The sequence below is a fragment of the Rousettus aegyptiacus genome, unplaced genomic scaffold (genome assembly GCF_014176215.1).
Source record: "Rousettus aegyptiacus isolate mRouAeg1 unplaced genomic scaffold, mRouAeg1.p scaffold_m13_p_12, whole genome shotgun sequence".
NCBI classification, from domain to species: Eukaryota; Metazoa; Chordata; class Mammalia; order Chiroptera; family Pteropodidae; genus Rousettus; species Rousettus aegyptiacus.
The window spans coordinates 50,402,031-50,690,388 of NW_023416287.1; the positions used below are offsets into that span (position 1 = coordinate 50,402,031).

The 288,358-nt window shown below is 36.1% G+C and overlaps 1 protein-coding gene and 2 pseudogenes across 10 annotated transcripts; 1 reads left to right on the forward strand and 2 right to left on the reverse strand.

Moving 5' to 3' along the window:
- Window positions 1–8,533: 8,533 nt before the first annotated feature.
- On the reverse strand, window positions 8,534–8,652 carry LOC118610421 (annotated as a pseudogene).
- A 15,527-nt stretch (window positions 8,653–24,179) lies between these two features.
- On the reverse strand, window positions 24,180–226,675 carry ARHGAP28 (Rho GTPase activating protein 28). 10 transcript variants are annotated; one of them, XM_016120963.2, is made up of 19 exons: window positions 196,473–196,946; window positions 148,880–148,942; window positions 107,212–107,414; window positions 101,978–102,195; window positions 90,273–90,365; window positions 83,747–83,836; window positions 76,695–76,779; window positions 75,847–75,989; window positions 73,414–73,579; window positions 73,229–73,320; window positions 71,083–71,160; window positions 59,621–59,783; window positions 54,190–54,272; window positions 51,447–51,644; window positions 50,983–51,096; window positions 40,435–40,491; window positions 38,563–38,687; window positions 30,278–30,342; window positions 24,180–27,801 (listed from the first exon to the last, which is right to left on the reverse strand). In XM_016120963.2, exons 1-19 carry the CDS (start codon window positions 196,646–196,648, stop codon window positions 27,707–27,709), a joined length of 2,307 nt encoding a protein of 768 aa, XP_015976449.1. In that variant the 5' UTR covers window positions 196,649–196,946; the 3' UTR covers window positions 24,180–27,706. The 10 variants fall into 10 exon arrangements, with proteins under 10 accessions (XP_015976449.1, XP_015976444.1, XP_015976441.1 ...); XM_016120958.2 differs by lacking the exon at window positions 196,473–196,946 and adding an exon at window positions 149,469–149,991 and having other exon boundaries at window positions 148,880–148,936; XM_016120955.2 differs by lacking the exon at window positions 196,473–196,946 and adding an exon at window positions 149,469–149,991.
- LOC118610244 lies at window positions 136,750–136,868 on the forward strand (annotated as a pseudogene).
- Window positions 226,676–288,358: the final 61,683 nt, after the last annotated feature.

Genomic DNA, 288,358 nt, shown 5'->3' on the forward strand with positions numbered 1-288,358 from the left:
GTAGCAGCCAGTTGTGGAAGTGCTGATTGTTCTGCAGTACCTGGCAATTTAAGAGATATAGACTCCTGCAGTCTAAAGGCAGCCACTTCAGAAGCTGGGTTAAGAAAAGGGCGTTTGCATCTCAGCAGGGAATATACACAAGGGCTCCAGCGCCACCTCCCGCCCCCCTACCTCCCCCCGCCCCCCCGCACTTTACTGTGGGGGATCTTTCTGTTCATGTCTCTATGGAAACCATCTATAGTGAGAGAGAACAGCTCAGACATTCTAGACCTTGGTCCACCATGTTGGGTCAGAAAGGTATCCAAACTAGGACAAAGAACAGACAAATTGCCACAAACTTTGTGCACCTCTCACCCTCCTCCCTACTGCCCTGCCCACTTTGAGCTCAAACAGTTTGGGCCTTTCATGGTTTTACCTATTCACAAGGTCTCTCTTAAAAGATCCCCCCAAGGGAACATGTGCTTCTCTCCCGCTTTGGCCTTTCACAGAGCACGAAGAGCAGCAACCTTAGATGTCTTCCCATGAAGGTAAAGAGCCTGGACTCAGGTCAGATACCCGGCTCTCACCTTCACGCTGGGTCTCATGCTGGTCCTTAACCTCTCTCAGAAAGGCTAACTCAGGCCTTTAGAGTAAGGCAGCCAGACCGGACACCCAATTACATTTGAATTTCAGATAACAGCAAACATTTTTACTATAAGTATGTCCTAACTACTGTGCAACATCCTATATTTTATATTTGCTAACTATGACAACCCCACTGGAGAGGCCCCCCCAAGGACATAAAAAGATTATGACATCCCTTTCCTCACTGCCAAATGACTCAAAAACGATTTACAATTCAGAAGACATGCAACAAAGTCCACTGAAAATCACACATGGTAACTTCTTTCTTATTATTGTAGTAAGAACACTTACCATGAAATCTACCCTTGTAGCAAAATTTTAAGTGCACCGTACAGTATTGTTAACTAGAGGCAGGATATTAAGGCGCGGCAGCTGAAACTTCATGCCCCGCGAGAAGCAGCTCCCTGCCTCTCCCTCAACTCCTGGCAACCACCATGCCATTCTCTGCTGCTATGGGTTTGACCGTCTTAGACACCTCACACACGAAGAATCATGCAGTACTTGTCCTGTGACTGGCTTATTTCACTTAGCATAATGTCCCTGTAGGTTTATCCGCGTTGTCACACATGGCAGGATTTTCTTATTTTTTAAGGTTGAGTAATATTCTATTATATACATTTTCTTTATCCGCTGATGGGCATTTAGATTGTTTCCATATCTTGGCTATTGTGAATAATGCTGCGATGAACATAGAAGTGCAGATATATCTTCAAAATTTTGATTCCAGTTATTTTTTAATTTTCTGAGGGACCTCCATATTGTTTTCCATAGTGGCTCACCATTTTATGTTCCCACCAACAGTATACCAGGAATCCCAATTTCTCCACATCCTCATCAATTATCTTATTGTTTTGTTAATAGCCAACATAACAAGTGTGAGGTGATATCTCATTGTGGTTTTGATCTGCACATCCCTGTTGATAGTAATAGTGGGTATCTTTTTCTATACTTGTCAGTCATTTGTATGTTTTCTTTGGAAAAATTTAAGTCCTTTTGCCATTTTTAAATCAGATTGTTTGTTTTGTGTTTATTTTGCTATTCAGTATAAGAGTTCCTTATATAATTTGGATATTAACCCTTTATGAGATATATGGTTTGCAAATATTTTCTCCCATTCCATAGGTTGCCTTTGCACTCTGTCGTTTCTTTTGCTGTGTAGCACGTGGTAAGTTTTTAAATGTCTTTTTATCCATCTTTCCAGTTTTTTTTCATTTTCTCTGAAGTTGTAACTTGTTAATATTCTCATTTTATCTGGACATACAAGTGGGCTAGCTATTCTCAAATAAGTTATTGGAGCTAAAATTTGTACTGGCCAAAGAAAGGATGCTGGTGTTTTGGTAGTCACACAAATTCAAAGTAAAAAGAAACAGAATAATCAAAGAAATCCAGATCCTGATACAATTTCCTTCCCACTAAGATTTGTCAACTCCTTGAATGAAGTATTTACACCCATAAAAAATATCTCAGAGTGTCCAGTACAATTCCATTATGTGGCAGAGGCCCTGAAAACAAAGACTGCTCTTTTTTGACCTGGAGATTTAAAGTCCAGTATATATAATCCATCACTGATTTCCTAATATTGTCTGTCTATACAGCCATCTAAAGTGAGGCACTGCAATTAAGATATCATCACTGAATATGAAAACAACCATATATCAACACAGGCTTATGAATTAAGTGCTAGTTTAGTGTCCAAATCAGATCTTGAGATAAAAATAGAATTTCCAATTAAAATAGCTGGGGTCAAGAGAAATATGTATTTTCACCTGAGAACACTATAAATCAATGGCTAAATTGTGGTGCCATTGGTCAGAGAAGCCTTAACTAGGTAACTGTCACCAGGCTTTGCAGAATGCACAAAGGCAACATTTGTGGGATGCAGTTCAATCTACAAAGTGTTTTCACATGCACAGTGGTGTTTGAGTCTGGAGAAGGAGGTGTGAGAGCATGACACATGGGTCTAAGCTACCTGACTGAAAGAAAGAACTGTTAGGAGTAATGTAGGGGTGGGAGGGTAGAGGGGTAGGTGAAGAGGGAACAGAATGGATGGGGCCTGATCATGGGGAGCCCAAAAGTCAAGCAAATAGGAAAGAGACTGGACATAATGACACGTAAAGCATCAGAATGTCCATGAGGGGACAAAACAGGCCGGAGAGTGCAGTCTGAGTCAGACAGTAGAGCAAGACTTATTAAGAGGTGACCGGCAACCAGGGCAGTGATAAGGACAAAGACTTTTATAGGCTCTGGCAATATGTTAGCTTTTAGGCAATAAAGGATTATGAGTCTCAGCAGGGAGTTTAGAGCAATGAGAATTCCATGAATTGGAGATAAATTGAGAAAAACTTTGAGCTTAAGTTCTGAATGTATTGAATTTGAGGGGCTGGTGAAAACATCTGAAGGGAGATCTCTTAGCTGGTTGGATGCAGAAGAATGAGGGCCAGGTGAGCAGAAGAGCTGGCTAATGGGCAGAGGGCTTAGGCGCTGCTGCCTCTAAGGCATGTCAAGATCACCACTGAGTCCTGGTTGAGAAAACATCAAATGGACCTTAGAACTACAATGAAGACAAACTGGCTAACCAACTCTCACAGGGCGTTAATGTGTATGTACATTTTTTGAGCACTGCTAGGTTTTGATGAGGATTCTTCCAGAAAATAAACGTTCAGTCTCAATAGATTCTCAGTCTTTTGGATTTGCAAAATGTTTTCTTTGGCTATATGTTTTACTTTCTACAGGTCATAATTTTTTTAAAAAGAGGGAATTAGTGGTGCAGAGATAAGAAAGTCTCACTAGATTTATTGTGACCGTGCACTTGGTAACAATGACACTCCTTTCTTTGCTAGTAGCAGAAACTCTTTAATGGCCGATTATGTTTTTAAAATCTCATGATAGCCTGTCTGTTTCCTCCTTAACCATAATAAAGTCCCTCCCCACACTGTTAGCTACTTTTGTCTCTTGCTTGGAACTGTAACTGAAGATGGTTTTGCCTTGTGTCCCACTCAGGACTCTTCTCACAACTAGACTTTGTTATTTTTATGTCAGTCTCAGAGTCACTTGTTCTAATGGCACAGTATCTCTGGCACAGTTCCAAATGTCTGGGGGAAGAAAGGCAACAGCCTGAGTACAAAGCATCAGGTCATTTTCTTAGCTTGGACTGCACTTAAAAACAAAGTGAACGTGGACACATCTCGAGCATCCTGTGATGACGGTTTTCTCTAAGGTATATTTTGAAGTCTTAACATTTGTCAGACTAATACTTCATATAGTTTTCAAAGTTTCAAAAATATCAGAAGTATCAAAGTGTGTATGTTCATGTCTCTATTTTACTATGTGCAGTTACAATTTTAGTTTCCAATCTTTTTGATAAAACTTCCTGGACAGACCCATGCAGCATTGACAGCTCCGGTTAGGGACCTGTCATTGTTCTTAATGGCTCTTAGTTACTCTCAGTTTTCTCCTCAGATCATAAATGCTCTTCAATGATCCTCTAGCTGTTTCATAGCTCCTTGCAGGTCTATATTGTGTTGGATATGTCGAGCATTTCTCCCAGAGCCAACATAATTAGGACCTCTGGGAGACTGTTAGTAATTGTCGAATTGAATATTAATCATTTTCATTTTTTTTCCTAAAAATACCTCAGCAGTATAGTCCTTCCTATAAATGTCAACAGTTCTTTGCAAATGTAATTCTTCTGAGCCATCTAATAAGCATCAAACAAATGGCAGACCAAGTCTCTTTTGCAAGGTATTCCCAAAAGAAGTTCTATAGGCTTAACAGTTTCATAATACTGAGTGGAAATTTCAGCTTAATATATTCTGAAATGTCAGAACTATCAGAATTTTTTCACAGATGACAAAGACATAGCTCATGTTCCTCTCAAACTCAGTGGGACCTATAGCAGCTGTCTGAAGCAAGGATTTGGATCAGAACATAATGGAAATCATTTTTTTTCTCTGAGTAACACAATTTAGAAATGATATTTTCTTCTCAAAGTATATGTAGCATGTAATATTTATAAAGTATTAAAACAAACTCTAGTGTGAATATTGAAGAATTGTGGTCTCTACATAATTAGAGGAATTTCATAGTTACAAAAGAGTAAAGTTTATGGCAGTTTGTTTTTAGCAAGAACCATCATAAGCCTTTCATAAATAATTTAAATTTAGTTCAAAATCCAAAAATGACTCTGTTATGAATAACATACTGTAAAAGCTGTGACAAAAACTGAAGCATGCTGAGTTATGTCCCTACTGGGTGGTCAGAAGGGCACAATTAGGAAAAGAATATCGGTAGATGGAATAGGTGGAGCTCGTAAGGAATAAAAACACAAGAGGCTAGATCTGAGCTCTGCAGCAGACTAGAAAGGTAAGCAGGATTTAGGTGTAAATAGGTCAGCGAGCCTGATTAATACTGTGTGGTTAAATGTAATTCTGTACACTTGAAGTGCAATTAAAGTAAACATGAGGTTTAAGAAGAAATATGAGTAAGAGGGACAAAGGTAAAAGTTGAAAATGACCTGGCACACTAAACTCATTAAGTTTGGCTGGAAAAATAATGTTCAAACTTGGAAGCCTGTGGAAAGCTTCCGATCTAGGTGAGATCAGAAGTGAACTGCATAAAACCCTACTTAGCAGGCTAAACTAAAAAGGAGCATTCTTCCTTTTTCATTAATTTTTATATTGGAATTGAGTAAAAGGGAGAAGGGGGAACAGAGGAGGGAAATCCTAAACTAATAAAGTGACTAGGTAAATCAATGAATTATGGCTGACTCTTATAGCAATTCCCAAAGTCAAGTAGAAAGGTGTGTGTATGTTTAATTGATATAGCAACAAAAAATAGAATAAAACTTACAAGCTGAATATAACTTAACTGATGTCTTACTAAAACAGAAAACATGAACACATCTTCAGAGGCTTACAACAGGACCCAGAGTCTACAATATATAACATTCACAGATTCAAAATCTCTCAATATACATGCTATCAGGAAAATAGGACCAATTCTTGGGGGCAGTGGGGAGACAAAAAAACATTCAACAAATGCCAGTTTCAAGATGGAATTATCAGCAAAGTCATAAGGTCAGGGAAAACACATTTAAATCACAAAAGAAAAGAACCAATTGAAAATTATTCAACTAAAAAACACAATCCGTAAGATAAAACCTGCCCTCTTGGAGTTCCATGCCCCTGCAGCCTGAGGACCAGCTCAAACTCCTGAGCCCTCCGTCCCAGCTCTTTCCTGTCCATGAATATGTCTTGGCTCATTCCTACTTCATTACTCTTGCTTGTTCTACTTTTCCAGCTATAATTTATTCCTCTCATCTCTCTGCATGGGAGATTCTAAATTTCCCCTCCTGTGTGAATTCTTCCCAGCCCACTTCTACTAACAGACATCTCTTTCACTTCTGAATTGTTTCATCATATACACCTGGCAATTAATCATGCTTTATTTACCTTAGGGTATCTCTTGTATTGCAAAGAGCTCCCTATCAATTGCATTGTTGTTTTTATTTTATTTTAACTGTCTTTTTTCCCAATTGTAATCAGTGCCTCTTAATTAACAATAGGGTCTATATATATGATTGCAAAAATTTGACCTCTTGAAGAATCATTAGTTCTGGCACAGTGCCTATTATGTTGTGTTTCCGCCGTTCCTGTAATCAAGCACATGGTTGAAAAAATAGGACACTTCCTAACTCATTCCATGAGACTAGTGTTAACATCAAAGACAGACAAAATCTAATATCAAATATCTAATATCAAAGACAAAGATACTAGAAAAAACAAAACTGTAGACCAATAACCTGTGAAAATAAAGGAAACCTCATTTAAAATGGACTCAGGAAAGCCTGAAGGAGGCACATTTCATACACATATCGCTCCTTACAGCCTGCATAACCAGCAGGAAGAATACACCAATTATTCTGATAAGGGAGGACATTGATCACATGGGAACTTCATCTCTTGCTTCTTAGAAATGGCTCACCTATCCTCACTGTGTGAGGCTGTCCAGGTCCAGAAGGAAGTTACAAATGAATATGTACTCAAACCACCAATGCTATAAAACAAGGGGGCTGGAAATAACTCTCATTTTAGAAGTTTACCCCCTCCTTCAACCGAACCCTAAAGAAACTCATGAACTGTGTTGAATGGTGGGACTCAGTATTTCTGCTTGTGCTGTTGTCATTAGTTACATCTGTTTCATGTTTAGATGCTGTGGGAGTGGCTACTGAAGAAAATTTGTTGTGTTACAACTTTCATTCCTTATGTAACAAAAGCTCAGAAGCTGTTAAAGGAATATTAAAATACAAATTGTATAGAGTACAAACTTTGATTTGTAAAAATCTAAATCAGTAGACTCATTAAAACAAATTTGCCTCCCTTATCGAATCAAAAAGTTTTAAAAATGTTTAACTTTTTAGAGGTTGGTATCCTTTGGGATTATTGTTATACTAAGTTCTACTTTATTAGACATAAGACTGAAGAAAATGGTGAGGAAAAGCCTATGAGCCACTAAGTTAGATAAGGGGATGCCCATGCTCCTGGTCTTAGGAAACAGCCAAAGGTGTTTATATTTTGTCAGAAAGAAGAGTGAGGGTGAGAAGAACTTCAACTGAAGGGGAGAATATCAATTGAGGGTATTTTAAGAAAAATGTAAAATAGTCAATTCCTCCTACTCTTAAAAGACACAAAGGCTACTGAAAATATATCAAGCCTTTAGACAGAAGAAAATAAAACTTGTAGATATCCAGAACTGGGGAGATGACAGACACCAAGGGCAGGAAAGGCCATCTCCTCCAGCCTACTCCAATGATCTTTCCTATACTGTAGCTACCATATTTTCTTCAACTACTCAAATTTTATTTAGTAACATTATCCACAAAAGTTCCTTTGTACTTATCTACAAGTTCTGGTGTTTTTATTAAGAAAATATTGTCACCTATTTTACCCAGGCCTCAGTCTAATTCCTATTGGTTTCAGTTTCTCCCACCTGCTAATTGATGAGCCAAAGTAACCCTTCATTGAGCTTATCTTTCACCCTTATTCACCATCCTCCACAGTAGTGCAAACTCCCAGCCCTAATTTGTTAAGACAATATAAGTCCCACCCCCAACACCCTTTGTTCTGGGACATCAGCGTGTTCCACCTGGCACCTGCCTTCACCCTTCCAGCCTTGCATTGAGACCTTTACAGAACTTGCACTTAGTTATACAGCCGATAGGTGACACAGTGAAACCTGAACAGAGGGTTTTAAATCTGTATATTTCTCTCCACTTCCTTGCTCTTAATTATTCACTTCATTTGCAAAGTGAGATTATAAAACAATGGGGTTTTCTGTGTGGCTTGTGAAACATCTATAGGTACCGGATATATGATATAAATGGGAATATATATGCAATACTTATTCCTGATTAGAAAGATTTCTCATGGGTTTTATCAGGTGAGCATTGGTCAGCATTCTGCAGAAGAACTTCCGAGTTGTATGCGCTTTTAGATTTTATGTTTCAACTAGTGAAGAATAGCACATTTTAAGATTCCAATCCACCCATGAATTGTTTTCTTGCCATTGAGCAGTAACTGGACAAAAGTAATGTGCATTACATTTAATGCAGAATGCAAACAAAACATTAGACACCTTAGCTGTTGCACAGACAATAAAAGGATTAATTGCATTTGTAAGGACCTTTAAGAAGAAACCTTTAAAAGAAGAAAACAAGTATCTTCAAGAGAAACTAGATTCAAAAAGAGGGAGAGCAAGGAAGGGTCTTTTCATCACTCATATGGGTGATGTGAGCAGTAAATAAACCATAAAGTAGAGGAGTTGAGCCTGGATCAATTACTGAAAAGAAAAAAATAATAATTACGTTTCTAGTTTTAGAATTCTAAAATTTTCTTTTTATTTTTATTACTTATGCCTACAGCACCTGGTCTTCCTAGGTGGTCTCCCAACCAAGTACTAACCAGGCCAGATCCTGCTTAGCTTCTGAGATCAGATGAGATAGGGCACATTCAGGGTGGTATGGTTGTGGACCATGTACTGTGGCTCCATTGGGGCACAAACCCAGGACCTTCTGAGTGTAAAGCAGACATGCTAACCGCCGCACTATGGAACCACATCCTAGAGTTCTAAAATTTTCAAAGTGCTCCTACAGATACCTCATTTTACCATCATGATATGTGCAGCAGGCAGAATAAATGTTAAGCTCCCTCATCTTACAGAGGAGGAAGCTGAATACTAGAGTGTCAAAATCCTTCATACAATGATTTACATCTAATAATAGGGAGCACAAGTAACCTCAATTTGGGTTTAAAACCTTTGGAAACAGCTACCTAGTTCCTGAATGGCTGCACTGATCTGACAAATGAAAATTTTCCTGGGTGATTTACACCAAAGGTAATCCATAACAGAAGGTTTTTAGGCCAAATTATTAATCATGATAATCCTGATAACTTTTTACTTACTACATAAATGGCTCTCAGGGATCATATGTAGATTATGAAAAAGAAAAAGCAGCTATATATAATCTTACCAGACTTCCAAGCTGCTGACAACTTTCATTCATTCATATTGAGTAATTACCATGTGCCAGCTACTGTGTTAAATGTTAGGGATCTCATGGTAAGCAAAACAGTTTACTATCCTATGTGTAGGAAGTGGATGAGTCAGATATATGTCATTTTAAAAGAAATCTCAAAAGTATGATTACAAACACTGAAGAGCACTAAGAATAGAGTGCTACTATGGTCTGAATGTGTCCTCTCAAAATTCATGTTTAAAGCTAAGTACCAATGTGATGGTCATAGGAGGTGAGGCCTTTGGGAGGTGATTGGGTCATGGGGGTGAAGCCCTCATGAACTGAATTAGTGACCTTAGGAAAGAGGCCCCGGAGAGCTCCCCTGCCTCTTTTACCATGTAAGTATACAAAAAGTGTGCCACTCAGAAGAGGGAGTTCACTTAACCATGCGGCTCTGTGATCTCAGATTTCCAGCATCCAGGACTGTAAGAAATAAGTTTCTGTTGTTCATGAGCCTGAAGGGAGTAAGGTGGGTGCTATACAAGGCTATGAAAAGAGGACCTGACTAACCTGATACTCTGAGGAACAGTAAGCTTCTTTGAAAAAGTGATGTAAGTGCTGAGATCTCAAGGATGAACACAAAGTACTAGAACGGAGTAAGGGGAGAACTAAAAGGCTGTTAGGCAGAAGGAACAGACTGTGCAAAGGCTCTGAAAAGGCACACGGAGGGGGAGAAGCAGGGCACATCCTAAGACATGTGGAAGTTGTTTCTGGCAGCTGTCTCCATTGCACACTTTCTACAACTTACTTCAGTTGAGCTTCCATTTCCACAGGTCCGCTGAAACCATCATTATTAAGGTTACCAGCAGAGGCCATGGTGCCACTCTAATGGCCACTTCTCTATCACTGTGCCACTCAGCAGCAGTTGACTCTCCACTCGAGAACAGATGCTTTCGATGCCTCACCCACTTGCCCTGGGCACGCGCCGATACAGAGCGCGCCTTCCAGATCCTACTTGCAAGCACCTATGGCTCTTCCTGAGGACTTTCTTTCCACCCACGCAGGACATAACAGCCCTGGGAGCGGCTCTCACTTAGCCAATGGAGTAGCCCCTGCCTCCTCCCGGGTTCGATTCCCTGCCCCCGGACCTTGCCTGAAAGCCTCAGTTGCTCAGTGCCTGGTCTCCCTCTCAGATGCTCAACCCTGCTGATACCTGGGGCCTCCACCCCTGGCCCAGAATGGATCTCTTGACAGGATTCCTGGTCACCTTTATGGGAGGAATGTGGGTTGGTTTTCTTTAAAGAAATGATACAAATAACGGGAAGGGGAGACCACGGTGGACATCTGGCCCAGCTGGCGACAAGAGCCAATGAAGGTGCCGGGAGTGGCCGTGGGCCTGCGGCCAAGCTCTGGCCCATGGGCGTCAGCCCTTCACCGACTGGTCCGTCTGCTCACGGGGCAGGTGGCCTCAGGAGTCACGGGAGTTGGCGGGTCTGTGCAACTGCAGGAATGACCAGACCACGCAGAGGCCTGCCCTTCGCCCGTCCCCAGCACGGGCTTTCTCGGACTCTTGAAGATTCGGCTCATCCGCATTCAACAGTCTCATAAGGTTCTATCATCCTGTTCCCTCTTCCCAAGCAGACAGGATAGGAAACACACGGCAAAGCTCTTCAAGGCCATGGCCTATGGGTCAGTGTGATGTGGTGTGGACGATGCGCTGAGGCGCGGGGCGTGCAGTGTTTCAGTCCCGTCAAGCCGGTTTAGCTGGGAAATGCCGGACGGGAAAACGGCGGGAAAGGCTCTTCCGCCCTGAGCGGACGGTGGGTCCGCTGAGGCAGGGGGCGTGGCCAGGAGCGGAGGCGGGTCCGCCGCCGCAGGGGGCGTGGTCAGCTTGGCGGAGACCCTGGCGGTTGGGTGGAGTGGGCGGGGTCAGGAAGCAGAGGAGCCGCCCGGTGGGGCGGGGCCAGCTGCGGCTTCAGGTGGAGCAGTTGGTGGCAGTTGGCTTGGCCGTTGGGAACGGCTGGGTGGTGTGGTCTCAGAACTGGACTGAGTCCACACCAGCTCTGCAGAAAGCAGACATATGCAGCCGCTCTAGGCTGAAATGAGCATCTGCTTCAATGTGGTCACCCCGAAAAGAGAGTAGCCTGGCAGGAGAGGTAGGGGAAAGAAGCTGGGTACAATGGGTTGTCACCCAGAGATGAAGAAAGTGATTGCTGAGGAGCCAGCAAGTATTTCTAGGGAAATCAGGGGTCATCTTTCCATGATTTCTTTTAGTAAATTGGACAGTAGGGTAGAATTAATTCTTTTGAATTATCCAGAGTGGGTTTAGGGTGATAAGCCAGTCAAGTGACTAAGGAGATGTGGCCTTTTAGTGAAGGCAACACTGCAGTGGGCTAAGCTCACCTGGTACAATCGATAAAGGCGTTTTGGATGAATTCCTTCTAACTGGATTTTCTCTGAGACCCAGGAATGGGATGGGGTGGGGCGGGCACAGGTTGTGGGCAGCAAAAGGAAGCCCAGGTTTGTGATCTTCAGATGAGGGCAGCTGAGAATGGTGGGGGCCTGGGCTATGGCCCCTCCTGGGGAGGCTCCAGCCCTTTAATGTGGAGTTGGAGTTAGCAGGCTCTCTTCTGGAAACCAGGACGTCACATACCTTTTTTATTCTTTTGCTTCAGAGGGTGTGGCTGAACCCAAGAGATGGAAGCTACAGAGAGGCCAATTTACACTTGATTAAAGGTAAGGATTCAGCTGCCAGGGCAGTGGTGAACACCCAATTCCGAGAACCAGCCTTTCTTACGGTTTTGAGTTGGTCATTTAATTCCCCAAGACTGGATCTTCTCATTTTTAAAATGTTGATAAGAACATTCTCCTTGTTACATCATAAACTGCAGAGATGGAATTTGATAGCCACATGTGAAAGTGCTTTACACTGTAATAATGATAAGAACAATTATTAACTCGCGTCCCAGTACTATTAAGAGGCTTTCCATAAGCAATCTCATTTAATCTTCAACTTTTTGTGGTAGATATTGTTATTATCCTCACTTCACAAGTGAAGAGAATGGTTGCTGTGGCTCAGAGAGTTTAATTTGCTCAAGGCCGTACAGTAGGTAGGAGCAGAATGAAGGCTTGAGTTTATGCAGACTTGCTCCAGAGCTTTTCTCAGCACTGAACTACAGACCCTAATTCCAATGTCTCTTTGGTTCTCAGTCTATTAAAGAAGCATCTCTGAATTTGGGGGAAAATACTGAACTATGTTTCTTCTCAGTCAAACAGTGAGATTTGCCAATTTTAATAATTCTACCTAGAAGTCTTTATTATTAAAGCTTTTCTTTGAGCCTTCAGTAGCCTTTCGCCTAAAAGAGAACCCTGTCAATATGAAATATCCCTTGAGGTGGTCAGAAGACTAAGGTGAGGTGCCTAGTAACAAACACAAATGAAAACTTGACCTAAATATAAAGATGGAGGAGAGTCATGTGAGAGGTAATATTAAACAATTTGCCTCTCAACTAGTACTTCTCAAATTGTCTATGGTTAAGGACCAGTTTTGTTTTGTTTTGTTTTAATTTCCTATCCATTGCAGACTGATACTGTAAAAATGATTTACTAGAAAAATGAAATGAAAACCAGACATAATACAAATCCAGATTTTAAAATTACAGATAGCACAATGAAAGTGTATTTTATTTATCATTAGTATAGATATAACATAGGGAACAGAAGAATTTTAAAATCAATACATACTCATTGAAAGTATGGATATAAGTGATTAATATAGAGGATCCCTATTATAGTTGTAATATTTTGTCATTACACAATTGTGCTCACTTCTTGTTAATTTATCTAATAGAGTTTAGGTCACTCCTAGGGAGTAAGATTTATCTAAATGACTTTTATGTTTTAAAAAACTCTTTTGAGAAACTAGTCTCATATAGTGTTGATTGCGATGTAAGAGAAGATTTTTAAGTAATTTTAGCAAATTCAAGATAATTCATTTTTAACTTTGATCCCAAATAAAACAAGTGATGCTATATTTTCAAAATCCATTTTCAATTCATCAACAGCAAGTTGTGCAATTTATCTTGTAGAGTTATAGTTACATTTCAATGACCTTTCATCAAATAAATTTACCTTTCAATAAGAGTCATGATTTTCCTATATATGGATCTTCTATTAATGAAAAAATTTAAAGCATTCTATAAAATTCATAAGATGTTTACGACTTTTCAGATTGGCAATCTTAAGAAAATCACCTACTTAATTGATGGTCATTGTTAAATTGTGGAACATAACAAAATCTGTAAATTGGTTCTTCTGAACTTCTAAATTTTGTTTTTGCCCTTCAGTTATAAATTTCTTGGCAGAACATGTTTCCATGCTTCCTCATGTGGAAGCAAAAACGTTAAAGATACTAAAGATAATACACATACAAATAAACAAGACTGAATATCCAGTTTAGACTTCAAAAAATTAAAACCAAACTAGTTTCTTATTTTGTAGAAACGTGAAGAATTTCTCTTGTAGTTTAGACATTCCTGACATAACTTTTCTGCCACATAAAGATTCTAACTCAATATGCAGTACCAGTTATAATACAGCTTCCATTTTACTACATTATAAAAGGAATAATCTTAAATTTATCACATTAGATTTTGCTGTATCGCTAAACACACAGTTCCACTGACCTATTCCATAGCAAGACTTTTCTCCATGAAAGAAGTTGTAAAGTGATAATACTCAATTTCCAGCCCTCAGTCTGGGTAACCCCAAATCTTTTTCTCTTACTGCAGGTGTCTTCAGAACACACTCCTACTCAAAACTTGAATTCCAAAGCACATTTGTCACAAGGTCATCAATCCTTCATAGTTTTATTCAGTTAAGAGCTAGGTGAGTTTGTCAGCAATAAAGCTGAAAAAATTCTCTTCACTATCATGTTCAAATTAGTAATACTAAAAAAAAACTGGTAACAATATCTGTGCAGTTGTCAAGTTGCAGTGGAAAACTGGATAGCTTTATATATTCTGTGAGTTGGTCTCATACCTAAACACATCAGATTGGAAAGTGGTACTCGAGTCATGTGTTTCACCCAATGTTTGTAAGTAAACATCTCCAATGCAATCTTTTGCTAATCACTCAGTAATTGTAAATGTTATTTTAGTCTTGCAACCTGAAGAACAGTTCTACGTGAAGCCTCCAAAAGCCTTAAGGTTTGTGTGTATAACACTGAACATTTGCTTCTGTCAACTTTTTAATTCAAAACTCAAAGAATTCTTTTTTTTGTTTTGAATTTGTTTGGCAAGCAAATGTCACTTAAGTGGCAGTTTCATTTATGACTTCATTAATAATAGTCTTCTACAAATTACACTATGGTTTTAGCACTTGGCCATACAAATTTACTTGTCTAATGTAGCTACCAAATGTGTGTATTTATATTAAAAGTCTTAATAAAAGTCAAAATGATTGCTAAGACAATAAATTATAAGTGAATCATAAACACCAACAGATTATACAATGTTGTATTATAGCTGACAGACCCCCAAGTAACACACATTTTAAGGTCCTCCTGTGCATAGGTAGGCAGCTTGTGCCACATGTCCCCATAGAGAATATTTGTCTGGAAATATTTTTGTCACTGCTGAGGAGGGAAGGGGAATTGCTGCTGGCACCTAGTGGGTTGAGACCAGAGTTGCTACTAAACATGGTGCATGCCCAGAACAGTCCTCATGGCAGAGAATACCAGACCACAAATGTCAATAGTGTCAGGCTGAGAAACCATGATTTAGTCAAACCTTTATATGTTCTTCTAAGATAACATTTTTGTGGATTTATTTCTAGAAATTGTTAATATCCTTGATATTTTACTCTTTGGAGTAATTACTGAAATCAATAAAACTTTTTCCAGTTTCCTGAATAAAGTATATTTGTAAACTGTGCAACTAAAATAAAGAAGATACATAGAATTACCAATGTGAGTATGCTAATACTCATACTTTTAGTAGTTTTTAAAGTAGATTATAATTTAGCCTTATAATTTTCAGGTGAACCTTCTGCTAATGGAAGACTGTCAAGGGAAACAAACACTTTTCAGTTAAGAAGGCGTCAGTATACCTGAAATACGTGCAGCATAAATGAACACCAAGTTCTCAGTGATCATCAAGTCTTTTGATGTGGTGACCTACCTTTAATGTTGGCCTTAGCTTCAGTCTCACATATTTCATTATTATATCAATCCCTCAGTCACAGCAGAACCTTCATCAATTTCGCATCTACCAAAAGAGCTTTTTGAGCAGCCCAAAGTGAGGAGCTGCCTCTTTTCACAAAAATTATCACTTCATCTACAGACCAGTGGGGAGGTCCTGGCGGAGCCTTATTTCAGTACACTGAGATCAGGTCCAAGTGATTACCTGGGACTTTTGAGTCTCGTCTGTGTGTGGATTTCACCGACTTGAAAAAATTGTCCTTGGTAGACATCGGTGACAATTTTTTCAGAAATACCCATGAGCTGGATGTAGCTGACACCGGCTGAAAAGAATTCCTGAAGGAAAGAGTCTGTGGAGTTTGTCCACGCAGGGCTTGGAAGAGTAAGTTGCCTTAGTGGGTTTTCAGAAAGCCTTTGCTCTTTGGGCACACAGGTATGTCATTTCCCCTCTAAGACAATACTTCTGCATCTGGTGCACATAGATCTATGGTGGGGTACTGAGGGGAGAAAGGAATAGCATAAGGTGGAGGCTTCTGAGAATGTTTCTTGGCACTTCCGTTTCTTGCTCTGTCTCCTTTCACTGATTTATTTTTGTCATTGTATCTTGAGAAAGTGTTATGCACTGAAGGAAAATGGACAGAGTGCTTTCTCCCACCAGAGGAGGCGGCAGCCACTTCTCCTCTAGGGAGGAGTCCGTGAGCGGTCCAGCCTGGAGGGCACAATCCACATGGGAGTGTGTGGCCTGCCAGTCAGTGCTGGCGGTCCTGGGGCTCTTCTCAGCCCGGTGAGCGCCGGAGTTTCCCCGTTTGTTTCCAGAGACATAGACTGCAGATATCAGTGCAGGGGTTGTCTCAGCAATGTCATCCTTTACCAAATGAAGCCAGTGGCTCTGTCCAGCAACTTTACACAAGTTGAGATGCAGGACAACACAAACCAGGAAGACTCTTCCCTTTGTCCTAACTTTAGGCCTTTCTAAAGCATGAATGCTGTTTAATTTACTTTGCCAGGGAAACATTCTTAAGAAACTTATCCTTCTTAGAAACTGAAGTCTGTCTAGGTGCTTTGAGCTATCCTTTCTTGAGTCCTGTACTGGTGGCTGGGAGCAGTTTTCTATGGAGACCGCATTGGACACTGAGTCACTTTGGAAGGAGATTGTGCTTTTGTTACACTTTTTGTAATGGCAGCATTATTTCCTGATAGTTGTAAGACATCTGTAAAGTGACATACTCAACTAGGAACTATCTCAACAATCGTACTTGTAGCATTATAATAATCGAAATAATCAAAAGCTCCTTCCTCTCTAGCCATCAAATGTGATTTAAACTTTATCTCCTTTAGCACCTCCAATAGTTGCAGTGCAGATAAGGGTTCTTTTTGTTTATTGCTTCCAGTTTCATTCCCACCTTAAATTATTTAAGGCTGGATTTGGTGATAATGTAGGGAGGAGGCAAGAGAATTAAACTTTAAATCAAGCTATATTCAGAGGCTGAATATGCTGATTTGCCCTACAGCTAGACCAGAGGAAACCTGCAGAACAAAGGAAGATTTCTGCTGGGATTGCGTTTCCCCACACCGTGAAGGGGAAACAAAAATAAGAGTCTTTAAATGGAGCTCTATACAAAATATTATTTGCTCCCCATGACTAAAATCATAGGGAACCTATGGATCAAAGGCTGAGAACTGCCAGCAGGCCTTTCATGCTACTATTCTCGCCTTTTCTCGCTACATACTCTAATCCTTTCTCACTGTATGCTCATATCAAAGAAAAATGGGTAAACAAAGTTTTTAAACTGTAACTCACAAAAAACTAATGATATATAAACTGGATTCCCTGATATTCTGGGCTTTTTTGTTGTTGTTGTTGTTCTTGCCTTTTCGTCTTTGCTTTTTTTCCTTCTCTAATACATTTTCCTTTTGACTCTAACTTTGGCCGGGATTTGAATTCTTTCTTGCACTCAGCAAAGAACTCAGTCATGGTGCAGGACTTGAGTTCCTCCCACTTGGGGAAATTTGCCCTGTTCTGTATCCGTAATTCCTTCATGAACATTGCCGAAGCTGTGATTTCAGATTCATTTAGAGTTCATAAGGGAATCGCTGGCCACGATGACACATTCATCTGGAACCCCAGGGAAGCCGAGGTAAAGCCCTTTTTTATCCCCCCTCGGACAATGTGTCTGAGAAATCTACGTCTCCTAAAATCATTTGTGTTGTCGCTATGCTACCGTTGTGTTAACCGTAACCTGGTACCTGTAACTGCAACAATTGTGGCAATACGTGCTAAAGCAACACTGTAAAGGCAACGTGCTCCCCTTTCAAACCAACTCCGAAGTCATTAGCTAGAGGAATCTTGGACTGTGAAACGCTGCAAGGAGCACATTAAGACTCGGCACAGAAGACGGTCTTGATTGTCCTTGATAATCTAGTGATCTTAATGCTTCCCCCATAATAATCCTTTCTGGGGTTCTTTTCTCAGGTAATGGCAGTGGGCAAAGCATGGTTCTCTCCCAGGGTCCAGTTGGCATAGGAAGTCAGGGCACCACCACCACATTTTGGAGCCCAAGCACTGAGCCCAGATCTAAGTTTTATTATAATTGACATATAACAAACTTCATAGATTTAAAGTGTACAGTTTGATGAGTTTTAACTTATGGATACATCCTGCAACTATCACCACAAGCAAAAAGATGAACATAATCTATCGCCCCCTGAAGTTTCCTCCTGCCCCTTGGTGATCTGTCCCTACAACCCCCAAACATTTAGCACATTGTTTTGAAGTTAAAGATAAGTAAGAAAGCTATCTCACCCACTCAACAAGTCTCATATGCAGCATTGCCTCCAAAACAAGGAAATTATAAGATGATTATAGGCCATTTTTACTTTTAGACCCAGATGTGAAAATGCTCATTAAAATGCTGGTTAATTGAATTTATCAATTATGGAAAAAACATGACTGACTACAATTGTACCTCATGAACCTCCTTTTTTATTCTCCAGTGTATCGTATTTTTTCATCAAATTTTTGTTCACTTTTCTAATCTTTCTTCCAATTTCCCTGCAGTTTTAACTTTAGTTGGTATTCTCATTTTATCCTGACATTACAAGCAGGTTAGCAGTTTTCACACAAGCCCCCAGAGGGGAAATGTGTCCTAGATGAAGAAAGGGTCTAGTAGGTCGCACCCACCCACAGTTCAAAATGAAAGGAGCAGGGCATTGAAAGAAATTGTATTCAATTATAATTTTCTTAGGTCCTTCTATTGTCAATCCCTTGAATGGGTCCTAAGAAATATGACTGGAGGGCCAGGCATAACTTCATTTTTTTTTTTTTTTTGTCAAGACTGAAAATAGACTGCTGCTTTGACCTAGAGGATAGGGCCCAACAAACTCCTGTGATGAGGCATTGATTTTTCATTTGATCTGTCTACATATATCTTTGACATAATTAATGGTACTTAAGAATGATGGCTAAATGTTGAAAATCTATCAAATAGTTATCAAGTGCTAACTTAGTAGGCAAACTGGATATTGAGGTAAAAATGGAGAAAATTATTAAAATCCTTAGGATCAGGAGGTATATATAGGTTCACCTTAAAACACTGTAAAATCCAGGGCAAAATTGTGGTACAGTGAAGGCAGGAAGGTATGGAGGCCTTTAAGAAGGTAGTTGTAATTAGGCTTTGTAGAATCTGTAATGGCAGCATTTGTAAAATAACATCCAGGTTTATAAAGTGCTTTCACTGTGGTACCAGGACTGTTGGGATAGGATGGGTAGTGTGAAAGCAACAACCCTATGTTGCCTAGGTGAGAAAGAGTCACTCTGGTGTGGAGTAATGGGAAAGCGTACAAAGCAGTCTGGGCCTGATTATGGGGAGCCAACAAAATTATACATTATGCCCATTTCTAGTCAATCCCTTACACACAAGGCAAAACTACTTTTCTGATGTTTATCACCATAGATTAGTTTTTTCTGCTGTTGGATTTCATATAAATGGAATCATGTAGTATGTACTCTTTCATGTTTGACTTTTCATGTTTTTGAAATCCTTATTTTTGTATTTTAAATTCCTTTTTATCATTGAGTAGTATCTCATTAAATGAATTAACCATGTTCATCTCTTCAGAGTTTGTCCGTTATGAGTAAAACTAGTATGAAGGGATCCACGTATGTGTGTGTGTGTTTTTTTTTTTCCCAGTAAATAATATACTGTCGGCCTTCCATGTCCTTGGGTTTTGCATCTGTGGATTCAACCAACCATGGACCAAAAACAGTACAATTGACCCTTGAAATATGCAGGGGTTAGGGACATGGATGCTCATGTAGTCAAAAATTCACATAAAACTTTTTTGAAAAGCCTTATTGATAATTTACACATTACACAATTCACCCATTAATATTTTAATTTCTTTAAATTTAATGTAGTGGTATATAATATTATGCTGCTTATATTAGTTTCAGGTGTACAACATAGTGATTTGACATTTCTATATGATGTTATCACTCCACTAATTCTAGTAATCATCTGTCACTGACTGCTAAGTTGACATGGATGATGTTTTTATTTTCAATATATTTTGTGCTTATCTGCATCACAATATCATACTTCTTAAACTATTGCATTGCTGAATCGAGTTGTAGGGTTAGAGATTATATAATTGATAATATAATTGAGAATGGAATAACTGTGGATTACATGTTAGAACTAGATCACCTAGTAACTATTTCCAACAAGTGTTTAAATCTAGCTGGTAAGTCATTCCTCTAAAATAAGTTGTCGCAGCATTGAAAGATTTATGAAACTAGAAAATAGCTTTCCTGACCCTGTTTAACAATAGGTTATTAGATTGGTGACTTCATTGATTATTAGTGATAGGTATGTTCTTATTGATTTGTCTAGATTGTTGGTATGTCATTACCTTGGAGCCCTGGGGTGGTGTGGAGTAAATGAGGGTCACTAATGGTAGAGATGCCTCTGTCACCTAAAAGTACAAGTTATGCGCCAGCTCTGGCCCATAGCTGCACTGAGGAAAAATTATAACAAGATCACATAGCAAACACTCAGAATAAATTATTGTTAGCTAGAAGTTCATGAACAAATTGTAAGAGTACACATATGCTTGCTAGTAGTAACAGCCCCAGTAAAAGTTTTCAAAAGCATACTCTACCCCCGTTGCTCCTCACCCCCACCAAATTTTTGTCTGAAGATAGAGAAAATGTAATTTGCCACAGGGAAGATAAAAGAAGCATCTAAAGGAAGCCCCAGCACAGCCCAAACTCCTGATTCTCTTTAATCTGCTTTTATGTTTAGTTGTCAAATAAATCATGTTTTGAAAAGACCTTTGGAATGGAGAAAATGCCCTATAATATTGTCTAAGAAATCTTTCCTTACCCAAAGCCATGAAGAGATAGCATTGCTTTTATCATTTTATTTCCCAGTTGTCTTTGGCTAATATGTAGAACACAATTGATTTTTTGATTGCCCTTGATCCTGTGACCTTGCTAAATGTTCTTAGTCTAGAAACTTTAAAATTAGGCTCCTTATTTAGGATATTCTCAACAAAATTGTGTAGTCATATCATCTGAAAATTAAATTGTATTACTTCCTCCTTTCAAAAATGTTTTGTCTTTTATTTTTCTTAACTGTACTAGCTAGGATCCGCTATACCTTATTGGATAGAAATAGCAAAATCAGACATCCTTTCCTTAACTGTGATCTTAGGGCACAGTCTCTTTTTTCTTGACTGTGATCAAGGTTTCTCAACCTTGGCTCCCCTGAAGTTTGGAACAAGATAATTCTTTGTTGTGGAAGTTGCCCTGTACATCGTAGCATGTTTAGCAGCATCCCTGGCTTCTCGCCCACTTGAGGCTAATAGCATCCTCTGATGACAAACATGTCTCCAGACATTGCTGATACTTAAATATGTCTTCAGACATTGCCAAATATCACTTGGGAGACAAAATCACCCCAGGTGAGAAACGCAGTTAGGAAGAAAATTTTCAATATATCACCATTAAGCATGATATTAACCAAAAGAGTTCTTTTTTTCAAAATTCTAATATGGAAAATTTCAAGCATAGAGAGTATTACATTACATACCCACCACCATTCCACCATAAATATTTTACTATGTTTCACCTGGTGCATATTTAACCACTTATCAATCCTTTGATCCATTCATCAATCTTATTTTTAAACAAATTTAAAATAAAATAGACACCAGTACACCAGTACACTTCCCTTAAATACTTCAGTATATATATCATTATTTACATTTAAGTATTTATATACTACTTGTAGATTTTTTCTTTTGTGGCAATATTCACATATAACGAAATGCAGAAATCTTGAACATTCACTGAGTTTTGACAAATGCATGCATCTGTGTAACCCAAACTCTTATCAAAATATAAAAATATAGAAATATAATGCAAGCCGCATATATAATTCAAAATTTTCTAGTAGCCACATTAAAAATTTTAAAAAACTGCAATTTATTTTACTAATATATTAACTCAATTATCTAAAATATTATACTTTAACATGTAATAGTAAAATATCACTAATGAGATATTTTGTTTTTTCATTGCATTAAGTCTTCAAAATCTGTTGTGTATTTTACACTTAGAACACACCTCACTTCATAGTAGTCACATTTAAGTGTTCAATCACCCAGTGGTCCTGCGTTGGACAGCACAGACGTGGAACATTTCCATTCCCAGAAAGGCTCCTCATGCCACTTCCAGTCAATCTCCAGACACATCCCTTAGAGACAACCGTTGTTCTGGGAACCCCGCCACCTCCATCACCATTTAGCTTTGCCTGTCCTAGCATTTTATGTAAATGAAATTGTACAGTACTTAGTCTTTTGTGTCTGGCTTCTTTCACTCAGCCTCTTGTTTCTGAGATTTGTTCATGTTGTTACCTATAAGTTTATTCCTTTTGATTGCTGAGTAATGTTGCATTGTGTGACTGTACCACAGTTGACCTATTTTTCCATTGGCAGGTGCCTGCGATGTTCTCAGCTCTCGGATATTATAAAGAAAGCTGCGATGAACATCCTTTTACAAGTGTTTCTTCAGGACATGTGTTTCCTTTAGGGTAGAGTTGCAGTGTTATAGTGTAGTTGTATTGTTAGTTTGATAAAAAAAAAAAAAATGTTAGACCCTTTTCCAAAGTGGCCTTTCCCATTTTATGCTCCTATTGACAAGAGTTTTGATTCATTCACACTCAAAATCACTTTTTCTAATTTTAATCATTCTAGCTGGTGTCTCATAGCATTATCTCATAGTGGTTTTAATTTGAATTTCCTTTATGGCACATGATATCAATAAACATGTTTGCATGGGCTTATTGGCCATTTGTATATCTTCTTTCATGAAATGTTTGTTCAAGTCTTACGCTGATTTTAAAAATTGGATTGTCTTCTTATAAATTCTTTATATATCCCAAATATCAGTCTTTTGTCAAGCATATGATTTACAGATATACTTTTTTTCCTGATTTATGGTTTGCTTATTTGATTTAATGGTCTCTTTGGATATGCAGTTTTAAATTTTGTTTAAGTCTAATTTACCATTTTTTTTCTTTTATAAGTGTTGCTTTCTAAGAAATCTTTGTCTATTCCCAAGTCAGAAAGCTATTATTCTTTGTTTTCTGAAGGCCTCATTGTTTTAGGTTTCATAATTAACTTTCTAACCTATTTTGGATGAATTTTTTGTGTATCCTGTGAGGGGGTCAAGTTTTTGTTTTTCCATATAGATATCCAATTGCTCTAGGTCCATCTATTGAGTTTCTTTTCTTCATAGGGTCACTTTGGCACCCGTGTTGAAAATCAAAGGACTATGTAAATGGGCTGGCTCTATTTTGTTATTTGCTCTATTTTGTTTCATTGATGTAAGTGTTGATCTTCATTCTGTTATCATGTTGTCTTAATAGTTGTAGCCTTATAGTAAGTCTTGAAATCATTCATTCTAAATACAACTTTTTTTATTTTATGATTACTTTGGATATTCTAGATCTATTACATTTCCATATAAAGTTTATAATTAGTTTGTCAATTTCTACCTATTATGACTGGGGTCGCATTAAATTTGTAGATTTGTGGAGAACTGTCATCTTGCCAATTCTCTTCCATCCATCTCTTCCTATCCAGAAATGTGTGTGTGTGTGTGTGTGTCAACACACACACACACAATTTATTTAGCTATTCTTTAATTTCTACTAAAAACATTTCATAGTTTCTAACATACATATCTTACATAAACTTTGTTAAAGGTATTCATAAGTATTTTGTTTCTTGATGCTATAGTAGATGGAAGTTAAAATTTATTTTCTAATTGTTTGATAATAAAAATATAATTTTTATATAATAATCTTATATGCCATGACCTTTCTTGCTAAATTATCTTACTAGTTTTAATAACCATATCTTAGGCTTTTCTATATCAATAAACATATCATTTAAAATAGACTGTTTTATTCTTTTCTAATCTTTATGTCTTGTCTTTATATTGCCTTTTGCATGAATATGTATTACATTTTGTCAAATGTCTATTCTATATCTATTGAAGAAAAGGTTTTTTTTTTTAAAGCATGTATTAAAAATCTGTTCAAACAAAGCAGCAACTCAAACAAATTTAGAAAATAGTTTTTGCTGATTCAATCTATCCCCTACCCACCCCCATCCATCATGATTGTAGTGCCATGTGACTTCTGTACAAGACCACCATTTGGCTAGTAAGAGACAGAGGCTGAGCACAGAAACAAACCTACTAACTTTAAAGCTCCTGTTCTTTCATCAGCAGCACCCATGGTGCCCTTAGAGTAAATATGAGACATCTCATGACAATGCTTTTAATTTTTTTTTACTTTTATTTTAATGGATAAAATACAACATACATATATTTAACAATGAAAACTGATGAGACAAAAGAACCATAACTTTTGAAATGGGAGACAACATAAAACATTGGCATTCCTTGTGACATTATATGATTTTACAACAGAATCACAGTTTTAGAAAGTAATTGAAAAATGCCTGAAAGAAAAGATATTATTTTTAAACTAAGGTGTGTGTGCGTGTGTGTGTGTGTGTGTGTGTGTGTGTGTGTGTGTGTGTGTAAAGCTGTTGAATATGCCTGTCAGAAACTAGGAACTATTTAATCCCATAATATATTTTTTTTTCAGGCATGTAATAATATAATTGTAGAAAACAGCTGAAATATGCTTGATACAAAACAGAGATATATTTATCTCATCTTACTTTTCAGTCAAGTGCAATAGGGGAAAAGCAGTTGAAAAACGCCTGAAAGAAGAGATGAATATTAATTCCTACCCTTGAAAACCTGTATCTCAACATGGTTAAATACACAAAACGATGAGTAAAAGACACAAATTTTATCAGCATATACCACAGATCACACAGAGTATCTTTGGCTTTAAAGCTTTTGCTAAAAATATTTTACATCATTAAATGTATATTATTAAATGTACATTGAAAGCTAACTGAAGTGACAATAAGACTCAGGGACGGTTTGTAACAAAAACTGTTAAAGTCCATTAATTTTTTTCCAAGAAAGGCAAGTGAGGTAGTTTATACTGTGTATACATTGTAAAGAAATTAATACTCCAGTTTGTTTGACAATCATTCACTAGAAGACTATATTCCCAAGTGAGCTGCTTAACAAAAGTATCCTCTTTTGCAGAATGATGGAAAAAATACGTCAGTTGTAGGGTGTTTTTTGTTTTTATAATGAATACATGTTTCTCAAATGTTAATTTTCTCTAATACTTCCTGGACATGTTTTCCCTAACTGTACATCAAGAACTCTTGGGATGAAACGGTTGGGAACCTATTAAGAATAGAATTTAGAAGACCAGTATCTGACTCTGCTTTTGTATGCAAATATACTATTCATTTTTACAGATTATTGAAACTAATTTAAAATAATTTGATAAGGCAAAGGTGACAGCCATTTTTGAAATTTAATTGTTAGGAGTTTGTTTATTCTTTCAGGATAAAATTTGTAAAAAGAACCTCTTTACCCCTCTTTACCCATCAGTTAGTTTACCCTATGACTAAGAATAAAAGTCACTGAATAATGATATTGGTACTGAGAAGGCCTTCCCTATTATAGAGTTATTTGAAAGTTGTCACATATCCTTGAATACATTAAAGTGATTAAAGTTACTGACTCAGCTAAGTTTTGACATCTGAAAACACACAAAAGTAGATAAGAAATTTAGAAACATTGTTTTTACCTGTCATCTTTTAGTCATTCATTTAAAACTGATGACGAGTGAAATAAATCTCGAAACCTTTAGAAATTATGTATAGGTTCTAATGGGTTTTCAGTCAATAGTGAAAATTCCCAAAAGAAAAATTAAATGAATAGGTCTGTGAATTTTCTGTATAAACACACAGAATTTATTTTAAATGACAGGAAATACAATGAGATAAATCAATCGTAGTTTTCAAATATACATAGAAGTGTAAGATAGCTAATTTGAAGAATGTCTTCCATGTGTGTAAGCATACATTATTGCCATCTTATGTCTTGTAACTTAGCAACTACATAAAATGAAATGTTTGCTCCTGTTGTTTGAATTGTAAAAACAATAACAGCATTATTTTAGACTCTTGAAATTATATAAATTCACATGCCATCAATTAGCCAAATATTGAAAATTAATGAAATATAAGAAGAAGTATAAACCTACAGAAAATGTTTATTTTCTGAGGGGTTTTCAGAAAAAGAAAATAAAAATTCTCAAATAAATAAAATGCATGGATATTTTGAGTTTTCTCTAAAAACATAAAAAAATCCTAATGGCCAGAAATAGAATTATCTACATGTTGAATATAAGTACTGTTTTTATAGACAAAAAGTCAATGCAGCATATAAAAATTTTCTTCTACATATGGGCTTAAATGATCTCATTATGTTTTGAGACTTGGTAGGAGATAAAATGTTTTCTAAATTTGTAAGCAACTTTGTCTATTGTTTGAACTGCGACAGTCATTTGAGTGTTAAATCTCATTAAAACTAATATAAATCCATCAAAATCTAAATCTGTGGATTCTAACTCAAAGCACATATGTGGGATAAATGAGACCTCTGTCTCATTTCTAGCGAACCCTAGAAGGTCTGTATCTGCACTCAAGATGAAAGGCAGAGCTGTCTGACCCCTGACCACATTTTAGATTTGTCTCAATTAGAATCGTGGGGGACTGTGTTCTCACCAATTGCAGTTCTGGAAAATGGTTCCATGGGATCTTGACAGCAAGCTAGTTTTCTGTTTACCAAATAAGCATCGGATTTTAAAGCCCAATGCTAATCCAAGTGCTTGACTATGTCTATGATTGATTAGCAGAATGAAATCTGCTTTTACAGCATATAAAATCTGAATGTAACTATTTTTCAGTACTCTTGGATAAAGAGCAGTTGGATAAAGGCAGTTCTGTACTTTTTAAATTGGACTGCAGAAGTGACTATCTACAGATGTAAAATATGAAAAGTGATATGTTTGATCAGGAAAGGAAATCAGTGCCTGGCACATGGAAAGCTATTCATTGAGTACCATATTCATGAGAAAAATAGAGGTTCTGTGACTTTTGACTACAAGTTATGAAAGTCTAAGAACAACTTTTGTCAAAAAAAGCTTCACTAGGGAGACCTGTTATCATAGGGAAGAAGCTTTGAAAATATCAATTTTCAATAGTCCAGAAAAAGGAAACATTTATTTGCACCAGAATGCCGATAGTTGCAATGCAGTATAACATACAAGCTGATATAGTGTTCTTTAAACAGAAGTTCCTCCTCCTCCAATTCGGGAGCAAGTCAGAGCATAAATACTGTATGTGTAGCTTTAGAAACTGATTCAGTTTGGAAAGTAGTTCTGAATCATTTTGCGGAGCAGAAATTACTGATATTTCTGGCATTCTTGCTGGAAAAGGTCAATATATGTATACAACATAAGTATAAAAGTCTTTTTCCACATCTTGTTTGGTAGTATTTGCTACATAAAGTAGTATTTCTTATCCCCAGGTATAGAACCAAGTTCATTTCTGTTGTGAGTCTCAATACTAGAAATGATTAGTTTCTATTCTAGATTGGCCTTTCTTCAGGAAAGATCATAATCTCTTTCTTTCTTCACTCTTGTCAGGGAACCACCATGAGAAAGCTTCAGCTCAAATGGTTAATCAGCTCTTCTTTTAGAGTTCATGTTGACAATGCTGAGAGATACCACTTGGGCCAAGAAATGCCAAGAGGGTTATAAGAACAAACATGTCAAAACAGTCATTTTTTCCCTCCCTACTTAATGTAGAATTTTCTTGGCATATAATATGAAATCGCTGCCATCTTGGGGGATATTTCAAAAGCTTGACTGGGGTTTAATCACCCATTCTGCTTGAGGATTTACATGATATACATCCAATATATAAGCATCTGGATCCAAGCAATGCTGTCCTAAAAGAAAGAGAAAATCAGAGAATGTTTCTAAGAGTGAACACTTTTGTGTGTGAGTGTGCATGTATGTGTGTGTAAGGTTCATATAAGGCATATATAGCTCTCTTAGCCAAAAGTAAATACAGTAAGTGCTCTCCTTATTGTTTCTAGAGTTGAGTACTTTAGTTATTGAATACTTCCATATCTTTACTGATCATGTGACAAGCAATTGACAAATATATATATAGAGAGACAGAAATTTAGATGGTAAAGATCATAGTGCACTTACACAAATCCAGATGGTACAGACTACTAGCATGATTGAATACTATACTTTTATGTGACGGGCAGCACAGTTGGTTTGTTTACGCCAGCATCACCACAAACACATGAGTAGTGTGTTGCACTATGACATCACGATGGCTATGCTATCACTAGGGTGACAGGAATTTTTCTGCTCCATTATAATTTCATAGAACCACCGTCATACATGCAGTCCATTGTTGACCGAAGCATGAATGCAGATACATCTTAACGTTTCTTAACAAAGCCTGCCTGCCTCCCTCCCTCCTTCTTTCTTTTGTTTCTTTCTGACTGTTAAGTACTTCAAATAAGTCCCATGTGAAATTGTGGAAAAAATAGGCATACCAACAACAGGCAAATTGTTCTCTAAACTCACTATATCCACTAGGAAAATAAGGCAAGAACTTGTATACACGGATCATTTATATTATAATACATGTCCTCTAATGGTTTTACCAGTATTAACTTGACCAGAACAAGAGAAGATTAAAGGCAAGTTCATTTTAGTTTCTTTATATTGGATGCAATGCTATAGGCAGAAGATGTGGAAATAACACAAAGATATCATTGCGTGTGGCAAATACACTTGAAAATCTGTATATACAGTGTGTTTGAAATGTATATTAAAGTCTCAAACAAAACTACCAAGATCCGACTCCTTGCTTGATTCATTCATTTAACAAATATTTATTGAGAGAGATACAGTTATACCTTACAGGAACTACTCTAGAGGCTGAGGCTATAGCAATGCATCTGACAGTCAAAAATACTTGCCTTCAAGGTGTTTACATACTAAAAGTGATAAAGGTAACTAGCAAATAAATGAGTGTGATGTAAAGCAATTCTGATGGTGACAAAAATTTCAGAGAACAAAGCAGGGAAGGAGCACAGAGAGGCTATGATCCAGGAAAGTCTCATTTGAGAAGGCGATTTAGTGGCAAAGACCTGAATGGGGCAAGGGAATGAGAAATGAACAATCTGAAGGAGAACGTTCTGGGCAAAAGTCAAACAAATGTGAAGGCCCCAAGGTGGAATGTGCCTGGTGACTGAATATACAAGGTTGGTGTCTGGGGGAGAGTCTGGATATAAATGTGAGAGGCATCAGCATACAGGTATATTCAAAGCAATGAGATGACCTGAGTTCACCAAGGAAGTTAAGTGTAGATAGCGAAGAGTTTGAAGAACTGAGCCCTACAGCTCTCCAATCTTAAGAGGCTGAGAAGATGAGAAGTAACAGGCAAAGGAGACTCAAGGTGTAGCCCGTGAAGTGGGAGGAAAGCCAGAAGCTTAGGTTATCCTTGAGACCAGGTGAAGAAAGTGTTTTTCAAAGAAGGGAAAGATCAACTCAGGCAATTATAAAGAGAGACTGAACTATTGGATTTCATAACATAAGAGTTCTCTGGTGACCTAGACAAGAGAGTAGTTTTGATGAAGTGTTGAAGGGTAAAGCTTGACTGGAGTGGCTTCAAGAGAGAACAAGAAAAAGAAACTAGAGGGTAGACAACTGATTCAAGGAGTTTTTGCTGTAAAGCAGAACAGAAATGGGAGTTGACTTCAAGGGGGTTAAGAGAGAATTTTGTAAAGAGGAGAGAAATTACCACAATTATGTAGATAGAAATGAAGCAGTTGGAAGGGGAAGCTGATGATATAAGAGAAAATGGGGGAATGACTGCATCGATGTCTTAACTGGTCAGGAGGGAACAGGAAGTGAGGCATGAGTGGAGGTGCTGCTCTTAAACAGGAAAACATATTTCATTTGGACTGTGAGCAGAGCAAGCAGAAGGATAAGCATACTTGGAAGCAAGTTGCGGGAATTTTCTTTTGATTCCTCCTCGCTGCCTAGCTTCAGGGAAATAGAAAGAATAAACTTGAATTGAGAGTGAAAACAGGAAAGTTAAACCAAAAGGGTGTCATGATTCTGAAAATTCCATGATGTTCTTTCTTTGTTCTGCATGAACCTCAAAAAATTTTGGGTCACATTTAAAAGACCCAAAAGTCTATTCCATATCAACTAAAATTTTGAAAATATTTTAGGAAAGTCATACTGTTCTTATATGATATTTAAACAACCCAGAAACTTACTGATTTTGAATTTATATCTAAGAAACTTATAAAATATACTTTTACAATAACAGCATATTTCTTTGAGAGTAATCAGAGAATTTAGGAGTAAAAACTTTTAAAGAATCCTTACCTATATTTCCTCCAATTTCATATAATCTGTGGTTCTGAATTTTAATGCATTCCGATGAACCATGACTGAAAAAAGGAGAAAGTAATGTGATTTTAACCCTCTTTCATAATCTGAGGTAAATCTGTAGATTAAATAACCACGGGAACAAGCAATTCATTCTGCCTTGATTGAAATACACTCCACAAATCATTATTATGATTAAAGTTGTGATAAAAAACATTTTTTGTTTATTTGACACAGACAAGCATCTGAGGATAGGAATATTTCACACCAAGATGCTCTGGTGCTCCATAGTGGCCCAGAGCCCATTCTATCCACAGCTGTCAATCCCATTTTAGAGAGGTTAACTCTTACTGATATATCAAGGCTGGCCAAGGTGCAGGTGGTTGTTTAATACTGCCTTATCATTGGTCACACTACTCTCAGTTCAAAAGAAGTCATCAGGTTTCATTTCTGTTTTTGCCAAAAACTGAATGGGATTCTCTCCTCAGCCCACGTCACATTTCTAAGCTTTCCTAATGCTTAGAAACATTGATTTTGTTGCATGTCTCTGTCCTACAATAAAAGCAAGTCAGAGAAAATAATTGCCCAATTTAATTTTTCTACCCCAGACTAGAATGCTGGGGCAGAAGAGTCTGGAAAGGCTATTGCTGATCTCTATCCCACTTCAAGAATGACTTTCAGTTGATTACTTCAAAAAGATTGTCCTCACTACTCTCTAATGTGAGGAAGGGAATGTGCCTCCTTGTTCAATTAAGTTTTTGAGATAACTGTAAATTTGCACATAGTTGTAAGAATATACAGATAGATCCTGTGTACTCTTTTTCCGGTTTCCTCGAATAGTAAAATCTTGAAAGACTCTCGTGCAGTATCACGACCAGAATGCTGGTAATGATTCAGTCAAGATACAGGACATTTCCATCACCACAAGATCCCCAGGTTCCCTTTTATAGCCACAGCAACCCCCCTCTCCCTTTCCCTACCACCATCCTTTATCCTCTATTCTTTATTTCTATAAATTTGATATTTCAAAATGTTATGTAAATGAAACTATTTTATACTGGATTTTTTTCTTAATCAGCATAAAGATTCACCCAAGTTATTGCATTTTTACTGCTGAATAGTATACCATGGTATGGATGTACCATAGTTTCTTTAGTCATTACCTGTTGAAGAACATCTGGGGTTTCCCCCCCACCCCCCAGTTTTTGATTATTATAAATAAAGCTACTATAAACATGTACGTACAGCTTTTTGTGTGAACATAGTCTTAATTTCTTTGGGATAAATGCGCCCAGGAATAGGAACGCTGGGTTCACATGGGATTTCACATTTAGTTTTACAAGAAACTGTCAAACTTGAGTTCTGATCAGATGGTGGAGTAGATAAATGCTGTGCTAACCTCCTCTTACAGCCACATCAAAAATACAACTTAACTACAGAATAGCCATCCATTGGGAGTTGCTCTATGTCTAGATGAACAGAAGTCCTACAATTGGGGACACACAGAAGAGCCCACCTTATGACTGGTAGGAGGGGTGAAAATGTGAGACAGGCTGGTCCCATACCTGCCTATGGTGGTTGAAAATCAGTAGAAATATCTCAGCTGTGGAGGTTTCCTAGAAGAGCAGGGGTCCTGGACTCACATCAGGCTTCTCAGCCCAGTGTTCCAGTGCTGGGAAGAGAAGTCCCCACATATTCTAGCTGTGAAATCAGTGAAGGGTATGGCTGAGTGAGAGGGAGGGCTTCCTCTTCAAGGGCCCGTGCGTGGACTTAGTTGGTGATAGACTTACTCATACTGAGCTCCAGCTCTTGAGCAGCAGTTCAAAAGACGCCAAGGAAGAATGCGGAGGAACTGAGTTGTCTGGCTTCAGGATGAGGGCTAGAGGGGGAGCATTCTTCTGGACAGAAGTGCTGGCAGAGAGCATTGTTCCTTTATTGAGCTCTCCCCTACCCGGCTGGCAGACTCAGACAGGCACCATATCTGAGTCTCCGTCAACCTGGCTAACACTGGTTGCCTTGCCCTGTCCCTGAGATCCTGCCCCTCCCCACTTGTGGGACCACCCAAGCCACTTCCAGTGTATTTTCCACACAAACCTTCTGTCCGGGCTTATGCTGTGGACTTACCTAAAATCTCTCAAAGGTTCACAAAACCTAAACAAGCAGCACCTGGCCTGGGTATGCCCCATACCTCTTGCTGACCACTCCCAAGACTGGCACTAGTGGAAGCCAGTCTTGGTTTGCGGCCTGGCCTCTTGAGGAACTTCCAAGCCCAGCGTGGGTGGCAGCCACCTGTGGAATGCTTGGTGGCTCATGCCAGGTGGCCCCAAGAAGGGCATGTCCTGCAGCTGAGCTTGGCCTGCAGCACCTACAGCAGCAGGGCCACTCCCTGGAGGCCCTGGCCTGCACGCCTGGTAGCCAGCTTTGGTCTGAGCTGCAATACCACCCAGGGTCACATCTGAGGACAACACACCCAAAGGGCAAACAAGGCAGGCACAAGAACCCTCCTAAAGCGAATCCTGCTCTATAGGGTCAGCCCCTCCACAAGAGTTCCTCCACTAGTTATGGCCAGTCCTCAAAATATATTAGCCTCAGGGTCAATCCCTCCCACTGATAAGCAAACAGCAAGGCTCAGCTACAATAGAAGGGTGCACACAATCCATATAAGGATATACCTAGAACACCGGCTTAAGTGACCACAGAAGACTGTGCCACTGGGACCCCGTAGCATAACTACTGCATAAGTCCACTCTACTAGGACCAGGAGACATACTAGCCCTGCCTAATACATAGAAACAAACACATGAAGGCAGACAAAATGGGAAGACAAACATATTCTAAATGACAGAATAGAACAAAGCTCCAGAAAAAGAAATAAACAAAATGGAGACAGGCAATCTACCAGATGCAGAATTCAAAATACTTGTTATAAGGATGCTCAATGAACTCAGGGGAAGAGTACATGAACTCAGTGAGAACTTTAACAAAGAGATAGAGAACAGAAAAGTAGAAACAGAAAACATAAAAAAAAAAGTAAGAAATGAAGTATACAAATGAAATGAAAAATCCCTTAGAAGGAATTAACAATAGATTAAATAAAGTGGAGGACTGAATCAGTGATTTAGAAGAAAAGGTAGCAGAAAACACCAAATAAGAATAGCAACAAGAAAAAGAATCCAAAAAAAATGAGGCTAGTATAAGGGGCCTTTAGGATACTATCAAGAGTACCAACATTTGCCTAATAGGGTTAGCAGAAGGAGAAGAGAGAGAGCAAGGAACTGAAAACCTATTTGAAGAAATAATGACTAAAAACTTCCCTAATCTGGCGAAGGAGATAGATATACAAGCCCAGAAAGCACAGAGAGTTCCAAACAAGATGAATCTAAAGAGGTCCACATCAAGACACATAATTAAAATGCCAAGATGAAAGATTTTCTCTTAAAAGCAGCAAGAGAAAAGAAGTAAACTACATACAAGGAAGTTCCCATTAGACTGTCAGCTGATTTCTGAACAGAAACTTTGCAGGCCAGAAAAGATTGGCAGGAAATATTCAAAGTGATGAAAAGTAAGGACCTACAGCTAAGATTACTCTATCCAGCAAAGCTATTGTTTAGAATCAAAGGACAGATAAGGATTTCTCAGAAAATAAAAAGCTAAAGGAGTTCATCATCAAGCCAATATTACAAGAAATTGTCAGAAGGACTTCTTTAAGAAGAAACGAGAAAAAAGATTTAAAATACGAAAAATAAAATGGCAATAACTACATATCCAGCAACAATTACTTTAAATGTAATATGGAGTAAATGCTGCAATCAAAAGATAGGGTAGCTGAATAGATAGAAAAAATAAGATCCTTACATATGCTGCCTGAAGAGACTCACTTCAGATTAAAATATACAGATAAACTGAAAGTTAAAGGGATGAAAAAAGATGTTTCACGAAAATGGAAACAGACAAAACAAAACAAAAAAGATAGGGTAGCAATACTTATACCAGACACAACAGACTTTAAAACAAAGGCTATAACAAGAGACAAAGTAGGACCCCATTATCCCACTTCTGGATTTTTATCTGAAGAAACCCAAAACACTGCTTTGAAGGGATACGTGAATCCATATGTTTATTGCAGCATTATTTACAGTAGCCAAGATATGGAGGCATCCTAGATGTCCATCAATGAATGAATGGATAAAGAAGAGGTGGTATGTGTGTGTGTGTGTGTGTGTGTGTGTATAAAAAATGAAATATCACTCAGTCATAAAAAAGAATGAAATCTTGCCATCTGCAACAACATGGACCTAGAGGGTATTGTGCTGAGTGGAGTAAATCAGACAGAAAAAGATAAATGTCATGTGTAGAATCTAGAGAACAGGATAAACAATAGAAACAAACTTATAGATACGGAGAGTATTTTGATGGTTATCAGCTTAGAGGTGGGGGAATGAGTGAAGTGGGGCGGGGATTAAGAAGTACAAATTGGCAGCTACAAAGTAGTCTTGGGGATGTAGAGTACAGCATGGAGAACATTGCCAGTGGTATTATAATAACGATGTATGGTGTAAGATGGTACTGGATTTATCAGGGTGATCACTTCATAAGTTATATACATGTTTAATCACTGTGTTATACACCTTAAACTAATATAATATTGTATATCAACTATAACTGAAAAAAATGTAAAAATTAAAAAAAAGAAACTATAGAACTGTTTTACAGTGCTTTATGCTATTTTACATTCCCATCAGCTTCCCCACATCTTTGCCAGTATTTGGTGTCGCCATTTTTTTTTAGCCATTCTCATACGTATTTGATGATTAAAGGTACTGAACACTTTTTTATGTGCATATTAACCATCTGTATATCAATCTTTGGTGAAATGTCTGTTCGTGTCATTTGCCCATTTTCAAATTAGATTTTTTTTTTAATGTTGAGTTTCGAGTATTCTTTACATATTCTAGATACTAGTCCTTTGTTGGATATGTGGTCTGTAAATATTTTCTTCAAGTCTTTAGCTTGTCATTTAATCCTTTTCACAGAGCCTTCTGCTGTATAAATTTTCAATTTGGATGAAGTCTAATTCATACATTTTTATCTCTGATGGATCATGTTTTTGATGTTAAGTCTAAGAACTCTTCATTAATTCTATATCACAAAGGTTTTGTCCTATGTAATTTTCTAAAAGTTTTGTGGTTTTATGTTTTATATTTAATTTTGTGATCCATTTGGGTTAATGGTTGTATAAGATGTGCGGTTTAGACTGAGTTATTTATTTAATTTTTTTTGGGCCCCTGGATGTCCAAAATTTTCTTTCTACAAAGGTCTACATGAGAGTACAGAGACAACTTTGTAACACATGTAACACAGTAGAAATCTATTAGATGCCCAAATCCCTCAAATGGAATTTGAAGTCCCTCTATTACTGGGTAGTGGTAACTATTTATAGTGTTTTAGGAGTCAGGGCCAGCTGCAGAGAGTAACAAGTATTTGGGGCTCCTGTTGGCCTCTGTCTACTCTTATTTTCTTTTCTAAGAAAGCTTTATATATATAAGCTTACATGATATGTATAAAACATACATAAAGTACACACGCCATGTAACCAGCCTCCATATTTAAACATGGAACTTCTTAGAAGCCACTGTCATGCCTTCCTAGTCACTAACTTTTCACCCTAAGAGATAACCACCGCCCTGACTTCTAACACCATAGATTACTTTTATTGGCTACTCTTGTTTATCTTTTAATTTAAATTTTACTGAGATAATTGTAGATTCACATGTAGTTGTAAGAAATAATACAGAGAGATTAATCTTTGCTCAGTTTTCCTCAATGGTAAGATTATACAAAAATATAGTATAATGTCACAATCGGTATACTGACATTGATAAAATTCACCCATCTTGTTTGGATTCCCATTTTAATTGTACTCATTTGGGTATGTATCAAGTTTAATACAATTTTATATAGCTTTTATTGACCACCACAGTCAAGATACCAGTTCCAAAACCACAAAGTTCCTTTGTGTTGCTCTTTTATAATCATAGCCATCTATCCACCTCTCCCCTCCCCTCACAATCACCTCTCTCCAATCCCTAGTAACTACTAAATTATCCTCTATTTCTAAAGTTTTGTAATTTCTAAAATATTATATAAATCGAGTCTTGCAGTATGAAATCTTTTGCAACTGGCTTTTTTTCTTTTTTTGCTCAACATGGATACTGTTTTCTAACGTGATCTGTAAGCTTCTTTTTAAGGACAGCTATCAGTTTAACTACAGACCATCAAACTGTACTTGCTTTCTAATGGACAGATTTTAATCAGTGCTTCTTATATTTTAAAAATCTCAGGGCACATGTTTATTCTTAAATAAGCATGCCTAGACAAAAATTATAATTTATGCTGTTTTAAGGCGATTTATGGTATATAAAAAAAAGTTTTGTAAATATCAGTCTGATTCCAATGTTTATTGATAGTGTGTTTAGGGAAAGCAACAGCTATCATGTTCACTTAACTTCATAAACTTTACTTGTTATAGGCATGGTAAAGCCCACTGGAACCTAGAATAATATCAAGAGATCCATAGAACTAACATGTTATAATTTTTATTCTGATAAAAAGTAAAACTTATTGAGTAAATGAACACACCAAGACAGAATATGTATCCTATTAGGAATCAAATTTGTAGTCTTACATCACACACAAAAATTAACTCAAAATGGAGTGTCTTGAATGTAAGACTTAAAAACACAAAATTCATAGAAGAAAACGTAGGAAGTAAAAAGCTCTTTGATACAGGTATTGGCAATGATTTTTAAAACCTGAAACAAAAAGCGAAGGCAACAAAGGCAAAAATAAGTGGGACGGCACAGAACTGAAAAGATTCTGCACAGCGAAGGAAACCAACAAAAAAATGAAAAGGCATTGAAAAAGCAACCCACAGTATGGGAGATAATAAGAGATTAATATCTAAAATATATAAAGAACTCATACCACTTACTAGCTAAAAAACAACTGATTAAAAAATGGGCAGAAGGTCTGAATAGACGTTTTTCTAGAGAAGATATATGGATGGCCAAAAAGTACATGAAAAGAGCCTCAGAATCTCTAATGATCAAGAAAATGAAATCAAAACCACAATAAGAGATCACCTCACACTTGTTAGAATGGCTATTATATATATATATATATATATATATATATATATATATATATATATATATATATAAAAGAAATAATAAGTGTTAGCAACACTGTGGAGAAAAGGGAACCCTTGTGTATTGTTGATGGGAATATAAATTGGTACAGTCACTATGTAAAACAGTTATAGAGATGCCTCAAAAAATTTAAAATAGAACTCCCATATGATTCAGCAATTCTACTTCTGGGTATTTATCCAAAGGAAACACAAACACTTACTCAAAAAGATACAGACACTCCCATGTTCATTTCAGCATTATTTATAATATTCAAGATATGGAAACAACCATATCTTGTTCATTGATGGATGACTGCATAATAAAAATGCCATTAGAAATATATATGTATATTAGTCATCAAAAAATGACATCTTGCCATTTGCAACAACATGAATGAATGCTGAGGGCATTATGCTAAGTGAAATAAGTCATATAGAGAAAGCCAAATACCATATGATCTCACTTATATATGGAATCTAAGAAACCAAAAAACCATAAAACAACAACAAAAAAACAAAAAAACAATCTCAGAGATACATAAAAAAGACTGGTGGTTGCCAGAGTAGAAGGAGTAGGGTTGAGCGAAATGGATGAAGGTCAAAAAGTACAAACTTCCATTTATAGTATAAATAAGTCATGTAGGCGTAATGTACAGCATGGTGACTATAGTTAATAATACTGTGTTGCATATTTGAAAGTTGCTAAGAGAGTAAATCTTAAAATTTTGTAACTATGTATGGTGATGAATGTTGACTAAACTTATTGTGGTGATCATTTTGCAAAATATATGAATATCAAATCATTATGTTGTATATCAGGAAAGAATACAATGTTATATGTCAATTATACCTCCATAAAAAATAATAATTTCACTTTTAGAAATTCCTTAAAAAAAAAAAAACTTCCGCTACTGACAATTCTTTGGTTTATTAACTTCCTTTTCCATTTTTGACTCTTCATCTATTGATAAATTTCCCAAAGTAGCAGGTTCTAATTTCTCAAAAATACCAAATTTGTAATTCCTGGACAGTAACTCATAACTGATAAAAGTTCATCGTGTTTGTACGAAGTCCTTTATTCACTTTTACTCACCTGTTCTCATATTGAAATTTTGACAGTATGTCTTTGGCTTTGGTTTGACTATTGAGTTGAATGGCCATGGACACCTTCGAGAGAAGTGGAGCATGAACCCTTATGACTCCCTCCGGCACATCAGACTGCCAATGAGGAAAAATTCAGTACATTTGGTCAATATAGGATGAACATCAAATCAGTCAAATATGGTACTTAAAAGATACAAAAACCAGTAGCACTCTGGATTAGGAAAACATGTAAACACAACCAGCATTTTGTCAGTATAAAACACTGCTTCATTTTTAACAGGAGATTTTATGAAACTTAACTTGGGATTATACTGTCACTCCATACTAGTTCTTACTATAATGCCTTAAAATCATGAGAAAGGTAAAACTGGGTTATGGCAAAAATCTAATGTTTCTATTACTGCATTTCTTTGAACAATGTCCTAAATAAATCTACTTTAAGCAGAATTCTTATTTCAATATATTTTAAGATCAACCTTCTGAAAAATTTAAGGATCAATCAGAAAATATGACTTTTTCAAATATCCCTTTTCTTTAGTCAGCCCAAACTGGATTCTAGATGGGCACTTGAAACTAGATCTCTCAAGGTGTGCTGATAACACTGAAAAGCAGAGCACAGACTGCTACTGGTAAAGAGAGTTTCTGCTTTCACATGACCTGATTGGCCTGGGGACTTTGGAAAGCTCATCTAAATAAAATATTCAAAGAATTTTGCTGTCTAATAAATAGAAATTTCTGTTTTATAGATTTGACTGGAAATTTCCTTTGTTTCAAAATTTTGAGTGTTTTAAAGATTAATTATCTAGAGATGAACACCAATAAATTTGTATTTGTTTTAGGGTCTGGCTACTCCTCAGGTAATCACTTTAAATTTGTATATTCTCAAAGGATGGTATTGTTAATGTAGGTTTATGTAAACTGTTTCAGTATATACCTTAGAAGGAATATGTTAAGTGTTGAATTTTATCACCCACAAAGATAAGCTGAAAACCTAATCCCCCAATACCTAAGAATATGACCTTATTTGGAAATAGGATCATTGATGATATGCAGCTACCAAAGGTAAGGTCATACTGGAGAAGGGTAGGCCCATAATCCAATAAGACTAGTGTCCTTATAAGAGGAGAAGAGACGAGGCACACACACCAGTGAATGCCATTTAAAGATGAAGGCAGAGATTGGAATAATGTACCTATAAAGTAAAGAACATCAAGGATTGCTAGGAATGATGTCAAGAATGAATTCTTCTCTCGCATCCCTCAGAAGTAACCAATCAATGCTTGATTTTAGACTGTTAGCCTCCAGAACTATGACAGAATAAATTTCTATTGTTTTAAGCCATCAAGTTTGTAGTCTTTGTTATGGCAGCACTAGGAAACTAATACAAAATATTTTAAAATAAGGTTAGTTCTTATAGTGGTATTCTACTATTACCAGCAAGAACCAGGAGAGCATGGCAGAGAATGTATAAAAGGGATTTAGACTTGGGAGTGAACAGAGTGTCCCTGGTTCACTGCAGCCAAGATTATACTCCTAAAATACTTTCTTGGTCATCTCATGTCCCTCTCTTTTCTCCTGCCCAGAGTCTCTGTAAGATAAATTTCACACTCCTGACATTATCGAACCTATGGTAATAATAATTACATTTTCTTTATAATTTCCAACAGTGTTCACACTTGTGTACAGATGTTTAACTACACATTTTGACTCATTAGTTGAGCTCCTATGCCATTTCTTTATGTGCCACACTGAATATGTTGAGTTTGAAGGATATAGCATGACCAAAATTATATATGGATATAGTGGATGTAGCCAAAGAAAGTTAATAATTAGGGATAAAAGAAATTATTTATTTTCTTACCATTCTTCTTGCAGAGGGTGATTTTTGTAGTACCTTTGCTGTCTTGGGGCTTGTAACCTAAATAAAACACATTTAGTTTTTAGGATTTTATGTTAGGGAAAAAGTACATGCTGCTGACGAAAGTATGAACTGGTATAATGCTTACAGAAAACATTTTGAAATATTTACCAAATTATAAAATGTATATGGTACTTTGACCCAACAATTCCATATCTATAAATTTAACCTACAAATATAATTCATTTGTGAAAAATGACATATAACAAATTTACTCACTGATGCCTAAATCTTAATAGCAAAAGACTGGACACAATCTAACTGTTCAACAATTGGGATAACTTAAATAAATTATGATGTATCTATGGACTATCATGCAAAAGAAGCAGATAAGAATGGTTTGTGGACCCATGCAGAATAATCACAATGATTTCATAAATCAGTAAAGCAAGATGCAGGACAATATTTTATGTGTGTTACCATCCATGTAAAAAAGAGGAAGAATATATACGCATATTGCTTGTATGTGCATAACACCTCTCTGGAAGTATATACACCCGCATGTTCCTGTGCACACATACCATGTCAATTATTTGTGTCTGGGAGGGAAAATCAGAGGTGGCCAATTTTTATTCTTTAGTCTTCCATACCTTATTACCTGTAACAGTTAATGAACTGTCTACTTCAATCAAAGTTAGGAATTAAAAACATGGTATAGTACAATAAAACTGAATAAAGACTATTTCGTCATCTTTAAGTGTTTGTTTACAAGACAACTTTAAATTCTACCTTGGTTCTATTTACAATTAAAACATTAAAATAACTAGTATTCATATAGCATTGTACAGTTTACAAAGTGCTTTAAACACACATGACATGAATTGATGCCAATGATAATTCTGTGAATTAGATAACCTTACTTTTTCCCTCAATTTATAATAAAGCTGAGGTTCTGAGAAAGACTTTAATTTGCTCATATGGTTAGTAGTTGGCAAAGCATGACCTGACCTCAGTTTCAGCGTCACATATATTATGTTTTTGCCATTAAAATTTTCCAGAGCAAAATTGGCAGAGTAAGGACTCCAAAAGGCTGACCACCTTTAAAAGCAATGAATAAACTAGCAAAAACTGTCAGTATCAACTTTTTTCAGGATTTGGGATACTAAATCAAAGGTTGCAACCAGGGGAGTGCTTAGGTAAGAAAAACAGCTGAATCTTGTTAAGAAAAGAAAGCTTTGTGGATTTTAACTTACACTTTTCCCATCTCTACTCCTAGCTTAGTGATAGCTTTGAAAATAACAGCCTACATTTCTGGTACAGATACTAGAGGGAGCAAAGGAGACATCACTCACAAAGAATTCAAATTATTTGTTCTGACCTGTCTGGTGGCTCCCTGGAAGACTGCCTCAAAAGGCTTGCCTTTAGCTTGCCTAATTTGGAACTTAATGCTAAAATGGTGTATTGCTGAAAACATACATTGGCAAATATTTTAGTCGCTGCTGCCTGATTAGTGGAAAAGAGAGGGGGAAAACAATAGACTAACTAAAAAGCTTTGGAAGCAAGCCTAGAGATTGAGATGCTTTGAGGAAAACAGGCTTTGAAAAACTCCCACATACTTCTAAGAATCTGGAAGGCCACATGCATGTTCAGGGTTGTGCACATATTTAGGAAAGATCTGAAAAGAATATAAGCTCTCACCTCTGGCTGACCTTCAGACCCTATCTGAGCAGGAAGTGAAGGTGCTGCCTAGCTGAATGTTGAAGATGTGCCCCAACAAATACACAAAATTTATCTGCAAAGACTTGGAGTTTTTTTTGGTCCCATGGGATTAAGCAAATCTCTGTCCAAGCAATTGCTAACCACTAAGCTAATGGAACAATGCCTTCAGTAGCCACACAAAACAAAGAATGCAGACTTTACAAAGTTAGTTCAGCAGAAAAGTCACTAAACTAGTAAACAACAGCTACAATAGCAATAACAACGAACCCTGAGAAGAAGGAAAAATTGTATTTCCAAATCTGCCATATTCAAAATGTTCATTCTTTAGTAAAAAAAATATTATGAATCAGCAAAAAATGGCAAATAAATATGGCCTATACACAGAAAAAAAATTAGTTTCAATAGTTTCTGAAGAAACTCCTTAAAAAAACCTGGACATTGAACTGATTAGAAAAAGCCTTCAAATCAGCCATTTTAAATATGTTAAAGAATTAATGGAACCCTTCTATAAGAACTAGAAAAACAATGAAAATGATATCTCATCAGATAGAGAATATCAATAAAGATATACAAACTATAAAAAGAAATCAAATAGAAATTCTGGAGTCGAAAAGTTCAATTGAAATGAAAAACCCACTAGAGGGGCTCAACGGCAGATTTAAGGAAGCAGGAGGACAAATCAGCAAATATGAAGATAGGTCCATTGAGCTTATCCAGTCTGACAGGAAGAAAAAAAATGAAGAAAAAGAAACAGAGCCTAAGACAAAGTATGGGACATCAAGTGAACCTACACACACACACACACACACACACACACACACACACACACACATGCACGCACACACATGTATATATTTATAATAAGAGTCCCAGAAGGAGAGAAAAGGACAGAATGAATATTTAAAGTAATGTTGGCTGAAAGCTCCTCGAATTTGCTAAAAGACATTTATTTACCTATCCAAAACAAACTCCAAACAGCATAGACTCAAACAAATCCACACCAAAATACATCATACTCAAACTATTGCAAGACAAAGAAAATCTTGAAAGCAGCACGAGAAAAGCAATTCATCACACACAAGAGAGCCTCAATATGATTAACAGCTAATTTCAACTGAGCCCATGGAAGCCAGAAGACAATGGGATGACATATTCAAAGTGTTAAAAGGAAAAACTGTCAACCAAAATTCTACCTGGCAAAGATGATCCTTAAAAATGGAGAAATTAAGGCATCCTCAGATAAAAGCTGAGAGAATTTACTGCTAGCAGATTTTCCCTACAAGAAATGCTAAAGAGGGTACTTCAGGCAGAAATGAAAGAACACTATACAATAACTGCACATGAAGAAATAAAGAACTCTAGTAAAGGTAACTACATAGGTAAATATAAAAGACAGTATTAAAATATTTTTATTTATAACTTCATTTTTTCCCAATCTAATTTAAAAGATAAGTGCATAAAACAATAATTATAAGTCTATATTGATGGGCACACAATTTATAAAGATATAATTTGTGTCAACAGTATAAAGTAGGGAAAAAGGTAAACAGAAAGTTTTTATATACTATTAAATTTAAGGTGGTATTAATATAGATTTTTTATATATATATAAATTAAGATGTTACCTGTAATACCCAGGGGAACCACTAAGAAAATAATTCAAACATATGTTGCAAAAGAAAGAAAAAAAGAATTAAACTTAAAAATACTGATTTTACAGAAATGAAGGCATTAAGGAGAAATTGGGGAACACAACCATATGAGACATATAGCAAAAAAAAAAAAAAAAGAAAGAATTGAAGGAAGATCTAGACAGTTCTACAACAGTTGGAGACTCCAACACCTTACTTTTAATAATAGATAAATGAACTAGACAGAACATCAGGAAGAATACAGAAGACTTCAACAACACTATTAACTAAGAAGACCTAACAGATCTCTACAGAACATTCCACTCAACAATAGCAACCATTCCAAAGTACACATAAAAAATTGTCCAGGAAAGACAATATGTTAGACCACAAAACAAATCTCAATGAAGTTTATAATATAAAAATAATACAAAATATCTTCTCTAATCACAATGGGATGAAGTTAGAAATCTGTAATAGAAATTTTGGAAAATTCATAAATATGTAGAGGTTAAACAACATATGCCTAAGTAACCAGCGGATATAAAGGGAAATTAGAAAATACTTTGAGGGGAACAAATATGAAACACAACATACCCAAACTTACAGAATGGGGCAAAAGTAATATTTAGGGGAAAATTTATAGATGTAAATGCCTACAATTAAAAAAGTAAGATATCAAATCGATAATCTAACCTTTTACCTTAAGCAACTAAAAAATGGCAGACTAAATTCAAAACAGGCATAAAGAAGGAAATAATAAAGGTCAGAGTTTTAGCCGATTGACATGAAGGATGCTCAAGGTCATTAATTATCAGAGAAATGAAAATTAAAACCACAATGAGATATCACCTCACACCTGTCAGAATGGCTATTATTAATAAATCGAAGACCAACAAGTGTTGGTGAGGATGTGGAGAAAAGGGAACTCTCATACACTGTTGTCAGGATTGCAGATAGGTATAGCCACTATGGAAACAGTCTAGATGTTCTCAAAAAATTACAAATGAATATACCTTTTGACTGAGCATTTATACTTCTGGGTATTTATTCAATGAAAACCAAAACAATAATTCATAAAGATCTATGCACCTCTATGTTCATGGAAGCACAATAGTCAAGATATGGAAGCAATCTAAATGCCTATCAACAGATGACTGGATAAAGAAATTATGACTCATATATACAATGGAATATTACTCAGCCATTAAAAAAAATGAAATCCTATCATTCACAACGACATGGATGCACCTAGAGGTAACCTATAAAGGAAAATCCATTAGACTATCTTCGAACTTTTCAGTACAAACCTTACAAGCAAGAAAGGAGGAGAACCAAATACACAAAGTATTAAATGAAAGAAATTACCAGCCAAGAATAATGTATCCAGCAAAGCTCTCCTTTAGATATGAAGAAGAAATAAAGACCTTTACAGACATATAAAAGTTGAGGGAATTCTCTACTATGAGGCCTGCATTACACGAAATATTGAAAGGGGTCAGCCCACCTGAAACAAAATGACAAAAGAATACATAACTATAAATAAGGTGACTAGCAGGCAAACAGAAGCAAAGCAGTGCAACCCTTATTAAGTACAAGGTATTATAAGCTTAAACAATAAGAAGAGAATTGCTATTGCAAAATAGTAATTAACATTCAGCATAGAAACAATTTGAGACAACAACAGAAAAGGGGAGGAATCAAAAATCCAAATTCACAAAGGGGGATGGAGATAAGACACGTGCAGAAGAAAATGGACATGCACACACACACATACACGCGCGCGCACACACACACACACACACACACACAACTATTCTTTACTTATTCATAATAGTGACCACACATAAAAGATCCGGAACTGAAATACATGACATAAAACAAGAAGGACCAGAGGGAAAATCCAGAAAACCCACCAAAGTTAAATAATAGATAGAAACGCAATGACAAGGAAGCAATGGAAACACGGAACTACAAGAACGCAAAAGATAAAATGGCTATAGGAAAACCTTCCTATTTTAATAAACACCCTAAATGTAAATGGACTGAACTCACCAATAAAAGGCACGGGAGTTGCAGAATGGGTCAAAAAACAAAACCTAACCAAATACTGCCTCCAGGAGACACATCTCAGTTCCAATACAAATATAGACTCAAAGTGAAAGGGTGGAAAATAATATTTCAAGAAAATGGCATTCAGAGAAAAGTGGGAGTAGTGGTACTAATATCGGATGAAATAGACTTCAAAATAAAAATGGTAAAGAAAGATACTGAGAAACACTTTGTAATGATAAAGGGAATCATGCATCAAGACGATATAACACTTATTAATATCTATGCTCCCAATCAAGAAGCCCTGAAATATATAAAGCAATTACTAACAGAACTAAAGGGAAAAACAGAACTAAACACTTTCATACCCCACTGTCAGGTATGGACAGATTATACAAACAAAAAATGAATAAGGAAATAACATCTTTAAATAACACATTAGATCAACTGGACATAATCAATGGACATTTATAGAGCCCTTCAGCCCAGAACAGCTGTTTATACATTCTTCTCTAGGGCACATGGAACATTCTCAAGGACGAACCACATACTGGGACACAGAGATAGCCTCGACGAATATAAGAGGGTTGAAATCATACCAACCACATTCTCTGATCATAATGCTTTGAAGCTGGAGATTGACTGTAAAAAGAAGTGGGAACAACCACAAAAATATGGAGATTAAACAACATGCTACTGAAAAATAACTGGGTCATAGAAGAAACAACAACAACAACAACAACAAAAGAAATCAAGGGATAAATAGATCCCAAATCGCAAAAGCCATCCTGAGAAAAAAGAACAAGGCTGGAAGCATCACTCTTCCTGACTTCAAATTATACTACAAAGCGACAGTAATCAAAACAGCAATGGTATGGGCAGAAAAGAGACACACAGACCAGTGGAACAGAACAGAGAATCCAGAAGTAAACCCCCCATTTTTATGGGCAAATAATTTTCGACAAAGGAGCCAAAAACATACAGCGAAGATGGGCATGCTTCTTTAATAAATGGTGCTGGGAAAGCTGCCTACAAAAGAATGAAAGTAGACTGTTGTCTATCATCATGCCAAAATTAACTAAAAATGGATTAAGGACCTGAATGTGAGACCTGAAACAACAGAAGAAAAAATAGGAACTAAACTCATGAACCTTGGACTTAAAGAGGATTTTATTAATTTGACCTCAAAGGCAAGAGAATTAAAAGCAAAAATAAATGAATGCAACTTTATCAAGCTAAAAAGCTTCTGCACAGCAAAAGAAACTTAACAAGGCAAAGAGACAACCATCCGAATGGGAAAATATGTTTGCAATCAGTGCCTCCAATAAGGGCCTAATATCCAAAATATGCAAAGAACTCATACAATTCAATAGCAGTTAAGAAAATGGGCAGAGGACCTGAACAGGCACTTCTCCCAAGAAGACACACAAACGGCCAATAAACATATGAAAGGATGCTTATCAACACTAGCTATTAGGAAAATGCAAATGAAAACTACAATGAGATGCTATCCACATTTGTTAGAATGGCTATTATCGACAGGAAAAGCAACAAATGTTGGAAAGAATGTGGAAAAAAAGGAACCCTTGTACACTGCTAGTGGGACTGCAAATTGGTATAGCCACTATGAAAAATAGTATGGAACTTTCTCAGAAAACTAAGGATTTATCTACTATATGATCCAACAATCTCCCTACTGGGTATTTACCCAAAAGACTTGAAAACATTTATCTGAAAAGACATGTGCACACCTATGTTCATAGCAGCATTATTCACGGTGGCCAGGAAATGGAAGCAACTTAAGTGTCCTATGATAGATGATTGGATAAAGAAGCTGTGGTACATATAGACAATGGAATGTTACTCAGCTATAAGAAGAGAAGAAATGCTGTCACTTGCGACAACATGGATAGACTTCACGATAATCATGCTAAGTGAAATAAGCCAGACAGAAAAAGTTGAAAACCACATATCACTTATATGTGGGATAGAAATCTGAAAGCTACAAACGAACATGACAAGAAACAGAGACTTGTGGATATGGACAATAGACTAGTGGTTACCAGAGGGTAGGGGGGAAGGGAGAGGTAGATGGGGTAAAAAGGGTCAAATAGGTGGTGACAGAACTCTAACTATGAGCAGTGAATACACAATGCAATATATATGACTTAGGTTAAATTGTACACTTAAACTTATTGGATTTTGTTAATCAATGTCACCATAATAATAATAATAATAAATTAAAATAAAAAAATAAAAGAAACTGGAACTAAAAAAAAAAAATTCCAAGCACCTTTTTTAGCAGAAATGGAAATATTGATCTTAAAATTCATATGAAAATGCATGGAATCTAAAATAATCAAAGTTATTTGAAAAATTAAAAGTTGGAGTATTCACATTTTTCAATTTCAAAACTTACAACAAAGCTGTAGTAGTCAAAACAGTGTGGTACTGGCATAAGAATAGACATATTAATCATTAGAACAGAATTAAAAGTATAGAAATAAACTTCTACATCTATAGTCAATTAATTTTTGATGAGTGCCAAGACCATTCACTAGGGAAAGAATAGACTTTTCAACAAATGGTACTGGGGTAGCAGGATAGCCACATGCAAAAGAATGAATTTGTACCCCTACTTCATATCGCACACCAAAAATAACTCAAAATTGAACAAATACACAAATATAAAAACTAAAACTATAAAATTCTTAAAAGAAAACAGAGTTAAATCTTTATGATCTTGGATTTGACAAAGGATTCTTAGATACGACAATAAAAGCATGATCAGTGGAAGAAATAGACTTCATCATAATTAAAAACCTTTGTGCATCACAGGACACAAATTGAACAGACAAACCATAGAATGGAGAAAAATATTTCAAATTATATATCTCATAAGATAATTGTATCTAGAATATATGAAGTTTTACAATATAAAATAAAAAGGCAAATAACCCAAACAAAAATGGGAAAGGATCTGGATAGACATTTCTCCAAGGAAGATATACAAATGGACAACAAGCACATGAAAAGATGCTAAATATCATTAGTCTTCAGGGAAATACAAATCAAAACCACAGTGAGATACCACTTCATATCAGCCAGGAGGCTAGACTAAAAAATTCTGGTAATAACAAGTGTTGGTGAGGAAATGAAGAAATCTCTGAGTCCTCAGACACTGCTGGTGGAAATGTAAAATTGTGTAGCTGCTTTTGAAAATTGGCAAATCTTCAGATGAGTCAAAATAGAGTTGCCATATGACACAGCATACACTTGAAAGACGTGGAAACATATGTTCACACAAAAACTTGTATGTAAATCTTTATAACAGCATTATTCATAGTAGTTAAAATTTATAGCCAAACCAAATGTCCATCAATGGATGAATGGATAAACAATATGTGGTTTATCCATATAATGGATCATTATTCAGTCATAAAAAATAAAGAAGTACTGATACATATTATAAGGTGGATAAACCACAAAAACATAACATTAAATGAAATAAGCCAGTCACAAAAAACCCGCATGTTATATACTTTTCATTAACTGAAAGTCCAGAAAAGGGAACTCTATGGAGACATAAAGCAGAGTAACTATTACTTAGGACTGGTGAGTGAAAATAGGGTAGGTAGGGTTACGGTGAGGACAGTAAAAGTGTACAGGTTTTTCTTCTGAGGTGATGAAAATATTCTAGAATTCATTATGTTACTGGCTGCATATACTTGTGAATATAATAAAAATCACTGCATTGTACATTTAAAATGGATGGATTGTATGATATGTGGATTATATCTCAATATAGTTATTTTTTTAAAAGAAAGATACATAATAAAATGAAAAGGGAAGAAATTAAGTAATAATACATGCTACAACAGAGAAGAACCTTGAAAACATTATGCTAAGTGAAAGATGTGAGATGCGAAAGGCTGCCTATTATATGATTCAATTTATGTGAAATGTCCAGAATAGGTAAATTCATAGAGGTAAAAAGTAAATTAATGTATCTAAAGTGCTGTGGGGAGCGGGTAACGAGGAGTGAGTGCTTAATTGGTACCGGGTTTCATTTTGGGATGGTGAAAATATTCTGGAATTAGGTAGTGATACTGGTTGCACAACATCGTGGATATACTAAAACCCATGAATTATACATTGTTAAACAGTTAAAATCGTGAATTTTCTATCATGTAAATTATTCTCAAAACAAATTAAAATTTTTTTCCTCCAAATAAATGTCATGAAGTCATTTGCCTATAACCAATAATGGAATACAGCCATTCATCGCGGCTGAGATAAATCAATTAGCAACACTCCTACCTCACCACCTTGGCATTTACTGTTCCTTTCCCTGGATAAACTTTCCTATTCTTTCTTCCTTCAAAATTCTATCCATCCTTCAAAATGGAGCTCACATGACACTTCCTCCATGAAGTCCATAATTTCCCATGTTGAAGGACATTTCTGTCTCCTCTGCATGGTTCTGGCACATTGTCTGTACAACTAATCTGGTACTTAATGCATATTCATTACTCTTGGGCACATCTCTCTCCCATATTTGGTGTAAATACTTTTAAGGGCAAAGTGAATTTCATGCATTGCTGTATCCTCCTCAAGGTCGAATGCCATGCCTGACACTCATTGATCATTTTCAAATTAAATTAAAGCAATAAAGATAATGCTTCCAAAACCTGTTTCCATTATATACTTTCACACAAACAACTGTACTAATGCAAAAATTCTTCAGAATATAATGAATTTACACAAAACAACTTGAGGATAAGATCTATTTTTCTACTTATTGGATATAATGAATACTGGAATATTAAATTTAGTTCATAAGAAAAAAATGTCAACTTTCAACTTTTGTGAGAACCATTTTAGCCTTAAGTACTTAACAGAACAGAATATTAAATAATCTTCATGATAGAGATATTTCAAAAACGTCAACCAAAAAATACATAGTTCATCAAAATAGGAGAACCACAGTACTGTGCCATGGACACAATTTCTACAATGTTTATAGCCACAAGACTGATACTTTGTAAGAATATAAAATTTTGGTTCTAAATTACAAGCTAATTTGTGCCTTACTTTGAGAAATAAAAACCTGAGCAGTAACAATATTTGCACCCTCATTTGTTATCACCTCTCGTTCTATGGTCTTCCTCCTTAGCAACTTTTTGACACTTGGGAGCTGCTTCTTTAACAACATTGTGGCTTCATTCATTCTTCTGACTTGAGTGATTAAGAAAGATGGAACCTGGAAACGAAAAATAGCTTGACTAGAAGGAAAACACTCGAATTAAACCTCCCCAGTAGCTTGTCTTTGAGTATGGTAACTCCTTCTGGCCACTCAGAATCCTGGAACCAGGAACTGTGGCATCTGTCCTTATAAAGATTAGAAAAATCGAATAGGATTCTTTTTAAAAGAGAGAATGTGTTCAGGAGTAGCCCTTAAAGAATGTATAAAGTTGCCACAGGCAACCTGGGATTGTATCTTTGTATTTTCTCCCTGTAACTAAGGGCACTGCTTGCTCATGGAGCCTATATGTTGCCTGGGTGCTGGTTGACTTCCAAGGAATATGTCACAGTCATCACACTGTTACTCACCTTCCATAAAATTTTCTGGTACTTAAGCATTAGGCGGATGATATGAACTGCAGTGCTTGCTAACAGTAATTCTTCAGGATCAGAATGCTTGCTTCTACTGAAAAAAAGGTTTGGTGCCATTATAGTAGAAATGTTCCATAAAGTCATTCGGTTTTTTGATTCGTTGGCAATCACTTTATTGAAGAATGTCATGAGGGCCTAAAAAGAAACAGCATTCTGTCACATTAATGTAAATTATTAAAAGGCACCACTGATTGTTACCATTTATTTCCATTCACAGTGCCTCTGGAAAACTGTCAGAATAATGTCAGAAGTATAGAATTGTTAAATGTCATGTTTCCTCTTTACTTGATTAAAAGTGCTAATGAGAAATGTGAAGAGTTTATTCAATTCTGTTTCACCAAAATAGCTTTATTTTTTTGGAATGAATTATATTGGAGTCCATATAAGTAATAATTTGCATTTTCTCATTTTCTTTTATCCTAAACAAGTTTGACAGATATTAAAATTAAATAGAAAACTAGGAAGAGAAAACAATGCAGCTCAAAAAAACATGAAATGCAGTTTTGTTATTAAGAAAGAAAGGTAATTCTAATATACACTCTTAATCTAAAACATTATTTTAAAAACTACTGTTTCCTTAGGAAAGAAAAACCTGTTAAAAATGAGTATGTTATTCCTTAGCCCAAATGTAAACACAATTGAAAATTTAAAAATTTAAATTTTGGGGTGGTCATTTTTCTATTGCTTTTCAATTTTAGAATCTTTGGCAGACCAAAGTAAAAGGCTTACATGCAGCTGTTTTCATCATTAAAAAAAAAGATTTGAGAAAGCTTAATAAAAGTTTGGCTGAGCCACCAAAGTAGGATGCCTATCAGATCTTCTGAAATTCACCATGAGGAATGAAATCCTAAAAGGAGATTCTTTTTAGTTTTCCGAGTGTGAATTCTGCTACAGTATTTGTAATGAGAAAGTGGACAGCACATAACAATAATAATAGTTAACATTTATTTGAGAGTTTATTGTGAGCCAGGCATTATTCTTAGTACTTTATATATCTAATCATTTTATCGTCTGTCCAAATCCTGTGAGGTAGGCACTATTATTAATATTGTTTTACAGATGAGGAAACTAAGGTGGAGAAGGACTGAAAGCTTTGCCCAGCATCAGTTCACTAAGTGAGAAAGCCAATATTTGAACTGAAGAAATCTGATTCTTGAGCCAGAGGTCTTGATCTCTATAGCACACCAACTTCAATCTTAGTTTTAGTCATAATTTAGAGTGGGAGGGGAGAGGGAGAGAGGCGGGGAGAGAGGGGGAGAGAGGGAGAGAGTAGAGGAGAGAGGGAGAGAGAGGGGGAGAGAGGGGAAGGGAAGGGGAGAGAGGGGGAAAGAGGAGGAGAGAGGGGGGAGAGAGAGAGAGAGAAGGGGAAAGAGGGGAAGAGAGAAGGGGGGGAGAGGAGGAGAGAGGGGGAGGAGGGGGAGAGAGGGGGAGAGAGGGGGAAAGAGAAAGAAAGGGAGAGACGGAGAATGAATTTCTTTACCTGTTTCATAATTTTTTTTTGATGATCTTCTGATAAAAATATCTTGAATTATTTGATAATTGCTGTATTCACAGTTAAATGAAAGAGGAGATGACATTTTGACCCAGATATCTGAGACCAGATGCATTTTATTTTTGAATAAAAGAACATTGTTTGTATAAAGCCTAAAAGCAAACTAATAAATTTCTAGTTTTTGAAAAATTACTGAACTGTATTAGAAGACATTCACATCCTTGGGTTGAGTATATAATATAACCAACATATATTATAATTAACACAGATATTATATTTTCATATATAGGAGGAAAAGTCCTAACCAAATTGAAATGTCTGATAAGAGGTAGCATTAAGAATCATTTTGTTTTTAGCATAATGTTTACTGGCCTCAAAATTATTGGCTCTTTCCAACTCATCCTTATCTCATTTCAAAGATTCTCAACACCTGTTGTACATATAACAAATTCCCTACTGTATACAGAAGCATTATCAAAATAGCTGGAGAAATTTTAATTTTTACCAACATACAGCAAATAAATTTAAAATAAAGGGAGGGATATTTGGGGTGAAGAATTAAGATACAGGATTCTATCAAATGTCCTACTATATGTTAATGGAGAAATCACTCTGAGCTTCATTTTCCTAATCCGTAAAATGGCAAGGTTCTATCAGGTAATCTCTAAAATTCAGAGATTGTAGAATTCTTTAAAGTGATCTCGTAAATTGTAAGGCATGAACATTTATCGTTTTTTTTTAAGTCAGTGATTTCAAATTTCTTCCCCAAGGACACACATCAGATCTTTTGCTAGTAGACTGAAGTGGGCAATTGAGGAGCAAATTTTATATGAGATTTATATTTTATTTTTATATAATAGTCTCATTTACTTCTGACATTATTTCATTTAAGTCTTTCAACTCTGATTTTCCTACTCCTAACCCTAGCCTAGTACCTGGCATGTGGTAGACATTCAGTATCTCTTAATAGATTGAATGAATGAAACTGAAATGTTCAAATAATATTCCAAGGTTTATATTCTGTCTTGTCTTCCTCGGAGGAACAGCAGTGGGAATGTGGAAAGGCAATAGGTATGCAGCACGCTCAGCTGGCTTAGTGAGCTGTCATCTCGGTTTTCATTTTTTCACCTGAGCCATTTCCTTTGACCAACAGAGCCAATGACAGATGATAAGATCAACAGAACATACCTGGGCTGTGTCCCTGTTGGCATCAGGCAGTGCCATGACCATGAGGTGTAAGGCTTGAAACTGTACTTTGATGTGAGGCCCTCCTAACAAGAAAACAGAAATAACCACACATTTGGAACACCACTGATGTATTCTGACAGCATTTCTTGCTAACATCTGGTGGCAAAGAAGGTTCCTGACAGCTCTTGATGGTAAGGACTTAGTTTTTGTTCCCAACAATGTAAATGTGTTTGCTTGGACAGACACTTCAGTCTGTCAACTCCCCTTTCACATCCCATGATGCCACTGCCAAGGCATGTGGCCAACAAGATCCTTAAAATAATCCTGGGTTTGTATAACATTTCCTTTTTCAAAGTACTTTCACAGACCTGGCTTTCTTTTTAAGCTATAAACAGAAGGCCTGAAGCTCAATTCAAGAGAAAATAAAATTTTGCTTCCATTAAAAGCAGCGGCAAAATATAATTATTAGGAGCATAGACTGTAGAACCAGATTCAAATCCTGTATCTACTACTTAGTCATTGAGTGACCTTGGGTAGGCTGTTTAACTCCTTATTACTTCTATTTTATCATCTATAACATGGGAGTAGTCATTATACCTACCGCACTGGGCTGTTATGAAGATGAAATGAGTTAAAACTCAAAGTGGATTAGACTTCTACATAAGACCTGAAACCACAAAACTCCTAAAAGAGAACATAGGCACTAAGGTCTCTGCAATGAATTTTTAAATCTGACATCAAAAGTAAAAGCAACAAAGGAAAAATAAACAAGACTACATCAAACTGAAAAGTATCTGCACAAGAAAGGAAATCATCAACAAAATGAAAAGGCAACCTACTGAATGCGAGAAATATTTGTAAATTATGTGTCTGATAAGGGGTTAATATTCAAAACATAAAGAACTCATACAACTCAATAGCGAAAACCTCCAAACAATACAATTGAAAAATGGGCAGAAGATCAGAACAGACATTCTTCTAAAGAAGACATGCAGATGGCCAACAGGCACATGAAAAGATGCTTAAACATCAAAAACCACCATGGAAATGCTAATCAAAACCACAGAGAGGTATCACTTCACACCTGTTAGAATGGCTATTTTCATAAAATCAAGAAAAAGCAAGCGTTAGCAAAACCATGGAATAAAAGGGAACTCTTGTGCACTGCTGACGGAAGTGTAAATTGGTGCAGCCACTATGGAAAACAGTATGGAGCTGTGTCAAAAAATTAAGAACAAATTTATCATATCACCAGCAATTCCACTTGTGGGTATTTATCTGAAGAAAACAAAAACTCTAACTCGAAAAGACATATGCACCCCCACATTCACTGCAGCATTATTTACAAAAGCCGATATATGGAAACAATCTAAGTGCCCATCAATGGATGAATGAATAAAGAAAATGAGGTGTGTATGTGTGTATGCATACACATATATATACACATACTATACACACACAATGGAATATTATTCAGTCATAAAAAGTGAAACCTTGGCATTTGTAACAACATGGATGGACCTTGATGGCATTATACTAAATGAAGCAAAGTCATACAGAGAAAGACAAATGCTATATGACCTCTCTTCTATGTGGAATTTAATCTAAAAATGATTTCCCCCCAAACTCTCCAACTTCACAAAGCCAAGCTCATAGATACAGAGAACAGATATGAAAAAAAAAAAATTACTGAAACCTACTTAAGGTTTGTGATTTGAACAACTATATAAAATCCATTTGTAAATGCTCATATTATGCTTTTGTGGGGTTGTGAGTCATGTCCCACCTTTACAGTTTTACCTAGGTTGTGATAATTACAGAAATGACATGGTTTAGTCAACTGTTAAGTCTCCTAAGAGAAATTTTCCCACCAATATTTTTGAAAAATTTGGATGTATTTCCTTTGCCATTGTGGGTACTTTATGTAGCAATTGCACCAAAGAGCTGGACATTCACCTGAGTGCCACTGAGTAAATGTCTTGGGAATGTCTAAATTCACTGCTGTGTATGAGACAGTGCTGAGATATACATATTTTTCATGTAGGGACCAACTGTTATATTTGGATTAGTTCTTATTCAAATATGGATTCATAAAATCAGAGATGAAACCCTTTTCTAATACCAAGATAATGAAATCAATAAAGGGTGCTTTTGTGCTTAGTGGTTTACAGACAGACTAACCCCTTTAGGTTCAGTGGGCTTTATTTCATAGCTAAAATTTCCTTTGTATGTTGGACTGTGTTTAAAAACTCATTTGTTTCTTCTTCATTTTCGGCTGTCTCGAGAAGTGAGAACACCTCTTTGTTTCCATATCATTCCTGTAGAGGAAATTGTGACATGATGCCTGCTTCCCTCTTCAGGACTGAAGGACTTAGTCCTTAGCTGTTAGCTCTTCCTCCAGTTGTTTTGCCTAAGGTCATGATGTCTTCTCAGGTGTAGTCTACATCCAGTGACTGACTAATTCAGTGTTAAAATGCTCAACTTTCTCCCTGTAATGGGAAATGATCTGAAAGGCCACCCCAACTTTAGGGCTCTCCATAGGGTTACACGAGGTTTGGGCTGAGGCAGTGTTACCACCCAACCTTATCCTCTGCCCAATTCTGCTTCCTTTTCCTTCCCTTTCAGAAGTGTGAGATCCAAGTGTGCACTCTAATAAATATTCTACATATACTAATCTTGCTCTCAGATGCTGCTTCTGGGAAACCCACCAAAACCTCTATCATGAGCAACTGTTAAGGCATATCTATTATCAGCAAAGATGTTAACTTAAAACTTTAAATAAGGTAGCTTCTGTAAACAGGGTGCCTGGCACTAAAACATAAATAAATAAATGAGTTAATATGTGTAGAGTGTTTACCTTAGTGCTTGTAAATAGTTACCTCTATATGTGTTTGCTCCTGTTATGATTAATTTCACATGTTCTAGAGAAGGTTGGTTATAGCTGGTTCTTTACAGATTGTTGAGATTTTATTCCTTGACAATGACAGAAGATGGCGCCAGAGGGTTGGCATTTATACTTCCGCTCGCAATCCTGACTTTTTTCCCATTTTAGGGAAGACATTTTAGCAATTTTGTCCACCACTAGATAATCCACAACCAGCTGTGCTGAAAATGTAGAGTTTACCACAGCATCCAGGCTTTACTTTGTCTCTGTAGTCTCAAAATGGTCTCTTAGTGGGGAGTTCCTAGTAGGAAGCATTATGTTCTAAAATCCCTGGGAAGTCTTCAAGTTGAAGGAATCTATTTACATTCAATAGATAAAAGGCAGTCAGCTGCCTGTAAAGTTACTTAGCTTTACAGTAGTGGACACACTCCTGTCACAGGAGGCTGTGTGCATCCAAGTTAGTAGATGACTAATGTAAATAACCATGTAATGAAGAAACAGTTGGAAGGAGTATTTATAGAAATGTACCCTATTGTCTTAACACAATCTCCATGTGGATTTCTAGAAATTTATGTCAAATTTAGAAATAAAAATGACACAGGACCAGGATATTTTTGAAAATAGCTAATGCATGTTGACATGAGTTTATGTGAATAATAGGAACTATCAGAAGCATATCTCAGTACAAAGTATTTAGGGACAGGGAAAGCATTATTTTAATGAGCAAACCGCAGACTAGGAACTGTCTATAATCTTCCAATGCAACAACCCCCCTCCTCCACCTCCCCCCCCCCCAAAAAAAAAATCTGGTATGGGAAACAACAGATGCAGACACAGATTCTGTATTTCCATTAATTTCAAAGAAATTATGAAATTCCCTTTAAGATTAAAAATCTAAACTGGCAAATAATTCATTTTCATTTTATTTAGGAAACCTGGCCCTTCACTGTTTTGTGGTTAATAGTTTCGTAGTTAAATCATTTGTTGCATCCTATTTAAGAGTCTTTTTTTCCATGTGAGGTCATTATTTTCTCTAAACTTTTCATGAAAATATCTAAGGTTTGATTGATGAGCTATATTAGTCTTTCATTTTATGATCAATTTTTGGGCCAACTTTGAAAAGAGAAAGTAATTACACTAGTGTAAGTGACTCTATAGTCTCCAAACTATTTCAGAGTACAAAGAAGGACAGTTTAAACACATATACACACATGTCTACAATTCTTTCCTTCAGAAAATCTCATTACAACTAGAGCTTACTCTAGGTGGCAAAAAGGCTATTTTCCCTGCTGGTAGCAGCCCAGAACTTTGGGCTTCCTGCAGGGTTGGCTGGTTTCAAATCATTCACTACAATATAGTATTTTTCTCTTTCAAAGTCATACAAAAAAATGTGGACTCCTCTGTGAACCTTTTAAGGATATTTTCCAGATTCTCTGCCTTCATTGAAGTTGTACTGGCTACAGTCAGCTAGGGAACAATAGTGTTGAGCACTGGTCAATCTCTTTATATGAGGTGTGTCCTCTCAATTTGCCTACAGCCCTTTTCTATCCATGTAGAATCACCATTTATTTAACATGCTTACACAGTAGGTCCTCGAATAACAACTCATTCAACATTGTGTCATTCAACTTATAACACATGGATGAGATGCCATAGGAACTCAACTCTTGTTTATATCAATTAGACTATGGTAAAATTGGTTTCCTTACACGTTGTTTTGCTTAAAGTCACAGAATCTATCAATGACAGTAAGTGAGGATCTACTGTACATATTTGGGTTTGTGACCCCTGAATTCCTCAGGTTAGTAGTCAGTCTTCACTATCTGGCCCCATTCTACTTTTCTAAATTTCTCTCTTGTCACAACCTCTAAAATATTCAACCTTTAGGCTGAAATCATGCCAAATTATTCCCTCATTGCCAAATACAACACAAAATTTTCAGTTACTATACTTTTATCAAAGTACATCACTTAAGGCCTAATCTATGTGACTTTGTAATTTTCAGAAATACTATGTGATATTAAAATTTTCATAGACAAAATACCTTCTGAGTAATGTTTATTACATGCTACGTCATCAGCGCAGGACCTCAGATTTAAATAAAAGAGAGGGTTTATGTTTTTTGGAGGACTATTTTTACACGCCAAACACCATTCTAAATGCCTTCCTTCAATACCCACAACAACCCTGGCATACAACTATTATCTGTAATTTATAGGCACAGTAATGAAACTCAGAAAGGTTGACTACATACATGGCTAACAGATGGCTGAGCAGGAATTCAAATCTCAAGAGCCTGTTCTTTCTGTAAACCCCTCTGCCTTTTAAGGATTAAAAGACCCTCTAAATCATATCTATCAGACTTGGATATATGAATATATAAAGAGATGACTGTTTACCATCAAATACAATATTTCACCAAGCATTGCCTGGAAAGAGCAAACACATACATTTCTGATCACATTTGATTATGCATCTTTCTTCTACTCTATGTCACTTTATTGAGCTTATGTTTTAGTCTGTTTAGACTAAATGTTTTCCACTTACTTTCCATTAGAGTGATGAAGGCAGGTATATATTCCACAGGGAAGAGAGAAGTGGGGAGTTCTCTGAAAAATGCTTTCAACATCACTGCAGCTTCTCTATGGCACATTTTGTCCCATTTAAATTTATCAGCATTAAACTTGGCATCCAGTTCTTCACGGTATTGCTGCAAATCAAGACAAACAGTTAATATACAATGACCTTTTACCATCTGACCCGCCTCTTTGAAAACTGTCATCACACACACTATTTTTGTAAATAGATTGAAAAGCCGATGTATCTACCAAGCCTAACTTTTTTCACCATGATTAAAGAACTGAACTAGTTATTTCTAAGTAAATTTTGAAAAATGGATTATAAAATCTTTTTATAATAATGTTCATCTTGAAATTATTTGCTAATTCTATACAAATATAAAAGTTCTTTACTTAGATCATAGTTTCATTTATGTGGTTTTGGCAGAATACCACCTATCCCCACATAATAATGTAGTTAGATTTTGACAAAGCCTCCATTTCCGTTTTACTCATGACCTCTTCCTTTTGCCATCCTGGTCATCTATTTCTAAATTAGATCATGAATGTATGCCTCTCAGCTAGTTTATAACCAGAATGAGAAATATCCCAATAAAAGAACTCTGACCTCACTGCAACATGCAGGCCAATGGCATCTTCCTGGAACAGTTTTATGCCAAGATATACGCATGTCTTCTACATGTTTGCATGCTTGTCCAATCTTTCATAAGGCTTGGAATACTGTGTAAAACTTTTTTAAAAAATCGTTAAGCCTCCATTAAGTTCTATTTGAGTTATATATTTACATTATCAATTATTTGATTATCAATGCCACCAATTCTCCATATTTCTTTTTCAAAGTCAAAATCATTTTCTACTGCTCCCTTGAACTACAGAGGTAGTTATAGTTAGTTCCCTGACTGACACTAAATGCTCCAAAAAGGATACTTTTAGGAAGGTAACATTGAAAACTCTCAGTCTTTTTAAGTCTTCTGCTTTATTTTCACGAGCTTAATTCTTCCAGTCTTAAAACATTCATAGCGAGAGTCAATTTCCAAAGAGTAGCTCATTAACTAGACTAAAAATAAACACTCTCATGGCTCTCAGAGCCTGCCAAACAGGGGGTGCCCTGGCAGGACATGTCTCTTACAGAGCGACAGACATGATTCTGGGCCACCTGCTGATGACATCAAAAGGATATTTCCTATCCTTGAGAAGCTCCCAATATAATAGGAATAATACTGCTAATCAATCAACCTATTTGCTGATAAATATACTTTGTAAAGCATTGAAACATACATATAAAACTCTTCCTTGAATAAAAGCAAGCACAGACTGGGCTCAAGGAAGGGGAGGATGCAGGAGATCCATCCTTTGCCTTTAGGCATCTTGTGTCCAATGAACAAAACTATTTCATGAACTCATAATACTAATGTAGAGTTTTAAATACTGTAAGAAAGATCATGTACTGGATACTATGCAATAATGAAAGAGACTCAAACTGTGATAGGGCAAAGTCTCGAGGACTAGTGAGGAGCCTGCCAGGGGAAGAGGAAATAGAAGGATGTCATAGATAGAAGAAACTGTTCAAGCAGTAATACAAATGCGAAGAGACCCAGAGGGTCTGGGGAACTCCTACTAGTTCAGTGTTGTTAGAGTATCATGGGCAAGAAGGAGATTAAAGAGAGAGAAATGAGATTGAGGAGCAGAGCCAATCCTAAGGTGACTGCACTCATTCTGGTTAAGGAGTGGACTAGAGGAAAAGAAACCAGTTATTGGGTTATGTACCATTTCGGTGATGGATAATCTAAGACTAAACCTGGATAAGTAGTTGTAAGGTAGAAAGAAGGGAAATCAATTAAGAAATTCCATTGAGGGGAAATTCTCAAGAGTCAATGACTTTGGAGCTGCTCTCAAGGAACATTGGCTGAGGACGCAAGCTTGGTGCTCTTCCCTTACCTTACCACAGCTTTCCAGTATCTCCCAGAAAAGAGCTTATATGCCCATCTAGAGCCTCAGTTACTATAACTGATGACAAGGGGATACTTCCAGATCACCTGGCGAGCAAAGCTTAAGCTTGCAGTCCCACAGTATATATTTGCATACTTGTAAAAGCTTCTCCCTCCAGGTCTGGCTTCCAAACAGTCTGAAATTAGGTGCTGAGATCCTCCCCTTAGGGACACTGACAAGTCCTCAACTCTGGGAGCTATTTAAAATATAATTGGCTACTTGGACAAACATAAAGGTTGGAAAGATGCAAGGTTGAAGTACATGGTTTATCTTCTACGCAAGGCCACTCCTAAAAGACTGAGAAAAGTTGTTTCATCTACTGTATAGAAATCAGAACAGAGTGACAAGAAAAATGAAGAAAGCAAAGGAATGTGTTCCAAATGAAAGAACAAGAAAAACCTCAGAAATAAACCTTAACAAAACAGAGATAAGTAATCTAGCTGATAAAGAGTTCAAGGTAATGATCATAAACATGCTCACCAAACTGGGTAGAAGAATGGATGATACAGTAAGAACTTCAATACAGAGATGGAAAATATAGGAAAGTACCAAATAGAAGTCATAGAGCTGAAGAATACAATGACTGAACTGAAAAATACACTAGAAGGGTTCAGTATCACACCAGCTGAAACAGAAGAAAGAATCAGTTAACTCAAAGATGAGGCAGTAGAATTCATCTAACCAGAGCATAAGAAAAAAAAAATGGGAAAAAGTGAAGATAGCTTAAAGGGGCTTATGTGACAACATGAAATGGACTAACATTTGTATTATAGGTGTGTCAGAAGGAGGAGAGAGAAAAAGGGGCAGAAATCTTATTTGAAGAAATAATGGCTGAAAAATTCCCTAATCTGGTGAAGGAAAGAGACACCCAGATCCAGGAAACCCAGAGTTTCAAGTAAGATAAACCCAAAGACACATATAATATGAAATATCATAATTAAAATATCAAAAGTTAAAGACAAGGAGAGAATATTAAAAACTGAGAGAAAAATAACCTGTTATACAAAAGGGAACCCCGACAAGACCATCAGCAGATTTTTAAGCAGAAACTTTACAGACCACAAGGGAGTGGCACGATATATTCAAAGTGCTAAGAAAAAAACCTTCCAACCAAGAATATTCTACCCAACAAAGGTATCATTCAGAATGGAAAGAGAGATAGTTTCCCAGACAAGCAAAAGCTAAAGGAACTCATCACCACTAAAAGGCCCTTACAATAAATGTTAAAGGAACTTCTTTAAGCTGAAAAGAAAGGGCAGTAATTAGTAATGATAAAACATATGAAAGTATAAATCTCCCTGGATTTGCATAACAAAAGTAACAGATTAATTACTTAGAAAGCCAAATGAAGGCTAAGAGACAAAAGTAGTAAAAATAACTATGATTGCAATAATTAGCTAAGAGATACACAAGATAAAAAGATATAAAATGTGACATCAAAAATAAAACATGGGATGGAGGAGAGTAGAAGTACTGGCTTTAGAAAGAAATAAAACTTAAGTTGTTGTCAAATTAAAATAGACTTTGAAAGATATAAGTTGTTATATGTAAGTCTCATGGTAACCATAAAGCAAAAACCTGTAGTAAATAAACAAAAGACAGAGAAAGGAATACAAGTGTACAACTAAAGAAAGTCATCAAACCACAAAGGAAGAGTGCAAGAGGAGAAGAAAGGAATGGAGAGGGACTACTGAACACCCGGTAAACAACAAGATGGCAGTAAGTACATACCAATCAATAATCACTTTAAATATAAATGGACGAAATTCTCCAATTAAAAGATATAAAAGGACCAAATAGATAAAAAACAAGACCCATCTATATGCTGCCTATGAGAGACTCACTTTAGATGTAAGAACACAAAGAAACTGAAAGTAAAGGGCTAGAAAAAGATATTCCATGCAAATGGAAACCAAAAGGAAGCTGGAGTAGCTAGACTTATATGGCAAAATAGACTTTAAAACAAAGACTGTAATTAGAAACCCAAATAAGCATTACCTAATGATAAAGGGGACAGTCCATCAATAGAATATAATATTTGAAATATTTATGCACTCAACATAGGAGCACCAAAATATATAAAGCAAATATTAACAGAACTAAAGGAAGAAATAGGCAATAATACAACAATAGTAGGGGGTTTTGATATCCTGCTTATATCAATAGATAGATCATCAAGACAGAAAATCAGTAAGATAACAATGGCCTAACATGACACATTAGGTCAGATGGACTTAATTAAGTATATAGAAACAAATATGGAAGATTCCATCCAAAAGCAATAGTATACACCTTCTGTTCACATGCACATGAAACATTTTCCATGATAGATCATATGTTAGACCACAAAACAAGTTGTAATACATTTAATAGATCTGGAATCATATCACACATCTTTTCCAACCACAATGTTATGATGCTGGAAATTAATTACATAAAAAAACTGGAAAATTTATGAATATGTGGGGATTAAACCACATGCTATTGAGCAACCAATGGGTCAAAGAAGAAATCAAAAAAGAAATAAAAAAAATACCTCAAGACAAGCAAAAATGGAAATACACCAAAATCTGCAGCAAAAGTGGTTTTAAGAGGGAATTTCATAGCAATAAATATCTATCTCAGAAAAAAAAAGTCTCAAATAAGCAACCTAAACTTATACCTCAAAGAACTAGAAAAAAAACAAATAAGTTTCAAAATTAGTAAAGGAAGGAAATGATAAATATTTGAGCAGAAATAAATGTAATAGACATTAAAGGACAATAGAGAAGATCAATAAAACTAAGAGCCTATTTTTTTGAAAAGTAACAAAATTGACAAGCCTTTAACTAGGATCACCAAGAAAAAAGAAAGGACTCAGATAAATAAAACCAGATATGAAACAGGCGATGTTGCAACTGATACCACAGAAAAACAAAAGATTATAAGGGGCCACTATGAACAGTTATATGCCAAAAAATTTGTACAACTTAAATTCCTAGAAACATACAACTTACTAAGACTGACATGACAAAATAGAAAATTAGAACAAACAGATTACTACTAGTAAGGGGATTAAATCAGTAATCAAAAATCTCCCAACAAACAAAAGTCCAGGGCTAGGTGATATCACTGATGAATTCTACCGAACATTTAAAGAAGGATTAATACAAATCCTTCTCAAACTTTTCCAAAAAACAGAAGATGTGAGAACTTTTCCAAACTCATTTTATGTGGCCAGTATTACCCTGAGGCTAAAACCAGAAAAGGATGCCAAAAGAAAAGAAAATGAAATACCAATATATCCCTGATGAACATAGGAGCAAAAATCCTTAATGAAATATTAGCAAACCAAATTCAATAATACATTAAAAGGACCAATGTATTGGTAAGTCAATGAAATAATACACACCATAACCAAGTGGGATTTATTTCAGGGATGCAAGGATAGCTCAACATTGCAAGTACGTCAAAGTGATTCACCACATTAATAAAATGAAAGATAAAATAATATGATCGTCTCAATAGATGTCAAAAAGCAGGTGACAAAAATGAGCATCCGCTGTGATTAAAAACTCTCAACAAAGTATGTATAGAGGGAATGTACCTCAACATAATAAAGGCTATGTATGACAAGCCCATAGCTAACATAATACTTAATGGTGAAAAGCTGAAATCTTTTCCTCTAAGATCAGGAAGAAGACAAAGATGCTTATTCTTTTAATGTTTATTCAAGATAGTATTGAAAGTCCTAGCCAGAGCAATTAGGCAAAAAGTAAAAAAAGAAAAAAGAAAAAAGGAATAAAGAAATAAAAGGCTGACATGCTCTTATATATAGAAAACCCCAAAGATGCCATCAAAAACCTGTTAGAACTCATAAACAAATTCAGTAGGGTTGCAGGATACAAAATCAATACACGAAAATATGTTGTGTTTATGTACACTAATACAAAACTATCAGAGAAATTAAGAAAACAATCCCAATTACAATTGTGTCAAAAAGAATACTATACCTAGGAATAAATTTAACCAAGGAGATAAAAGACCTATACTCTGAAAACTATAATACACTGAGGAAAGAAACTGAAGGAGACACAAATAAATGAAAAGTTATTCTGTGCTCATTAACTGAAAGAACCAATATTGTTAAAATGTGCTTACTACCCAAAGCGATCTATAGATTCAATGCAATCCCTATAAAAATTCCAATGGAATTAAAAAAATAAGTAAAATAATCTTAAACTTTGTATGGAACCACAAAAACCCCCAAAGAGCCAAAGTGATCTTGAGAAAGAACAACAAAGTTGGAGGCATCATGCTCCCTGATTTTAAACTATATCACAAATAATAATTTAAAAAGTATGGAATTGGCATAAAAACAAACATTCAGATCACTGAAACAGAATAGAGAGCCCAGAAATAAATCCGCACATATGTGGTCAATTAATTTACAACAAAGGAACTAAGTATGTAATGAAGAAAGAACAGTCTCGTTAATAAATGGTGTTGGGAATACTGGACAGCCATATACAAAAGAATGAAACTCGGCCATTATCTTACACCATACAGAAAAATTAACTAATAATAGATTAAACATTTGAAGGTAAGACCTGAAACCATAAAAATCCTAGAAGAAAACATAGGCAGTGAGCTTCTTTAACATAAGTCTAAGTGATAATTTTTTTGATCTGACACCAAAAGCAATAAAAGCAAAAATAAATAAGTGGAATGACATCATACTACAAAGCTTATACACAGCAAAGGCAACCATCAACAGAATGAAAAGACAAACTACTGAATGTGAGAAATATTTGCGAATCATATATCTGAAAAGAGGCTAATATCTAAAATATATAATGAACTTACATGACTCAGTAGCAAAAAAAAAAAAATCAGTTCCAAAGAAGACATACAGATGGCCAACAGCTACATGAAAAGACACTCAATATTATTAATCATTAAAGAAACACAAATCAAAATCAGAACGAGACAGCATCTCATACCTGCTAGAATGGCTATTATTAAAAAGACAAAAAATAGCAAGTGTTGGGAAGGATGTGAAGAAAAGGGAATGCTTGTGCACTGTTGATTAGAATATAAATTGATGCAGCCACTATGGAAAACTAGGTATGGAGCTGTGTTAAAAAATTAAAAATAAATTTATCATATGATCCAACAATTTCACTTCTGTATACTTGTCTGAAGAAAACAAAAACACTAACTCAAAAAATATATACCTCCATATTCATTGCAGCATAATTTACAATAGCCAAGATATGGAAACGATCTAAGTTTCCATCAATGGATGAACAGATAAAGAACAGTGGTAGGTATATATATAATAAAATATTATTCGGCCATAAAATAGAATGAAATCTTGTCATTTGTGGCAACACATGATAGATGTTGAGGGCATTATGCTAAGTGAAATAAGTCAAATAAAGTCAATTACCATATGATCTCACTTTTATGTGGAATCAAAAAAAAAAGTTCATGGATGTGGTTCCATAGTGTAGCAGTTAGCACATCTGCTTTACACCCAGAAGGTCCTGGTTTCGCACCCCAGTAGAGTCACGGTCCATGATCTATGGCCATGCCACCCTGAATAAGCCTGATGTCTGATCTCGGCAGCTAAGCAGGGTTGGGCCTGGTTAGTCCTTGGAAGGGAGACCACCTAGAAAGACCAGGTGCTGTAGGCATAAATAATAATTAAAAAAAAAAAAAGTTCATAGACACACAAAACAACAAAACAGATTAGTAGCTGCCAAAGGCAGGGAGTTCAGGGTGGGAGAAATGGGTGAAGGGTATCAGAAAATAAAAGGAAAAATTAAATAAAAAAGAATCAGTGATAAACTGAATATGAGACTCAGAGAAGTAACAGTCCAAGATGATTTCTCATCTCAGATTGCTAGCTGGAGCAACGCGGCAGATGGAGGTGCTGTTAATAGGAAATACAGAAGGGGGAGCAAATGTTTTCCATCCATTGCTTGGTACCCCTGATAAGCGAAGAGGTAATAGGTTTCAAAAGGGCAGGAAGCACTAGCAAAGGTAGAATAATTCAAATTCATATCCTACATATCTCTGCCATAGGAAGCTATCTGAAACACAAATGTGACCATCATTCTAACCTATCAGTGGTTCTCTGTCACCTAAAAGAGCAGGCTTTATTACCAGATTCTTTAGGTTTTTATCCAAATCCCACAACTGACTGCCTATATGGCCTGTGCCCCAAGTTTCTCACTGTGTAACAGTGATATTAAAATGACCTCACAGGGATTAAACCAGATGATACAATGTAAAGCTCAGGGGGCAGGGCCTGCCATACAGTAAGTGCTCAATAAATACCAGCTGCTCATTCTGTCCCCCTCCTCTTGGTCTGTTATAACCTTTAAGTATTATTTCCATGGGAAATCCATGCAAATGTGATTGTGGATATTTGGGTAATACTATCACTTCATCTTGTCTGGATGACCAGTATAAAATAAAACTAAAAGAACATCCTTTATTGGGTGCATCCAGAGCAGACGTGGAGCACAGGAGCAGAGCTGATATTTCTGTGGTCCTAAATATAAAACCATATAAATCAGGTATTGGATTTACCTTGCTAAAGACAGGGAGGAGCTATGTTTTCTGTCCAATGATAATGAGAACACTAGGCAAGGGTCAGAGCCATGACCTTCAATCTCCTTTGAGCAAATATGCAGCCTGCCTCCACTTCTGAGGTAGTACTATAACAATGCAAATGATCTGCCTTCAACTCCAAGAGCCAGTTCAGAAGGGAAACCAGCAGAACGGGTAACTTAATTATAAAACATTTAGAGCAGCCTCAGAAAAAACTGAAATGAATCAAAAACAAAACTTCAAATGTCAAACAGTCTGCCTTTTTCCATAAAATATATTCTCCAGTGTTCGGCTCAAATTTTTGTCTTTTTTTTTTGTAAAAAATCATTGGAAACACCAAACTATTAAATTGGTTCCAAGTGATCTTAAATACAGGAACGGGCTTCACTGTTATGGCCCCTAGGTGGCTAAAACTAGCAGCTTCCCCTCAACAGTGAGTTCCCGTTAGTTTTACCAGGCCCTGAAAGCACAAAATCAGGCTAGATTATTCATAATGATAAATTAGTGTTAGTGTTATTCACTTGGCACAATTTGAGGATAATTATAATGGAGTTTTTTAATGGTCTTTCTCCAAGTATAGTACGAGAAAAAATAATCTAACAGATGAAATTACAAAAACAAAACAAAACAAAAAACAGTTTAAAGTTTGAACAAAGGAGGAAAAAAAGACCCCTTTTATATATCAAGTTACAATGCCTCTCTAACTGCAATATTTCCCTGTTTCTGTTCACTAGCCCAGATTTCTTTCAAATTGGCTTTCTTGGAGCTCAAACCATGAAAACATCTGGATCACATTTTTTGGACTAACAAGAGATGAAATAAATAGGCTGAAACTATGTAAAACTGATTAGAGGAGAAAAGGGACTTTTACCTAAATGTGATTCTGAAATGTATGTGCCTTTAAGAACACTTGGTAGGACTTGTTAGCTTTGATAAATATTTTTCACTCAAAGATTAGCTGAAGAAAAGTAATTGCTGCTATAATGTTAAAATTCATGTACAGAAGAAATGTCATGTAATGTTTTCTCTTTTCGGCTATTTAAAAAGAGAACTTTAAATTATATTCATTATGTCTCTCTCTCTCTCTCTCTCTCTCTCTCTCTCTCTCTCTCACACACACACACACACACACACACACACACACACACACACACACACACAGAACCAGTAAGAATATGGGCAAATATAATTCCCCAACAATGGAGAGATGCTTAGAGGAATACAGTCTAATTGTGTTTAAGAAATTCATTTCTATGACTCCATTTTGTGGTTCTCTGATTCTACAGATACAACCAAAGGTTTAACCAAAATGATAGCCTTCATCCTCAGATTGAGGATACATCTGTTCAGTAGTTTATATAATAACTATACCTATGAGAAACACAATTGAAACACAAAAGTAGTTTCAATTGAGAATGTATAAAACCTTAAGGAGTGATTAGGAATTTTCCTGCCTTCCAAATGAACTGGTGCCAACATTTAGTAATCTTCACTCCCAGAGATGTCACAATTCCCAAAAATGCTTTGATCTGTTCTGTCACTGGCAAAGTATGGTGCATTGGTTAGATCTCCCTTCAAAAGGACTTGCTGATCATTTGCAAAAATCCAAATAGTTGACTCCCCCTGCTGTTAGCATCTTCTGATCTGCCTCAGCCCCTTCTTAGAAAGCCCTGGCAATTGCATAGTGCTGTGTGTAGACTGGGGCTTGGCCTACCCTCCTCCATGCAGGGCTGCTTCATGGGACTGGATAAACTGTCAGACCTGAATTGTGATCTGAGGCTCAGCCTGCCCATTCCTGCTTTTAGAAGCACTATCTCCTAATAATCCTCTCTTACTCCTAAATTTATTCTGGGATCTGCTTTTTGGAGTTTCCAATAGATATAGCCTATTTATTCTGTTTCCACTTAGAAAAACGTCTCATGAGATTTCTATGTAAAAACCTGGAGACTTCTGATACAAACAGAATTTCCCAAAACATGCACCAAAATGAATTAATGAGGAATACTCCTCTGTCTCTACACATTTCCTTTTAATAGTTTCTAAACAGAAAGTTTACTTTTCCCTCGCCCCGAGACTTTTTTCTCAGGGATTCATCATTTAAAACTCCTCATGTTTCCATGTTCACCAGCCAGGGAATGATATGAGGCAGGAAGAAATTCTTCATTGTGTATGCCCACCAGTAAACAAAGCAGGACTATCTAACTGGAAACTTATGAGAAAGGTTTTCTTCTCTGATGATTCTTTACTGTACTGTAGAGTTTGCCACTGTACAGAAATAAGAAAGCAAAGTAAATGGATTCATATTGCATGGGTGGTTTTATATTCAGAAAGTAACATTACTTTAAAAATGAAACTGGGTTTTACAAAAGCTGAGTGTGTGCTGTAGTGGTTACAGCCATTCCTACAAATTCTTATAATGACTTTCATTAATAGGAGAGCCGAAGAATATTTCTAAGTACAAAGCAACTGATAATGGAGATAAGGGCTCTTATAATATTGGCTTAGTAAATTCCATGACTGAGAGGAACACAGCAAACTAAAGTGTTTAATCCAAAAAATGGTGCTGGAAGTTTTCAACTTTTATTAACTAAAGATAGGCAGTAGTTTTTGATGGTGAGTTGATGTGTTGTTTCATTGTTGTTGGTTTTTTATTATTATTTAATTTAAAAGAATACATAACTCAGGTCCATGGAACAACATCTAAGCATGTATATCACGGATTAATAGGTAGGACCAAGTGACAGTACCAAAAACAATAAGAACAATTGATACCTGATGCTTGTACGAACTGGGTCTAGCTAGCTTAGGTCTCTAACTAGGAAGAGAGAAAATATTCAGTACCTTGACTTTGGCGGTACATCCTGAAAGTCGAAAAATTCCTTCAGATTCCAGACCCGATTCCTCAACTTTCTCAAAAAACTAGAAAGCAATGATACATCACAAAAATAAATATCTCTATATGATTACAAACATATGAAATAATAATGATTACAACAAACGATAAATTACCAAGCATGTAGACATGCTTGGTACTTGAATGCCTACTTACGTGTTCACAACACTCTATGAGATCTACATTAGCCTCCAAGTTACAAATGAGGAAATGAAGACTTAGAGCTGTTCTATCATTTCTGAGGATCATCCTTAAAAGTAACGGCTTATGCTCTTCACCATGGAAGTATGCTCCCACTTATTTTAAGATCTGATTATTAGATCTTATTTTAAGATCTGATTATTAGATCTCTTTTTGCAGACAGATCAGTGAGAAAAAGATTCTAAATTCACTATCATTAGTTGTAACCACTCTGGCTAAGAAAATATAGGAATTCCAGAAATCTTACCAACGAGGTAGAAATTATAAGGGTTTATAGCTCTCATGAACTCTTGTGGTGATGATGGTATCGAAATAATGATAACAACAACAACAACAACAACTAACATTGATTGTGTACTTTCTGCATATTGGATACCATTCTCTGTACTTTACATCTGTTAACTCATTTAAACCCTCACAATAATCCTATGAGGCAGGTACCATTAGTATCCTCATTCTACTGCTGAGGAGACTGGGGCATGGAAACGATAAATGACATGCTCAAGTTCACCCAAGAACAAGATTCAGAGTCTACCATTTCCCCTTCAAGATATTCACGGAAATTTTTGTAGGTATGGAGAGAAACAGATATTTAGGAGGAAGAAACATGTCCACAAGAAGCTCTGTCCTTTACACAGAGGACAAAAGTTGTAATTCTGGTTCTAATTCAAGGAAGGAAAGAAAACTTTAGAGTCACCGTGGACTTTGGCTTTGGATATATACTGTAGTACTTTTCATATCTACCTCTTGCTGGCTGTGTGTTCTTGGATAAGTTATCTCAACCTACGATGCCTCAGTTGCCTCGTCAGTAGAAGTGAGATAACACTGAACTCTTCGGGCTGTTTGGCACTGACCAGACGTGACAGATATGGAAGGCACTGGCACAACCGTGTGCAGGACAGGCACTCTACAGATGGCCCCTGTGCACACTAGCACATTGCTGGCCTCATCTGCCACACTCCCACTGGCAGCCAATCCATCACCTGATTTGAGGAGTAACTCAATTTGAGGCACTGGTAGCAAAATTTAGAAAGATAATACAGAGATGTATAATTATTACTGTGAATAAATTAAGTATATGTTTCCTCAGTCAATACTTTTACATATCATTTAAAAACTCAATTGAAAATTCAGTAAGTTGGTGTGTAGGGCTTGGAGTTTTAATTGTGCCACTGGATGTCACTGCTGAATAAATGAATACTTAGGTAAACCAGTATAAACGGTTGGCTATAAAAAATATGACTTAAAAGGAAATGAACCATTCGCCAATGATAGTCAGAGATATTAGTATATGATAGTTCAGATAATATCACTTTCAAAAGTTCTCCAACCAAAATTCTTCTTATCTAGATGTATCCTATCTTTCCAGTCATACCTAAAAAACACCAGAAACAAGCTGATTTTTAGACTTTATTAAGCTTTGTTTGGAAAATTTATTTAAATGATTTTAGGTACACATTTTGAAACACCCAACCTGAGCTCTATTTCAGCAAATACTTGTATGATTAGTAAATGCATTAGTGATAATTAAATGCCATCTTTTATCTTAGACAGAATAATCAAATACACACACAAACACATACACAGACATGATAACTTTTTTCAAAATTGGAAAACATAACCAAAGGGAACCATGTAATGGAGCATCTGAATCCATCATCTGATGCTTTATGATTAAACGACAAGCTCTAAAAGTTCACAACAAGGCAAATTGGTCCAAATGATTGTGGAATGTCATGTGGATTCACAGAAAGCTGAAAATCACCAACAGCTTGACACCTAATAAGGCTTTAGCATCTGTAAATCTAAAGCAAAATTCACTAGTGGGTTTACAAATAGCAAACTGCAAGCAAGAGCCTCTCTTAATTCCCCATTCATTCACATGGTACTCACTTTTTGTAACACAAGGGGAACTTTCACTTCAGGGTCTTTCTTTCGGTCATTGTCCAGTAGGACTGTAAGTGGAACTCCAAAAATCCCATTGTCTTCATTGTAAAATGTCAAGAAAGAAAAAAGAATACATCTTATTCCAATGTATAAAACTATTAAAATCAGAAGAAATCAGACTTCTTAATTACCTCGTCCTTTTACTTTCTCTGTTTTGTTTCTTTTCAGTTGAATTCCAAAGGCATCAAAAAAGGCTGTCAATTCAATCAGAGAGAGATGGCGGATTTTCTTCATGTCTTCAGCAGACAGATCTCCTGCTTCAGTTAAGCCAAATCTGGTTTTCTGAACAATAAATTTCTAAAATACATAGTACAAATTTTTTATGACAAAGGAAAATTATTATACCTTCATTCAAATGCCACCTGGACATTCTAAACCTTTATACAAGATGTGCTACTTGCAAAAATATCTTGGAGTAGTATACTGCATCATAAGGAGATTATAAACATGGTTTTTAGAACATTTGAAGATCTCTACTATGCTAAATTAGAAGCAAAACAGTGGTTTAAGTATACTATAACATTGCTATCATTACTGTAAAAATCACTTTCTACTAAGAAAAATTCTGTATCATCAACTACGTACATCCCAGACATCACATGGAATGTACATACCATGGGCACATGTGAGACATGCATACAAGGCACACCATCTAGGTACTCCCAGGAGAGCTTTTGATATATATTTTTTTATTTTAGACCATCAGTCATAAAATCAGACATCATCAATTCTCTTCTGCATACTTTAAAAGAATGAAATTTCCAAACTGAAATTGATTGGACATGCTTGCTGAGACAGTAGTTATTCTACCTTAAAAATCAACTTTACATGATCCCAAATAGTCTTAAAAAAGAAAAATTTATTAAAAGTGCCAAATAACCATACCATCATTTTGAAGATGATATTGTTATATTCTCCATTTCCATGCTAGAAAGCAAAATATATTATAACAACAAAAAAGCCTTCAACAATCCAGAAATACTGTGAAGATAAGTAAGACCTTTTAAAAGAGGTTGTTCTTATATAATATGTAAGTAATAATTATAAAATCATTCAGTCATTCAGCAATTGTTCCTTGGAACTCCAAGTATTTAAAAGTAAAACAATATATAGGCTATGATTTGGACATACCTTGTACTATTAAATACTTAGTTATTTTATCTTCTTTCTGAGACTAAGACCCCACATAACAGTAACACATTAAAAACAATATAAACAAGAACCACAATCATTTACTGAGCAACTGCCATGTGCTAAACCCTAAGCAGAGTTCTTCATTGGAGGCTGGCCTGAATCCTGGGTGAGCCGAACTTCAAAAGGAGATGGACAGCTTAGATGCAGGAACTGGGGGTCAACATCCTCACTTGTACAACTCTCTCTAAAAATTCAGGGGGGCTCCCCTTGAAACCAGTCCCACTGGAGTCCATCTTTTGCCCCGAATGCCACTGTGTCCTCCAGCACACAGACTGATAAGCGACCAGGAGGGGTTTGAGAGTTTGATATACGTAGATTTAAATCCTGTTTCTACTACCTACTAACTGTGGGGTGTTGGATCTGTCCCTTAGTTTCTTTGAGCCTCAGTTTCCTTAGCTATAAAATGGGAGCACTCACAGGGGTGATTACAACTGAATCCTAAATGTGGCATGGGGCCCACAGCAGGCACTCAGTGAGCCTTACAGTTCTTGCCCTGCCTTCTTCCTCCCCTCCATTGTAGGGTGTTTGGGAATGGTTCAGGCTGCCTGGGGCAAAGACTCTGCCAGTTTTTAGATGGCTCATTCCTTTAGCTCCAAAACTGCCTGAGCTCTGATCATCATTCGGCCACCCCTGATCAGCACAGAACATTCAGGGCTCTACATCATGAACTCCATAAAAGCATTTATTGAGTAGCAAATAGATCAACATAACATAGTTTCTGTATTGGGCTTTCAGGATATAATATCCTGGATATATATGTCTATCTCTGTATCTCTGTATCTCTGTATCTATCCATCCATCCATCCATCCATCCATCCATCCATCCATCCATCATCCATCTATCTGTCTATATATATATATATATATAATCATGAAGCTTTCAGGATAACCAAGTATGTAGTACTACTTACCCATCCCAAAATAATATTATAAATTCTTGAGTTTGTTTTGATGAAATTTTCGTATCTGTCCTATAAGCTCTCACTTGTTATGGCTATGACTTTCTGCAATACTCCCTTTTAATATGTGCTTTTAGAGGCACAAGTAGGTATATGGTTAGAATATGCATTAACCTACAAATAAGGATATAAAGTGCACGAAAGCATGAAAGCCAGGTAGAAATCCTATTTTATCTATAAAACAGTATTCGAGCATATACTCTTACAACTATTCCTCAACACAGGGCTGCCAGGAACAGCCAGGCAGGCTATTCACTGTACAACAAATGGTGCCCCCGGTGTCAGGTGACACTGATACCAGGCCTCTCCCCACCCCTTTGTGCACACAAAGAAATTTCTTTAAAGATCCTAGTTTGCACCATAGAGAAATCACAGAAAGTTAGTGAAATAATTATGAAAGGTTTTACTTACAGTTAAAACATAGTCTTCTTTTTTAAAATCTGACTTCTTAAATTTATTTCTCTTTGGCACTTCGGTAACCATTTCTGAATAAGATACTTCAAAGGATAGCTCTTCAGCTTCTGGTGGAATGTTCTTTTCCACATAACCATCATCTATGAAACAAAGGATGCAGAAAATTCAATATTTCATTTAATCAATCAATACCATTTACTGCAAAATAAGTACAAAATATTTACGAGTTAATCCATAAGCACATTAGATGGTTTACATTCAAGGAAAAACATCAGACTGACCCAGAATGATCTCAGTTAAACGGTGTCACCAGACTTCCATAGAAACAACATTTCTATAATTATTATCAAAACAACTTTCTATTTAATCTGATGTTTTCAATTTTAGATTTTTGTTTCATGAAAAGCATTGAGGATTACTAGAGGAAAGTATAAAAAGGAGACATTTCTATATATTCTTATGATATTAAAATTAAGTCCATCTAGACCCAATGTTGCTGCTATTACAGAAGCATAAGTAGAGATCCTTAAAAGTGGCCTATTTCCTGGCCTGCTTAAAACTGTTAAGCAGATACAGGTTACTTATGAAAGAGGCCCAGAAATCATAGACACTACCCAAGTGAGTAGGCTCTAAATGATATGGTGTAACAAAAGAGAAAAAGTTTGCCTCAATTAATTTTCTTTGGTGTGACAGAATGGTGTTTGGAGGTGGGAGGAGTACATGCTGGAGTGATTGAATCAAAAATGCGGAGAAAAACACATTTACATTTTTAGAAATTTACTGCTTACTTTATCGAGTGCCAGCACAAAAGCAAAGACATAGTTTAGGTGAAAAGACAGACTCACCAGTCACTGAATTCTGAACTGACCGTCCAGGGTCTGCTGATCCATTGGAATGAATTGTTATATCTTGGATGGTCTCAAGGATAGACTGTGAAACAAGAGAAGATGGACATAACATTTACCATAACTACGGTCTACCCTGCATTTCAATCTGTTCTATGTTCTGTAGAATATAAGAATTCTTTTCACAAGAAGCAATTCTTGATTTCAAAAAGGGCCTGCATCTGATTTCCCTTTTTTCTTTATTCAGTTCAGACCTGTCTGGCTCACACAGATTTCTCAAAAGAGTACTAAGTCAAGGTTGATATAACTGTCCGAGCTCTTAATGTTTATTGTTCATACCTTTCCTAACACATAGAGATTACAATGCTTGATGTCACATAGTTTGACAGTTATAGTATGTTATTCTTGATGTACTTGGTGACACATTTTTGTCATAAACTCTTAGTCATGACTTAGGTAGGTGGTTACTAACAGGGATGCTAGAGCCAGACTGCTTGAATTTTAATCCTAGCTTTGCTAATTACTGTGTGACTTTGAGCAAGTTACTAGAACTTTCTATTGCTTAGTCTCTCAATGTGTAAAATAGAGAGGATAGCAGAATAGATTTCAAAAAAAAAAGAGTTAACATGGATTTTAAACTACTTATCCTATACAAATCATATGAAATAATATCTGGTTCATGGTACTATCTGAGGGTTAGCTACTATTAATATATTAACATATTAATTCCTTCACTACAAAATACAGAGTGGTAACAACTAACAAAAATTGAGTATGTTTTCTAGTTCAGTTTCCTCTCTTAATAAAATTGCTACTTTCACTGAGATACTGCCAAAGCACTGCACTCCCCTGCGATACTATTAGAAATTGAGCATCTATCTTTGTAGAGCCCTGTGAAATAAGCTACTGCTCAGGTTGGATGAGTACTAATAAAAAAAAGTATACGCAAATCTTACCATTTCTATCAATATAAATTTTAATGTAGGATTTGTCATCTGTGAATATGTATAGGGTGAAAATCTGCTATTCCATCAAGAATCTTTTATATGCTCTTCATGGATAAAGTCTATTCTTTTTCCCCCAGAGCTTGATGCTGTTTCTTTTATTCTCATATTTATTTAGAAATAACTAAACGCCTGCTTCATGAAAGACACTTTATTGTGCTACAATTACACAAGGGAGTCTCAAATTGCGAGCCTGTGTTCTTCTTTTTCCCTATTTTATTTCAAAAGAGATGACACATTTTGTGTAAACAGCATGTGAATATATAACCAGTTATTAAAACATAGATGCTAATTACATAATTGGTGGAATAGTGAAAATATGGAAAAGGTCTAGAGCCATACAATTCATTGTCAGGCAGCCTTTTTGTTGGCTCTAAAAACTAACACTACAGAATTAAGATTTACCCATACGCTAATTCTTAAAAAGATGTGGACCACTTTTCACTGATTTCCTTAAGTTTTCTAAAAAAAGAAATCTTCATCAAACTTTAAAATAACTCAACTATGGGACAGAACATTCCTAAAAATTGAGAGACATTTATGTAGGGTTTGAAGCTAATGCTTTGGAATGCTTTAACCTAATAAATGTTAATTTTTTAAATTTGTACAGTAGAGAGCTTGCCTATTGTACAGAGTAAGTGTCTGCTTTTGCAAATTATTCTTGGACTTTCTTGGGGGAAGCAGAAGTTTAAATTGTGATTCCCTGCTCTTGCCTATTTATGAGGAGAACAGAGTAACAATTATAGAACATTATTAAATGACAATTCAGTGTTAAGAGAGAATTTCTATAATACGACTATAAGTGTTTATTGGAGAGTAAATGGAGAGGTTCTACTGGAGAGGTGACTGAACTTTAGATGAAATGCAAAGAACGACTTGCAAAGGCAGAGGAAGTAGGCAAAAGCATTCAGGCCAGACATGGAAGTATAAATTCCAGGTATGGAGATATCTGAAGCATTCTGGCTATAAGGAATCACAGAGAGCCTGGTGTGCCAGGAGTTAAAGTAAAACATTAAAAAAAAAAATAGTCAAGAGGGTCTGCTCAAGTTATATAGAAGGCTTTGAAAACCAAGTAGAGGAGTTGAGATTTAGACTCATAAGGGTTAAAACAAAACAGAATAAATGAAAGAACACTCATGTGTGAAAGCCGGGGAAAGGCATGGTGAAAATCAAAAGTGATCAGCCTGCCAGCCAATAAACGGATCTTGAATTTTGTAAAAAAGATTGAGTGAAGAGGGTAAGTGCTTGGTATTCATCTATTCACCCATTAAATATATTAACATTAGCACAATTTAAAAAATTTACTAGTGATTTTAAAGTATTTCAAGCATAAATGCCACTCCATTTTAAATAAACTCTCCTGGCTTGTCCATAACTGATCCTATCATTTTCCTCTGTGCCCAACTACAAGAGTTTCACATTGGGGCTTCAAATGGTAAAGGCAACGCTTTCCAGCCATCAAAGATTGCTCTGCTGCCCAAATCACACTGCACTGAAATTGGATAGTAGAGTGTGAGGGATCATTATTTTAAACTCCAAATTATAGAAGGTTAGCACTATCTGGTTGAGTTCTCTTAAAACTAGACATTGACTATCTGATATTTCTTTCACATTAAAGAAAACATCATACCAAGCATTTTCTATATTCATTAGTTACTGGAGAAAGTCACTGACTCAAAAGGTGTTTCTAAACTTCCTGACTGACTTAGTTTTTGCTCATGGTTTGAGTTATAAATCTGTGTACTAAAGCTGCCTATGCTTGAGTCAGTACAGATAATAAGGTTCCCTGTCTTCCTCTTCTGTACCTGAGATCAGAAATGATAAATCCACATCTTACAATCACTGTGCCAAATACCCCAGAGATTAAATTAAATAAGCCACATTGACTGACATATACACAATCAATTTTGAAATAAAAATAATAACAATTATAAAATCTAACTAAATATGAAGATAGATTTTTTTTATACAGGCATTCTGATGAGATCTTGAATTAAAAATTAAATCACATGGAAATTACAAACTAAAGGTTAAAAAGACAATAAGAGCATTAAACTCAAAAAGTTCCTGAGAATAGCTAAAGTATTATTCAGAGATTAATTCTTAACCTTAAATGCAAAGAAGAAAGATTATAAAGGAAATATGTTTATAACTCAAAAGACTAGAAAAAATTATCCAAGTAGACCCAAGGATGAATGAAAAAAATAATGATTAAATAAATTAATATAATAAAAAAGCAGGCTTCTTAATTAAAGATAGTGACTTAAAAATATTGCTGATACAGGAAACTATTTACAGTTCTGATTGAGGTAATAGACATAAATTTTTAGAACAAAAGAAGAAGTAATAGCTACCTTCGCAGAAAATTGAAGTTATACACCAAAATATATGTGTGCATATATTTGTATATATGTGTGTCTGTGTATACTCACACTAACCCCACTTATTAGAATAGTGGTTAAAAATGCTAAAACTGTAGCAAATCATATTTTGTAGTATAATAAAAGAATAATATAACACAACAAGTAGGTTTAATCTAAGTAACAAAATTACAGTTCAACATTAGAAAAACCTATTGATAAAATTTCTTAAAAGTAATTGCTTAATGAAGAAAAACAAAATATTCATTTTAATAGATGATGAACAATTATTTGGTATAATTCAACCTCTATTCCTAAGAAAGTAACTACAAGGCTCAGAAACCTAGAACAATTATTCTACTTAATGATGAAACTTAGAATTTATGAGAAAACCAAAACTTATTAAAAGATCCCTATAATTCTCATTCAATGTTACAAGTAATTGTGGTCAGTTAATGAGACAAGGAAAAGAAATAAGATGAATAATATTTTAAAGATTGGGTAAATAAAACTTTTAGTATTTTAGATAATACCTGCACAAATTATAAAATCAAATAAAAAATTCTTTAAAGTAAAAAAGAATTTTCAGAAAGGAAGCATTCGAAGATACTTTTGTGAAAAACAAAAATAGTTACTTCCTTATATATCTACAAAAACAAAGAAGATAGCATGAAAAAATACTTACCATTTAAAATACCAATGAAAACTATTAAGTTCCTAGTAATTAACCAATAAGAAAAAAAAGTAAGAAAAAAAATTATGATGCTTTACTGACAGATGCTATAAACAAATGGAAGGACACAATCACTGGTTCTCAATGAGAAGACTCAACATTTTAAAATGTGAATTCCTTCCATGACACTAATTTTTAAATTCAATAAAAGTCTTAGTGGAGCCCTAAAAGATTTTTCTTAATGGGTATTGATAGTCTTATTCTAAGTTTGTCAGAAAGAAAAAAAAATCTCTGAGGAAAGAAAATATTGATGCAGAAAAATGAGGGTGGGCTTAATATAACAGATTTAAAAAACAGATCACAGAGTCATAGACCCTATATACATAGAGATTTCATTTATCATAAAGATACATTTCAAATGTTTAGAAAAGATAAAAGATGGAAAAAAGGTATTGGTCAAGTCAAGGTTACCTTTTTGGAAAAAATAAAGTTATACTATTCCATAACATAAATTCTAATATGGCAAGTTATTGGGAGTCTCTGTAGTCTTGTTGATAACAGTAAAATGTCCCTGGGTATTTACCTTGGCAGGTGAGATTTACCTTTATAGGCATCATGGACAGGACTGCTAAAGCCCTTGATACCACTTTATTGACTTACTGGAAACCCACCATCTATAAGAGCCTGGGAGCCAGAATGGGGGTGCCTGGTGGCTCCTTATAACTAAGAAGCAAGGAAATCAAAATGTATTTACCTTGTGGTAAGATTTTCTAGAATGACTTTCAGTACAGGTGCATTAAGGGTTAAGTTGGCATCTGTGGGCTACTCTATCAACTCACCAATTTGTTTAACATTTCTAAGTAAAGATATTCTAAGTAACAAACCAAAGAAAGTCACATTGGAGACTGGTGCCAATGAGATTTTTTTAAAGAATTTTTGTTAAAACTTTATGTCATTTTCAATATTCAATCAATTTTCGAAAAACAAAACCAAACTGAGTGATTAACTTACCTCAGGAAGCTCAATCTATAATTGCAACACAAGATCATTTTCTTTCCCTTACACTCTCAAATTTTCAAGAATCCTATTTGCAGACAATATGTGTTCAGTAAGAATTTGTTGAATGAATAAATGAATGGATGAATGAAAAAATCAAGGAACCAATGATATTGAGCAGCTAATAGCAAAGAATGAAGGAATAGAAAAACATGACTAGCATCTGTCTTATCAGACATTAAACTGTGGACACAGAACTGTTATGGAAAAGCCTCAAAAACAAGGCCCATCTAACCTTCTCTTCTCTAAAACAAAATTGTACAAACATCCTGCTTCGATTTCTGCTTAGCATGTGCCTGGAACCATATGCAACCTTTTGTTGCTGGTTTATAAAAATGCTTTTAGTGGTAAAGTCAGAGAGGCAGATGAGGAGTCAGATTATGTCAGGAGCTTTTGCATTAATCAGAAGGTGTTAGGAGACCTCTGTGGGCTTTAAGGAAGACTTGTAGCTGTGGGAAAAGATGAGTTTGAGGGATATAAGCTAAAGTCCGGGAGATCACTTAAGGAGTTACTTTAGCAATATCGAAAGATAATGGTGAGTTTCTGTACTAAGGAAGTAGTTGTAGAAAAAGAGGGGAGTAGAAATATTGTATAACTATTTACATGATAAAATCCACAGGTCTCAGGGATGGGCACATAGAAGGGGAGAGGGTAGGTAACACTTGGTCTTGGGCACATAGGTACCATCAGCTGAGACAAAATAAAGGATCCGAGGCAAGAACCTAGAGCAGGAATCTCATTACAGGGGTACAGCAAAACTGTGTAAGGTCCGTTATAGATAACTGTTCACTTCTGGTATTTACCAGAGTTTGTGAACAATTTACTTTGTTTTCATTAACAACTACAGTGGATTGGAGATTATAATTTGAGATATATTCATTTGCATTCCAATGCACCATCTTAAATGGGAAAGTAAGGGCTGAATTTATACCCAGTTGGTCAGACATTGTGATCAGACGAGACTCTTGGCCTACTTGTGCCAAGAGAGTTCTACTGCTATTGATAGATTATTCACTGACAAAAGTCACTCACATTATTTTACGTTTCTTATACGATTACTGTGCAACAACAAAAACAAAAAAACCTATGACCCAAAATATAAAAACACAACAGAAAAACTCATTTACATGGGGCTAATAGTACTATCTTCCTGAACAATGGGGATATCCTGGGAGTGTGTCATGCATGTGAATATTAACTGTACTGTGCGTGAAAATGGACAACCCACTGCCCCATATGGAAATCTGAATGTGCCCCTCCATCTGCCTGTCTGAAGTGCTACTGTTGCTACTGACTTGCCATCAGAGAATCACTACCTCATCTAATAGGGTCTCTTGCTTCTTCTGGTCCATTATATCACCCCCTGCCAGATCACCTGCACAGAGACACCTAGCAAGAATTCCCAGTAGAGGTGGGACGAGGGGGAAGGATGAGACTTTTTAACAAAGACAAGTACAGGTTCTGTTACTTGAGGTCAAGTGCATGACTTTATATGACGTGGAGGGTTTGCATGGGTGAGTCCTGGGACCTAAGGCTGGAAATGTAGCCAATAGTAGAAAGCCTTCTATATCAGGATGAAAGGTTTTAGTTTATCATGCAGAGACAAGGACTTCTGGGTCAAGATGCTAGAGTTAGGCCAGATCATGTATGTGAACTCAATCAAGAGGATCAAAGTTAACAAATTTCTCCCTGCTTGACACATGTAAAAAACATCCTTTGGTTTCTGGCTGTAGTGGTATTCATTTATGAAGTCCCTTTATAAACTGAGATCTATTCATTCCTCAGTTTTGAGTCTCCTCCTTCCTAACTGTTACAAGGTTGTTCAGTCTACTGGCAGCTATGGTTTCCTTGTAATCTTAGTTCAAGTTTTTCCTATCTGTTTTGAAGAAATTGTTACTTCTTATCTTGAATTTCTAATTTTCCCCTGACATGCAATTGTCTTGGCATGCAATGACTTACCATGGAGCCAATCCTGAGAACTGCAAAACTCCTTTCTTCATCCTGGGACCCATGTGACAGGGTAGTACTGTTGAGAGAAGCATCATCTGGCTAAATGAAGAAACAAAAGTACCATTCTTATTCAGGTAAATATTTTCTAATGTGTTTGTGTATTCTACTATGTGTATATATTTAGATACATGCGGCAATCTATGATGTTATGACTGCCTTGGCACAGACAATTGCAGCCAGCCCTTCAGGGATCATTACTGTAAGCCACCGAAATACCCTGACATTGGCCTCTGTGGCAAACACTTCTATTGCCAGTCACACACTCCATTTGCGTTAGCAATATCTTGCTTTTGTACCAGGGAGTTAGGTGCTAAACCAAAGAACTTGATTTCCAGGCTCTTTTGCAGCTAAAAGTGATCATGTGACAAGTGTGGCCAATAAGGTAATAATTGTAATTTTACCAAGAATGCTTCTAGAAAAGCTAATACTTTCTTGACCAAAAAGAACAAGGTCAGCTTTATACAAATGAAAGCCTAGAGTTGCCAGGCATCTTGTATGATTAAGGATGACGGTCACAGGGAGGGATGGCAGAGACAGATCAAACGTGCTTGGGTTCATGCTAAGGGGTATCATGTGGCTGCCCTGTCACACTTGAGAAGCAAAACAACTCCTGATTTTCTTTCTATTACATGCAACCAAACACACACTTTAACTCATCTAATCTTGTTGTTGTTTTTTTAACAGACTCTAAAACTATTTTTTGCAGAGATTAGCAATAGTACTAAGCTATTTTTCATTTATAAAGCTGGAACTCAGGGATTTTTGCTTTAGTGTACAATGGCTTTACTGAAATTTAAGATATGAATATCTTTCCTTTACTGAAAGAACCTTATTATAAAACTGAATATATTTGATACTTATGAAAACATATACTATTTGTTTTTTAAGAAATGTCATTCATATTGCTTGACTGTATTTTCTAAATTTTCTATAGATAGTATACATTACTTTATAAAATAAAAACTTTTTCAAACAAATAAAACACAAGAATTAAATAAATTTAAGTCAAGATGGTGAATTGATAACCACAAGGTCAGCTGTACACATCCCTTCCCACCCCACATCATTAAAAATGGCAGAAAAGATACATTTTTAAAGGAACAGATTTTTTAACAGCACTGAAAATCAGTAAAGAATTCTGTAGCAGATCAACTGATAGAAATTTCTAAATGAAAAGCAAATGGCGTGAGTTTGGTAAAATAAAAACCTCTACTGAAAAGCATAATTCAAAAATAATTAAATTAAAAAAAAAACTTCTAGGGAAGAAAATCAAAACAAACAAATAACATAGGTTGTACACAGAGTAGGAAAGCACTATGGTTAACAAATATTTACAAAAGAGGAGCCAAGTAGATCTCACCCTTCAATGTGTAGACGGTCCCTAAATGCAACCCTAGGAAAAACTCCCCAAATGCAGTCTACATATAATGAACTAACTGCGTTGGGGGTGGGTCAGTTCTTAGTGTGAGTATAGTGATCTAAGAGTGAAGAAACTTAGAAGGTCACAATAAAAGACATGGAGGGGAGACTGAAAAATAAAATCAGCTTTTACCAGAAGTAATAAACTAGAGTTCCTATTGGTTTTGCATTTGGGGAGTGTTTACTAACCCACCTTCCCGCCTCCATGAACCTTAAAGTTAAGTATGCCCTACTCACTCACAAGAACACCACAATTGTTAATTTTGGCCTTTTGAGAAAATCAACCTACTCAATTGCAGAGGAAACACATGGCAATTTCCTACATTAATCAGTCATAAATTAGTAACTCTGCAGAGAACTTCAGGGCTCTGGAAAGCTGTAATTCCACCTGCATGTGTGCTGGTATCTTCTGCCTTGTGGAACACTTTCTACCCTATGTTTCCTTGGATGGAGTCTTAGGTGGATCATCTCACCCCCTTGCTGTGACAGGGCTTTGGGGGAGGGACTGGGAAACGAGCTGGCCAGGAATCAACAACCAGGTTCCACAGTCTTAATCAGAAGCTCTCCCTGCACTGGAGGCAAAAGCTAAAACTGGAGGATACTTTCTGCCACACAAGGAGAAATGTGCACTTCCCTGACCAGGTGGCATTCACACTCAGGCAGACTCTTCACTGTTTCTGTCACTCATTGCTTCACATTTCAAAAGCTAACATGTTCTCCACTAGAGATGTTTACATTTGCAAAATAACTGGAAAATCTAAAGATTCATATCTTAGTTGATATTGAAATACTAAAAAAAAATTTACATGGCAGTCTGTCATTTTCCTTTATGAGCTTACAAGGGCCAAGGTTTAGTCGACAACATCCTCTACTTAGGATGCACATTAAACAAACAAACAAACAAAATCTAGTTTTGTTGTTGTTTCTGCCTGTAGATTTTTTTTAAAAGATTGCATTTAGTTATATTTTATTTACCCATTAAATTAGTCCTTGCTGAGTTTAAGAGCTATGGGTAATGGGTCTATAGGTAGCTATGTTTGCCATCAATATGAATTATGTTGCATCTTTACCCAAGATAAATGAGGATACATAATCTTTTATGTTACACAAATATTTATAGAAGCATTATTCCTAATAGCTTAACTCTGGAAACAGGTGAACATATACTAATATAGTATATTAATGCAATGGAATATTATTAGCAATAAAAATACCAAATTTTTAATACAAGTAAGAAATGAATGAATCTAAAAATGATTATTATAAGCAAAAGAAGCCAGGTACAGAATTGCATATTATATTTATAATTCCACTTATATGAAAGGTGAAATCAACCTAAGGTGTTAGAATTCATGATAGGGATTGTCTCTGCAGAACTGCGAAGACAATCGACTGACTGGAAAGGATCTGACAGAAATTTCTGCGGTGGTGGAAAAGTTCTATATTTTGACTGTAGTACATAGGTGCAAATATTTTTAAAAACTAATCAAATTATATACCTAAAATGTATGCATTTATTTTTTAAAAATTATACTGCAATATAAACACATCAGAATAATCTGATTCCTTAAAAACAAGTTGATTTTTATCTTCGGAGTGATTTATGGTGCTAATGCTGCTATGTATCGAGAATCCATGGCTATAGTAATGGGTACATTAGAGAGAAAAAAAGTTGTCCTTGGGAAATAAGAACAAATTTGCTGAGATTTACAAAGGTAAGACAAGCTAAAAAATAACACAATGACCAAGAAAAAATTACTAACTTGAAACATAAACTTGAAAATAAACTAGCATGATAGAAAATGTAGAAGACAATGAAATCCAATTCAAGTAAAGCAATGACCATTTAATATGTGTTCTAGAGGGATGGGACATAGAAAGTGGAGAGAAAAATAATTAGCAACATAACAGAAGACACTGTTCAGAAACTGAAGAAAGAAAACTGTTCTCAGATGGAAAGGACTCACTGAACAGTAACCAGGACGAATGAAATAGAGGGCTGATCCTTGTGAAAGTTCAGAACTGCAGCAATAAATTCAAAATTTCAAAAAAGTTGCAGATAGAGTAAAAAAATAACCTAAGAAGCTTATTTATAATGAAATGAGAATCAGACAACTAAAATAAGAAAAATTTACTGTCACAGTTGGTCAATGAAAAATAAGAGAAATTGTACCGGTAGGTTTTCCAGAACTAAGGTTTTCTGTTAATATAGTTAGTTGGCATATGTTCCTTAACAGAAACATCAACATGGTATCCAGAGTTTGCTGACCATCTTGTAAGTATAAGAATTAAATCCACATACTAAGGCGGGAGCATGAAAAGAAAAAGGTAGAAGTTCATGCTAAAGCAGGCACTGCATTATACTGTGGTTGTACAAGCCTTGGTCTATCTACCATTAGTTTCTTGTTTTGTGATAAAAACAAACTCCTACTTGCTTATATCAAGGTTCCTTAGATTTTCTTTTCTATGAAGTAAACACAGATGTAACTGGTAATTCCTAACAGATGGTATAATTGTGTTTTATAGTGAATCGTGGATCAATAACAAATGTAACTATTTGATTTTCACTTAAGACATTGAAAATAAACTAGATAGATTGCCTTTTGGATTAACTAACACTTCAATTATGTCAACTGCGGACAAGGAAAATGTTTTCTCTTATCTATACAAGTAGTGATTTGTAGAGTAGGTTTGTGATGATTGTAGATTGGATCATAAAACTTTTGTAAATGCCCAGATTTTGTGGCATTTGTGATTTAGAATCAAGGGCCAACTACATACATGAATAGACTATTCCTTTATTTTAAGTAGCTTATTGCAAAATAAACACATTGGATATTAATGAAATCATAAAACATTATATGGATTTTTTTTGTGGTATAGCTGACATACAATTAACTGCACATATTTAAATAGTATAAAATATACAATTTAATGGGTTTTGACAAATACACAGACCTGTGAAACCATCGCCACAATCAAGACAATGAATAAAAAGAGCACCCCCAAAATTGTCCTCATGCCCCTTTTATCAACTCTCCTTACCTTCCCTCCTTGTCCACACCCAGGTCCCAAGGCAATCACCAACCTTCTCTCCATCACTATAGGTTAGTTTACATTTTCAATAATTTTACGTAAGTTGAATCTTTTTTTTTTGTCTGGCTTCTTGCACATGGCATAACTGTTTCCAGATTCATCCATCTCTACTGTGTGTATCCACAGTTCATTGTGTATTTGTATTGTGTATATCAATATTTCATTGCTTTTTTTGCTTACTAGTATTTTATTGTATGGATTTATCACAATTTGTTCATCCATTTATCTATAGAAAACTGGATTGTTTCCAGTTTGGGACTATTATGTTATAAATATCTGTGGCTAGTCTTTGTATGAACACATATTACTTATGAGTAGAATGGTTGGTTGGGTCTATGATAAGTATATCCTTAACATTTTAAGAAGCTGCCAAATCATTTTCCAAAATACATGGACCACTTTACATTCCCACTAGCAAGGTAAGAGAGTTCCAGTTGCTCTGCATCCTTAGCACTAGTTGGTATGGTCAGTCTTCAATTTTAGCCATTTTACAGGGTATGTACAGATATCTCATTGTGGCTTTATTTTCATTTCCATAATCACTAATGATACTGAGCACCTTTTCATGAGTTTATTCCCCTTCCATATATCTTCTTTGGTAAAGTGTCTGTTCAAATCTTTTGCCCATTTTAAAAGATGAGAAAGGACTGAACAAAATTTTACCTTGGAAAACTCAGGGTATGTTTCCGAAAAAGGAAGTTGATTTGTTTTCAAAATTAGAGGATTTGTGTGGTTAACTCAAGAAAACTCAAGGTTGAAAATACCAGCAGGGAACAATTGTGGAAAATTTTTAGTATCAAAAGGAGTTTGCTGTAAATAATAGGGATTATAATCTGGGATAAAATGGAAGAGTTATGTCAAATGACCAAGCTTCTCTCTCCTAAAACCTAGTAGAGTCAACAAAACATAACCAAAAATTAAGAATCCCAGCAGCATTCAAAGAAATGATGGTTGGAGAGAGATATTCCAGGAATAATGGGAATTCTTTTCTAAAATCCACCTCCTTCCCCAACAAAGCAGCACCAAGGAAGAAAGCAAATGGAGAACATTTTGAAAAAGAAAGTTACCATCTTCTCATAATTATGAGGGAAAATGACTGAAGGTGTGAGTAATCACACCTGGGTTCAATATATGCCTGCCCTTTCAAAGAAGTCTCTCCCCAACACCATCTCAGCAGGGAGAATAGACCTAATGAGATTTGCCATTTTGCTTTTTTCTATTTGGGAGAAAGTTAGAAGAGGGACTATGAGGATGGAAGAATAAAAGGGAAAATAGATTATATATGTTTCACCAAAGGAGAGAAAAGATAGCTTACAATAGTAATTTAAGCAGAAACAGATGTGAGAAAAGGCTCTGAGATAACCATAAATAAAGCAACTGTTCCATTTGCAAATTGACAGATGCTTGACCATTCTCCTGAGGCTTGCTTGACTTTGCCCTCCTTTGGGTGAGTGGGATGTTGAAATGGCTCTGTGCAAAAGCAGTGGGGTGGGGAAGGGTGAGGGGGATTGGAAACCTAGGATTAAAAATATTGTCCGCAGAAGGTGACTGATGTTCACCCTGCACTGAAGGAACAATAGGAAACCCAAGGACACCTGCTGTTGCTCCAAAACGTAGATCTGTGATTCAGTGGAACTAACAGTACTATGAGAATTTTTTAAAATAAAAGAAAAAATGTAAAGGAATTAAATCTGTGAAAAAAAATGCCTACAATCCTTGGTTTTCTGTGTATGTATCTGTTTTAATAGAACATGCAATTATTTATGTATTTCACTATTACACTTGGGTTCATTTACTGCTGACTGTCTTCCTACAAATCAGTTAAAGGTAGACAGGTATGTTGACAGCTGTGGTTGTTCAGCCATCTTAATTATGCTGCACTATTTTAAAGTTCTGCATGATTGTCATGAGAAAAAACTCTTCTTTCATCCCTACCCCCAGTTCTACTGCTATAACTTACCGAGGAACAACTCGTTTTCAAAACCCCTTGTAGCTCTTTTTCTTCCTGGGTGTTATCCAACTGAGTAGTATGGTTGTCACAGGTATCACCCAGCTAATGAGAGAAATGAAAGTAATTTTCACCCATGCATATCTTTCCCAATGTGATTGTTTATTCAATTATGCATACACTAGAAACTAGAAATGTATAGCCATGTGAAGGCATACAGAGTTAATGACTACCTGTGCAATGGTAACACCATTCACCAGTATGTCCATAATTATACTGATCCTCATAAATGTCAGGCATATAATAGAAATTGGACTCAAAAGCAGATACTTCTAAATGTCTGCCAAAATCCACTTTTCTTCTTTCACTTATCACTATCATGATTTTCCTCCAAGATGCTGTTATGTCAAACTTTAGACTAAGTGTGATCATATGATGGTTATATCCAATGAGATAAGGGTAGAATCATACTTGGTGAGGCATCTAGGAAGGCTAATATTTTCTTGTTAAAGTGGATGGAATCATCTGGCCAATTTTCTTCCAGAACATGGACATGGTGCCTGTGATGACCATATAATATTAGCATCAAATATTAGCCATATGCTTAAGGGTGCAGAAAGGAAAGATGAAGAAGTTGGTAGATTCATGTTAAGAATATCAACTACACCAGCCTCAGACTTCTTATTTTCTAAGAAAATTATCTCTAACTGTTTAATTCTAGCTTCCTGATAAAACTATGCTATTTTAACATCAGACTTCACAGCTATATTTTGCAATATCAAGAAGTCATTTTTTTCAATTGTGAAATTAGAATTATATTAGATTATCTCATAAACACATATAACTGAAACAAATATTTTATCTCATTCACAGAATACTGGAAGAGCTCTGGTTTTCATTATGCAGGAGGTGTACTGGAGACCACTCTGATCCTAATGGCCTGCACTGCAGGCCTCTTGCATACACTCTAAGATTTTCAGCAGCATTCATAATACAATGGCATTCCCCAAAATCAGATGAAAATATTCTACTCCCTGATTGAAGTGACTTTTTGCAAAATTAAATATAAGAGGTATTAATCAAATCATACACTGATACCTTAGAAACTTATTTTTCATCTTGCTTTTCTGCATTTTTCTAACTTCCCCCCAAAGCATGTGTACTATATAAATAAGAAAAACACACAACTGTTTTGAAGTAAAAAAACACTAAGGAGGCACTGTAAGAAAATTCAGGTCAGGATGAAGGACTGAGGGTACACCACTCCCAATCACTGAAAAGTAGAGACAGTATCACTGGAAACCAACAAAGCGTTCTAACAACAGATTAGAAAATAATTAGAAATTCCTGGAAAATAAAAAGTAACTAATTTTATAACTGTAAAGAAATTCTCAGACTAAGAACAGCATAGGACAACCTTGCTGGCAAGGAAAAATCAGGTGCACAAAAAGTAAATAGACAAACAACCAAGCTCAGAGTGTAAATTACAAAGGGCAGTAAGGTGCCCCAGAGCAATGGCCAGGACAACTTAAAGCTATTTTCTCAATAGAGGGGTCAGTCAGACCTCTCAACAGGCCCCCTTATAAATAGCTGGTAGTAGCTATGTATGAATCCAAGAAAAGCACTCTGAATGATGTGAGCTTGGTAAGATGTTCAAGGTTAGGACAAAAAAACTTCAATATCAGGTCACTCTGTACCTCCACAAAAGACAGTGATGGGAGAATTAAAGGAAAACATCAACTTTGTCTGGGATAGAAAGATATTAAGTCATTCGCTGCTCTCTCTTTGGCACTGAAGATGTGTGCCTGTGTGTGCGTGAGGGGTGTCTGTATGTATGCATGTATATACTTGTGCATGCTGTTAAACTAACTTCCATTCACGTGCTGTTCTCATACTTCACTGACTTACATAGGACCTAAAGTATTCCTTCTTATTCAAGAAAGAGTCTTTAGGGAAAATATCTATATAATAGCAGGAAACCATATAGCAATGACATATCTTAAGTCATTAATTAATCAATCCAGTTCATTAATAAATATAAATGAATCACCAAGGATCATCAGTCATTGGAGAAAATCAACATGAAAAAGTCAGCCATAGAGAAAATTAACATCCTGAGGAAGTATAGTGATAAACACTCTCAGAGAAAGACAATTGAGGGGAAAAAAGGCAGCTTATAATGATTTCAAAATTTTAGGGAGATTTGAGAGGCAATTGTATCCATAAATCAGGAATTAACCATATCAATAAAGGGGAATTACTGTTAATTCTTGTGAATTAAAATTTTAACAGCAACTAAATTACAACTACTCATGGCAAAAATTAGAATTAGGAGTCTACAAAATGATGTAGACAAAATCTACTAGCACTCAGAACAAACAGAAAAAAAAAACGTAAAATATAAAAGAAAATTTAAGAGATGTGGATTAATGCAAGCAGTGAAAGGAAAAGTAGAGAAAAGAGAGAAAATGAGTAGAGAAATGGGAAGAGAATGTTCAGAAGTGAAAGGAACATTTTTCAGAAATGAAAAACTGAATACAAATCATGATAAAAGAAAAAAGATTATCCTTATGACAGGTCAACAATAATGATAAACATTAAAAGCATCCAGAAATATGGAAATGAGAGCAGGATATAAATAAAGAAATAAAATTTAGAGAGACATCAGACTTCTCAAAATTAACACTGTATAAAAAAGCAAACAGATTAATATTTGCAAATATTTGAAAGAAACTGACTTATGGCCTAGCATTTTGATACTCACCAATTTAGGATTTAAGCTTTTGGGATATAAAAATTTAATATCCAGAGATATTTCCTGCTAGATCTGCTCAAAGGATAAAGGTGCAATCTGCTAAGAAAATGTAACATTTTATAATATATGATTGTGCAAATTATTATTTTTAGTATTCTCTGTAGTCATTCTGTAATGCTAGCCCTCATCATCCTTCTGTGAGAAAGAACAGTATAGTTCACCCTAGAACAACACAAGTCTAAACTTCTCGGGTCCACTTATGCATGGATTTTTTCAATTGCCCTGCAGAGTTCAAACCCATGCTTGAAAAGACATCTCTGTGGATGGGAATCTGCCCATGAGAAGGGCTGACTGTAGTTATACCTGGATTTCTGACTATGAGAGGAGGGGGCTGGTGCCCTAACCCTTACATTGTTCAAGGGACAACTTGCTTTCTTATTCTGTAAACTGGAGAGCAGTTCAGGGGTATGGCTGGAGTAAAACCTAAATATTCTTTTCCATTTCATTGAGAAATTTCTTCTTGTGTTTGGCACCATACCTGTCCCTTGATAAATCTTTAAAAGAGAATAATATCTTCAAGAAATTGAAATAAAAGGGACAATGATAAAAGAGAAAAATAAAATAAACCTAGACTAATCATGAGAGTACATGGCTAGAGGTCGGAGTGTCAGTGTGGCTGAAGACCTAACGTAAGGCCACTCTTACATGCGACCTTTACATGTGGTAAAATCAAGAAAGTCATGAGTAGCCTAACCACAAGTTTCCCTTCCATTCTGCTTCCCAAAATAAAGTACTCCAGTCAGACGATGTTCCTCATCCAGGGGATCAGACATAGTTCCTGATTATCCCTGAGTGGAGGGTTTCAGTTTCTTGCCAGCCTGTGAAATTATTTAAACAAGCCAATTGCATGGTCCCATGGGAACCAGGGGCACTTCACCCTCTTGTTTCTACAAAGCTTGCCTCTTGCAGCCTCAGCCTGCTCACTCTGCTTCAAAGTGCACCCCACATGTGGCTCTCTATGGTGGCCAGTGTCCTCCTCCCCCAGGCTGTGAGAATATGACTAATAAAGTGCTGTTGATCTTATCTGTCTAGTGTTAGGTGTCATGTGTTGAGCCATCCATATAACCCTAGGATAGGAATCCCTCCTTGATCTATGAAGAAGAAGCAATCAAAATGTAGGTAGAGTCAGGTGGGGGAAAGGCTCAGAAATCCATTATTTGGAAACATGCCAGTATCTACTTTGGATTGCCTCTTTTCTGGCTGAGGGGAGAGGGAGTGGCTGCTGTGAAGGAAAACAGGACAGGCAGAGAGGAACAAACACCTCAGGTTAAGTGTCTTGGTTAGAAGTGAGGTATGTACGACTCCCTGCAATGAGGAGACAGCCTGAAACCAGAGGACACCTGCTTCCAACTCAACAGAAGATATGAAAAACTCTGACTAGAAAGGGTTAAGACTCTTAAGAGAAATACAATGAAATTAGAAAAAAATTAGAAACAAAAATCTACATATCAGTATTGCTCACAGCCCCAACTGACCAGACTCCACATCCAGATCTCAGCTTACCCTCATTAACAGGACAGCCAGAACGCAAACTGGCCACATCCAAACCCTTCGGTAGAATTTTAGAAGGGACCAAGAGCAGCCCCATGATAGCATGCCCTATGTAAAATATATATAAGAGGAAAATAAATTACATAGAAGTTAAACATCATCATCTTCCCTTCATCAAATCAAAGGTGGTACAGGCATTATTCTTAGAATAGCAAAGACTCCCTCTTTTGCCAGGAACAGGAAAAAAGCAAAGCTAAAAGGAAGGAAATGAAGTATAATAGAGGAAGCTCTCCCACTGCAAATTTTCTGTGGCCATGAGTTCAAATGGAAGCAGATGTAACCAAACCCACATCCTTCTACATCTATTCAGGGAGCACCACTTCAATAAGAGGACCCAAGCCTCATGCCATGTGGTTCAGATTATGACATGAGATTCACCTCACCAAAATAAAGCCTTCTACTGAGATAGCTTTACTAACAGTTATGAACTCAGATTAGCGCTCTGAAACTCTTAACTAAAATGGACAAGGTGGGCTCTAATGAAATGTCTCACCTCCTGTGTGTGACATAATGAAAACCGTCAACCTCCTGTGCTAGACAGACAGTGCACTTTTTAAAGATGCTATCATGCTGCTCCCCACAAGATATTTACATTTGGAAACTAACTAAAATGTAAAAATATTTATGGTGAGAATTAAATTAATATTGAAAGCTATGTGGAAGGTTGTACAAGATTCTCTATTATGTGCTCAGCAAAAAAAACCCAAAAGTTTAGGTGACAATCTTCCCACATTTTGACTTCTGACTGTGGCTGTAGCTACAGCTGTGGGGTTTTTTATTGTTGTTGTTATTGTAGGTACAGGAAGGCCATGTAGTTATTTATGGATTTAATTATTTAATTATTCGTTCCTGAGTTTAAGAGTCTACTTTTTCTTCATTGTTACCAGGTACGGAGGCATTATGTTCTCATGTGATCCTGACTGCCTTGCAATGACCACTTTTTCTAATCACCTTACTCTCAATTCCTCTTGCTTTATCTTATCAGTTGACCACTTCTGCAGGGAATTGCTGATTTTCCTTCTTCATCAAACATCAAAAAGAACAATTTTTTGAAACACAAGGAAAAATCATTTGGCTACTGAGAAAAATGAAAGTGCATTTTTACTCAGGTTTATTTTCCAAAAGGTCACTGTGCATTCAATTACATGTTGTGCATCATATGTGCACATTCATATATATTTGTAGAGATTAACATACATATAACTGCCTGTGTATTGATCATTGCATTTAGCCATTTATCAGCCAATACTTGCGAAGCATGATGATACATACTGGTCTCTTTGGACACCAGATACTGTTAACTGCCTACCCCTAACCTAGGTACCTAGCTAGTTTAACAAAATTCTAATTTTCTTCCCCAGAAACTTTTGTGTCCAACTGAAAGAAAGAAAAAAAATCTATTTCCCAGGCTCCCTTGCAGTTAAATATGATCACATAACAGTTCTGGACAACAGGTAGTAAATGGAATTTTACCACATCAGATTTCTAGGAAAATAAGGTCAGAAGGACTACTGAATCAGTTGGCACAAGTTACAAGAACTGCCAGGAACATAGATATGGTGCCTGGAGTGGCCAAACCAACTTGTAAGCAAAAGGATGAAGGCCACATATAAAAGACAAAATAGAAGGTGGAAGGAAGCTGGATCCAGGCTGAGGAAAAGGAATGCCTACCTTTAGCTTCTTCTTTAGGAGAGAAAAACAAATCCATATTCATATAATTCATGATTTCTTGGGTTTTCTGTTACATGCAGTCAAATGTATATACATGATATAGTCACATTAAAAAAAAAATGTATGACCATACTTCACAGTCAATTTTAAGTCAATACCACTTTTAACTAGTTGTTTATCATTATGAAATTGGAAATATATTAGATCGACTATTTTGCTCAATTAAGTGTGTTACTGAAAGGAATATTTGGCTCATATCTTCTGAATATTAAAAAAAATGTATTTGGGCACTGGAATTCTGCTCATGATAAATAGGGATGTAGACTTTGTGTTATATATCCAGAGGTTGATTTAGTATTTGTGATTTAGTGAATAGTAGTTCTACTAAAATAAGAGTAAAACATTCTATTCTTTATGTTAAGAACTCCACTGAAAATTATATTTACAGGATATTTAATAAAATCATAAAATTTTATTTGGGCCCATAGAAATTATTATTTTTTAAACCTTGCTTGTCCACATTTTATAAGTTTCCAGTAAAGATTATGTATTACTTTTATAATAAGAAAAAAAATACATTTCTTGGGAAAGGAACAAATGTTACTGAAGAATTAGCATAAGAAAATTGCAACGACATAACAAAATACACATACCACTTTCTCCTCTCTCTGAAAATCACTAAAAGTGTCAAAAGAGATACCTTTTTCAAAGAGAAGATCTAGAAACCACTAAACATTTCCATTAGCAGAACAGAAATTGTTGAATGTTTTTGGAAGATAAAAAGCAAGCAAGAATGGTTTAATAAGAATAGAGGAAAATCTCAGCCTGAAAAAAGGAACAAGAGGAAAATGTGTAGAAGGTAAATGCTGATCTGGACATATGAAAAAGCATATATCCATAATGAAAGTAAAGAGAGCAGGAAGGCATCCCTTAATTTAGAAAACAATGAACAAAGTAATTGAAGAAGAATGTTTTTTTTCTGAACAAGCAGCCAGAAAACCTTTCCTCCCTCTAGCACCGAATAGTATAAATCTGCTAAATGTGATGCTAGAATAAAACCCAAAACGTGTCCTCTTGGTGACAGAGTGACCACCGGCCTTGGGGATGGTGGTGGCTATCCTAGCATTGTGTGGTGGTCCTGGACAAAAAGAAAGGTGAATTGCACTTCATAGGTGCCTTCTAAAAGACTATGGACAAGAGTATAAAAAGTAAAGTCAGGTTTGTCTAAAAAAATTAATTCCGACTCTGCAGGACTCTTGTTACGTTGGCATTGATGCCAAATTTACGTTTCTTAAAGTAAAGTGTTACAGTGGACACTGACACACTTTAGCAATCACAGAGGCCCAGACTCTATTCACAGGAAAGCTTTTGGGACAAAGAGGTTTACATAACTGCTTAGGAAATATATGGCCATTACCTACAGTAATCAATCAATCTTGTCCCCCATTACTAAATATGAATCAACACCCGAGGATCAAAATTATTTGAACAATAGCAATGGAAGAGAAAAACAATGATGAAAAAATAAACACTTAACCCCGTAGTAAATAGATTATTTAAGGAAAATAAAAGAACCTCAGAATTTAAGGTTTAGTTCAGTTAGTACCTTTAGAGTGCTGAGAGGTTATTGCAGCCAATAAACAAGAACAGCTAGCTAGGGAGATATCAGGGCAAAGGAGAGGCTATGCTAAATAAATATGATTGTTAAATTTTTTTAAAAAATAAATGAAAGGCATAAGTATTAATTCAACCATGCCAAATTACTGCTATAAAAAATGAACTTGAGAGATATCCAAGAATGCAGACTGAATACGCACAAAAAGCTTGGGATATTAAGAGAACATTAAAGAGAAACAGAGGTTCAATCCAAACAATGCAACAATCATAACAGGAGTTCCAGACGGAGATAATTGAGAAAATGAAATAAATAATAAATACTTGTTTTAAATGCTAAAAGAAAATATGCAGAACCTGAAAAATGAATGAGCTCTTAGATTCCAAGAACTTACTTAGTAGTGACCAGGAATTTTTTTAAAGGGCAAAATAGGTACGATTTCAATATTCACATGATAAAAATAAAATTTAAAAAGTTTCCACATCTATATATAAAGAAATGAGATTGATATAGACATTTCTGCAAAGGTGGATGAAAGAAGATAATGGATATTTTTTTATTTCTAAATTCTAAAGAAAATTTTATTTCAAAATTTTAAAGGAAAATGATTTTAAGCATGGACTATGCGCAAAAAAATTAAGAAAAGAACTAGTATAATCTATATATCTATCTTTCAAATTATTAAATTCATATTTCCACTAGGTAAGTATACTGGGTCAAATTCATAGGTCTAAGATAATCCAAAATTATTTCGTGAAACATATGATGTTTAAATCTTCATTCAGAAAGTGAAATAGAAAGTTTTAGGTAATTATTCTATTAATGTAGGTAAGTTATGCCAAAGAAAGAAATAAAGAGTAGGAGGGGATATGGGAAGGAGGCAGAGAGACAAAGAGAAAAAGGACAAAGAGAGAAATCAGGACAGATACTTGGAGTAGAAGTCAAATTCAAATAGGAAAGTGGAAAATTTAGGTATATCCCTAAAAAGTTTCCGTGACTCTTTACTTGGAGAAACATGTTGAATTTGGGGGGGGGGGGGCGGGAAATATGTGAAGATGATTATTAGGTTTTATATATAGAAGCTCCTAGAGTTTTCAGGGGTAAAGGACTGCCTTAGCCCCCATGTGCACTGAGTACACATGACCTCCTTCTTGGAGTCCCAGCCCATAGTGATGATTCCCGCCATCAAGTCTTCCTGGTATCAGTAACACATCTCCTTAAATACATATACAATAATTTTTAAAATACTGCTTTTTAAATTTTTGACAAAGAACAATCTGTATTTTAAGCAGTGTATACAATGCCAGGCTTTCACTGACTTTCAGAGGTTTCATTTGCAAGGACAGCACAAGACCGCCACTCCCTATGTATATGGTCTTTTTTCTTTTTTCTTTTCTTTTTTTTAACCAGCAACCACTCTCCTTGCCTCCTTCTCCATTCTCAGTTCACACTAGAACTGGGGCTTCAGCAGTAAGGCTGGAAGGGGAGCAGGAAGAAGAGACACCTCCTCCCTGGTTGCCACCACCACCACCACCACAAAGGCACTGTTCTGGGCCCTCTCTGCCTTTTCTGGAGTTAAATACCTAAGTTCCTAGAGCTTTCAGTGGCAAAGGACTGCCTTAGCCCCATGTGTACTGAGTACACATGCCCTCCTTCTTGGGGAGTCTTAGCCCAAAATGATGATTCCTGCCATCAAGTCTTCCTGGTATCCGTAACACATCTCTTTAAAGAGGAAGGCTGCTGTGTGTACCAGCAGAGGCTCATTTAGCTTAATGCTGTGGAAACCAAGTTAATAGGTAACAGCATCATCTACTACCTGGGTATCAGCTGCAGAGCCTGAGCTGTAGAAGATATGATCATTAACAGAAGTCAGCTTAGAAGACTCAACTGGTGATGTAGGATCCAGCAGTTGTTCTGGAGTCGGCCCCCATTACCAGGCCCCTGTCATATTGTGAGGCCATGATAGTGGTTCCTGTGGAGACCTCCTGGTTTTCGCAGTAGGGGGTAATGACTTCAGCCCTCAGGATGGTGCTGGCCCCACTTCTCTAGGAGTTACTAAAGTGGCTGCCACCTTTCTCCCTCTTCATTCATTCATTCATTCATTCATACCTTTTGGGGGGATTTTTTTTTTTTATATTATGGTGACATTGGTAAATAAATTCAGTAAGTTTCATGTGTATGATTCAACTATAAGACATGTATATATTGCATTGTGTATTCACCACCCATAGTTAGATTTCTCTGTCTCTTCTTTTTAAATTTAAAGCTAAATGAATACATGTCCACTTTATGTTTCCCTTCACGGTCTAAGTGAATGAAAAGGGAGGAGCATAAAAAAGAACTGTCCCTCCCTATTTCTATGTTACTAGATGTCCAAAGTTATAGGAAACATAAAGAGGCTAGTTATGCATTTTCTTGAGTAACTGAAGGATGTAGAAGAAGTCTATAAACCCTTTCCTATTTTGTAGTTTGCTAGGGAAGAGCAACAACCTTTGGTCTAAAAAGTTGCTGGAAATAGAAGTGGGAAAGGAAGCATATAGGCCAAATTCTTAGGACTTTGTAAAGATGATCTGGGAGATAACTGAAAAATGACCCAGGGAATTTAAACCAGAAGGGTAAACCTTTCCCTTGATAAGCATCTTGGCCAGGAATCTGTGGCTGGAACACTTGCCTCAAGCTGTGGGTATCACCTTTATTCAATTACAGATGCACAAAATCTCACTGTCCAGAAAGACATAGGATTTGGAACTCAAAATGCACTTACCTCAAGGTATATCATTATATACAGCAGAAGATTCTAGAACTGTGCTGTTCAATGCATTAGCTGCAGCAACATGTAACTATTTAGATTTAAATTAATTAAGATTCAATAAAATTAAAAGTTCAGCTTTTTATTCGCACTAGCTTCATGTGACTATGGTCTACAATATTGGACAGCACAGAAATAGATCATTTCCATCACTATAGCATGTTCTAAAGGAGTGCTATTCAAGGACATTATTAGCACAAATGCAAAGGTGAGCTGTCTCCACAACTACCCAATGTGATTAATATATATAAGAGAAGATATGACTTACAGCCTAAAGTAGCTCAAGTTGAAGACTATCTTAAACCATGCTTGCTACCCAATATCCTTGAAGTTTGAATTTATGTAATTATTGATATTATAATTAAAGATATGAAAAATCCAAAACAGTGTGATTAACTCACCTTAAGCAACTTTATTTGTAATTGTAGCAGAATATTGAGTTTCCTTTTACTACACTAATTACTCCCAAAGTCCCAAGAACCCTATCTACAGAGAATTTAATATAGGATCTTGTACAGACAATGTATCCATTACTACCTGTTGTATCAACGATGCAATTATGCAACACAACATTGCAGTGATGCAGTGAATGAGTGAATGAGTTGTAAGGTAGAGCTAGCTATAAAACAAACACAGAAATAGGAGAACATGACCAATAGCCTCAGAAGCAAAATTGTGGCTGTGGAACTGCTAAAGGTAGGCTGGAATTTCAATCGGCCATTCCTTACAAAACATGTGATGCTTCTCTTATGCTTTTTATGAATCATTCTTTCTCTTATTTGATTAATGTTCACTTTTTACCTTTTACCATTTTAATTAATTTGAATGTAACAGCTACCCTATCAACTTTCCCATCCCTGACCCTATTTAAAATGAACCACCTGGACTTGCTTTTAATACTGGGGCCACTTTCCCAGGATTTCCTGTGCCTGTTCACAGACTTTCCATTCAGTACTTAGATTTAAGTAAAGGCTCTGTGTATTCTATCCACAAAGACTTGCTCCATTGCCAAACAGTTATTCTACAACTTCAAAAGAAGTAAATAAATTTATTATTGGGGGAGATTGCTGTATGGTAGATAAGGAATGATCACTTAAGTTTCAAATCTGTAAAATTTTGTACTGTGTTGTCTGCTTCAGTTTCCTCTAAAATCTAAAGGGTGACTGGGCTTTTCTGATACTTATTTTCCATTTTCACCTCCTCCGAACCCCTGCCCGCCATCAAACCAAAACTTTTGAGCCATGTTCATTACTTACAGAAGGTTCGCTGACTCCAAATATATCTCTGACATCCCTGACAGATTGCTTGTTCTTTTTTCTCATAGTTTGAGTATAAGTATTATATCTCTTTTTCACTGCAGCTGCTTGGGTTCGAGTCAATGTGGAAAGCAAGGCTTTGCCATTCTCCTCTTCATCACCGGAGATCAGGGCTGATAAACCGACATCTTGCAACCATTCTGCTTCAAGTTCTCCTTCTATGAAATAATGTGACCAAGAGAAGGTTAGAACATTCTCTGTCTGATTGGACAGTGTGTATATCTGTAAGTCTGTGCATATCAGTGGGTAAGAAATACCAGTAAACATATTAAGACTGTCCTTTTTTCCAAATTATGAAAAAGGACTATAAGAATAAATGAAAAGTCAGCATAGTATTTTTAAAGTAAGTCAGGTTTATGACAGATGGCAAAGAACCCAGTATAGAGTATGTGTTCAACAGAGATCTCTCACTTTTCTCATTCTGAACATTAAGTAATCTTTTCTTTTTTTAGAAGACAATTTAAAAATGTAAAATTCATAATAAGAATCATTTGCTACCATAAATTACATGTACAAAAATAATAAGGAATTCAGAATAATACTTTGTAACAGAAAATCCACTGCAAATACATTTCTGGGAACTAGGCTAAACAGGCATTCCTGAATGAGGTTTGTCTAAAGAACAGATTAGACTGATTTGTAAATAGCCGATCAAAATATCAGTCTAGGAGTCTTCGATTCTGCTTACATTATTGCATCATTCTTATATGAACAAAGCCTTCTACTATGCTGTACAGGTTCACTTTCTTAGCTAGAAAAATCTTTTATTTACTTTCTTGCTTTTTTGTTGTTCATTTGCTTTATAAATTGTCCTTTAACAGAAAATGCAAAGGTGAACCAAAGTTTAGCAGCCCTAATCTAAAATAAACCTTTTAAATTAGTGAGTTATGACTTGGAAGCCTTCCTTTCCTTAAGCCTTAGATAAGATTTTCATTTTTAAAGACAGAATTTACAAATATATCTTAATATTAGTTTTAAAAATTGGATTTTTTCCCCTACGGTTCTGTAAGAAAGAGTAAGAGTAAAGAGTAATTGATAAGGTTACTGAGTTAACATATACTAGGATTAAGGATAATCTAAATTCTTGGACTCAAACTGTAGAATATGTAGAATATATATCTTCCACAGTAAAGAAATGTCTTTATAGAAGAGATCAATGTTGCTCCTGTTTGCTGAATTATGAAAACGAAATCCTGTGCTCATTACTCAAGTTGCCAAATGTATAACTTGAACATAAAACATTCTTTGGAATATCCAGCTCCAGCTGCCTACTCAGTATCTACTTAGCTCTATCACATATCAAATTCAACATGTTCAAACTTGAATACATATTTTTCATTCCCAACTCTAGGCCTCTTTCAGAATTCTATATTTTAGTAAACAAAATCCACTTTCCACCTAATTTGGCAAGCAAGTAACCCAGGAGACATTACTGACATCCCGTTTTTTACATGTCAAATCCAATATATTACTGAATCTCTTTGATATTACCGCCTTATTATTTCTCAAAAATTTCCACGTTTTTTTTTTTTTTATCTCTTCTGCTATGGCCCTGGGTCCAAGTCACCATCGTTTCGCACCTGAACTGCTGCAATAGCCTCCCAATAGTTCTTCCCATTCTTCATTCCCCTTCCAATCCATTTTCCATATTGTAACTAAATTAATCCATTCGAAATACAAATATAAACTCAATACCCCTTTCTTAGAAAATGCCACAATTTTCCCTTGCTCACAGAATTAAGAATAAATCCTTAACATGAACTATATATATGAAGCTGCTTACCTTTCTGACTACAGCTTGTACCATATTCTCTCACCTTCTCTTCTTGAGCAATACTAGCCTACTTCTGGTTCCTCAAAAACACCATAATCTATTTTTGTTATAAAGCTCCTTTGGACATGTCCATCCTTCTATATGACCCCCTATACTGGCCATTCAACTTTTCAGATCTAATTTTACTAATTCCTTCCTCAATAACGTAAGTCGTTTTTCCTGAATCCCTCAGACAAGGTCAGGTACTATCGCTATCTATCCAAATAATGCTGTTTCTTTTGCCTTAACATAATGTTTCCTAAAAAAATATGTTTGGTTATATTATTTCACTGATTTCTTTGTTTTCCACTAAATTACAAACTCCATGAAAGAATTCCAAAATCTTGCGTAGTGTCTACATAAAACAGGTACACATATATGAATTAACTAACTTTCAACTGAAATAGAAAATTAAGGAACTTTTCTAATAATTCAGAAAATAATGAATATAGAACAGCAAATTTTAAAAGTGCATAAAGCTCACATATGTATCATTCTGTACTAATCTACCACATTAGTAACTTTGTTGGGGAACCATATTAAAAAGGGAATAAAATCTAGAGAAGGTAGAATAGCTTGTGTAGAAAAAATAGTCCTATGCATAATAACTTTGAACTCTGAATTAAGTACATAAAAATAACTACTTGAAGGTAATGGAAAGGAACCAAGTGCAGGCAGGAAGTGAAAAACAATTAAATTTTGATAAAAGAAAATGCACTGGGTGAGATTTATGCAACTTTACAGTTGAGGTCATTTTCCAGTTCCTACAGTACTGAGTGGCTAGAACTCAAACAGAAAACCATAGATTTATCTGAGTAGCCAGTGCACAGAGCATGAAATTACCAGAATAGCTGAAAAGTGAGGAACATAATCCTGTTAGGAGGAAGCCACCTAGGAAAGCGCTTCAAAATATGTGCATAAATTCTGATCAAATCCATGACTAAACCTTGAACTAAAAAGGTGAATGAATGGTAGACACCAAGCATACCACTGAAAAACAGCAACTAGAAGGCTAAAATAAATGGCCAAGGTTATAGATGCTACATAGAGCAGGAACAACAGACTTGGGAGTATGAGTCAAGTTAACTACTAGAACTAAAATTAACTCCCTTCAGAGGTATATAATAGAATACAGTCTCTGAAACTTATCAATAATGCTACAATATAATTACATTAACAAAAATGTTATAACATCTGATATAATAAAAAATTTTAAAAAATGGATTAATCTATCAAGAGAAAATGTAGTCAATAGAAAGGGACTCTGAGATGACTCTGACGTTAGACAAGGACTTTAAAGCAGCTATTATATGTATGCTCAAGGACTTAAAAGAAAAGATACTCATGATGAGTGCACAAAAAATTTCAGCAAAGAAATGAAAAGTGTAAAGAAAACTAAAATAACTAAAATGTAAATTATGGAACTGAAAATTAAAATATATTAAATAAAAAATTTGCTGGGAGGGCCTAACAGCATATTAGAAACTTTAAAAGAAAGGGCTGGTAAACTTGAAAAAATCAACATAAAGCATCCAATGTGAAAGACAAAAAAAATATTTTTGAACATTTAAAACAGAGCCCCACTAATCTTTGGGAAATGTTAAGTCCTGTAAGATATGTGTAGGTGAAGTTTCAGAGAAGAGAGAGGGTGGTGCAAAAAAGAATAATTGAAGAAATAATGTCTAAGTTTCCAAAATATGCTGAAAAGATGCTAACACTGAGAAGGTAACTACTTAAAAAAAAAAAACCTGCAGTTAGCCTTTTTAGAGTCAAACTGTTTAAAAGCAAAAGTAGAAAGAAAATCTGAATATAGTCAGAGGAAGACAACACATTACATAAAAACAACAATATAAATACATTGATTCTTGATCAGAAACAATGGAGGTCAAAAGACAGTAAGATAATATCTTTAAAATCCTGAAAGAAAAAAAAAGACCCTGTCAACCAATAATTATATACCCAGCAAAATTCTCCTTCAAGAATGAAAGCGAAATAAAGTCATTATTGGATGAATAAAAATCAGAAGAATTTATCACCACAAACTTGCTCTGTAAGATATGCTAAGGGGAACTCTTTAGGCTAAAGTGAAAAACTATGAATATTGTATATGTAAAAACAAAGCAGTAGAAATATCAGATATGTGAATATTAATTTAAAGACGATGGCTACTTTTTTCTTCTCCACAAAATTAATCCTAAAGCATAAAGCCATTAGTTGGAGCACAGCAAGGCAGACATCTATGCAGACGTGTAGTCTAGGTGAGGATATTGGAACCCAAGTGAGATGAGAAGGGCAACCATGAGAGGTAGAGTGAAACTGTGAATGTACAGGGGGTATTGATCAAATACGTATACATATTTAAGATAATGGAAGCCAGTTTTCTCACTAAAAAAGGAGTTACAAATATTTTAAGGGAGAAAAGTATAATGAACTTAGTGGTATTAGATTGAAATTGAAGGTAAGCTGTGAATTGATATATTTCAATATCTTTGATTACAGATAGATATGTGTATGTATGTAATACAAATACATACACATTGTACATACACAATTAAGTACATACACATGTGTATCACTGACTAATGAAAATATTCTTACGTGTACACTTAATAAACTACCTTCAGTCATTCTTGGCTGTCTTCTGTAGTTACTTGTTCATAGGTAGGACATGAAGGAAATAACTCATGCTTTTAATCCCAAATGAGTAATTTTTCTCTTTTTGAAAACTAAAGACAATTATACGTTCATTATTTTTAAATGTATTTGGTTCTCAATCTTCTTCTGTTTCGTTTTACTGAAAACTAGTATATTTTACATGGCTTTTATTTTGCATGCATAATATAAAACAATACATTCTAAATACATTAATACCAATAAGTGCTTCAAAGTCAAAGATTTTTTTTCTCCAAAATAATACTGGCAATTTTTTTTTCCTTTTTCTCTTCCTATGCCTCTCCCCATCCCTTTTTCCCTGTTTCTTTCTTTCTCTCTCTCTGTCTTTTTCTCTCTGTAATAGTCAAGTATACAGACATACAAATGTAAAAGCCATCAAAATTAGAATACTCAGTCTGCTAGATGATAATAAATGAAATTAATAGCTAAGCACAACATCCCTAAGTAGCAATATGTAAGGGATTAATTCTGATTTTGTTGACAGCCCTCCTTCAGATTATGTTGCCTTGGAGAGAAGCCATCCTGAGCCAGTCCAGTAGATACAAATTGGTGGAAACAGGTGGCTGATATGCCTAATTCTACTAACTCATTTGTTAAATTACTAATAGGATAATTTATACCTGCTGACAGAATAAGAGAGAACATACAAAGACAGTCAGCACATGGGAAAACAAATCTAGCACCTTACCATCAACAGGCTTGACCTCGGTTGGCGTCTGCTCTTCCTGTCCCCCCATGCTGTTCTCTTTAATACTTTCTATTTCCCGCCAGAAATCCTCCATGGAGGCACTGTCTATAGAAGCTTGTGAGTTGGAGCGGCTACATGCAGGAGAATGTAAGGATTCATTGGAGAGCATCCTGTTAATTCTTCGGCAGCGAGGAATGGATTTTCTAAGGAAAGAATAATATTTGTGAAGGAATATCAGTGTCTTTTATGTCATAAATCATGAAATTCAATTTAAGTTTAAAATCAATACAGAAATGGAGTTAGTGTGTTAGAGAGGTACTTGAGGGAATAATCTCCACTCAGTGGTGGCCCTTCTTTTTTATTCTCTATAATTCATAATGACTCTATGGCCATATAGAAATTACCACAAAAATACTTTTTATAATATTCACATACTCATAAAGTAGCAGTTATTTGTATTAGTCAAAACATATATAGTAAAAGTTTGTCCCTGTAAAGTAAGATAAAGACAGAGATGGGTGTAAAAAGTCAGCTGCTCACACCCATTAGGGTGGTCTCTCTCTCACACCCCCCCCTCAGAAAACAAGTGTTGAGGATGTGGAGAAACTGGAACCCCTGTGCACTGTTGATGGAAACATAAAATGGTATAGCTGCTGTGGTAAACAGTATGGAAGTTCTTTAAAAATTGAACACAGAATTGTATATGATCCAGCAATTCCACTTCTAGGTATATACCCAAAAGAATTGAGGGCAAGGTCTTGAAGAGATTTTTGTATGTTCATGTTCCGAGTAGCATTATTCACAAAAGCCACAAAGTAGAAACAACTCAAATACCTATCAACAAATGAATGGATAAACAAAATGTGGTATATAGTACATACAAAGAAATATTATTCAGCCTTAAAAAGGAAGAAATTCTGATACACACTACAACATGGGTGAAATGTAAAGACATTATGCTAAGTGAAATAGGCCAGGTACAATAAAACAAATACTGTGTGGTTCCACTTATATGAGGTACCTAGAATAATCAAATTAATAGAAACGGAAAATAGAATGGTGATTGCTTGGGGCAAAGGGGAGGAGGAAATGTCAGTTGCTATTTAATGGATACAGAGTTTTAGTTTCACAAGATGAAATGGGTTCTGGGGCTGGATGGTGGAGACATTTGCACAACAATGTGAATGAATGTACCTAATCTATATGCTTAAAAATGGTTAAGATGGTAAATTTTATCTTATGCATATTTTACCAGAATTTTTTTTGAATTGAAAAAAATTTTTTTAAGTTGGCTTTTGAGATGAGATAGTGAGAGGAAATAATTTATAATATTCAATGGAAAACTGTTTATTAGGATGGGTAAAGTGAGGCATTAAGTAGGAGCACAGAGACCCATGGTCAGTCAGTCTAGGAAGAACTAGATCACCACCAATGCAAGAGTCCAACCACAGAGAAGGGCAGTGGAGGCCCTTCGACTGGCCAATAGGACCACCATTAATCTAGGAGACAAATGGCTGAACATGGAGCAGTTTCATGGGTCACAGTCCTCGTGGGGCTGCTGCAAGAACTAAACAAATTAGCACATGTAAAGCATTTGGAACATGAAAACGTTCAACAAATGTTAGTTTAAAAATCAAGAGACACAGTAGAGGAGATATGCCAAAATGCTGGAATTCTGATAGATTTTGATGACGTAAAAATAAAAATACTTATATGTAAGGTAATGGATAGATTAACTAACTTTATTGTGGCAATCATTTCACAATCTCTATGTGTATCAAATCATCATGTTGTACACCTCACATTTACACAATGTTATATGTCAATGATATCTCAATGAAGCTAGAAAAAAATTTTAATATTTGATTTCCATGATTTTATTAACAAATGCTACATTTCTTAGGAGCAGGATGTTTGATCAACTCGAACATTCCAGGCCTTGATCATGAAAAGTATTTGAGTTATTTTATGCAGTAAAATCTTCTCTTATTGTCCTTATAAGAACCAAAAAGCTGAGACTACCTCTTGACCAATATGTGGTTTCAGACTGTTTCATTCACCTCAACCAAAACAAAACAAAACAAAACAAAAACAAGAAAAACCTCCCAGATGAAAAGAGGTAACCAGAGCTATGACATAGAAGCGTCCAACCGTGGGCATTATGATTCACTTAAGACAATTAAATTTGATATGCAGAGCAGCTATAGATTGCTACCAAATTTAGTCATGCCCTACAGCGTAAGTATAGCACACTGATATTCATCAAAGTACAAAAACAATGGGAAATAAGAAAAAAAAATCCATTTTCTCATATAGTCTATACCTCTAGGAATCTAGATTTTTAAATAACTTTTAGTATAAATTTCTAGAAATTTTTATCATTGATCTTTTCATAGTACCAGACTGAAAGTCGTCCTAGTTTTAAGTATTAGCTGGAGCAAGTTAACCAATTTATTTTTAAAAATCAAAGCACTTCAGAAAAAAAAATATTCACTTTCATTTTTATATGCTGTGCTGTGTGATAATTTCAGGCAGCTTTGTTTGATAATTGGGAGATAAGAGTTTTTCACCGAATTCTTTGTAGTTTGACAAGACACATTCTAGTAAGTGAAATGCAGATGAAACTGACAGTTATCAAAGACAATCGTTGCTTCTCTTATTATTTTAGGCTTTTAAAGCCTTTTCCCTTCTGTTATAAGACCAATACTGAAAATCTAATAAATTCATAGAGTACTAATATATAAATATCTTTCTCAAAAAACTATAATTAATTACCACTGTTCACACAGCCTACTGTCCTCCCTGTAACCATATTCAGAAAAGTTTATAGATACCCCAAACTTTCTCTAGTTCTAAATTTTTTAGGTTTATTTAAAAAAATAAATATGATTGACTTGAAAAAAATGTAGTCTTAACAGTAGACATGGACCATGTTTTTTAAAATTATAATACAGTATATTAACAAGTGTAAAAGTTTAAATACACAATTGTATAAAGCAGAAATTGAAGGTATTCCCTTCCCATTTGCATCACATCAACATTGCCCTATAAGCTGTTCTGTCTTCCACACTCAAAAACGTGTCATAGACATCTTTTCCATGTCTATACAAAGATATCATCTCTATGGCTACATGGAGTAGCATAATTTATCTTAGAAATCAAGCAAAATGCAGATATAGCCAAACACTTAAAATGTTTGAAGAAGTGATAAATTTGGAAAATAATAAGTGAATCTTAGAAGATGAGGAGCAGATACATTAGGGTTATAATGATAATTTCAGTTATAGTCCACGGTTTCTTACTCATACAAAAGGTACACTGATGAATCTCTGAGAAAAGATCATCATAAAACTACTGAGGACAAGGGCATCGGATATGAAAAAGAGCATATGAGTGACACAGTGGTTTCATCTGAGACAATCCACCTAAACCTTTAATTGCAATGATCAACTCTTCTTTTTTGGCAAGTCAGTCAGCACTTTGGGGACAAACACATTTTAAAAAATTCTCATTTTTTTAGTTAGGAATTCAAATATTTTCCCATTATCGTAGGGTGGAGTAGGGACTATGACCTTCCATTCTTGAAGCATTACATAATCATGACCTTCAGACTCATCCAACACTTTGATGAGCCTTGATTTGTAGCTGCACACCTTACCATACTGGGGTTAATAGAGCTTAGGCTTCACCAGCTGTTTGTATATTTTTATTTCAAAACAATAACAGGAAAACACTACATAAAAAACAATGCAATTGTATTACATAGCAACTTTTGTTGGGAAATCACAATTAGGTTTAAAATTAGATTTTAAGTGCACAGTAATTACCATAAATTCATAGTGGCATTTTTAAAAAAGTTATTATTTTATCTTCCCTCCATTATTTTAAAAGATAACTTATATTTTAATAATTACTACAGACCTATAACTTATTACTCTCTGCCTTATATTAGTATTTTACAACTTCATACAATGTAAATATCTTACAAGAGTATAATTCTCCCTCTACTCTTTAAATTACTACTGTCATGATGTTTACATTCCACAAGTTATTATTGTTGTTGCTGTCAAAAAGTTAATCATCTTTTTAAAAATCAAATAGTCTTTTATATTTATTCTTTCTGATGCTCTTTATTCCTTCCCGCATGCTCCTATATTCATGACAAATCATTTCTCTTCAGCTTTAAGAACTTCCTATAGCACTCCTTTCTTTCCTTACCATTTCTTGTACTGAGGATCTGTCAGCAACAAATTCCCTCAGGTTTCTTTCTTAAGTGTCAATAATACGTTTTTAATAAATATGTTCACTGGTTATAGAAATTTAGGCTGATAGTTTTGTTGTTGTTTTCAAAATCCTTTTAAAGATCTAATTCCATTGCCTCTAGACTCTTGATTCCGATAAGACAAGAAGTCAATTATAATTCTTATGGGTGTTCTTCTAAATATAATGTCTTTTTTTCTCTAGCTGCTTTTAATACATTTTCTCTTTATCCTTAGTTTTTAGCAGTTTAATTATGATATGCCTAGACTGTAGTTTTATTTGCATTTATTCTTCTTGAGGTTTACTGAGTTTCTAGAATCTTTTATCAATTTTGGTATATTCTTATCCATTTTTTCTTGAAATATTTCTTCCATCCCATTCTCTCTATCCTCTTCCTCTGAAACTCCAGTAACATGGCTGTTAAGCCATTTTATATTATCCCAAATGTCCCTCACAATCTGCTTTAACTTTTTCCCATTCTTTTTCTGTGTTTCAGTTTAGAGAGTTTCTACTGCCCTGTTTTTGTTTCACTTTTCCTTTCTTCTTTGTGTCTAGTCTGCTACTATGTTCATCCAGTGAATGCTTAAATTCTGATATTGTTTTCCATATCAAAAATGCCAATCATTTCTTTTTAGAGATTCTACTTATATGTTGACATTATTCATCTTTTTATCCACTTTTCCTCTGATTTCTTTATTTGAAAGTTCTTGTCTCTTAATGCCAACATCTGTGCCTTCAATGTGTTTGCTATTAATTTTTAAAAAGTCAATTGTTCATGAATCACATTTTCTTTTTTCTTTACAAACTGCTTAATTTTTTGTTGTATGACAGACATTGTTTTTAAAAGAACTCTAGAAAACTGGAGCAAATAATAATTTCCCCCAGAGAGACAAGGCTTTTCCTTTGTCTGGTACTTGAAGTGAGGAAGATATCAATTCAATCCAATGAAGAATTGAGCTAGGTCTAGGTAGGGCTGCAATTTTAATAAATTTTAGGTCACCTCCAGTTTCAAATGCTTCAAGGGGAAGATCTGTCCTTCATGAATTATAAAGGTCCCTCCCTCTGGTAGGGTTTTGGGATAAACACCATGGGACTATAGAAATCTCTCTCTGCTTTAGAGCTCAGCCCTAAGCCTCCTGTATTGCTGGACTCTCAGCAAAAATCCCAAAAGGAGAACTGCCAAGTGTGGAGAACTAGCTCTGCATTTGGTGCTCCTACAAATTCTTATCTGTTGAGTCAGTGCAGGTAGTCATTAACAGCTCCATTGGTGCCTCCTCGCCCCTGCAGAGTCCCTCTGCCTATGCAGGTGAGAACTTCTGTCCAGCACTGCAGACTCAGGGAGACACCTTCCCATGAAGGGAAATGACCACTGCCTCTGCTCACCCTGGAATTTAGCTCCTTTAGACTTCTTTGTGTCCACAGCTCTCTAGTAAAGTTTTTTTCTTTTTTCTTTTAAACACATGATTTTAACATGTATCCCTTATTCTCTAGTTGTTACAGTGGGAAATATAGTCTGCTACAACCTAGTTTATGTCTTACAAGGAAATGGAACTCCCACAGAACATTGTAAATAAGTCAATTTTTAAAACATTCTACTTGCTTAAACACCACTTGCTCTAAACCACAAGTTCAACTGGTCTGAGTATTTTCCAAACAATATTTTTAAAAGACATATCTCTTGATAAGAAATACTTTATGCACCTTTATTATCTCTTATGTTATAGAGAATTTTACATATAAAAAGTTACTCTCACACACATTACCTCACTTGATACTTACATTAACCTCATGAAGTAGTTAAAGCCAGTATTATATATCTCATTATACAACAATGGAAACAGTTACCCAGACTAAAGTGGGTACACATCCCATTGCAATTGTAATAAAATGAAAAGCCTTTTCTTCGACTTCGTGGCCCAGCATGTTCTGTCCTGTAACTTATGGAGTCTCACCTTATATCATTCTCCCTGGCATTAGAGATAGGCATAGTAATCTTTTCTCAATTTCTTAAGAGCTAAGTTCTTTCTTCCCTTAAGAAATTTTCTTTTATATTCTTATTTGTTTGTTTTTCTGTCTGGAACAGTCTCCTACTTTTTCCATTGCAAGATACCTCTCATCATTCAGCTCCCAACCTAAATGTCACCTCCTTGGGGAATCTCTTCCTGGCCATCCTAACATAGCATTCCTCCAGTTATCTACAAGCTCAGCTTTCTGCATTTCCTTCTTCTCATTTAGCAACAATATACTATTTATTTATTCACTCACTTCAATTTTTTGGAACTACTTTTTTCCCACTTGAATAAAGAGGAACCATGACTGTCTTACTTACACAGTATCTGGCAAATGATAGGAACTTGGAAATATTTTCTGAATGAATGCTAGTGACAGAGGAGCCAGGATACAAATTAAAACCTTTTCAGTCCTGTCCGAATGCCATCCTTGCAGTAATCTTTCTTAATTTTAAAAGTCCCCTCAGATATTTGTATATCCATGTATAGCTATATATATTTTTATACCAGAGAAGGAAAATAATATACTGATCTAGAGGAAAAACTTTAAAGTCAGCTAGTCCAGTTTTAAATGTGGGCTCTGCCACTTCTTAGATCTATGACCTTGAGCAAGCTATTAAACCTCTGTGCTTCCATTTCTAAGTCTATAAAATAGAAACCTTAACCACAAACATTTCATGGGGTTATTATAAGAATTAAGTGAATTAATATATGTAAAATGCATGGCACATAGTAAACCCATGTGGTAAGTGATTACTATAATTTAATTTGTTAGCATGCTCATAGCTAGATTTAGGGTCAGGCTATAATGAGTGCTAGAGTATCACAGGGCATTAAAATATCACTAGAAATGTAATGTGATTAATAAAACTGGATCTATCAGAACTCCTCTCAGACCCAACCCCATTCTGAAGGTTCGTTTCCCCAGTTCCCTTGGTTCAAAAGTGCCCATCTGCATGTCAAAGTCACATAGGAAAATTTCCCTCCATGGTTTCAGTGAAATCTTTCTTTTTTTCTCATATAGGTGCTATTCCCTTCTCTGCCTCCTTCTCCCTTATTGAAATGTGGACAAAATGACTGATGCTTCAACAGTCATCTTGCAACCACGAAGAAAAGCCAGGGAAATTATAGTTATTAGCCTTGAGTATCAGAAATAATATCAAATGCTGGCTATTGCTGAACACCCAGAAGTATGAGAAAAATGAACTCCTATTTTTAAAGACTACTCTAATATTTATTGTTACTGTTACTTGTAGCCAAAATCATTCCTGATATAATTGGAAGGAATATTTTAATAGGTCATTTGGGTTGGGTGAGATAAGATATCCTCTTTACCTTAAGTAAGAATAAACAGTCGATAACCTGCCTCTTAAAGAAGGTGGGGTCTAACATAATAATTTCCAGTTTTAAAGACTGCCAAATTATTAGCCTAACCCCATGTCTTGGTCCGGTCTTGATCACTATACTATGGAATTAAACTTCATTCCTGCTGAAGATATACCTGCCTAAATATATGGGGAATATCTTCACATCATTCTCAAATTCAACATATTCCAAGAGTTTGGGGAAGAATATACCTAAATTCAAAAATTTCCCCCTTCCCTATCTGAAAGAAGAAAAGGACTTAATTCCTCATTGTCGTTGTCTTTGAATGATGCTGGTACCAGAAGAGTGAGGCCATCTAGAGGAACAGTCTTGGGTACTGACCACAATGAGTCTTTAGAGCAAGGCTCTTGCAAGACAAATCACTCACTTTGGGACAGACTCTGGGCAGAATCCCAGTAATGCAGCTGTTTGCTTTCTTAGCTTCCTCGAGAAGCCTTTCAGATAAAGGAAGAGGACAAATCCCTTGTTTTTATGCTCTCTCTGGCTTCTCAGTAATCTTTGGATTTTAACATGTATATAAACAAGCTCAGCTTGGATATCTTGCGAAAAGCACTTACTTGAAAGGCAATGGTGATAAGAGGAAGCTATAGTTTCAGAGTAATAGAAGCCAGAAAAAGAGGAGGTTCCCATTTTCTTTCTCAGGCTCCCTGACTCTGTCTTGCAATATCGTTCTAGTGTCCTCTCATTCTCCTCCTGTCATCCCAATTTTCTGTTCCTTTACTGGCCTCATTCCTCTTAACGAACAAGGAGAAAGCTGATGAAGCTATTTCATCAGAAGGTAAACCTCTCTGTTGGCAGTAAAGTATACAGAAAAATGTGTTCGTAGATTAGATGGAGGCTCAAAACAGCACTAATCTCAGTCACTCAACAAGGAATATTCTATATGGTTCTGAAAGCCGGATTTTGAGCAACTGAAGTTCACACCAGCAATTAAATTCTTATGCATCTATGTATCACCTCTGAGTAAAGAGCACTGTGCTAGGAATGGGGAACGTGGCAATGGAGGAAAGAAAAACTTCAAACCATTATATACCCAACCCCGGCGATTTACAAACAAGGAGGCTCAAATGGGGTGACAAGATCTTTTGTAAAAGAGAATAACATAATCTTTTCCTGGGGGATGGGGGAAGGACAGCATGTTTTCTGTATTTCTATCTATGAAAGTAAAGTAACTCTACATGCTTGACTCGAATCTAAGTTATGTCTGTCTATTGATCTACCAAAGAAAAAGTCATTAACAGAATCCATGTTTAAAATACATCAATTACATGTTTGTGTATACACACACACAAATAACAAAATCAAAATATAATTTGTTTCTTAATTTTCCCTACTTTGACTGAAGGAAGGGGAAAATGCAGAGTGCCTCTAATGGTTATGGAGCTTCTTTTTGGAGCTGAACACATTCTGGAATTAATGGTTATGATATCCCAACTTTGTGAAGATACTAAAAACCACTGAATTATACACATTAAAGGGGCGAATTTTATGTTATGTGAAATATATTTCAATAACACTATAGTAACAAAAAAAATTACCTTTAATTCTTTGAAGACTTTGATAATTAAAAGTGCTTTGACACTGACACCACCAAACAGTGGTGAGAATTTAGAGCAAGAGGCATTCCTGTTCATTGCTGGTGGAAATGTAAAATGGTACAGCCACTTTGGAAGAGTTTGGCAGTTCCGTACAAAACTAAACATACCCTTACTATACAATTCAGCAAACACTCTCCTTAGTATTTGTCCAAAGGAGTTGAAAACTTAGGTCCACACAAAAACCTGCACACAATATTTAAAGCAGCTTTATTCATAACTGGCAAAACTTGAGAGCAACCAAGATATTCAGTAGGTGAATGGATAAACTGTGGTATATCCAGCCAATAAAATATTATTCAGAGCTAAAAAGAAATGAACTATCAGGCCATGCAAAGACATGGAGGAAACATAAATGCATATTACTAAGTGAAAGAAGCCAATGTGAAAAGGTTATATACTACATATGATTCCCACCATATGACATTCTGGAGAAGGCAAAGCTATGGAGAAAGTAAAAGCTCAGGAGGTGCAGGGAGTGGTGGGAGAGGAGACAGCAGATTTAACAGGAAGAGCACAGAAAAATTTAGGGCAGTGAAACTATTCTGTTTGATACATGTCAATATACATTTGTCCAAACCCACAGAATGTACAACACCAAGAGTGAACCATACTGTAAACTGTGGACTTTGGGTGACGATGGTATGTCAGTGTAGGTTCATCAACTGTAACAAATGTACCACTCTGATGGAAGATGTTGCTAATGGGGGAGGCTCTGCAAGGGCTGGGCCATGGGAAATATCTGGACCTTCCCTTCAATTTGTTGTAAATTTAAAACTGCTCTAAAAAATTTAAATCCATTTTTTACAAGTGCTTTGGGATTTCAATAACAGGAAAAAGCAAGAAAGAATCAAATTTTCAAAAAGAGCATGGATTTAGAAAGATGGAAAGATTCTTCCACAAATGGCTAGTTGCCGCTTTGAGCAAAGGATAAGTCATATGAGGGAAATGGTCTTAACTGTTCAACTAATAATCATTTAAACAAGTGATAGGCTAAAATGTCTGCTTTGCAGGCAAAGGAAATCGCCAAGTCTGAACGTTTTATGTTCTTTCTGTATAAAACTAATATGCGGCTTGTGAGCTTGGTGTATATATTGATTTTTGGTGAAGCTCAGTCAATCCTACAAGTAACTCATGACCTTATCCTCAAAGATAGAGTTAAAATTATGAGTGGAAAACTAGTTTGGTGACACGTCATCATTGCTCAGAGGTTCATACTTTTTATTCAATTAGGAGATGCCTAGGAAGGAATCTATAAAATAGGATGTGAGCAAAAAGCTGCTTTCTCTTACTCTAATAGAATTTTAACCTTTATCCATTTAGAAACATGTTACTATAAAAGTCTTGATCTATATGTTTTGTGCTTCTGAAATTACTCTTTTTTTAAAGGTGATTTTAAGGGGCCTCCTTGGCCGACATTGATGTATGTGAGTTTCAAAGTAATTAACCAGGAGAGTCCTCCATTCTGGTGTCATTTGAGGGTCTGCCTTGGTTTCTCAGCTCTCTGTCTGCCTCTCTAGTGCTGTAATGACTTGCTGGAATTCAACCATGTAACCTGTTTCCTCCACATCTCTGATCTGTTTATCATTATTATTACCCAGTCATTAATGCTCAGCCACAAACTGTGAGAACCTTATTCTACTGTATCCTTATACTGATTTTTAATTTCTTTTGTCCCTTGCCCTTCTTCATCTCCAAAAACTCAATAATAGCTGAACAAAATCACAAACAAGAGCAAAGAGATTATCAGGCCATCTCTGCCTTGTGTCCCATGGTCATTCTCATGTAGATGGACCTTAAAGAGCTCTGTGATCTATCCTGACAAGACTTTCCTGGAGTGTGACTGGCCTTCTTCCTCATGGGGCACTAGCATCAGCTCAGCTTTAAATTTTTCAGTTTAAAATCCAAAGTGAAATATAAATCCAATTTGTTAAATTATACAGAAGTGAGTTGACTATTTGAATGAATAATTACCAACATCCTTTGATTTCTCTTCTTTCACAATATAATTTTTTCACACCCAGACTCACTCCAAGATGGTTTTAATTCTATAGAGTCCACCTGAACAGCAATTATCTTGTGTTCTATTTGTTGTCATCAGCTCACTTAAGAAGGCTGCTTCCTAACTTCCATACAACTTTAAATTGGAAAGCCATAATTAATTAAACTTAGAAAGCTGAAAAGGAATTTGAGAAATGCTGAAAGAAATCATCACATTTTACGGATAAGAAAAATGAAACTCAGAGAGGTCAAGTAACTCGTTCAAGATCACACAGTTAATTACTGCGAACTAGAATACCAAACTTGGTCTCCTGATGCCTAATCCCATGATCTTTTCCCCCTGATCACCAGTCTCCTGATCCATTTATACTTTATATTCTTTAATCATTCACATAAATTTTTATGTTATAGATTAACCTTTTTTATTTCTCTTAATGTATTTCTGAAAAGGACATGAAAAAACATGTTATCAAGTGGGTCATATTTCTATTATAAAATATGTTGAGAATTATGTCCTGAGTCAAAGTTTTTATTAAATAACAAAGAGAGCTATATGCAAACATATCCAATAAGATGAAGATGTTAAAAAAAAAAGTTCTTTAAAAATCTGAAAGTGAATTAATAAAATTGGCAAGTGTAGCAGACTAAATACACTGGCTATATAAGTTGTATACAAAATATAGACAGATATCACACGTTAAAAAGCAACTCATATGTCTGATCTAAAAGGACTATATGAGCACTATTAAACATAAATCATATTTTTAATTTATCCATTGGTTGGCATATTAGTATAATTAGTTTCGTGATATAGTATCAATAATTCATGTCTTCAATTTTAAAACCATTCAAGGAAGTAGAAACTAAGACTTTCAACTTACTCAGCTTTCCTTGTGGCATGTAAAGACATTTCCCAAGCATCACAGCCAGTTTAAAAATAAAATAATAAATTCTAAATTCATATTTTTATTATTACTTGCTGTTGATAACATCAGTAACAATCCAACTGAAGGCATTTTAAATTAATCCTCTACCATCTCCAATTTACTCAAAACCCTGTTCATCATCGGATAAATTCCACGTGCAAACATAAGAGCCAGCAGTCAGAGCACTTCACACTTTAAAAAGGCTACAAGAACAACTGTAGGAATCAGAGTCCTTAAAGTCCCTCTCACAGGATGACAAAGACCAGTAACATGAATGCCCATGTTAAATGTGAACTCTGGAACGACAAGAGGTGTAAATTCCATCAAAAGAGAATCAAATAACTATTTTATTTTTTTTTTTTTTACTGGCTGACACTTCCTGTAGTGGGAGCTTCTGTTGCCAATAACTCTGAAGCTCCCCCAGGGTTGAGATGAATGGCTTAAGTAGTTCAGTATCTAATCTCTAACAGCAGACAGGCAGCTATAAGCCCTGATCAATAGTTTATGCCATGGGGAATGGAGAGTGACTTCTTTTTTACCATCTTACTAAGCTGAAGCTTTTTCTTTCTAAGAGGAGTAACCCAACCAGGATGTTTTCCCTCCTCTAAGGCTTCCTGTCCACTCATTTGTCAGTAATGTTATCTTCTTTCTTTACGATTGGCTGGTATTAATTATGATAATCACTAATTCCTTGAATAGACTCTGTTGTGAGCAAATCCACTGAGCTTCCATCCATTTTTTAAAATACGAATAATGCAAAGGAGTTAGGTCTTGTATTTCACTGCAGTTATTTTCATTTGTTTATAAATGAAATTGCCACTTAATATTTTGGCTTTTTAAAATTTGATGAATAGGCAAGAGAGTTTCCATTTTTGCTTTCATTTCTCAAGGAAAAGCTCCTTATTTAAAGCAAAAATTACCCAGCTTTTGTTTAACAGAATATCTGTATTTCAGTAGAGTTGTAAAATGAAATTCTACTAGGGCTCCTAGTCAATGTAGCACATTTGTATCAATTCAATAAAGGCTGTTCTCTCTCTGGGAAAATGTGGTTTTGCTAATGAAGCAAGGTTGAATAGCATTTGACCTCTTGGCATTCTTATTCAATAAATGACCTATACAACTACATACATTGACCCTGAACTCTACTAAATGACTAAGAGTTTCCCATTTATTTATTTTATAAAATTATTCTAGGAAAATATCAGTCTCTAGTCAAACTTTTAAAATCCCATATTTTACAAAAAATAATTTCTTAAATTTTGGTAAATGTGGATTTATATCAATTCATTAATGAAGAATTGAAAGGTTGTGAATATTACTTATGGCTATTTGAGTAACTTGTGAGAGATACTGCTATTTCACACACACACACACAAATTATTGGCTTTATTATCCTAGATAGAAGAAGGCATACAAATAAATACATTGTAATAGAAAAAAATATATCTATAGTGTTAAAAAGTCTGGAAGAATAGTGAACGCTCCCTGAGCCTCTCCTATATACCTCTGTACTCCTGAACATAACACGGAAAGGTAAACTCTATTTTACTAGGGAGTATAATTTGGATGTACTCAATAGACAGAAATTAAGGGACTACTACATAAATCCTTAGAAAATGTTTACTATACAAACTGAATAGACTTTGCAAAGGAATGGAGGCTAGGTCCATTTCTACCTTTGAGTTGTGTTCCTGATAATCTGTAAACTCAATGCTGGTTCAAAGATGGTTCTTGCTCCTCTCCCTCCTTTCCCTAAGCTTTTCTTCTCCCTTATCTACTAAATTAGTTATTAATAATATTCAGAATATTTTAAGAAGATTTATTCATCCATTCAATGAGTATTTATCATATTAACATATTAATAAATTTTGGAGAAAACTGGCAAAAGGTGATCTTAAGTTGTAGCAGCAAGAAAATTCAGGATCCAGGATATCCTTTGAATTGGCAGACACTGTGGATACTTCTTCAGTCCAATTGGAATAGTACTTTCTTATGTATTTGACTGAGTAGATGAGTGTTCCTTCTTAAAACTCTACTCCAGTGGCTCATAAATTTATTTTGCTGAAAATTTCTTAAGAGAACTTTTATAAAATGCATTCTTTGGGTCCTATTCACAGAAATTTCAAACCAGAAGATTTTAGAAGAGACCTGAGTATGTGTATTTTTATAAGCCCCATCCCTATGCCTACTCTAAGTAATTCTAGTGCCACTTTTTGTGAGTCAGACTTTGAGAAACAAAATTTTATCTCTTGTAAGAGATTACTCTCTCTCTCTCTTATTAAACCTCTCTGACCGGTGCTTCTTTGTCTACGTTCTGAATCCTCTTTACCCACCAATCTCTATATATGTTGGTGTCTCGAGGTTCCATTTTTAGCACACAGCTCTTCGTACTTTACATACCTATATAGACACTCCCACAAAAGCTCTTCCTATGTCAGAATTTATCTTTAACCTATCTCCAACCTCCACATTCTTATCTACTCTCTCAGACTCACCCAACAACCCACTGGACACGTATATCTGGATGTTGCAATGAGACTTCATATGTCCTCATCCACACATCCTACAGATTAAGGACTGGGTGCTTTTGCTCATGTCTTCCCTATGCTTGGAATCTTTCCTCCCACTCCGGACTTAATTTAAGATACATTTTAGGTGGCCTCTCCTGAAGAAAAGAACTCCCCAAACCTATTCTGCATTCTTCTTAATGTGGGCTGATGGAATTTTGAGCATATTTCTATCAATGCACTTATTGGTATCTTCATAAAAGAAGTAAAATAATTTGTATGTGAATGCTTTAGAATTCACATGAATATATAGGCCATTAAACTCAAATATTTCCTCGATTCAGCTCCAACGTTCTTAATAATCAGCCATAATTTTGGCTTGGTAGCAGAAAAGAGAAAACTAGATTTATGCAAAGTATCTACAACTATGAATTTAAACTGAAGGTGATCTGGAGGTGAAGGTGAATTATGAAACATGTACAAAAAGAAGAATAAAAATGTATTTCTGAAGAAACTTACCTCCTACAATATATTGATAATGATGAATAATTTAATAAATATTTACTGAGTATCTATTAGTTCTGGCTGAGATTCAGGTGGCAGGCACTGTCCTAGGTACTAGAGATACAAAATAAACAAAAAGGCCTAGCCTTAATTAAGCTTTCATTCTAATAAAGGTAAAAGGATCTAAAATAAATACTGCATATAATCATGTATGCAGATGTAAAACTAAAAATTCAGAAATGTTCTTCTGTTTCCAACCATTAGAACAACAGGGTTCAGAATTACCCTCTCATTATTACCAACTAGAAAACTGTACAAATAAAGCAACTGGTTTTAAATTTAACAATGCAAAACTGTGCAAAACTGTGACATCAGAGAGAAAGAAATGAGGTGAAAGATTTCCAATGGACATGGAGGCAACTTATAGAGCACAGAGAAATAGATCCTGAACAGAACCCAACATCCTGAACAGAACCAAGTCATCTCACTGAGGAAAAGGAGCAAATATCAAAGCTCAGGAAAGCAGGGTCAGCTAAAATTTGCTGGTCAGATCACCAGAAAGGCAAGATCTATGAAATAAAACTGATCCAGAAATTAGCATACAGCACCTTAACTCTTTGGCTGAATAGCCATCAAGGCGACATATGTTGAATCTTTACAAAAGCAGGTAAAAATTAAATCCTAGGAATATAATCAGAGACCTATAATCCAAAAAAAAAAAAAAAAAAAAAAAAAAAAAAAAAAAAACAAAAACCTCCAGTGCTCACAAAGGGCCAGGAATGTGTGTATTATTTAAAACATATCAGGTGAACTTTTGCTTCCAATTGTGAAAGAATAACAGACTGTACCAGCTAAAGAGATGTGGCTGAATGCATAAAGCATACAGTAGAAACCTTAGATGTTTCATGCCTTACTGGTAAGGTTAAATTTACCCTAGCTAGATGTTACTCTAGAATGCACTTATCCCTCCTAAAAATCCACAAATAAACGTTTGCCAAATTAAATCTGTAAACTCTTTTAAAAAATACAACAATAAATACTACAAAATCTACCAATCCACAACCTAAAATTCACAACTTTAAGTATCTGATGTAAATTAATAGATATATAATGAAGGAAAGTGACTCATACCTAGAAGAAAACCAGTTAGTAGAATGACACAGAGATGATGGAATTAGCAGAAAAAATGTTAAAACAGCTGTAATAACAATATTCAAAATAAATAAGGGCTTAAAATAAAACATGATCATAAAAAAGAAATATAAGTTATAAAATATAAAATTTCTATACATAGAAATACAATATGTGAAATAAAACATTCACTGGGTGGAATTAACAATAGATTAGACCCCAGAGATAAAAAGATTGGTAAGCTTGTAGACACACCAATCGAAATAGCACAAACAGAAGCACACAGAGAGAAGAGAGTGAAAAAAAAAAATAATAAAGAGAGCCTCTGTGAACCAATAGGAGGATGTCAGGTGGTCTAATAAATGTGTCAACTTTCAGCCAAGATGAAGTAACAGGAACCAGATTTACTTCCTGCCTGAAATAAAGAAGAAAACGACATACGAAATACATTAAACAATTATAGACATATTGAATGTCAGGAAATTAAAAACAGTGATCTTTGAGAGGCAGAAAGCAAACAAACAGGGTCTTACAATCGCTCCAGCTTCAGGCCTAAAGAGAACTTCCAGGGACAGGGAAATGGTGCAAGGATAGAGAAATCAGCTGAGCCTGCTGGTCTCTGAGTTTAGTAGATAGAGCTGGAACTCAAGGATGCAATGGAACTCGCAGAGAAAAGTAATGAAGATGAGAGATCGCCAAAGAGACAACTGTGGAGATCCTTAGGGGATCCTCTTCAAGTCTTCAGCTTTATACTGATCAGCAAATTCATTAACAGAAATTATGCCAGGCCAGGGGAAATCACCAAAAGATTTAGAGAAAAGTATACCCAAGAATTACAGAGGGCCAGAAATAGTTTGTGTTCCCAGTAGCCAAAGTGGAAAAACTCATAGTTTACAGAATCTTGGATAGACTATTCAGTAACATTTTACCTTAGAGTAGGAAAACTCTTTTTTAGACTAATGCTACTCTAATCCCACCCAACAAATCTTAAAAGTAAGACACAATAGGTTTCAAGTCCCAGGAAAAAAAAATTATAGAAATATAAAAATATTGAGATAAAATTCACAAAATTAATTCCAATAAAAAATCACTAGGCAAGCAAGAGAATATGGCCTGTAATGAGGAGAAAACTCAGTCAATACACACAGACCTAAAAATGACATAGAGACAATGAAATGACAATGAGAGAATTAATAAGGACACTAAAACAGTCATTACTACTTTATCTGGTATGTTGAAGAAGCTAGAGGAAAAACTGACATCTTAAGTAACTTCATGGAAGATTTTAAAAAGACCCAAACAGAATGTCCAAATTTGATGAAAACTCTAAAGCCATAGATCCAAGGAACTCAATAAATTCAAAGCATAAGAAACACATAGAAGACTATACTGTGGCACATCATAATTGAATTGAATTGTTAAAAAAAATCTTAAAATCATTCAGAGTAAAACACAAAAATATCATGAACAGAAGAACAGAAAAAAAGATATCAGCAGATTTCATATCAGTAACAGAGATCCAAAAAATAGCAGAGCAATACCTTTTAAATACTTAAAGAAAAAACTATCGACCTAGAATTATATATTCAGTGAAAATATCTTTCAGAAATAAAAGGGAAATAAAGGTGTTTTTCAGACATAAAAGATAAAAGATTTATTAGCAACAAAACTTTTCTATAAGGAAATCCTTTAAGCAGAAGAAAAATGATACCAGATAGGAATATGGATCTAAAGAAAGGAATGAAGAGCATAAAAAACGGCAAATACAGGGGTAAATATGAAACTTTTATATTGTTACTTCAGTTTCCTTTAAAGACTGATTGTTTAAAACAAAAATAAAAGAATATTATTCCATATTAATAATATTAATATTACTCTATCATATGTATTAAATAAAAATATATTGATAGTAGACTATAAGTTAAAAATTATAATATGTAGCTTAAAGCAATCATTAAATTAACACAATAAAGAGCTATTTAGTAAAAATTACTCAATTTATCCAAAATAAACCCCAAAAAGGAGGAAAAAAAGAGGATAAAAAAGACAAATACAAAACCTATATAAAAATAGTAAATTTACACCCAATCATATTACATTAAAATATATCTAGTTTAAATTTCCCAATAAAAAAAGCAGCTTGTTAGATTAGTTTTAAAAAGCAAGACACACACACAAAAAACACCATTGACAAAAAATTTACTTTAAATGTAAGGATAAACAGGTTAAAAGTAAAAAGACATACAAAAAAATGCCATGCTAAAAAAATTAATGAAAGTTCGATGGCTATATCAATACCAGAAAAAGTTGATTATAGAGCAAAAATTATTACTAAAGATTAATGAAATCATTTTATAATAACAAAAATGTCAATGAGGAAGAAATAACAGCCTTAAACTTTTATGTATCTAATAACAGAGCTTCAAAAAACATAGAGCAAAAACTGACAGAACAGCAAGGAAAAATAGACAAAAACTACAATTGTAGTAAGAGATTTCAGAACCCTTTCTTCAACAATTTACAGAACAAGTAGAGAGTAAATCAGTAAGTACATAAAAGACAACTTACTTGACATTTATAAAACACTTCAATACCAGTAGTACAATATATATTATTTTCAAGTGTACACATACCATTACCAATATAGGTAATATTTGATCTATAAACAACTGTCAATAAATTTAAAAGAATTCAAGACATAGAAACATGTTCTTTAACTACAAATGAATTAAGTGAAAAAATTTATAACAAAAATATATGTAGAAAACCCTAGAAAATTTCAAAACTAAAGAGTATACTTCTAAATAACCAATGGGTCAAAGAGAAAGCAAGATGAAACTATAAAGTATAAAAGTATTAAAAACACAGCATCACAAAAGTTGTGGGATACCGCTAAAGCAGTGTTTAGAGGGAAATTTATAACACTAAACACCCATACTTACAAAAGAGATGAAAGCTATCCAACTCATAGTTTCAGCTTCCACTTTAAGAAACTAGAAAAAGAGTAAATTAAACCCAAAGAAAAAAACAGAAAATGACAAATATCAGAACTATAAGTGATGAAATAGAAAACAGAAAATAGAGCAAATCAATGAAACCAAATGTTTGTTCAATAAAATTATAAACCTCTATCCAAATAGATTAGTAAAAAAGAGAAAAGACACAAATTAACAATATCAGGAATGAAAGGGGTGACATCACTACACATTTTATAGATATTAAAATGTAATATATGAATATTATAAATAACTTTAAACTAATAACTTCAACAACTTAGAAATAAGGACAAATTTCTTTTAAGATATAACCTACCAAAGCTCACTCAAGAAGAAAGAGATAACCTGAATAGCCTTATATCTACTAAAGAAATCAAATTCGTAAACACTTTTCCACAAAAACATATTCCAAGCCCAGATGGATTCACCAGAGAATTCCACATAGCCTTTAAAGAAGAAATAATACTCATTCTACACAACCATTTCCAGAAAATTAAAGAGGTAGAAACAATTACTAACTTACTCTATGAGGTCAGAACTACCCAAATACCAGAATGAGATAGATACCACAAGAAAAGAAAAATCACAGACCAATGCTCCCTACATATCTAGATGCATATATTCTTAACAAATTTTAGCAAATTAAATCCAAGAATATATAAAAAGGACAATATATAATGACCAAGTGGGTTCATCCTGAGATATCAAGGATGATTTAACATTTGAAAATTGTTATTCATTTAATTCATCACACATAGTCATCATCATATCGGTCATCATATTAACAGTAAAAAATAACTGCATGATATTTGTAATAGATGCAAAAAAAGGTATCTGGCAAAATCCAGGATCTTTTCCTGTAAAAAAAATAAATTCTCAGCCAATTAAAAATAGAAGAGAACTGCCTCAAGTTGTAAGGGCATCTAGGAAAAATAGCTAAAATCATATTTAACGGTGAAAGGCTGAGTGCTTTCCTCCAAAGATCAAAAACAAGACTTGGATGATGGCTCTCACCACTTTTATTCAAGATTGTACTGGAGATTCTAACCAGTGCAATCAGGCCAGAAAAAGAGAGAAAAGGCATCCAGATTGCAAAGAGAGAAGGCAACTATCTTTATATGCCAATAATATGATCACCTATGTAGAAAATCCTACAGAATACAGATCCTGGCATGATGTCTGCTTCATATGAGTAAATATTAAATGTATAAAGATGGATGAATTGTAGGTATATGTAGAAATCCTTTCTTAAGTAAATGTTGTATTAAAGAAATAGGTTTTGGAAAATCATTTTATAGGTTTAATAATTTTATGTTTTTATGCACTCTAGAGAAATTTGAATTTTATTATTGAATTTTCCTCACTCCAAATTAAAGCTTTTCTTTTAAACTCAAGGTTTCCCTGGGGGGAGGGAGGCGGGGTAGGACAAAATAAGACAAAACAAAGCAAAAACCTTGTTTTTAAAAACTCTAGGTTAATCACTGTTCTCTAATTTCCTCTCTCTCACAGACCTCCAAATTGTAGAAATCAGTTTCAGGCAGTGCCAACTCCAAAAAGATAACAAAGGTATGCTATTTTGGAAAAGAAAGGGAAACAGAAGAGTAGAGGGAGGGAGGGGGGCAAATACCACATAAACTTTTATGGAAATCCAGAGTGCCTAAGTTATATGCACTGTCCCACAGACAGCTGCCAGGATATTCTGAGCTCAGACAACATTCTGAAGCAAAGGCAGATGTGTTAGCCAGTAGAGCATCTGGAAGGCAAGAATCTGTGAGCTGACAGCCATCTTTTCTTTTTTAGTATCGAAGCGACACAGAACAAACTCCAAAAAGCACTGAAATGATCCAGGTTTTGTTTGTTTATTTTTTGTTTTTCCATTTCTAAAGTCTTGCTTCAGGTGGGGTACACTGATGTCATGGGAAGCTGTCTTCTGCAAAGTAGGACAGATTCTGAAAGTGGATATACCTTGCCACACAGAAAGTTAACCTTATATAACAACTGAATAGTAACAAACAAATAAGTCAGGGACTAATCTGGCCCCCTAAAGCCTATTTACTTTCTATAAGTATTTATTGGCCATAGATATATAAATTTTTTTTTCCTCTGGCAAGCTCTTAAGTCTGCCTAGGTAAACCTTATTGCCATCATCAGTTTCCAGACTCTCCAACAACTGGCCACCCTGGCTAATGTTTGTTTCTCATTTTCCATTTGTTATTTATTAATTTAAATTTTCAAATTAACATTGAATGAAATATAAAATCACAATGTGTGTGTGTACATAAGAAAAGAAGAAATACAACTAGACAGTTTTTAAACTGACAGGAGACTATGTCCTTTTATTATTCACCAAAGGTCTGACAGGTGGAACTTTGTTAAATAAGTTAACTTGCTGATCTCATTATTTATAAGATCTATAGGATGTTGCAATGAGGTTAATTTGTGAAAGTGACAACAAAGAATTTAACAGAATTCAGAGGGGAAAACAAGAAACAGAGAGATTAACTTCCAAAGAGTACAGTGATTTGGTTACAACTGCATTTCTTGGTTTAGCTTCATTAAGAAATGACTAACCTACCTTCTCTGAAGAAATGACTAACATGTCAAATAGAAAACCCTGTACTCAGATAAGTGGTTATTGACTTAGAATAAGGAAGATGTGAGTATCTTTGAAGGCATAGGGCAGGAAGCTTTTTGAAAAGGAGAGATTGGGAGAAGAGGTGATGGGGGGTATCAAGGAGGGCTGCCAAGGGGGTAGGAAGGCATAGGTTCAAGTTTAACAGAGTCCCATTTTTCTCAATCAGGAATAAAGAGAGGGAAGATGAAGATTTGTAATGGAGAGAGGCAAGCCCCATGTGGCTTCGATATTTTCTGGAAAAAAAAAGTGTGTTTTTATTTTTACATATACGTAGCTATGTGCTCTGCTACCACCTATTAGAAATTATTTCCAGTGAGTGCTTGCTAGTAGAGCCTTGCTGGCTGTCTACAATTGGAGCCTATTGCTTTTGTAGGTGTCCGGACCTTTCTAAGAGTTATTAAATATTTGTAATATCACCCTTGCATGCTACTATATATTTTAAGCATTTTTATTCATTCATGTAAGAACAATACTCTCCCCATTTCTCCACCAGGACCACAGCTGCGCCTTCCTAGGGCACTCAGAAGCTCTAAAACTTGACTCTCTTTGCTGGACCTCAGGAAGAATGGGAGACTCAACCCAAACTTGCCTGTGCTATTTCCATACTCTGAGTCTAAATCTTTGTATTCTAGAGAGGACATTGCTCATGAGTTCCACTATTGGATTTAGAAAATTAGACTTTAATAAAATAAATATGCAGGAAAATATTCTTAATAACAATATGTGAGAATAAAATTTCAGTGTTTTAGTTGATTTCTCCAGAAAGTTTAAAGGAATTTAGTCTTCCTTCCTGTATCTAAGAAAAACTATAATCGTAAAGTTAAATTGGTTATGTGATTTTAAAATTCCAAGGTTCCAGAAAAGCAGGATCTGAAATAAAGGTCTCAGACCCTTTAGTGAATCTAAACTATGTACAAGAAAAACTGAAAACCACTGTGTATTTTTAATATCGCAAGTTAAGAAAGATAATTCACTCTAAAACAAAATTATTGGAGCACAGCTATGTCCTAGGAGGGACAGAACAGCAACATGATGACACTGGCCCGGGAAGGATTAGTTCTAAGACCCTTGTGCAATTCACGGGACTGTTGCCCCATTTTCCTATTATATGCCAAAGATCAATGGGCCGATTTTAAAAATCAATAATTTCTCCAATGTTTTTGCAGTCAGGATAACCATTAATCAAAAGCCAGTGATTTACTTATTGCATTATGAAGGAAAAAATGGATTCGAACAAAATTTGCTAGTCTATTATGAAACTGAGTTTGTGGGGAGGATCAAATGGGGTTGGGAGAAGTGTTCATCATGTGTAGTGGGATATGTTGCAGAACATATAGAACATACGTGGCAGCTATTTTAAGCACAATTTTCTGTACATTTATTTTGTAATACCGTAAGTCTACAATTATGCATCATACATATTCTCAGAGGAATGTTGTTGAACTTTAAGTGAAAGAACAGTTTAACAGTGTTTCTAATCTTATTGTTTTTCCTAACTAAAAATGAATAAAGAATATTAATTTTATCATTGTACAGAATGTACAAAGTATAATCTCTCTCTCCCCTTCATATCCATTGCATGGATGATCTAATAGACCCTTGCGCAAGTAATCCAAAACACTTTCATACTGATGAATGAGTATGGGTGTAAAATTTTCCACTCATATTCTCAATTGTATTTTCTAATGTCCTTCTTTATTACCCTTAACCTTCATGAGTCTCACTGAACAAATGGCAAGTCTAAATCAAATTCTCGGCATATTTGGAAGCCGATATGCATCCTTTACTGATGAAAACAAACAAAGGGTAACCTATCATCTTTTAAATGTCACTGCCAAGAAACACATACTGTGTTTTATAATTCACAGTATGGCTTCACATGGAACTGAAGTCAGAGAAGGAGAGTAGAGAAAGACATTTAAACAGTTCTCTGAAAATCGGCCGCAATTCTTTATTCTCTTTCAGTCAGAACATAGTCTCCAGAGCTCTAAATTTTTTTCTACACTATTTCTAGCCACACCAAATATGCTCATTTCCTTTGTCATGAGAAGACAGAAAGAAGAGGAAAAAATAAACACGAAATGAAATAGAGGTGTATGTAAGAAGAGCATCCACAGTCTGAATACCTAACAGTTCAAAGAAATAATGGAGAAGCAACTTTCCTCATTTGTCCTTATTTCAAGTATAAGAATATCTTACCTACTTTACATGCCAAGGTTTCCTACGGTCAATCAGGGTTCCTAACTGCTATAGACATTATACTTTACAGCATTTTAGGGTTGCACATTTATCATGTCTCATAACTATTTTAATTACAAAGAAATGGATGCTCCAGATGTTAAATGACTTGCCCAAGGTCACATGACTTAAAGTGGTCTTTTGGGAAAAAATGTGGACAGTTTTTGCATCCGAAAGATCAGTTTAAATGCCACACAAATCCCCCAGAATAGCTGAGGTTTTTCTTTCAAGATTCTCATTATGTTCTGCTTAATGTTTAAAATATAATTTTGAACCAGGTAAATTATAAGCATCAGTCTGGAAGCAGCTTTAAGAAAGAGATTTTGTTTGTGAGTAGGCAGGAAACTTGCTAGATTAAAAGCCATTACTACAGGGAGCCTGCAATACTTGTGTGTCTAATGAATTAACCTAAGAATGTATAGTTAAGAGAGGAAGGAAGGGATTGCAGTAATTTATGTAGCAACAGTGGAAAAACTCTATGATCTGATTAGGGAGAAAGGACCACAGAGTTCTACAGAGGTCACGATTACTACGCTATTACGTTATCCACCCTCTACTTCTTGCCTACCTTGAGCTCAAAAGTCTAAAGAACCCTAAAAACTAAGGAGGGACATTTGACATTGTGAATTCATGCTTCTCTCTTGGACTGTGTCACTCTACAGGGAGTGCTCAGGAATGCAGTGGGAGAGATTCTGGATTGTCAAAATGACTGGGGCCTTGCTGGTATTTAATTGGCAGGTCCAGGAATGCTAAGAGTCCTACAGTGCCATGGACAGTCTTACACCATGAAAGAATTAACCTGTGTCACACATGCCTTTAAAATATCCTGGCGGACTTTCACCACAGATTAAAGACCTGTTTATAATTCTCACAACCTAGAGCCTGATTCGGCTTCAGACTTAATATAAAGTATTTTTTTTATACACAGATTTTTCCAGCAACACAATTATAGTGTAGGTTGAGGGAAAACTATACTTTGCTTTGTTCAAATATTTAGCATTCTGGAAATTCAGGTCTTGTGCAGCAACACTGCAATACAGCTCGTGTGGACTAGTCGCCATTTGCAGCATCCCCATTTATGGTAGTTTTGCACATCAGAGCAACCATCTGACTCCATCCTGTCATCTTGTTTAGTCGTGTCCCAATGTTTAAGATGGAAATACTTATTGTATACAATATATTTTCCTTTTTATTTTTTCCTTGAAATTTGCAACATCATATTGTTTTTTTTTTAATTGTGTGCATAGGAAGATTATTATTATCTATAAATTTCATTTGGGTATGGTAAAGGAGGCAGTGTGTCTGACAGGGTTGAGAGCCAGAACTGTAGACCATTCTTTCCTTTTCTGAAAAACCTCTCACTCCTGGCTTCAGTAATAATGCCATCTCCTGGTTTTCCGGAACACTCTTTCTTGTCTATTTCACTGGCTCCTCTTATACCCAACTCTTAAAAGCAGCAGAATTGCATCCCTGCCCCTCTATTCTTACTAATTTCTCTCTCCAGCTTACTTCTATGACTAACACTTATTTGCTAAATTGTTCTCAAATCCAGACCTTGAGTTTCCCAACTATTTTTCTGAGTTTCACACCACACTTTCATTTGTCCACTGTGTAGTACTCGGATTTCTATCAGTGCAATATCTCAAATGAAGCGAGTCCAAAAAGGAACTCATTATCTTCCCTGCAAAGTCAGTTCCACCTATATTCTTGTTTTTCTTGGTTAGTGATGAGATATAATTTACCAAGTCTGCTAAATTAGAAAACTAGAATCGTTTTAGACTAAGTCATCATTTTTTTAATTCCCAGAGCAATTCTTCATAAATGCAACCAAACTATGCTATATCTTGAATATTTCTAAAAACTAAGGCACAAGTATTTACACTTTTCCTGAAAGACAATAAAGTATTAAAATCTTAATGTTAAGTGTGGTTTAACTCATTAATTCTACTTAAGTTATATAGCCTATGAAAATAATAATTTTTAGACAACTTTGGTACAAAGATGTTAAATAAAAGTTTTTTTTTTTTTTTTCTGAAAACATGGAAACAACCAACTAAGGGAACAGTTCGGTATTTTTATTATGCATCCTTACAAAAGTTATTTTGTAGCCATTAAATTTGCTAATGGAGTGTCTTTATTATAATAAAAATGCTTTTCATAGTGTTAAATGAAAATTATCTTAACTATATGAAATATGCAGGGAAAAATGAATGGAATGAATCATCGGTGATGGTTACCTCTGGTGAAAGGATTATAGACGATTTGCATTTTTCTCTTAGTTTTTGTTGTTGTTGTTGTTGTTATCTTCCATATTTTCCACAGTGCTCATATTTTTCCTACACGTAATTATTTTAAGTCCTTTTCAAGTCTTGTCAATAGTGCCTACACCATAGTTCAGTCTCCCAATACACTTTCCTTGCTTCCTGAAACGTCTCCTGCCAGTCCATCCTCCATGCTGCTATTAGATGAATTTTTCGAAGTATAGAACTGTTCCCTTTCTACTGGTTCCCTATCATGCAAACGTCAAGGAGCAAACACGTAAGCATGGACAGCTTCTCTCCTAAATCTGTTTTTTCAGTCTCTTCCCCTGCAATTCCTCACCAACAAAGAGACCTCACCTTTGCTCAAACAAGATATGGTCTATGGCATTTTTTGCAAGGCTGTTTTCTTTGATAGGAATGTCCTTTTTGCCTTTTGCTCCCAGATCAAGTAACATATTTATCCTTAAGATTCAATTCAAATGCCATTACCTCCCTGAAGCATTTGCTGACAGAGTTAGGAGTCACTTAGACTTTCCTCCCAAACATTGTTATGGATAGTCTTGCACTTATATCTTGGTATGAAAGAAATGGCCACAGAATTTCCTCTTCCTGGGAAAATACTGTGTCTTAGTCATCTTTGTATACTAAGGCCTGATAACAAAATCTGGCACACAACAGGTACTCAGAAAGTATCTGATAAATGATCAAATTAATGTATGTAGCTAAAAGCTGTAGAAGAAAATCAGCAAGCACCTCAGATACCTATTTGACAGGAAAAAACTGAGGCCGAGCTATAATTTCTGACTACACAAAAGGCAGAAGGAATCAGAATAAGCTGAAGCAGAACTACTCAAGTTAAAGAGGAAATGATAGCTGGATTAAGCAGTGACTGATAACTGTTGGAGATCGTTAGATAATTTAAACTTTAACATTTAAAAAAATCTCTTGTGCCTATATATTTAGAATGCAGAAGTCTAAGAGTTATGCCTAACACTTTTAACAAACAAACAACAAGCAAAATCATAACTTTAGTTAAAACTGTGTTTTTGAGAAGTAAAGCAAAATGTCCATGGAAATACCTATGGGAAGCCAAGACACCAGATTCACACTGACAGTACTATCACTTTGACTGTACATCACAAATTTTTAAAATCTTAATGCCTGGGCCACATTCTAGATCAGTTAAAATTAGAATTAGAATCTCCAGGGGTGGAGCCCAGACATCAGCATTTTTTGAAAGCTCCCACTGTTGAGAACCATTAATCTACATGAAAACAGTTTTCCCCAATTGTAGACCATGCATGTCCTGGAAGAAAACATGTATTTTCATGGCTATTGTCATTGTTAAACTCATTTCTAAAAAGTGAGAGCAAATGATATATTCTTAGTATCAAAGAAAGGTAAATAACAGTGTAGTTTAAGGAACTTTCTTCACTTCAGGGACACCAATTTTTATTTTAGTTGATTCATTTCCTATTTTCAAAATATATTTTCAACACAAAATTTAAATCTGAATAAATGACCATATTAGAACATTTTGATATTTTTAACCTAAAGGAAAAAGCCTAGAAATTTTTAAAAAGTTAGCATAATAAACTGAGCTGTAAAACGAAAATTTGCTATTTCAGAGATTCCCCCCCCCCCCCCCCCCCCCCCCCCCGCCCATAGCAAACTTTTAATAGCTTTAAATGGCAGTTCTTGCTGTGGGGAGAATTTGTTATAGTCTTTCTAATCACATTTTAAATAATACAATCTTACATCATTTTTCAGAGATTCACCTATTGAGAGCAACAATGGTTACAAAGAATGAAGTAATTGTGTCGTTAGTCACCCTAAGAAGATATCCTAGCAGGGCTGCAGTGGTGAGAAGGGCACAGTCGGGTAACAGTGGGGACCCTGGGTTCCAACCCTCCCTTCCTAAGGGTCGCTTTCCTACTTTGGGTTCTCACATCTTGACCTTCATTTATCCTGATTTGGCTACATACTTATTCTTTTTAAACTGTGGCATAGTGAGAAATATTCTCTTAAATTTTTCTCAAAATATATATAATAGAATATTTTATTCAAAAAATTCTTTACTAAAAACTAAATAAAGGGGGAAGTAGAATAAAATGCTAAAAAATGGTAAATTTAAAACACATAAACTTGTGATCAATTATGGCAAATAATGTAATTTAGCTGGTATGAACTGACAACTCCAAAAATCATAATCTTGGTTACTTGATCTCAAAATACTATTTTAACTAACTTTTTCTGTTCTACTTAAAGTGTCTGATTCCCAATTCCTCCCCCATCCCCAATGAAACTTCTCCTTATTTCAAACATTGTGTAAGGGAGTATTTTTAAAAAATGTTTAACCTCTACCCATATCAAGAAATATAATTTATGTTTCTGTCCAATACACACGTCATATATGCAACAAATCAAATTTCATGAGTCTCATTATATGTGATATACTGTGATGTACTTCCTCTTCCATTCCATTTTGTTCAAATGCTAATAAACTAATTTCATAACCTACTACTGGGTAGTATTAGTAGTTGGAAAAGTAAGCAAAGCCTGCAGATTCCCATCTTAGGCTAGTGCTCACATTTACGCAGAAGCTCCTTTATAAATCACAGGCACAACGATGCCCCTTTCTCAGTTTCTCAACTCTGTCCACTTGATTGGAATTCCCAGGACCCACCAGTTGGTTCATTTCTCATACAGTAAGGACTATGACATAACAGGGGTGTAAGAACAACAGTCAAAATCAGGGCATCAACTCCTGTAAATATTTACAGGAGTTAATCTAAGTTCTAGCTGCTTGCAAGCAGAGGAAGCAGAGAGGAGAGAGCAGCAAGTGCTGGTCGAAGGTATCATCTGGGCCAAAGGAGAAAGAGGTGAAGCTCAATAATCAGAGTGGTAAAGATATCTTTTCTCCATCACTCAGTTCCAGTGCCAGGAAGAGGTAGCAAAACTGTGGGTTAAAGAATACATTTTGAGTGATAAGACTGGTTCTCTTGAATGATGAATAATTGAATGAATGAATGGTTAAATCAATACTCATAGCCCTAAGCCAATATTTGTTTTTAAAAAATTCATAACAGGTCTATGGCCATGCTACCCTGAACAAACCTGATCCTGTCCTATCTCAGAAGCTAAGCAGGGTTGGGCCTGGTTAGTACTTGGATGGGAGACTACCTAGGAAGACCAGGTGCTTTAGGCATAAAAAAAATTTAAATAAGAAATGATAATCTCACAAGGTCCTTACAATCTGTGAGGTCAACCAAGGGTTGCCTCGCAAATAAATAAATAATAAAAAATTCATAATGGTGTGAAAAATTGTTCCCCCCTTTTGCGTGGGTAATCTGGAATCTGTGTTATTTCATATACATGAATTATGCAGACACTTGAATGGAAGTGTTACAGGTGACATGAGATGGGGACCTAATTAGAAACTCCTGTGAGAACCCTTATAAAGGGAGATTCAGATTCTTTAACAAGCACTGAAATTAATTTCAAAGACAGCTTATGAGATAATCAGTTAGTTTTTCTCCATGAATTTTCTTTCGGAAATAATCAGCTCCTTAATTTCTTTAGGGCTCTGGCTGCCCATAGGCATTTGCTGCTCAGCAGCTGCTGCAATGCAAACAGCTCTGACTCCACAGATGCTAGCTGTTCCTGGGAAAGATACTGCTATTTGTCAAATGTGGCATTGGGATGAAGTTTGAGGACAGGATTACAATCAGATATCTTTATTCAAGATTTTCAAATGTGAATAAAATAAGACACAATGCCTTTCACAGGATTTTACAGAGGGACTTCTGCACATTCATCAAACAAAGTAACTTTAATTTTGATAACTCTTGCCTTTGTCTCCACTTCATTCTGTTCCTTCTCTGTTCTAGCACATACCTCCTGCTGTCCTGACACTGACTATGTGAAACCAAGGGTCCCTATGACTTCGATAAAATTTACTCTAAATTCTAGCTTTAGAAATCACCTCTCTTTCTCTCCCTCCCCACCCCCTTTCTCTCCCCTCCAGCCCTCAGAGACCTAGCCTTTCCCCAAGATAATTAGCAACCCCCAAGGCAGAGAAGACAGTAGTCTGGACCTGACTAATGGTCGGTCACACAGTGGGGATTTCTGACAGGCTAAAGATAACATCTTGACCTAAATTATGTTTCAGCTTATAAACCCTACGTGGAATGACCCCCTGGCTACTTTCCCATGAGACAAGACAGAGGGACATAGAAGCAGACCTCAGAACTGTCCTCAAGACCTGAAGAAAAGATTTATCTCTGATCAATTAGCTCCCAGCATGAGCCTGAACCCCCTAACCCCCAGTGTCTTGTGACTTTACCCTATATAATCTGTAACCTACATGCCATCTGCCATCGGGGAGTCAGCTTTTTAGCATTAGCTCCCATTTCCGTATTGGCCAATTCAATATTAACACTTTTTCTTTCTATACTGTGAACTACTGCTCATGCATTTCTTAGGGCTAGTGCTCACAAGCAGGCAGACTCATTAAAAAAAAAAAAAAAAAAAAGCACTGGAGGCCCAGTAACATATGAACATGTCTTCATTCCTTCACTAAATTATTCCTTCACTAAATTGAGGGCAGGGATGTATTGCCTTATTCTTCTTTGTATCCCTAACACCTAGGACATTTCCTGGAGTTTAGAATGGGTTCAATAAACCATTGCTTTCCAACAACACTCCCAGGGGTTACAAATACTGCTGGTCTACAGTTTAGACATAGCTCAAGTAGCAAAGCAGCCCCAGGACCTGTGCTGTAAGAATCTGTAATTGCATGGATTTGATTGGGGTCCTGGGAAGAAGTAGATAGCAAGCTCAAACAAGGTAATTGAGGAGACTTCACTATGCTGTGAGCAGCATTAGAGGTCACCAGCAAGAACAAAATGAAGGACCTTAGGGTAACAACTGGGAGGATGAGCTATTACCACCCCCAGACCAAAAGGGGCAAAAGGAGGGAGAGGTTACCAGAACCAAAGAATTTTGAAGCTGGAGAAGGAAAGGGGTCATGAAAAGAGCTCTGTTCCTGGGTCTGTTCCTGGGTGTCTGGAATAAAGGAATACAGGCACTTTGTGCTTACTAGGGAAGGGAGGAAGAATAAAAAACCCAGTTTCATTCCCTTCCTACCTGTGCCTCCCATTGGCCAGACCCAACTGGGACCTAGAGGACAAGGGGGCTTGTTGATGAACCCGTGAGAGCCACCCGGAGCACAAAATAATGAAGAATGGAAGACTGGGGGAACTATCCAATACAGGAACTTGTGACCAATTGGGCAATTTACTTTTTTCTATAGTTAAAAGTAAATACCCTTGAAGCAGAAAGAGTTTACAGCTGCCTGAATGCTACCTGGAAAAGACTGCAAGGAGTGTGTGTTGTTTCTGAGGCAATCTTTAGGAAGAAAAGAACCTCAAAGGGCTTGATAAGCAGGTGCGCAGGTGCGGCTTTAAGGATAAAAGAAAAACAAGACAAATGCCTAAGGCAAAAGACATAAAGGAAGTGCTGGGAAGCAATTAAAAGACCATCTCTGGAAGTTAAGAATTGAGTGGCCCCTATAGGGTTCTCCAGGAGAAACAGAACTGGAAGGTTGAGTCTAGGGGCAGGCAAGAAGACCAGTCTTCATTCTGCCTAAAACCCTCCTACTCCTTTTTAGAATTTAGATGCAATATCACCAATGGACTTCCAAGATTTGGGAAAGAAAGCAAACTCAAGGAAAATCAGAAACAGCGCCATAACTAAAGAGTCAGCTCCTAAAAAAGATCCAACCAGAAGTTTCTTGAGAAATATGATTTTAATTATTTATTTATGTGTGTGTACATACATATGGATTCCTCATTAGAGCTCTAATCATGGTTTTTGGGAAAGCATTAAAAAATGAAAAGAGCAAATCCTCATATTTGAATTTTCAACATTTTAAAAACCAGTATCTTTCACCCTGAAAGTGTCACCTCCCATCCCTGAGGGATGTGTCACGCTCCTCATCAGTAACAGTGGGGACAGTACTAAGCACAGCAATCCTTCGCAGTTGTGGAGGGCAGCCCTAATATCTGGAATCTCAAGGAAGTGAGAACTTATTCTGGATGCTGACTAATGAGTCAGATTTGGGTGCTCTTTGCCAGGATGATATAATATAATATTGACTGACGTGTACCAGCTCCTCTATCCACCACCTCCATCCCCTATGCTAATCCCATATTCCAAGAGATAGATATGGCACAGACAGTTCACCACTTGCTCCAGGGAGGATTGTTAAGAGCAAAACAAAAACAAAAACAAAAAAACCCAGAAAACAAAAGATTCCAAGTGAGAGACCAAAAAAGGAGTTCTGAAAAGAGATATTAACTGTCAGAACAATTTTTTTTTTTTAAACCACCCCATTACAAACTGGGGAGAAGGGAAAAATCCAGAGAGAAAAAGAGCATTATAAGCAATTAGAGGCCCTGTACTCAATGTCCCACCCCCAGAATAAGGCCACGATGTATTCAAGTGGGAGTTGGAGTCATCACAGGTTTCCTCAAGAGGTTCGGAAGAATGTTTGATTCCTGCTTCTCTTCATGAATTAAGGGAGGCTGCTGTAGAAACACCCCACATCATGAGGACAAGAAGAATGGGTAGAGATGAGCTTGGTAGGCTAAGGCAGGTGGGGTTGGGAGTTCCCTGAGTTGCCTAAATGCTATTGGTTTTAGCCCCAAAAGAAAAGGAAAAGGAGACAGACTGATTCTCAGTCTGACAGACACTTCTGGCTAGAGATAAAGGGCCTGATGGCAAGGGCTACTGAGTGGGTAATTCATAACAGAAAGTAGGGTGGGAGCCATGCCCGTGACCGCAGATCCATGTTTGCATCCCGAGAACCCTGTACCCAATTCCGCTGGTGTCAGGGAGTCAGATCGGGGCTCAGAGAAGCTAGAAGAGGGAAGGCAGGGCCCAGAACATGGGTCTCCTGATTGCCTATATGGAGACACTGGCTTAAAGCAACAACACAGAGTGGAAGCAGGGGCATAAAAAAGAAAGATCCCGAATATTCCTAAATTTTAACCAAAAGCAATTTAAAAAATACTAAATTGGATGAAGCTGACTGGCTGTAGCTGTGATAGATTACATTTTTCTACTGTCAGCAATGGGGATTAGAGTTAGAATATAAATTTGTTGCCAGGAAAAAAAAAAATCATATCCTGTGACTGTGAAATTGATGTGTATTACAAGACTGATTGATTTTCTCAGTCTCCATTGCTTAAATGTTATATATGAATATTCAGTTAAGTTTAAATTCTATCTAGAAGTAGCAGCTCTGTGGTCTGACTTCTGCGAACAATGGAGAAGCAGATTCTGGTTGGCCATCTGGCCTTGACCTTGATCTTACCTGAGGCCTAATTTAGACCCGGGATGGCCTCACAGGTCTAGCCCATGTTGAAGGAACATCAGGCCTGCCTGGAAGCACCTGGGCCTATCCAGGTTTTTAGTCCTGCCTAAGAGGTCAAATGTGCAATCAAGCTCTGCTCACACACGTGACAAGATGGCTGCCACGTGCAACCTCACTGCCTACAAGCAGCACCTGACCTTTCTGCTCACCTCTCCTTTCTAACATCTTAGCGCATCCTCATATTTCCCCTGGGTTACCCAAACTATTTCAGTTCCTAAGGATCTCTCTTGCATAAGCTAGGGACTCTTAGTTTCAATGTTAGTTAAGTTTCTGCCAGAGGTTTGTTAGAAAGACATACATTTACCATAGGCACTTTGAAGTAATTAAGAATTGTTAGAAGCTATGCATGGATTTTCACCATTAGCTAACACATCTTTTCTGATAATGAGGTTGTTCAAAATGCTATACAAGATTAAGCAGATGTTTCTGCTCTACATAAGAACTGGTGAGCAACTGAATGTGACATCTGCCCTAGAGCCAGGTCTGATGTTCATAAAATAGCTATTTTGTGATCCCCAAGATATCTGTACTCTGGGGGTTATATACTAAGCTTTTAAATGTAGAATTCAAATGAAAACATCATGAAGCACCATTATATAAACATGATGTTCATATTCGGTTTATGAACACCAAGCAAAGTCATGGTAAATAAAGCCTTTTGCAATCTTGTTCTACCCAAGGAAATGTGATAAATGTATACAATCCCTGAAAATGACAATTTTCCAAGAAATAGTATTCATTTACTATCGGTGAATTCCAAAACCCTGATGAACAGGCCAAAGATGACACCTCTGCTTAACTCTGCAAAGCTTTAATATCTATCTTACTACTGTAATTTGGGGGAATTTACTCAATAACATGGTGCAGGCTTGTTTTTATATGCAAGACACAGTGAACCCTTCAGTAATACCTGGAAGCAAACTAAGTTTGATTTTTATAATAGCCTATGAAAAGGCCTGAGCTTTTATATCTGCATGATTCCATGTCATGGACATTAAAGGAAAAACTTTTATAATACTCAGGCAAGTTTTCTTTGAGACCTGGTCTGGAAAACAAAGGAATGAACGTACCAGAATACCAGCAGGTCACTTCGGACATTCTGACCCCTGCCTAAACTGCAGTTAGGCCAGCACTTTGCTTACAGATATGAAGTGGTGACTGTAAGAGGAAGGAAGGGATACCCTGTAAAATAACAGTCTTCCAAATCCATTAGAAAAACCTGTGATAGTGCAATAGTCCCTATTATCCAGATAGTACAGCACTCACAAAGGTATTTAAAACAGAATAAAACAAAGTGACTCAAGTGTGTGTGCATTAATACACAGTAATTATATGCAACACTCCCTAGTGCCCAACATTGGGTAAAATACCAGTTGAACATCTTCAACAACTCTGTGAGAAATACTATCTGTACTATTGTAATTTATTTGTACAGATAAAGAAACAAAAGCTTAAAGAGAGAGTTCAACACTGGCCTGAGGACCTATACCTGGTAAAGGAAGATCTAGGATTCCAACTCAGGCAGCAGGACCTCAGGCCAGAACTCCTTGCCCTGTACCTTTGGTATTTTTCCACAGGCTACTTGCAGTGTTGCTACTTCTCAAGCAGTAGTCATTGCTAAATAGCTGCCTTTGAATGGACAATACAGCCAACTTTAGAGAAGCTTCTATTCATCACTGAAAAAGCATGCCACAGTACACTCAAAGCACTCATACATTTTTAGGATCTAGGAAGCTGCCAATAAAGTTTCCAAGGCATTTCACAAGAAACCTTGAGTTCATTAAGGGATTGTTAATCATTTCATGTGGATATCATCACTGTGCTAATTTATTTTAAAACTAGAAATGTAACATGCACACTTTATAAAAAAAAAAACCCTAAAGAAAAGCTGTGACATCTATCAACCGATTTATGACTGAATTATATAATGCTATATCAATTCTTAGTCAATTTACAGAGAGCAAACTATTTCCCAAGTTTTGACTCACAGATTTATCTCTTACTGAAGCAATAACGTCCGCTCTAAGACCGATTTCCCCACGTCTCAGAAATGGGATACCATAAGGTTATCATCAGAACTAATTAAGCAAATGTGTTAGCTATTATATCCTCATCATCAGGTATATCTAAAACTACTATTTAATGTAGAGCAAATTTTTCAAAGACGAAACACGTTGTACAAATAAATTATTGTTACTTAATTGATTATGTCCTCAAGACTTGTATTCTTTGATCTCTAGAGGTTCTAAAAGTGATAGTTTGGAAAGAAAACTGAAATAGGTTTGTAGCGACTAAGAACTATCCTGTTGAGGCTCTTATAATCCCACTTTTCTACATCACTGATTTACTAATTCACCAAGTACAGAACTTCCATATGACATGACTTATATATTTTATTCACTACGTGTTGTACCTCCAAATAAATCTAAGTATGGAAATTTTATCTTATGCTTCTTAACATCTCAACACTACCTAACTGAACACAAGAGTCTTGGTAAGCCTTCATTTAGATTTGAGGTCAGAGTGAGTTATCAGGCTAACGATTGCTAATCTCCATGGTAAATGTCAAAAGTTATATGCATGAGTTTCTGATGTTGCCGAACCATAAATTTTTTTTTCAAAGAAATAAAGATTATACTTCATAAAAAGAAAAAAAAATATTTTACAATTTCTTTTGCCATGCTGTACAAAGCACAATGCAAATATCGCCCATGGGCACACAAAATTAGGCTTTGAGCAATCAAGTATTTTAATTACAATGCTGATTAACACAGTTCATAACATAAAGGTCATGCTTTTCCAGGTTACCTAGGTTTTTCCAGGTTTCCAAGTTACCACTACTTGATACCAGTAAATATGCACAGCGCTTATAAAAATGTCGGCTAATATTTGACTGCAAGCGAACAAATCTAAGTCTGGCCTCTGGTTAGAGACCATCTCACATTGCATATTTGGGAAAATGTTCCTCTCCGAATTCTGTCTCTATAAATTCATAAATGTTTCCTCGAATAGTCCTGTTTTGAGGGTTCAAAAAAATTATGTCCATAAATTATTCCAAGCTTCTTCAATAAGTTACATTTACTGAGGACCTATGAATATAGCTAACAGCTGTTAGCAGTTACTGTGTATCAGGCACCATTCTAAGCACTTTACACATTGTTCAGTCCTTACAATAACCATGTAAGGCAGGAACTACTACCTCCATTTTACAGATATGACAACTGAGGTTTAGAGAAAAATTCACACACCCATTATTGAGAGATGCTATTTTGAATAATAATCCAAAAATCAAGAAATTCTCCATTGGGTGGAATAATGGACTGAAACTAACAGGATGAAACATTAGGAACGAGGATGGAGTTCAGAAATCTGAGCTGCACATGTTTAGGATGATTGATTTCTGGCATGAATACAGTTCATATGAAAAAAATGAAGAGATTTTGGCCAAAAGCAAAGTCAGTACATGCCAAGAGCATTACATGGATGCCAAGAAAACTAACTGGCTCTTAAGTGGCATAGAAAGATATTATACAGAAAAGGGGAGATGATTATCTTAAATGCAGCAGAACTGAAATTCAGCTTTGGGCATCACATTAAGGAAGGATGTTGACAGCCAGGACTGAATTCAGAGCAAGATGGATGAAGAGAGACTGTCAAGAAGCCATGCCACATGTGAAATGCTGAAAGCACTGGAGAACTTTAGAAGACTCCAAGGAAGCATGATCACTGCCTTCAAATATTTCAAGAACTGTCTTGGGAAGAACAATCTGTGTTGACTCATGATACAAAAATAGAACCAACGAGAGGATAACAGAACCAATGAATCAACTAACACTAACAGCCAGCTTTGTATTAGCTATGGGGGAGGAGGAATGTTACTGAGGTAAAAGAGGCAATCAGTATCCAATGGGGTCTACATGCTAGCCAGAGACAAGATAATGCTTTTAAAAAGAATATTCATCTTGCTGAATATGGGAGTACATAAATATTAAAGAAAAGATATTGGTAACCTAGTCTTTAAAAATTTGGAGAAGAGGCTGATGTAAGGAAAATGGTGAGATAGCGCTTTAAGGAGAAGGGAGTTGTGGAATTTAAGCCAGACTCTGACAGATGAATCAGTTTATGAATCCAAAGTGTTCAAGTAACTACCCCAAAACCAAATCATTAAACAGAATTGCAAACAGATTACTGAAAATGCTTGGTGAATCTACCTAGGGTTTAAGAGTATACAATAATTCTCTGTAATACATCTCTTCTCAAACTTTTACAGTTCCTAAGAGGTAATGTGATTCCTTCCCTTCTTTTCTTACAATAGTACACCCCTCACCCCGCCCCCACCCCCAGACACACAAAAGCACAAGTGACAAGATTTATATATTACTAGGGAAGAAGAATAGATACTATCTTCTTCGAAAAAGTAGGTCAAAAAAGGAAGTACAAATGGTCTGAGAAGAGAGAACAGGGGGGCCTCATTCATAGGGTGACACAGCCTCCCTGAACTGTTCTATGTCCTGCAGCTACTTCCACCAAAACCTCAAAGAGTTTTCTTATTACCTCTAGAATGAAAAATACAGACAGATAAGGAATTTATCATTCACTCAGCATTGTGTAGGAGAAAATGCCCAGGCCTTGGAGTCAAACAAACTTTCACATACTTACCCTGCCACTTATCAGCTTAGTTATTAACTTGGTCAAGATATGTCACTCCACTGTGCCTCAGTTTCTTCATCCATAAACTGTGGACAGCCACTTCTGCATGGAGTTTATGCAAAAATTAATGAAACGGGGTTCCTAAAACTCCTGCACACTTTCTCTAATTTCTCCCCTAACATTACCATCAGAACCTACAGATTTCTAGTGGTAGAAGCTCAGACACTTCTGTACTTTGGAAATTGTATCACTTCTTGAAAAAGTTCAAAATGGGTTTGTCTAACACTGCTTTCTGATTTGTTGAATTTCATAGATTAGAAAGCAGTTTTGAAGGGACTGCAACCTCTTACTGGTAAGAGATTTCTATAGATTTACCTTTTCCAACAAGAGATTAGGCTTTACAGTGTTTTGTTTTGTAGGAAGAGGAGGTGGAGGAACTGGGGGTGGAGGGAGTGGGAGGGGGAGGAGGAGGAAGAGGAGGAGCTGCTATTTCCAGGGAGAGATCAAGTGATAAGTCCTGTAGTATTTTTTTAACTAAAATATACCAGAAGATTCATACCTACTGAGGTTGGCAAAGAATGAAACAAAAGACAATGTTTAATATGCTATTATTTAAAAAGAATCTTTTGAAGTGAATTTCTGTCTCCATTTTACTTCTATTTTCACAAAGCACCCTGCCTTGAATAGTAATACGGCTTCTGTGGATGTCTTACACCAGTGCGGAAGGCACCTCATCAACCAGTTCGGGCTTTCCGATAAACTCTTGCCTTCAGCAGGTAGGACTGTCATGTGGTTATGGCCTGCATTTCTCCAGTAATTCTTTTGAAGTTTACAGAAACACTATTGGGAATGAGCTCTGCAAGTCTTGGAGCAAGAAGAAAAACAGGGTGAAATACCTCCAGGTGAAACATCTCTATTATCATCTACTTATTTCCCAAGTTTCAGGTAGTTAAATACCACTTTGGTACACCAGTAACTGAAATATTGGCCTTCTGTTTTTTTGTTTTTTTTTTTTTTTTAAGCAAAAGATAATAGACCTTTCATAATCCAAAGAGTGATTTTCGTGAAGCACAAGGCTGGTCTCTTGGAAAATCTAAACTACAGTGACCTATAGCTACGCTGAAAAATCTCTTTACAAACCTGGCTCCAGTTTTACTATGTTTATTAATAACACAAAGAAAGTTTGAATTTTCATGTTCATTTAATTAAATACAGTGAACAAATCTAGAATTACGCTAATCTTCATAGTTCACAGAGACTAGACTTGTTTACTCTGCTTACTTACAAACCCTGGGTTTGTCTGGTATCTAAGCTTTGTAAACCTATTATTTATTCATCACTAGTCACCTAGCAATGAATGTCCATCTAATCAGCACTTACACTGTCTAAACACTCCTCTCAATAGTTTTTTTTCTCCCCTTTAAATAATCCATAATCCAGGGGCTTCTCCTCTATTACTAAGAAACAATTCCAGTTTCTCAATCCCTCCTTACTTCTGTTTACACAAGCACTTGGGAGTGGATGTTCCTGGTGCAATCTTCTCTCTGTGAATGGTCTTATCAGCAGGTCACACTACACCTTTAGAGAGTGCTGGTTTACTCTGTCTTAGAAGACAGTGGTGAACTGCTTCTCTGCACGTTTACTACAATAATACTGCACATCTTGACTGAGCTGCTTTCAACCACTGCTTTTGGTCAGTCAGCAAGACTGATTCAAAACACCACCTCTGGGGGTTTTAAACAGGCTTTGAAATACATTCCTGCACTCAGCTCAGCTGGGGTCAGTAGGAGGCCTTCCAGTAAATCTGTTACTTAGCTTTGTCATTCTACTTGTTGCAGAGGGACTCTGATTTCCTTTTAGATCATCTCATAATCTATTCTGTTATTTTTTCTTAAAATTTTTGCCAGAACCTTGGCTAATAGAGCCTTGCATTATTATTCCTGTTGTCTTCGGAATTCCTTATCTGCAAAGATTCTGGCTGTGTTGTTTTGTTTTCTATCTGATTTTTATCTTCAGCTTTGATCATAAGGTCTTTTGTTTATATTTTCAAATGTAAACACAAGTCTTATCTTGTTAAACTTGTCTTTGATTAGCACAGTTGCTATTCAATTAATCACTTGGTTAGAGTTTAACAAGAGCCTCACGAAATTTGTAGACAAGGAGACATGTACATAGAGGGCGGGGCAGTGATTATACACAGAATTATAGGGGCCATCAAAACGAAACTGTAGAATGTGAAACTTTAAAAACAATTTCTAAATATAATGCAAATTCCTTATTACTTACAAAATTTAAAATTAAAGAAACTCTCCCTATTTGTTTATAATCAGAGTACATCAGTGTTAAATTATTTTCACAAACAAATGAGCATGTCATATTGCCACATCCTAGGTGTCATGCTGAAATTTATACCCTATCTTGGAGCCTGGTTTTGCTTACCCCCTTCTGAAATCTGAGGATACAAACTAAAAAGAAAAAAAATTCTCTTACCCCTCTCCCTTACACTGTACAAAAAAAGCAATCTTTCATCAAAGTAAGCTTCTTATCACACTCTAACTTAAAAAGAAGGCTCAATGGGCCAAAGTACACATTTATTTTTTATTATAAAATACCCTGGTAAAGCAACCGAAAAACAATAAACTATAAACACAGTTGTAAAATATAAAGATGATGCTGCTTAACTAAAAAGAACCCAGAATGCTCTAAAGCAAATGATTCTAATATAAAGGAAATGAAATTCAACTAAACAACAAAACCACCCTTCGGAACATTCTCTCTTCCCTCCAAAAGACAACACAAACAAAAATTAAAAGAAAATAAAGACAAATAAGGAATTATTGACAAAAGTGGCTGTACGGAAAACGGTATTTTGAAAGTTAAACACGACAGGTTAATTAATATTATGGGAAACTTTCTGGGAAGAGCAGGCCATTTGTGTTTCTTGAAGTAGACCCTCTGCTTGCTATTAATCTGACTAATAAGCATACTCTTAGACAGGTACCAATTTCTTTAAGAAGGTACATAAAGGAAGAGTAGGAAGAGGCCAAGAAAAAAGCAGGAGAAATGGGACAAATGCAGGCCACACAAATCCCCAGGCAGGACAGGCACAGAATGAGGACTCCTCCACTTACCTGTCTTCTCTGGGACCAGAGCAATAACACAGCCACTTCTGGTTGGTGCCCTTTGTTCTAGCACTGAAAATAAGAGGAAGAGCTTGGTACCATGACCACAGTTAAAGAGTGGAAGAGTTTTTTGAGTAATCGAATCTACCTCCGTAGATGTTTCTAAAATTAGATAATTACATAGAAAAATTGGATAGTGTAAAAACTCCAGCTTAAAAACAGAAATTGGCATCGAAAGACATCTAAGGTATTCTTTTTTATGCATCTATTAAGGTCTCATTTTAACTAGTCTTCCCAAATTAGTAACAGGGCTTATCTACTTTCCTTCTAATTGGACCTTGAGAAATTTACATTAACACCATAAAAATCTTCGATAGGTTAAACAATTACAGTTACTATCACTTAACATTATGTACCTAGAATCTACTAAAAAAAAACCAAACTGTAAGTTCCACAAATGCAGTCACTTAAAAACTGATTTATTAAAAAGCTGTAGCAACTATGTACTCTCTTCTTTCCTCTTTTAAATATAAAAACAAGACTGAGAAAAGGAGGCTGTAGCCCAAGTGATCAATTTAGGAAGTGCTCTGAACCTTACCTCTTAGCAGGTTAAAAGTCTTCAGGGGTGATATTCTTAAAGGAGAAGCAAAAAACATCTCTGTGACCATGTGTCCTCATGGACCAGAGGTGGGGAGGCCATCCCAGCCCACATTCACCCCACCCCACCACTGAGCACTGTTTTCTCCTCCAACATAGAACAGCGCTGGCTGTCTCCAGCCCTGCAGGGCCAGAGAAATATAGGGCAATGGAGTTCCTTGTCTAAGTGGAGAACTAATTCCCACTGCACGGTAGCTATTTAAAGAGGTGGTGCCTGCAGGACAAACGCGGCCTCCGAGCCTTCCTGTTTGTGTCCTAGCTCAAATTTTCATCCATTTCCTAAGGAAGAATACAAAGTGTAATAAGCCTCAAGAAGGCTGAGATTTATGAAAACAGTGTGCAAGGGCAATTTTTAGAAACAGATTTTCCCTTTCCTTTTTTTCTCTACAAGCAGATATGAGGCTTTAACAGCACTTGAAAAGTGAAAAGCAAAACTATCTGTTGTGGTTTGGTAAAAGTTTCTATTCCTGAAAGATTTTAACTTGAAACATAGGAAGGAAAATATTTGTGGATGATTAATCCAATATATATTAAATAATAATGCAGAAAAATAAATAACATGTGACTTATGGTCAGCAGTAAGGGTTTAATATGAAAAACATTTGTCATTTACCAGTTTTAATTAAAGAAATTCACCCAATCTCTCTGGGCCTGTTTCTTTGTCTGAATAAATGGGACTAATAACATGTATTTTGCATATGTATTGTGAGAACCCTGTAAGATGATGACTATAAAAGACCCTATACTTTGCCTCATATAAAAGTCAGATCATGGTACCCAAATTCCCAGCTGCTGTTATATAATATCAAGCATTATTAGTAGCTTGATAAAAAGAACAAATACATCCTCTCCAAAGTGATATATATGTGTTCATTTGTTTGTGTATTGTCTGATTTCCCACTGGCACCAAAGTTGTAGGAGGGCCAGAGACCTTATTGGTAATATATTAACATGAAATATGCAATAAATTTTGTTAAATAAATGCATAATTTCAAACAAAATCAAGCACAATGCTCTACACATAGTAAGTCTATAACAAATACTTACTTTTTTCTATAGAGAAACATCCCAGGAAAATGCAATGTAACAGAATTTTAAGACAAGTTGGAGCTCTCAAAAACATTTGAGATAAATATGACTACATATTTTGTTAGATCATTCTGCTCAATATATTATTAAAATGATTAATGTGCAAACAACTTCTCACAGCCTGAATATTAGGTACAATATTCAATATGAATTAATTCACTGAAAACAATTTAGCTTAGTTCAGAATTTACTTAAAATCCTTTCTCTGGCCTGTTTCTGTTAAAAATGGAAACTCTCTTCTGGTGCCTTTTAAGTCCTAGCTTGGTGCCAGTTGGATCTGATAGACCCACTAATTTTTTTTAAGAGTATTACCCAGACAAGAAAGATAAAGATGGGTGGTCCTTTGTGGTTCTTATGATCCAACTACTAATGTTTAATACAACATAACGTGCCAGGAGACAGGATAGTTTCAGGGATCTGAAACAATAGATTTCATTCTGAGCCTTCACATTGTTGTCTGAATCCAGTTCAGGCCAGTTCAGGCTACAAGAAACAAAAATCAATTCTTTGATGAATGCTCATTAATCTATTCCGTGTATAGAAGAAATGAACTTTAGTGGATATTTATCCACTTTACAAAATTACTAAGAGAAGAAAGATCCTAGATCTTAACAGGTAATGAGAAACATAATTCCCTCTTACTTCTAAGGATTTCGCTTCCTTTGCTTAAGAAATAGAAACGTCCACTTCTCTCTTCCTTTCCTCTCTGCCCTCTTTCTTGGCCTCCACTTCATAGACAAAACAAGAGCTCTACTACTACAGATATTTTTGAAAGTGTTAAGAATGGGAGAACAGATTTAAAGGTGTTGACCATGAATGAAATCATTTTAGTTCCAAAATATGAGGAAACATTTCATAATCATAAAACCTGAAAGTTCTATAGCTTTTGGATGATGAAAAGGAGTCTCTGCAGAACAGAGTGGTAGTCGAATAAAAAACAAAATTTACTGCCTTTAGCAAGTATCTATTCTGTTTTACTGAGTTCAAAGTTTCAGACACTGTGAAGATGTTTTTCAACACATCCCTCCTCCCCCCCCCCTCATAGTTTCCCCAGTGCAAGAGGCATTTCTAACTGAGTAATTAAAGATTCTAAAGAAGTTCTGAAATAGATTTTTGACAACTTTTAGCAGCAAGACTTTCTCACTTTACATATAGCCTCTGGTCTACCAAATACCAGTCTATACGGAGCTTCTGGGTTCAACTACCAAGGTTATCAGATGCGACTTAAATGCCTCCTGGAACATGCACATTTGACACTAGGGGAGGAGGAAGAATTGTGGAAATTGTCATTTAACAGTCAAGTTTCTTCCTCATCTAATGTAAGAACTCTAGTAAACACCCATCCAGAAGCTCTGACATCCTATCCTGGGAATTCTGAGATACCTGCCAGCCATTTCCTGGATTATTAGCTTGCTTCAGTTACTGATGGACTTAATCAAGGTATCACCGTGTATCTGGTTAGTAAATAAAAAGGTAACTTCACGTTACTGATTAGAAGGTCCTTTTTGTGCTATTTCTATCATTATTTGAGACCATATATCTGATTTTAATAAACATTTATCTAACGCTACAGAGAACATAAAAATCAATCATATAAGAGAAGACAATTTATAGGTATAACTGAAAGATGCAAATATCATAGAACACATTATTCCAAAGTCTGCCATTACTAGGCATGTGCACTGCTCAACAGAACAATGAATTTCTCCTTTTTGCAATCTGTTGTTTTATAGAAGGACAGCCAATTTCCTGTCACTGACTGTACTAGCTATGATTAGTTAGGAATAAAATAAGTGAAAGAAGGTTATAATGAAAGATTAATTTTATTGATAAGGAAGTATTGTGATAGCAAGTTAATTCTAAGAGTTTAGGGCTATTTTTTTTTCAAAAATAAGAAATAAAGGAAATTTTTCTCCTTTTTTTTCTCTGTTTCAACTTGCTGTGGGCAAGGGCTCTGCTAGATGCTTTGAAGACACAAGGTGTGTAAGTGCAGGGTTCCTATTCTTAATTCATGAACTAGTAAGACAGGTACAAAAATAATTACAATACAAAGGTAGTATGTAGTCAAGGGGGAAGTATAGCTTAATATCAAGAGTGTAGGACATGAAGTAAGAAGGACATAGGTTCAGGACATTAATTAACTGCAGAAGAGACCAGTAAATTCAAAGACAAAATAATATAGAAAATATGTTACATGTCCGTTATATCTCAATTTAAAAAAATAATAATAATTAAAACTAAATGTCAATTATATCTCAATAACAAAAAGAAAAGAAAAGGCCTAAACTGAAAAACAGGAGAAAAAGGCTGAAAAAATGAACAGAGTCTCAGTGACCTGTGGGATAACATCACGTATTTTAACATAAGAGTTACTGGAATCCTGGAATGAGGACTGGGTAATGAAAATGATATAAAGAAATAATGGCTGAAATATGTCCAAATTTGATGAAAACTATAAACCAAAGATCCAAGAAATTCAATGAAACCCAACAAAGATAAAACAAAGTAAACCACAGCCAGGCATATCATGATGCAATTACTGAAAAACAGAGATAAAGAGAAAATATCAAAGCAGCACAGTGGGGAAAAACCAGACATATTATGTACAGATGAAAACAATAAGAATGACTGCAAACTTTTCATTAGAAATAACATAAGCAAAAAAAAAAAAAAAAAAAAAAAAGGCAGCAGAATGACATCTTTCAAGTACTGAAAGAGAAAAAAAAGGTTAACCTAGAATTCTACATCCAGTAAAAATATCCTTCAAAAACAAACCCTAAATAAATGCTATCTTAGACAAACAAAAGCACAGAGAATTCATGGCCAGTAGATTTGTACTACAAGAAATGTTAGAGTGAGTTTTTTAAGAAAACAGAAAACAATACCAGATGGAAACTTGAACTATATACAAAAGAATAAGTGAAGGAATTTGTAAATATGTGGGCACATAAAAAAGAAAGTATTTCCTTATTTGTTTATCTTTAAAATAAAACTGACTGTTAAAACAAAAATAATAACAATGTATTATAAGATTTTTGACATATATAATAAATAAAATGTATGACAATAATATCGCAAAGGACAGGAAAGGTAAAGTGAAAACATAAAATCATAGGTTCTTATGTTATACATGGAGTGACATAATATTATTTGAAGGCGGGATCTGATAAGATAAAGTGGCATATTATAAATTCTGGAGTGACTACTAAAAATAATCAACAAAGATTATTAATATAAGATTACTAATAATAAATAAGAGTGGAGAGAAAATGGAATACTAAAAAAAATAAAATACATTAATTACTTAAGTAATCCAAAAGAAGGCCAGGAAAGAGGAAGAAAAGGGGGAGGAGAGCAGGTGGGATAAAAAGAAAACATATAACAAAATAATAGACTAAACTCAGCTCTATGTGCTGCCTACAAGACATACACTTTATAAAGATACAGAGAACAAGTAAAAGGATAGACTAAGTTTATCATGTAAACACCGATCATAAGAAAGTTTGCATGGCGATATTAATTCAGACAAAGCAGACTTCTGTGTCAGTTTGGGTCCGGGGGCAAGTATATGTCAAGAACTAAATCAGAGGTTCAGGAGATTTAGCAGAGGAAACACTTGGAAAAAGGTAAAGGTGAGAGGGACCAGGACTGAGCAGGGAAAGGCCTTCAGACATGAATACAGATCTGCCACCTGTGAAAAGAAAGGAGAAAGATTTGCTTTAGAAAAGCCTTAGACTGCAGTGCAGGTCTAAGAAAGTTTCAGCCATGATGATGAGCAGTCCCCATAAGATATTGTCCCTTAGAAGACATGGCATTATGCAGCAATGGCCCAGCTCTAGTTTCACATTGTGTTCAACGGGCTGGCAGCATTCTGTTGAGAGAGTAGCCACAGTGCAGTTATGTGGCAGATTCCAAAGGTGTGGCAGCAGAGGATATGATTTAAGTTTACATCCTTTTGGAAAAGAGGTCTGAATAGTACAACTCTACAGCTACCACAACTTTAAAAGGAATCTGACCAAAGACAAAAAGTGATATTTCTTAATGATAAAAGGCTAATTTCATAAAGAGAACCTAATAACCCTACAAGTGTATACATTGAACCACAAGGCTTCAAAATATTTAAAGTAAAAACTCTCAGAACTGAAAAGAGAAAAAGACAAATCTCAGGGATAGTTGGAGATGTCAATACTTCTCTCTCAGGAATAGACAGCACAAGTAGACAGATAATCAGGAAGAACACAGAAGGCTTAAAAACAGCATCAACCAAATTAACTTAAGGAATATATACAGAATACCCAAAGGAGCAGAATACACATTCCTTTTAAGTTTACAGGAAACATCACCATGATAAATCATGTGCATGGCCATAAAATATATCTCAATACATTTTAAAAGATTTAACTCATACAAAGTATGTTCTTTGACCACAACAAAATTCATTTAGAAATAAAAAAAAGATATCTAAAAAACTCACAAGAATTGGAAATTCACACACTTTTTTAAAAAAAAAAAATTTCACATTAGAATTTTTATAGAGGAAATTAGGAGTTTAAAAACATTACATATGACACACAAATTGATATAGCCTAGAATAGTTCCTTGATTCTACCTGAAAACAGACAGCATTTGTAGTTGAGAGATGAAGTATAATTTCAGGCTTACACATTTAGGAACTAGTACTTGATAAAATCACATTACTTTCCAGAAACACAGTTTCTTCATTTATGGTCTACAGTGATGACCAAGTGAGGTAATACGTAAATATTCATATATAAATATACATAAATAATACATAAAAATTCTATATACAGCCTAGTGATCTTAAAAATATTGATGTTGTTCTTTTCCTAATTGCTTTCAATCATGTGAGGTTCTCTTGTGCTTTTTCTGGTATTTCCACGTACACATTTCTTTATTGAATTTCTTCCTTTTCTTAAAAAAACCATTGATTAATCTACCTTTCTGACATGTTAAATTCAAATGCAAGCAACAGACTAGCTCCTTTTGTGTACCATTCATTTAACTTAAACACTACCCAGAGAGTGTCCATGAGGGGTTTACTGACTAATCTTTTCTCTGGATATTCTTTCTCATTTCCATTTTTATTTTTTTCTCCTCCTCCTCTTGTTCCTCTTCCAATTTCTCTTCTACATCCTTTTTCTTTTCCTCTTATTTTTTTCCTTCTCTATTTTTTATTTTCCCTTCTTTCATCTTCACTATGATTCCTACTTGATTGCTCTGGATTTTGATCACAAGTTATAACTGGTTGTTTCTGTATCCTAGATTTGAAGTATCAGGAGCTCTCTCCATCTTGAAAAGGTTTCTTCTCATGGTTTCCAGGACACCATCCTTTCCTGGGTTTCTATCTATATCAATGGCTGCTCCTTCAAAGTTTTCTTTGCTCTACCTCTCTACCTCTCCCAACTTTGGTCCTACTGAGTCACTCAAAACTCTAACATGCTTTTAAATAAGTCAGAGATGAAAGAAGAAATCCTCAGGAACATTAGAAAATATTTTTAATTGAATAAGCAAACTACAACATATCAATATTTGTGAGATGCTGCTAAAGCAATCCTTAGAGGAAATTTTATAGCATTAAATACTTATATTAAAATAGAAGAGAGGTCAATAATTAATGCCTAATCTTCCATTTTAGGAAGCTAATAAAAAGCTCAAATTAAATTTTAAAAACTAATTAGGGATAAAAAACAATGAAAGAAAGAGCAAGCATGTGAAAATCAGAAAAAAATGGGGTTTTTTAAACTGAGTTTTGAAAGGTGAGTAAAACTGATAAATTTGTAACTGTTGATTAAGAAGAGAGAAGACAAAAATTACCAGTATCAGGAAGGAAAAAGATGATTGCCCCTAAATATCCTACAAATAGTAAATGAATAACGAAATGTTATAAACAATCGAATGCCAATAAATTCAATGAATACACACATGAAATAGACAAATCCCTTGAAAGATATAAACTACAAAACTGACGGCATAAGAAACAAATCTGCCCATGTTTATTAAAGAAACTGAATTCACAATTTAAAACTCTGCCACAAAGAAATATTCGTCCTGAATGTGTGCTAGGGGAGCAGACAAGTGAGCTTTTCTTCCATGCCCATTCTCTCTGCCTTTCCTTTCTCAAAGTACTTCAGAAAAGGCTGTATTTTTGACAAAGCCTTTAAATAAAAGTATTGCAAAACAAAACAAAACAAAGAAAGGTCTCCCGGATGTTATCAAACATTTAAGAATGAAAAAGTTCTTAACCTACACAGAAAATGAAGGTAGAGGAAACTCTCAATCCATTGTAAGAAATCAAAATCACCCTGATGTGAAAACCATGCAAACAACAAAAACATAATGTTCATGCACATGAATGCAGAAATCTTCAACAAAACATTAATAAATATCATCTAGTACTAGCTAATGACTTCTTGTGTTTGACTGCTTAAGTCTATAGCAACAATTACTAACTATGAAGTCATATTTTTTCTTGTCATTATAAGTCCTCTCTCAGAGATAAAGACTTAAATTTGCATTGGTTATCTGATTTACACTAAATAGTATAGGCCTTCCTGGTTAAATGCATTGTTATACTATCTAAGGCAATGCAATAAAATGGTTGGTATATAGCGAATGCCTACGATTTCTAATTTTGCCAGTTTTTTAGTACCTAGGTTGGAATATAACATTTACTGGGTCAAACAATTGCTTGCAGACTTCAACTGATTAGGCACAGATATTCTATTAAAGTGAATTTATTATTATTATTATTTATGCCTACAGAACCTGGTCTTCCTAGGTGGTCTCCCATCCAAGTACTAACCAGGCCCAACCCTGCTTAGCTTTGGAGATCAGACATTGGGCTTGTTCAGGGTGGCATGGACATAGACCATGGACTGTGGCTCCACTGGAGCATGAACCCAGGACCTTCTGCATGTAAAGCAGATGTACTAACCACTACACTATGAAATGATGTCCTTAAAATGAACTCTTTAATTAGCCCTGAAGATAATACAGGAAAACTGATGAGATTGGATGCCAAATGACCTTATAAGAAGTTATAATTGCTTTGAATTCCAAGGCAGGCTTAGAAACAGAATCTAAGGGTTTTAGCTTGTTCTCTGGGCTAGCATATCGTTCATATCCAATTGGTCGGAGAGCAAATGCAGTCTCAGAGTGGAGCTTTTAAGCTCCTGAAGATGGCCTTGTACTGCAATAATGTTAGGGAGAGCTTAGACCTTGGCTGAGGCCTTCCTTGACTGTAGCAAGGAGAGAGGACATATTCCTTTGAATTTTCACAGCAGTTTGGGCCGCTCTTAAAACATACAGTTTATTGTCCTGAGCTATTCTCATGGTGATTAGGAACAGTTTGAGGACAAAGATTACCACTTCCTTATCATATTTGTATATATGGTGGAAGTCTTACTATTATTTTCAATTTTCCCTTAGCAAAGTTGTAAACATTTCTATTGAAGTGAGTCAAATCCACTTCGTGACTAATAATAATCAGTATTAGATTTATATCTTTTCCTTCTTGGTAGATAAAGCAATGGGCGATTATGAAGTGAATGGCACAGTAGATTCCTCCTCAGATATATTCTAGAGATCTACCTGAATATCCAAACTGATCAATACGAAAATGTTTTTATAGGCTGATGGCTACCTTACAACTTATATTTCTTATCATATCACAAATTAACTGCTTTTTAAAATTTCACTCACTTTTTTTTTTCACTTAATGGAAAAATTACTGAAAAAATTAAGCATCACTTTGTTCATTACAAAAATTCATAGTGGACTTGTTAACATTACATATATATAAACCAACATAGAATTTGATTCTCTAGCTGTTAATTTATCTAAAAGATTTTCTGGCTAGGAACTTACTTCCTCTTTACCTTTATCCTCTGCATTCTCAGGCATAAAAGTTTCCACATACTCAAAAAAGCAGAGAAAAATATAAAGCCATGTTGAGATTCAAATCCTGGCCAAGAGTTAGTTACCCTTAGGCTAAGTGACTGCACATTATCTATTCCTTAACATACACAACATACACAGTGTACATGATGGAGTCTCTGCAAAACGAAAAAAAAAAAAACCTCATTTCATAGAACATTCGACAGATAGTAAAGCCAAAATAGGTTACATCCATTAATTCTAATTTAGCTTTCTTCGCAATGGGTATTTTAGAATAAAAATGGTGAAAGAGACTAATGCTATTGATCCTGTTGAACCAGTCACCATTCCAACAATTTTAATACAACAGCAGGATGTCTTTATGCAAATGAGAAATCACCCAGTAGTGGCAATGACTGTAGGCTATGGTACTTGAGTGATGGACTTCATCCTTGTAGGTAACTGCATATCGTGGAGGTTTTTACCTCAATTATCAGGGTGCTGTACTTGTCTTGCCCTATGAGTCTACCACCCATACTATTAAATAAAAAACAACACGTCTTTTATTTATAAAGTGCCTTTCTTAAGAAATACCAAACTACTTGATTTCCATATTTTCTTGCTCTCCCTATTCTTATTAAATGGTGATCACAGCTGTATAATTGATAACGTAGGTAATTTTTCAGTAAGCTTTACATGATGGGGTAGTGATGGCAGGGGAGTAGAGAGAAGCTAAGAGAAGGACGAAACTAGAGGTTGAGATGTGAGCAGAATCTATACCAGCACACAGCATACTTCATTCTGACTTAGGCTAGGGCTGACATATAAGAAACATTTCATTCAACGAAAGGTTTTGAGAACATCAGGTACCTGGCCCTGTGTTGGAGACAAGAGGTTCAACGAGGAGCAAAGACAGACATATTCTCAAAAGACTCTCATCAAGATTTCTGTCTGAAGGGGAGACCAATCATATAACTACAATTACAAAATTGAGATAAATGCCAAGAGCAATGGCTTCTCTGATGAAAAGCTTTTTGAGCTGAGATTTGGCAGGTGAGTAGGATTTAACTAGGTGAGGAGGGTGGTAAGGTCAATGGCCAGAAGAATATTACAGGCAGGACAATTAGTGTAGGAGGGTGTGGGGCATGTGAGCAGCATGAAAAAAGGGCAAAGCACAGACAGTGCTGGAAAGGTAGATGTGGCCTTGCAGCTACATGAAGAATTTCAGTCTTTATCCTTAAAAAATGGGAAGCCATTAAAGATAATTTTAATCAGAATTTTATTATGGTCTCCTCAAATTTTATTTGTACAAAGCATACTAAGAGGAAACATGGAAATCTTAATGAAAATAATTCCCACTGCATCTTCCAAGATGGTTTACGTATAATATAGTCCCTTTTAGTGTACAGTAAAAATGACTTGACTTGATGCAAAGATAAAACTTAGTCACAATTTTCACTCACCAAACAAATATTTATCGAGTACTTTACTATATGCCAGACACAATTCTTGGCACTTGATACTCATCAGAGAACAACATGAAGACCCTTACCCTTATGAAGTTTAATTCTAGTGACAGAGACAATAGAGATAATAAATAAGTAAATTATGTAGTATTTAAGAAGATAATAAGTGTCATTAAAATGAGAAAGGATGAGTAAGGTTAAAGTGGATCAGATGGGGGGAGCAAAAGAGGGAGGTAGCAAGTTACCTTATTAAAATTATTAAGGACTCTTTTGGAAGGTGAAATTTGTACAATGTTGGTTGATTATCAAACTAAAAGTTTCTGTAGTAAAAACATTATTCTAGTGCCATTTCTAGACATACTTCATGTTTAATGTTTGAGACAAAGATGAAAAGAAATATTAGTTATTTCTCAAAACTTACTGCTTCTGTATTTTCTGTTTTCTGTCATAGTGCTTCTTTTGACAATATTTTAAATGCTGACTGAAAATTTCATTATACTTTCCATATGACATTAATTTATTAATAGGCAAAGAAAACCAGCCTCACCAGTGTTAAGTGTAGGTTCTTTCTGTTGAAAAAATGCTGATAGATTTTTATTTTCAAAAGCCCTTATGCCAGGAATGGTGAAAAACCTAGAAGATGCCTCATAGTAAGAGATACAGCAGGAGGCAGAAATGAAGGACGAATGGATATTACTAAAGTAATAGTACTTGCATAATTAGGGAAAATTTATCATTAGCTAATACCTTTAATTATAAGCAAGTTTTAAAATAGGTTTTAATATATGTCAAGCTCTCAACCCATCTCCTTTTTGGACTAAGTCTGGAAATGAAACTACAGCTTCCTTGACAACACATATGGTCCCAAAATGATTACTGGGAACAAAAGAAGTAAAATGATTGTGAGGAGGAAATGTGCTCTGAATCCAGGATAGAAAATAGTTCTTGTTTACAATAAGCTGTGAACATCCAGCTTTGACTATTAGTGGGTTTGTGCCAATGATTATTACCTCAACTACATAGCAAGGACATTAAGTCACAGGATGAATGTTGCTTTTATGCTGTACTTCTACTAAAGCTTGATTTTATTGCCCATTTTCAATAGTTCTTGGGCTTTGGTTATAAACAACAGCCTTTGGTAATTTGTCTATAGGAAACACACTAACTGAAGCCTTTAATATTCAATCATATACACTTTAACAAAAAACAAATAACAAAATCAAAATGGGATTCTTTATTTATAAGTCAAATAAAGCTATTTGCCTTACCTAAGAGTTTATGTCTTTAATTCTGATTATTAGTGAACATTAATAAAAAATGATTTTTACTTTTCTCAAGTGTTTATGTTTCTTACATTAGGAAGCCAAACCATTGTCTAGACTTTAATAGGGAAACATGAACAATCAAGATGCCATGGCAGCCTTAAAATAATGACAATAAAACACTTAGGTAATTTACTACATGCTGATTAGTGCTCTATGTGCTTTACATATACTAACCAATCTCATCACTCTATGAGACTGTACTATTACTACCATCATTTTACAGAGAAAGAAACACAGGCACAGAGAGATCAAGTAATTTGCCCAGGATTGCATAGCTAGGCCTCTGATGCTGTACAAACTGGAGAGTAACGCTTCACTGCCAGTTACTACCTCTGCTTTCACAATGCAGGAATTTACATTTTTACAAGTTATCTACTTCTGGAAATGACTTTTTTTTTGGGGGGGGGGGCCTCTATGGGTATAATAAGCTGAATCAGAAAAAATACAGCATGAGGAAACAATAATATGATTCCTCAGTGAGCTTTTCAGTAGCGGGTCAACTTGCCAGGACGAAAAGCCTTTTCAGTAATACAGCAGCACACTCCCAATGCTGTAAGAGCATTTGCAAACAGCATTGTAACAGTGTGCAAGAAGGTGTTATATTGAAAGGTAAGCAGAGTAGAGCTGTACATAGCAATATATGCCTGGCTTCCACTGACCCAGAGGGAAAAAAAATCAATTCAGCTCTAAACACAACACTTAACTAACCTCCACACGTTGGAATGAAAAAGAATATTCCATCTATTTACAGAAACTTGTCCTATAAACCTGTTCTGTAAGACAAGAAAAATCATATTTGCTCAAGTATTCTCTCTAAACAGAAGACTTACAAGGCAGATGTAATCACTGGGTGATGTTTACATGACTTGAGGAATGAGAAGGGGAAAAAAAATGAAATATTTATTGAGTCTTGGGGTTGGGCCAAATACTATACTATATGTTGCTCCCATTTCATCTATAGCTGGCCCTTGAACAAAGCAGAGGTAAGGGGCGTCAAACTCCAGCACAGTTGAAAATCTGTGCATAGCTTTTAACTCCCCCAAAACTTAACTATTAATAGCCAGCCTACTGTTGACCAGAAGCCTTACTGATAACATAAACAGCCGATTAACACATATTTTGTATGTCGTATTTATTATATACTGTATTCTTAAAATAAAGCTAAAGAGATTAAGAAAAATCATAAGGAAAATACATTTACTGTATTTATTGAAACAAATACGTGTAGAAGTGGACCCACAAAGTTCAAACCCATGCTGTTCGAGGGTCAACTATAATTAAATCTTGGCAACATACCTATAAGGTGTCATTCTCTCCAATTCTAAGAATTAGAAAAACTGGGGGTAAAGACATTAGTGATGTAAGTTGCCTGAATAAATACAAGAGGAGGTCAGAGTTCCACCTAAGATCCTTCAGACTCTTAAGTTCATGCCACACCCACCCTGTCCTTCATGGTTCGCCTGACACAGAAAGGAATCTTTGTAAGATATTTTCTAAGAGTTAGAATTTGCAGTCTAATTCCTATGAGAGGCCAGAATGTATGTATTGTGGTCAAGGGCTGGGCTCCTTGGGTTTGAAGCCTGTGCTACTGATGACTGAACTTGGGCAAGCTACTTGACCTTGCTGTGGCCTCAGTTTCCACAGCCATGGGTATTAGTACCTATATCATAGTAATGCTGTGACTACTAAAGGAGTTAATATATACATAAGCCCTTATGGTAATGCCTGGCATTTAAATGTACAATACATACCCTTATATATATTATTATTAAGGAAACTCTGCTACAATGTAAATTACTTGAAAGCAAGTATTACACTTGAAGGCAAGTATTACAAGCTCATTGTCTCCCTGGCACTTCATGTAATCCCTGATACAAAATAAATCTTCAATATAGTCTAATAAAGAGATGACTATCTTGCCTAAAGGACTGTAAATAGAAGTTCTTGAAATGGTTTACTAGGCTCAATCTTATCTGACCTATCATTACCTCTCCCACATCACCTCCTACTACCCCTTTATTTTCTCCACTCAAGTAACATTGGTCTTCTTGCTATTCCTTGAAACAACAGACACCCCAGGGCCTCTGCGCTTGCTGTTCTCTCCAGTAGATTAGGTCTTTTCAGGTCTAAGTTCAAATATCCTTTCTCTGGTGTATCCCTCCCTCTCACCCATTTTAAACTGAACAACCCCTCATCTAGTTCTCTAGTACCACTTATACTTTTGTCTCTCTTTAATTTTTCCCCACAGCATTTATCACAATACCCTATATACTAATTAAAAGCTTACCTTATTTATTTCACTTATTTTCTACCCCTTAGAATGTAAGCTTCACAAGGGCAGAAATTATTATGTTTTGTTTTCTACACTGCTGTATCCTCAGTACCAAGAAGGCCTGTCACTTAGTAGGTTTTTGACAAAGATTTGTTGATTGGTGGACAACTCTAAGCCATTAACTTATTAGAGATCATTATTTCAATTTTGTGTGTCTGGATATAGAAATACATGGTGATACATACTAGGAAAATAAGAAAAGAGCTGATGTACAAATGATGGGGATGAGGTAATAAAAAAAATATAAACATTCCTTTTCTAGAAGCTACTAACTTTTCACGTAAGTTAAACTGGAATTTCAATTCCTGTACTCACCAATATTCAAGGAAAGTAAAGGACGTTATCTCTGTTTTATGAGAAATGAAAAGATATTAGTCTTTCTTTCATAGACATGGCAAGTACATATTGTTAAGACTTCTCTTTGCCTGAAACTTTGGTTGACTCTGCATTTCGCCTACAATGAATATCTTTTTAAAAAAAAAACCAGAAGAAGTATACTATTTGTTGTGGCTTTCTAATCTTACATTTCTAATGAGAAGAACACAAAATTTTCTATGCCGAGACCAGTTCTTACCAAAATTCAAGGTAGCAATGCTTTGAATAGAGATGTTACCACCTCCCAGGCCCTCAGGAAATTAAAGAGATCTTCTCTTTTCCAGATTGTTATTTTATTAATCTGGATATAAAAAGATTAAGATGATAAAGATATTATTAATAAATTATGCCTTTTGTAGCTTCTTTATAATTACAAAATAGACCTAAATATGCATGTCCTCTGTCACATGCTGCAGTACACATAAGTACAGTAGGTCAATCCATGTACTTATAAATTGCATTTGGTATTATACATAGAAAGTCCTCCATAAACACTAGATTTAAAAGTTAATGCTCAGTTCTTATTATTTTGCTTTCTTTTAAAAATTCCAAATCCCATTTAGCTTTCAAAACTCTACCCAAATATTACTACCTCCAAGAAATCTTACCAGGCTTCTTCACTACTCAGTTAAACATTACTGGGTGCAGCTAACACCTATTTTCTAAAAGACCTATTTCCACATGGGTCTCCCTATGAGAGAGCAACTGGAGAGCAGGAAATTTACCTCTGTGCCAGTCTAGAACAGTGACTGGCACAAAGAAGTGTTCAATAAATGTTGAACTGAATTCCTTAGATTTGAAATAAATGTAGTTAATAAATAAAGTTATACCAAGTTTAAAATAAAAATGAACTCTAGAGTTAGAAAAGTGTACTTGGATTATGGCTGTGTTCATTTTTTGACAGTCATTTTTAATGATGATCCTATACTTAGAAAAGTTTTATGACATGTGTCAAAAAATTTCTAAGTGGAGCTATAATTATTTCAGGTGTTTCTCTTTCAGAACCCGGCCTACAGGCCACTACCCCTATAAAGCTCACCTCTTTCCCCAGGTAGTAATGTGCCTTCGGTCTTGAACATATTTCCATTCTAGCACCTGTCTCCCTCACTGCATGTATTTGTTCTCATTTGTTTCTTCCACTAGACAGAGAACTCTTTATTATCATCATGTCCCGGTTGTCTGGCACACACTAGCACTTAGTTAATACATACCAAAAAATTAAATGAATTAAAAGCTTCTCTAGATTTAAAATTATAATTTTGAACAAACCTGGCCTAACTTTCATTGGCATCCTGGAATCTGAACATGTATGCCAGTTTTAATGAAATCCTGATTGTAGGAAATACCTGTAAAATTGTCGAAAATGTGTCAACTTGCACTTTTTTCTTCTAACATCAAACAATTCAGTAATTGAGCTCTTTGCCCTTTATTTCATTGAAATTATTCAGTCTTATTCTTTTATTTCTATGAGGACTTTTTCCATGTACAAATTAAATTATGTAGAATTAGGTTTTATCATCTACATCCTAAAATTCTTAAGAAGAAACTGTCTTTATTTAAAGTTTCAATAGAACAAAATAACCAAGAGACAGCTAACCAAATGTAGTGATATAGATCGGTTATATATTTCTTGACAATTACTTGCCTACTTTAAGACTTCCCTTCTCTGACCCCAAATAAACAGAACTGCAAATACTGTAGGGAAAGAGGAAGATGCTAAGAAATGCTGTGCTCACTTGAGCCTTGTCAGCCACACATCTGCTCTTTCATACTCTCTACTTCAAGAGCACTGCTACTACTATTCTCCTTCTCCACCTGCAGGGCAGACAGGACTGCTTATGGCAGCTCATTTGCCTCAGCACCAGAGATGGGAGCATCCAACAAATATTTGTGGACCACACACTGTGCTGGACATTGGATGACAGATGGGCAGAAAAAATCTAGATAGACTGTGCTCCTGGAGAAGAAAATTGCACAAGTATTTGCAATAACACTGCATGTATGTCATGATAAGGTAAATAAAGCTAGTCTGGAGTCAAACTCTACTACTGTGTAAGAATATTCTACAAATAAGAACTAAGGAAAGAGATTGTGTCATTTGTACACATTAGTTGGCAACGTCTCTTTTCCCCAGTTCTGATCAGTAAATTTAGAATGATAAAACAACCTCCTCCCAATAAAGTTATTTTGAAAATCAAATGGGTGACACAAGGCAAAACACTGTGAGCAGGGTCTGGCCCACAGTGAATGGTCAACACATCTCTGATGCAGTTATGTCCTATGAAAGGGCACCTGTTCTAACCCAGAGAGTGTCCTTAATGAAGTGAGTTTAAGCTCAGTCCTGAAGAATGGAATGAATTCATTGTAGATATAGTAGAGTTTGCTAGGACTACCACAACAATGTACCCCTGGCTAAGTGTTTTAAATACAGAAATTTATTTTCTCACAGTTCTGGAGACTAAAAGTCTGAGATCAAGAAGTCAGCTGTAGTGTTTTTATTCTGAGGCTTCTCTCCTTGGCTTAAAGATGACCATCTTCTTACTCAGTCTTCACATAACCTTCCCACTGTGCCAGTATGTGACCTAACTTCCTCTTCTTATAAAATCAATCAGACTGGATTAGGGCCCACCCTAATGACTCCATTTTAAGTCAATTACCTCTTAAAGGGCTTTATCTTCAAACACAGTCACATTCTGAGGTACGGGGGATTAGTACTTCAACATATGAATTTGGAGGGGGGAGGGACACAATTCAGCCCCTAACAGTGGGGGGATGGGCAGACAAGAGGCACAGAGAAAACTACATCTAATGGAGATAACCTATGAATTGAAAGAGGATAGTGTAGCATGTTGAAAAGAAACTCAATGAAATTAAACCCTTTTGCAGTGTAGATTATAAAGAATAGCAAGAGTTAAATCTACAGAGGGAAATAGAGGCAAATGAGGCCTTGTAAGGCCTTATTAGATATATATTAAGCAGTTGGAGTTTATTTCTAAGGGAAATAGAAAATTTTTGTAGAATTTCAAGCAGGGGATGCATGGGGCATGATTGGACTCCATTTCAGAAAAATTACTTTGTCTGCATTATGAAGAATTTTGTATGCCGTTTTTGTTGTTTTTGAAGGAGAGTGAGCACCTCGGAAGGATTTGAAGTAAGAGAAGTGAGAAAAGCTGATAGCTTGAGTCATGCCATGGGGATAAAAATAACTGATATACACCAAAAAGCTAATCAATGGACTAAAGGGGAGCAGGAGGGAAAGGGAGAATGATTCCCATGTTACCAGCAATTGGTCAATAATGGTGAAGGAAGATAGCAAAGTCAAAATGAACCTCTTGAATTTAAGAAACCTATGGGACTGTCAGTAGACCATTGGCTATTGATAGTGTCTACTGGTTATTAAACCCTTACTATACACCATAGTGTGCCAAAGACTCTATACAACTTATCATATGCCTTTGTACAGATGAGGAAGCTGAGCCTTCATGAATAATATAACTTGGTCATGGCCCCACATTCCTTCCACAGTCCAACTGCTCCTACTCCCTCCTCGAGGGTGCCAGTATCTTGAGCTCTGATATACCATAGATTAATTGTGCCTACTTTCGTACGGTACATGAATGGGATCATACAGTGTATACACTCTTTCATGTATGTCTACATGCATTTTAAAGTCTGTAATTTAACTTGGGGGAGAGAGGAAATTTTGTTATAAACAGAAAGATATAGTATAATCTCATCAATTCATTTTGCTGTATACTAAGAACCTCTGACATCAATAAATAGTACCTACACATTGTATTCTGAATTATATACCCAGGTAAAATCAGTGATGCAAAAACTGAATCCAGGGAAGGAAAAGGACCATTTCAGTGTTGTATCCTTTTGAAGAGATTGAGTCACTGACCCAGACTAACTGTAACAAATCCCTTCATATGAACTAAAAATTAGAATGTAAAGTAATAGTAATAGTGAGAGAGGTTTTAAAGGGAAAGTTCTATTGCAGTAGCATAAAGTAAACTGAGATAAGCTTTAAATAATAAATTTAAGATTAACTTTAATTACTGCTTTATCAAATTAATCCCTTTTACTAGTTATAAATCTTTTATATTGCTAAGTAACTGCAAGTGGCTTTAGAAAGTGTTTTGAATGTGTTGTAAAAACAATAAAAGTCAGTAAAAATTAGGCTTTTGTATAGATTTTAAAAATTCTTTTCTAAAACAATTACATAGAAATTGTATATTTAACTTTCAATATTTTACTTTATGTTCATTATACTATATAATTGTACATGGTACTTGCTGAACTGTGTGAGTTTGTTTCTCAACTGGACCTAAGAATTTTTGGGTGGGATAGGGATTAGTCTTACTTTTAGCATAAGAGGATCTTGGCCCTCATAGTTTTCCTATGAATTTTACCATTTTTGCTTTCAATCACAGTATAAAAAAAAACAAATAAAAAATTTTTACTTAGAAGATGAAAACAATCATATTTGCAAATTTACAGCCATCAAACTTAAAGTTTCCGAATATTTATACAGGGGCAAAAAACTTATCTAGTCACTACAGCTCTCCAAAACAGGTAGTTTGGTTGGTTGGTTAGTTTAAACTTACATAGGTGTGCATAGTTAGGATATACTTTGATTATATTTTGACATCCCTCTCCTAGAAAAGAGTCAATAATTAGCATAGCCTTCTTGTTGAACCAAACATTATATTCTTAATGAATGCTCTTTTGAGTAAAGAATCAACTATCTATGACCAAAATTTTGACTGCAGGACACCAAAGCCTTTAAATGGAGTGGGAAGCAGAAATTTCCGGTGAAATTAAAAGTTGGATTATTTTTTAGCTAGGGAATTCTGTAGCTAGGTATGAGAGCCTACTTTGTTATATATTTAATTTTTTTCCAAGGTCAGATAGGATTCTATGAGAGTACTCAAGTTTTAGCTACTTTTTACTTTTCTTCACTGCTCTTACAATTTCCATATATATTTCCTGTCATACATGAGTTACAGATTTCAGTTCCTTTCCTCATTTAAGACCAATGTTCATAAGCATCTCTGGCTTATTTAAGATTCTTAAACATGTTAAGTGCAGAGCTCAAGCTAGAAATGTATCTATTTTAAATTAACCAACCAACCACACTTTATGCAGGATAATTGGGTAAAAACTAGTAACATTTTAATAAGTCATTGCATCTTTATTTTATATGTGTGTGTGTGTGTGTGTGTGTGTGTGTGTGTGTGTGTGTATAGTCCAGAAAGGTTAAAAAATAATAGTCTATACCCAAATTTTTAATAACATCACTGATAGGATGTTCTAAATGAGAACTATAATTTCCTTATTGGTTTCTAAGCTTCGGTTTTTGAAAAATCTGATTCGTTCCAAATTTGCCTAACAACTCTTTAATAAAACTTTCTGAAACTTGAGTAAGTGTGTCTAAAAGGATTAGAGTAAGAACTAAATCCCCATCTATCAAGATATCTGAATTTGCTTCCCCTCAAAATATATATAAGGCATCAGTGGTGAAATGAAGATTAGAAGAAAACAGAGTAAGCATTTAAAAGTCAAAGCCTACTCCATGCTTGCTAAGGATTAAATTTTAATTGACTTTACCAGTATTTTATTCAGACTTACATTATACAGTCATATGTGCAATCAATAGAATTAAAAAATCTCATTAATAAAAATTCATTTAATAAAGCAACAAATTCATATTATTTCAGAACAAATCTAAAGCAGTCCTATGTCCTTACCTGACTCTTAACTATAAATAATTATTTCCTATTTTGCCTTTGATCTTCTCTAATTAAAATCTACAACTCTCATTATCTAAGGTAATAAGCGGATAGATATAGACAAAAAAATTAACAAATACCATAAAACCTCATTATCAGGTCTGGCTTCCTACAAATCTTTAACTGGACCAATCAACTTGAAGGAAAGTTGACTAATTTTCATTTCCTTTCCTTTCCCTTCCTTTCTGGTCCAATATTAAAAGGCAAGCAAGCAACAGACTCTACAGCAGAATCTATGCCCTAAACCAAAAAAGAGCAATTTAATGCTGTATGAATTTTAAGTCCCTCTCTGCTTCACTTCTTATGTAATTATAGTGTGTTTGCCACAGGAATTCCTTACTTTGAATCTTCTCAATATTTCTAGCAAATGTACAATTCCATGCAGTGACATGTTATACATGAGTTCATAAGCTCCTTTTTTTCCCCCAACCCCTTCCCCAATGGGCTTGGGAAATAGCTCTTCAACACAGAACAAGGAAAGGATGCACAGGTACTTGGAAATTGGTCCTTAAAGTCAAAATGTTATAGCTCCATGCTGAACTGCTGAGGCCCAATCCTGGGGAAACCACCCTCTAAGCCTCTTGACTTGACAAGTAATCCAAGTGACAGAGTTTATTAATTTTTTTCTGGGGTAGTACAGTGTGAGAACTTGCTGTCTAGCCCTGCTTGTGTGTGGTGAACAACTCTGTGTTCAATGCTTTATTCTACTGAACTCTAGAAATATCCTTGACACCAGCTTTTAAGAAATTTACCAAAATTGCTAAAAACACTGAATATTTTAGTCTGTGTCCATGTCTCTGATGACACAGAGATGTCACATTATCTTTGGAATGATGATTTTTGGAAATTGTCATATACTCTTTTCATTGTTTAGTCCTTCTTCATTGCTAATTCTTAATTCAAGCTTATGAACTCTTCTTTACATATGTTGACCACCACTTAAATGTTCCTTTACCAAATCTGTATGAATTTTATTTCTCTAGGGTGGTCACGTCATAATAACTGTAAATTCAAGCTTTGTATTAACATCAATATTATTCCTAATACTCTCTTTCCAATATGTAATGCTTGCCAAGTTTCTATTCTCATTTTTCTCTGCCTCTGACCTATCTATCTATAGAGACGTATCACTTCTCTAGGTTTTATCTCATTGGTTTCCCTTTCTGTCTTTTCAATTCTGATCTGCCCCACTGTAATTCTCTCCTGTATATCTCTACAGAACATTTAACTGGGTTTTCACCTGTTTCCCAAACATCACCATGTTAAAGAAGAATGTCCTATTCCACTAGTTGGTTTCCATGCTTCCAAAAAATACTACTATTTCCCATTTCTATTAACTATTAAACAGGCCATCTTCTTGGCAAAGGGTCAGAAAGAATATTTCATACTAGGTATTTCTATGAGAGTTTTCATTACTCATCTTAGGTTTTCAACACTTTAAGGTGGTGGAGGTGAAGCAGGGACGGTGGGAAGGAAAGGAGAGCAGGAAATGTTGAGTCAAAAGACTATGCAAAAAATGAACAGTGCTTCATAAAAATATAAGTACAACACAGTAAGTAGTCCCCTTTACCCACAGTTCACTTTCCGTAGTTTGTTACCTGCAATCAACCACGGTCCAAAAAATTAAATGGAAAATTCCAGAAATAAACAACTTATAAGTTTTAAATTTTACATTACTCTGAGGAGAGTGATGAAATCTCTCACCACCCTTATTTATAAGTTCGACTTTATCATTGGCATGTACATATAGGAGAAAACATAGTATATATAGGGTCTAGTACTATCCGAGGTTTCAGGCATCCACCAAGGCTCTTGGAACACATCCTCTGAGGATAAGGTAAACTATTATAGTCAATTTTTACACTGATCTCACTATATACAGTAGTCGTTTTAAGGACTTTACTTATACTGATGCTTTTAATTTTCATAATAAGTCTGTGAGATAGATACTACTATTATTCCCGGTGAGGAAGCTGAGCCACTGGGAGGCTAAATAACTTGCCCAAGCTCCCACAATCAGTAGATGAGCCAGGATTCCAGTCCCAGTAATCTGCTCTAGAAATCTTGCCCTCACCATTGATTTGCTTCTTCCAAAATTAAGAGTTGATTATTTCAATACTGGTGAAGCTGAAAGTAAAATTAGCAGTGACTTATGACCAAAATGCTACAATTCTTTTGTGAGTTAGATATTAACTGTAAGTTAAGAAATAAACTAATTTAATTGATATTTTTGGTGTTTATTGATAATACAAAGAAACTGCTCAGGAATGATATTCATTTTAGAAAACACAGAATATATTTTATGGTATTTGGACTCAGACAGAGAGTGACCTTTCCTGGTTTGATTAGAACCCTGGTTTATACCTGCTGTCTAGGCATGACTGTTACAAGCACCTCCTTTTACTTTCAATTTTATTGTCCCAATGTAGACAATAAAATAGTCATCTCACTTATACACAGCAAGTATAACTAGCGCAAGTCAAATTATATAAATTCAGATCTGATCCCTATCATATTATTTTCCATATTATGATTCTTTATAGTAACTCCAGAAGCCATTGATCTATGCCAACAACCACCAATGGCTGTTCTCTGTCCAGCATTTATTCTGTTATCTTTACACACACACACACACACACACACACACACACACACACACCCATCCCAAACTTTCTATTTAACAAGAATTTTTAACTTAGTTTTTCTGCCTATAAAATTCACTAGGATTGACTGATTACTCATTAACTCTAAAAGTTCTAAAAGGCAAAAAAAGGTCAAAATAAAATCAATATAAAGCAAATACCCTCTTCCCTGTCACTTCAAAAAATATGTAATAATAAAATTTCTGTGCACCTAAACCTACACAAAATTATCTCTATAAATGCCAATTCATAATCTTACATGTTCACAAAAGGGAAAGTTCTACTGACCTTTTTCTTTTCAAACATTTTACTGGATTTGTTATAACACCAATGGGTTTTCAAAGATCTTTTATTCATCTTCTTAGCATCAATATCTGCATAAAGGCTGACAAGTGCTACATTTGATTTTAATAATTATGATTCTTTTCTTCATCCTGGAATCTGTTGTTTTCACCATCATGAGCTCAGTAGTGACTTTTCCCATTTCTCTTTTTTCTGCCTCTTCCTCCATTCGAAAATTTCATTTCACTCTAGTCTTTTTGCCAAATCACTGCCTCTTTCTCTAATACTTTCTAGTTTATAATAACTACCCTAAAGACAGTTCTATCCTTAAGGATTCCACTGTCACTTTTTAGAAACAAGCCACTATTTAAATTCGTTCTCTTACATTATACTTCCCAGAGTGCCTCCAACTCAGCAACTGCTTTAGCAGGCCTATACTTTCTCTATATCACCTTATAATTTGTCTGAAAAATTACTTTTGGTCCCCTTACACAAACTCCCTGCCCTCCTTACCCTTACATCAAATTTATCTATCACCTATCAGATGTACAGTCTACTTGGGAAACTTGGCTCGCAAATTAAGCAATCCAGTTCCTGGGCTTCATTCACCATATTGCTTATGAAGGACTTTGGAAAACTGACCTGCAGAAGGAGGGAGGAGATTCTTACTCTCCCTCTGCAGAGATCTGTTTACATATGCCCTGAAACACTGGGTTTCATTACTTTACCCTTGTCTCAGTCCTAACGGTTATAAATGTTGGAGGGTATGGTCAATCACCAGTTCTGGAAAGTTGCTCCACACTAGTGGTAAGTTAGCATGGAGGCAACTGCCCACTGTATACTACTCAGTTATTTGAAAGTTTTGACAATGTTCTCTCTTTCTTAGCTAGCACGTGTTTTTAAGATCTTAGTATTTGAAACTTATCCTGATTTGACACCCAATGCAAAACTGTATTCATCTTTAATTTCCCTGAAATGTACCTTCTCCTACCATGATTTAGCACCACTAAATGGTCCCAGTTATCCAAAGATAGGTTTGACCTCACTGTGATAATAACATATCATTAAAGTGTTCTCTATAAAGTTGCTTAGATGTGTGATACCTTTTTGGGAGAAACTGCAATAAGGTCTGAAGATCACATTTCATGGAAAGAAGTGAATATTTCATTAAAGAAGGAAAGTAATTATAGCTTCAGAGACATATGGCCAAAAAATAAATTATATATTCCATTCTATGATGTTTTAAAGTCATTTCTTCCTAATTACTTGTTACCTTGTTCCTTAATGAAAATGATCTTATATAAGTAGACATAAAGAAAAAAGATGTAATTATTGCAAACAGAGAATCAATTGTATATGTTTAGAACTACTGATGTGATACTTAAGACAAGCATATATTTGCTTAATGTGGATGAGAATTCAACCAAATCTTAATCACAAAAAGTGAGCATGCTTCTGTGTGTCGGCTTTACAATCAGAATCCCGTAAGAATTTCAACAACCTCTGTCTTTTATGAGCGGAGACCATATTTACTAAGACTAAACTTGGTATGCTTAGGATGAAATGTTGTAAGATGAACTCTACTGAAGAGTCAGAAATATGCAGTAGCCATGCCCCTGGGAAGACCATTAGAATGCACACTTAAAAAAAGAAACAAAAATAGGATGCTTCAATTCATTCAATTTCATTCCTCCAAATAGTATCCTTTCATTTAATTTTTAAAATATTAATTTTATTAATAATTTTTTAAAGCCAATCTCAAACCAAACCTCATACTATATGGTTTTATATATTATAAATTATATTCCTCTAACTATGGTCTACAGTTATAAAATAAGCTAAAACTTCATTAATAATACAGAGTAAATCGTAAGATTGCATTAATCCTATGAACTGCAAATACAGATAGGGGAGCAAGAAGAAAAAAAAAACAGTTGCTCTCATTAGATATCGCTAAAAATATAATCTTTGTTCTTACTGTCACTTTGCATTAGATAAAATAGAAATACCTAAAAAACATTTTCAAAAATTAATTTGAAGGAATTTATTTTTAATTAAATAAGAACAGGGTTCTCATGTCAAATTTATTTTTTATTTTAAGCTTTTACAATTGTAATATTGTACATAAAGTAAGCAGAAATATTAATAGTCTCTTTCAAATACTTTTTTAAAAAACTACAAAATAAACCCACTGGTACCATTTCAAACAGGACACCTAGATATTACAAATCCCTTATTTCTCTGTCCCTCCTGAATTATAGTTTAGACTCAGAATCACTTGACTAAGTGACATTTCTGTAAGACAAAACAACTACTGATATATCAGGAAATGGTTTGAAGTTCTATTTTTACCTCATTTGTTACTTCTATGTATAGTATTTATAGCAACAACAGAAAATAAAGCATCATCAATAAGTGGGTCAAAGACAAAGCAAATAGAATGATTATGAGAACATGAGGAGAAAAAATAACTTGGTGGGATGACATTGAGCGCTGCTTAGGAGCATAACCTCCAGAAGCTTGAATTGTGGCCAGAGATGATAAAGAAGTGTTGGGAGGAACAAGTGACCTCATTGTTACCTGTCTATACTCTTAAACTGAGAGGAAGCAAAGCCTATTGTCGTATCATCATACAGCAATCCCAGGCTAAGAATTAACTTTGCACACAATGAGGAGCTTCCAGAGCGCACTTCACCGCGATTTTTGTTTAGCTATGGTCCTCTTTGTGCAGCAGATGAAGTGAACTGAGCAACTGGTTTTGCAGAGCCTGGAACCTTTGTCATTGTGCATGAGGTCTGTATTAACTAAAGACACAAATAGCCTCGAATGAAAAGACAGAAAAAGAGCACGAAAGACTAAGAGAGGATCCAGAGAAGGCTCATAATGAAATTTTAAAGTTAAGCATTAGTCTTTGATTGATTTGTGATGCCAGTGATGTAGTCAGAATAGGCAACAAAGTCTGTTCTGCTTCATTGCTTGAATTTGGGTCTGAAAACCCAATAATTTAAGATAATGTTCACATTCTTTTAAAACAATTCCAGAAACTGTGTTTGTTGAACTCATTAGGGGAAAGAATTCCACTTGGTCCCACTTATTTTTCCCTCCAAGAGTAGTAATGAGGATTAATAAAAAGCATGACTGAGTAGAAATTTTATTAGCCTACCAAAGGTGAATGGGCATTGGACAATTTGTAAAGGGAGCTAAAATTAAATTCTTACTACAATTTAATGTCAATTAAATGCATATAATAATGACTACTCTGAAAATTAATCTATTTAATAGTTAAACTATAATCAAATTGGTCTGTTCTACAAATGTGGCTCTCCTTCCTTTCTAAGGAAGCACGATTTTAGAAGGTTCAATTTCTCAGATGCCTGGATTTTTTTTTTTTTTTAAGTTTTGTAGGCATGTCATCAAAACCAAGGGGACTTCACTATTTCTTATAATAGGAAAATTGACTTCTTGTCTTAGCTCCTGCCAATTAACATCATGACCATAGAGAATTTCAAGGACAGAAAATCAAACTAAAATCAGAAAAGAAAATTAAATAGCAAATATTATGGTTTACATAGTTACAGAGAGGCAGCACTACAGTGTTTAGTAATCTATGACACTACTTCTACTTCTCTTACTGGGTCTGGCAGTGCCATCTGGGGATGGAACACCCTACTAAGTAACCAGTAGATACTCCAGACACTCCCCATAGAGTATATGTGTTAGAGGATGTTTCTTCTCGTTGACTCAGTTGGCATAGCTCATTCTGCCTTTCTATGCTCTAGCCCTAACAATCTCAATTTCTATGTATAATCTTAATGGCCTTCATTACCCAGTCTTTAAAATTACAGTCTCTGATATTCTATGAATCATCTCGAGTTACTGAGCCCTAAATTAGATGCTACACTTTAACAGGAGACATATTATCTCCAAGAAGAGGGATTGCCTCACAATGAGGTCATGGAAACTCCAGTTTTACAGTTGGAAAAACAAAAGCATTTCCTTTCTCTTTCACCCCATGGTGATTTTCTCTTTACAAGAGATAAAATCTGACGAAATGAAAATATAAACAACTGACTGTGTGGAACCTGGCCCTGATTAGCATATCCTTGTATTTCTTCGGTATTTCATTTTCTATTTCTTATTGTAAGATATTGTCTTCTGTGATAAATTTTAACGAGAATCAAATTTAGAAAAGAATATTTGTTTTTCGATTTTGGAAAAGAAAATTCATACATTGCTCCCTTCCCACCACACACTGAGATCATAAAGGTAAGCCAAAGCTTCTGTTTGCAGGGAATTATAGTCCAGTGTGAGCACAAGAGGCAGCTATAGAATAGCATCATAACTGTCACTGGCCCAGGGTTCATTAGGAGCACAAAGGAAATAAACTGGAGTCAGACTGGAAGAGAAAAGGAAAAGGTATTAGGGAAGACTTTCCAGGCAATATAAGTTGTGACCCAATCTCCAGGGACAACAGGACATAACAAGGCAAAGAGTGGCTCTTCAGGCAAGGAGGTAGAATGTGTAGAAAGGGAGCAGAGTGTGTTGGTTAAAAATGACATGTGCTCTGTATGTTATGTATATTTTACCAAAAAAAATTTTTTAAAGCAGCAGCAGCATGGGTTTTGAAGTGAGGCCATTATATTTCACTTGGGCAAATTACTTACCCTCTGTATTTCCAAATATATAAAATGAGAAGCAAAATAGTACCTACCTGGGGCTTTTAACATACATAAAGCACTTGGACCAGTGCTGGCTTTAGAGGAAGCACTAAATAAAAGTTAGCATTTATTACAGTGTATACAGACCCAGAGACGAGTGATGGCCAGGTACCTTCAAGTGCCTAGTGAGTTTAAAGTTCCTTCTCCAAAAGGAAAAGTCCAGGAGTCATAAGAAGGAGCCCAGAAAAGACAACTGAGCTGAAGGTTAGCAGGCATTTTTTTTAAAACTTGATTTTTCTTTCTTCATCATCCATATAAAATGATGGATGTTAACTAAACTTATTTTAAGTATAATCATTTCATGATATGTGGAAGTCAAATTATGTTGTATACCTTAAACTTGTATAGTATATGTCAATTATATCTCAAAAAACTAGAAAAAAGGGATTATAATAGAGATAGATAGGATGGATGGATGGATGGATGGATGGATAGATAGATAATAGATGCTAGATAGATAGATAGATAGATAGATAAATTGATAGACAGATAATGACATTTTGAAGATATCGTTTCTACCTTCCATGGATCCTCACTGAACTTTGAATGTGCACTGAGAGTATACCATGAAACTGCCTATAGTTTATGACTTGAGAATAACATGTCAATGTAAAATAATTATGTCTTCTAGCATTAAAACACTCCATTTTGAAGGGCAGACTGATCACACTGCTGTTAAAATACCTTCTATCCCAAAGCCTGAGAAGGAGTGCAGTCCTAAATCTATGAATGCCAAACCTTCCCACAAAACCCATGTGTGGTTACATAACACCATTTGACAGTCTGTGGCTAGAGGAATGTTATATTATGATGCCACACATTATAATGATAAGACAACAATATAAGAGGACATGATGAGTCTCTTCCCATGTAAAAAAATGATATAGAAATGTTAGAATATTAGAAGCTTGAGTTGCTTACAGTCTTAATTTCCTCAATGGAAAAATAAGGCTAGATGTTGTCTAAGGATACTTGGGACTTTGAATGTCCTATGAACAGAGTGGTGAATAGGTTATATGGAATCAAGGCAGGATATAAACTCCTGGATGAGAAGAAATAACTGTCCAGTCCAGAAATTCGTTAGACAAGGCTACCAGGGAATGTTTGCAGGAGAGTACAATAATATTTGTTTGGTTTTTATATTTCTAACTTTTCTATAAAGATGTGCTACTAATTTGCTATCCATAACTTCAGCTATCCTTTCTTGAATCTGTTTTTGGTGTAATGCGGCCTACCGAATGGATAACGTACAAACAGATCAAATTAGTTATTTGCTATGACTGGCTTTTAGTGCACACGTTTGCCTCATGTTATAATATTGGTTAGAGATACGCTAGAAGCTCTAACCTTAATCTCAGAAATGCTTCATTTGCATAAAAACATTTTCTCTGTATTTTAGCACACAAGACTAGAGACTGATGGTCTCATATGCATGCAGATCACACACCTACATGGGGATCTGAGGAAAGTACTACAAATACCAAGCAGAGTCCCACTAAGAAAATGGGCCATGAACAATGGGGGTGAGAGTCAAAAAAAACAGATTAACTTTCCTTATCTTCCTATCAGACAACAATTATACAATTCCCACCCCTCATGTGAAATACTGAAACGCTCTGTTTCCTCTATGCCTTCCTTGCGAAGTGGCTAAAACTTAGTACCTTCTTGTACCCTGCTCTCATTAAATGTTGACTGCCAACATTTTTCACATCTGAGACTATACATATCCTACTCATACAGGTATTATCTCCGGAGCCCAGGGCACTCCCAGACTCCACCCTGTCCGTTTTCTCATATCAGCCAGAAATGCCTGAGCCACAGATGTTGTCCATCATGGCAAGGCCACCCAGAAGTGTCCTGATTATAATGACACAACGCAGAATGGCAGCCTCCAACACAGCAGGCATTCTAGCAGCCTGTCCCTAATTTAGCTGTGTGCTATTTTCATACTAAACGTGTCCCACACTTGTTTAAATTTAATCTCTATGTACTATGGAAACACTCAATACTATGAGAGCTTTCTCTGGGTACATAAAATGGTCATGTAAAGATATCCTGGATATCTTTTATTACTTAGATGGGGAAAAATGAAAAAAAGAAATTTTAAATACTAATTTGACCAACATCTTAACCTGTAGTCCATGAAACACCTGAAAATGATTACAGATTTGTATAGCATACATATGTGTACCTTTCATAGGAACCTGAAGCTTTTATTAGATTCTCAAAGAATTCTATGAGTTTGAAAAAGCTAAGAACTATATATCATTTCAATATTAAAAATACAACTCAGGTACTCAAGCTAGGAGTAACAAGAAAACATAAAATACATTGCTTTTTGCTTCCATTTACATATCTCTGAGTAATGAATACAAATTCCAAATTAAAAAACAGTATCTGCCACACATGTTTAGTTTGTGGAAAGTTACCCTGCTTCAATAGTTTATCAAATAATTTTGACAATACGATTTGTAATTTATGATTTCATCCTAACACGAGAAAGAAAAACATATCCTAAATGTAAAACAATTCCCCAAAATAAGTCCTGATATAGTAAATGCATCATTTAATTGAAAATTAAATGATGAATTTGAGGCCCAATTATGTTTGGGTATGTGGAGAATTCTATTCTAGGGGTGGCACCATTCCAGGAAGGCAGAAAACCTGTAACTGAATCTCTTTCACCACTTTCCCCAAACAAATATGAGTGCATTCCATAACACCAATAGCCATGGGCTTAACTGCAGCTGACCAAATTTGAGATGACCTCCACAATCTGCTCTGTTATTAGTAACATTCTTGCCTTCATGGAATTACCAAAATGCCTGTGAGGGTCAGGGTTTCATCAGTGTTGAGTTAGTCTTCTCCCTTTGCCTGCCCTGTGTTCCTCTGGTGCACACACTAGGAAAACTCTGTCATCCACCATACCAGTTGTGTCATGCAACCGCAGGCCAAGTTAACTAGGGGAAGAGCTATGTATGTCTTTGCTAAATGTGAATTCTGAAGACTGGGACTTTTGCTGAACCACTAGGATTCCAGCATATGTTTACAATTACCGTTAAGCCAGCATTCCCAAAGTATAAGCTAGTTTGTACCAGTTATTTGATTTTGGGGGGGGGGCGGGGAGGAAGCGGTAGGGGAGACCATAAACTCTCATTTGAAAGTTCCAAAAGAATTAAGTTTTTGCTTGAGTCTGAGTCTTTAAAAATTAATGCTTTACATTTTAATAGACTAATCAAATCTATGAAGAGTTGAAGACACCCTACCAAAGTGAGGTACTTTTATTAATCTATTTTTATTGCTCTGGCTGGAACAATTGATATCTCTTTGACAACTTTTCACTGAGCCAACCCTATCTCACAGATAAAATCCTGCAAATATATGTAATAAGATCTACTACTACTTCCTTCACCAATCCATAATACATTCAAACTAAATTACTGGTCCCTTCTTACACTCTCTTTGCCCCACACTCCATCCATATACCAATATACCCATATCACAAAGTATATCCATGATGCCCAACTCGAATATCATGTTCTCTAAGGAAAAAAAACTTTGTATTCTCTCCAGAGGCTACAAAGCTAAACAAGACATGGTTCCAAATTATCTCGGTTTCCTGTATAAGTTCTTAAGCACAAGAACTCCATCTTGTTTAGCTTTTATCCTTCACAGTACCTTCAAGAGAAGACTCGATGAATGTTTGCTAAAAAGAAATTTTTAAAAAGAATAAATGGATGAATGAACTGAATCCATTTACTGGGTCTCTATTTTCTCGGTTCAAATTTTTATTTATTTCTCTCATGCATTTATAATGTTAAAACAAATTTTTTGGATACTCAATTTACCATTTATTTTCACTAATTAATCTGTTTGCTAAATGTGTAATTCTCATTCTTTCTTGGCCAACCCTTGGTTCAGTTTCCAGAATGCTCCTACCTGAATTACTCCTCTCTCTTTTATCTCTTTCTCCTTTCTCCTCTCCCCTCTTCCCTCTCTCTCTCTCTCTTACTTATTCTTTTAAAATGTGCGCTAACAGTTACCCAAATGTCGATCCAACAGTACATTTGAGATACTGTGTGACTTATATCCATCACAATCTGAATAGAGCAAAGAACCCTAGTTAATGACTTGAGAGTTCTGAATTGTCTGGGCTCTTCTTTTTATTCTTTATGACCCTGAAATGCTACTGCTCTGAGATTCAGAGTCCTCACTGAAAAAATGAGAGGTTGTAACAGGTGTTAACTTCCAGTTCCTTTCATCTTTATATATTTTAGAGAACTCATTCTCTGTATTTTGCTATGATAGGCTTACTATACAAGCCTCATGAATAGGCAGAACAGGAAACTGTCTGTATCAGGGGACTGAGTTCTATGGCCCAAAGATCACATCCAGCCCACTGCCTGTTTTTGTAAATAAAGTTTTATCATAACACAGTTATACCTATTGGTTTATCTATTGCTGCTGTCATACTAACAGCAGGTTGTGACAGAGACCATATGGCCAGCAAAGCCCAAACTACTGGCCTTTTGCAGAAAAACTTTGCCAGTCCCTGGTCTAAATGACATTAATTGAGATGTGTGCCTGTCTTCCTGCCTAAAGAATTCTCCTCTGTTCCCTGAATGAGGCCTACGATTTTACCATTAGAGATTAAAAAATTGTACATATTCTTTGGAAAGGCAAAACATCTTAAGTGTAAAGCAGATAGTCCCCTTGGTTAGAATCAAATGATCCCTATCTGGTGTACTAGAGGGACAATGAAAGGGCTCCAGAAGTCAAAGCAAATTGAGCAGGCATCAAAAATAAATCAGCTTACATTTCAATTTTGCTTGGGTCTACCATGGAGAGATGGTCTTTAGATTCTGACATTGTGATGGCTTTTCTTCTAAACCTGCTCCCTTACCTAGCCCCACTTATGTGGAAAAACCAATACTTATAGAGCAGCTGGATGTCAATTAGGTAAAATAATAAAGGAAAACCACCAAAGTATCTACATACAGTTTCCCTACTTTTGAGCTCTGATGAAATGATGCATTTGAATCTCAGGCACTATTACTCTGAATAAAGGAAGGCAGACAGAAAATAATGTCTACAGTATTATTCTGTTAATATGACTTCAAAGAAGAGGCAATACTTGAAACTAATTTTAAAAATTAACATTTATTAAATTCATGTAGTGGGTAAAGGAGTTCACAAAGTTTTACCTACTTTTCAAACTGTTAAAAATATTTTGTAAATTTAGATGTTTCACACATGGTATTATAGAGGGTTTCCTCTAAGGAAACAACATGTCACTTACAATGAAGCCTGTGCCTTCTGTGACTTCCCACTTACAGGCTGAATGCAAGGCCTTTCTATAACAAGCTGGGACAGGGGTTTTTACCTGGGGAAGCTTACTATCATTCTTGGCTACAAGAACTCATAAGGATAAAAATGGGTCCTTTTCCCCCTTAGCAGATGGCTATATAAATAGTCATGAGTTTTAACCCATGAATTCCCTTGAACTTTTCTTAAGGAGAAAATCCACTGTGAGAAAAACAAGAAACATAAAACTTGAGGTATTATATCCAAAATTGTAAAGCAATTTAAATATTCAATATTAAAGGACTGAACCATTAAAAAAAGAAGAGACAATACTAATCTATGGTGACACTAAATCTAACTGGCAGGAGGGGGCAACTGAAGAAAAAGAAATGAAGAAAATTCTAGGGTGATAAAAATGTTCTGTATTTTGTTTTGGATGGTAGTAAATGGGTAAAAGAAATCTAATTGAACACTTAACTGCATTTAATTATATGATGAGTATGCCTCAATTTTTAAATTTATTTAGTAACTATTATTTAGTAAATAAAGGATTTTTTTTTTTTGATTTGTTTGGGTATATGCCTTCAGAAATCTTGATCTTTAGGATCATTGCCATTATATAAGTTTCCCTCCATTATGGATAATAGGGTGAGGTGACAGCAAAAGAATAATAAAGAAAGCAGGGGATTTCCTATCAAGCCTCTAGTCCATTTCCTTCACAGGCACATTCTTGCAACATGTCATCAGCTATCTCAGTTTTGGAACTGAGTCTTTCTGAAAAAATTCAAAAGCAAAAAATGAGGAAACAAGTGAAGTAGATTTTTTTTTCCCTTTAAATTATAGGTGTTTGCTGCACGATTAAAAAATACAGAAAATATTCAACAACATGCTCACATTTCTCTACTTTAAACTGTATTAAATTTATTCTAATTTTGTACCAATACTAACAGAAGTCTTAAATCTAGCATATATGATATTGATAAATTTTATCTTTCAAATATTATCTCTAAACCTGAACAAAAAATAAGTAAAATGCTGTGGCATTCTTAAACAGTACACAACATTCTTATTAATTGGGTTATCAATTTATAATCATCTAAAAAAAATAGTTCTGCTTATTGGACAGGATATACTCTTCAAAGAAAAGATAAAAGAAAATGTATTACTGATATATTATCCTGATTTTGGTAATGTAATTGAAATAAACCACACTGTACTTAGAGCAACAGAAGGCACTAAAACTAGACAATTTATGCTCAGTGCATGACAGCATATGTGCCCAAGAGATCAATTAAACAAGCAAAGTTGAATGAGAAGAGGAAAAGTGTTATAGTAAGAATATACGTCTGAAACCATGTTTTGATTAAAAATCTAGGATTAGTTAGTTACCTTCATTTCCAACTTAATAATAGAGAAAAACAGAATTTGAGTGTCAGAAGATACCTTAGACGTCAACTAATAGAGTCCCTTCATTATCCAAATGAAGAAACTCGGCATGTGACTGAGGTCAGTCTGATCCTAATCATTTCACCCAAGGGCACAATGAGTGGTCTCTACTCTCCTTCCTATTCTTAAGTGACCTGGCCTCAGCCACACCAGCAACTGCAACTGCATGCTGCTGTCACTTTTCCTCAGACTGGTTCTTCTGCCAGAAACATTCTCCCTACTCTCATTCCCTGTACCAACTCAAGACTTAATTAACTAAGTGATTAACTCCTCCCAGAACTTTTCTTAACTCCTTTCTCACTCTCACCAACCTAAGCCCTGAGTGATAGTTACACCTTCTCTGTTCTCCCAGAGCAACTCGTGCATTTTCCCTCAGTCATTCTTTCAACCATTCAAATACTGAATGTCCACTCTGAACCAATGGACCAACACTAGGGATACAGAGAAAAAGATATCCTTTCTGCCTTCAAGGAGCTACACTTTGGATGAAGCTGAAATTGTCTGCTAATGAGACCATCTATTCTCATCAAAGGACTGACTATTAACCATCTTTGTGCCCCAGAACCTGATACAGTACATGGCATACAGAGGCTCAACAGATGTATGTCTAAGTTCACTTTCATTGTGAGAGTTAAGTTTAAATTCTTGTTTTAATGAGTGAAATGACCCTTCAGCAAAATTTAATTTTTGAAACAACATAAGGTATATTTATTTTCTATTAATTATCCAGGCTCTCAGTTTTACATGTCAAGTCAAACTCATTTTTAATTGTTGCCAGTTTTGATTTTTATTAATTATTCTTCACATTATAGCATATTACCAAGAGTTTATGTTATCTCATGAATAAAGGCTAATTTAAGAGATTCTCAGAAAGTAAGTAGTATGTAAGCTCAGAACAGTATATTCTTAACAGAATACCAATCCAAGATTTCTAATACTTCTAGGGTCAAAATAATAGCAAATTATGAAAATATCACCATATATTTAGTAGTATTATTCCCTTCACTACTATTTAATGAATTAATTGTTCATTTACTCAATAAGTATATATGTACCTGGCACTGGATTAAGTCAGGAATACATGGTCCTGGGTATCAACAAATTCCTAGTCTATGGAGAAGTCAACTATGTAAGTACAGTATTACTGATAAAGAGTGAGATAAGTGCAATACTAGAGGAATGTATCAGGTAGAGAAGGCACAGAGATGAAAGTGACCAACTTGGATTGAGGTGGGAGACAGTCAGGGAAGACTTCATAAAGGAAGTGATGCTTAGATTTTGGAAGACCTCCCTGATAGCTTCCCAACCCCAAGAAAGGACACATTTCCACATTTCAGCCTCCACTGTGTTCATTCAGCAACCATTTGTTATGACTACTGAGTGTCATGCCCTTTGACAGGGGAGGGAGAAGGTAGTTCAGGATTCAGCAATAAAGAAAATAAACAATGTTCTTATCCTAACAGTGCTCACGTACTATTGTGGGGCTAAGGGATAAAGTTCCATCCTATAAGCAAGCATGTTATTATCAATGGATTTTAAGAGACTAAATATGTTTAAGCCTTGCATTCTAGAAATATTGTTTCTATCTAGACTTTTACTAGATTTATAGCTCTTTTTTCTAAGTTTTAAAACCTTCCCCCTTTAGTCTGCCTTTTCTCTCTTCATCTTCCCAAAAGATCAGCTTGTATACTAGGTGATACTTCTATTTCCTAGGTGCTGCTTCTATTTCCTTACCTCACATTCTCTCTTCGACTTGCAGCAAACTGGCTTCCACCTCTACAACTCTATTGAACACACTCTAGCAGAGATCTTCACTGCTATCCATGCTACAAATTCAGTGGACAATTTTCGATCTTTACCATATTGTTCATTTAGCTATTTTTGATATGGTTATCCACTACTTCTGAATCTAATGCCTTGGCTTCCAGAACGCTCCTATCCTTTCGGTTTCCATCAGAAGCTCTCAATGCTCTGCCCTCACCAATGGTCGTTGCTCCTGCTCAAGGTTTCTGTCTTTGTTTTCACCGCTGTCTCCATAGACACTCTATGCTCTTCTCAATCCCTGTTTTAACTGTCTTCCAAATGTTGAAGTCTCCTATGAATAAATAGCCTTCCAGGTTTCTAACTTGTATAGCCAACTATACACTGGGCACATATACTTAGCTCAGAATTTTACATGCTAAACTCATCTCCCCACCTACAATTTGCTCATCCACCAGAATTCTCAATTTCAAATAATACCACTCCAAAATAGAAACTCAAGTTATTTTTTTCCAGGTCCCCAGTATGCATTTAATCACCAAATCAAACCAACTTCATTGCTTACTTCCCCCAGAGAATCCATTATCCCTTTCATCCACATCCCCACAGCCCTAGTCTAGGCCCTTATCACCTTTACTTGAACTATGGCATTAGCCTTCTGAAATATTTCTCTACCCTCAATCACCGTCCCCATTAAAACTGTCTTTTATACTTTGGAGAATAAAGAGATTGGGGGATCCCGGAAGAGAATGAGCGAACTATTATAAAATTTCAATTTTTATTTTACAATTTTAACCCAATATTGCTGAAACCAGTATGAGCAGGGTGGGGGTGGGGAGCAGAAGAGAAAGAAGAGAAATAAACCTTGGCAACACTTGATTAACTGAAGAGAGTTCCTTCTTAAGACATAAAAAAGTCTTCTGAGTAGTAAAGGGCTTCTATGAACTCTAAAAAGAATTGGTACTAATTTTTTAACTCCCACAATATGAATTTTTTTAGGGTCTGGATAAAAGGACTATCATGTTTGTTTAGGATTGGTATAATCAAAATCAGTCTTGCTTAGGCTTCTTCTAAGCAATGACTCATGTTGTTTTAGCTGGTGTTGACTCATTGCCCAACAATGGATGACACAGCTTTAAACAGGCAGAGCATGGCTTGCTTTTTCCAATTACATGCTTCCAACAACTGGAAGAGGTGGGAGTTCTCTAGAACGAAGCTTTCTGCAACTAAGCACAATTCAGATTTTACAAAAAAACAGTCGCCAAATCAACCTTGTAATCACTGGGCTTTATAAATGAGGAGGGAGAGAAGTTAACTTTTGGTATGTTAAAAATCACAGGGGCCAGGCATCCTCTGTTTTTCAAAACAGAATCTGTGGAAACTTACAGTCAGCTTTTTTCCCATTTAATTGCTTACTCTATTGAGGTCAGCAAATGTTTTCCTTTAAGATGCCAATGAAAAGTTGCAGCAAGTATGTTTTGAGACTCAAGTTATACTTATTCAGATAACATGCACGGGTAGTTGGAATAGTGTTTGACAGGAAGCTAAGGAAATGCCATTCTCATAATCATTGCCACCTTTCCTCTAGTTCCACATTCTTAATGCTTCCCAGTTAGGGAGCCAGTTTTCCCCTCCTTCATGATTTCCTTGCTGTTGGCCTGACTGCTTCTAGAACACATTGGACCATGTTGTGGGCCTCGGTCCCCTGGTAATAAGAGCTGGTGACCAGGGGTCAGCAGAAGGAATTCAGAGCCTGGTTCGACGAGCTGATTATTCCTTCTGAGTCTCCCAGCGAGACACTTTTCCATATGTTGCTTCCCAGTTGTACCACAGAGATTGTTCCTTGCAGTACTTGGATCTTTCATGATGCTTAGTTCCTGTTAGTAACACATTCTAAACCACCTGGCTGGTTAAGAATAGTTATAGAAAACTTCTAAACCCATGGAGTTAGCAGAGAAGCCCAGACCATACTGTTATATATAACTAAAATAACTGTCCAAACTCTGTAGTTCTGGGGTTGTAAAATCCAAAGTTTATCAAAACGAATACCTTAAAAAATAAATACAGGTGCCTGAAGGCTATTCTGATTGTGACCTCTCCAGAAGATTCAAGTTCAGACTATGATGGGCCCTGGATTGTTTCCTATAAAGAAATCCTTGAAGTCCAGTCTAGGTTCGGCATCATCCACAGCTCCAAGGACACACTGGTGGATAAGGACTGTGCTCAGGCTTATGTGAAACTAGGGAAGGTTCATGGGTCTAGATTGCCACAACCTATCTTATCTTACCCTAAATTCTTCAACAAGATTTAGAACAGAACTGATCTTCATAAATGTATGGTCTAGCACCTGGCATGGTCCCTCGGTTGGCTTCAAATCAAGATCAGGTGAAAATTTGACTGAAAATTGGGAGACAAAAGAGCAAAGCCTCATTAATTCTTATGGAATGCTTCCTCAACTTACATTGAAAATTCTTGTTATAAATCATATCGCAAGAAACAAAGAGAAAAATTTTTAACCACAGAAATCTATCTTAGTAGCTCAATAAAGCAATGAATAAAACTAAAATGAAAAATTCTAAGAACTAGTTACTAAGAAAACAAACCTAAGTATTAAAAAATTTAAAACTGCCCTCCCCTACTTTTGCCCAAAAAAAGCTACAGGTAGATTTCCTGCTACAGATTGCTTGGATCTCACTTTCCTGGTCAAGTTGAATGACTTCTATAGCATATTTTATCTATTTTAAAATATTGTTACCTAAATAAGCCTCCACAAAGGACAAGAATATAATTTTTAAATTAAAAAATTTCTTACTGCATTTCCTTCAAGTGATAACAAAATTTCTCAAGAAAACTACTGATATTCATTTATATTTAATCTACTCCATGCTTATTCCCTCAAAATAAAATAGAAATGATTACAAAAGAAAAGACTAAACCAAAACTGAGTGTTTATAACATCTACTATGTCCAAGTTGCTATTGCTGGTTGCTAAGGGGGACACAATAATATTGTCCTTGTTCTCAGTAAGCATACAACCAAATTCAGGCAGAAAACCCCTAAATCATAATATATTAAATAATGTTTCAAATTTAAATAATGGGTTTTAAAAGCATCAGTTCTGGCAGAACTGGGTGGAAATCCTAGCCCTATAATAACCTCATTATGTGATCTTGGGCTACTTCTCTGCGCCTCAGTTTCTTCCTGTATCATAAGACTATTGTTAAGGATTAAATGAGATAATATATGTCAAGCTCTGTAAGCCAGCAATAAAACTAGGTCTTTGTTTTCAAGTGTTGATACCACAAGATAGTGCATGATTAATTACCAAATGATCATTGTTATGGCAGGTGAAAATTCCTCTGGCTACTATTGTCAAGGAAATCTCCAGAAGAGAAGTTTAGTCCTTACTTCTTTAACCATGTTTATTCTCTTTTGTTTTGCTTTTCATCTCCTGCCACTTAAATATGGGTTTAGTCCCAACCATTGACATGTTAATTTCGGCTACTGTGTCAATTTTTCAGTGTGATAATGAAGACGGGGAAATGTGACAGGAAAGAGATCAAATGTCATATTATTACTTATAATAATATGTCATTTTAGTACATTTAACATTTTTTTCTAAATACCTGTCAGATTTCTCTACAGAACTACAAAACTATAAATCCACTGATGGACCTTTATAGAAAGGCAAATGCATTAGCCAGAGTTTTCTAAATTGATTTTCATAAATGAATACTGAACAGGAAATTTCAAAGGAATTATCTTCCCTATGCATTACAGATATACAAATAAATACATAAATATTTGTCTTATATGTAAAAGATAATCAGAACCACAACTTAGAATTATTAAAACAGTATAAATAAATCTCAAGTGTTTGACAATTTAATAACTTGTTACTCTCGTCCTTGGTTTCCAGTTTCTCCTACCTGTCTTTTGTATTGTGTGCTCTCCTCATCTATTCATCTAAGGGATCAGAAATGGAATGCATAGGTTTAATTAGTTTTTAACAGTTAAGTAACATAAGACACCTCAGTTGGTTCTCTAAATAACACTTAGAATATGTTCTCCGACCTTTGGAATAACTCGGCACTATGCCTGTCAAATGGATAGTTTTATCAAAAATATTCATTTTATTGAAGGCTGATTTAACTCATCTGATACTCAAAGAATGTGTCATAAGCTCCAGATATTTAAGAAAATGAATACATAGTAAAACAATCTATTGCTTTCTTGAGTTCCCAGTTTAGAGAATTAAGCAACTTTGTGTTTTTATTTTGATGCACATCCTCTAGTAATCAAAAAGAAACAGATACATGAAACTTCATGTGATAAAGAATGATACATTATATAAAACTCACTAACTCAAGTAATCAGAACCCAGCAAGTAACTAAAATCAAACAAGCAAACCGAAAAACTCTTAAAGAAACCAAAATAAAGGCTATCAAAATCTTTCATTAGATTACACATTTTAGTCCTCTGGACAGTATTTTCTTTACACAATTCTAGGGAGCTTGATTATCTAATCAAAAGTAAGTTACAAAGCATGTTAAAAGTAACAATATTAGAACAGATTACTGACAAAGGCTTTTCAGTACTGCCTGAAAATCAGGGAGAAAATAACAATAACAGATAATATTTCAATTATATAATAAATAAAACAATACACCGATATAAACTATTTACTCTTAAGGCAAACAAACTTACACATTTCAAAAGGTGCCTTTACTTCAGCACTATAAATCATACTGACTTAATAATAAGAGTCATTATAAAATAGGTTCAGTTTTGTACTATTTAAGGACACTTTTAACTAATTTTTTTTTTTATCTAAAGAGGCTTAAAAACAAAACAAAGGGGAGCATTTGAGATCTCGCTTCCTGGCAATGTCATCAATTTGACTTAAATAAAATCTTATAGACATTAAAAACAAACAAACAAAAAACAAAGTCTAATGTTCAAATGGATAAACTTTATTTCCAAATTTTTCTTCTGAGAAACTTTTTATTCCCTTCCCATGCTTTGCTACATAACACTTTACTTTTATTCCTTGCTGGAAATGATATCTAGAGATCACAGATTGAGAAAACAGAGAATTGCAATTACTTCAGAAATCAAATAGTTTGGTTTTATTACATGCAGATTAGAATGTTTGTTTTAAGTATGATACATTTGCAAACGTTCAAATAACATCTCAGGAACACTGGTAAGGGAAAAATGTTTTCCATCAGGTAGAAACATAGTTCTAAGAAAATTAAGAGCCTCAGTAATTAATACTTGTCAGCAAAGTAAGATTTAACAACTACACTCTCTTAATGCAGAATTTAACTTAGCTGCTTTCTGATTATTTTTCTCTAAATCCTATAATAAAACTTTGCTTCCAAAAAAATCATAGAACACTGAAAACTAGGGAATTTATTTTTATAGGTTTCAGGAACTCAGACCAGATAAAACAATTTTACTGTACTTTGTGGCAAAAGAGTGAAAAGAACAGTAGGTTAAATGACTACTGATGCTTTTTTATATTTGGTCGATTTTTTAAAGGTGAAGGAGTAAAAACAACAAAACCAGAAAGAATGTGGATATTATAGTATGTAAAATATATCAATGTAGAAGGATTGAGAAAATAGATAATTAGCATTAGAATATCATGGTAATAAATTTTACTTGCAAGATCCATAAATGAACGCTAAAATCAGAAAAGGAAAGTTTGAGGAGAAACAGGATATTTTATAGTCACAAAGTATGCCCCCCATGATATATATTAACTACACAGGGGAAAAGTAGTTTTACAGTAGGGAAACCTAGCGGATACCACCTTACTCAGGTGACCACAGCTAACATCATCATTAATGAGACATCATGAACCCCCGATATGATGTACTGAGAAACACTTGACATCATTCTGCAGACATCCCACCCCAAATGCAAAACTTTAATCTAATCATAAGAAGATATCAGACCAACCCAAACCAAGAGACTTCCTGCGAAACAACCAATCAGTACTCCGCAAGTGCCAAGGTCATAAAAAGACGGATTGCCACACAGATTGGAGGAGGTTTGGGAGACAGGACTAAAGTCAATGTGGGATGCCAGATTCAATTCCACAACAGAAAAATTCCAATGCTAGTGGAAAAACTGGTGAAACCAGGATAAAGTCTACAGTTTATTTAACAGTACTGTATCACTGTTATTTTTTCAGTTTTGATAATGGAACTATGGTTATACAAAATGCTAACATTAGGGGAAGCTGGGTGAATGTTACAGGGAACTCTCTGTACTACTTTTTCAAGTTTTCCATAAGTCTAATATTATATCAAAAAAAAAAAGGTTAAGAAAAAGTTATCTTTATCCACATGAAAGTTATCCTATAACACCGTAAATTATCTGAATTTTTGTGGATACATGAAGGATTAATGATCAGGGAGAACAGAGCAGGTTAAAAATGGACAAAGCAACTGGCTAAATATTTAGCCAAATGACACGATCAAAAGAAATGTGCCAGATGTTTTCCAACAGCTCTACATATGGAGGCTCCTACACTCAGCAGGGACCCCACTGTAAAAAGAAACCAGAGACATTAACTGGTTTCAACCATAACATAAAGAATGACCTATAAATATCATATTCTCTCTTAAGAATCCCATTTCCATGATTATTTCTGAGCCCTCTAGAAAACTATAACTACTGTGTCCCAGAATCTGTGTATATGTCTATAAACTTGCATAAACTTACATAGGTGCTTAACTGAACAAGAGTTGGCACCATGAAATAATGTCTTTTTAATGAATTAATTTCAATCCAGGAAAGTACCAACAAATATGTCATTAAGAGCTACTAAATTTAGTGTTTTCCACAAAATATTTACTTTCTAATCAACTCCATTTTAATCAAACCATTCTCATTATAATGAATAGTTATGATATTAGGAAACAATATCCCCTTTACAAAAGTCTTAACATCGTTGTAGAATTAGAATTTCTATGATAACCTTGGTTAGTTTCTATATTTGTTTTTGAGGAAGAGTTGGTTATTCTCTTCTATTTTTGTCCTTTCTCAGGAAGTTCATAGCGAACTGAGATAAACATCAGAAATACTCATGGCCATTTAATACTACACCTTCACCAAAAAATGCTGTATATATTATTTGTATATAACTTAGAAAATCTTTGAAAAACAATGTTCAGCTTTATCTTCAGCTACCTTTCATTTTGTTAAGTGAAGTTATTTTGTATGTATGTCAACATTTTCCTTCTCGATTCTGAATAATGGTCTAGAAGCTTAGCCTCTATCAAAATAACATGATTCTGAAGACAGTTCCAACATTTGTTTTAAAAGAACTGAGAATCTATAATCTTTCATTCTGTTTTACCTTTACATGTTAAAATGTAAAGCACAGAATATTTGAAAAAAAAAAAAAAAAAGGAATTACTTTTTCCCTCCCAATAAATGTTTAGTATTCTTGAATCTCTTTCCTGTATGAATAAGTTTTGGGGATAGGTACCAGAAATGTTTTACTTTCCTATTTAGAGCAACAACAACTGAGATTGAAAGTGATAACGGTAATAACATAGCTAACAACTATCTGATTTTTCCTTGGTGTCAGACACTATTCTAAGTAGCTGAAGCAAGGTGCCCAAGGCCACATGGTAGTAAATGGTGTAGGTGATGTGTAGAGTCACAATCTGATCTAACTGACAAGCACAATTTATACTGGCCTGAGTAACTGACAAGCACAATTTATACTGGCTACTTATTTTAATATAGTAAAATGGGAAGGCCCTAAAATAAATTACAATGGACACCCAGCTTCAATGTTGAAGAGTAGCAGGATAAAGTGTGCAATGGAGCAGCCATTAATCTGCTTCAGCCTGAGTTGCAGGATCCTTTGATTTTCCTTTCCTTCCTTCCCCTTTCCTTTTCTTTCATTCCTTCCTTCCTTCCATCGTTCCTTCCCTCCTTCTTTCCTTTTCTTTGTGGTAAGCTGGAAGTCCAGATATATATCTGAAGCCTCTTAATTTTAAAATATGGCCATTTATTTCAATCTCTTTTTTCTAAAAACACTATTGGTCTGAAAGGTAAAGAGCCATATTCTCATGGCAGGGACTTTGTATCCCTAATGCTTAATGTGTTGCTGGCACATAGTAGATGCAAAAAGGTTGCCTTCTGCTGTTAAAAACCCTACCATTTTACCTTGGCCATTTTATAATCTTGGTAAGGATTCATTAATTTATTCAACAAATATTTAGTGAAGTACTATAATGTGCCAGATACTACTCTAGGCACTTGGGATATAATAGTGAAGAAAAGAGAAGGCGGGGGGTGGGGAGAGGCGGGTAGGGAAAGAGAGAGAAGAAAAAAGAAGAGAGAAATAGATAATATTTTTAAATCAACAGAACATAAAGTCAGATGGAGTAGAGGTTTAGAAATTGGAAATTAAGGAGACGATTTGCTTTGAATTGAACCCATACTACCCAGACCTAAAGAATGATACTTCGAAAGTCAGATACAATAGTCCATGCTTCCTAGTGCCATACTGGTCACTACTCCTCAAATATGTTACACATATGCAAGCAATTTAAAGGAAAGGGTATTATGGAAAGAGAGAGTGCTTTTTTCATAAGCAGAACAATGCAATTTTGCTCTTTGGCTTGAAAGAAAGTATTGATCAGTAGTTAGTGAGTCAAAGGTTAATAACTTGGGCCTGATTATTTCTGTTATCAGACCCATGATTGATGGTGTCCTCTGGCTCCACTAAACACAGGAACCTCTCTTTGATTGCTGTTACTGGGAACCAAGGAATTAAGCTATTCTCTATTCTCTCTTGATTTAGTTGCAGGGGAGGAGGGTCATTTATCTCCTGCATCAGAGGGTGAGTGACACAAAAGTCCCTACAGAGAGGGTGCAGGTCAGTCACCAAAGATACAAACTTGGAGCAACATAAATCTAATTGGCAACTATATGGTAAAACATGAGGCCCAACTCTTCTGCTCTCATGTATTATCATTCCACAAGACCACATGCTGAGTTAATGGAACTTCTCTAGTTTGCTTTGGAAACCAATGCAGTTTCACATAGTCCAAATGGCACAATCTGGCTATTGCTCCTAGACAGCTGTTGGGAGTTATAGACAGGCCAGCTATACCAGAAGCATTTTAAAATGCACAAACCTAGCCCCTGCTTCTCATCAAACCACTTAAATCTATTTAGTTTCCCATAATCTAAGTAATTATAGTCAATGATTATACTTAGAAAACGCCCTAAAGACAAATACAAGCTTGTTTCTTCAAGTAGCCTTTAAAATAGTGTGCATGGCCCCTAAATAGCTGAAAGAAAAATATTATTTTATCATTATCTATATATAAAAATTAGATTTCACTCAATTTGCTCTTTTTGAAAGAAACGATATTTTCTCTGTTAGCCATGCCTAAAACAGATCTCAAGATAATGTATGTTCTTCTCATAGATACCAGCCAAAAGGATATTGCTTGAAAAAAAGTCACAATCTATTGGAAGCCTCACACACAAGTCAATTAAATTAGAAAACATATCATCATTATCACATAACTAAAGATAAAAGTACAAGAAAAAAATAAATGACTGAAAATAAACAACCAAAAAAGCACAACACTCAAACTCAGATTCTCCACTTGGAAAAAAAAATTACTGATCAATGGATCCGCAGCAGCCAAATAGCCACATTAAATCAAATAAAACTTCTTCTAAATGTGTCTGATATCAAACCATCTCACTTATTACTGTAATATCTTTGCCTACCCATAGAAACTTCCTAAGAGTCTAACACTTTTGGTTTAATCAATGCAAGTCTCATTAGCCTTGATACTGACAGAATAATTTAACAAAGAACCCTGATTTATTAAATCTAAAACGCACATAGTGTGATAGCTAATAGACCTCTTCTGACCCAAAGGAAATAAATTATAACTACATTTACAGAACAGAATCAACATTAGCAATAACAAAATAATAAGACCAATGTATTTATACAATTGAAAGTTTTTTAAAATCTAGAAATGAAATTGCTTTAAAAAGTCTACTGAGATTTACTTTTTGGAGAAGCTCTCCATCTATGTTTTAGCTCAGGTGGCATGAAGTTACTAAAGAAGATTTTAATAGTACTGGAGGATTTAGCATAATGTATTTTAATTTTTTCACTTTCTGCATGTTTTAAACAATTTTCTAAACTTTTTCTAATACTTCAAAGGGTGAATCTGGTAAAAATGAGGCATGTGACTATTATCACCAAGTTGTATCAAGAACACAATTCTGCCGTTAACCTCGCTGTTAGCCAAGGCCTTTGGGGTTGAGACTCCGTGCATTCTCACTGCCAATAAAGGACAATACAAAGAACAGTAGCCTCACTCATCCAGTCCACCAAAACTTGAAACAACAGTCAAGTGCTGGTGGTGGTATTCCCTGGCAGAAAACCCAGCTGCAATGTGAAACCCCAAGCCCAGGAGACCCCTGCTCCCTTCGGAGTGGCTGTCGGTACCTGCTGCCCGGGTGACTGGCGGCCCCACGGGGCGTGCAGCGCGGTTCGGAGCTGGGCGGCTGGGAGCGAGCGTACGAGTGGTAGGCGGTCAGCACCACGCCGCCAGCGTCCTCCACTTCCATCGTCAGCCGCGCATGTCTCGGCTTCGGCCCGAGAACAAAGGCGGGAACCAGCATGGACCAGCGCACCAGGCACCAGGACCCTGTCACCGGCGAGGAAGCAGGGCCCGTCCTGCTCCTAAGGGCTCTCTCCAGGCTGTCAGGGGAAGCCTGCCCCGCCCGCCAGGCAATCCTATTAGCATAGATTGAAAAACACGCCCAGAAGAAATGAGAGGGGAGTTGGAGGGGGGTGCGGTGAGGGCAGAGAGGTGGGCTGGGATCCCTTTTTCTAGGAAACTGGAAACCCGCCGTGATCCCTTCGGGGCTCAGGCAAGCTGCTCTAGTAAAGTTTTTCTTGCTTTGTTTCTTTTCCTTTTCCTTTTCTCCCCCTACCCCCCAACTTCAAAAGGGAGGCTTATCCGATAGCTAAGAACATTTCCTGCCTGGCAGCAAGGAGTGAGAGAAAGAAACTGCCTTGGGAGTCCTGGCAGAGAAGGAGAGGGGCCAGATCTAAAGTGCGTGGAAGTGTGTGGTCTAGGGAAGAAAGGAAGAAAATGTGACAGTCTTCATTTAAAACATCTACATCAAAAATTAAAGAAACGGATTACGTTCCTGTGTACTTAGTCAAGTTACAACAAACCTGATTTCCTTTCCCGCAGTAATTCCCTCTTACAGCAAACAGAACAGGTCCCTCCCTCACACTCAATGCCACAAACAACCAGACTCTGACCTCACTCCCACATCCCCTTCCTCCTCCCCCTAATCCTGATCAAATTAACAGACGCCGCTTTCCATTCCGCTCGTCTGAAAATTAGACTTGATTTTTATGAGATGAATGCATGTTATTTCCAGAGGTCTTTATTGGGGGTGGGGGGTAAGGGTGGAGGGTAGCCCAGAAAGAGGCCTACATTGACTCTTATCTTCCACACCCTGCCTGACAAGGTGTTTTACCTGCTGTCTTTTACAATCCTGGGAACTAGGCAGAGTGAAGAGTAGTTTACCCCTTACTGAGAGGTGACCTGGGTCATGCTACTTAACATCTCAGGATCTGTTTCTGTATCTGTGCAATGGAGGAAAATAATATTCTTCTCATGAAGTTAAAAGAACCAATTATATACTAGGTTCTCAAGAAATGTGGTTCTCTTTGCTACTTCCTTCACATTCATCAAGGGAGACATTTGTTTTCACAGCACGTTCTGGGGTGAGAAAGCAAAAAATTTTCATCCAAAATGCTTTTTAGAAAATACTTTGTTGATTAAAGGGTAGGATAATAATAACTAACATGTAGCAAAATACTCATTATGTGTTGGATCCTGTACATCAGCTCTTTAAACAACTCGGTGAGGTAGGTAGTATTCCAATTTTATGAATAAAGAAACTTATCAAACATCAGTGTACAGAAACGGCACTACAAAGAATGCTTCATTCTCCGAAACTTTCATATACAAAGAGACATCTGTTTACCTACTGTGTTTAGCGCCAAACACATCAAAACTAAGATAATATTTTCTTAAAATGTGAAATAAAGAAAAAATATTTCGATATGTGTCCACAATGCCTCATCTAAAACCTTGGGACCAGATATATATCAGCATTTATAAACATGATTTTTAATTTTAAAAGCTAATTGGTGCATGCACCATTTAACATGGAACACTTTCCACCTGGGACAATTTGGGACAGTACCCTGTATTCAAACATATTATTTCTTTAGCCAAACAAAAAAAATTGACCTTAGGGGAATAAATAAAGTCTATTACTAGCCTTACATTGATGCAGGTGAGGTTTGTCATTAAACAAGTTTTGATGCCAAACTTTTTTTAAAAATGTATATTCACATTTTAGACACCCTGGAGTTACTCTGACTCCTTTCCAATGGTTTATCGAATTTGTCATTTCTTTCTCAAATTATCTGCCAACCATTCCTTCTATTCCCACTGCTACTGTCTTTGTGTTCACATCACCATCACTTCGTGATGGCAATCCTCCCTTGACACAGATTACTATCAATCACCTTCTTCTTAAACCCTTCCCTTCCTTTAAAGTGCTGGTAGAATGATTTATTTAAAACAAAGACCACTCCGTCTCAAAAGCTTTCAGGTATAACCCATGTACCACAAAATAAAGTCAGAATTCCTTACAGTAGCTTCTTGCTAATACATTTTGGCCACCTACTATTTTTTTACTCCCAAAACCCTGTGGCCTACTTACCCAGCCTGTCAAGCACTTCTACTTTGGCTTTGCTCTTACCTGTTTTTCCTGTCTGCAAATCCTTAAAAACCCTCTACCTACCCCCACGAAGTCTTCACAGGTATTCCTAATTCAAAGTTTACCCCTCCATCTTCCCTATTGTGGAAATTACTTCTGTTAGGAATAATTTCACCCTGCCATGTAGTTAAAGCACAATCAGCTAAAACTGTACACTGTGCACATACACTGCTCCACTCCTGTGCCCACATCACATGTAGCTATTAGACCAGAGTGCTTATCCACTGAGTCCAGATGTGGCCACAAAATCTTCTCAAAACAGAGGTCCCACAGCAAGATAGCTTTTTGATGGAACTATTTGCTAACCCATGATTGTATTACTATCTTCCAACCAATTCGTGTCTTTTCCTAAAATGTAAGGTTTTAGAAGGGCTAGTGATATGTTTTTATATCCCAGAGCCCATAGTGTTTTGCAAAACAGGCAATCAATAAGGCATATCTGTTGAATGAATAAACATTGAATCAATGAATGAAATAGAACTTTTTAGTACAGCAGTTCCTATCTTTAGGGGTATCCAAGGAATTATTAGACATGGTTCATAAGTTCAGATGGCACTGCAAACTAAAAAATGTTTCACATGTATGTATTAATATTTTTGGAATGTGGGTATATGCTGTTCACTTATTAAAATATAACACTGTAAGCATTCTTCAGTTTTCAGCTCTCATAAAGATGATAAAATGTACATATTGTATATTATAGAATATACTGTGTAAGATATTCTCCTTTTGCCCTCCAGACCCACGTGCCTCCCTCACTACCTGCTTGGGCCTGGTGGCCTACTTTGCCATCTGCATTTATAAGTTCCCTTGCCTCTGACTTCAGGAAAGGTGCAACCAAAGAGAGGCACCAACAGAAGATCTAGAAGGAGGGGCGAAACCGGCTTGGGTATCTATTTCCCAGGGTTCTTCTCTTCCTATTTTGCTATTGGCTGGTTCTTTTTACCTAAGGCCATAGCTCCTGACTGCAGGCCTCTCCCATTGCTGTTCTCAGGACCCCAGTAATGCTACCGCTATCTAGCCCTTCAGACCTACGTGTGGTAACAGCTCTTGGTTCATTAAGTTAATCCCTCCTTCTAGCTTTCTGCAAATATCCCTTGCTGGTCTTTCATCCCACTCATATCTTTATAGACAGTCGCTTTACTGAGTGGCCCATCTCTTCCTGCGAAGACCCTGATTGACATGTATCTCATGAGAACTGGGACATTATTCCATGAGTAAATGCATTAGTGTGTCGGCAGTCTGAACTGTATGAATATGCACACCATGCAGGATAAATACAAATGATAAACATGTCAGTTCAGGTGTTTTGTCACAACAGCTGTTGGGAAGGTAAAATGAGATACCATCTTTAAACCACCAGTCGCAGTGCTAAGCATATCATAGATACTTAATAGATGTTGGTTCCCTTCTCTTTTTTCACTATCCCCTGTCATCCGTCTTCTACCTCAGCCTTTCTAGAGGCACCATTTCAGTTCGACCCTCAAGAGTAAACCTCAAAATTTCCAAAGGCATTTCATAACCTTTACTGAGAGATAGGTCAGAATCAATTCACATAATTAAACTTACCTGGGAAAGCCTTCCAAAGTCTGGCCCCCAAGTATAAGTAACACGGCAGTAAGTACTATAAAATATGAAGATATTTCAACAAATTCGACTCCACCAGGAAAGGCAAGAATACAGAGCATTTATGCAAAACCTTAGCGTAGACAAAAAAAAAAAAAATTCCTCTTGTGGCCTTCACTGCTTATCCGGCAAAATTACTATTAGGATAATTATTTAATACCAGAACAGGAAAACAGCTGCAACTGCGAGTCTTTGCAGACGCTGACAGCCATTCTCTTAGCAAGAGGGTTTGAAGTTACAGGCCCTATCTTGCAGGAAATGAAGGTACAGTTCTTACCTACATAGGGGAACATGTTAATTGTGTTGAAATTCCACCTTACATACATTCACCATTTTCCTAAAATCCTCTAGAAAGATTAGGCAAAATGAAGGGGAATAAATGCAAAACTGCATTTAATATAAAGAGGAAATACTTCAATGAGACTAATATTTTAAAAGTATTTTTAAAAGTAATGTGTAAATCTTGAATTGCTACCCTGAAATACTTTTCAAAACCTATTGGTACTAATTAAATTATACAAATTTATTTCTGAGGGTTTTCATTATGACACAGAATTTTTAGACTACTCTGATTTTTCTATTGTTTTCTTAGCATCTATTTTTAAAGAGATATCAGGATCTATTTTTCTTTAGTAATTGTTCTGTGCTCTATGATCAATTCGGTAATCAGGTTAAGCAAATTATGTCACCTTGAGAGCCTGTCAGCCGGGTCAAGACTTGTGTTATTTATCTGACAGGTATAACTGAGTCACTTAAGTGACTTAACTTAGTGATATAAGTGACTGCTACAAGTAAATTGATTCAGTATGGATTGGAAATGAATCGCTACTAATAGATGCAGCAAAGTGAGGGAAGGGAATAGAACAGCCACAGACATGAAGCTTTGGTCTATAAAGACTTGCAACACGGAATACTTCCCACAGTGCTATATTTTGCAATTATACAAGGGCTTTATTTATTTATCCATCCATTCATCTGTTTCATCATGATTTTTACCTATAATGCTAAGCACCGGGAATATAAAAATTAATAAGGATCTGAAAGCACAGTCTCTGCAGTGGGTGGTGGTAGGAGGTCATCAAAGAACACTTCACAGAAGAAGGAATGCTTGAGATGGATTTTAAATGATGAATAACAACTGGCCAGCTCAGAAGTAGGTGTGGACAGTTGGTGGGTGATGAAAAGGGTATTCCAAAGAGATAATAGGCTGGAAAAAAAGGCCCAGAGAAAAGAAACAAGTGGCATGTACAGGGAAGCACCTTTAGTTTAGCTTTGCTGGAGAATAAGGTGTAAAGGACAGAATACTGGCGATAAAGCTAGAGGCAGAGGCCAAGCCCTGGGGACATCTGAATGTCATATGGGGAATTTAAACTTTATCCTCAAGTTCAGATGAGAAACCCACTGTAGGTCTCTCAAATAGGATAGTACCAGGATCTATTTGTGCTTTTAAATGGCCCTTCTTGGGCTCTGCATAACCCAGTCTTCACTTAACAATTCTGACCTCCATCTCCTATGCTTCCCAACCTCCTTTGGAGAAGAGTATACACTGGAGCCTGGGAAAGAAGCAAGCCAATTTTAAATGGCCAGATGCGAAACTCCAAATAGAATCCAAAGACAAAATTCAAGATGAATTTTAAATAGCTGTTGAGAAGATATTTAGTTTAATGAATAACATAAATATCCCATAGGAGAACCTGATAACAGGATGCTATCAATCCCGTCTCTCTGTCACAACTGGCTCGTTTACTACAGATCAGTTAGCTTCTTCGTTAACAGTCATCCCTGGCAGTACAGACCACCTGACATGGAAAGTGAAAGAATAAGCATATTAGGTTTCTACCGAGTTGATGAAGAAAGAACACAACAGTGAGATGCTTGGGGAGAAATGTGGCAAGCAAGGCTACTGATGAGAGAAGATTTTATTATGAGAGTTCTTTGGTTGAAAACCACAAAAACATTTCTGATTCTGAAACAAGGAAGAATGTTTTAGAAAGATTGTGGGGATATCACAAGATCGAAGGTCAAAGCTAAAGAACAAGGCTTAGAGCAGGAATGAGAACACGATCTTACCAGAATACTGTCTTGCCACAGTATTTCTTATAAAATTAGCTGATTTTAACTTTTTCCCATCCTCGCTTCATTCTTCTCAGGATACAGAGTACCAGAATATTACATCAGATTGGCTGTGCTTAGGCTGCATGCTTATCTTCCACTTGACAGTCCCTGGGTGTTAAAAGAAATGGTTTGGTCAACGTGGCCTTCAAGGACCCCTTTGCTTTCTGTAACAGTAAGGCAGGCCCCGAGATCACACATCGTGTAGTGGAAAAGTCCTCAGATTGACATCATGGTGCTTTTAGGTAGCAGGAGTGCCAAGACACCAACAAATGATCAGTGTTCACTGGAGCAAAGTTTGGTGAAGGCTCGGGTAGGCAGGGTTGGCCTGAAAGCACTGGCCAAGAGGCACACTTGGGTCATGGATGGTAAAGATATCCAAGAGCTGAGGAGGGAAAGGGTCTTACAGAGAGCGAGATAAAGTGATGCTCAGAGAAATAATAGATTTACCCACCTCAAAGTTTTGCCTAACTCTGGCCCTCAATAAGGAGAGTCTTATCTCCTGAAGTTTACAAATCAAATGGAATTGTGATTTGTGCTGAAAATAGGAAAGGTTCAAATCTATATTGGCTAATCAGTCCTCAAATGCAGCTCAAACTACATTATTCAGTAAGAATTACATGACCTGCACTGAGTCTCATGAGTCAGTATTACCTGAAAGTATACCTTTAAAGTAAGTTTATACAGTAGGTGGTTAAAGTGGTACCGTGGATGGAAGGCAGGGTTTGAAGCAAGACAGACATATTAGTAAATTACATTTCATAATGCCACAGAACTACAAGACTTTACTTAAACCCTCTGGGATCTGATTTTTCTCATCTGTAAAATGACATGATAATATCTATCCTGCAGAGTTGTGGCCAGGATTTAGAAAGGATAACTTGTAAAATCACTTCATACATAATTTTCAATAAACATATGCTCCTTTTATTATGCCACATTAACAAGCAATTGTTATTTTACCTTCTTTGTTAGTGATACATATTTGATATTCCAAAGGAATTCAATAAACTCTAGCCACCTTTATTAGCTATCTAACAGAGATTTCAATATACTTTGAAGACTATATTTCTACAGAAAGCGTCATGATTGTGTTAACAGAACCATGCCTTGAAACTGAGCAGGCATAAGAAGACAGCAGGAAATTGATGTTTGTTTGTCAGTTGAAATATCATTCAGTGATGTACCTAGTTATTACTAACTATTATCCAGCTCAAAAAAGTCACAGAAAGCCTGAATGCCTTGGCATCACCAAACTGGAATACTGGCATGCCCCCAAAGAGGAAGTCTTGACTGACTCACAGCACTGGCATCCCAGATCAGTCATTTCTGGTTGGTTTCTCACAAGGCTGCTAACACGGTATAGCATCTGGTTCAAAGTAGGCTTAAACAACTATTTAAAAGAGCCCTCTTCCACTCAATACTCAGTTTTAATATATCTGCAAATGTATAATAAAACTATAGGCTACTGCCTTACTGTGCCTTTCTCAAAAAAGTGAGAGGACTGGGAAGTCACAGCAGTGCCAATGGGCCTTGAAACTAAAAAATAGGATGCTGTGGAGTTGTGCAATGTAGCCCTGTTAGAAAGGCTTTGAATACAAGAGTGTAGGGCTAAATTAAACATAGTGGTAACAGAACCTACATTGGAGGGAGAGGAAAATTTTGCTCTGCTCTTTCACTTGTTAGCCATGAGACTAAATAAATATTATATATAAGTATTATGTACATATAATATTTATTTATATTTCTCCCTGATCCCTTCCTTTAGGGTATCACCCCGGGTGCTTTTACACAATAACCCTCCTCGAGCTTTGTGGTTTGGATTGGGCAGGCTTCCTGCCTCAGTGCTTGTCATATGACTCAGGCCTGGGTGCGGGAATGGGTATTTAACCAAAGCTGGGCCACTTCTATGGGGCCTCTGCCAGATTTTCATAACAAGAATTTTTTCTTTCTCTGTAAGGATAGTGCAGCCCTGCAGCTGTAAACTGTCATCTTGCTACCACAAAGCTTTTTCTGATATATATCTTGAGCAAAGGAGAAGCAAGCTGCAGTGCTGAGGAGCTCCCTAACATCTTTTGAACCTCTTTTCTAATGCACGTCCGAAGCATATACTACCACTTCTTGTGCTGCTTAAGCTAATGTGAATTGGGTTCTTATTTCTTGCAACCACAATAACAATAACCAGCTCTCATACATCATTTACTAGGTGCCAAGTGTTGTTCTAAGTACTTGACTCAATCCTCACAACCACAAGGTAGGTATCATTATTGTCATCTTTCCCACTTTGCAGAGGGGAAATGGGAACCCAGAGATGTTAACTCATCCAGGGTCAAAGACATCAAAAGAGGTGTAGGTGGGATTCGACCCAGGTAATCTGGCATTAAGGTCCAGGAACTCAGCAGCTACACCATGCTGCTCTGAATCACTCAGACTTATATTTTGAACCTAGACAAGTAATTCAACATCTCTGAACCTCTACTTAGCAGAGTAGACTCTCAGTAAATAGTAGAGACTATAGTATTTGTAATTATTTCACTAATTCATTCCATTTCCTTCATTCTGAGTGGTGCTTGGTGGATAGAAATAAATGAGTTTTCATGACAGAAAGAAATCTAACTATGGGAGGTGAATACACAATGTAAAATATATATATGCCTTACTGTTAAAATGTACAGCTGACACTGGATTTCATTAACCATTGTCAATATAAAAAAATAATTAAAAACATAAATGGAAAAATAAAAGAAGATGTGAGAAAAAAAAGAATGAAACAAGTGAGTTTATGTTTATAAACAGCTGTAAGGAACTGGGATGAAAACTGGGTTTTAATAATCATGTTAGTCTGTTTCCTAAAAAGAAGTAACAGTTTCATTCCTTTCCACAAAGAATGAACTTGATTGTGCCTGTCCCTGTCCCTATCAAATGTAGGAATAAATGGTCACTTGAGGCTTGGCTGTTTTTAAAAATATCTTCTCAAAGTGAATGAAAAGAGGCTGAAGATGATGAGATACTTGAGAAAGAATTATTATATCCTTAAGCTACAGTGCTTCAAAGAATTTAGAATCTCTTTGTTCTGAATTCATTTCAATTGCTAATGTTGGAAAAGGGTATATTTCCTAAATTAGATGAATTCCTGTTATCTACAGATCACGAATCTAATCCAAATGAAATGTAATTCTAAAGGTAATTTGATTAGTAGCAATTTATCTTCAGGTAACTGCAGTTATTTAGAGTCTGCTTCTTTTATGATTTTTTTCTCCTGCAGCTTCCCCATTCTCATCTGGACCTATTCTCTGCAGACAGAACAAACTAGCCACTTCTCTGTTCTGGGCTGGTTTGTTCCTCTGGGTCCCCCTGGTGAAGGGGAATGTGCTAAGTGGTGAGGCATTCCTGGGCAGAGTTACTTGGCTATAGCTATTACAGAGAAAAATCACCCCAATTATCTCCCTAACTATAAAACTACAGTATTTGGGATACCATCTACAGGCCTGGTTCTTCTATTCATTCATGTATTTATTTATTCCTTTGATTCACTTATCAAACATAAGTTTATAAATTTATATATCTCTTGAGAGTATATCTGACAGGCACCATTCTGGGTTCTGAGGATACAAATGCAGTGAAATTACATTATGAAACTTATCCTATGCTTTCTTTTTTGTATTTCCCAACATGGTACTCTTCCTAGTTAGCCAGAGGTTACAACTGCTTTAGTGTGGATTCTCCATAGAAGAATCATGAACAGGCAAGTACAACATAGACTCATGGCTAGCAGGTGACAGCAGAAATCAAAACTGTCCTCCCTTTCCAACACAAGTTATATTGCAATGAGGATTGTTTCATTTAGCCTTATGCTTCTGTCTTTAAAGCAATTCTACTTTTGAGAACCACTAGTACTGCTCTCTTATGATTTCTGAGTCCTCCTACTTTTTAGAGGATGTCACAGTTAGGTAACAGTCTTGTAGTTACATTTTACATTTATATATTTAGAAATTGATAGAGGTTGTTATAGTTGGAATAGAGAAATGGCTAAAGCTTTGAAGTTCAGATTTCACTTTCAAGATTGGCTCTTGAAGGCTTTCCATAACTAGAACTTGGTACATGAGTTTCCTAAATTAAAAAAATTGCCCATTAGTATCAAACCAAAGTTTGGAAGACTGAATATGAATATTTTTTAACAATGACAAGTAAGGCTGCAGACAGGGATGTAAATAGAAGGGCAGCATTGCCTCCACACAGAGGGGACTTGAAAACTCTCTGAGATAGAGAGAGATGCAAAGAAGGAAGAGAATTATACTCGAGTGAGGCTATCCAAAATGCTCCTTCCTGGGTTAATTCTCTGGAATGCAAGGCATTATGAGTGCTAGGCTTGAGGATGGAAACGCTTACATGCCATCTCATACCAGAAACTCTGGATGAGGCTGTCCTGCAGAGATCCTCAGATGGCCCACGCCTCCAGAAACCATCATGGATGGCACTGAGGAGATCACAGAGGGCATGCAGAACTGACTAGCATGCCCCAGAGGAATCACTACAGCTGAGATAAAATAACCTTGTAGCAGAAGGCCTCAGGGTTGATAGCCCAAGCTGGGGAGTCAAGGAGTAGGACTAGCCAGGTGACAAGAGATCCCCAAGTCCAGTGAGTTCTGAGATGGGTGTCCTAATCAGCGAGAATAAATGTCAGAGTTCCCAAGAATTGCCTGTGCTGTCAGAGTGAATAAGGAGTCTACCAGCAGTGCGGACAATGCCGGCAGCCACCCTCCACTACCACCAAAGAGCAAAGCGGATGAGCAAACTGAAGGACAGCACAATGTTACATAATGTCTACTGTGCCCAGACACAATCTCTGGATACCAAGCAGAAGAACCCACTACAGAGAGAACCATGATAGGAAGTCAGAGCTTTGATTGGCAGAGCTTAAATCCTGAATATAGTAATTTCCTAAAAAAAGACTTCTTTAAACCAGAAGACACTGAGTGTCTTTGAAGTGCAAAATAGAGCTGAGTTTAAGTATAGATATATACAGGTACACTTTTTGTATATCTGACTTTTGACTGTATTGGAAATATAAAACACACTGTCTTATAGTTATAGGATGTGTTATAGGGTGAGGCACTGAAACCAGGAGTTTTCTGCCTTATAATTTTGCATATGATTGGTCTAACATTTATGAATAAAAACATGTCATGCTTAAAAATTAGGCCTGTTGGGGCTAAAGTGAGACTAGATAAGCCCAAGGGCCAGAACAACTAACATTCTACTGCAGAAACATGATGTCAATTAAGAAAAACATAACAGAGCTGGATGAAAGCCTAGTAAAGGACAGTCCAAATAATCACTAAGGTAAAGATGGTTTATGAAAAGAAATATTAAGATGATAAACCAGTCAAGAAATGCAAAAGCTGAGAAGGAACAGACTACAGTTTATCAGGTTTTTTTTTTTTTAACTACTGAAATCATCATAAGCCATTCAATTCTAATCCAAAAAACAAATAAATAAAAAATGAGCTGGATATCTCCAAGGTCTGATTCACTGTGGCAATTTCTTTGACCCAGTAAATCCCACATATCAGAAGTGACATGATCCCAGATACTTGTAGTTTATATGCTACGGAGACGGGCATGGTTTATATACTGTTCATTAGTGTTGCTCAGGAAATGGCCTGGTGATGGGTGATCTGTTTTCAGCATAGACCTCTGTAAAGAAGGGAATTCCCTCCAAAATACTTTCAAATCAGACACTATAAAACCCAGATACAATGTAGAACAGCGGTCCCCAACCTATTTGGCACCAGGAACCGGTGCTCCTATGAGAATCTAATGCCTGATGATCTGAGGTGGAGCTGAGGTGGCGATGCTGGTGCTGGGGAGCAGCTGCAAATGCAGATGAAGCTTCACTGGCTCCCTCACCACAGCCGATCACCTACTGCTGTGTGGCCCAGTTCCTAACAGACCACAGACTGGTACTGGTCTGTGGCCCAGGAGTTGGGGACCCCTGATGTAGAAGAATGCTCATTACCCAGTTAAATTCTAGGCACAGAGACACTGTCCACATAAAGCACCCTGGGGAAAGGCTCAAAGAGGTGCAGACTTGCACAGTCATTCCTAGAGTAGACAAATCTCACAACTCAGCGTGAGCTTTGGGCAAATGCATAGGAAATGGCTTTGTACCCAGGACTTTGAAACAAGAAGCAGACATCCCAGAGCAGAGCAAATTTTGAGTTATGGCAGCAATTTACGGCATGTAGCAGAAGAGGTGGCTAGGGCCAGCAAGGTAATCCAATCACGATAGATAAAGCACTGTCATCAATTCCTTAGCGAGGAAGAACCAGACACCTATACAAAAATACACTCTGCTTTCTTTTACGTGATGTAAATTATACAGCGATCTTATTACAAAGTATGGGTTTAGTCATTCTCAACAAATGCTTTTGATGTTTCCATAAGAATCTAAGTTAAATATCCCCTCTGCATGGATTATGGATTCTGACTAGTTATTAAGATCAAGATTCTGGTAAAAAGTGGCAAGGACTTTTTTTGAGTATGCTAAATGAACTATACTTATTTACGCTTCTACGGTTCTTGTATCTTATTTATCCAAGCTGTACAATCCCATGTTGGTTTTGAATCTGCATATCTAGGTGGGGGAATGTGCTTTCCTTCATGCATTCCTATATAAGGTCCCATACTTGTGCTAGTAGGGTGCTAGATCTGATTTCTACTGGCTCATAAAAGACAGTTATTAAATTTTTAGGAATTCTGTGAGCCAGTTATTAGACACAGCTATTATTAAAATTGAATTATGTAAACTCACATAATTCTGTGACTCTCTTCCCAACTCTGCATTCAATGACATCATGTCAGGAGCTTGAAATTAGCCATGATAGAGGTATTAATACCAGGGAAATCAGCAACTAAAAATAAGGCCTTGATTTTGCTGATTTCTAGAACTTAAAAAATGAAGGAAAAAGTGCTCATGATTAGATTAAACCTAAAAGGATGTTGTATACATAGCCATTACATTTCAAATAACACAAGTAAATGGGGAAATATTCTTCCATTATTCAAAAACTATTTTCTGATTCAATAAAGCAGTGACTCACGTCATCTACAAAAGAATCATGTTTTAACATATGTCTTGATTGTTTCACTGTTGTCTTCCTGCATAAAAGCAAATTTGCATAAAGGTAAATGCAAATATCAACCAATGCTCATGTCTAAACTATACTCATTCATCAATTGCTACCATAGGTTACCAAAAAAGGTTCAGTCAAAAAAAAAAAAATCAACAAAACATTTTATGAGTATCAAATGGCTGTATGGAGTTTACAACAAAGGGTATAGTATATTTATTATTATTTATACATCATATGGCACATGTCCTATAAAATTTATAGCAAACATATATAGAACACATACATTTTTTTCCAGAGAGAGTTACTAAACATACTATTGCTTGTGGTTGACTCATATAGGGAAAGGGGGAGATTGGTCCAATTTTTGTTTCTTTGTTAGTTTGGGGTTTACCTTTAGAGAGGATAGTTATATCTTTTTATTGAGAAATAATCCAATTTCGAATCTCATCTGACTAGCCATTTCTTGTGTGGAAAGGAGCTTAGCTTAAGGGCTACAACAACAATAACAACAAAGGCAGTAATTACCTTTCTATTTGCCTTACAATTAAAAATGGCTATTAAGAATTTGTTTTTATGAGTTTGAAATTGTTTTTATGAGTTTGAAAAAGATTTAAGTTTGTGATGTTTGAAAGAAAATAACAGCTTATTATTATTATTATTTTTATTTTTACTTTTTAAGAAAACAGTATGTGTAGTGGTTAAAGGCATGGATCTGAAAACTAGAGTACCTGCATCTTAAATCCAAATCCGCAACCTACCAGCTCTGTTAACTGTTTAGATAACCCCTCTGTCCTTCAGTGTCCTGTTCAGTGAAAGGAACACAGTAATAGAAGGGACTGCATGGGGTTGTTGTGGTAATTAGATTAGTTAATATGTGTAAAGCATTTAAAAGTGTCCAGTGTACAATAGAAGGTTTGCCATTATCACTATCACTAGAACTACCACAATTGCTGCTGCTGCATAAAGTAGTTAATTCATTGACCTACAGATCTTAAAAGTAAACTGTAAGAGGAGTCCTGAACTTAGATTTTTTCTGGTGCAGAAAATCTGACTTACCAAAGATCGCACAACTTTTAGTATTAAAACCCTAAATAAATGTCACATCTCCTGATAATCTATTCTCTTGTTAAGCTAAGTGGCTTCTGAGTGTACTGAATATTTACCTTGACTAGTTAGTCAATTTCCAGGAGCAATATCGTTCTTTTATGAAAAAGAATGCTTTTTATCTAAGTATATAAGAATGTTCTACAGGTTCATTGTACAATCTGGTGGCCACTAGCCACATGTGGCTATTGAGTATTTGATGTGTGACTAAGGTGAAAATACACACCAGATTTTGAAGACTTTATATGAAAATGAAATGTAAAATACTCACTATTATTTTCATATTGTTATAAGTTTAAATTATAAGATTTTGAAAACACTAGGTGAAATAAAACGTAGTATTAGAATTAATTTCATCTTTTTACTTAATATGGCTTCTAAAAATCTTAAAATTATATATGTAGTTCACATTTGTGGCTTACATTATATTCACATTGGACAGTGCTGTTTTATACAAGATTAATCTTCATGTCCAATTTTGAAAGCTGAAAATAGAGCTTTGTTTAATAAATCGGAAAGTGTTCTTTGCCTCAGTTAAGGGTGTTATCTTCCACCTTGCCTGCCAAGCCAGAAATCTAAGAGGTATTGTTGACTCTTCTCTCTTCCTCTACCTGCCTCCCCCAACAATAATGGCTGAATCGTTCTCAGATCTATTCCTCTGTCTCCATCCCTTCTACAAGTGCAGTCCTTACCATTCTTTATATGGATATTACTAGAGTCTTCACACCATTCTACCTGGCTACCAGTCTTGTCTCCCAGAAATCCATCTTCTACCTTGCTGTTAGAATAGCATGTATCTAAAACATAAGTCAGATCATGCCACTCTCCTGAGAAAGGCGCTTCCATTGGTCTCTATTACCAAGTTCACTAGCATGGCACATCCATCACCCGCATGGGATGGACAGTGCTTACTTGTCCAGCCTCATCTCATCTACTTTTATACGCTATCGTTTGAAGTAATGTAAAGAAATTCCTAAGTGTATACATTCTGATAGGTATTGGGTTGTGGTTGGGGTATGGAAAGTGGAGGAGAATGGAGAGGAAGACCTCGGCAACATTGTGAAATGATCACCTATTATATTTACAAACTCATTAGTATTTTTTTTAATGAAATATAAAACACAGATTCAACATCATATTGGATATCGTGACTGATGGGTTAAAACAATCAGGGAAAACAATCTAGACGGCTTTATCAGACACAACTTAGTATAATTTCTCTGACTTTCCCAGCACTGTGTCCTCCTTAAATGAAATCACATTTGAAAACAGTCTAACAAAGTTCCTGGGACACTGTATATACTTAACTCATCATCACTTCCTAGCCCTTTGCTCGCATCTTGCCTCCACCAACAGTACCCTGCCATGGTCCTGCCTTTAGGTAGAAGCCCAAGAAATGAAATCCAAACCTTCAAAAATAATGGATGGCTGAAACAAGGAATCACTCTCAAGGCCTTTATCTAGGTCCCAGACCACTGATTACTGAGAAGCTTAAATATATGTTATCGTATGGAAGAAGAAAAAAACTTTTTTTGTTGAGAATAGTGAAGAAAAAAAAAGAACCCAGGAGGCAGTGACCAATAATTAGAAAAAAAGGAAAACTACGTTTCATGCCTGCTTCTTTCCTGACAAATTAAACAAGAAAAAAGAAATCATGTGAATGGCCAAGTTATTTATCTCTATATTTCAAAAATATGTCATAATTCATGGAGATAACCCTGGAGAATTTCATTAGTATTAACATGAAACTTCTGTCGAAAGGTAATTTGCTTCTGGCTAACATTCTCTATAACTACCTTGCTCAATAACTATCTTCACCCTCCCTAGTGAATTAAAAAATTAAAAAGTAATTATACAATGACTGACTCAAACATTTATATAATGAATAATTATGGAAACATCACTGGCTCTTTGATGAAAGCTGCTATTTTCATTTTAAAATTCTTAGCTTTTTAACTTCAGAAATGTAAAATATATTATAATCTTTAAGATTATAAGACTTTTTGAATAGGCGACACCCTTGTGATGGAATAAGAGTTGTACTCAGACTGATGGGTTATTTGAAATACATAATTAATAATTATTTGTACTGTTATCAAAATAAAGTTGCATTTATACAATTGAATTTCTCCATTCACATTCAACTATACAATTGAATTTCTCCATTTTGACAGCTGGTCAAAAACAAACATTCTGATAGGCTGTTATTAAGCTGAAGAATATTTAGAATTCATCTAATCCACCTTTAGATCCAATTTAGGCATCCCATTCATCAAGAGGTTTTCCGTTCTGCTCTCAGCTCTAATTCATCAGACTTTTATATAATGCTCGAATAGACTTATATAGCTTTCTGTAAGTTTAACCATTGAAATAACACCCTTGGCTAATTACCACATTAAGCATCTGATTTCCAATGTCAAAATTCCTCATGCTGAGAAAGTTCTGGCACAGGGTGGTACTTCCTTTTGACTGGATTAAGATTACTCAAGTTTCTGGAAGACTCAGCTTTTACTGCTCCCACTTGAGCAAGGCAAAATGAGATCATTCTTTCCTGATTCCTACAACTTATGTTTTTCAATATAGAAGGCCGTGCATATTTCAGTCTAAAATTTACATATTATTTTTAAAATTACATAGTGGAAGCAGACACACTAGAAGTCTTTGCTCTAAGGATGCTAAAATAGACAACGATGTTGCTTTGACTTTTTGTCTATACTTCCTAGACTTAGCTGTATTTCCAACACCCCTATATCCCCACTTGCTCTCCAGTCCCAAACTTTTAATCCAGTTCAGGGCAAACCATGGCATATGGACCAAATCTGGGTCGCCACCTGTTTTGTAAATAAAATCCTACTGGAACACAATCACACTCATTTGTTTACAGATTATCCATGGCTGCTTTCATGCTACAACAAGAGAATTAAGTTATTGTGACAGAGATGATATGGTCTTCAAGCCTAAAATATTATGATCTAGCCTTTGGTCTAGTAGGATCACTGAATCTTCTCTTTCATCCCTTCCTCCTGACAATACATGTGATGAATGACAAAGTCAAAGAACTCTTTTACTTTTTCATGAACGGGACAAGTACTTCATGCCATACAAGTGCTTCCTTTACTAAAAATACCTGCCTTTATCTTCACTTTGTTCAGTTCCTGCTCATCTTTTAAAATCCAGCTCCAGTGTCATTTCACTTCACTTGAGACTCTTTTCTTAATTATCCCATGAAATAAAACTCTCTTGTGTCATTTTATAAGTACATTTGTCAGAATTTACCTTATTCTTTTTTGAGAATACCTTTGTCTCTGCAAGTAAATCAATGAATTCATTTGAAGATTGTTTTTACTATATTATCTCAGCATACAGACTCATGGTATCCATTTATTCGATTCTTTTCAAGAGCTGCTTTGATTCTTCTTCTAGTAATAGCACTTTGATTCAGAGATAGTATCCTATATAACTTTGTATTTCAGCGCCCCCAAGTCCTTATCCCAATCCACCCTATTCTGCTCCAGCTAGCCCAAAGCACAGTGTCTGGCTTACATAGTAAGATAAATTCCAAAGGGATCACAGATTAAATGTAAAAAATTAAACCACACAAGTACTTGAAAAAAACCATGAATTCCTTTATAATTTGGTAGTAGTAAAAATTTCCTAACTATAACTCAAAAGTCAGAAGAATAAGAGAAAACATTGATAAATTTTTTATTACATAAAACCTTCAAAATAAAAACTTTTACATTGGAAAGGTACCATGAATAAAGTAAAAGGACAAATGACAAATAGAGAAAAATACCTGCAATTTCTATCAAAACAGGATAGTCCAAATATAGTTTCTAAATACAGATAAGAAATAAGACAATGCCCTTTTGAACAAATGAGCTAAAGATATTAACAGGTAAGTCACAGAAATATAAATAGTTCTTAACCATACAAGAAGATACTCAACCTCACTCATTATAAAAGAAATGCAAATTAAATTAAGCTACAGTCAGGTATTTCTTGCCTAATAGATTGACAACGATAAAAAAATCTAAAATATGATGATGAGATCTTGGGGAAACAGGCATTCATATACTGCTGGTGGAAATTCAAAATGGTACAACTCTTCTGGAGAAAAATATAGCAATTTCTAGCAAAACTACATATACATTTATCTTCGAACTCAGCAATTTGATGTCTAACACTCTAACCGAAGATACACTGGCAAAAAGTATCAAAAGATATATGTAGAAGTCCATTATTTATGCCGCTATTTGTAATAGCAAAAGACAGTGTTCATTCAACAGCAGACTGAGACCACGATGGAGAACTATGCAGCTACAAAAAGAATAGCTCTCCATTCTACTATGGAAAGATATCTATGATATATTGTTAATTGAAAATAGCAGAGTGGAGAAGAGTACATATAGTATGTGCTATTTTTCAGAAATAGTTGTTTTTCCTTTATCCACACATATACACATACCAACAGCAGCACATAACTTCAAGGGGAAGTATGGCTCAATGCCTTGATTCACTTTGAGTCACAAAAGCAGAAATGAAAGGTTCTCATAATTCTGCCCCTCATTAATAGTTTTCCTACTAACACAGAGAAATTTCTCAAGCAATAAGGGTCTGCAGCACTCAGCCCTTGTCTGAGACCTAACCTGGAATGTAAAGAGCCTTTCAGACCAAATGAGTTTAGTTGTTTTCATAATTTCCAACTGACCAGGCCCTAAAACAAGGACTCACATGATAATGGATACTTATCCAAAGATATGCACGGCTGAAATTCCATCAAAAATATTTTTATTGTTAATTAATGGGAAGAATTTTACTTAACACTTATTTTATACCTACTATGACTAATCACTATCCTCATTACTTTATAAATATTCACTAATTTAACCTCATAAACTTCTTACTATTACCACAGTTTCGAAGAAGAAAATGAGGCACAGAGTGATTAAATAATTTGTCCAAGATCAGACAGCTAGTAGGTGACAGAGATGAAATCTGAACCCAGGCGTGACCTATTTAACTTCTCTATTAAATTCCTCTAACACTTCAGCTATGCCACAGCTCACAACGCAGCCTCCCTTTTTCTCTGTAGCTTTAAACGTATCAATCACCTTAAATATATGGCAGTTTTTAAAATATCTTTGAACATGTTTTTAAAATCCATGTAAAAGACAGTCTTCAGAGGAAGAAACAAAGGTTACGTAAGTACAGTGAGTTAAATATACAACTCCTTCCAATGTCTGACAGATTGGTCCCTAAATGTTCATTTACTTAAAAAAAAAAAAAAAATAGGAGAGAAGAGAGAAACTTCCCTCAATTTGCTATGTATTATAATGGCAAAAACTCATTAGTTAAAAAAAGCTTATAGGTTTATTAGCTTTTTTCTTTACTAAGGTGATTGTGTACCATTTCGTTTGCCAAAAGCTCACCTATCCTCAATGCAGCACACAAGCTGGCTCCCGGAAGATTATATGAGTACTGCTCACAGACAGAATTTTGGAGGTACATAGGTAGAAACATATGCCCACTTTCAATATATGTCCATAGAACATACATGTGAAAGCTAGTGAATATGCCACAGCAGAAATTTTGTAAAATGTAACATGACCATAGTCTATAAATGTGAAAACAGATTAAAGACAAAGTTACAAACATTACTATATAATTCATAGTTATGGTTAGCTCATTTTACAATTAGCTTGAGAAAATAGCCCAATGATAGGAACAGTATCTTACATTTCTTTGTGACCCTACCCTTGACAACTAGCACTGCCTAAAACTAAATATATATTGAAGTTCATTTAAACTCTGGGATTAGTGATATGAGTATTCTTGTGCTAGATGGAAGTATCCAGCAAAAAAATGTCTTTGCAAGTCCTATTCATTGAGATATTATAAGAATAATGGAAGAAGTGAGCAAAATTCCTTAAGCCACTAACACAGATATAGGGAATCCCCAAGCAAATTGGAAATTCCCTTGATCTTGGGAAATAACAAAAGGAGATCTTAGAGCGGGGGGGGGGGGGGGGGGAATTTTAAGTGGTGGAGAAAAAAAAATCCATTGAAGGCAAGAGATAATAATTTAATCAACATTTTCAGAGAAATAGAAAATTAATTCACCTGCTCTTAAGACAAAAGGATAATAAAAATGTGCTTCTGTTCAGTATTCAGCCTAGACAAGGGAAACAATATAAACTAGGAGAAAGAAAAGAACATCACTTTAGGCCTACTCCAAAGATCATTTCTATAATAGTAGCAACCATGTATAGTACATTTTCATAAATCATTCCAGTTCCAAATATTCTGTATTAATGTTCAGATACATTCATTTGTATTTATCACATGTTCTGATTTACAGTTTGGAAAATGTTATCATAAAACCTCAGGCCTCAGGTCCACCTCTATTGTAATCCCAGTTCCTCCCTCCTGACTAGTGGGCTGGACAAAAGTGACCTTTGGTTCTCCTATCTCCCTCTTATCCTCCCCCACACTCAAATACCTCCCAGCCCTAATCTGTTTTGGCCCCGTAATCTCACCTTCCTTCTTGCTGTGACAGCCAGGGTTCCTAACCTGACCAACTTTCAGACTTCCAGCCTTGAACTGCTCTCAACGCTATAAATTCAATCCCACCCTCCACCCTCAACTGGACAAAATTAGTTTGCTTGGCTCTGTGCTCTGAACTCCCTAATACCCTCTGGCTGTTTTTTGGCCACAACTTCCCCTTCCACAAACCTCAACAGCAATAACAAAAAAACGTATTTTAGGTACTTACCTTTGGTCATCCAAATAACTTTAGTTCCTCCCTCTCTGAAAGGTTCTCTCACCGTGCAGTTAAGATGAAGAAATAGTGTTTGGAAAATCAATTCAATTTCTCAAATATTCATTGAGCATCTACTGCAAGTTCCACTCAAGCACTGTATTCGGCACTAGCTGGCAGAGATGGAACTGACACACACTAAATGAATAACACATCGCTTGCACTCAAAAGCCTTAGAACTGAATGGATAGGGGAGGGGACTGAAAATTAAATAGGATACAAGGGCAATTCTTAAGTGAGATAATCTACCTTCACTGGCAAAATGAACTGTAGTGGGAAAGGATGAACTAGTGAAATATGCTTGCTTTTCTCTGTTGTGAACATAAAGGGGGAAGAAATTGTTTCTGACCAGAAGACTTGAAAAGTCTTCGTTGTGGAAATGTCTTTTAGACTAGACCTGGAAGGATAAGTAGAATTTTGGCAGTGGACAATGGGAAAACGAACAGGAGAATACTTTAGGTGTCCCTGCCTATGTTGTTGCCCCCTAAAATCTATCTGATTACTCTCACATTTTTTAGTGAATAAGTATATTAATTTGCTAGGATGGCCATAATAAAGTTGCACAAACTGAATGGCTTAACCAATAGACATATACTGGTATTCTTGATTCTGGAGGCCAGAATTCCTAGATTAAGGTTCTGAAAAAGGTTGGTTCCTTCTGAGGGCTATGAGAGAAATCTGTTCATGCCTTTAGCCTAGCTTCTGGTGGTTTGCTACCCATCCTGTAATTTCTTGGCTTGTAAAAAAATCACCCTGATCACTTTCTTCATCATCACATGTTTTTTTTTTTTTTCCTGTTTACACGTCATTCTTGAAATTTCCCCTTTTTATAAAGATACCAGTCATATTGGATAGGGGCCCAACCTCATGACCTCATTGTAATTTGATTACCTGTGTAAAAATCATATCTCCAAATAAGGTCACATTCTGAGATTCTGGCGGTTAGGAGTCAAACACATGAACAGGGTAGTGAAAGCAATTCAACGCATAATAGGCATACACAAAAAATATATAAAAATTGAATATTATATTAATTATATTACTAATTAACACTAAAATGTAATACATGCACATTATATTAACCAATTTCCTCTTTAGAAAAAAAAGTATAGCTCACTGCCAGCATTAATTTACATAAACATGCTCTTCAAGGCTGAACTAAATCTGACTGGTTTTCGATGTGAAAATAAAATTAAAAACTATTCTTGGAGTTATTTTTAAACAGAAATTGTCTCCAATCCTAATGTAACAAATCTGTGTGTGTGTGTGTGTGTGTGTGTGTGTGTGTGTATTGGATTTACCAAACAAATCTTCAGATAGCCATTCAAGAACAATGTTAACATCATGCGTTGGAATGTTACATTTTCTAGAATTTGATATTTTCGGCGATTGAGAATTAACTATATTTTGTAAATAGAAATACCACTACTAAAAACAGAATGCTATAAATAGAATGATATCATTGTTTCCAAAGATTATTAATATACTAGAGCAATGTGAAAATAATAATAAAAGCAAGATATTTCCTGGCAAATTTTGGGGGTAAGGTTAGAACTGTAATCCGTGAGGTATCTCAGGGTAAATGCTGCAGCTGCAAGAACTGCTGGCAAGTATTCTCAGAGCAAATGGGAAGTGGGTTAATTGATACCATTCATATAACTAACATAATTATATTATTATAAATGTTATAATTAAATATGTAATATAGATATAATAAAACAAATCTTTACTGACCACTTACTATGAACTAAATTATTTCTTCCATCTTATTTTGTTTACTCCACATAACATTCTATAGAAAACACCCATTCAAAGGTGAGGAAACTGAGATTTAGATAAGTTAATAACTTGCATATAACCACATGTTTACAGCAGCAAAGTTGAAACTTGCACCAAGGTCTTTATATCTCTATATTCTGCACTCTAATCACTGCGCTAAGTATGATATGAATATATATACACATTAAAAATGGATAGCTGTAAGCTAATGAAATAGATTCTTCTGTATAGCTTGTGAAAATCACTCTATATTTACTGTACATATTATATAGATGAACTAGAAATATTTCTTGTAACACAATGGCATTTTCAAATTTACAGATTTTTGTTGGGTGAAATATTGTTCTTTCTCAACTCTTCACTTCAAATCCCAAAGCATCTTGTAGAAACACCTCATGTTTCATGTCTTTAGATTCTCTAATTCTAAATAGACCAGAAGGGCATATTTTATACCTACAGATTCAAAGTCCACAAATGACTTTTCTTTCCATGAGAGGTAAATGAACAAAGGGAATAGATAATGCATTATAGTACAAATAGGATCCAAATAAAAATATTAGAGAGCTTGACTCCTGAAAAAGTGGTAAAAGGTTTACTGCCATCTATTCTTAGAGTAAATAGCATTAAGAGGATAACAAGTTTAAAAGGGAAGAAAATAAGAGAAGGTATTTTTGTCTTTCCATTTCAATAATAACAGTACAGGGAAAAGAAATCATACCCCTGGCTAGACTCACCAAGGGAAAAAGAGAAAAAAAACACAAATAAACTACATCAGAAATGAAAGGGAAAGTTATGACAGATACCACAGTAATACAAAGGATCATATGAGAATACTATGAAAGACTATATGCCACCAAATTCAATAACCTAGAAGAAACGGACAATTTCTTAGAAATATACAACCTTCCTAGACTGAATTGCAAAGAGCTGGAAATCTAAACAGACCAATCAATAGTAAGGAAATTGAAACAATCATCAAAAACCCCTCAAAAAGTAAAAGTCCAGGACCAGATAGCTTCACTAGTGAATTCTACCAAACATTTAAAATGATTTAATACCTGTCCTTCTCAAATTCTTCCAAAAAATTGAAGAGGCAATACTTCCTAACTCATTTTATGAGGCCAACATTACCCTGATGCTAAAACCTGGTAAGGATGATACCAAAAAAGAAAACCATACACCAATATCTCTGATGAATACAGATTCAAAAATCCTAAAACAAAATACTAGCAAATCAAATACAATAATACATTTAAAAATTTATACATCATGATTAAGTGGGGTTCATTCCAGGGGTGCAAGGATGGTTCAATGTATGCTGAATCGATATGATATACCATATAAACAAAACAACAGATAAAAATCATATGATCATATCAACAAATACAGAAAAAGCTTTCAACAAGATACAGCATCCATTTATGATTAAAACACTTAATAAAATGGGTATAGAAAGAAACTATCTCAATATAATAAAGGCCAATATGACAAACCCTCAGCTAATATCATACTCAATGGTGAAAAACTAAAAACTTCCCTAAGATCAGGAACAAGACAAGAATGCCCATTCTTACCATGCTTATTCAATACAGTATTAAAAGTTCTACCTAGAGCAATCAGGCAAGAGAGAGAAATAAAAGGCACCCAAATTGGAAATGAAAAAGTCAAATTGTCACTTTTTGCAGACATGAATCTTTATATAGAAAACCCTAAAGACTGCACCAAAAATTATTACAAATAATAAACAAATACAGTAAAGTTGCAGTACAAAATCAACACACAAAAATCCACTGCATTCCTATTTACTGACAATGAAATTTCAGAAAAAAATTCCTTTTGCAATTCCAACAAAAAGAATAAAATACCTAGGAATAAATTTAACAAAGGATGTGAAGGACCTATACACTGAATATTACAAGACATTAATAAAAGAAATTGACAAAGAAAACACAAAGAAATATTCATGGATTGGAAGAATCAACATAGTTAAAATGGCCATATTACCCAAAGTGATATACAGAGTTAATGCAATCCTCATCAAAATCCCATTAGCATTTTTTAAAGAAATAGAATAAAAAATCATCAGATTTGTATGAATCACCAAAGACCCTGAATAGCCAAAGCAATCCTATGAAAAAAAGAACAAGGCTGTAGGTATCACACTGTCTGATTTCAAATTATATTACAAAATGACAATAATCAAAACAGTATGGTATTGGCAGAAAAACAGACACACAGACCAATGGAAGAGAACTGAGAGCCTAGAAATAAACTCACATATGTGGGCAAATAATTTTTGACAAAGGAGCCAAAAACATGTAATGGAGAAAAGAAAGCCTCTTCAATAAATGTTGCTGGGTAAATTAGAAAGCTACATGCAAAAGAATGAAACTAGACTGCTGTCACTGCAAACCAAAATTAACTCAAAATGGATCAAAGACATAAATATAAGACATAAAACAATAAATTGCATAAAAGAAAACATAGGTACTAAATTCATGGACCTTGGATTTAGAGAAGATTTTATGAGTTTGACCTCAAAGGCAAGGGAAAAGCAAAAATAAATGGGACTATATCAAACTAAAAAGTTTCTGCACAGAAAAGAAACTACCAATAAGACAAGCAATCAGCTGAATGAAAGAAGATAATTGCAAATTACGTCTCCAATAAGGGGCTAAATCCAAAATATATAACTCGTACAACTCAACAACAACAAAAAACAAATAATCCAGTTAAAAAATGGGCAGAGGACCTGGACACTTCTCCCAATGAGACATACAAATGGCCAACAGACACATGAAAAGATACTCAACTTACATTAGTTAGTAGGTAAATGCAAATCAAAACCACAATGAGATACCACTCCATACCTGTTAGAATGGCTATCATCAACTGGACAAGTAATAACAGGCATTAGAGAGGTTGTGGGGAAACTGCTGGTGGGAATACAAAATGGTACAACCACTATGGAAAACAGTATGGAGGTTCTTCAAAAAATTAACAATAGAATTACCATCTAACCCAGCAATACCTCTTCTGGGTATCTACCCTCAAAAATTGAAAACATGTATCTGTAAAGGTATATGCAACTCATTGTTCACTGCAGCATGGCCAACACATGGAAACAACCAAAGTATCTTTGACTGATGACTGGATAAAGAAGATGTGGTACACATATAAAATGGAATATTACTCAGCCATAAGAGGAGATGAAATATCGCCATTTGCAACGACATGGATGGATCTTGAGATAATCATACTAAGCGAAATAAGTCAGATGGAAAGAGTTAAGAACTATATGATTTCACTCTTATGCCTAATATAAAACTGAAAGCCACAAATGAACAAGACAAACAAACAAAAACTCACAGACAACAATTTAGTTGTTACCAGAAGGAAAGGGGGAGCAGGAGAAGTAGATAAAAGGAAAGTGGGTCAAATAAATGGTGACAGAAGGAGATTTGACTTTGGGTGGTGAACACACAATGCAATAAACAGATGAAGTATTATTGAATTGTACACCTGAAACATATAAACATATATAATTTTATTAACCAATGTCATTCCAATAAATTTAATTTAAAAATAAGTTTAAAAAATAAATTACACTTAAATCCTAAAAAAAGAAAGAGATAATGGTAATAACTCTTGAAATTTTTTAATAGTGCACTAGAATTTCAAAGTGTTCTCACGTATTTTATTTTATCTGACTAAACAACTTTGTTGTGGGCAAAATATGGGCAATGACCTCCATTTTATAGATAAAGCAATTGAGGATCACAGAGTTTAAGTGGTTTCCCAATATGACCCAATAAATAAACAAGAAACACAGAGAATGTATTCCAGACCTTCAGAACAGCTTTTAGTTAGCCTTTGGGAACAGCATGTAGCTCCTCAATGTCGAAAGTGAATTAACTTAGGAAGCTGTTCAGCAATGATTTTTGCAAAAAATGTTGAATTGTTTTCCAGACCAAAATGTTTATTATCTGTTAATCTCAGTGTTCCTGATAGAGGTTTGTATTATTTCATGAATAGCTGCCAAATATCACATGTAAATAATGAACTTCAGAAAAAAATAAAACACCAGAAGAGCATATCGTTTATTTAGAGTATTAAAAGTTAATATTAATTTATTCACTGATTCAGCAAATGAGTTAAATGAATTCAGTGTTGAGGAACTACTATGTGCCAGACATTGGACTACTTGTGAGGGAATACAATAATGAGCCAAAGTAAAATTGTCTCATCTTCGTGGAGCTTACTATCTGGAATGTGTGTAGTGTGCATATGGGTGGAGGTTCCCATACTATATAATTATAAAATGTGACAGTACTATTGAAGAAAATTGTGACAGAAGACCTCTTCCAAGCAGATAGATCAGGATGATAAGGTAAGCGCTTAATGAGAAAGTGATGTAAGAGGTGAAATACAGAGTATGTGAATGAGTTAACAAGAACCAATGATGTGGTGGAGGATGACATAGTAAAGAGGAAAGAGATATCAGGCAGAGCAAATAGAGTGTGCGATGCCCTCAAATTGGGATTGGAGCTTAGCACATTTTAGAACATGGAAAAACTGTCTATAATAGACACCTCTATACTTTCTCACTTCTGGTTCTTTCTTGAACACTCTCCAGTTAGGTTTCCATTTCCATCACTCCACTCAAACTGCTCAAGTCAGCAAGACCACCATGTTCTAAATTCAACAGGCACTTCTTTGTCATGTCATTAACTCTCTCACCAGCTTTCAAACTGCTAGTCATGTCCCCTTCCTCTTTAAAGAGCTGGAAACAATCTCTTGGCTCACCTTTTTGGTCTTCCTTGCTGACTTTTTCTCTTTCCCTTCAGCTTCTTAATATTTGAACCCTTTGGTTTAATCCTAGGCACTTTACTTCCCTGTATCTATATCATTAAGAGATGTCACCCAGTCCCATGGTCTTAAATCCCACTTATGACTCTCAAATAAATTCCTCTAGTCCTGACCTTTTTTCTGAGATTAAGGCTCATATATAATTGCCATCTTGACATCTCCACTTGAATACTAAATGGCCTCTCAAAATAAATATGGAAAAAAAATAAATTTTCAGCCCCTAAAACCTGTTCATCTTCTAGCTTTCTCCATCTTTATAAATGAGGGACTTGTCATTCATTCTTATCTTCCCTTTACTCTGCTCCCATCTAAATATATTAGCAAGTTTCTATCTCTAAAATGCATCCTATAATCATTCGCTTCTCTGCATCTTTATTTCTATCAGCCTATTCCAACAAACCAAGTCCAGACAAGTTCACATATTACCTAACTAGTCTCCCTGATGCAACTCTTGCCACTCTGTTTTTAAATCCAATTCCAGATGGCAAACAGAACATTCCTTTTTAAACGTAATTCAGATCACTTAAATGTCCTGCTAGCAAAACTCCAGGGGCTTTCCCTTTCGCTTGGAATAAAATCCAAATCTCTTAACCTAGTCTACAAGTCTTTCATAATCTGGTCTAAACCCACCTCTTTGATCTCATCACCTTTCACGCCCTTCTATGTGTGGCAGGCAAAATCATGCCTCCCCAAAATATCCACATCCTAATCTCTGGAATCTGTGAATATGTTACCTTATATAGCTAAGGAGAATTGAAGTGGCAGATGAAATTAAGATTGCTAATCAATCTACCTTAAAATGGGAAGATTATTCTGGATTATCTGGATGTTCCAATGTAATCAGAAGTGTTCTTAAGAGTAGAATAGGAATGTGACCATAGAAGTAAGGTCATTAAAATGAAAGACTCAACCCATGTTGTTTTGAAGATGGAAGATGATGGTGGTAGGCCAAGGAGTGAGGGCAGCTTACTGAAGCTGGAAAAGACAAGGAAATGTATTCTGCCTTAGAGTCTCAAGAAAGAAATGCAGTCCTGCCAACACTTTGATTTTAGTCCAGTGAAATCCATTTCACACTTCTGGGTTCAAAAACTATAAGATAGTAAATATGTGGAGTTTTTAGCCACTAAATATATGGTAATTTGTTACAGCAGTAACAGAAAACTAATATGCTAATGGACCAAACGCACTGGTCTATTTTATGAACAAACTTATTTCTGCCTCAGAGCTTTTACTCTTGTTTTCATCACTACCTGGAATGCTCCGTTCCCATCTATTAACATGGCTGACCTGGTTCCTTCTTGTCATTCTGAACTCAACTTCACAGAGTGGTTTTCCCTGACCACCCAGTTCGAAATGGCTTGTCATGACTTTTTTTCACATTTATCACATTGTTTTATATTTTTGGTAGCATTTTTGATAGTAAAAGTCTATCTGAAATACCTTTAACACTTATTAGTATGGTTGCTTATAGCCAAAATTCCTACTCTAGACTGTAAGTTCCAAGAGAACAGGATCCCTAACCTTGTTCACCACTGTATCCTCAGTGCCTGAAGAATATTTGGCACATAAATGTTGATCACTGAATGAATGAAACTCACAAATCATGTTTTTCATTTTAAAAGATTTGAAGACATGCTGGAGTGAAGGCAAAGTATATGTGAGTCTAAGGAAAATAGATAAGAAGGATGCTGTTGGGTAGGCAAAAAGTCTGGGCAAAAAAAATAATGGTAAACTTGGACGAGGGTAGTAGCAGCAGTGAAAAACCTAACGTATTAGAAATACGATTTCACAGTCAAATCAACAGGACTAGGCGACAGATTAGGAATAAGGGGTCCAAATAAGTAATCTCAAGAATAACTTCCAAGTTTACCATTTGAGCAACTTACAAGACTATGATGCCAATTTCTAAGATGAGAAAACTGGCCTCCACCAAGAGGAAAGTGAGTTCAGTTTCAGCTTTGTTAAAACTGAGGTATCCCAGGGCATGAAAGAAGAGACGTCATACAGATAGTAAATTTTGAGCCCAGCCTGGCCCTCTGGACATGATTCCGGTCACCACCTATTTGTGGGGCATATAGTTACCAGTTTACTTTTGAAGGAAGTGATACAAGTAAATAGGGTCAGGGAGGGGTAACTACAGCAGGCGTCTGGCCCAGCTGACTGCGGGAGCTCACCTCCGGCCCAGTGGCACATCCGGCCAGCCTGCGGCCAGATCCAGGACCATATGACTGGTCCGCCTGCTCACCTGGGAATTGCGTCTCAGGAGTCACACAAGTCAGCCGTTTGCGTCGGTGGTCCAGACCTCGTCTGTCCCCAGAATCAGTTTTCTTGGACTCTGGATTGAATATCCGGCTCCACTGGGTTCAACAGTTCGGTGCTGATCAGCCCGTTCCCTCTCCACAAGCAAACAGGAAAGAAAACATTCGTCAAATTTCGTCAAAGGCACGTCATCTGTGTTTACGTGGTGTTACGTGGTGAGGCGTGGCCAACACGCCGAGGCGCCGGAAGCAGGGGCGTCAGCCTGGCCAATCCGGCAGTAAAAAGCCTCCTCTGAGTCTGCGCAGTAGAGGCGGTACAGGATCTCTTCCAACTACGCTCTTGTGGCTGCCTTGGGGTGGGGCAGGGCTTCGAAATGGGGCGAGGTCAGCGAGCTGGTTTTTGTTTAGCACTATTTGGTTGTTAGGAACTGGGAGAGTATTTTTGTTTGTTTCTGTTTTTAGATGATGGAAATGTGTTTTAAGAATTAAAAACAAATACTCTAAGGAGCAGAGAATGGCATGTATACTTAATCAATAGTTAGAAAGAGAATGGAGTCGGACCACTCCATCTAAGGACGATTGTGAGGAGGGAGAACCCGCTGCAGAGGGGCAGAATCAATAGGAACGCTTCGTTCAGCCTCTGCCAAGCAAGGTCTGGGAATTGCCTGAGGCCATCTTGTACCCACTGTCTGTCAGCATCTATGTGAGCGCCCCTCTGTTCTGTCCTGAGAAGACAAAACAGTGTGTGTGGTTTAGCAGGAAAGATTCTTGTATGCGCTTAGAGACTGTTTTCAGTTCTTGGACCAGTATGGGTTGAACAGTGGACACTTGGGTGCCAGCGATGGTGTGAAATGGAAAGTTACTACAACCTGGACATGGTTGGGAATTAAAGGACCAACCTCAAGATTTACAAATATCTCCATCTCTAAGTCCAAGCTAGCACAGTGGTAAAACCCCCTTTATTTCGGGAAAAGGGGCTTGAACCGAGGTCATGACCAAGAGGACTGAGGGAAAACTTTTAAGTTCAAAGGACCTAGTCAGGGCAAGGCCGAGCAGTAGGCTCTGGAACTTGAGTTTAAAAAGTGGTGGAAACTTTCTACAGCTCTCAGAGCAAAAGGTGCTATATCTCACAAACTTCAAAAAACTCTGCTATATCAGCCTGTCTCCACTCTTGACCCTCTAGTAGATATTTTCTTTATATATCTGGGCCTTCTAATTAAAAAAAAAACATTTGTTTGCAATTTGGCTCACCAATGTTCAGTCTAGATTATCTAACCATTATCATTTTTTACAGAACTTTTGATGCCAAAGTAAGGAAACTCAGCAAACTTGTATTAAACTCAGAAGAACAATTAGCAAATTATAATTCTAATCTTTCTATTGTTAAGTCTAATGATTTTTGTGTAAACAGGGCAATTTGATAGATGTATATACATTAAAATGCATTCAATTTCTGCCTACCCAGAGTGGTGATTAGGTAGATGATAGATAGATAGATAGATAGATACACACATACATATATTTAAACATACATATATGTATATATGTACATGTGTGTGTGTGTGTACACACACTCACCATAGCTACAGATTTAGAAGCAGGCTCCCTAGTAGAAATTCACATTTTCATATACCAAATTTCCATGGCCCCTTGTAATGCTAATAAGTGCTGGCTATACCTTACACTAAACAAAACATTAGCAATTTAAAACAACATTCACACTGAAAACACGACTCTCAAAAATTTAGCAATACTCAATGCCCATAAATAATTGAATGAAGTCAAACTATGTTGTGTTCAGTCCTGTTCAACTTTTTCTATGCCACTGTATTTGAGAATGCAATAAAGGTCTTAGAAAGCCATATCACTCACACACACACACACACACACACACACACATATATCTCGACACTTGGGAGACTATTTCACTTTACCAAATTACAAACGTTATCAGACATCATTGACAATGACACAGAAATTGTGGGATGTAGATGGATGACTGTATTCTTAAAGCACAGGAACCGAAAGAACAGGCAATTTATCACTCACTGTTTTGCCAAGTCAGCAGCAGTAGGGGCTGACAGTGAACCTTGAGAAGCCTGAGATCAAATACCAGTTTACACAAGGGAAATATTGTACCAAGTCTATGGGGTTGCTTAGAAAATGAGAACTGTCACTGGGTTCTGCCTCTTAGGTTAAATGTTATCCAGTAATGATTGATGCAGAAAGAGAGAACTGAATTGAGAGGGAATGAGAAAGTTGAGAAAGGTGTGCATGAGAAAGCAGCATTCTTTTTATTTAGAGATAGGCAAAATGTGACGATCACATGGCTTCCAGGCGGAAATTTAAGGCAAGTGGCAGAAATTTAAGGCAAGTGGCATAATAGTTAAGTATCAGGACTCAGGAGTCAAACTGCATGGGTCTGGATCCCAGACTTGTCACATCCCAACTTCACAAGTTGGGCAAGTAAATTTCAACCTGTTTAATAGGAATTATAATGTAGTATCATAAAGAATTCAATGAGGAGATACATATGAAACACTTAGCATAGTGGCTGGCACACAGTTCATGCTCAAGAAGGTATTTATCATAGATTGGCAGAACAAGGCCACCAGGAGTGAAGTTCAATACTTAGTCCATCTACAGGTATTGAAATATGCTCATCCCAAAGCTATGATGAACAAGACATGAAAAGAACACAACCACAACACAGACTGCCATTGAAATGGAAGCAGACGTGACACTATCATAGAAGTGAGCATGAGACACTATTGGAGGATTCACTCAAACATAGACTCGAACACAAGTCCAAGTTACAAATTGGCATAGGTCACTTGGCCTCTGTGAGAAAAAAAAAGTTTGGCTTCACAATATTTTTGCAGCCTTAACCACTCAGATTTCCAGCAATATAGTAACAGAACCTAGGACATGGTCAAGAGAACTAAACCCTTCTCAGCTCCCTGATGTCTGTTAGCTTATTTGAATTTAGGCAATAAGTGAAGGTAGTAGAATTTTGACTACTTGCTTAGTACATTTTGTTAAGAATATAGAGATAATTATTTACAAGCATTTGGTGAGTTTAAGAGAGATAAGAACAGAACTATAATACTAAATTTTATTGACAGCAATAAATATTCTTTGAATTGAGCTGAATAATTCACTGTGGTAACAATTGATAGAAATGCATGACATGCACATATATGAGTGTGTACACACACACACACACACACACAATTTATGCAATCAAAGCTATGGATTTAGAAGCAGATACTGTAGGATCCAGTCCCAGTTCTGCCACTAGTTAGCTCTGCGACTAATTAAGTCAGTTAACCCTTCTTCTCTTTAATTTTCAGCTGAAGAACACAGATAATAAATTCCTAACTCAAGTACACATGAATCAAAAGTTTATAATTTTCTCTAAAAAATGTAACATTATTAATTAGTATCAGTGGTATTTTTAATTTTTAATTGTAAAATGCACATAACATAAATTTACCATCTCAACCATTTCTAAATGTACAGTTCTATAGTGTCAAGTACATTCATAGTGTTGTACAAACTATCTTCAGAACATTTTTATCTTGCAAAACTGAAACTCTGTACCCATTAAATAACAACTCCTTATCCCCCTCTCAACCGAACTCCTGACAACCACCATTCTACTTTCTGTCTCTGTGAATGTGACTACTCTAGGTTCCTCATATAAGTAGAATCACACAATATTTGTCCTTTCATAACTGTCTTATTTCACTTAGCATAATGTCTTAAACTTTCATCCATGTTGTAGCATATGTCAGAATTTTCCTCCTTTTTAATGGCTGAATAATATTCCTCCATAGACTGTTAATGTGAATAATTTTCATTCTCTTTTGGTATTCATTATTTGTGACCCATTTTCTTCCTCCTGGAGATATTTTAATCTTCAACTCTTACCAATTTTTATATCTTTAAATATGATTCATTTGTCACAACTAATCTTATAAACTCATTTCTTTCACATCAAATGCTACTCTGCTCTCTTCTGAGAACATCTGATGTTTTTTAAAAAATAGGATCATGACAGTAACTATAATAGACTGGTGCTGTGCCAATCTAACATAAAAAGCATTTCAACAAGTTCAACATGATTGATGACGGAGTCTCTTAATTAAGCTGTGCAAAGAGAGAAACTGCAATGAGTTGATGATATATCTGTCACCATACTCAAAGAAGAGCCATTTTTTATAAAACCTATAATTTCTATTATTATAATTGATAATATAGTCTAATGCTAACATTTAGTGTTGTTGTTTCTGCAAGGAGCAAAGTTTCCCTAAACTAGAACGCACTTATATAATTTTTTGTAACTGCTTATTAAAGGAAAATTATCCAAACACACAGACATTTATAGAATATAGTATTCCACAAAGATTAGTTACTGAGATTTATTTCAAGGGTTTAAATAGTTATCATATTTTCTCCCTTCGTTAGTGAAAATATTTTTATGTAGCTTTCTCTCTTACTGCAGAGAGAAAGTTTAAAGCTAATCTCAAATCTTTTGAATTGTTTCTTAGAATTGTTTAGATCTTTTTAGATTCCAAATAAGGAAATGTCACTATTTCTTTCTCTGCTTTTTTTTTTTTTTTTTTTTTTTTTTTGCATGCAGTCTGAACAGTTTTCTTAAACATGAAACACGTCATTATTCAGAGGATGAAATGAATTTAAGATGAATATCCAAAGAAAAGTTTGGACTTTTTGGACTTTTGTATGTCATCGTTTTTCACTGCAATGTGCTCTCTCAATCTGAATTAACCATTTTCTCTGTGTATTTTAGCAAACTGGTGTGAATGATGCAAAGTACAGCATCGATCAGAGTCTGAAAGAAATTTCTTCTCATGCATCAGTCATCCATGTGCTGGCTGAGTTGGGTGGCAGGGGCTGGAGGTGGGGAATAATGTGATAAGGTCCCTTGGTATGAGTGCCTGGGATTATTCCCTCTAGGCCCAGCCAGGAGATTGCAGCAGTTCAGCAGCACTCATTCTACTGGCTCCTGCTTTGTTTTGAGGTTGCACCTACAAAATGCTTCTTTCAATGATGCTTTACCTACTGTGCCATGCTATCCCTCTAGCGAGAGGAGAATACCTCGCTCAGCAGAAGGGCAAAAGCGGTATTCCCCTGGGAATCTCCTCATGTCAGAAATAACCATTGCCTGTGTTTCTTTTTTGTGCTACGAAGAAAGACTTACTCAGTCTACTGCCTTCCTCCTCCAAGGAAAAGGAAAACAGCTTAGACAGCCATGTGCCTCAGACATTGCCTTCTTTTCTTAAATATGAGCATGCTTGTACCTGACCTGTGTTGTCTGGTAGAAGGAAAAGATGGCTTACTTCCAAAAACCTTTTTGTAATACCTAATACTTTGCAGGTATTTTTCACCCCATCATAAATTGATATTTTTTAATGTAACTTATTTCTTTTCTGATTATGAAAATAATTCATATCTCACTTCTTATATACTAGGAAAAGAGCCTGATATGTGGTTAACATCTTTACATACAACTTTATTCATCATATCATTATATATAACAAAAAACTGGAGATATCTTAATGTCTAGTAGAGAAATGTGTTATAATATCCTGCCTTCATTAAAAATGGTGTTTTAGGGGAGAAAAGGGAACCTTTGCACATTGTTGGTTGAAATATAAATTGATACAGCTATTATTTTTTTAAATGGTGTTTTAGAAATTAAGAATAAATTAAAAAGGTCACCATATAATGTTAAATGAAAAAAAAAAGCAGGATACATGATTGGATACTCAGTATCAAGTTTAACATATGTACATTCATATCTGGTGTACAGAAAAAATAGAAACAAAGTATGCCAAAATGTTAACAGTAGTTTTCTGTAGGTGATGGGGTAGTGATATGATCTTTACTTTTTCCATACACTTACTTGCATCTTCCAATTTCTTTGTTATGGTTATATATTGCTTTTATAATCAGAAAAATATGCTTTTTAAAAATGCAATGCTTCTTATAGAAAATTTGGAAATTATTAAAAAGTATAATAAAAAATAAAATGAAATTACTCATATTCTCACTGTCCAGAGTTAACAGCCTTTAAAATAATGTATGTTTTCCTGATCTCATTTCCGTGTATACGGTGAACTATACACTTGTCTGACTTGTGCATTTTTAACTGAAATATCAATATAAGTGGTGCTACTCTATAGTTACTTAAGTAACTATGCATGTTAAAAGGGGAAACATCAATTTCAAGGACTGTTGGACACAGAGTTTGAGCTGACATTGAGATATGAAGACTTGTCATGTTCTCTCTGTTAGAGTGGAGTATGAGAGAGTCAGGTAACAAATGAAGTCCTAGACAACGTCTAGTTTACAGTAGGTTGGTCCATAGATCTAAGCAGAAGCAATTTCTCCAGTCTTCAATTGTTTAATTGGATGGACATAGTTAGTAGATGGGAAGAATCTCACATTGATTCCCTAGCTTGTGGGATAAAAGTTATCATAGTGGCCAAGGCTGAGTAGAAACTTTTGGATCAATACCCACTCCCCATCCACCACCATCTCTCTCTCTCCCTCTCTCTCTGTCTCTCTCTCTCTCTCTCTCTCTCTCTCTCTCTCTCTCTCACACACACACACACACACACACACACACACAACCTGGCCAACACATTATTACCTTTTGTAGAGAAAGCAGTGATTAGTATCATGCTTAAAGACCTTAAGGATATAGTGGTAGGAGACCCCTTTTCCATATCAACTAGGAAGATAGAGTTGTCAGACAATTTTACTATAGTCTGCTCCATCTTCACACTTCGAAAAAGTAAATTTCACATTTTTTTCAAAGCGATTACTTCCAATTTCACTTAGCAAAGAAACATTAATTTATATTCCAGGAAAGTCTGACAAACCAGATAATGTCATAAATATGGAAAGGAAAACAGTAGGATTAACCAATTCTTCACAAAAAATATGGACTCATATCATGCAAGAGTGTAAGAAATACAGAGAAAAGAAAATGGCCCATCAGACTTCAATTTTTTAGTATTACTTTCAATTTTATCTTTTGGGATAAAAATCTTCAAAAATCTATTAAGGATCTAATGTGATTACTAATGATTCAATATCAATTTGCTTATAACTTGTATAGGACACAGAACAGTAATTATGAACTATGACTTTGGGATTGGATAGATCTGAATTTGAATCCCACCTCTAGTTCGTAGACTTATTGAGTTTGTTGAGCAAGATACCTAAATTTTATAGGTCTCAGTTTTCTAGCTTAAAAAATGGAACTGATGAATTATATTACCTGTTTCATAGGATTTGTGTATTAAATGAGGTAATGTTTATAAATACTTAGTATGATGTCTGTACATAGTTAGTGTTCAATAAAGTTTAGCCATGGTTGATGTAACTATTCTTATGATGATAATGATTTTCTACAATGAGGTTAAGAGCTACTGCTCCAAATAACTTTTGGCTAAATGCAGAGAATCAAACTTTTGATTGCAATTCTTCAAAAAACACACACACACACACACACACATCATTACTTTTTTATTTATAGGAAAATTTCAGAAAGTAGAACTTCCCAATGTAGGATTTAAAGCACTTTTATGAGAGGAGTAGGAATTTTTTGCTAAAACAAAATCATTGTGTAGAAACATTGGAAACTATCCCTATTACAAATTATTCTAATTGGCCACCTCATAAACTTTAATGCTCTGAACAAAACTTTTCATAGAAATTTTTTCGATATTTTAGCTTCGGTTCTGTAGCTTTCAGTTTGATATATAGGTTACTAAAGCCACCAGGATGTGGAATTTGCGCTTGCTGTTTGAATCCTTAAGGAAGACAAAAATTTTACTCATGGACAATGAAAATGTATCTTGAGTGGAGAACATCCACCTACCTGAAGGTTGAGGGCTGAATTAGATAACTAATTTTTTTTTTTTTTACTGTGACATAAATTACACACAGAGCAATGCAAAAACAAGTAACCACTACCCAGATGAATTAAAGTGATGTAATTATTACTTGGGAAACCTCAGATCAAGAAAGAGAACATTGTCAGAATCCCAGATGTGTCTGTGTGTACCACCCCAATATAACACCCTTTTATTTCATCCTGGAAAAAAATTAGCAGCCCCATTTTCATTATTTTCAGCAGGAGGGTTGATCTAAATAATCTAGCTGGCTATTTCCAGAAACGGAAGGTCTTGGTGCATTTCAGAGATCTCTCTTAATTTTACCATTTAGTAATGAGCTCAAAAGAAGAGGTCAATGTGAGTATACTTCTGTATAGGTCTCTAATGTAATAAGGTATCTACAGAAAATTAAAGGCCAAGGATCCCTACTGGGCATTAGGCAAAATTCAGCTGACCTGAAAAAAGGAGGGGAAAAAAACTTGAAAAATTCTTATGTAATATTCATGAATGTCTCCTATGATAAAGTCTAGTTGCTTGCAGTAATTACTCATGACTTCCTCTTTCATTGAAACTGAGATTTATGACACCTCCTTCCTCCCTCTGTTCCCCTCTGCTTTCCCAAATCTCACTCACTCACTCATTCACTCACTTACTCACTGAGCAATTCTTCAGAGAGATCTAAAGACTTACTAGCCGTTACTTCTGAATTTTCAAATTCCGTTATAAACAAAGACCCCTTTTTCTTATTGATTTTGTCCCAGTTTTCTGGAAGCTCTAAATGATTCTTGGCTTCTCCACATCAGTCTCAGAGTAATGTCTTTCTTTTCCCTTTGGAACTTTTAAAGTTCCAGCATAATTGTGTCTACTTACTCCTTTAACATAAAGCCTCCATTCTAGTCTTTAAAACCACTAAATGATCTTAGAAATGTTTTCTTCACATTCTTGTTGACTCTATTTTTAAAGTGAGTAAAAGCAAACAATCAAAATATTTGATTTATTTCGATTGAAAAGAAGACCCTCCCCCCCCCAAAAAAGGCTCCTCTTTCTTCTTAAGAGGTTAAGTTTTATCTTGCAACATTACTGCTTTAAACATAATTCCTTAAAATATAAGACTATCCTTTCTGAGAAGACAAGCATTATTTAGCTGAACTAGGTTGGATAAAACATATCTCTTTTTCTTCTCTCCAAGATCAATATAATATCATACATGAAAGGAAAACTATATCCATGTAGACAAAACAAAAGGGGAGGAGCTTTTCAGAGGGAAATTTGAAACATTAAATGTTCTGTTTCTTGTAGTAAAATATATTTTATACTGTGGAAAGGGCAACATAGCTCCTTGCAATAGTGACTTAAGATCATAGGAAATGGACAAGGTCAATTTCACTTCCCATGAGAAAAGGAAAATCAGTCCATGGGTTTCCAACACATAAAAGGAATTTTCTGAGCATTTTCCATAAGAAGTTAGATTTGCAAGAGGTATAAGAATGGTCACCACAGTGTTTCTTTTTAAAAATAATAAATCCTGGACGCTACCTCAAAATCCATTAATACAGAATTGGTTAAATAAACTATGGTCTATCCATGTATTGAATACTGTGTGCCTCTGACAGACGACATATATCTGTATTCATAGACAAGGGGAGATTTATGACACCTTATTTAAAAGCAGATTATTAAATAATACATTTAATTCTATTTGTCTGAAACTTTTTGAGTGTCCTTGTACATGTATGCTTGTATATAGAGAGATGCTTCGAAAGAGGTACAAATGTTCAGGATGCCTAACTGAGTGGTGAGGTTAGTAATAATGTTTTTTATTTTTCTTGTTTTAAACTTCCTCAAGTTTATAATCAGCTGATTGTTTTGTGACATGAATTTCATTTCATCAACATTTTCATCCATAGAAGACTACTTATATTGTTAGAATTTTCTCCATGAATATATATTATAATTGAAATCAGAAAAAAAGTAAATTTACCTTTAGTTCAGAAAAGAATTATCTGTATAATTAATTTAATTCTTCATTTTGTTCGATAATACCAAATTGGCTAAAAGAGAGAGATTTAGTGGAAGAATCACCTTCAGTGTGGATCATATATAATGTCTCAGAGATGTTCCTGTACTTCAGTTTGCCCCAAAATATTTTATAGTAGATTTTTATTTGAATGTTTCTACCAAAAGTTTTAAAATTTGCATTAAATGTAAAAGATGAAGTGACAATGAAATAGCTAACTATTACTTGCTATTTCTACAACTATATTATTTCTGTTGTAGCCTTAGCAAGAACTTTCTTGCCCTCTTGATTTTTCTATGAAACTATTTTGGAAGGCTGCCAAGCATGTGTTCAACAAATGTTTTATACTGGAAATGTTTTGCCATAATCACAAACTGATTGAATACCCACGATAATTTAAGTGTTCTTTTGTTCATATGCTTCAATGTTTTGCTCATTTGCTTGAAATATGTGCTTTGTTTTTAGCTAAAATCAAGTTCATATGTGATGAAAAATAAAGAGCTGTGTATTTCCATAGCCATATTCTTGTAACATGAGATCTGTAAAAGATTTTAGAAGTAAGGTAATAATCATTTGGCATCAAGTGAAAAGAAAGCTATTTTTGGCATATGTTTTCATAGTAAAAACATTTGATTTTGGTCAAATTTATGTCAAAGGAGAATTAGAATTAATTTTAAGCTTGGTATGTCTATGATATAGACAGCCAGATTATTTTAATAGGAAACATATTTTCATATTCAGAATTGCTTACTCTCAGGCACAAAGTTTCCATTTCAAACACTGCAGCCTCATACAGCAAATCCTTCATTTATCTGAAAACCTCAACTATCTAGTTCACCACCGAGAATCAGGAACAAAGCGAAAAAGAGGCCTGAGCAAAAAAGTAGAAGTCACAAATCCTTGGCACATCAGACCTTCTCTTAGAAGTCTCCAACAGATTAAAATCCTCGAATTTAGAAAGACTCTTAAAAGTCAAATTGAAAATAGTAGTGGCTGTGGACATTATAATAGCCCAAGAGGAAATAGCAGAGCTGTAAAGCAGGCATCACGATCAAAAAATTGAAGTCTGGGGCATTTCATGCTCTCTTTAAGGGCAGCATTGTAGATTGTAATAATGAATATTTTAATGATACTGATTATTTGCTCCCCAAATACACATCTTGGATTGGGCCACGTATGGCTCTCAAAGTTACCATGGACTGGCTGCGATATACCATTCATGAAGTATATGGACAGCAACTCTAAAGGTATTCAGAGCAGGGAAGGATCGTGCAATTATCTGCTCTCTTCATTTACTCTGGTTTTATCCTAATTGCTTGTGCTTATATAAATTAATAGGATAGAAATATTAAAAACACAATTTCAGAGCATAGTGCCTTCCTTGCAAGTGAAAATATGGCCAAAATGATGATATATGTTGGCTTGGAGCATTTTCATATTTATATTGTGAGATATTACCTGGTGTTCTAATGGGAAAAAAAAGTCAGTCAAGTAGGATATAATCAGCTTTGAAATATAACTCACAAAATTATACTGTGATTTTATAAGTGTACTATTTATTGGGTTCCGTAAAAGAAAAGAGATTCAAATGAGTTTGTGTTCTAATAAGCAAAAGGACATGAAAGAGAAACAGCAGCTCTGTCTGGACTTTGCAAAATCTTTCTTTCTTTGTAACTGCAGAAAGTAGAGGTAAAACCATTACGAACATCACTGCACTTAAAAGACATCACAGGTGGCAGGAGCATCCCGTTGAACGTGCACCTCTGGTCTTGCTGCCTTGCCACAAATAACAAAGCAGGAGCTCATGTGAGCAGATAAAATACAATTTACGGAAAATTAGGCAGCATTCACAAAGATTAATTTTTACTTGAGGAGTTTCTTTCTTTCTTTCTTTTTTAAAGCACAAGTCTTTTTTTCCAGGAAAAAAGTGAAATTCAACTTAAAAATTATTTTATGTGGTTGAAATTTTATAATGGAAATGTTTAGCATTTGCTTTTCTTCTGTTGTGGGGATGGGGAGAGGAAAATGCTACATTTTTCTTCTTATAACAGTTGGGAATTTATAGCCAGAGCTAACAAAAGCAATATCTTTCTTCCTTTGCTTTTGTGTAGATTGCCTAATCCTGGATTGAATGATTAGGTACAATGCCCTCTCTTGCTAAGAGGTGAGGAAATATGGGTTTCACATGCTTGGGCTTCTAAATCTAGAAACAAGCTAGAGCTCATAATAGCCTAGATTGAAATCATATTATATTATTAATTTTGTTTTGAATGAAAATACTACATCTTGAATATTGAGACATTTTAACATAAGGTAAGAAAAATGAGTTAGGGCAGTCAAGAGTGCTGACAGTAAGTCTTACACACGTCAGGATGTAATAGAGAAAAACTAGACAGTGATATGTTTTCCTGAACATACTTTCTTTACTCTTGCTTTCCATTCCTTAAGCTGTCTTTTCTCCCCAGTGGGGCATCACTAAGGCCTTTATACACACTGAGATGACAAAGGTTTATAGCAAGCACTTAAACCTAATGTGAATACTATCACTGGGGAATGCCAGTTGGGAGCAGAGAGGACAGAGACAGGGAAGGACAAAAAAGGACCAGTAGGCAACAGGAAAATAATGAGGAAGTTGACATTTCTGTGTATTCTGAATATACGGTGTTGATATTAATGGTGTTTAATATCAATCAACATTTGATAACTTAAAATTCTTGATGTCTGAAATGTTAATTCCAAATATAATATATATAATTAGCATATATTTGTAAATATTATTTATACTACATTTGTCAAATGTGCTATTTCTTGCTTCAATAGTCAGGAAAACATTAGTAAAGACTGGCGATAATTCCCTGAATTAATTTTTTTAATCTTAATGTTTCTCAGAAACAATTAGCTTTCCCTGAGCAGAGATCCCAAGTCCTGGAACTCTCAGCTAGCTTGCTCCTCCTTCTTCTTTGGATCTCTCACTTCGATGCCGCTTGCTCTAAGAAGCGTTCCCTGAAGCTCCAAGTCTGGACTCTCAGAACATTCCATTAGCACCCCCACACTTCTGTCTGAGTCCTTAATACACTGGATCATGATGGCTTACCCATGGATCTTGATTCTCTGCCTGACTATGCTCCATGAGGGCAGAAAAGTGCTAGTTATGACTATGGGCTTTGGAATAATAAAAATACTTTGTAGTGCATACTATGTGCCAAGTGTTATTCTGAGTGCTTTACATACACTAACTCATCTAATCTTCATAACAACTCCATAGGAGACTGAGTCAGAGGCTGGTTATTTTTCCCAAGGTTATACAGCTAGTAAGGGGTCAATCCAGAATTTGAACCCTGGCTGTTTCTTCCAGAGACTGTAATAAGCTATTCCCTCTTGAATCGGTCTTTGATTCTTAAACAAGGTCAGCCAGCCACTTTATAGGTACTTGACCTAGGGTAATTACTACCCTAAGTGAACCTTAGTTTTCTCATCTGAAAAGTGGAAATAAATAACTATTTAGTTGAAGGGATTGAGAGGATTCAATGAGATAATGCATCTAGTAGATAGTAGATAATGTAGTATTTGACATATAATAAATGCTCAATAATTATGTCTACTGTTCCTTATCCTTATTCTCCTCCTCCTCATCTTTCTTTCTTTTTCTTCTCCTTATTCTTCAGAATTATGTCTGCAGTTCTGAGCAGAAGATGGACATGTAGTGGTCATCAATAAACATTTCATGAATAAAGGAACAAAGGAATGATCGAATAAATAAATGAAATAGCAGGTAAACTTTCTTTGAAACTAATTTGCATTAATCTTCTGTGTCTTAGCCATTTATCTTCCTCTTCACAGATTCAGGGCGATCTGGCTGTGACACTTGCAACCCTGAACAGGGTTGACCTGTTGGGCAGTTGTACCTCTTCCACCTCACAGCAGCATGTTCTGCTGAAGAGCAGAACCCTTCTAAACTGAAAATGTGTACATTGGTTAAAGTGGATGTGTAGCCAGATTGTCCTGCTAGTGTTATGCCCCGCCTCGTATCTCCACGAACCACCAAGAAGCCGACACCGATGCAAGAGCAAGAGGGAGTTTATTTCAGACTCGAGTCCGGACTGCAGTCCGCACACCAATGCAGCAGTGAGTAGGAGGCGGTCCCGAACATGGGGCCTCAGGGGTATTTGAAGGGAAAAATAGTAAGCATGGGGAGTGATGTCTTGGCGTTACAGGATTGGTACAACGAGCTTGTCGCTTAGCAGGATTGGCTGGGTGATGGCGCCAAGGAACAAGGCGGGGAATTTGGAGAGTTACTTTCCATAGTTGCTCTGATTGGCTGAGTCTAGGGTGGGGTGATCGTCTTGCTATCTGTGGCTTTTCCGGGGACTGGTCTGTGCTTAAGATGGAATCTTATACCTAAGATAGAGTCACTTTGGTTGTTCACTAGAACCACACAGTTAGTGCTCAAGGTCCATTTGTAAGAGCTCCAAAAATATCTATACTACCAATAAGTAATATTTAGCACCAAATTCTAAGCTAAAAGAGTTTGAAAAATTTTTAAGCAATCTCAAGAATTGACATTAAATTCAGACTATGGATATATCAAAATTTTGCTAAATTAAGCTAATATATGCATCCCACAAGGCTATCACTATTGCATTGTTACCAAACATTAATTTGAATAATAATGATGAAAATGTTATTGTGATAATTTCTTAAATTTATACACAGTGATTACTCTTTTGGCGTTCACAGCTCCAAAATGGTGTCAACATTTCTAGGCTGCCAGATTTCATTGAGTTAACCATGATTAACCAACATCCTTTTCTTAATGCACCCAAAGATAAAACAGTAGCTAGAAACTAACACAATTTTCAATTCAAGCATTCCAGAATCAAATACAGATAATGAAGGAAAATAATACAATCTCAGGTATTCTCATTCTTGGCAAGTACTTCTACATTTTATTTTCTAGAATTAGCTTTTAGGGAGAATTCTTATATAGGGGGAATTTTCTTCAATGTGGACATTTCACTGCTATATGTTTTTACTTCTCCAAAGAGAATTCATAAAACTTATTTCATTCTATAATTAATGGATATTATTTTTTGTCATTCTTTGCTTGTGTTTCCCTTGTGGGCTAGACATATGTACTATACAGAGGTGAGTGGAAGCCACACATAGTCCAGTTATCTTGATTGTTCTCAACTGGGGTTTTGCCAACTCCTTCTCATCCCTAGTTCTCCTTGTTTCACCTTTTTTGATGTGGTTCTATTGTCTTTGGTTGAGGCTGGTGGTTTGGTTTGGGGCAATATGCAGTTTCTGGCTTTCTCCTTTGGCTTCTTAATCCTAAATGGCAACTAAAAAGGAATCTAAATTTGTATGGGGACCATTTGTGTGAGGATTGTTTTCATTGTCAAAGTGGAACATTCAGAACCATAGGTACCAAGTGCATTGTAGTGTTAATGGGTCAAAAAAAAGTTAATTCTCTGTTTCAGCTCAATTCTTTGGCATTTTGTAATTGTCTATTCCTTTTGGAAGAGTTCATTTGCCTTAACCAAATTTTGCACATAACTAAAGAATGGATTTACCTTAAGTTTTAGTTTATCTGATTTTTTTTTCTGGTTCCATCACTTCTTTGAAAAAATGAAGATAATAGAACTTCTGGGGGGAAAAAAAGAAGAGAAAAAGTCAGTGGAATTGAGTCTCAAATTTGGGTTCATGGAAATTCCTGTCTATTACCATCAGAGGGTTTTAAAGTAAATATTTCTGCCATTATAAGATTCTTACATTTTTTTCCAGGAATCTATATCATCAGCTAATGGAAGTTAAGCAATTTCCAAAGTCTCCACAAATATATAGGGATTTAAAATATTTACGTTTTATTTACAGAAAAGAAAACTTAATTAGTTAAAATTAGATAAATTGAATAAAATACAACTTACATTTTAATTATTGAGGGTTCATGTCACCAGGGTCGAGCCTCTGCTAATTTCATGATATTCTTAAAAAATTAAGTATAGAAAAAAATAATAAGATTCAAGAAATTGAAAACACTATCTCAAAGACTTACTCTGGAAAGTGACTAGTTACAAAATGTAAAGTTTTATTGTTCTGTTGGTAAGAGCAGGTGGCTCTCCTAGAAAAGGAATGATTTCTAAAACTGGAGCTATATTGCGTGGAAGACATTTACAGAATGAAACCTCCTTGTGGTAGATGAGATATGTGCAAAACTTCTGTGTTATGAGAAATAATGTTTAAAAGGAAGTGCTAGTGAATGAATAAAAACAAAATAACTTTAAGCACACTCATTCAAATCATACTGCATTTGTTACTGAACACATGCACCATGTCTTAGGCTGGAAACCTGAGCTCTTGAACAATATGCAGGGATAACAGATATAGCTCTTATATATAAAGGGATATGGCTGGAAAACACACAGAGGTCAGACCTCCAGTGAAGTCTTGTTATATATAATTTCTAGAGGCAATCACACACACACACACACACACACACACACACACACACACACACCTTTTTCTTTTCCTTTTATGACTTTACAACATTTGATGTCCTTTAACTTCAAGTTTCTTTTAATTATTATCTGCTATCCCTCTCTTACTTCATATCTGTCCTTTTAAGGGTCTATGTATTTATTTGAACATTTTTCTATGTCCTTTTAATTTAGAATTTGCTTCATGCAATAACTTAACCTTTTCTCTCTTTGCAAATTCTGTCCTGGTGGTCCCAGAATCTCAGTGTTGCAAGCAAGGAACATTAGAGTAATCTATGCCAAACTTCTATTCAGGGAGGGATTCCTGGCTTCTTTTATCCCAAAAGAAAGGTTTTGAGATTGCTTTATTGCTTAGAGAAGTAGGGGATCCCTCCACTGCAGGCCTGTCCAAATCACTGCTGGAAAGTTCTCAAGGTGTGTGTCTACCTCTCTCATTTTCATTTCTACACATATTAGTCTTTTTGTGGCTATTAAGTAGTTTCTAAGGTAATATTTTTCATTGTATTGTTGACCATGCTCCTTTCTTTCTCCGCCCTCCTTCACTTCCATTTTTCACCAGGCTTTATCATGATTTTAAAAACAAAATGCTATAACATTATGTATTTTTACCAGACATTTGCTAATTTAGCTAGAAATATATTCCACTTCAGGTATAGACAACCTCCATTGATCATATGAGCATACACATGCAACGCACACACACATATCATGCACACACCCATACAACTCATGCACCACACACAGACATAGACACACCACGAATACCACACACATACACACATACTACACCAAACACACCACATATCACACCACACATACACCACACCACACACACACACTACATACACTCATACACACACCACCATACACACACCACACTACATACACATACACACAGCTAAATATCAGTTTCCTACTAGGTAGCATCAAAGTTTAATCCACCATCCTTTCCTTTTTGTCTTTGAAAAAGAATTTTGACTTTCACATACATCTTATTTTTGTAACATTTGCAAATAAATAACAAGGGTACTCAACATGTAAAATTCTGAGTCTTAATTACCCTTGCAGAGATGAATGCCCTTAAACTCCTAATACCAGGCCTATGAGGAAGTAGAAGGTGCCCTTCACCTCCGTTTCATGTAAAGGGTTGGAATTCAGTGCTATGATTTCTTCTGAACCCTTGCCTTTACTCATGAGGGCAGAAAAGTTAAAATAGAAGTTGCAAAATGGTAGACTACCTTCAGGTATATTTTGAATGGTCTGCTCATAGGTTTAAAGACAGTTTAATTAGTGGTTGACATTTACAAACGTAGACGTTTTACTTAAAAATCTGGGTTGATGGGTCTCTTACACCCCTAGGCCATGTTCCTTCTTGAAAACCATTGGCAGGAGCTGCAGAGCAGTGCACTTCCTGTTCTTAGCAGCCTCAACAATTCATTTTCTCTTACATTCATCCCACTACATTTTCTTGCCTTGACCCCTAGAGGCATATGAATTGTTCCTCTGGAGACACTTTGAACCTGGTGGAGAGAAACAGATTTGAGAGAAATAAACAAAAAAACGAAACTTCAAGTGAATCATAGGTCATGGTAGGTATTGATGGTGAAGGTAGGGACTTCAAAAATGTGGGTAAAATAGAATCAAAGAACAAACTGAACAGCTTGCTCCTTACTGGGGTAAATTCCTAGCAAATAGCCTATTCGCCAAAAATTGCTAATAGATAGAAAGAGGCAACAAAATGTGAAGGGGAGGCTGCTGTGTGCTCCTCACATTTCAGTTCCATTCCCTTCGGCGCACTCAGCCCAACTACCTATCTCAGCTTTACCGGCCCATGGATGTATTCACATGACCAAGAACTTGGGGTAGAATGAAGGAGGTCACATACAGGTCTGACTTAGAAAAGCTTCTCACATAAGTTTCCATGCTCTGTCTTGGTCTCTGACCTCCAACCAAAAGGACCTAGAGGTAGGTGGAAGATGGAAGGAGCCTAGGAAACACCCCCGGGTCCATCCCATCATCTAGATCCCTCTCCACATTGACCTGTGACTTGAGTGGGAAATAAGTATTTATATTCCATTAAGATGTTGAGATTTTGGGGGGAAGGGCTATTTGTTGCAATAGTTAGCCTATTCCTGATTAATACAGAAGCCTCCTGAAAGCCAGCTAGGAAATGCATGTAGTAAAATGTTCCTGAAGATATTAATGATAGCTAATAAGCATGTCTGAACCACAGAAGGGATAAGGATCTGAATAAGTATGCTTGGTCCTTAATGCGCTAGAAGCCTGCTGATCCCAGGTTGCAGCTCCCTGCTGAAGAGCACAGGAAAAGCTATGGATGTATTTAAAAAATCCTTTACACAAAATTGCTCAATTCAGTTGTGCTTCTTCCACCCAAGAGAAGAGAAACACATAAAAGGAAAGCCCATCTGTTTGGGGACCATTAATGTGCCTCTGGGCTACTAGCTAACACATACCTGAAAAAGGGGAGGAGAGAATATTGCCCTGAGACCTCATTTAGTTTCAGAATAGCATCTGAAATCCATAGGCCCCTAGAGGCATACACAATTCCAAGTTAGAACTTTTTATTAGTTTCATACTAATAAACTAATTGAAATAAACATGTTGAAATGATAAGAGTTTTAAACTTCAGATTTACAATAACTTTAAACAAGGGATACATTGTTCTCAACACAAATTTTCTCTTTTCTGTAATGCAGAGACAACAATATTCAGAGTTTCTAAGGATTCAGCAATTTGTTGAGAAAATTAGGAATAAAGGAAGAGATGGCATACTAACTAGCTCATTACTTTGGACATTTTTTTTCTTTTTTTTTTTTTGCTCTACTTGTTATGAGTTGTTTGTAATATAGCAATTTAATACAGAACATTTTAATGTTAATGGTTTTATTTCCTGGGGACTTGCCCAAAATGAGAAAGTTATTTCCTAAGTGATTCCAGTTCACAAAATGAGACTTGACATGGTACAAAAATGAGCCTTGTAAGGATGGTTAGTTTTGGTCTTAAAGGCTGAATGCATTACAGGGTGACAAAAATTCAGTGTCTAATTCCATCCCATGGCACAGTGCCACGGAGGGATGTTACCCCAATGTATTCGAAGAAAGTCCTTTGGATAATTTATTTTAATGTGCATGCTTTGTCTCTTTGAATATAATGAAGAAGATCAAAACAAAGACATAGATAAGAAAGTTAATAAAAGAGGAACAGCTAATTGAGACCAAAGAAAGAGGTTTTCCATACAGTTAGTATAAAAGCTTCATAACGGTTGCTACAGTTGAATCAAATTTGGCTCTGAGCTTCTGGCAGTGAAAACAAAGAGGATCTGGCACATTGCAAAATCATATTCCTAGTCAAAGGAGACTGAGTCTTTACTGGCCTCAAATTCTAAAAGAAAAGCGTGAATCTGGAACTTCATGTGGGCATCATGGGGTAACATGACAATCTCCTTAAATACAATTTTTTTTAAAAAAACAGAATTTGTCAAGAATATAACATAGCTGCAACTCAGTGAAGGTAATTTGAGGAGGGGAAATCTGGCAATTCCACCACCTAAGACTTTTCCCAAGAGAGGTTCACTAAAATATATATTTTCTGTCATCTGAAGCAGAGCCAGGAATTTAAAAAGAGTTGGATATTAGAATATAACATGACAGGATTTATGTCAAGTATTTGTGAGGTGTATTGTTTAAAAACTGTCTGTAGAGAAATGAACAGAGACTCACTGACATATCAAATCTATATCTCAAAGCATTTTACCATTTAGCTTATTTGGGAAAATACCACTGGATTTAGGCAGCTCTAAGGCACGTGACATCACTGTCGTCGTGCCTACTTCATGTGTGTAAGGTACATGTCAGGGAGCACACAGGCTCTTGGACATGGTGAAAGAAGGGGAGTTGCAGTTTTTTAGTTCAAAGGTTCAAAACATATAAAGCTTGGCTAAGGCAGGCAGACAGAAATATTGCCCCAAGATCATCTATTAGAAAGGTATTTCACTCATATGTGCACCGCCAGACCCCTGCCATCTTCAGATGGAAACAAACATGGCCAAGGAGAAGCATTGTATAATGGAGAGTGGTGTGGAAATCTTACTAACAACTGCTAAGAAGCAACTCATAGGAAATATTCAAGATTCATATATACATCAAATGTTCCTGATTTGGGGTCTAAAAATGAACAACCTCTAAGTGAGTAAAGAGGGAAATAAAGTTTTCTATTTGCAATTTTACATTGTCTCCTTTCTTTTTCTTTCTTTCTTTCTTTCTTTCTTTCTTTCTTTCTTTCTTTCTTTCTTTCTTTCTTTCTTTCTTTCTTTCTTTTTAACTAGACTAGTGCTTTTATTCTGTGAGATTTGTTACCACTTTTATGAATAAGCATATCGTAGAGATGAACCATTGATGATTTGGGGATTTGTCTTATAGGACAAAGGGGGCCAGGATGCCATATGTGGTGTAACCTCTGGGGACAAGCTCTGGAGAACAGTCCCCACTTCAGTCTGTCCTCATCCAGACTTGATGCTCCTCCCACCGGTAGACCACCAGAGAGGCCTCTTACCCTCACTCCTGTCCCAGCCTGAGTTCCAGGGTGGACAGCTGGGCTCTGCTTCCTTTCTCAACTATAGTCCTGTCTCTGAATACCTATTCCTGAATTTTAGCTCCCCTTTTTTCCCCTAGCTGGGGGAAACCCGTCACTCAGGAAAACCTATCAACCTATGTCCCATAGTCAGCTCAGAAATGGCTGCTGAGGGAGCCTCCTGTTCTGGAGATAAGCATGGGCTTTGCGGAGAGAGGCCCTATCCTGGAAAGCTGCTTGCTCGGTTTACACTACCACCTAAGTAAAAGAACAGAAATTTGTTTTACCATCCCAAATCTCAGGAGGTAAGGTTTGAAGGATACATGGATTCCAAATTAGAATATGTAATTAGAAGCACTTTAAGTACTATTCTGTAAGGCACACTACTTATTGAAAACTGTGCCAGATTCCACATCAGTTGTTCTTTAAAGGATGAAGATAGATTAATGAAGATAGGAAAATGTGAGCTCTCACAAAACCACCTTGCCAGATAACATACCACTGGACACCCTTCCACCCTGCAAACCTCCACTATCCTGATCAAATGAGTCTCGGCTTCCTGCTACATAGCGTCTTCTGGATTATATGTTTACAAAAAAGGTCCTCAATGTCTTGATCTAGATTGGCTCCTTGTGACAGTTTTCCCACTAAGACAATTTGCTCACTATGTATATCCACCTTCAATCATTTGATCTATCTTTGTGTACTGAATTCTTCTCTCTTCTTCATCTACAAACAGCCTTGTTCTGACTATCCTTCTGCTTGGTGTCTTTGTCTAGGAAAAGAGCACAGTTATTTCAACAGCTCTTTGCCCCTTTCCACCAAATCCCATCTAGGTCAAAGGCTTTATTCTTGGCCTCCACTCAGGCCTACCCTGGACTCAGCTCGGAAGAGAAAGAGTGTAATTGCTAGCTGCATCTTCCAATTTCAGATGACCGTCATTTAGAGTACACTAAACAGATTTTTTTTTTTCTAGGAATTCTATAAAACCAACCAGAAGGGCTAATCAAGAAATGAAAATAACTAAAATAACCTTATAGAATAAAATGTATACAGTTCAAATATATACTGCCAAATAAAAACTGTGAATGTTGTATGCTGTGGGTCTGGTATTGTCTCTTGTTAAAACACTTAAGTGTGCCAAAGGAAATTAGTCCTCCAAGTTTTAACCAGACTTTCCTCTGTGTTCAAGACTTTGCCCCACCTGGTTCCTTCTCCCTGCGGATAAGCACAAGCCTTGGGCCTGTGTGACTCTGGGGATCCTTTGTTCCCCTCATGCTGCTATTTCTCAAATGTTCAGACTTGAAGTACAGGCACTTCATTAACCATTCATATAGTTTTAGCTATCTAAGACTTAACAAGAGACTGACTACACAAATCCCTGCTAATCTCAACCTTAATTGCATTTGTTTCTAACAAATTACTCTCTGCAAAACATTAGCAGGAGCTATGTGTTACCCAAGGATAGATTCTCTACCTTCAGGTGGATTCTGCTGTAAAATTCTTTAGTCCTAACATTTTCTGAATAAATGGGCAAAGGACGTCAAAGGTACAAACTTCCAGTTATAAGATAAATAAGTCCTGAGATGTAATGTACAGCATGGTGACTATTGTTAACAATACTGTATTGTATATTTGAAAGTTGCTAAGAGAGTAGATCTTAAAAGTTCTCATCACAAGGGGGAAAAATTTGTAACTGTGCGTAGTGATGGGTGTTAACTAAACTTATTGTGGTAAGTTTAATTATATCAAATAATATTTGGCATATATCAAATTATTATGTTGTACAGTTAGAACTAATACGATGTTTAAGAAAACAAAAAGAAAATGAAAAAGTGAATACAAATATTATATGTCAATTACATCTCAATAAATATAAATTATTTTAAAAAGAGAGCAAGAGCGGCCTTATAAAAATAAATGATGGTAATGCATATGTTCCTGAGGACCAATAAAAGAATAAGTGTAATAAACACTTATTGTAAAAAGATAAATTAAAAAAACATTCATTAATCTTAAAACGAACAATCAAAGAAACAAGTAAAAACTTTTTAGTCCTAATATTTTTTGAGTCCCACAACCAGAAGTAGATCCTGGGCCAAGCAACCCAAGGTTTTGCTACTTAATCATTTCACTCCCCCGTGTGCCATGCCTTTCTGTAATTTTGCTCACTACACAAACCACGGAATCTGCTCCTTGGTGAGTGTTGAGAGTTGATTGTCGCCCCCACGGCAGCTCATGCGGTTCCCATGCTACTGAAGCCTTGGATGCCATTAATATTGCCTCATCTTCTCTTCTCCCATTTTTATTTCTAAAAGCATACTGACTCCAAAAGTGCTGAGAAATAAACTGTGAATAACTAAAAAGTCTCATGTTCTAAAATGTAAAATATTGGAGTGGGAATCCTTTAGGTACTACCTAACACATTCCCCAAGTGTCTTTTACTCAAACTGTCTCTCCAAAGATTATAACAGACATGCATATTTGACAGTTCGATTTGGGAGCTATCATTTTAATGCTAAATATCATAGCTTTTTAAACCCGAGTTACTGGTTCGGAATTCATATTTCGTCACCAGGTATTTTTTCCTAGGGAAAATATGTGCATGATAAGGAGAAAATGCAGCATGGCAAATAAAGTTGTTGTTGTTTTTTAATAGGAAAACACTCAGAAACGCTGCTGCCACTGCCAGAAATGAGATACAGTTTTGTGCAAAGTCTCTACATCTATTTCGGCACTGGTTCTCTAAGAATCAGAACCTAAGACAAAACTCTTGTGGCAAAATCCTATTTGGGAGTTCAATTTCAGGGAAGCAAGAGTGAGGGGAAAAGTGAAAGTGAGGAGGAAAGAAGGGCCAGAAAAATAAAGTAGTATATGACCGAACTAGCCAGAGCTTCATAAAGAAGTGCAGCTGCTTGCTCTGTTGGTCGGGGCACAGACAAGATGTGGTTTGAAGCATCTGTGTCCACAGGGGATAAGAAGGGCTAACATTTTATTGCTAGGCTTTTCCCCAACTCTCTACTGCCCCAGTGAGAGCTTATTTCCTCTGCACTCTGGGTTTGGGGGCTCATCAACTCCAGAAGCTGCTGGAGACCAGCAATTCCAGGGGATCAAGCAAGGCAGATGGGGTGTTGGAGCTGCAGTGACTCCCACTGCAGCAGGTGCAGTGAGGATCCACCTCAGCCTGTGCCTAGAAGAATCACTGCTGTTAGAGGATAAGGCAATGACAGGGGTGGCACCCAGCGCTTTAGGACTGTGGGAACAACATGAGCTGCTGTGGAAGCCATATAATCCTCCCAGTGGAGGCGTGGGAGGACAGTGGGACTGAGCAGATCCGGGCAGGGGCTGAAGTATGGTCTGATGCAAGGGCAGAGGAGGAAATTGGTATTACTAATCCCTCTCTTCTGACTGTGACTTTGAGCAAGTCAGGTAACATCTTTGTATCCCAGTTATTGCATCTGTGAATCCTTAGAAGAGGAAGAATAACCTCAGGACTCTTCCTGGCAGGTCTCAGACGTGGAAAGAGATACGCTTTTCTCTTGTAGCACTGGAAGATCTACACTACTCAGGTCTAACATTCTCATTTTCCACATAGATAAAAGTCACAGAGAAGAGCCTAGATCTTTTAGTTATACCTTATGTTTACAGTTGATGAAGAACTTTCACATTTATCATCTCATTCGACCTTTTCCACAGTCCTCATATTAGATATTTTTAATTTTAATCCATGATACTAGAAATGGAATCTTTGTATCTGGACCTCAAAGTTCAGGATTTTTCTATTATACTTCACATCTGGTTTTTCTCCCTTTCAGCTTAAGGAGGCATGGCTTTCTAAGACATTCTAATTGGCCCACACTTTGCTGTTCAGAAAGTCCGATGATTTCCTTTCTGTTAACTCACCCAGTAATCAGTAGATAATGAATTCTAAGTACTTTGAATGTTTTGGTCAATTTATTTGATCCATGTTCCCTGGCAGGATGGTGGGCTGGCTCAGGTGGTGTTAGTTTCACGGGCCAGATTATGACAGAGGGAATACTTACAATTATTGGCACAAGTTACAGGACAGTTAATGATGACCAGTTCCAAGACAGGATGCCAGGAATCAAAGCTGGAGAATCATAATTGGAGGTTAAGTGTGCCATCAAATCTAGCAAAGCCAAAGGTATGAATAGTGGCTGGAGGACAGAGCCAAGGGATTATGGAAGAAGAGTCCAAGGAATAGGGGGTTGAAATAAGGAAGGGAGGGAGGTCTGGGTAAATAACTAAGACAAGATTATGTGGTGTTAAAGAATGCACGGCATGGCTGAACTGAGCCCATATGAGGAGTGAGCCACAGAACAAAATTTCTGCATTTTCTGCTGCCCAGTGGAAAATTCCAAATTTGATAATTATTTATGAAGTATTTACTTTGACCACATATGTAAGAGCTCAATTTTTTACACTCTGTAAATTGTGTACATATTGCTAAATCACAAGATGTTGTAAGTTAAGTATCACGTGAGTAGTATAAACAATATGCTCTGTTCAGAGGGATATAGATCTGAACTTTGAATTTTAAACCATGGGTTTTTTGAAGAGAAGAGCATCATGCTTTGTGAAGATTTATCTGGAGGCAGAATACAAACAAAGAGATCAGAGATGAAGTGATAGAGACACAGAAATTAATTAGGACATTTTAGTAACTGTCCACGTATGAGGAGAGAAGGACTTAGTGTAAGTCTTGGCAACAAATATATTTTGGATTTACCCATTTAAGTTCATCTCTTTAGATTTTTTTAGATGAAATAGTATCAAAGATAAAGTACATTTAGCTCATTGAATCCATATTCAACTGAATAGCCTTTAAACCATTTATTGCTCTTTTCACACTGGTCTGGTTTTGCTCAGAGGGGCTGGAAATTAGTAGGAAGATGACAGAGAAGAGCAATTATTAGAGCAGATGGTATTGTAACATATTTGTGCTTACATGAGTTTTGGAACCAAAACATCTGAGTTTAAAATTTGTTTACCATTTTATCATCTCGGGCAATTACTTAAATGTTATCTGAAGCTCTATTTTCTCATCTATAATGTGGGAATAATAATATCCACCCAGTGGTAGTAAAGTAGGATCTGAACGAGACTGTATGGAAGCTCTCTCTAGACAGCCAACTCTCTAGAAAAGTAACCTATTGTTACTACGTGACCATTTCAAAGATCATATTTTTGTTTGTCATTTTGCATGATAATGATGCTTCTGGAAGGTTATCTGTAACTACAGAACTCAGGAACTATAGCATGACTATATACTGGTCCTGTTATAAAAGTTGTTATAAAACAAATATTGCATCCATTATCTCATGTCGTGAATACTAGTTTTAAATTATAGTATGTTCCTCATTTCCATACTTGATGTTAAAAATTGTCAACTCACTTTACATATGTATCTATGCAAAGTAATGTTTAAATCCACATTATATTTCTTAATATAAAACTCTAACACTTTAAAAAATAGTTTTGAAATACAATTCCAGGCATAAAAGTGATACGTACATTAGTATCTTATTTGAAGCTGTTTCTTCTATCTGTATCTGTGCTTGCACATGTGAATGCACATGGTTTTGGTGATTAGATCTAAGACATGTCTGAAAATAATTAGGCCTCAGAGAACATAGAAGAGGATTACCTGTGTCTCCTTTGGTTCATGTGACTCAGCTCAGTCAGGAAAATCATCAGCCTGAAGACACTTTGATGTAGAAGTTAGGCTTGGAGGGAGGCAGGGACACACAAGAGTCAAGGGAAACAGAGGCTCTGGAACAGAGTTGTTGGGACCTGTCGGGTGCTCTGGTCTCTGACCCATGATGACAAAGAAGAATAGGTGGCTAACAGAGTTCAAAGGTCACATTCGGTGTTCCAATGCCCTGCATAAGGGAATGTTTATTCATTATTCCTCTTTTTCATCTGTTCCCGAACCTAGCTCTATCAGTGCCTATGTATACACAAAGACAAAATTAATATCAGTATTTTAGTAGTTTCAGATTAATATCAATCTGAGACTACTAAACTATTTATTTTTACAAGGCAGGGTTAGGGTCCATCCAGAAATCAAAAAATAAATATCTACAAGAACCTACAGTTTCTTAACAAATGTCAAAATCCCCTGTTCTATGAAGAGAATGAAGGTAAACTCCAACATATACAAAAAAATTGGGTCAATCAACTGCCTCCTATAATTTTGAGGAAATGATTAGCATTAATCTGCCACATGTGTAATATATGAAAATATCTATAATTTATATTAGTAACATCACAGGAACATCTACTATTATAGTGGTTTCTCATCTGTAATAAAATTTGAATAAAATTAGAAATTTAGTTTGAGGTTAATGAAAATAAAGTTATAATTTTTCCCACCCCAAAATAAATAATAAAAATTAGTTGCGCTAAGTTAAGGTAAACTTCAATAAGGATGTTGAATATGTTGTTTTCTAGCACATATCAACCCTATAAGTATATTTCAGATCATTGGCTCAAGTTTGAGGGGACAGTTCAGAGAAGAACAACAAAAGGAACTCACTGAAAAGGCCTAGCTATTAAACAGCTCACTGAATCCTGGGGTGAAGTTTAACGATCCTTGACTCCACCAGGCACAGACCACCTAGGTAGTACCATTGAATGCCTTTGATTAGCTTGGGGGGGTGGGGGGAGAAACAACCTTCCAGACCCTGAGTAGATGTGGCAGACAGAAATCTAAACATGACCCAAAGCAGCAAAGTCAAAGGCATTAACCTTCAACAAATATTTACTGAATAGCTGGCAGCCTAGATGCTCTTATTCCAGGAGGAGCTGACAAACTAAAGGAGGGAGAAAAAGAGACACACATGTGACCCACCACAATTTATTTTCATAAGCAGTACGCAAAGAACAAAGAACTAGGAGAAAACATCAAAAAAAGCAATATATTCCGACTGGGGACTTAGAGTCATCTGGAAGAACTCACAGAAGTGGTAACATGCAAGGAAGGCCATATGAAGTAAAGAAATTCACCAAGCAGAGCGAGGGCGGGAGGATAACTTATATGAGAGTGGGAACAGCATGTGCAAACAATGGCAGCAAACAGCACAGGGCACTTTTATGGATGGAATATAAAACGTGGAGGAGGGAAGGCAGCAGAGGGGATTAAAAAGTGATATTGCGGTCATATTCTAAAGGAGTCTGAATGCCACATCAAGAAATTTGGGCTTTACTCTATAAGTAGGAAATCATTGAATCATTCATTCATTCAAATGATATTTTAGAGGACTTACTATGTGCTGAGTACTCTGCTAGTTCCTGAAGATTAAAAGAAAAAGACAGTCTTCTAGCAAAGGTACTTGGTCTAGCAGAGAGAAAGGCAGGCAAACAATCCTAATACAATAAGCTAAATGCCAAGACAAGTGGAAATACTGGGGAATTCGGGAGACTAGTCTAAGGCTACCTAGAAAATAAGGGCATCATCGCAACTACTTAGTAGCATTTTTATAAGCACTGGAAACTACTGTGCTATATATACACACATATTTACTGAACCTTGCAACAACCACACGAGGTAGGTTGTCTCACAGTATTACGGATGCCGAAACCAGAGCAGAGCTTGAGTTGCCAGTTTGCTGGGCTGGGAGGCAGCAGTTGTAGGATCTGAAGCTGGCAGTCTGGCTTCAGGCCCGAATGTTTAACAACTTCACTATGATGTCTCTTAAGGAAAGACTGAATTAATACAAAGCTCAGAGGGTCAGACAGCAGAAACCTGCGAGATAAGGCTGACTGGATGAGGGGGAACTCTCCCAGCACACAAGCAGAGGCCACACTTGCTGGGTGCAGAGGGCTGGGCACCATGAGGGATGGTGGGTGCTGGTCCAAGCACAGGTGGTGGGGCCTTCCCAGGCCAAGCCTAGACTCTAGATTCTAGAATTAGCATCTGTGAACACAGTCAAACCCGAACCACATTTCTGGGGATAATCATTTTCTAACTCAACATGTGTAAGTTCTCAGGGTTCTAATTGCTGTCTTTCTTCTACCATACCAATGCAAAGCCTATTTTTACCTTCCACATTGCAGGAAGGGATCAGGGAGTTCAAGATGTTGCCTGTGATTCGAGCCCAGCCTAGGCACCGTGAAGAGCCTGTGCTCGTCCCAGTGACAGAGGTTCAGTCAGCTTCCGGGCCTCACTCCACAGCCGGTGGCCCTCCATTGGGCTGACCTCTCATGTTCTGTGATGGGTGGAAATTTCCACCTCAACTGCTCACAAAAATCTCACTGCCTCCCTGCTTCATGATTTTTTGTTCCCTAGGGTTTTTCCCAAGGCCCCAGGCTCACTCAGCCTGGGCGTAGCCTAGCAGTGTGTGTGTATGGAAAGAGGTAGCATAAGTGAGTATATTAGTGCCCCCTTTAGGGCTTTTGAGTAGGAAATTCTGACATGCTTTCTGTGTGTTTTTGGGGTCCTAGTAAGACTGAGCCCTAGTGTTCTGGCACGTTCCCAGCCCCCTCATTCCTCTTTGCTGACCTCCTCTAAATAAACAACCTGCCCCTGATCTTCACCTCAGACCCCGTTTTCAGGAGACAAAACTAAGACAGTTTCTTAACACCCCATTAAGTCTCCTCCTTTCAGAATTTCCTTCAGTACCTGCCACAGGTCTTCTCGGGTTGCTGCAGTAGTCAATGACAGGAGTCTAAGGTGTTATTGACTCAAAAGAAAGTGAAGAACTTTTGGTGGTTTGTAGGTATCAGTGGGGAGAATCACTGATGCACTTGCATAACTTTTTAACTTTACCCTTGAGAGTTCTATTCCTAAGGTAAGGGAAAGAAAATGAGAAATATCACTCCCTTTGTCATCATCTATAGTTAGAGTACAAACCCCACCCTATCCTGACCTCCTGATGGGTTGTTGTGATTACTCAGAGCTGTGGCTTCCATGAGATTTGAGGATCCAAAGAGTTGGCAAATATCTACTCCCAAGGTTTTCCCCCATTATTGAACTGTTTTCCTTCCTTCCTTTTTCCTTCCTTCCTTCCTTCCTTCCTTCCTTCCTTCCTTCCTTCCTTCCTTCCTTCCTGCCTTCCTTCCTTCCTTCCTGCCTGCCTTTCTTCCTGCCTGCCTTTCTGCCTTCCTGCCTTCCCTTTTTCTGTTTTCTTCTTTTGTTTCTTCTTTCCTTCCCTCCCTCTCCCTCTTTTTTCTCCCTCTACTCTTTCTTTTCCACTAGTTAATTTTCAAATAAGTTGAAAATGGGAGTACCAAAAACACATAGTGAAATTCATGAAACGGCACTATCTACCTCTCTCAGAACCCATCTTACACCCCACTCTGAAGGAGTCTTTCCCCTAACTAACCATCAGCTAGTTCTTGCTGGTGTGCTAAGTTATGACACCAGGAAGATTTGACTCTAATGAGGAACTCGTAAACATTAAAAAACCTGTAAGATCAGAAGAAATAACAAGCTAATGGAGTGAATCCAGGCATGATGACAAGCACGAGGCAGCTACTTGAGAGAGGAGATTTCATAACCCCATTAAATTTACCTCCCGTGGAAGCCTCCTAATCTGCGTACTTGTAATAAGCCCTCCACGGCCACTGTCAATTCTCTGCATGATGAGGTGAAACAAGAAAACAAATTGCTTAATTAGACTATACCTGCCCTTACCCACAAAAACCTCAAGAATTTCATGGGAAGACAAACATATTTCAAAAATAAACTTTGAAGTTTGAAAATAAAAGCAATCTGCTATTTTCCTGCATTGGGGGTGAGCCCACATCTGTGCCCATGGCTGTTAACTGGGCAAACGGGAGGCTGGAAATAATTAGTTTCCACAGGGAGGTGATGGGAGTAATGAATGATTTACTCTGAGGCCTCATAGCCCAGGTGCTTAAAGTGTTGGCAGTTCACTTTGAATTAGTATGCTCATGGCAAAGCCTAACAGGGCATTAACGAATAATAAAACCTCATTTATAAAGACAGGAGAAATACAGTGACGTTCAGGCATTTACTGTAACACAACAAAATAAAAACGCAGTTAATCTGATAACTTTCAGGTGAATACAAAAGAGACCTTTCAACCATCCTGTTGTTTTGTTGCCCCAGACATGATGCTTTACCGGGAAGAAACATTGCGCTGCAAAGCTTCCTTCTTTTTCTTTTTTTCTTTCAGATTTGGAAAAGAAAATAAGACACGTAGGAAATTTGATTCCAAATATCCACAGGAATAAGTATTAGCTTTGCTAAATAACAAACGACTCCAGAAATTAATGGCTTAAAACAGTTACCATTTATGTAGCTCATGATCCTGGGAGTCAACAATTTGGGCTTAACTGGATGGTTCTTCTGGTCTTGACTGGGTTCACTCATGTGTCTAAGGTCAGCTGCAAGACAGGCAACCAACTTCTAGGAGTTGGCTGGTTACCAGTGGGGCCAATAGAGGCAATAACAGGACAGCCAGGGTATGCATATAAGGAGGGGTGAAAATTGTGCCCATTTTTAAAGTCTAATGCAGGTACTGTGCTATGCCCATATAAGACAAAATAAAAGTGTTGAAAGTGGAAAAGAAGACAGAAATCTTGACATTCTGGTTACTTAATTCTTTATCACTGTTCTACTGGAACAGAATAAATTCCAAAATAAGCTTATTTGTGTTTTTTTTCACCAGTCTCAAGTCATCTTAGCAAATGATATGTAAAATTACATATAATAAATATTAGAATATTATATAAAATTAATACTTTTAACTTACTTTGCCGTATTCCTGTGACTTTGCCTTACCACTGTCTTTCTAGTCACCATCACCTAGAGTGACAGTTGGACTATCATTGGAGAGAAAAGGATCCAATTAGAGACTAACATGTATAATTCCTGCTAGCAATTGAGATATTTACTTCACACTCAGAAAATAGAAACAATTTGCACAAAGTTAGACATGGAAACAGTACTAGAACCCCAATTTCTCAATTTTCAGTTTGATATTCTATACCATGGAGATTGCCCGAAGTGCTTTTTATGAAGTAAGTCTATGATTTAATTATTTTTCAGATGGACGGAGTGCTCATAAACATATTCTGTCTGAAAAAGAGCTCTCTCCTAGAATAAACTAGATCAGCCAATAGATCAGAACATACTTAATATGCTCTAAGTGGATATTGCTGCTTGCTGTTTCCAGCTGCTCCGGCTGGCTTTTGTCCCTCCCCCTTTACTATTGGCTGTAATTCTTGGGGAAGTATAGGGACATTGTAGCTGGCAGCAGTGCTCCTGTCTCTACTCTGCTGGCTGTAGCACTTAGGATTAGTTCAGGCTAAATAAAAAAGAAAATCTCAAATAGCGGTGTATGAGTATCATTCTAGGAAAACACTGTTCTTACATTATGGAATTTGAGTTAGGCAAATGGGGCCAGGAAGGCAGCTCCACAAATTCCTTAGAGACTCCCGTTTCCTCTTTCTGCTTCTATCTGCATCTTTAGCTCATTACTTTTATGCCCCAAGAGCGTCATAAGGCTTCGGAAGCTTCAACCATCACATCTGCCATCCAAGCACTGAGAAGGCAGAAGGGAGCAAGATAAAAAGAGGGACAGATTCTTCGCAGCAGCCTCCTAAATGCCCCATCCAACATTTCATCTTACTTCTTGTTGGTCAGTGCTTACCACAAGACTGCACCTTGCTGCAAGGAAACATAGTCTTTTCATTGGACACATCCCCAGCCTGAATAAAAGGAGAGTTCTCTTATAAAGCAGGAAGAAAAAAATATTAAACAGGCACTTTCAATATCTTATAATGGCTCACTGGAGACAGCCAAGCTTTGGTAAAATAAAATATTATTTCTTCTCAAAACAACATTTCCCTCCTCCTGATTGGAGAGAGCCCTGCACTTTATAGCAGGTCAGAAATTCTGCCTGTGAATGGCCAAAATATTGGACTAAAATGACAGCAGATCTTCTTTATAGTTCTATATATTAAAGGAGATTTATTTTTTTAAAAAAAACAAAATACAATTTAAGCTCATGAGATTTTCTCCTCATGAAATTTCTTTAGCTCTGAACATTTAAAAGTAAATTAATATAAACTAAGAATAATGCTACTTAAAACAAAGAAAAAATGGTAGATTAGTTTTCAGGAATATAGATTGCTAAAGATATTGTAAAGAGGAAGAGGCATTTTGGCAAAATGATGATTTTTAAAAAGTTAAACCCACTCTTAACCATACAACCCTGTAATTCTACTCCTATGCATTCACTCTAAAGAACTGAAAACATATGGCAACACAAAGGTTTGAACACACTAATATTCATAGCAGAATTGTTAATAATAACTCTAAACTGGAAACAGCTCAAATGTTCATCAACATGTAAATGGATAAACAAACTGTAGTATGTGCGTGCATTGGAATACTACTCAGCACTAAAAAGGAACAAACTGCTGAGATATGCAACAACATCAATGAGCCTCAAAAAATTTTAAATGTGCTAAGAAAAAGAAACCAGACACAAGAGAGTACATACTGTATTATTCTACATAAAGGATGTTCTGGAAAAGGCAAATTATAGGAAGAGAGAACAGATCAGCTCTTACAATGGACCAGAGGATGAGGACACTGATGGCAAAGAGGAACAAGTGTGATAGAAATGTTCTAGATCTTAATTGTGGTGGCGATCACATGGATGTATGATTGTCAAAATCTGTTGAAATTGGTGCATTTATTGTGTTTAAATTATATCTCGATAAAGTTTATTTTAAAAAGGGCATTAGGATATGCTTTGGAAATAGTTACCTATTTATCTCCAGAAAGCCTGGCATGAGGAAGCCCCTGTGCATCCACCCCTGGGACCACACGAACCCTGTCAGCTCGGGGCTTCTGAATTGCTTAGGGGGAGATGAACCTCCACTTCAACAGGAATGGAAGCATTACAGGTTAAACTTGAATTTGGTAAATATGCATTTGAGAGTGGTTAATGGGGCATAAAAATTCAGAGGGGGGGGGAGAAAAATCTTCCAACTGATATAGTGAAAAATTATATCTGCCTGAAAATTAATTTTTGAGTGGGTCCTATCCCAAGGGCTGTGTGCATGGTTACAGCTGCTTCCTTACACTGTATCTAGTAAGAGTTGTTAATATCAAGATTATAAAATCTTGGGCATAAAAGTGACTACTTGAAGCAAGGTATATACATGGGCTCAACTCTGTAGCTATGACTGCTTTCTGGACTTCATGTGACTCATTTCATATAACTGGCTTATTCCTGATACTAGGAAGTATGTCCAAGTCAGAATTGTACCAGCTTCCAGAAAAATCTCTGAAGAAATTAGCTGTCTGCTTTAAATCACTGAGACTTAGGAGATAAGTAAAAACGATATCACTATTGGAATGCATGCAAGGTTGTGGTATAAGTTAAAAATAACAATTATGATAACATAGAGCTGGGAATGAAAATTATCTTAAGAAATGTGTAGTTTGATTTATTAGTCAGCACTTTTGTAGGTCCTATGTGGGAAATGCTACATATTCCAATACCCTCTTGGAAATTCACAAAGAATATTAACCCATTAATGGAGTTAAAAACCGCTACATTTGAAAACTCTAAGACGATATTTCTCAAATATAACCAGACCCTCCTTTCTCCCTTACCTTTTGTTTCTCATATAGGATGTTTCAAAATTCCATGGAATATACTTCGGGAAATGTTCCATAAAATGAAAAAATGATTTAATTGCTACAGATGCACTCTTTGAAGATCACTGGTTTATTGGTGACACATGCGTGAAATGATGACACCCTGAGATAAGCTTTACGTACACAATTTGCCTTAATTCAATAATTTTACATCTATGAGAGAAAGATAGATGTACATCCAAATAAAAAATTTAGTTTCTACACTTAGGCTTAATTTTACACAGTATAAATTTCCAATTTATATTCATAATTTGTCCATTTGCAGATGCAACATTTGATACCAAAATGATCATGTAGAAAAGCAGTCTGAGACTGGCAAGATAAACTACTCTGGGTACAATTAGCCACTTGGCATTCAACAGACACAGTAGATTAGATGGCTTGCTTACAAGTGGAGGCTGAAATTATTTCAGTTTCTTTCCTGATATCATTTGTGGAGGAAACTTTTTAGTCAATTTTAAGAGAAAAATTAGAAACATCTAAACTCTCCCAAAAGTTTACTATTCTAGAATAATTTCTTAATGACTGGCAGAAACTTGTTCTGACCTAAGCCACTTTTAAAACTTACAAAAGTTCAAATGACACATTCGCTGTATATGTTTATTCCATAATTTTGGTTTTCTTGATCAGAAGAATATAGTTTTTCCTTATTTACTTGAAAGGGCCAGATTTAATCTTGTCAAGCGATACTTAAATCTAATTTCATGATTTCTTGCTATGAGTGTGTCTTTAATTTGAAGATAAATTCATTACAATCATCAGTTGATTCATACCAGTGGCTTTGGAATATAGATGCATATCCAGCCAATAAAGGAACTGTGCCATGATCATCTAAATATGAATATTTAATATAAGCTCAAAGGTAATAAACTTCTTAGTGCTTTTTTCTTTAGTAAATCTAGATACATTTATATTTATATAACTAAAATAAAAATGGCCAAAATTGCTTTCCAGGGTTACAAGTAACTGGACATGTTCCCTGGTGATACTCAGAACTCCTGGCCGTCCTGGAACTGAGCCAGGTATAAACTACTATTTAATAGAGTTTATTAATTAGTGATTAGAAACATTAACATTGAAGAGATTGACTATGTCATTGTGATAATACCAGATATTACTACCAATTTTAGATCACTCTAATCAGAAAGAGTCAATTTAATGAGAAAAAAGTGAAAAGACACAGTTAGGAAGCCCTAAGTATTCTAGTGTTTCATTAACTCGATACTAAGGATTATGCACTTTATCCTTGGCGTGTAGAAATAACATCATGAGAATGTAGAAGGATTTACTTTGATTTTGCATAATGATATATTAGACATAAAAACAATATTAAAAATTATAGATATTTCTTCCTAATCATTTACAAAAGATAGGAAGACTATACCATTTAGAATGCTAAGAAAGGAAAGAAGGAAGGAAGGAAGGAAGGAAGGAAGGAAGGAAGGAAGGAAGGAAGGAAGGAAGGAAGAAAGGAAGGAAGGAAGGAAGGGTAGCAATTTGGATTTCATGCTAGTTACAATAAGGATTGTCCAAGGGGTTCATTAATTTAGAAATGCTAATGATATTTCCCTTGCTAAAATTTGTTTATAATAGCTCAATAACTATTTTGTAGTTGCGGTGGTTTTTAAAATGATATGTGATAAGCGTTATGTCAGTGCCTTATTGTTAACTCTATCTGACTGTTTGGTAGAATGACTCAGCAGGCTCTGAAAGAACACAGAGGCCTAGGCCCCACTCTAGAATAGCTAAACTCTAATCTTGGAGTGTAGGCCTAGGCCTCTGTGTTTTTCCCAAAGATTTCCCTAGGTGATTCTCTGCCCAGATGAATGTAGAACCACTGGACTATAATTCTTACCATTAAAGAATATTCATGCAGCCTCATGAATACCAAATAATAATATTTATGTCTATTTGAGATACATTTCATTAGAACAAACTTATACGCATTTTTAAAATAAATAATGTACTTGGGTTGATCACAAGAGAAAATCCTAAAATATCCCAGTTATTACCCTCATCAGTTTGTACTAGATCAGTTTTCGTGAAATTGAAATCTATATGTGTCTATGTAAATTATATAGCCTTATAATTAGCACCTTGAGGTTCTTTTCCTAAATTTCTCCTAAGCTGAAGCTATGAAACTATAAATTCTAAAATTGGCTGCAAAAGGAGGACACTTTCTAATTAGGGTGTTTTCTCTTAACTAAATAATTAAATAACTTAGTTGATTTCAACAGCCTTTAGGTAAGGAATGAGAAAAATGGAAATGTCCTCATTAGAGAAAAATCCATTTATGTAGAAAAAATTCACAAAGATGAAAAAGAGAGAAATAGAAATGATTGCTTAAGTATGTTAGTTCTGTGGAGGAATTTTGTACTGTGCCATTGCTTAGAGTTATGAAGAAGTTTGGCAAAATAATCCAAAGTGGTTCATTTTAATAAATAAGTCATCTCATTTAGACCTATAAAGATCCAAAACAACAACAACAACAAAACAATGTATGCTTTGGAAATAAAACACATTCTTTAAAATTTATTCTTTAAGTAAATGTCCAAATATATTTGGAGAGTGAGTTTATTTAATGTTACCTTTGAATCACTTAAAAGAGTACAGAGTTATTCCAAATATTGTTTATTGAGCTTGAGGCATTTCTCCAATTTCTGCCTTCTTTTTTGAATCATATTTGCTACTTTGGGATACTGTAAAGGCTCAGATAACCAACTGCAGATTTAACTATTTTGGAATGTTATTTATCAAGTGAAAATAATTTTAGGCCAAAACCTCTTGATACCAAAAATCTCTTTTAATTGGCAAGTTTAACTCTGGGATGATTTATTCACTCAAACTGTTCTATAAAGGATTGTGGGTTAATTAAATAGCTCATTTGATTGGAATTCAAGAGTTCAGAGGATATAGTTAATCCAACTTCAAAGAACATAAAAATAAGATAAACACAAGGAAATAGAAAATAAATTAACATACAATAATGCCATACTTTCCTCCTATAAACTGGTCATGGTTTTCCTCACATGTCACTTGGTGTTTTTCTTATGTTTAAGATGAAAAGATAAGACAAATAGTGGTTAAAATTAAAAAGTTTCAATGATGTTTAAAAGTAGAAGATGCACTCATAGAATGCTAATGTAGACAGTTTAAAAACATGTGCCTCAAGACACAAAGACAGATGTTCAATTAACAAAAGTTTTCCATTGTTGTTTGGATTTTTGGTTCTGGTTCATCCTGAAATCTCAAAAAAAAAAAAAAAGACAAGAATAGTTATAAACGGAAACAAATTCTATCCAATAATCCCTCAACGACATTTATATCTATTAAGACATCTTTGAATAAAGAGCCAAGTAGACAGACAAGTCAGAGGCATTAAAAATAAATTGATCAAATTCAAGAATGACCACAGAGCCTTCCCATTCAAGATGACAGACAGAACATTTATATCTATGCCCACCCAATGGTCCTCTGAAATTACTAAAAAAAAGTATTTTTAAAACTCTGCATCTGTAAATGTGCCATCAGTGGTCCAGAAATATTAAGGAATATGTGGAAGATATAAATGAATGGGATAAAATTGATAGAAAAGGAAAAAGAGGAAACTGTATCTGAAGAAATAACATACTTTCAAGAGAAATTAGATCTTTGAGGAAAACAGAGCAAATAATACACTAAGGTGAATAAACCCAATTACTGATCTCAGAGAAAATAGAGTTGGCTTAATAAACAGACTGGAATCTTAAAAATTGCCACCAGTGTCTCAGAGAAGTTTTAATCTAGAGGATATTAGGGTAAAATTTTGAGCAGATATTATCTGCATATTCATTCACCAGTTCGACAAATATGTATTAGCTAGCCCCTACCACGTGCCAGGAACTATTCTAGGTGATGGGAATAAAGCAGTATCCACAACAGACAAAATCTATTGCCCTCTTGGAACTTACACAAAGCACACAGGAAATCAGTTTATCAGAAAACATATATAATAAGTAAGTGAAATAATATGGAGAAAAATAAAGCAGAGAATGCAGTAAGGAAGTGAACATTAGGGTTTGTTAATGTTTCTAATCACTTACCTAGAAAGTGTCTTAGTTTATTCAGGCTGCTGTAACAAAATGCCTTAGAGTGTGTGGCTTATCAACAGCAAATATTTATTTCTCATAGTTCTGGAAGCTGAGAAATCCGAGATCAAGGTGCTGGAAATCCAAGATCAGGTGTCTCGTGAGAACTACTTCTTCGTTCACAGATGGCTGTCTGCTATAAGCTCACTTGGTAGAAGAAAGAAGGACCCTCTTTTACGAGGGCACCAATTTCATTCATGAGGGTTCTGTAATTCTTTTATTAGGGCACTAATTCCATTCATGAGGGTTCTACCCTCATGACCTAATTACTTCCCAACTGTCTCATCTCCAAATACCATCAGAATGGGGATTAGGTTTCAACATATGAATTTTGAGGGAAACACAAATTTTTAGTCCATAGCAGAGGGACCAGGAAAAACTTTGCTGAGATCTGAATGAGTTGAGGGAGCAAGTCACACGGATACCTGGGAGAAGAGTGTCCCAGACATAAGAAAGAATACACGTAAATGCACTGGGATGACAATGTGGTTGGAATTGAATTAGGAAAGAGACGACACACGAAGGAGGTCATAAAAGAAGTAGTAGAAGTTCAGATCAAATAGGACTTTGCAGATTATTGTAAAGACTTTGAATTTTATTCTGAGTGAGACAAAAAGCCATTGAAATATTTTAAGCAGAGGAATGAAATGATGTAATTACATTTAAAGAAACCACCCTGGCTTGAGTGGAGAACAGAATCTGGGGAGTGGGAGGGCAAGGTATACAAGTTAGGAGGTTACTTTAATAGTTCAGTTGAGGGATGATGGTGGCTTACAGTTGGACATTACAAGTAAAGTTGGTTAGAAGTAATTGGATTCTCATCAGGTAGAAGTTCGAATAGAGTGTACTTGGAAATAAATAAAATAAAATACGTACGTAAATATATCTGTGGATCTGCTAAATTTAAATATTGGACAAAATCGAAGATCAAATTATTAACCTGGAAAGCAAAGTTAAGGAAATATGTTATAATATTGACCAGAAAACAAAGATTTAAAATTAAAGTTGAAAGCCATGAGGGATAGATGTAGGGGATCCAAAATGTATTCAGTTCCAGCCAGGTAAAAGAGTGAAAATGGAGGAGAAGAAATAAGGAAGTAACAGAAGAAAACTTCTTAAAGATTAAAAAAAAAAAAATAAAGGACAGGAATCTTCAAGTTAAAATCACCACATACCAAACAAAGCTAGTGAAAACAACAACTAAAAGCCTTGAGGACTCTAGAGAGAAAATCAAGTCTCTAGAAAGGAATGCGAAGAAACTAGTATCATTCTTTTAATTACAAACATTGTATGTTAGATGTAAATGAAACAAGTCATTCAAAGTTTTGAGGAAAAAAATACTTTGATTCTAGAGTTCTTCACCTAACCAAAACAACAATAAAATGTGAAGACAAGACACAATATGTTCTGACATGAATCATCATCTTTGTCACAAACATGAAAAGAAAATTGGTCATAGATACTTGTCAAGAACTGGGAAGAGGCTGGGATTTTAACTCTGCTTGCAAGCTAACAAGTTAGCCTGCTGGTTTCTTGGATGCTGACAAAACACACAAGATTCTCAAGTCAGAGACAAATGACCATTCATGGTACAGCAGGCAGCATGAGCTTTATGTTTGTATTGGTACTCTGTCCCCTTAGTCCCGTGGGAGTGATGTGGAGCAGCCCAGATAAATGCTGGTTTATATCACAATCAGGGGACCCTGATCTAAGAAAAGTTCCTTTTGCACAAGGGGCTGCTGGTAAACCTGACCAACTTTCCTTTGAAAGAAGACATCGTCTTTATTATCCTAGTCAGGAAACAAATCTGCCTTCCATTCTAGAAGAAGGCACTAATCTTGCTATAAATGTCCTTGAAAAGATATTCTTATACAAAGATTATCACAAGGCCTGAACAAATGTCATGGAAAATTGTCCCCCAAGACTATTCTAGCAAGATGAAGGAAGAATCCAAGAAAGAGGACAAATGAAATATACTTCTATAAAAATTGTTATAGATGACTATGACCAGGAGAAATGTATAACTCTGGAAATTCAAGTGTAATTACTATAAGAAGCTTGGAAGATTCTCCTTTGACCTTCAAAATTTAAGTTACATGGCATTACATTTACATTTCCCTCTACATGACTTATGGATTCTATAATTAGAATTAGAGACAGTCTAATTCTGTAGTGGATAAAGTTTAGATAACTTTTTAATACGATAAAACTTATTTGGTTTATTCATTTGTTTTTTAGATTTGACCATTAGACAAAGTACAGAAGATCTAATCATAATAAGAACCTTAACATTATAAGAATTTCTTTAACTTCCACAACTGGGTAAGACAAAATAACAAGGACCAAACTTAACTTGTCTCCACAAACAACTAAAAACCCATATTAAATATTTGAAACAATTGTTTTCAGACATCGGACAAAAGCCAGCTCACGGCTATGATCCCTGAATGTAGGCAAACAAAGTTAAGTCCTACAATTGGCCCACATTTCTGCTTTGAATCAACTTCCCAAACACAGGTGCAGGTAAGGGAACCTCAAACAGGGTCCAGTGCCCCGTTGAGATGATGAGATGGAAATCATGCTTAGGAGAAGGTGAGATGGATGGAGGTTGAAGGTCAGAACTCCCAGAAAGGGGAGAGCTACACAGAAATAGTTTCAGAAATCCACATAGGTGTGCACCAAAGTCTTTTCTGAATACTGGCCTGTGCCTACATAAAGTGATTCTCTACAAAGCCAGGTGCAAAACAAAACAAAACAAAACTAGGTAAATTGAACAATTCCAGATTTCACACATGTTGGAAAGCAGTTCCATATCTGAATAGCTGTAGTGGAGAGTATTTGACAATTACTCAAGATGTTCAGTGAAGACCCCAGATGGATCAATCCTTGGTAGCAATATTAAGGGTTTTCTATTTGGGGAAGGATATGAAGAAAAGAGAACGCTTATGCACTTTTGGTGAGAATATAAATTGGTACAGCCACTATGGAAAACAGTGTGGAGTTTCCTTAAAAACTTAAAAATAAAACTCCTATGTGACCTAGCACTCCACTTCTGGGTGTTTATTTGAAAACCAAAACTAAAAAATTCTAACTTGAAAAGATATATGTACTCCCATGTTCATTGCAGCATTATTTATAATAGCCAAGATATAGAAACAACCTAAGTGTCCACCACTGAATGAATGGCTAAAGAAATTGTGGTGCATGTATATATACAATGGGATATTATTCTGCCATAAAAATGAATGAAATCTTGCCATTTGCAACAACATGGGTGGACCTCAAGAGCATTATATTAAGTGAAATAAGTCAGACAGAAAAAAAATACCATATGACTTCATTTATATGTGAAATCTAAAACACACACACAGTGCAAAGCAAAGCAAAGTGAATCAAAAAAGGAAAAAAAAAGAGGAAAGAAAAAAAAACTCACAGTTACAGAGAACAGATTGATGGTTGCCAAAGGCTCGGGTGTGAGGGGTTAGAAATGGGTGAAGAAGGTTAAAAGGTATAAACTGCCAGTTATAAAATGAGTAAGTCCTGGGGATGTAATGTACCTCATAGTGACTATTATTAATACTGTGTTGCATAGTTGAAAGTTGCTAAGGGAGTAAATTTTAAGTTGATTATTTCACAATGTATAGAAATATCAAATCATTATGTCATAGGCCTGAAACTAATATAATGTTATATATCATTGTTAACACCGTTACATAGTGAGACAATTCTTTGGAAGTTTTTGAGCTAGAATGAGGTTTATACTTGTTACAGAAGTTTTGCCACACAACACCACCAGACTAAGTGGGACTCATGCAGACTCTGTCCTATCTGAACTTGCACACCACACATCCTTTATGTATATATATATAAATCAATTTTATTCTAAAATACAAATGATTCTAGTCTTTGTGGAAAGATTACAGGGATGATAAATATAAAATATTTGGCACATAAAAGGCACTCAAATGTTTTTTATCTTTTTGATGAAGATGAAGACATTTTATAGGGAAAAATTGAAGGTAGTACAAAACAAAGTTGAGATTTTGGTCACACTGGATGAATACTTTAATTGACAGTGTTCAGAGTGGCTGATGGAAAGGATACTCTTTTCACAGGTCCTTGTCAGCTCCAGTATGAGACTTTCTTCAACCATGAACAATATCAAAAGTGCCCCAAAACAGAGAAAATAGAATCAGCTTAAGTAGGAATTTAGTGGCACTAAAGACAAAAGGAGCTGAATTTTCCCCATGGCTTCATGTAATCAGAGTGATCTGGTTGGAGGGATCATTCTGCTAAAGCGAAGATTCATGTTAACTATGATCGTAAAAACCTAGGCTAGATCTACTGAAGTATTTTGAGAATATTTGATATATGAGCACTGTTCTTAGTATCTCATTTGTCAGGAATTCCAAAGATTAAAGACAACTTACTGCATAACTCACGGTCTGCTTCAAGACAGATTTTTCAAGCATATTATTGAAAGGAGCAACAACACAGCAGCAAATCGAATTTGACCTTAAGACTAAAGAAGTTTCAAAAGTTGGCTTACTTGAATTACCAGAGTTAAAAGCTTGCACTCACACTGAGACCCCCTCAACCCCTATTTTACATTCCACAACAGGTCAAATAAACAGCACTTCCCACGGCTCACCACAGTACCCCACAACATGCTGGCTAGGACAGAGCATCCGACGCCTGCCAGAGCAACAGCATTTTGTACATTCTTCCCAACGAGCCAGGGATGAACAATTGCTCTCAAGGTCAGTTCTCAATACTAATTAAATATATAAAAAATATATGAAGAAAGGATTGTCTTCACATGATTTTTAGTAAAATGGCCAGTGATAAAAACCAGGGTGTACTAACAGCTGAGAAAACAATAGGATGCAGCCTAGAACCTCCAAAAGGATCTACCTCAACATGGTGCTTTGAAAGAATGTTTACAGCAGAGAGATGTTTCATTTCAAATTGTTGAACTGTGGCAGATAGAATTCAGAACAGATGCTATTAAAAACCCCTATTCACAGAGCAGCTCTAACAAGATTTCAAATGACATAGACAGCCACCTCCCCTCTATTTTTATCCAGCTGCATTCGTGTTAACTATGATACTAAAAGCCCCTGATTTCCTTAGCCATGTCTGCCATGCATACATAGCTCCTGGCAGTTGGAAGCTTCTGGAGGGGATATGCTGAGGTCCGTTGAAATATCTGCTGACATTATGTCTCTTGTTCCTAGATTCTCAACCCTTCAATCAATGAGTCAGGGCAGAAAATCTTAGACAAAGCAGCATGCTTCTAAATTCTCAAGTTAATATTTTGACCTACCTAAATACTCCACAAAGAGCTCTGGATAAACTGGGAGCATTAATAGATACATTCCTGAAGAGATGAACACGATAAGTCCTCACTTATCATTGACGAGTTCTGAGATTTTAAGTGAAATAATGTGCATACTCTAACTGTAGTTGACATAAAAAGAGTTAAGTTCCTACACAATTCACTAACTTTATAATGAAACAATGTTGAATGAAACACCATTCCTTGAAGACCTACTATACTTGAATGTTTTGGCAAGAGGGGACGTTTAAATATATCTACTTTAGTGCAAATTTCTTTTCCCTTTCTTTTATTTTTTATTTTTCCTTCTCCTTTGTCTGTTTACTTGTTTGTTTGGTTGGTTAAGACTGCTTGTCTCTGGTACTGAGTTTCCAGGCACAGTCATAATAGCTATGCTTCTTATTTTTTAGATATAAAGTTATAATATTGAATTTGTGTTAAAATGAATATACATTTTTATTTTTAAACATTGGAGACTAATTTGATGTTACAATTTTATATTATTTTCATATAAATTTCAGAAAATGAAGCTTAATAAATTTTCTCGATAGATGGGAAATATGTTGAGCATAGTGCTAATTTTACATTCATTAAAGAAAAAAAAGCTTTTCATAAAAATGAAAACCCTTGTTGTAGTCCTTATCCTCATTTTACCGATGGCTCACAGAGCATGTTGCCTGAGAAGCAGAGTTTCCAGGTCTTAGCACCGACCTGGAAATCAAACCCGACTGTGGACCCTGTGATGATGGTACCTCATTCACAGAGTTGTTTGAGAGCGATAACTGAGAAGCCATTTGTGGAAATGCCCAGTGCAGAGTCAAGATTAAAACCCATATCTAAATAGAAGACATGGACTATGACTTGAATGTTTGCCACGTCTGAAACATGAACTAGAAATGGTCTTTTGACTAAAATCTCAAATTTCTGTGTTTCCTTGCCTTTGTCTTTTTACTCTGTACACACAAAAAAATGTTCAGTTATTTTCAGTTTCTTATTACTTAGACTCTGGATAATTAACTTTTTATGTATCTGTCTGGAAAGATAGACATTAGCTTCACTGTCGCATGATGTTTTATTTGATGCCTATGTGTTTAGGAACATCAAATCATGTTTTTGAAGCATGCTATGGACTGGATGGATGTTGTGGTCAGACATAGCTGTTCCTAGCTCTCCAGAAGGGTGTGGTAATTTAAATGGAGCTAAGAAAATCACAGGAACTTGGAGACTCCCCAAATTAAAGTAATAAGCATGTTGGGATGCAAGTTTAAACTGAAGAGAGAGATTTGTCTGAGAAAATTTAGCACCCTGTGATTTCTATTGTCCTGTGATTTTGTATCATTCCTGTTTTCAGTTTAATAAGGAATGGACGAATATTCAGTCTCCAGTCAGATAAAATAAAAATATTAAAAACAAGACTGTATCCTGAAACTATCTGTGAGCTTTACCAGAACTGCTGGTTCTAAATACTGCAGTTAGAAGTTATGAGTTTCTGTTACTAATTTCCATTGTTAGGTTTACAGTTTTACTCTGGAAACTGCACTGTGGCCAAAACCTGACAAACAGGTTCCTACTTCTGTGTAAATAGAAAACTTGGAGGGGAAACAGCCAGCCCTGACTGTATGTACTCAGGCTTCCCGATTCTCTGCTGCCATTTAGGAATACTGGGGTACTTATACTCGACACGTGACCCATGTAGGGTTTCCAGCTCCCACCCCCATCCAGAGAAAATGTGGAAAAAATTCTCCTGTAAGCCAGACATGAAGGAGCTTACTTAGGCTGATGTGCCCCTCAGAGCCCTTTTGCTGATTTAGATATTGATACATCTTCTATTCCTCAGTTCAGGATTTTGGTAGGTTCGGGTGTACATAGTAGCATTATGGCACTTAGTATTGTGCTCACTCTATTGCTAATGATAATTACTCTGCAATATGAAGGCCTCCCACAGTCCCTTCGATTAGAATCCTAGGGCTTTTGCTTTAAAATAAATAATTTTTTATCAAATTATTTTTTATTTTTCATTACTTGCTCCCTCCCACTTTGTTGAGTGAAGAAGGAATGAGTTTGGACTGTTTATTTTTATTTTTATTTTTTATTTCAGCCTCTGCGCCATTTAAGCAAACTGGCCCTCCTCAACCTTTTCTTTTTCTTTTTCTTTTCTAATTTTTCCCTAAGAAAAATGAAGCCCATAATGCCAAGAAAAATATTTTATTTACCAAGCATCTTCCAAGAAACTGAGTTTTTGCTCCAAGTTTCTAAATTATGCTTCAAAATTTCAAGAAGCCTCCACATTTTATCTCAACCTACATTTGGAAACCTTAGAACCTTTATTTCTGCCAGAGCAGCAGTTTCCAAATGTCAAGTACAGTTTATTCCATTTTAAGTAAAGGATTTCAAGTTAATATATTTTTTAAAATCTTTATATCTTCTGGCCCAAACTATAGCTCTCTCTTGAGTGACTTCTAGATATAAGCAAGCCTCTTTTTAGGCTTATCATATAATGATTGATTCCCAAGGATTCTTTCTAATGCCACTTTCCCCACTTTTTAATTTAGTTAGTTGAAATATCACAATCAATAGAATTCCATTTGGTTGTTAGCATTCGCTACTGGTGTGTGCTTACCACAGACTAACATACTATGATTACAAGTAGAAAACTTCACAACCTTGGAAAGTTTTGCAAATCAAGCTGCAGTTTTTAAAATGCAAAAGTGTGCTAAATTCATAGATCCTTCTAGAAGGACATAATTTTATCCAGCTCCAACTCCTTTTCCATATGTTTGGCTAGTCACAGCCTTAACTTGCCATAGAGAAGGGGCAGATTAGGGAGAAAAGATTGAAAAACAAAAAGGAAGGGATGGAGGCCAAATAGGCAACTCTCCAAGAAATGAGATAACTGCTAGAAAAATGCAGAACTCTAACTTTTAGAATTAATCATTCTTTGTCCTCACTTCTATATTGCTCACTTATTCTGAGCACAGAAGACGTTAAAACAGAGAGATGAAATGGAATATCTTCTTAGGCAATTCTGTACTTCCGATGATATTCCCCAGTGTTTTCTCATGGAACATGGACTCTGCTCTCTCCATCTGCCATCACTGTCACACAACAAGAATGCAACGTACAGAACCTGTATGTCCAAACCTATGTCACTGCAGATGCCATGTCTAAAAGATATCCCTTTAAAGTAAATTTTCACATTTAAACGGACTGCTAGATAGGTGCAGAAGAACAGAATTCTCCGATGATTGACATTCCCAGGGATGAGATCACTGCCTATTGTCTTGCTTTGGTTTCTTTTAGTGTGTGGTTTTTCACATTTATTTACATGTACCTGTGGGATATGAAGCAATTCGCCGGGTAAATAGCATCAATTTTCCTCAAAAATGTGGACAGGTGGAGGAGAAATTAAGGCAATATAACTTATAACTTAAAATGTTTTTATGATTAAAAACACAATGGTTATATTTTTAATCAGAACGTTAAATTCTCACTTTATATAACAGACAACAAGTTACGAAAATGTTAACATTTGAGGGGTTTGTAAACTTCAGAAGCCTTGGCTCTTGTCTGTTTCGTAGATGGCTTCAGTAAAAATATTTCAGAGACACTGACTGAAATCACTATTGCTAAATGTTCATATTTAGTTATATTTCTCTATTTGGTTGCAGGTTAAATAACTTTGTTTTTTTCTTTAAAAAAAAAAGTCACAGTAACAAATGGGAAATAATTCCTAGTGAGCATTCAAATTCCCTCAAGTTAAAACAAAGAGAGAGGGAAGAAAGATATTTTGAGATTTGTATAATTAAAAAGTTAAGGTACAGTCTCAGGCACACTTGGATCCAGACTATCGACCAGTAGCCAGTGATATCATTTTCTCCATCTCTCAGTTTTGCTGTCTTTTACGTTAACCTCACTCTCAGTGGGATTTTCTTGTTGGTGGGCCCTGGTCCCTCCAGGCTTTTGCTTTCCTTATAGCAAGGAACTTCTGTTCCCAGTAAATCCACAAAAACTATCTCTCAAGCCATTTCTTATCCAGCATAGAAGAAACTGCTCGGCTCATATTCCCATCTTTAGAAAGGAATGGATCAATGAGTTTTGTGCAAACCACAACAGATTGTGGAACACATGAGTATGTATGAGGGTGGAGGTAGGAGGAGGGAGGTTATGATGGGTTCAGAAAAAGTGGGAATAGATACTGCCACATAAAAACCGTGTAAGTGTCCATTGAGATTATTTTTCAAAAGGTTGTTTCCCCTAAGAGTTCAGAGAACCTCCCACATGGTAAAAGTAATTCCTTGGCTTGATAGCACTGGGTTGATTGCAAAATGGAATTAACATTTATCTACTGCCTACTACTTCAACCTTCAAAGTAATCTTTGGTAAACAGTGTTAAACTCCATTTTGCGGATGAAGAAACTGAAGCTCAGGGAAATGAAAGGTGGTGTTTACAGAGTAATGACCACAATAGCACCTGTATCCATGGCTAGGTTGAGAAATAACCTCAAGTTTGGGGAGAAACTGCAGACTCAACAGTGGAGCAACAGAGAAAAAGAAGAGAAAAATGTGAGGTATTTGGGTGGTCAGAGCAGGCCTACCCGTGAATTAGCTTCCTGATGAAACATTTCCTCTTGGTCCATACCAAAAGGTTTTCATGGATCAGTAATCAAACTGTCCAAAAGTGCATATAGCCCTTGAAGAGTTAAGTAGTTGTTAAGCATTCACATGTTAGGATAAACTGAATTAATCATCTGTTTTTCTTCTGACACCTGGATGAAATTACTGAACTCTGAGAAATGGATCGTTCAAGTGTGAGGGGGTAGCATGGCCCACCCTAGGGGAGGGGCAGTTCTGAGGGAGGGACTATTGTATAGGACTCTGGAGCCAAAGGGGGAAAACAAAGGTAGGTAGAAATCAGCTTAGAAATAGAGGTGGACAGATCTCAATGATGAACCTCAGTTATTTTTACATTTTGAGCAGAGTTGGCCCTGAATCAGGAAACTGCACATGAGTGGAGGGGTCAAATAGTATGTGATATCCCATGTACTGAAATTTCTCACTGTGATGCACATAGAAAATCAAGCCCTTGGACATTATTTATTGTAGTAAAACAGGTGAGTAGGAAGGAACTGTTCTGCCCAGTATGAACTCTAAGGTATTTGACAACTGGGATGTCAGCTGGGGGCCATGTGCTGAAATTCCTCAGACTGATGAGGCCTAGTTCCCAGAAATAAGGATTAAGTAGTTTAGCCAGACCCTAACTACCTTTTGTAGCATCGTGCTTGGAAATCACATTGAAATTTTAAAATGCAATCTCTTCATTCCAAGCCTCCTTCTCGTTTCCTTAACTCTCCCCATTCCTCATAAAGTATTACCATCTCCAGCATCACCAGTCCAAATTGGTGCACACAGACTCTAATGTGAGTTCACATTCAAGGTGAGAGGTGGAGGAGAAACGGAAGGCAGCAGGCTCGCTTTCTGCTGGCCCCCAGCTGACATCCCAGTCATCGAATACCTCTTAGAGTTCATAGGGAACAAAAAAGTTCCTTCCTATTTACCTATTTTACTACAATAAATAATTTCCAAGGCCTTATTTTTCTATGTGCTCATGTTCACTAGGATTGAGCCACACAGAGCATCCAGGAGGCTGGAACAGAGCTCCAGACTGGAGGAGATATGTTTTCAAAAAGTCCAGTAAGTCAAAGGGGCCACAGAACCATCAGGGCAGAAAGGCTATTGGAAGAAATAAACTTTGGGGATAATTTGAGTGTAAAATGAAAAAATAGACACCCACAAATCCATAGAGAGGCTCCAATTAAATTAATCTTTTTCCTCTTTATATAGTTTTGGTGGTCTCCGCTCTATTTTTATTACATTATTTTACTGATTTTGATGCATTAAAGCATTTCATAATACTTTTTGTCTAAAAGTATTGTAAATGGTTACTGCTTTCTTTTGTGGTCTTGAGACCTATTTCTGTTCTCTTTATGAAATAGGTTGTTGAAATGTAATTGAAAATATAATACAATTTACAAAGATTTATAGCTAATTTCTTAAGAAATTTCCTTTGTACAATCACCTTCGCAAAAGGTCAAGAGATGGATCTCTGCCTTCCTCCAGCTTTCACACAGGAAGTGTGGGAGCTCCTCGCACCCTGGAGGTGAGGAGCTGCCCCAAGGTCAAGAGGATAATGAGACTCTGCCCCTGGGCAGGCGAAGAGGTCTCTCAGGTGTTGTGACTTGAGAGGCCTTGGGATTGAGAGGCAACCAGTGTGATCTTCATTTCTCCCCTGCTAATACTCAAGTCATTCTTTGGAGCATTAATCAATCTTCTTTAAAAGGAAAGGAAAGAAAAAACAAACAAATATATATATATATATATATATATATATATGGAATATATATAGACCTTGGTTGGTATTATTGGACAAATATGGGTATTTCAGATCCACCACTTTGTGGCAAGTTGCCTTTCTCTCTGGGCCTCACAGGATGAATATAAAGACTAGGGTTTAGATGGGACACAATGGTGGCTCTTGCTAGGCTGTGAGAATGAGTAAATGGCTGTGCCCGTCTCTAGATATGAAAGTGTAGAAGTTTACTGGGCTCACTTTTTTCTGCCATTGTAGAATAACATAATGTCCAGTGGAAGTTGGGGGAAGAAGGATGGGAGGGAAGGTAGGGCTGCAACTGGCTTGAAGGCTAAAAAGGGGAATTCAGAAAAGGGTTGCGGAGGTAAATATATCAGAGCTGAAACTTCCATAAAAAGGTTAGTAGCTAATTTTCACTGAGCACTGACCATGCCAATACTTTATGTAGTCTGTTGATTCCTCATAGGAACTCCATAAAACAAATATCGTCGTTATCATCCCAGCTTTATGGATAGGGAGTTGAGATTTAACAAGTCAGATCGACATACTTGAAGTCAGCCAGCTGCTAAGTGATGAAGCTGCTAATTCAAATCCGTCAGTCAGATGCCAGAGCTCCTACATATCCGTACTGGATAATGACTGGCTACCACAAATTGCCTTATGTTCCCCTGTGACTGTTTAGCCCACGGATGATAGTAGATATTTTCAACAGTTTCCAGTAACATCCATGAACTGACCTACTGATGCCAGGAACAGGGAGAAGACAGGGAAGGAATGGGGAGGGGAGGCGAGAAGATGAGAGGAGAGGACAAAAAAGGAGAGGAGAGGAGGATAAGGCAAGAATCTCAGAAATAAGAGCCTGCAGAGACCTTGGGACCATCTGGGGCCCTGCTGCAGCACAGAGACCCCACTATGGAAAAAGAGAGTAGGGTGAGGGGTCACAATCGCACGTTGGCTCCTGATTGGAGCAGGGCTCCTGCAGGCTTGAAAGGGGAAAGGACAGGAAGCCTCCGTCTGTCAGAAATACTTCCACAGTGGAAATGTAAGCAACCTCAGATTTCCTCCTGGCTCTTCTAGTGTTTTCTTAGCCCAGACAGTCAATTTAAGCCATTGAGGAAAATTTATTTTTTTATGGAAGGACTTAGATTCTTAGTCTTTCTAAACAGTCTTTGTTCATTTTATATGCTGTTTCTGAACACTCTTAGCCTATTATTTCATACAAAACTCACCCTCTCGCACATATACAAAATCAAAATGATCATAACAGGTTATACATGGATATTTTGTTTGTTTTTATGTATATTATGGAAAGCATTAGGATGGTGTATTACTTTATTATAATGTATAAAAGGAATCAAATCATATAACAAAAATGTTAGGAAACAAAAAGGAAAACCTCACCCATAATGTTAGGCTATTAATGTAAAGATTGTTATAATTTTGGTCTTTTCCTTCCAGTCTATTTTTTCATATGCATATCATCGTACTATTTGCATAATTTTATCCTCTTCCTTTTTTCTCTTGTTAATTTAAAGGTATGTTTCCATTTGGGCATGTAGTCTTTTTGTCATCATATTAAATTACTTAATATACCATTAAGTAGCTACAGCTTATTTTTCTTATAGCTATTCTATTATAGGGAATTAAGTGGTGAAGCAAGTTTTGATTAATAAGAATTTTGGCATAAAAAAAAGACGTGATGATTTTAAGGCAGAAGGAAAAAAATAGCTATCATAGACAGTTGGTATAGAAATGCTTTTGAAAATAAAACTGTGAAATACTTCTATAGTAACCACGGTTTTCATGATTGCATTACTAGAAATTATAGCGGCTAATGTTTATCGATCACCTTCTACACACCAGGCAGCAGGTGGAGGGTTTTACAATACTAGCTCGTCCATTTCATCCCCCGCCTATGTGAAGAAGGCACTAAGTGTAACCCTACTTTATAGATAATGCCACTGAGACACAGAAGAATGAAGCTACTTTCCCAAGTTTATACAGATAGCGAATGGCAGGGTGGGAACTCAAATTCATGTTGTCTGGACCCAAAGTGTGTATTCTTAGTCGCCACATTTTAAAATTAGCAGAAAATTCCTGCACATTGGTAGAGAGAGCTTGGCTTGGCAGGTTAAGCAGATCTGGGTCCAGTTTTAGCTCTTCCCCTTATCAGCTGTTCATGCTTGGGTAAGTTACTTTAGCTCTCTAAGCCTGAGTTTCTTTATCTATAAAATAACATTAATAAAGTTGTTATAAGGTACAAATGAAATAATATAAATAAAGTGGTTGGATAGTAGTAGCTGCTCGACTAGTGTTAGTTTGTGCCTCTTCTCTGATCACCAATCTGAGAAGCAGCATGAGAAGCAGCAAGGGGTCAATTCCTCACCACCGAAACTAGACTAAGAAACTGATAATAGATGCTAAGTAAGCCCAAGTTTTTAATACCATGTTTGGTTTTCACCTCACTTTTCAAAAAAAAAAAAAAAAAAAAAAGACACCAGAATAGAATTATACAGCATAGAAAGCAGGAGTTAGCTGAGTGCATGGAAAACCAAAATGGTGCAAGATAAGGCATGCTGAAAGGTGGTCTGAATTAGCCAGGTATATTCAGAAGTATGGGTCCTCAGGGCACGGCGACATCACCAGTACTCAATGGTGCCTTGCACGCAGTGAACACTGGTAAATACATGTCGAGTGATGGATGAGCAATGCATTGATACAAACAAAGTTGCATCTCAGACAACATAAAATGTTTATGCTTCTTGCAGACAGGTTTTAGGGGAAACTGTGACATCTTAACTCTAAAAACATTCCTGAATTCTCTCTCTCTTTTTAGCAACTTGCCTTAGGTTTTCACAGCCTTCATGGTTCCTAAATACCCCACTCTGATATTCTTCATGGGCCTGCCCCTGGCCCTGTCGGAGGCCTTGAATCTTCCCTTTGTATTCCCCTTTCTTCCTTAACCCCTCTTCCTCATCTTTTCCTATCAAAACTTACCCGTCCTGTTAGTTTACTACCTGTACCTTCTGGGATCCTGCTGGGTGATCTCACTGCCTGACTCAAACTTAAGTCCTATACCTGATCATGGCTTAATGTACCCTTCCTCCCAAGAGGCACTTCAGTGCCTGAGTGGTGACGGGGGATGTTAGTTTGGAGGCACGACCCTTTTGTGTCATTCGGTAATGAAGTCAATCCACCTTCCAGTGACTTGCCTCTGCTGATGGGAATTTCCTACAACTTGTTCTGCTCTTCACAGCTAAAGGTGTTAAAGAGAACATAAGACAATTAGTTTCAGAGAGAATCATAAGAAGGAGTAAAAAAAAAAAAAAAAAAAAAAACAGAGGAAGTGTGAACATTTACCTAGGGAAAGTGAGAGTCAATGTAATATGTATTTCCACCCTGTTCTACTGAGAACGAGCAAGGTTTACACTGCAGCCTCTTTGCCTATCCATTCCTGTATCCCTTTAAAGCACCTACTGTGACTTCAGACCACTCAGTACTGCTGCTAAACTCAGATGGGAGGGTGCAATCAGACATCAAGGGAGATTTCCTGGAGAAGGCTTTGTTCAAGGAAAATGTGAGCTCTTTTTCTCTGGAGGTTAAGACAACTCATTTCTCTGAAATGACTTCATTGTGGTTGTTCCTAATGGTAAGTGGCTGTCCTAGAAGTTTGCCTACAGCCTTTCCTGTCCTGAGATCAGAGGATTCTAGACTGAGAGGACCAAAGATCCAGAGTCATGCTATGCCTGGCAACCCTAAGGAATTACTCCCTTGGTGTTTTATCTAGTGCTGAATGGTAGGGGTTCTGAGAGGAAGAGGGGGCCACGCCCCAATGCAGCACCACGTAATTGATGCTCACCTCCTTTATGTTCAGATGCTTCTTGCTTTTAAGGACTACTTTGGCCTTGGGCTGGGTCAGGCTGTCCACTCTCCTTTGAATTGCCATGGCCTTGTGCCATTGTTCTCCTTCTCTTAATCAGGACTCATGCTTCCAACAAATTATAACTATATTCTATATTCAGCAGAAAAATGAACAATGCTTGAAATATGACCATCGTCTCTAACATGTAAACAAGCCTAGGAAAAAACACCAGGGTCTCCCGCTTGCTTCACTCCAGCAACGTTGGTCTTTTTTTGGTTCCTTCCCTAAGGTCCTTGGCTCAGGCTGCAATGCTTTTCCCTGGCTGGTTCTTCAAACAACTGGCCTCGTCTCCCTCGGGTTTGGGCCTAGCCGTTATATCCTTAGAGCAGTGATCCTTGACTTCAGGATTTAAAGGAGCACCCTGCTTGTTTATTGTGCCTAACAATACCCTGCCCATTTCCTAGTTGCTACCTCCCTCAGTTTGAAACTAATTAGCTAACTTTGTGCATGTGCATACACATAGACACATATTTATACATATTTTGCATATATATGTTTGCCAACTTGTTGGTTTCCTATGCTAGACTCTCACGTGTCTGAAAGCAAGAAATAAGTGTGTTTGTTTCATATCTAGAGAGAAGCATGAAGTAGGAACCCTATGTATGTTCAAGAATGAATGAACCTCCATAAACCTCTCCCAGGAGAATAGCTGACGCTCCATTGTCTCTACCTTTGCTCTCCAAGGTGGCGGCCACCAGCCACAGGCGGCTAGTGGGCACCTGAGAAGTGGCTCATTCAAACTGATATGTGCCAGAAGTGTAATACATAAAGGTGTGTGAAATATTTCATTAATAATTTTTAAATTGATTACATATTCACATAACATCTTAAATATATTGAGTTAGTGCAATGTAGAATAGTATGCAAATGAATTTTACTTGTTCTATTTACTTTTGTTGTGGCTACTAAAAAACATAAAATCACATAAGGGGCTCACTGTATATTTCCATTGGCCAGTGCTAGTCTATACCTTTGTGAGAACAATCATGAAATATTACCTCTCAATGTTGTTTAATCAATGAAAAGAGTAACTTCTCCCCAATATTTACCAAGTGGGACTCTAGTCCCGAATCTGCCAATAACTTGCTGAGCGATGGAGCTGAGTTGCCTTCCCTCAGCTGCCCAGTTCCCCCACGTGACAATGCAGGAAAGTAATTAGACTGTGCCAAAAGATTCTTTCAGCTCGAACAGAACAGTATATAATTATGCCTTTAATTGACTGAGTTAGATTAGGACAGCAGAGAAATCTTCCTGTGAGATTGATACATGTTATAAACCCCTGATTCCTTTACCTCACCTTGTCCTTCAAATGCCCCCGAAAGCTATGCTATGTAAAGTCAAAGATAAATTTTAACATAACTTCTGTTTTCCTGAACTTAATGCACCCAAAGTTGGTTTAAGTAATAATTTGTTAATCAGACTCAAAGAGGTCAGTTTAGCAGGATTTCTGAAGCTGCCTTAGTGGAAGTTGCTGATTTTTCTGCACATTTTTGCAGACAAAAGGCATCCAGAGTCCTCGCTGGCAGGTGGCATTTTGCCCTACTCAGGCCTCCAAGCTACAAATGGCCTCACAAAGGAGCTGGATCCAGAGTCGCTCCCAGCATGTCTGCAATATGACAGGATTGATGCCTGCATTGCTGCTGCAGGGATTCAGACCATGCTAACTCGCTCAGGAAACTCGAGATGGTATGTTTTTATTTTACACTGAATGCTTATTTGATAAACCTAGAGAGGAGGGGTGAGGGAATTTCATAGCAATTCATATATACTCATAGATTCTATTGCCAGAATCATATTTTAAAAATATGTCCATTACTTGGCAGGAAACGAAAGAATGACATTCTCTCCTCCTCCTGTGTGGCAGTCAGTGGTGTCCGCTCCCTCGTCTCCCTGCCTCCCTCTTCTGCCCCTTTGCTAGTGAATTTCTCTCTCTCTCTCTCTCTCTCTCTCTCTCTCTCTCTCTCTCTCTCTCTCTCTCTCTCTCTCTCTCTCTCTTTTTTTTTTCCCTAGAGGAGCCCTCCTCCCATTTTCATTGACGAAATCCTATTTATTCTCCAATGCCCAGTTCAAGTATCAGCTCCTTTTCTGAGCCTTCCTGATTTTCCAGATAAAAAATCAAATGCTTCTAATCTGTACTCTCAGAGGAAAAGCATATTGAACATGTATTGACTATGTATCAGACATTTTCTAATTTTACAGGAATTATCAGATATAATTTCCAAACAGCCCCATGAGGTAGGTAGCAATGAGGACACCAAGGCATAAAGAGATAAATAAATGTCTTCAGGTCAGGTCACCCAGGTAGTTAGGTGTCAGGCTCAGGACTAAGGCCCAGATATTTTCTGCTCTTAACTACCACTCTCCCTCTGGCTACCCTGACAAGACAGATATTGCCCTTTCCCTAGATCATGGGATTTTTGAGGGCCTAGACTACCCCTTATTCATTTTTTTTCATTTTCCAAGAGCATATAATAATGTCTGGCCTATAACAGATGCTCACAAAGGACTTCTCAAATAAATGTATTAATTTATATTCAACCTAGAAAAAAAATGTAACTTTAAACTTTTAAAATTAAATGAAATATTCAATCTTCATCTAAAATTTGCCATTACTCAGGCTAATTCATTTTCTTTCATTGTATCTAAAGCCCAGATGATATCAGAAAGCTCAATAAAAAGTAATACTGGCACTAAGAAGCAGCTATGGGGTGTGGTCACCCCGACCGCTCTGAGGATAGCAGCGACTTTAATTTGAGGGGGTTTCTTTCAGGAGAGTCCTAATCACCTTCCCTGTTGGTATTTCCATATTTTGTGGCTCTCAGGAACTTTGGTTCTACCCACTGCTCTCAGGAGTAATTGCAGGATTCAGGACAAAAAACATCAGGAAAAATATCACCAGTCTTTATCCAAGTCTTTCCTGTCAAAGAGCTCTGTCAACCACAGATTCTCTCTCTCTCTCTCTCTCTCTCTCTCTCTCTCTCTCTCTCTCTCTCTCTCTCTCTCTCTCTCACCTTTAACATAACCTCAGAATCTATCTCAACAAAGCCGCTAGTAATTGACCGGAGTTAACACTAAATGAAATATATTTGCCATCACTAGCTGGACATAAGCAAAGCATTTGGAGAAATCCACACACAAATAAGCACTACCATGGCTGTAGGAGACCTGCCATGCCTACCCATGCATCCTTGTCCTTACAATTTCAGTGTACACTTGCTGGGCTTCCAGTGGCAAGCATCTGGATTCCATTCCCTGAGGGTCTGCTTTAGCTAATGGAACCCACTTTTCCACCTCCACACAAAAGGCTGGAAATGCTGGGAAATAGCAATAAATGGATGCAAGGCTGGTGGGAGTTATTGTATGGATACCCCAGCTCCCTCACCCCTCTGACCTAACTCCTTCCTTTGGGGTACTCCCAGAGCCACATAAACCATTGTCATGTCTGTGACTATGGGCTTAATAATGATAATTTGCTGAATAATAAAATTGCATTCATTTCTTTGTCTTTTCTATCTTACTTTTACACTTCTTTGACGGTATTTCTTGGAATCGCCTCCCAAATGAACTGCTTTCACTCTCATGGTGTTTTTATGGTCGGCTTCTGGGGGCACCAAAACTAAGACAACAGCTGTATCAAAAGGGAGGAATGAAGTCACTGTCATTGCCTGAGATATGTCCAATGTTTATGGAGAGTTTACGTGCTTCTGATGGGAATTCATGAGTAGGATTGGATGGCATGGGAAGGTGAGAGCAGAGTGAGGCTGAAGTAGAAGACATGAAAGAAAGGGATTTTTTTTTTAGGAAGTCAGTTCTGCTGGAGGGCGAGGAACACAGAGAAGCAGTTGGAACTAGATAGAGGAGAAATGCAGAGAAGGGCGAGAAGCCTACACCTAAGTCATTGCCTCCTGGGAAATCATGAAATCTGAAATAAACAGACAACCAGATGGGTTCTTTATGTGCTATCCTCTTTTCTTTTAGGGGTATTTGCATATTCCTTTACTAAAAAGATAGATATAATGTGACTTGAAAAATATTAAGAAGTAAACCATTGTACAATGCCTTTAGTTTTGAATAATAAGAACTCTATTTTCTCATTTCCTTTGGAAATCTAATTGAATATTCCTTGTGAAAAATTACTTGTGGATAAGTACTTAAAATCATTGCTACTAGCTATGCTCTTATTTTTTTTTGTCATTATTTACCTACATAGAAAGCACATAGATCATGATGACGGCCCTCTATCTGCCAAGTGAAAGAGATTAAGATTATTTTAATCTACTATATCGAGTGTGTTATTGTCTTTATTGTAAAAGAAATTACCTAAACCCAAATAGTTACTCAAAGGTCACTAAATCTTTTGACATAATATGGCAAAATCTTTTAAGAATAGGTGATATTGTAAAACCAAGAATAAAATGAGTTCGACAAAAATCAATTACTATATTTAACTTTTGTAGATTGATTTTCCTTGTCTTTTTTTGCTGGGAAGAAGAGCAGATATTTTACCAGAACTAAGGATGGGGAAACCGCTGAAAAAGTTGTTCTTTGGTATTCTTCCATTCAGGCCTCTTCCTGACCTCTTCCTTCGCATGCCTGAAGAAGCAGCTTGGGGCACACTAGGGTCCTAAGGGAAGGACAGTTACAGTGTTATTGTTGGGAGGGGAGGGGGAGAAGGAGATGGAGGAGAAAGATGTATAAGGAGATAGTGTTCATGCCAGTTACTGAGGGTGAGTGGGGATAGTGCAAGAGCTGGGAAAGGAGGGAGTTCTGAGATAAAATGGGGACAATAAAATGGGATGATTTGCTTTGGTTTGGAATCATAAGAGCATATGAAATGCAATAAGATGACATCGAGTTCCTAGGAAGGGAGCATTTCAGTTGAAAGGGCTTAAAGAATGTGGGGGAGACATTGTGTTGAGGAGAAGGGGGCAGTTCAGAGCAATTCCTGTGAGTGAAGTCACTAAGGCTGCACTGTTCGACAGGTACCTACATCAGTGGGAATTTTAAGGTGAAGTATGGGGAAATTAGGCCCAAAAGACTTTATTTATGCAATGACTAGGGCATCTTAGAATGGGCTCTGGCTTGGAGAGAAAAAAAATAGAAGCGAGCTCAGAGTTACTGAGTACTTCCGCGAGCACTCTGCTTAGGGCCATCCTCACACCGTGTCAGAGCAATCAGAGTACCTGGTGAAAACATGGGCTCGGGGTTGCTCAGGTGGCAGTGGTAGAGGAGAAACTCAAACCCGGGACTACCTAGCCCCAATTTTGCCCTTTCTACACCATAGTAGGGAAGATAGAAAGTTATAAAAATCCCACTCAAGAATGACTTGGTGACAGTTTCCTCAATCCTGAAGTAACCATGAGGGTGTACTTGGTATCCTTAGAGCAGGCCATGGGTTGTGCAGCTCTCCCATTGTGGAGGAGAAGGAGAAGGAGTGCACCCCAGGGGTGCAGTCTATGGAGAATCAAGGAAGATGGTGGGGGAAAGTGAGGAGATGGGGCAAGTATCTACCAACCTTGGTCCTGAAGTTCTCTGAACATTATTTTGCACTCAAGTGATGATCCAGTAGTAACATGTACATGATAGATCTGGAGAACCCATTAGGACTTCTGAATACATCCACCTGCTCTTTCCTTGTTCATGCTGTCCCACAGCCAGGAGCATACTTCCCTTGCTCTCCACCTGGTTGCTTCTCCTCCGTAACCTAGCTCAGGCATCTGCTCCATCTGGAAGACTTTCACAAAACCAGGCCTGAGCCCTGTGTTCCTATGTCTCCATATATCAGCCTGGAATACCATTAAGCATTAAGTGTGTATTGTGTTTTTCAATGTCTGTCACCTCTTATAAATTACGAGCACCTTCAGACAGAGGCAGTGTCCTTTCAATGTTTCTTCTTCAGTGCTTTAGTGCATAGCAAGTGCTCAGCAAATGTTTTCTTCAGATCATGTCTAACCACATTACATCTTCCCTGATGTGGTTTCCATTTATTCTTTGTTCAGTAGAAGAAAACTGTTCTTTAAAATACTACTCTTGTCCATCATTTTCTTAAATAACACGGTTAACAACAATCATGATATTAATGGGTATTGATAGAAAGGATCTAGGCAGAACACTTTTCTCAGGGACTGGTTCTTTCACCTGTCTCTCAGACAGGCAGATTGTGACAGTTCTGCCCCCCAACATTTGACAGTCGCTGACTTCCCAGCGGTTCAGTTAACATGTGGCTCAGTTAACATGTGTCAACAGGTACACAGGTCAGGTAACCAAGGTGCTAGGGGTGAAAGCCAGGCATCTCTATTTTTAATATCTTTTCAGATCATCATGATGTGTGGCCAAGGTTAAAACATCTCTACTTAAATCTGGTCCCCTCGGTCTGCCCAGCACTATCTACCAGACTGTGAAGCGAGATTGCTTTTCTTCCCTGAAGGAGTGGGATCATTTCAGGAGAGAACCACGGTGTTTTCAGTGTTTCACATGCTCTGATGGTGAACGTTTTATCTCAGTCGCCACCAGATCCAGCATCTGCTTTCACCTCCTGAGATTGTATGGTGACGAGCCTCACTTCAGTGCTGGTGAACAGATTGGCCTCAGGCCTTCTTTAGGAGGACAGTGGTGTTGGGTGTATCTTTGTTCCTCTGTTTAAGAGGTACAGACCATCAGAGTGTCACCAATTTCGATGCAGAAACTTAGTGCTATATTTGAATTCTGACAAAATGAAACAATGACTTACAGATTTTACTCCTTGATTTTGTTCTCTGCTTTTTAGGGAGCATTGCCAGACAGAGTTCTGATAAAAGAGCCGAATTGAGTTCCCTGTCTCTGATAAAAAAATAAATAAAATAAAATCTTGTGCTGAGATGGGTCATTAGGCTCCTTTGGGCTCACTGTCAGCTCACGGGACTATGTTTTTCTTCTAAGCCATCCTGATTATGAGTCTTGCTACACACACATAAATAACTGAGTGATCACCCTACACTTCTAAAATGAGTGCAGAATGGAAGAGCTTGTCAGATATTTGAAAATAAATTCTGTAAGTTGCCAGCGTCTGTGTTGAATACTCTCATGTGGCTGCATTAAAATGCTCAGATAAGGCTAAAACTGACCAATCTCTGCTTCCCTTGAGGCTTTGAAAGGATTTTCAAATCACGTAGACCTGAAGTTCACACTGTGTTTTACCATTTACTGGAGGCGAAAACTCCTTCTAGCTTTTTTAAAAAGTCTGTAGGAAATATGGACTTACCAGTTCCCTTGAGTTCACCCTCTCTGGAGTGCCTGCCTTAGTATGAGGAAGTCCTGTGCCCTGCTGCAGCCCAGTGTGGACTATCTTTTAGTCACTGACTATGTCCTGGAACTCTGCTGAG

What these genes read in the sequence shown, in the direction of transcription:
- ARHGAP28 (XM_016120950.2), bottom strand. Translation starts at nt 149,135, where the DNA reads ATGCATAAAAAAGAATACCTTAGATGTCTTTCGATGCCAATTTCTGTT. An exon ending in TGAAAACGAGTTGTTCCTCG is followed by an intron (nt 83,837 to 90,272) that starts GTAAGTTATAGC and finishes TTCTTCATTTAG; the next exon opens with CCAGATGATGCTTCTCTCAA. An exon ending in CCAACAGGGACACAGCCCAG is followed by an intron (nt 51,645 to 54,189) that starts GTATGTTCTGTT and finishes GTTTCTTTTTAG; the next exon opens with GCCCTCATGACATTCTTCAA.